Source organism: Xiphophorus hellerii, chromosome 10 (genome assembly GCF_003331165.1).
Source record: "Xiphophorus hellerii strain 12219 chromosome 10, Xiphophorus_hellerii-4.1, whole genome shotgun sequence".
NCBI lineage: Eukaryota > Metazoa > Chordata > Actinopteri > Cyprinodontiformes > Poeciliidae > Xiphophorus > Xiphophorus hellerii.
Window position 1 is genome coordinate 3,838,428 of NC_045681.1, and position 277,168 is coordinate 4,115,595.

At 38.3% G+C, this 277,168-nt stretch overlaps 15 protein-coding genes and 6 long non-coding RNA genes across 33 annotated transcripts in view; 9 read left to right on the forward strand and 12 right to left on the reverse strand.

Annotated features, from left to right (window-relative positions):
* Window positions 1-2,062, reverse strand: part of LOC116727230 (uncharacterized) — a 4,354-nt gene extending 2,292 nt beyond the window's left edge. The window contains exons 1-7 of the mRNA XM_032574538.1: window positions 1,999-2,062; window positions 1,631-1,734; window positions 1,484-1,551; window positions 1,362-1,417; window positions 572-634; window positions 429-500; window positions 1-49 (exon numbers count right to left, since the gene is read on the reverse strand). The exon at window positions 1-49 is cut by the window's left edge and continues 23 nt beyond it. Of these exons, the coding sequence (XP_032430429.1) occupies window positions 1-49; window positions 429-500; window positions 572-634; window positions 1,362-1,417; window positions 1,484-1,551; window positions 1,631-1,734; window positions 1,999-2,062 (476 nt within the window). The remainder of the gene's footprint in view (window positions 50-428; window positions 501-571; window positions 635-1,361; window positions 1,418-1,483; window positions 1,552-1,630; window positions 1,735-1,998) is intronic.
* A 5,679-nt stretch (window positions 2,063-7,741) lies between these two features.
* Window positions 7,742-8,040, reverse strand: LOC116727047 (uncharacterized). Its single transcript, XR_004340745.1, has 3 exons — window positions 7,997-8,040; window positions 7,873-7,920; window positions 7,742-7,781 (listed from the first exon to the last, which is right to left on the reverse strand). It is a non-coding gene; the product is annotated as an uncharacterized LOC116727047 (long non-coding RNA).
* A 720-nt stretch (window positions 8,041-8,760) lies between these two features.
* Window positions 8,761-10,553, reverse strand: LOC116726623 (uncharacterized). Its single transcript, XR_004340630.1, has 8 exons — window positions 10,343-10,553; window positions 9,572-9,628; window positions 9,440-9,493; window positions 9,328-9,366; window positions 9,127-9,204; window positions 8,988-9,038; window positions 8,887-8,913; window positions 8,761-8,806 (listed from the first exon to the last, which is right to left on the reverse strand). It is a non-coding gene; the product is annotated as an uncharacterized LOC116726623 (long non-coding RNA).
* A 1,324-nt stretch (window positions 10,554-11,877) lies between these two features.
* Window positions 11,878-12,227, reverse strand: LOC116726624 (uncharacterized). The gene is made up of 3 exons (XR_004340631.1): window positions 12,150-12,227; window positions 12,031-12,075; window positions 11,878-11,929 (listed from the first exon to the last, which is right to left on the reverse strand). It is a non-coding gene; the product is annotated as an uncharacterized LOC116726624 (long non-coding RNA).
* Window positions 12,228-20,742: 8,515 nt separating this feature from the next.
* On the reverse strand, window positions 20,743-38,096 carry patl2 (PAT1 homolog 2). 2 transcript variants are annotated; one of them, XM_032573414.1, is made up of 17 exons: window positions 38,026-38,096; window positions 37,876-37,938; window positions 36,124-36,177; window positions 35,877-36,038; window positions 35,304-35,378; window positions 33,911-34,059; window positions 33,618-33,692; window positions 33,425-33,548; window positions 33,235-33,352; window positions 32,209-32,315; window positions 32,075-32,128; window positions 23,953-24,095; window positions 23,723-23,879; window positions 22,582-22,722; window positions 21,597-21,694; window positions 21,365-21,505; window positions 20,743-21,279 (listed from the first exon to the last, which is right to left on the reverse strand). In XM_032573414.1, exons 1-17 carry the CDS (start codon window positions 38,077-38,079, stop codon window positions 21,246-21,248), a joined length of 1,749 nt encoding a protein of 582 aa, XP_032429305.1. In that variant the 5' UTR covers window positions 38,080-38,096; the 3' UTR covers window positions 20,743-21,245. The 2 variants fall into 2 exon arrangements, with proteins under 2 accessions (XP_032429305.1, XP_032429304.1); XM_032573413.1 differs by having other exon boundaries at window positions 33,618-33,695.
* Window positions 24,916-31,195, reverse strand: LOC116726621 (uncharacterized). 3 transcript variants are annotated; one of them, XM_032573411.1, is made up of 2 exons: window positions 28,132-31,195; window positions 24,916-27,961 (listed from the first exon to the last, which is right to left on the reverse strand). In XM_032573411.1, exon 2 carries the CDS (start codon window positions 27,863-27,865, stop codon window positions 25,136-25,138), a length of 2,730 nt encoding a protein of 909 aa, XP_032429302.1. In that variant the 5' UTR covers window positions 27,866-27,961; window positions 28,132-31,195; the 3' UTR covers window positions 24,916-25,135. The 3 variants fall into 3 exon arrangements, with proteins under 3 accessions (XP_032429302.1, XP_032429300.1, XP_032429301.1); XM_032573409.1 differs by having other exon boundaries at window positions 28,085-31,195; XM_032573410.1 differs by lacking the exon at window positions 28,132-31,195 and having other exon boundaries at window positions 24,916-28,075.
* A 1,937-nt stretch (window positions 38,097-40,033) lies between the features above and the next one.
* Window positions 40,034-57,460, reverse strand: LOC116727495 (transforming growth factor beta-1-induced transcript 1 protein). 4 transcript variants are annotated; one of them, XM_032574956.1, is made up of 12 exons: window positions 57,251-57,460; window positions 50,392-50,442; window positions 49,599-49,747; window positions 49,465-49,520; window positions 49,062-49,195; window positions 48,170-48,248; window positions 46,402-46,486; window positions 45,368-45,571; window positions 44,451-44,624; window positions 44,279-44,360; window positions 42,806-42,954; window positions 40,034-41,276 (listed from the first exon to the last, which is right to left on the reverse strand). In XM_032574956.1, exons 1-12 carry the CDS (start codon window positions 57,261-57,263, stop codon window positions 41,010-41,012), a joined length of 1,443 nt encoding a protein of 480 aa, XP_032430847.1. In that variant the 5' UTR covers window positions 57,264-57,460; the 3' UTR covers window positions 40,034-41,009. The 4 variants fall into 4 exon arrangements, with proteins under 4 accessions (XP_032430847.1, XP_032430851.1, XP_032430849.1 ...); XM_032574960.1 differs by lacking the exon at window positions 50,392-50,442 and adding an exon at window positions 53,315-53,459 and having other exon boundaries at window positions 57,251-57,455; XM_032574958.1 differs by lacking the exon at window positions 50,392-50,442 and having other exon boundaries at window positions 57,251-57,456.
* A 3,337-nt stretch (window positions 57,461-60,797) lies between these two features.
* On the reverse strand, window positions 60,798-65,475 carry LOC116727289 (elongin-B-like). Its single transcript, XM_032574634.1, has 4 exons — window positions 65,364-65,475; window positions 63,606-63,740; window positions 63,395-63,503; window positions 60,798-61,705 (listed from the first exon to the last, which is right to left on the reverse strand). The coding sequence occupies exons 1-4, from the start codon at window positions 65,364-65,366 to the stop codon at window positions 61,593-61,595; spliced, it is 360 nt and encodes a 119-aa protein (XP_032430525.1). The 5' UTR covers window positions 65,367-65,475; the 3' UTR covers window positions 60,798-61,592.
* Window positions 65,476-65,488: 13 nt separating this feature from the next.
* On the forward strand, window positions 65,489-75,011 carry pkmyt1 (protein kinase, membrane associated tyrosine/threonine 1). 2 transcript variants are annotated; one of them, XM_032574633.1, is made up of 8 exons: window positions 65,489-65,604; window positions 67,721-68,130; window positions 68,810-69,047; window positions 69,128-69,407; window positions 70,526-70,632; window positions 70,712-70,884; window positions 70,968-71,185; window positions 73,451-75,011. In XM_032574633.1, exons 2-8 carry the CDS (start codon window positions 67,756-67,758, stop codon window positions 73,791-73,793), a joined length of 1,734 nt encoding a protein of 577 aa, XP_032430524.1. In that variant the 5' UTR covers window positions 65,489-65,604; window positions 67,721-67,755; the 3' UTR covers window positions 73,794-75,011. The 2 variants fall into 2 exon arrangements, with proteins under 2 accessions (XP_032430524.1, XP_032430523.1); XM_032574632.1 differs by having other exon boundaries at window positions 65,493-65,604; window positions 67,717-68,130.
* An 11,803-nt stretch (window positions 75,012-86,814) lies between these two features.
* LOC116727421 (zinc finger and SCAN domain-containing protein 2-like) lies at window positions 86,815-90,606 on the forward strand. Of its 2 annotated transcripts, none has more exons than XM_032574842.1 (3): window positions 86,815-86,869; window positions 87,783-87,973; window positions 89,216-90,606. In XM_032574842.1, exons 2-3 carry the CDS (start codon window positions 87,784-87,786, stop codon window positions 90,016-90,018), a joined length of 993 nt encoding a protein of 330 aa, XP_032430733.1. In that variant the 5' UTR covers window positions 86,815-86,869; window position 87,783; the 3' UTR covers window positions 90,019-90,606. The 2 variants fall into 2 exon arrangements, with proteins under 2 accessions (XP_032430733.1, XP_032430732.1); XM_032574841.1 differs by having other exon boundaries at window positions 86,820-87,029.
* Window positions 90,607-93,226: 2,620 nt separating this feature from the next.
* Window positions 93,227-98,952, forward strand: LOC116727422 (sesquipedalian-1-like). 3 transcript variants are annotated; one of them, XM_032574843.1, is made up of 4 exons: window positions 93,227-93,352; window positions 93,709-93,820; window positions 97,032-97,335; window positions 98,391-98,952. In XM_032574843.1, the coding sequence occupies exons 2-4, from the start codon at window positions 93,740-93,742 to the stop codon at window positions 98,759-98,761; spliced, it is 756 nt and encodes a 251-aa protein (XP_032430734.1). In that variant the 5' UTR covers window positions 93,227-93,352; window positions 93,709-93,739; the 3' UTR covers window positions 98,762-98,952. The 3 variants fall into 3 exon arrangements, with proteins under 3 accessions (XP_032430734.1, XP_032430735.1, XP_032430736.1); XM_032574844.1 differs by lacking the exon at window positions 93,227-93,352 and adding an exon at window positions 93,359-93,475; XM_032574845.1 differs by lacking the exons at window positions 93,227-93,352; window positions 93,709-93,820 and having other exon boundaries at window positions 96,978-97,335.
* Window positions 98,953-99,250: 298 nt separating this feature from the next.
* Window positions 99,251-102,868, reverse strand: LOC116726746 (uncharacterized). Its single transcript, XR_004340656.1, has 2 exons — window positions 102,768-102,868; window positions 99,251-100,657 (listed from the first exon to the last, which is right to left on the reverse strand). It is a non-coding gene; the product is annotated as an uncharacterized LOC116726746 (long non-coding RNA).
* Window positions 102,279-107,245, forward strand: mylpfb (myosin light chain, phosphorylatable, fast skeletal muscle b). The gene is made up of 6 exons (XM_032573601.1): window positions 102,279-102,414; window positions 102,789-102,887; window positions 104,589-104,769; window positions 105,663-105,741; window positions 105,820-105,868; window positions 106,915-107,245. The coding sequence occupies exons 1-6, from the start codon at window positions 102,412-102,414 to the stop codon at window positions 107,014-107,016; spliced, it is 513 nt and encodes a 170-aa protein (XP_032429492.1). The 5' UTR covers window positions 102,279-102,411; the 3' UTR covers window positions 107,017-107,245.
* A 1,324-nt stretch (window positions 107,246-108,569) lies between these two features.
* On the reverse strand, window positions 108,570-121,725 carry LOC116726745 (uncharacterized). The gene is made up of 3 exons (XR_004340655.1): window positions 121,614-121,725; window positions 114,508-114,510; window positions 108,570-108,604 (listed from the first exon to the last, which is right to left on the reverse strand). It is a non-coding gene; the product is annotated as an uncharacterized LOC116726745 (long non-coding RNA).
* pgap3 (post-GPI attachment to proteins phospholipase 3) lies at window positions 111,577-131,013 on the forward strand. The gene is made up of 9 exons (XM_032573600.1): window positions 111,577-111,966; window positions 112,962-113,059; window positions 113,775-113,927; window positions 114,811-114,873; window positions 115,124-115,185; window positions 116,067-116,203; window positions 117,390-117,594; window positions 118,382-121,617; window positions 131,000-131,013. Exons 1-8 carry the CDS (start codon window positions 111,753-111,755, stop codon window positions 118,443-118,445), a joined length of 996 nt encoding a protein of 331 aa, XP_032429491.1. The 5' UTR covers window positions 111,577-111,752; the 3' UTR covers window positions 118,446-121,617; window positions 131,000-131,013.
* erbb2 (erb-b2 receptor tyrosine kinase 2) lies at window positions 125,228-155,168 on the forward strand. Of its 2 annotated transcripts, none has more exons than XM_032573598.1 (27): window positions 125,228-125,530; window positions 135,672-135,823; window positions 138,187-138,355; window positions 138,442-138,576; window positions 139,408-139,473; window positions 140,040-140,155; window positions 140,237-140,378; window positions 140,462-140,590; window positions 142,355-142,496; window positions 144,262-144,335; window positions 144,426-144,516; window positions 145,361-145,563; window positions 145,812-145,941; window positions 146,158-146,248; window positions 147,278-147,432; window positions 147,522-147,569; window positions 148,428-148,566; window positions 148,675-148,797; window positions 148,881-148,979; window positions 150,105-150,290; window positions 150,375-150,530; window positions 150,610-150,685; window positions 151,887-152,033; window positions 152,137-152,234; window positions 152,718-152,906; window positions 153,241-153,619; window positions 154,084-155,168. In XM_032573598.1, the coding sequence occupies exons 1-27, from the start codon at window positions 125,458-125,460 to the stop codon at window positions 154,440-154,442; spliced, it is 3,867 nt and encodes a 1,288-aa protein (XP_032429489.1). In that variant the 5' UTR covers window positions 125,228-125,457; the 3' UTR covers window positions 154,443-155,168. The 2 variants fall into 2 exon arrangements, with proteins under 2 accessions (XP_032429489.1, XP_032429490.1); XM_032573599.1 differs by having other exon boundaries at window positions 125,229-125,530; window positions 153,247-153,619.
* A 5,047-nt stretch (window positions 155,169-160,215) lies between these two features.
* LOC116726602 (uncharacterized) lies at window positions 160,216-162,069 on the forward strand. Its single transcript, XR_004340626.1, has 3 exons — window positions 160,216-160,589; window positions 161,822-161,866; window positions 161,965-162,069. It is a non-coding gene; the product is annotated as an uncharacterized LOC116726602 (long non-coding RNA).
* On the reverse strand, window positions 161,811-175,675 carry kcnh6b (potassium voltage-gated channel, subfamily H (eag-related), member 6b). 2 transcript variants are annotated; one of them, XM_032573375.1, is made up of 12 exons: window positions 174,729-175,675; window positions 173,243-173,356; window positions 169,823-170,248; window positions 168,248-168,641; window positions 167,464-167,663; window positions 167,107-167,359; window positions 165,393-165,586; window positions 164,623-164,728; window positions 164,132-164,539; window positions 163,352-163,523; window positions 162,881-163,085; window positions 161,811-162,135 (listed from the first exon to the last, which is right to left on the reverse strand). In XM_032573375.1, exons 2-12 carry the CDS (start codon window positions 173,333-173,335, stop codon window positions 161,836-161,838), a joined length of 2,751 nt encoding a protein of 916 aa, XP_032429266.1. In that variant the 5' UTR covers window positions 173,336-173,356; window positions 174,729-175,675; the 3' UTR covers window positions 161,811-161,835. The 2 variants fall into 2 exon arrangements, with proteins under 2 accessions (XP_032429266.1, XP_032429265.1); XM_032573374.1 differs by having other exon boundaries at window positions 167,449-167,663.
* A 956-nt stretch (window positions 175,676-176,631) lies between these two features.
* On the reverse strand, window positions 176,632-183,741 carry taco1 (translational activator of mitochondrially encoded cytochrome c oxidase I). The gene is made up of 5 exons (XM_032575025.1): window positions 183,471-183,741; window positions 183,296-183,402; window positions 180,732-180,865; window positions 179,179-179,341; window positions 176,632-177,033 (listed from the first exon to the last, which is right to left on the reverse strand). The coding sequence occupies exons 1-5, from the start codon at window positions 183,739-183,741 to the stop codon at window positions 176,824-176,826; spliced, it is 885 nt and encodes a 294-aa protein (XP_032430916.1). The 3' UTR covers window positions 176,632-176,823.
* Window positions 183,742-192,314: 8,573 nt separating this feature from the next.
* pth3r (parathyroid hormone 3 receptor) lies at window positions 192,315-257,486 on the forward strand. Its single transcript, XM_032573415.1, has 13 exons — window positions 192,315-192,662; window positions 200,115-200,220; window positions 241,322-241,432; window positions 242,321-242,445; window positions 250,322-250,416; window positions 250,525-250,678; window positions 251,821-251,974; window positions 252,108-252,168; window positions 252,923-252,989; window positions 253,074-253,168; window positions 254,361-254,502; window positions 254,592-254,633; window positions 255,498-257,486. Exons 1-13 carry the CDS (start codon window positions 192,597-192,599, stop codon window positions 255,936-255,938), a joined length of 1,659 nt encoding a protein of 552 aa, XP_032429306.1. The 5' UTR covers window positions 192,315-192,596; the 3' UTR covers window positions 255,939-257,486.
* A 5,391-nt stretch (window positions 257,487-262,877) lies between these two features.
* Window positions 262,878-270,777, forward strand: rundc3ab (RUN domain containing 3Ab). Its single transcript, XM_032575042.1, has 11 exons — window positions 262,878-263,256; window positions 265,168-265,283; window positions 266,113-266,240; window positions 266,358-266,443; window positions 266,586-266,675; window positions 266,768-266,848; window positions 267,041-267,203; window positions 268,260-268,417; window positions 269,266-269,385; window positions 270,238-270,338; window positions 270,431-270,777. Exons 1-11 carry the CDS (start codon window positions 263,150-263,152, stop codon window positions 270,571-270,573), a joined length of 1,293 nt encoding a protein of 430 aa, XP_032430933.1. The 5' UTR covers window positions 262,878-263,149; the 3' UTR covers window positions 270,574-270,777.
* Window positions 270,778-277,168: the final 6,391 nt, after the last annotated feature.

The following is a 277,168-nucleotide window of genomic DNA, read 5'->3' on the forward strand; positions in this document are numbered from 1 at the left end:
TTATATCCAGATCCAGAAGGTGCAGGATGATACGGCGATCCAATGAGGCCTGAATGACAGAAAATTAATAGAACCTGATTATATCCATGCAAAAACATGATGTAGTTCTTTTTTTTCTCAGATTCATACTACACATTTAATGACGGTTCCAGATGGTCATTCATTTTAAAATTAATAGAAAAATAAAAGTTAGTGGAGTAAGTCATAAATTAAAAAAAGAAGTATATTGTTTTGAGTTTATATTTTCATTGGCCTTAATTTGCTTAATTGGTCCAATTTGCTTAATTGGGTAACTTTTACCTGGTATATTGGCCTTAATTTGCTTATGTTTCTCCTCCAAATTATCATGATATTTGTAGTATTTTCTCAACTTTATGTCTGAGGGTTATCCCATTAGTATGTCATAGTTTTAACATTCTCCTTTTTACCATATTGGCTGGCAGAAATCGCTTCCGGAGTAAATCCAGCTGGTTGAGCTTCATAAGGAAGAGTCCCATAATCTGAAACGATTATTGACATTTCAGTTTTAATTGTTAAAATCACAACAGACCCAAGTTTCCACCATTTTTACCTGGAATATTTCCATGATTACCCAGGCCTAAAAGCTGCCCACCGTTTAGGACGCCTCCATATCCTGAACAAAAAGAAGAAAAATACAATTAATAAAAATCATTTTCTGCTAAAAGGAATCAGTTTTTTTTGGGTTATGTTTAATTTAAATGTAAAAATGGAAACAAAGAATTTTATTCTAACAATAACAGTATTTTGCAGACAAATATTATCAAAAAATATGATTTGCACTTTGTTTGCTATTTCAATTGTCAGGTTTGTTTGAATTTCACTTTTCATCTGAAAGGTAAGAAGTACATGGAAATTCATAATTTCAAGATTCAAAGTCACAATTATTAGACACCGGCTTCCAAAGGAGCAAGCCTCCTTATAGAAGTTGAAATGTTGACTTCCTACCTCATAATTTTGAATTTCTGTCAAAATTATGACAGAACTTCTCATAATTATGAGAAGATTTCAGAATTATGAGACTTTCTATCTCAAAAATTGACTTTGAAAGTCAAAATTCTGACTTTCTGTAATAATTTAACTTTGAAAGTCAAAATTAAGACTTTCTATGTCATAAATATAACCTTTTACACCAATCATGAGTTTAAAAGTCAAAGTTATCCCTTTATTTCAATTATGACTATCAAAGTCAAAATTTGGATGTTCAAACTCAAGCATGACTTCCTGTTGGGCTTTTATTTTTTCTTCCATGGCAGTAACGGGCTTCCATACTGACGACAGATAAAACATTTGTTTGTTTGTTTCCTTAAATGAGTAATCGTTCTTAATAATCGAGTGCTCACCGTATTTTCCAGTTGCTTTACCGTCGCCTGCAGGCAGATGCAGGTTACTCCGTAACCTGAACAGACATGAGACAAATCACGATGCAGTAAACGGAGGTGAAACCTTGCAAGCTGTCGCACACATAACCGTAGTTTCCCGCCCCGTTGGTTCCCAGATGGACAGGTTCCCCAAACTGCAGCCCGCCAACACCTGGAGCAGCACGGACAGACCGACACGTCTGACTGGACCATCACATGTTAGAGATGCTCTGCTGCTGCATGAAGCTCACCGTATTGGAGTTCGATTTCTCCGCAGTCAGTCCGAGCGTCTGACCACCAGGAGGCGCTCCGTTTGGAAGAAGGCCTGCAGCCTGAGCGTCCAACTGACTTATTCCTTTATGAGTTAATGCAAAACGAATGTGAGGAACTGCTGCACCATGCACAGAAGAAGAGCAGTCATGTTGTTTTGTACCTGAAATGTGCTTTTAAAGGCAATCGATCGCAATCTTCTACTTGCTAAACTAACTTAAAATTAGTTAAAATTTCACTGTAAACATCCAGCAGTTATTTCATCTGCTGGATGAAGCACATTTACATTGACTAACTGCTGTTATTATATGCATTGTCCTAATTTCAATAAAAAAATAAAACATCTCACCGTCAAATCCAGCAGGAGCTTCACCAAATGAAACCTGAGTGGTTCCACCTGTAAAAACAGGCATCGATGGATTATTTTCATACATTTAGTGACATTTTTAGCTAAATATCTTCTCTGTTGTCACGTTGTTCATACCCGACTGTTCAGCAGCAGGCAAAATCTGACCAAGAGCTGCAAAAAGAAGAAAACTTCAAAATAAACCAAAACTGATTTTCTGCACAAGATGTTCAAATATTCTCCTACTTACATTTTCATTTAAAGACACCAATCTTAAAAAAACTGAACATGAAGACAGAGAATATGGTTCTGAACATGTAAGGAGTCGTATTTAGGGTCAAAACCTCCATATTGGTTTCCGTATCCAGCTGCAGGGTAGACGCCTTGTCCGAAATCTGCACCCAAACAGATCAGTTTACAAAAGTGCGGCCCACATTTTTAAAATCATAATTTTCCCCCAAACTCCTACAAAATAAAAGCATTTACCAGGCTGAGCAATGCTTCCTCTGTAGGGATATGCAGAACTGATGATACAAATCCATTTATAGCAATCAAAAATAAATGACATGGACAAGTCTAACTAAGGAAAATTTACCTGCTCCATGTCCATTACTGAGTCCTAGAAAGTTGAATCCTCCTAAAAATTAATATAATTTTATTCAGATTCAGTTGAGAAACTGGGTAACGGATCAACCTGCTGCACGCATGGAGAATAACTGGTTCCTTTTTCCATCAGGGTTTATTTACTAAAGCTCAAATCACATAATAATCAAAATGTCATGATTTGTTATAAAAATACAGGTAAATAAACCAAATGAAGAACAAGATTAATTATTTTACAGCAAGAGAGATATCTGTAGAGAAAAAAGAACATTTGAAATGGATTATAAAAAAATAATAATATAAAAAGAATCAAGTAAAATTACATAAAATAAAAATAATAAAGACACGACAAAAAAGAAAACAATAAAAAAATTAAAAGGATAAAGAAATTAGGTAAAATTACATGGAAAACAAAAGGACAAGAAGACAGAATAAGAAAAAACATAAAAGGAAACAAAAATAAAGATCAGAACAAAAAATAAGAAAAGTTAATGCATAAAAAAAGCAGAAAATAAGGAAACATTTGCTGGCCTCCATACCAGGTTTGTTTGCTTTAGCACCGCCTCCACTCCCTAAAGAGAGAAAATATTTATCTAAAATTTTATTTAGCGTCTTCTAAACAAATCAACAAAAAGTTTAAAGAAATCCTACTTTCAATTTGAATTAAAAGAACATCCCTCTTTAAAAAGAACATTTTATGTCCTAACAGCTTATGTAAAATATGTAACAGAAGTTTTATAAGATAAAAAACTTTCAAATAGAAACGCAAATTAGTGTTAATTTTCAAATAAAAATAAACTTTTATAACCCTAAAATGGTGTAAGTCAAGGAATCCTGAGTGTTGGATCTCTGTATGAATTTCCATTTAATATTTTACTGAATTCCTCAGTAAATCAGCATCTCACACTGATACAAACACACTAAAATGCTCACTAACACAGTAAAGTTACCAGATTTTAGCCTCTTCATCCATTGTCCTGTTGGTCCACAGTCTGCAAACCAAACAAATGTTTATCATACACACATTTTAAAAATTTGGACCAAAACATTAAAAACGTTTTTCAGGTAAATAAACAAATTCTTGGTTTTAACAAACCTAAAACAATACAAATATTAGAAAAATTACAACCAAAACACTGAAAAGCTTTTTTTTTCCAATGAAAGAAACACATTCTGGGTTTTAACCAAACTAGAAAAATGAAAAGTATATTAAAAATTAGAACCAAAACACTAAGAATTTTTTCAAATAAACAAGTTAATTCTTTGTTTTAACTAACCTAAGAAAATAAAAAAATAAAGACAAAAAAATAAAGTTAAGTTTTTCTAATAAAAATATTTAAAATTTTTTGACTAAAACACAAAAAAAAGTATTTTTTTTTTTTCAAATAAAGAAACTAATCTGTGTTTTAGCCAACCTAAACTATAATAACATGCTACCTGCGTCCAGTTTATTCATACGACAAAACTAGATGGTGTAGCTGAGATTAAGAGGGAAATGGACAAATGGTCCCGTGTTTTGGCTGCTTTGCTCCTTGAATTCTCCCATTTTCTGAAAACAAAAGGACAGAAAATTCAGAATATTTTCCAAAACAATCCATTCAGAGCGTCTCTGTCATTGTTTACAAGGATTATATCCATTCAGTGAGTTAAACTGGCAATTCAACTCATGCACCAAATGCAAAAGAACAAAAAGATGTTATGATTATCTGTGAACTAAATAAATAAAAGAGAGAAACCACTTGGTTTGGTGCGACACATAAAGTCGATTTGAGCAGGATTTTTCTAGATTATAACAGGCGGATTAGACCGACGTCGTGCAGCTCAGCCAATCCTTCATTCTTTGTTTCCGTTTCTGACGCATGCAGTCCGACTCCGGACTCCGTTTACCAGTTTCCCCACTAGGGGCGCTCTTGCTGCCCGTCTCCTTTGCTGCAGACGCGCTCGGTGTTGCATCAGGACGGATGTTTTCTGCCTCTGAACCAGCAGCGGCGGCTTTGGTTTTTATGGATCTGGTTCTGTCGGGGTCAGCGGTTCCGTCTTCACCAAAAACAACATCTGATTCTGCAGAGTTTTGATCAGGAACTCCAGTCGTAAAACATTACCTTTTGGATTTACACATTTACCACAAAAAGCTTCTTTAAAAAAGTATAATTACTGTAAAAGCCTCAAACTCAGTGAGTTAACAGTCCGTGGGTAGATTGAGCTTAAAACAAAAGTATTTTTTAACTTTCATTATTCCAAATTAGAAGAAAAACGAGACATTATGTCTTATGATGCACTGCAAACATGTAAACGTCACCACAAAGTCATCAGCATATCATTTAACAATTTAAATTTTTATGGAAGTTAAAAAGTATAATTTGTTTAGCTGTTAATAAAAAGTTAGAATTAAAAAAAGTGATTTATACGAGTTAAAATGTTCAATATGCAGCTTCAGAATCTAGTCACATTAGTGCTTTCAATCTTTGAAAAGTAACAATAAAATCAATGACGGGGAAGTTTTCAGTTTATAAAAGAAAACTATTATTTTCAACATTTTTTCCATTTTAACAGAAATTTGATTTTAAAATATTAATTAAGGGAATACAAATATTTATTTAGAATAACATTTGCAATTCAATGTGTGAAAATCTTTAATCATATTGTAAACATTTTAAGAGTTTTCTATATTTTTCATGTAAATTACTTCAAAAGGCATTATCTTTTTTATATACTATCAATAATATTTTCAAATTTTTAATCTTAAACTTCAATATATTTTTAAAATAAAAAATAATGCATAAAATATTTAGGAATAAAAATGGGAATTTTTTCATAAATTTTATATCTTGATTTTTTTAAAATCAGACTAATATATTTTGAATGTAAATTGTTTTTTTTAAGAAAAAGATTTAAAATAATAAATCAGAAAATTTTAACTTAATCTTATATTTTGCTATTTTAATATACATATTTTTTTCTTTAAAAATATATTTAAAACTATTAATATCTAAAACTGAACATGTAGAAATTGTTATACTTCCATATCAAGGTTTAGATATCCTTTAAAGGGATTATTTTTATTTGAAAGATGTAAAAAAATAATTCCATGTTATATACATTAATATATGTATTGCAAAAATATATATATGTATATTTTATATAAAATAAAAATCCAGGAGAAAAGGATTATTGAGAGGGGAAAAATAATCACTTTATTGCCAAAAAAACTGCAAAATAAAATTATCCACCCAAATACTCCAGCATTAAAGAAGACATTAATGATGAAATAAATTAAATTAAAGGTGCTTGCCTGGAGAAAGAACTGCTCCTGGTTCTGTTTCATATTTGGTTCTTTTTTGACCCAAAGTTGCCGGTTCGAGTCCGTGCTGAGGCTCTGGGTATCTGTGTAAAGCTGGAGCCGATTCTGGACCGGAGCCCAGGTGCAGCCGGTTCTGTTTGTACGTTTTATCTTGTGACGCAGGTGAAGCCAGGTTCTGGTGCTTCTCGTTTGGCCCCAGGTAGTGAAAGCCAGCGGTGGGACTGGAAGCTGCAGCCTGTTGCTGAGTCGGCAGGACTCCGCCTTTCAGGCCGTTTCCAACCCGATGAAGCTGCTCCTCTTGCAGCTTGACCTTTTCCAGTCACCGACCCGAAACCTGGAAACCAGAAATAAGCAATAGAGCCACTTTACTGATGATATTTGATGTGAATAAGAGGTGAGATGTTGGCCTTCCCACCGTCAAATCTAATTAAATTGGTGTCAAACGTTTGTTGTGTTTGTGCAGCAATAATTTTAAAAGATTACGAAATGTTTCAAGAGGTGATGAAAGGTCAATCAGCCGCCACACGCTCTTCAAATCAAACTAAATTTATGTCAATCAACTCTATGTTGTGCTGCTTTTGTTTTGAATATATTAATAAAAGTTTAAAGGTCAACAAGGCCCCCTCCCGCATTACCCAAATCAAAACAGATCGGCATCAAATGTTTCAAGAGGTGATGAAAGGTCAATCAGCCGCCACACGCTCTTCAAATGAAACTAAATTTATGTCAATCAACTCTATGTTTGTGCTGGCTTTTGTTTTGAATATATTAATAAAAGTTTAAAGGTCAACAAGGCCCCTCCCGGCATTACCCAAATCAAAACAGATCGGCATCAAATGTTTGCTGTGTGTGTGCAGCAACAATTTTCATTTGTGCTGCTTTTGTTCTGGAAAACATTTAAGCATTTATTAATATCTTTAAAACAATAGTGGCACAAACAAAACATTTTGCTCCATAAACGATTGACACCAATTTTGTTCTATACAAGACAGTGGTGGGAATGCAGTAGAATAATTTTAGCTGTCTAATGACTCCATTTTTTTTTGCTTGTCATGGATTATGTACAAAATTTAAACCAGAAAACAACAATTTCAGTCAGAAAAATATTTTTACAGATGGCTGTAGTTTCTGCATACTTATCTCAGTGGGATTTACCTGAATTACCTCATTTGCTATTGGATAAAGAAGACGTACCCTCAGGTTGGTGTTGGTAACCCCCCAGCGCAGCACACGTCCCACTCCACGGCCTCATGGAAGAAATTAACACGCAGTAAGGTTAAAAAAATTATTATTATTGTCAAAAATTATTTTACAAAAACAAAAAAAAGAGGTAAACTGTGAGGATCCTAAGGGGGCATTGCTTCCCTTTTAGAATGAGATGGTTTTAGGACTCTGTCACTTTAAATCCAGTAGCAGTAAAACCTGGTGACTAAATCTTCTAGAGTTCCGCTGGGGTTGCTAGGTGACGGCTGGGCTTGGCTGAGGTTGCTAGGCAACGGTGCAGTGCCTGTCCACTGTGACTTACTGTTTGGGGGGTTTTAGAAACAGCTCATTTTCCAGACAAACAAAAAACATTAATTTATTGCCAAAAAAAACTGGCAATAATTTTTTATTGCCAATAAAAAAAAAAATTGGCAATAAATTTTTATTTTTGCTATTAAAAAAATAGCAAAAATAATTGCAATTTATTTATTTTTTGTAATTATTTGCAAAAAAAAAAAAAAAAAGCTAATAATTTTTGCTGGGTGTTATTTTTTTAAGCACCTAGAATGTTTTTAGAACCAATTAAGACCCAAATTGAAGTGTAAAAATGTTCAAAAAATGTATTTTTGGTGGTAATTACCATTCATTTGAGGACCAAATCCTTTCAAAGCTCCATAACCTTGGGTTAAACACACACAGTTAGTAAATGTACGACACTGTAAAACATGAATGTTTTAGGTCTCAATTGGATTAAAACAAAAATCTGGTACCTTCACGGTTGGATCCAAACCCATTGGGAGTTGCTCCATTTGCATACCCTAAAGATCAAACGCATAAATAAAGCAACACTCAAAATAGTTTTAACTTTCATTAAATGTTTGAAACTTGAGTTACCTATTTGGGGTCCTAAAGCAGCTCCTCTGATACTTCCATATCCTTCAATTATCAAATGAAATCAAATTACAGTATGATTGATTTAAAAAAACAACTTTGCTCAATAGTTAATAGATATGTTATCAATTAATCTCTAAGCACTTTATGAATCATTAATAACTGTTTATTATACATTAATTAAGAGTGAGAAGGCCTATATATTATATTTAGAGTTGTTATATTTAGCATTTCAGGCTACTTTGTAAGCAAAATAGGCATTTGTAAATGTAATTATTTAGCACATAGTCTCCTTCTGATCCTTATTTAATGCATAATAAACAGATTGTGATTTATAAAGCGTTTATAAATGAATTATTAAATTAGAAACTATATAAATAGAAACTATTTATTAACCATCTATAAGGGGAGCCTTTTTGTAAAGTGGTAACAAACAATCTATTTGCACATAAATCTTATTTTGGTAAAATTTGGTAATATAATCTAAAACAGGAAAAGTCTATTATGTTCTAACATCAGGCCACTGAAGAATTAAATTTATAGTTTGTGAAAATATCTTAATTCAAGTTGATATTATTGTGATATATAAGGAATGTTGTTACTATTGGGTAACAAAATCCTTTAAAAAAGAAAAAATATAAATAATCATGAGTGAAACACATGAAAAACGAGTCAAATAAAAATTATGAAAGAAATTCTTAATTTACAGCTGTACTGCTTCTTTGTATAAATAAAACTGCATATATTTCACTGTGGCTGAATAATCACCTGCTTTCGCAGCCTTGGCAGGTCCAGTTCTTGACTTTCCAAACCCTAAATAGTTACAAACCAACAATAAGTGTTATTAAATTCACCGCGTATATCTAATAATACTAGTAAATAAAGTAACTCACCATTTGGTGATCTGACTCCAGCACGACCTTTTGCAAGATAACGATTAAAGTGTTGAAAATGTGTCACTGTTTGTAATTGTTTTGCTATAAATGATATTTACCATTGGATTGTGAACCTTGTCCATTGGATACACCAGCTGAAGCACTGTAACCTACAATATTAACATTTTAAACTGTGCTGTTTAGAAAAACATGTAAACAGTTGAAAAAAAATAGTTTTTGCTCAACAGAATCAACAACCTTTCATTGGTCCCTTTACGCCATTTCCATACAGAGATCCCAGACTCAAACCGGCTCCACCATAACCTCCATTGAAACCTTTAAACATGTTTTAGACACAAAAAGTACCTTAGTGAATGATTTATACTCCTTGTTTTTCACATATTGTTATGGATTTTATTGGGATTTCATTGGGATTCTAGGTGAAGGATCAATATGCACCTTTAGTTGGATGAGTTCTGTAACCATTACCACCATACACTGCAAAAAGAAACAAACATTTTAATAAGTGTGTTATTTTGGTTGACTCAGCACTTAGTAATTAACTATTCACCATTCCCTTGGTCTCTGGCAGGATGGGGGCCTCTGAATTGTCCCATTCCCACAGCTGGGCAGAGGAACAAACATATGTAAAGGTTTAGTCAAAGAGTTTTGAGTTCTTGGACAAAGAATTAGACAACATTACCTGGAATATAATGAGGGCGGCCAAATCCCTTCAGGTGGTTCCCTCCATGTCTCTGACCTGTGAAACAAGGGTCAAAGATGAAGGTAAACACATGGCAGACAAAATGAACGAGGGCTGCAACTGAGCTATAGATTAATCAATTATTCTGATGAATAATCAATTATTCTGATGATTAATCGGATAAACAAACTGGCACATTCTTCAGATTTTTCATGTAAGCCTTTTTTTAAACATTGGAAATACATCAAAACATGTGAAGAATTCCTTTCATAAATAAGAAAAAACATTTTACTTCCTAAAAGGCAAAAACTCAGCACTCCTTTAGTGTAGGCTTCATCATTTGTAGCAAAAGGTACAAATTGTCTAAAAAGATAATCCTAATATCAACATGTGAAAAGTGAAGTGTAGGGCTGATCTGGTGATTACTTTTAGATTAACCAATTAATGACTGGATAACAATAGGTGCTTTTTTTAATCTATTTTTTACAGAGTTTGGACCTGGTAAAGCTAAAACTGGCACAAAGGTGTTTTTTTTTTTTATCTTAAATGCACATTGAATGTTTTTTGTTTTTTTTTAGCTGTGGCTCAATTACTCCACTGAATGCGTTGTTCTTTCAGAAAATTACCTTTTTTGAGTCTGAATTTGAATCAGTTAATAGTTAATTGATTGTTACATTAATTAACGATTATTTCAAGAATCAATTAATCACGATTAATCATTTCAGCTCCATAAAAACATGTTTATGACCACATTTTATGTATTTTTCTTACCATTTGGCCTTCCTTCATTGCTACTCGACGCTCCACCTGTAAGTCTTTGACCTGAGGAATGATTGGTGTATTTAACATTTAACAGTATTTATATTTAACTTCCAAACTATTTTAAACTTTTGTAATACAAACACTCTCAATACTGTAAAGGTTATATTTATACTCAGTGCTAACTAAAATACCATTGCCTTTAGTGCCTTGCCCTCCATATCCACCGGCTTGAGCTCCGTAACCTGAAACAGTCGCATTCTTCAATGTAAGAGGACATTTGGTGCTTTTTATTATTACAAAAACATTTAAATACAATCAAATACATATTTTATACCATTGCCTTTATCTCCTTGCTCACCATACGCTGCAGCATGAGCATCATAACCTGTTAAAACAAATATTTCCAACTCTTTAAAAATGCCAACCAACCACATCCAAACTCTAACCAAGAAGAGAAAACTATATAATATAAATAAATATAAAAAAGAAAAGAAAAAAAATATCAGGTTTAAAAACGGTAAATTTATTCAGAATAATTAAACCAAAATGTAACCTCAATCATAAAAGGTAGATTTACCGTTTACCAACCCAACCTAAACATTGACATGGATGGTTTATGCTTTTGCTCATTAACCTGGAAGCTGAGCTAAGGGGTGGGACGTGCGTTTCAAGAAAACAACAATCCAAAATACATCAAATAAATTAGGAAAATGTTTCCATGGAGTTTCTCGGTCTCCTGACCTCCATGTCATTGAACGTTTCTGTTTGTATCATGATTTAAAAAGAACAAACGCAAGTAAATATGAGTGGAAGAAAGAAATGTGTTTTCTATTCTCAGAAAAAGAGGCAAAAAAAATTGTGCAAAAATTATGTCTACTCTTAATAAATCTTGGATTATGCATCAACACAAGTTGAAATACCGTTGCCTTTGGTTGCTTGTCCTAAATATCGACCAGCTGGAGCCTGGAAGCCTGCAACAGGAGTAACAACTAATTAAATAGAGGTTCCTTAATGCCTCTGTGTGTGAATTTAATAAGTTATACAACCTTTGATTTGTTGTAGAGTGGTTGGTCCAGATATAACTCCATACCCTGCAACAAAAAACACAATGATTTTAATGTCTGAATACAGTCAAAACAATAAAAAAGCTGAAATATGTATCCAATAACATTTCCTCTTATAGTAGAAACAAATGAAACAGAGAATAACACAAAATATTTGTTCCTTGGTAAGGAAATAAACTACCACAAGACAAACGGCTTTACTGTTTGGAATGACAAGTTTAATCTGCAGCATTTACAGAAGTAAAACTAATTCTGGTAAAGTTGTCCTAAAACAAGTCTTGAGTTATCTCAACTGACCCGATTAAAAAGAAAAAATCCCACAGAAATCTTAGGAAGTACTTTTCCAAAAGTATTTTTGCTTGAAATATTTGTCTCTGCTGATACTTGCAACCTCTTGCACTCAAAATTGTTAAAGCCCAAATATACTTTAACACTTTTCTAACTCATATTTAGTTATTTATAATTCAAGTGTTTGCCGTACCATTGCCTTTACTTCCAAATCCACTTCGTGAAGCAGCTGCAGCACCATTGCCTAAAACAGACAACTACTCATCACTCATGAATGTTATAAACACTAGAATTCACTTTTAAGACCCAACATTTAACCAACTGTCTTTCCAAAAATACCCTTACCTTTAGATGCTTGTCTGCCGTATCCACCAGCTTGAGCACCAAAACCTGAGATAGAAACAAAACATTTAAATCAATGTTTTTCTGTTAAAATGCGACTTTGTTAAAGCGAGTCGCACCACCTTTCATTTTTTGTAGATTTGCTGGTCCAGCTCCATATCCTGCAGAAACAATAAGAGAATATTGAAAACTAAACTAACTATTTTCACAAGAAAGAGACACAATCTGTATTTACCGTTAGCGGCTCCGGTTCTTCCTCCTGGAGTGAAAACAAATCCAAATAACACAAAAAAGCAGTGCTTCTCATTTGAATTATAAAAAATCAACATCATTTAATCTAGTTTAGTCATTTCCATGAAAGATTCAAGAGTTTCTTTAGCAAACCACAAAACTGCCGAAACACTGAATTTCTTTAAATCAAGGCTGAAAACCCACCTTTTAGTAAGTAAAACATTGATCAACAGATGTAATGTTTATTTCTTGTTTCATAACTTGTGATTGTATAATGTTTTTATGATGTAAAGAACTTTCAACTGCTGAAATGTGTATAAAAATACATTTGAATTTGATTCACTAAGGTCGTATTTTTCCATTTTAAGAGACAAAACAGCCTTATTTGTTAAAAGTAATGGATAAAGTTGTCATAACTAGTCAGTCCAAGTCTTGGATCGAACTTTCAAATTGGTGGATATCAATAATTAATTAGATTTTTGTTTTAAACATCTGAAATACTGCCAAACTACAGGTGTGGCCTTTCCCATGTTATCCAGTTTTCACTTCGCTCAGTAGCGGAATCTTAAACTGCTACCAGTTACGCAACAGGTTGTTGCTAGGTAACCGAAGAATGAGTGAGTTGCTAGGCAACCAAAGAGCGAGCGAGCGAGTCGATTTCTCCAAATTTGCTTACAAAATGAACAAAAATAAACTTACCATTTATTCCTACTCCTTTGTTCATCCCAGCTCCATAACCTTTTAATTGAAAAAAAAAAAAAATGTGGTGAGACAATTGATGCTAAAATTAGCAAGGGAAATAAATTACAATTATTATTTTTTGTCTATACTTTGATTTTTCAGGTTTAAACTTCAAATAAAATATGAGCATTTCAACCTGCAGTGTTATTTAGTTTTCACACTGACCCATTCCTTTGTCCCAATGACTGGCCAACGCCTTATTCAAAACAAAATGTCTTAAATAAGTGAAAAATATGAGTTTGAAGCTGAATCAAGTGGTTTTGCTTTACCTTTCGATGGGATCAGGAATGATGCAGCCCTGCCGCCATTCTGAAGTACATTTCCTGGAAGAGTTAGGAATCATAATTAACTGAAAAGAAGCTGTGATCTGTTCCAAAACAAATCAAAAGAAGAGATTATCTATTTTAACATCAAAGAATCTGAAGGGATCACCATTAGGTCGAGGTCCTTGTCCCATAGAAGGTCCATAAGAAGAACTATAACCTTCAACATCACAAAATAAATCTGTTAAAATCTGATATTTAATAAAATTTACAAGTTCAGCCTGATGTAGCGAAGATAGATGGATATAAATGTTTGAGAATGTACCTAAAAATTTATGATTTCTAGAGATGAACGAACATTTTAACCTCTTCTATTTTATTCACTTTTCAGTCATTTAGAATGTCGATGTGCATTGATGTGTTTTTACTGTCGACAAAAAAGCTACATTTTTCTCTCACATTTTATTTAATTTCATTTATTTGATTTGGGACATTGTGCATTAAGAACAGTTTTGAAAATCATCAATAAAAATTCCAGCCAAAGTTGATTTCCATTGTTTGTCCCCAAGCCAAATATTACAGGCCGAGTGACATAAAATTAATACATGTAGAAATAAAAATACAAATATTTTGGGTTGTCAAACAAATTTTGCCTTTTTAGTGTAAAGTTTCAATAAACTTTCATTATAATACAAAAAGTCCTTTCTCACCAATATTTCTGAATAATTCTTTTAAACATCTATTATTTTAACACTTTATTCTAGCAAACATTCATTATCTCTTTAAGTAATTTTACATATGCCTTAGAGAATATATAATTGGAGGAATTATGCACAACAATTTCTCCAATTTAAAATGTTTTGTACTAAAGTGTCCAAAACTGACAAAACAACCTGGAAATTTTATTCTGGAAAAGCACCAAATATTTGCGGGAACCCAAATATTAACTGCAATAATGCTGGTGAGGATCTTTCTCTGTAAAAATTACATGTTTTCTTATCTGCTTGTGCTTTTAAAATAACAGGATTTACAGTTAAAGGCCTAAATTTGCATATCCAGTTTGTGATTAAAAACCAAAGCTTGCAGTTTCCCTTTTAAGGAATTTGCTGATTAGTGAAAAATTAAGTTAAATTTACGTCTAGAGTCATTTCTTTGTCTAAGATTTTTAGGAATCCTTGAAAGTATTGGAGTGACTGTCTAAGTGCAGTAAAACCGTCCTCCTCTCACAAACAGATGCTACATTTAGACCGCTGCTGCCACTGAAAACTGGCTTTGATTGCACAAACTAAACCCGGAAGATTTACGGCCACTCCCCACTGTCACGACTAACGCAGGAACCGTACAGAGGTTGGTCATTTGCACATCGTCGTTCTGAGATTTCAATTTCACACGGCTGTTTGAAATTTGACAGACAAACTCGACCAGCTCACTGCAAAAACACAAAATTTTACCAAGTATTTTTGTCTAGTTTCTAGTGCAAATAACTTAGAACACTTGAATTAATGCAAAACTAAAAGTAACTTTTCAGCAAGAAATAAGAACTTGTTTTAAGTAAACAAGTCCTTAAGACTGATAAAAAAAATACTAGTTCCAATGGCAGATTATTTCACTAAGAAATTTTTCCCATGTTATAGGTGAAAGCATGTGATAAGTCAGAATTCCCCCCAAAAAGTCAGAATTTTACAAAAAAATTAGAGTTCTGAGGAAAAGTCAGAATTCTACGACAAAATTCTAAGAAAAAGTCAAAATTTTATCAAAAAATCTGAATTTTACAAAAAAAAGTCTGAATTCTGACTTAAAAGTCAGATTTTTTACTTTTTGTAAATCATATTTCATATTCTGATTTATTTTACTGGGATTTTACTTGACAAACCAACACAAAGTCCAACAGAACCATCGACCCCATCAGCTCCAACCTCTTAACTCGCTCTGAGGATTTCACCTTCCCGCTACAGCGGAGCAGACGTGTAAAAACATCTGCAGACATATTTCACCCTCAGACTATAATCCATTCAGCTGGAAATTTCCCAGTTACTTTGACAGGCTGGTGAAAATCTGACCCAGTTCCTCTGCTGAACATCTGAGCAAACAGCTTCAGGTTTCGTGGTTTTCATTTGTCACCTTGGCATTTATTTAAAAAAACTAACAGCATTGTTAGTAAACTCATAAAACCAGTGAATTTATATACAAAAATGTCACTGAATGCATAAAGTTGGACATTAAATGCTACTTTTACTACATCTTAAGCAATTTAGACAATAGTTTTGTTGTATAATTTGATGGTGAACTAACAGAAGAGTGAATCGAAGGGTTAAAAAACCATCCAAAAACATTAAATCTCCGTTTTAATTCACAAGAAAAACACAGAAATGTAACAAGGCATAGTTTTAAATCAATATGTTTAAAAACGTGTTAAAATTAGAAGGTAGCAAGAGGTTTGAAGAATTAAAAAGCAAAAAGACATTCTTAGAAAACTACCTGTAAAATATCACGAGACAAACAAATTGTCAGAATGACTGAAGAAACTGAAAAATATATGTGACTGAATTACAAGGTTTTTTTAGTCAAAACATTTGGAAATAATCTTCAGAAGACTTAATTTTTTAGGAAAGTGCAATTAAATTCAATGTAATTATTGTATATTTATATATATATAAATTAGAATTTTATTGCATTTCTCAAAAACTAAGTCATAGGCAAAACATGTGAATCTACAAATAAAAACAAGGAAAAGTAAATTTCAACAAAATAATACTAATTGATCTAAAATTTTCTTGAAAAAACCCAAAGATTTCTGAACTTCAAAAGTTGCAAATTTTCTACTTTGGAAACTGAAAAGTTCCAGTAGTCAAAAATGTTCATCTTTGAGCTCAGTTGTTTTTTCTAGAAAAATTCTGAAATTAATCTCAAAATTTATGAGTTTTTTTCCTCGCCATTTTTTTACTTTTGGACCTCAGAAATGTCCTTGTTTTTTATAGAAAATTTCTGAAATCAATCTGAAACTTTTTGAGTGTTTTAGTGGAACTTTACTCCCGTTTTTTCTACCTACAATGTGCCCTACTAAACCGTTGTAGATGAAGCCGATAACCTAAATTTCCCCATTGAGAAACAAATGTTATTTCTATTGTCTGGTTAGTTGATAAAAACAGATTTTCATAAGTGCAATCTTTAGAAACTCACCGCCTGTGTGTGCCGCCTGCACCAAACAAAGAACCAGAACTCCCTGAAGGACAAGCCGTCCCACCATGTTGGACCTGGAAAAGAAACCCGGGTTTAGACCCCAGCAGGAGATTAAAGGTGGAGGAAAAGTGGGAGAGGTTCCCGGGTCGGTAGCGGCTAGTATTCAGTCTGGGGAGTCCGTCCTCTCCAGATCCTCCCCTGCTTGTTGTGAGATGCATCCAAGGAGAACAGACATTGGGTAATTACTCTACTTCAAATCCGTCACCACTTCACTGAAGAACTGAGGACTGATTGTTTGCTGTATTAGTTTGAAAGAATTACATGTCAATAATAAAGTATTTGAGAACTTGTGTAAAACTTGCTGGTGAATGTTATGAATCATATTTGTTTTATTTTTACAGTAGCGTAATTGTGTTCTGTAAATTTTCATAATGTTTGCATTTTGTGTTGGGTAGTGTCAGAGTTGCTGCCCAACTCTCATAATCCCAGTTAACATTTAGGAAAAAATGAACTTGTAGGAGTATTTTTACTACGCTGTACTTTTCACTTTTACTTGAGTAATTTAGTTATGAAGTATTTGCTCGTCTTACTAGAGTAAAATTTCTGGATTCTCTCCCCACTGAATGAAAAAACTAATTCACCAGACACAGATCTGCAATTTTTGTTAAAGGTCAGCAAGTTTCAAATTATAAGAAACTGAAAAATTTTCTTTTGCCTGATTTTGTTATATTTTAACTTAAATGAATTATTGTAATTTTAGTTCTTAAAATACCAAAATTTCCACTTGACTTTAGATTTTGGTCCATCTGATTATGTCATTTTTAAATATTAAATTATTGATAATTTGATCAGTTACTCAGTATTGAGTAGACGTTTTACCAAATACATTTTTTACTACAGTAATTTCTTGGACGACTATTTTTTATTTTTGAGTGCAAAGACTTCCTACTTGAGTACAATGTTTAGGTACTCTACTCACCTCTGATGTTAGGGAACAACATTTCTTTTAAGATTTACAGAATTTCGGTTAGCTTTTATAACCGGGCCGAACATCGGAATTACACCAAACATTATGTAATGTTAGATACCAGCTAATATTAGCTTTGTAGCAAATATTAGCTGGTATGTTGCTAGCGGACAAAATACCAGCTATCAGTAATATTCTATTCATAAAATACAATAATATATTCATCTCACTTGTGAAAAGTTATCCGCCGAGCCCTCACGTCAATAGTCCGTCGATTTGAACAAAAAATATCCCGCAGTGCTGAGGCATCTTCAGCTGTTAGCTTAGCCAAGTGGGTAGGACGACCGCTCCAAGATGGCAGCCGTATTTCCTGCAGCCGATGGCTACTTCGATAGATCTTGTTTGCATTAGTTCTTACAAGCATCAAGTTTTACTTTCAGTGAGCAAACGCCACTTTTAATTTATTTGTAATCACAAGCGCTAAATGTGACGTTGATTTTAGACAAACTCTTACATGTACTATGTAAATACGCATTTTCACTAATTCTGTAGTTCTGTTGTAGCGAGAGGCGGCCATATTGAAACGGAAGTCGGCTGTACAAGTTTTAACTGGGACAGTCAGTGTTGCTCCCAGTGAGAATCAGATTCCAGAAGTTGATTTTTCTGTCTGGGAAGTAAGAAATTTCCCAGTTCTGAATACAACTGGAAGGCTGCATAAAACTACATCCACTGCTAATTAGTTCTAGACCAGTATCACCTGGATACCATCCTAGAGGGCTGCAATCAGGCTGCCATGCTACCCAGCAGCAGGCAAGGTTGCTGGGCTCTCTGGCCTCCAGTGTATCTCAGAACAAGGATCTTTTGCAAACTTATGGCATCCAAACATTTAGTCATCCAAACTTACGGCATAATTCTAACCTTATTTCTTCATTTATAAAGCTTATATGTTCCCAAAAAGTCATTAAGTTGTGTATTACTTCTGGTGTACTTTTATTTTTGTGCATGAAACTAGACCAAAAATTCTTGATAGGATTGTGTTTTTGCAGTGTTTAATGCAACATCAATAGCAACTGCATGACTGATACTTGATGGTGACAAAGACGATATTGAGGAAAGAATAAAACCAAACATTGTCTACAACACCCTGATGTTGACTACATATTAAATATTGCTTATGTTTTAAAAGTTTAATATTTGCCATTAAACTAATTAGTTTAAATGGATGTTACCATTTCTAATAAGGGGAGCTGTCAAAAATCCTGTCAGAATTACAAGACCTCACCTATGAGTACAAAAAGCATCTTTCACTGCAAATTGCTGAGGGACATTTAGCCAAATATTAAGCATATTTTAGCCTTTATGTATAATTTTGACCCATAAAGGCTAAATATGGGTCAGAGAAAACCCACAATATGCTACAATGCTTGCAGCTAATTGTCATTTGTCATATTGCCCTCAATAAAACCTTAATTGTAGCTTATGTAAACTTATCTCAACTGTGCTTTTCTAGTTTCCTGGAGCAGGTAGCTGTGCTATAAGGCTAATATTAGCTTACAAATTAAAATCTCATATGCTTGTGATACATTTATACACATTTGAGAAATATTTTCTATATTGGACTTGAAGTTGAGTTAAATACCATTGATATTGATATGTTTAGATCCAGTATTGGTAATTTAATAGATGCATGAAAACCAATTATGTAGCAAATATGTCGAGTTGAACATGCACCCTATCGGAACCCAATAAAGTCTAAATTTATGTATTTTTGTCACCAAATCATGGCAGTGATGTATGAAACCAGATGGAAAGAGCAATTTATTTCAGACTGTAGGTTTTCTGTGGTGCTAATACACAGACTGAGTTTTCCTTTGGTGCATTTAAAGCTAAAAGTGGGTAAAAAGAGAAAGATGTCTCACCTTTCACATACATTCCTCACCTGAAGTCCAAATCCTGTTCTTATGAGGTCAAGCAGGGGTCAATGTCTCACTTCCCTGTCCAACTGGACCTCTCACTTACTTGGCATCTAAACAGACCCGACCATCTGGTCAGTTTGTAAGAGAGCAGTTGGTTGAATGTAAGGCACTTTTGAGCTAATTAACTTGTATGGACATGGAGTGGTACAAATATTACATTTAATTTTGATTTGATAGTAAACATGGACATACTTCAGTCGCTGTAATACAAACTTTTAAACTTTAAGATGTGATTTCAAACTTTTTCAGTTGAACAAGGTTTCACTTTTCCCCCAATTTTGTGCTGCGTTTCATTCTCATCTCAAGTTGTATTAATCTGTCCTCAATATTCTACACACAAATACTCCATTAAGTAGTTTGAGATTTTTGCTTATTTATAAAATAGTACCTTCATCTCCACATTGGAGATGCACTTTGTGCCCAGACTCAATTTTACACATGAGAAGCAAGTTTTCTCATTTCTAGTGCAAATATCTTGGTACACTTTAAATAAAACTTAACTTTTCAGCAAGATATACTGTAGGAGCTTGTTTTAGGTGAATAATTTCTTAATGATCAATAAAAGTACTAGTTCCACTGGCAGATTTGAAAATTTTTCCACATTAGGTGAAAAAAGAGAAGAATCATCTAGTGGAACTGATCATTTATCAATATTAAGGAATCACTGACTTAAAACAAGCTTTTAAGTTTTATTTCAAGTGTACCAAGATATTTGCACTAGAAACCACCTAAAAATACTTAAAATTTTGTGAATATGCAGTGAAGTTTCTAGTTTCAGAAAAAAAAAACATGAATATTTTTTGCCTCTACGTCTCTGTTTTCATCCATTTAAGCAATCAATGTCCAGAAACTCTAAATTATCCTGAATTGGCACCAAGCTCAGCCGTCATATCAGTTTTACTGAATAGTTGAGATGGTGGTTAATATCTTCATTTCTATGCATTTGAGAGATGATAGAATCTCATCCCCATTGAAATGATTGGGCCTGTTGTAACTTATGGCCAATTATTCCATTTAAAACTAGTTTTCTTGCATTTTTAAAGATGGAGGCTTTCATCATTTTGGTGCTCATTGTAAAATTAAAAGTCACAGGATTACAGCCCCAAAAATATACGGTTGTAATGGAGTCAACGGAACCAAAATGGCACTAAAATAAAGACAAAAAAAGGTAAATCTTGACCCAGTCTCAGAGTCAACCCTTAAACTGACGGAACTAAAAAACAAAAACATTTTGGGCCAACAGGCCTGTTTCCGTTTCACTTGATGCAGCAACACGTGCAGTGACCAAATAAAATATATTTCATGTTCTCTTAATCAAATTTGAGAATTTTTTTATTCATATTGCAAGTGCTCTACAGGTGTGAAATTTAAATCGTTTCAGTTTCCAAATTAATACAATAAATAAAATACATTTTTTACAGATGAAACTTAAGATTGAAAATTGTGTCAAACAAATCCCATTTAGCATTACACATGCATACACAACACATTTTTTACAATTTTACAAAACTGCATTACCTAATGTGGGCCATATGTATATATGGTCAATATAATTAACATAGTTCCAGTATTATAAATTATGAAACTCATCTTAAATTGATCGTTCTGATAATGTTAGAAACGTTAAAAGAAATGGGTTTAAGCTGCTTTGTGGAGGCTAAAGGGAGGAAAAGCAAACAAAGGAAATAAAAAAGGGAAACAGTTTAAGATGCAAAATGTGATTAAGTGAGGGTGAGGATTATAAACAAAAAACAAATCTATTACACAACTTCTGTTATACTTGGTACTGAAGACTCTGCTTCCTCCATTTCGGGTCCAACAAACCTGGAGTTTAACTTGGCATCTCTTTAGCCAGTTTCCTTAAGATGGTAGAACCAGGCAGCTGGTTGCAGACCTAAACAGAGAAGTTTGGAAATTAAAAAGTATTTATTTGCGTGCATTTAAAGCTAAAACCTGTTGGTATATTTAACAGGACTTACTCCCAGTTGCTTTTTAGTTGATGCACAGTACGCTTGTCGAGGTATCTGCAAAAGAGCGTCAGCAGGTTTGATGGGAGGAGGAGCGGCTCCACCAGCGAACACTGGGACAGCTGTCCCGCTACCTGGAAAATCATGTCAGTCCTAAAAAAAAATTAATGAAAACGGGGATGAGGAAATGTCAGAACATGCTAAACAACTCTGACTTAGAGGAATTAAACTTTGTTTTCCTCACCAGGTCTCAAAGTCGCCAATGCTGGGCTCAAGAGGAACGCCTGAAGAAAGAAGTTTCTCTCCGTGGGAAAGAAGAGCGTACAGCAAGCTGAGTCCAAACTGAACGAACGAAAAATAATCCGAAACAAATCAGTTCCAGCTGAAGAGCAACAACAAACTGTAAAGGACCAATAATACATCCAAAAGCATTTAAATAGTTTTTTTTATGGTTGCTTATTTAATATTTGTAGTACCTTGTGTTTTATTTCAACATCTGGGCTCTTATTTTGGTAGTATTACCTTTAGAAGAAATAAATTCTGTGACTGAGTATTGGAGCCACTATACATAGTTTTAAAAAAATTATATATTTTTTCTGGAACATTTGTGATGAATCTCAAAATGTGAGCTTGAGAAGTCAAATTTGCTAGAAAGAAAAGCCTTAAATGTTGAGATTAATCTCAGAAACTTTCTAGGAAAACAAAATTTAAAAAAACTGAAAATTTTATTTTTAAAAGTGGAAGAAATGACTCAAATGGAGATTCAAAAGTTTTCCAAAAACAGAAAGTTTCTGAGCTTCATTAAACATTTTTCAAATAAAAATATAAATAAGTTATTGCCAAAAAAAAAAAAAAATATTGGGGGAAAACAAAAGTGGGATTTTTTTTTGCAATCTCAAGTTTCTTAGTTTCAAAAGTTTAAAATTTGCTAGAAGAAAAACAAAAAAACAAATTGAGATAGAAAATTTCCAGAACGGGATTTTCTAAGCTCCAAAAGTCAAATTTTCAACTTTTGAAGAAAATTCCACATTTCTTTCCTACAAAAATTTCCAAGTTTTTAGATTCCTCTCAATGTCATTTCTATGTACAGTGATCCTAACACGCAGTCGTAGCAAACAGATTCTTTTTTTAAATAACACTTATAGTGTGTTCAGCACAGAAATTGCTCTGAAGACACTCAAAGCGTAATGAAACGTCAGCGTCCGTTACTCATCATTGATGCTACAAACCTTGTTCTGACAGGTCAGGGAGAGGCACTCGAAGGTCGACAGAGACTCTGAAGACGTCAGGTCTTTGAGAACGTTGATGAGCTGACTGAACGTCAGAACGCCGATCACATTTCGGAGTGACGGGTAAAGAACTGGAAGGTCCTGAAACCACAAGAACTGAAATTTTCAAAACATAAACAAAACTTTTGATATCTTCATTGAGTTTAAAGACTAAAATTAGACCTTCAGCTAGTGCCGGGCGATGCGCCTTAAAAATAAAACTTCTGATTTTTTTTTGCCCGTTTTCTTGTCTGAAAGGTCTTCAGAAACTTCAATCATCCCTTCTCTGACTTGTGAAATGGAGAATTAGGGCCCAGCTACAACATTTTTTAACTACGTGAACATTAGCAGATTAAAAAATGCTATTAAAAAAAGCTTGGTGCTCAGGATATTACATGACCTACAACAGAACATCAGGGCAGTTAAAAAAAAAGATTGAGATCTCAAAATTATTTGAGAAAAAAAAAAAAAAAGACATTTGAGCTCCAAACGTAAAATATTTGGGACATTTTCTAGAAGAAAATTTGACATTTCTGTTTCAAAAGTTGACAATATTTTACTTTTGAAATGCAGAAATTTCCAAGTTTCCTCAAGAAAATTTCAGATTAATCAAAAAAAAATGAGTTTTTAAAGGAAATCAGCACCTCAGTTTGTGTGGATCTTTGGAAATATTGTTTCAAAGTCCTGCTATTAAAAATCTGATTAATATTTAGATTAAGTAAAACTTGTCAGAACTTCACAAGATGATTGAAATTACAACTATTCTGGTAATATTAACACTTTATTCTTATATTGCAACCATTTTCAGATGATTATTTTTAATTTTAGAACAATTTAAACTATATAGTAAAATAAAAAAAATCTTAGCCCTAATATTTCTTTGTTTACTTGAATTCAAAGTCCAAATAAATAGCTGCAAAACCAAGATGGCCACCTTGAGTGTGCTGACATCACTAAACTATGGAAACCCAAAGAGTTTAATGGCAAAAGAAAAAAGAAAATCCAGATTTTTCAAAAATTAAATCTTCAAAAACCAAAAATTTTAGGGAAAAAAACCCCCTCAGTAACTCTCAGATGCCTGTAACCTTTAACCCCGACTCACCTCCTCGGTGTCTCTGCTTATCAGCGTAGGAAGGTTGGAGGTGACGATGTGCAAGATCTTCAGCGCTGAATCGTTCTTCAGGAAGGGCAGCAGACGAGCGAGAAGCTTTTGGCCCTTCGAGACACTCAAGAAAGGAAGAAACTCGTCTCCTGAATCTCTAAAACACAAATTTATAAGTTTAATAAACAAAAAAATAATTTTTTCTGGTGTTGCATTGTTAAAAGACTTACGGAGCGTTGTGTTGCTGCAGCTGAGAGTAGATGTGCTCCACTTTCCTCTGAGTTTTTTCCATTAATCTTATTTCTTCTGCTTCAGACAAAACTGCGGTCTTCATCCTCTCAGTTTCCTCCACCTCCAGCAAAACTATTAACAACTGCATTTAGAAAAAAAAAATTAAAATGAGGAATACAAAAACTACCAAAAAACCCCCAGAAATTTTGCAATTATTCTCAAATTTTCTACAAAAAATTACAATTTAGAGATTTCCAAGTTTCAAAAGTTGGTTTTCTTTCCTTCTGCGCTTGAAACTCAGGAAATTTTCCCCATTTCCTCAGCAGTAATTTACTCTCCATCTACAATGGCCCTTATACGCAGTAGTGCAAATATACAACCTGCAAATGTCTCCCTTCTACTTTAAATAAATCATAAAAACCTTTAAGTAGATTTTCAAAGTTTTCTATAAAGTGCAGTTCAATAAATACTGTATTGACTATTTGTCCCGAAAACTTAATTCCAAAATCGAAAAAATTCAAATCTCAAAAGTGATCAAAACAAAATGAAATAAACTCAAACAGTCAATACTGGGCATCATGGGTTCTGGTTTACGCAGTCCAACAAAAGGTCAAACAGTCAAAATGCTCTTAGTTTACTTTTATTCAATCTTTTGCTAAAACAAGTTACAGGCTTCGGATAAACCTATCCTAACTCCTGCACCTGTTCTCACTGATAACACTGACTAACTGACTGACGGACAGACAGGTAAAAAACCATATGACCACCCATGTGCCTAAAGACTCATCTAAACTCTACGTATTTATACTGTGAAACACACCCACTTCCCAAACTGAAATCAATTAACTAATTAAGTGAATTACTAACCAAAAACTTATTTAGAAACAACAAAATAAACATTCTAATTATAAATCAACTATAAAACAAAAAAATAAACTAAATAATCTACATTCTAACTTTAACTGAAAATAATGGAGAAATAGCTCCTACACTCCAGCCCCTAATTGTGCATTAAATCACAATTAAATCTCTAATTAAAGGAGCTATTCTAACAACCTCAATATTGTCCTACATTAATGCAAAGACATAAATTCTTCTTTATCCTTCATTTCCATAATGACGAACCTGCAAGAGAAAAAAGAAAGAATAGAATAGGATAGAGTAGAAAGAATAAGAATGTCTTTAGTCTGCAGATGCCTCCAGGAGCAGACAGAGCTTCGTCACTGGCCTCTCCAACACACTGGTTTTGGTCTGCAGTTGCACTGAACGAACCAGTCCTCCTCCATCAGCTTTGACTGCCAGGACTCTCCCCATCTGCCAACATCCTCGAGGTGCAGTAGCATCTGCGATCAGGACAATGTCTCCAGGAGAGATGTTTCTTTTCCGTCTCATCCATTTTTGTCTTTCATGCAGATGGTGAATGTAACGCAGAATTAACGTTGCCACATGCATGTTTTTACACAGGATGACTGGATGCTTAATTTCAAATGGCATAGCAGCTTTTTTAAGACGTCCGCCCACTCTGAGGACTCCTTCATCGATCACTGGATCGAGTCGATACAGCTGGCTGTCTTTGGAGACTGTCTTGTTGGCTCTGAGTGCGCTGATCTCTGGCTCAAACCTGTGATGTTGTTCGAAGAGAATAATGAAATGCTCTGCTGCAGTCAAATCTTCAGATGTTAAGCACTGGATTTTTAGCATAGTTTTAAACTGCTGCATCTTTTGCAACACCTTTTGCTCTTTAATGTTTGCGTCTTCTGCAGACTCATGCATCATGTCAGAAAACTCTTTTCTTTTCTGAGACAGTTGAAGAAGGAGTTCTTTAAGCTTTAAAACCCAGGCTACAGATGTTTTTAGCTTCATCCAGGATGAGAAGTAGGAGATGAAAAAACTGGTAGGGTTTTTAGCCTCCTCAACAACAGCATTAACAGTCACATCCTTTTTTATTTCAGCATCAGCAACAGGAAGTGAGTCATACTTTACACCCAACTTAGGCCATTTGTTTTCAGAGTCGTACAGAAACTCAGGACCATCAATCCACTTGCTGTGCTCCAAGAAGTCCTCTGCTCTCATCCCTCTTGATGCTTCATCTGCTGGATTGTCTTTGGAACTCACATATCTCCACTGGTTAGCTAATGTAGCTTCTCTAATGATTGACACTCTGTTTGCAACAAATGTATGAAACCTCTTTGCTTCACTACAAATGTATTTTAGGACAGTGGTGCTGTCTGTCCAAAAAACAGATGCCTCCAGAATTACATCTTCACAGAGAAGATGCAGTTCTCTATGAAGCAGTTGGTCCAGTCGTACAGCAAGGACGGCTGCAGTGAGCTCCAGTCGAGGGATGGTTGTCTGCTTGAGGGGAGCGACTCTGGCCTTTCCTAGGAGGAATGCCAGATGCACATGATGCTCACTTTGAAATCTTATATACGACACTGTACCATACCCCACTTGGCTGGCATCGGAGAAATGGTGGAGTTGTGCTGTAACAGGACAAAAATTTTTAGGTTTAATGCAGCGACTCACTTCAAACTTTGAGATCCTCTTCAGGTCATCCAGCCAGTCAGTCCATTGTTTGGAAAAATGATGGTGAACTGCATCATCCCAGCCCAAGTTTCTCCTGCAGAGCTCTTGTAAAAGAAATTTAGCAGTGATGATGAAGGGAGCAAGAAACCCCAAGGGATCGTACAGTGAACTCACCACTGACAGTATTCCTCTTCTTGTGCGAGACCGTTCTGGAAGGGAAGCTTTAAATTTAAAGGAGTCACTTTGAAGGCACCACTGCAATCCAAGTGCACGTTCCATTGGAAGCTCCAAATCCATTTCTAACATTTCTTTTGCTTTGGTGTTGCCCGAAACCATTTGCAGAATGGCGGGACTGTTACTGAGCCACTTTGAGAGCTTAAATCCTCCTTTATTGCAAAGAGATGTCAAATCTTGAACAAACTTTATTGCTTCCACTTCTGTAGGCAAAGATTTTAAGCAGTCATCCACATAAAAATTATGCTTGATTGTACTGACCACTTCAGCTGGAAACTGCTGAGCATTATCTTCTGCTGTTCTTCTTAATGCATAATTTGCACAGCTTGGGGAGGACACTGCTCCAAACAGATGTACTGTCATCCGATATTCCTGTGGAACTTGCGATGTGTCACCATTGGGCCACCAGAGGAAGCGAAGACAGTCTCTGTGTTTCTCTGGAACATAAACCTGGTGGAACATAGCTTGAATATCTGCCATAACTGCTATTGGCTCTTGTCTGAAACGCAGAAGAACTCCCACAACTGAGTTAGTCAGATCAGGTCCTTGTAGCAGCTGGCAGTTCAGTGAGGTTCCCTTGAATGTTGCGGCACAGTCAAAAACAACTCTTAATTTGCCTTTTCGGGGGTGATAAACACCGTGGTGGGGTATGTACCACACCTTGCCCTCATTGCCCATTAATTGATCATCAGGTACAATTTCAGCATATCCATTACATAGCATGTCATTCATAAATGCAATGTAATCTTTCTTAAAGGTGCTGTTCATGTTAAACTTTCTTTTCAGGCTCAGAAGACGTTGTTCTGCAACACAACGATTAATAGGCAAGACGGAACTTTCAGACTTAAAAGGCAAATCAATACAATAATGTCCATTTTTTAATTGTGCCGAATTATTCATGATATTCATGAACTTGATGTCTTCTCTAGACATTTCAATTTGCTCTTGGGATGTTTTTTCATTGAAATCATGATTGTATTGTTCAATCAACATTGTTTCCAGATGTTTAACAGAAATCTTGTTTACAGTGAAAGCATGATAGCCTGTTTTGTTCCTCTCACTCCGGAGTGGACCATTGATGACCCATCCAACTCGGGTCCAAACTGCATATGGGCCTTCCTCCTGACTGTTGATCAGCTCCCATGGCTCCATTACTTTAGGTGCGTCTGTGCCAATGAGCAGATCTACATCAGCATCTATGTCATGGAGCTTGATGCTTTGCAGGTATGGCCACTTGTCGATGTCCTCCTGTTGTGGAACATTTTGCTTTGAAACAGGCATTAATTTCTGTGTCATGACATCTGGAAGGTCAATGAAATCATTTCTATCAAGTGCTGCCACTTGAAGTCCAGAGATAATGTTTGTACTCGCAATATCTTTATGTCCCATTGTTTGCAGTTGGATGCTTGTTCTTTTACCTTTCAGTTGCAGCTTCCAGGCCAAACTTTCAGTGCAGAATGTTCCTGTGCTTCCTGGGTCCAAAAATGCATATGTCTGCACAGTGATGTTCGTTTTTGGACTCCTGACTTGAACTGCAACAATAGAAAGGTTTGAGTTATCTTCATCACAGACCCTGACATGACCACAGGTCTGAGTCATTGTGGAGGTGGTACTTGGAGGATTCTGTGGATGTCTGGAGAAAACCTCTGTACTCTCCTTGTCGATGTGCAGGACACTGGGATGCTGCTGGTGACAAACAGAACAGACCAAGCGACCTCTGCATTCTCTGCTTATGTGACCCACCTTTAAGCAGCCAAAACACATTCCCTTTTCCTTAATAAAGTTCACTTTATCTTTATGTGACTTGTCTTTAAACTTAAAGCATTTGTCAATTGTATGATTACTTAGGAGACAATACAAACAGCTATAACCCTTTGAGGACTTGTTCTTATTTTCAGATGGATCTTCATTTTTTACTGCAAGAACATTTGTAGCAAAACTATTCCCCCTTTTCTTCTGTTTGGTAAAGCTGCTGTGGGTGTTTTTAGAGTTGAGCTGTTGAAGATCTATAATGTTACCAAACAGTGGATCAGATACAACTTTAACTTGTTTTTCAATAAAAACAACCAAATCAATGAATAATGCCCTCTGACCCCTGTGTTCCTGCAGGTCACAGGCTACATTTCTCCAGCTCTCTCTCATTTTATAGGGAAGCTTTAGGATTATGCTCCTCATATTTGATGGCAAGTCCAATTCTTTCAAATGAGTAACATATTCTGTTAAATTTGAGCATCCCTTAAGAAACAGAGAAAATGCTTGCAGTGATTTAATGTCCTCATTTTTAATAGCTGGCCAGTTGTTAATTTTGTCCATGTAGGCCTGCGCAATTTTATATTCGTTTCCAAAATGTTCAGAAAGAAGACTTTTAGCTCTAGGATAGCCCAGTTCTGACGGCAAATGCTGGCAACTATGCACAAGGTCTCTAGGCTGCCCCCTAGTGTATTGTTCTAAAAAGTGCAAACAGTCACTCAAATTAGACGTTTTGGCCTCCACGCTGTTCTCAAACGCTCTTATAAATGATTCATATTGAAGAGGATCACCATCGAAAACAGGGATGTTTCTTGGTGGCAAGACAGAGTTTTGGTTTTGCTGAACCAACATGGCAGTGATGTCATTTTGCCGCTGCATGATGTCAATAATACTGATTTGTTGAACAGTTAATTCATCACAGACACTTTGTGGCTTATCAACACTTTGAATTGGTGGCTTTTGTTTCAGCCTAACAACTGGTTTCTCAACGATGGCAGAAGCCATTTTAAAATCGTCCATATTTCTCTCTGGAACGAATACTTTGGCACAAGGATCAAGCGCCATGTTGGAATTGCGCTTTTCAATATACGAATTCATGCCATCAGAACATTTTGAGCCACACTGTGAATTTATTTCCAACACACGAAGTTTCGCGTTAGCAGCCGCTAACTCAGTCTCAAGTTCTAGTTGCTCTTTTTCTTGTTTTAGCTTTTCCTCCTGCGCTTCCAACTGATGTTTCTTTTTGAGTCCTGCAGCGCGCTCCAGCAGCGCCGCTCTCTCGGCCTCCGCTTTAATGCGAGCCGAAGATGTAGAGGAGACACGGGACACCTGAGAGCCTGACTTAGACTTTACAGAGCGCACATTGGAAGCGCTGTCTTCAGGATTAATTGCGTTAACATCATTCTTGTCTTGATCGTAATCATCTGCACTGGGCTGCACAAAGGGCTTCTCCCGTTCACATAACCAGCCCCTGACAAGCTCAGTAAACTCGTGGTAAGAACTCATTTTATTCTGGAAATGTTCGTTTTGTTTCATGAGTTCATCAGAGGGGAGTGGCAAACTTGCTAAGTTTTTATGAGACGCCTCTGCATCCTGAGAACATTGAATAAATGTAGCAAGAAGAGAATTCACTGAGTCAGCTTTATCATTTGACTCCATCAAAATATTTAAATCGTCCATTATTCGTCTTGCTTGCTTCAATTTAGCAATTCTTTTATCTTGGCACATTTTTATACAAGACATCAAGCCTTTCTCAGTCATTTTAATACTTCGTTTAGATGAAATCTCCGAATCACTCTTGGTTGACTGTGCTTTCAATACATCAGACATTTTAGCCAAACACTTTGAACTGCTTGCAGTTTTGTCTATAACTTTCCTTTTTCTTTAAAAGTCAATGGCTGTGCGTAAAGGTGCAGCGCTTTAACTCAGTCTTTCATTCATCATGTTGACAAACTTGTACGGTAACGTTGATCGCTATCATCAAACTCCTGTCGTTTGGCCGTTTTCCTTTACAGCATTAGCAATCATTGTACATACCGCTGTCACTGAAGAAAGACGTGAGCGTTTAGAGCTTGGAGGTGAAGCACCTTCATGGCTTGTGGGCGTGGCCGCTTCCTCCAGCTTTCGGCGTCCAGAGAACAAAGGAAGTGGTTCCTCCAAACTTTACGGAGCCATCCGCCAACTTGAGACGGTTGATTAAACTCCAGGATCGTCTTTCTTACTTGTTGTCGTATCAAAAATGCCAAGGTCGGGTTTTTTACTTGAAGTGTATTGACTATTTGTCCCGAAAACTTAATTCCAAAATCGAAAAAATTCAAATCTCAAAAGTGATCAAAACAAAATGAAATAAACTCAAACAGTCAATACTGGGCATCATGGGTTCTGGTTTACGCAGTCCAACAAAAGGTCAAACAGTCAAAATGCTCTTAGTTTACTTTTATTCAATCTTTTGCTAAAACAAGTTACAGGCTTCGGATAAACCTATCCTAACTCCTGCACCTGTTCTCACTGATAACACTGACTAACTGACTGACGGACAGACAGGTAAAAAACCATATGACCACCCATGTGCCTAAAGACTCATCTAAACTCTACGTATTTATACTGTGAAACACACCCACTTCCCAAACTGAAATCAATTAACTAATTAAGTGAATTACTAACCAAAAACTTATTTAGAAACAACAAAATAAACATTCTAATTATAAATCAACTATAAAACAAAAAAATAAACTAAATAATCTACATTCTAAACTTTAACTGAAAATAATGGAGAAATAGCTCCTACAAATACATTTACCTAAAATACTAGCAAATTCAAGTTTTTTCTAATAAGTTAGAGAATCATTTAAAGGGGACCCATTCTGCAAACAAATAAAATACTTTAAACTTTTTTACATTTTTATTTGGGTCTGAAATGTTTCTAAAAACAGACAAAGCTAAAAAAACAACAACAAAAAAACAAAACAAAAAAAACACCAGGCCAGTTCCTGGTAATACGTTAATGTTTTTTGGTGTCTGGACAAATTTACATTTTCCAAAACCATGCAAATGTAACATGGCAAATCAGTAGGCACTCCCCCTCACCTTGTGACGCAAGTTTAGATTAGCCTGTTACCTAGCAACCCCAGCAGAGTTTCGCCTGTTACCTAGCAACCCCAGCAGAACTCCAGGACCTTTGGTGAGCTGGTTTCTACAATGGCTGCCAGAAAATACAAGTATTTTGTTTTTGACTTACCATCTAGGAACCACTTGCTGCATTGTTGTTGGCTGTACAGGAGGCACTAATTATGCTTTTTAAAGATAAACAATTGTATAATTGTGCATCTATTTGCAGCCATTTTCACTTGGGAGTGAAAATGTTGAGTTTGGGGGGACGTGGCCATCAGCAGTTTATTTGGATTTAAAGTGACAAGAGCCTCTAGGGATCGTTTTTTTGTGACCAATCAAAACTTTTACACGGTTTCTGCACTTTAGCTTTTGTAAAGTATGAAATGTTTTCCAGGCTCAGGTATGTGTTGCTCTTTAGAAACATTTCTACACAAATTATAGTATTTTCCAAGGTCAAAATGATCCAATAAGTTTATAAAAGAAGTGAAAACTCAAAGCTACCTTTTCTATTTTGCTGAGAATCTCTAGTCGCTGTTGTCTGGTGTCTTTTTGTTCCTTTAAAAAGAAAAAAAAAAAAAGCTGAATGTCAAGGAAGGCACTATAATAGCTTTATTTACAGGAGTTGAACAACAAACCTCGAGAGGGTTGTGAGTTTGGACTGCATGGACTGCACCGATGGCACGGCGCGGAGAATAACACGTGGAGACAGCGACTTGACCCAAAGAGCCTTCGATGTGGACCACTGAGAGACCACACAGTTTTATAGACACAGGACAACCTGAACACTGGAAAGCTAAAACCTTATCAAGGACTTTTGGTCTAGTTTCAAGTGCAAAAATCAACTCGTACACGTGAAATGAGACAAAACTAACTCACAAAAACCTTATCAGCAAGATATAGGAGCTTGTTTTAAGTCAATAACTCCTTAATATTGATGAAAAAAAGAAATCAGGATAATTAACTGGCACTGTGCCGTTACCTAGCAACCCCTGCCAAACCCAGCCTGTCACCTAGCAACCAAAGTCTGGTTCTTTAATACTAAGTTCTACTGGCAGATTATTTCACTGAACAGGAAAAATGTTCAGGGAAATAATCTGCCAGTGGAACTAATACTTTAAAACAAGCTCCAATATCTTGTAGTTTCTATTGCAAATATCTTAATAGAATTCAAGACTAAACCTAATTTTTTTTAGCACTAATGTATAATTGAGAGTTTATTGCAGAAATGGTAAAAACATTTTGTTTAAGTGACTGCTGACTCCCACCCACACTGCAAAAAAACCCCAAAACACTTTACCAAGTAATTTTGGTTTACTTTCTAGCGCAAATATCTCAGTACACTTGAAATAAACTAACTCACAGGTAACTTTTCAGCAAGATACAAACATTTGTTTTAAGTCAATAATTCCTTAATATTGATGAAGTAGTACTACTTCTACTGGTAGGTAATTTCACTTAGAGAACGGTAAAAATGTCCTGTTATTGAAATAATCTGCCAGTGGATCTAGAATTAACAGATGTAAAATAAACTCCCTTTTCTTGCAGAAAAGTTACTTGTGAGTTAGTTTTGTCTTATAGTAAGTGTCCTTAGATAACTGGGCCAAAAATATTAGTCAATGTTTGCATTTTTGCTGTGGAGACGGTTTAAAGGCAAAGAGAACCTGGTGTGTAGGCGTCTGTCTTGGTGATGTATGGTGTGGTGAGTTTGGGTGGCTCCTTCTTGATCCTGATGCCCAGCTCTTCCTCGGCCATCTTGGCTTCTAATCGACGATAATACTCCTATTAAAGAGCGAGAAAGTTGAAAACTCATTCTAAGATGTGATGAAGTTTTCTAAAATTTTACTTTCCTACCTGGTAATAATAGTCCTCGAGGTACGGGTTCTCGCTTTGCAGCTGAATCATTTGCAGGCGAATGATCCACTCCTTTTCTTTGTCCGTCATGAGGTTAGAGTAAGGGTCCCAGCCTTCACATTTTCTTCAGGAAAAACACTCAAAGTTAATTCTTAACATTTTATTATAATCCTTTAGTTAGTGTAGCACCAACCTGTGAAACAGACGCTGCTTTTGACTGAGAAGCCGTTTATGTTGAGGATGGAGCTGCGTGACTGGACCGGGGAAACTGCTGAGACAGAAACAGGATAAACTTAGACAGGTCATCTCTTACATCGCTATGAAACATCTGGGCACTGTGCTGCCACCTGCTGGTTGGTGGACTCCAGATGTTGTACCTTGTTGGACCAGCAGGTGGCACAGCTAATTTATGACAAGTATTTTTCCAGTAAAAGAAACAACAAAAACCAGTCAGATTAGTACATATTTACATACTATGAAGGTTACCTGAACGGCTGCACCGGGTTGGTTGACGGGCTGTAAAACGGGGACGGTCTGGGAGAGTTGGCACCGAAACGAAGCTGCATGGTCTTTGGAATCAGAGGCCGAGGAGTGGAGGGGCAAGAGTGGTTTGGAGGGAACATGAATCCTCCCATCTGGGTCGAAATTACAAATAAAAAGAAAACTTAAAGTCAAATAAATGCAGCCAAGTCTGAAATTATTCATAGTCCATGGAAGGGCTGGACTTAAAGTAATCTTTTAATTTTAGCAACAAGTTCCCTGTTAACAGGAAGTCGTAAAGTTTGACCATTCAGCCCTATTTAGTCCAGTTTAATAGAACTCCAGTCCGTCTACAAAGTTTGTTTGGTTGAATGCGTAATCAACCAAAACCTCGGTCTCTGCTTGGTTGAAGTGAACTCTGGTGCGCTTCTGGTGCATGTGTGAACACCAAGTGGACCAGAGACCGCTCCTAAAGCAGGAAGTGGACTGCAGTGCTTCCACTTCTGGGTAAACACAACCAAAACAATCGTGCTAGTCTAGCGCTAGCGGGAGAAATGGTTCGTTATCTTCTATCAAAGAGAAATCCTACAAATGCTAAAATCTGAAACTACTCCATTTTTTACATTTCACGAAGAAAGTTGAGCTTAGAGTCTTCAGAGGTTTTTATGTCGCTTCATTCAGTGGTTTTTGTTGCAGCGCCCCCACAGGCGAGGAGGGGAAAATGTTTTCCCCAAACAGTTTGGTTTGTTTGACAGTGCAGCGTGAAAGAACCATACGATCTGAAAATGTAGCAAGTCATTTTTGATCCCTAATCAAACCAAGTCCATCGTTTTATCAGGTATAAAAACTCTTAAATCTGACTTTATTTAAAGATTAGGGTGATGGCTAGGAGGCCTTCCAACCTCAAAGACTTGGAGCTCACCAAAAACTCAAAGATTTAAGGGAAATTCTGGAAAGCAGTTATAAGAAATGGTGCTGTATTATTTACTCATTGAAGAGTTTCCATTATTTCTTCCTATCAGAAAAATAAAAATTTCAAATCAAAATCTGACAGGAGTATGAATAATTTTGAGCCCAACTGTATATAATTTTAAATGCAGATAAGTCTAGATCAGAGGTCAGTACATTTAAAGCAAAAAACATGCAACTTTTCAGCAAGAAATGGGAGCTTGTTTTACATCAATTCCTTAATATTTATGAAAGGTACCAAGTCCGCTGATTATTTCACCAATATTAAGGAATTTACCTAAAATAAGCTCCTATATCTTGGTATAAAGTTACTTTTTAGTGTTGTCATATTTAAGATGTACTAATTTATTTGCACCAGAAAATACTTGGTAAGATTGTGTTTTGCAGTGTTGCAGACCTCTGCTCTAAAGTGACAAGGGTTTAATAAAACCTGATTCAAGTGTTGCCGTGGGGTCAAGGGTTGCCGTGAGAAGATGGGTGATCTTGGCATCACTGGTGCATTAATCTGCAAAATAAAGTTAAATATAGATGGACGGACAGGGAAAAAAAAAAAACATGACTTTAAATCTGAATATATTACAACTTAACACTTTTTACATGGATTTCACATTAACCTACACTGTAGGTTAATGTAGCTTATTTTTAATTAAGAAATTTGATTATGACATAAAAATTATTAACAGAGCTTCTTCCTGACTTTTCTCCAGTAACTAAGTAGTTTCTCCACCATAAACACATTTAGCAGTGAGTACATGAGTTGATTGACAGCACTAAGCCCCACCTCCTGGCTCTGATTGGTTGTATGTGGTAAGGGAGGAGGGCGATCTTTTCACAGATCATCTCATATTATACTGTCAACATAGTGATAGTTAAATATAAAAAAAAACATTTATAAAGGTTACATACTGCAACTTTAATTTATTTCAGAGTCATATTCACCCATTTTAAAACTACCTCCAAGTCTCAGTCATGAAAATATTTCAGTTAAATCAGAATAATCTACCTGAGAGGGCCCTCTTTGGCCAAACACCCTCCTGGAGTACGATCTTCTGGGTCCTCCTCTCTGGACTCCGTAGGAAGAGACAGGATATGGTAGATCCAGGAAGTCAGAGTTCACATGCTGACCCCGCCCTCTGTGACTGATCACACACACTATGGCGCTGTCCTACAGATTTAAACCCCAAAACAGAAGGATTTAAGCCATCTACAATTATTATCTGTTATGTTGAGGGATTGTTTTTCCTCTGAACCTGGAGTATTGATCCAGAAACTCTACGGTTTTTCCAGTAAGGAGGCGTCGTCCTCTAGAAAAGAGACATTTAGTTAGCATCAGCTGCACTGGGAAAAACAGAATCTAAAGCATTTTTTGGTCTGGTTCCTAGCTCAAATATCTTAGTACACTTGGAATAAGACAAAACTGACTTATAATTAACTTTTCAGCAAAATATAGGGGCTTGATTTAGGATCATTTCCCTTTTAACAAGACATTTTTCCATATTACAAGTGAACTAGTAATTTTTTAAATCAATGTAAAGTATAGCTGGACAATAAATCAGTAATACACATTGCATATACTGCACAGCATTCTGGGTGATGTAGGCAGAGGAAAGGCTGCTCAACCTTTCACAGCTAGCTAAGCAAAGTTGATAGAATAAACTAACTCTCTCTTTGGTTACCTAGCAACTCTCGCATTCTTTGGTTACCTAGCAACCTGAAGCAGCAGTTTAAAGTTCCGCCATTTTGCCTCGTAACGGCTTAAAAAAAACAAAGGAGTGAAAACTGCGGATAAAAGAGGAAAGGTCACGCCACCAGTTTGGTAGCATTTCAGATTTAAAACTAAATTATTGATAGACTAATATGAAATGCTTACATCGCCTAATATTAAGAACTTACTGGCATAAAACAAGCTTCTGTTTCTTACTTGTAAGTTACTTTCATCTTATTTCAAGTGTACCAAGACAGTAGTTCCCAAACTGCTGGGCGCCCCAAACAGCATTAGCTTCTGGTTAGAGCCCTTCTTTACAAACAAAGACAATGCTTCAAATTATGTAAAAAAACATCAAATTTTAGAAAGTTTCTCACTTTCATTCTCCATTCAATTACTGCGTTGGTTTAGCACAAATGCTGCCACATAGCTTTTAATTTTAGTAATTCATGCTGTGCTAAACTGAGGAGTAAAGCAGCTTGCTAAATTGAACTGGCAGCAAATCATAAGAATGATAAAATCTACAACGAGGTATTAGGGCCACTGTAGATAGAGGGGGAAAAAGTCAAAAATTTGCTAGAAAAAAAAAAGTCATGTTTGTAATTAATCTCAGAAATTTGTGTAAAAAATCTTTTAGCTTCAAGTCAAAAATTTGACTAAATTTTCTACTTTCAAATATCAAACTTCCAAATTTTCTTTAAAATTTCCAAGATTAATCTAAAAATTTTAGATTTTTCTAGCAAATTTGTCACCTTTGAAACTTTTCAGATTAGTCGCAGAATTTTTTTTGCAAAAAAATAAACACAAAAAAAGTGATAAATTGAGTTTTGAAAGTAAAAATTTTCTTAAGCGAAAAACCCTCAAAACTAGAAAAAAAAACTGACATTTTGAGAACTCAGAAATTTCCAAAGTGAAAAAAATTTGTCTTCTGAAAATGTACGTTTTTTTCTAGAAACTTCTGAGATTGATCTCAAGATGCCATAAATTTATGGCAGAAATTTACTCTTTCCTGTTTACGATGGCCGATGTGCATGTCAAATAACATTTCAAAAAGTAATTTTAACATTTTATAATGATTGAGCTGGACTAGATTTTCTGATTTAAAATAAGTTTTTGCTTTTTTTCCTCAAGTTTTCTGAAGCCCACCTAGCGCCATCTGGTGGCTCCTCTTTGAAAATACTTTACCAAGATATTATTACCAAGACATTTTCAGTAGAAACAAGACCAAAAATACTTGGCAAAAGTATGTTTTTTCAGTGTGCAGATAAAGGAAATTAAAATCCCAGCGCTGCCTTACATCATCCACAGAAGTGTTCCTGAACACGGCGTGTCCACAGTCCACTATGGCGCTGTCCAGACTCTGAAACGTTAAAAACGAGCCGATAATCAGATCAATACATTGTTAGAAAACAAACCAATCTGATCTCAGAGCAGCCATCTTGGTCACCATGAGGCTCGGTCGTCCCTCCACTATCCTAATCACGGCCGGGTCTTCAAACATCTGGCCCCTGCCCAGGCCCCCCCTCCACCTCGACCCCTGACCCCGCTGCCACGGGGCGACCCGGGCCGGATACAGCGGCTTCTGCCTGGGAGGCGACGGAGGTTTGGGGTTCGGCCGCAGCGGAGGCGACGGCTCCTCAAAGGAAACGGCGCCATCAGCCAACGATTCCGTCGTCCCATGTGGGTCGAGATCTAAATTAAAACAATTTACATTTATCCTGCAGATCCTGAATTCTTTTTTTTTTGGACATTAGGCTGCACTACAAAGAACAAATCTTAGTATTTTTAGTCTAATTTCTAGTGCAAATATTAATTTTAAATTAATATTTACTCAATGTGGACAAAAAAGTACTAGTTGCACTTTAGATGCAGATTTAATCAAATATGCAAGTTAGTTAAAAAGTTAATATCGCAAATATGCAGAGGTGTCTAGAGCACCCAAGTAAGAGTAACGACATTTTTAACTCGAGTAAAAAAAAAGAAAAGTTACTTATGTACTGAGTAACTGATCAAAATGTAATTTAATATTTTAAAAAATATGTCGGATGGAGCAAAATATGAAAAGTTATGTGGAAATGTTGGCATTAAAAAAAACCCAAATAGAAATTCATAAATGGTTAAAAAAATAAAAGATTCAGGCCAAAGAAAAATTTTTCAAAATCAATTTTCTTTCACTTTAAAACGTATGAAGCACAGATGTGTGTCTGTGATCACAACGTTTTATTTAAAGCATTGTTTATGCAAGAGTTTCTGATGGACTCACCCATCCCAAATGTCTCCTCATTGAAGACATTTATGTCCTCGTCCTCCTCGGCCATGGCCTGCAGCAGCTCGCAGTCCATCCCCGCATCATCCTCCGCGTCACTCCACGCATCTCCATTCTCAGGCCACTGAGCTTCAGCCGCTTTATCAGACTCCTTAAAGAAAACAACAACCAAACCGCGGAAGTCTGAGGTCGTTCTGATCCACACAGCGTTGTTTACACATTTTAAACAGTCAAATGACGTCGACTTACCTGTTGTTGTTGTTCTGAATCACTCATTGTGTTTGCAGAAATTGTTGAATCCGAAAAGTTCAACGCGCTTTTCCGTCCAACATCACCTGCTCTTTTCTGCTCGGACACCAGGAGACGCTGATTAACCTCTAAATGAACACACCTGTGAGGCGCAGAGGCGTGGACACGTCATCACGCAGCTGTCGCCTCACCTGTACTGTTGGCAAAGTGTTTTATCCAGCTCTGAAACTTTAAATAATATCCAGGATTTTTATGTCTTTCTTCTTAAACTTTTATAAATAAAATTAATGAGTAATTAGGTGCTACTTTTACAAAGTGAGGAAACAGTGACCTCTGGTGGTCAAAACCAGCATTTTCCGAACTCTGTTCACTACGTAGCTGCTGCAGATATATTTCGTAGTAACTTTGCTGCATTTATTTATACTAATACTTTGTGTGTATTTATTTTAACTTGCAACAAAAGATAGCTCAATGTGTACATTTCAAGTGTAAATAAAGTCTGTCTATGTTTATAAAGCAGCAGTATTGTTATTTAAAAATGCTAGCTTTAGCTATTATTTTGTGTTTTACTGCAACTGCACAACACTTTTTTCTTCTGCCATTCTGTTCGGTCATTTTATGTATTTTATGTTGTGTGTGTTTTTTAAAATATCTTAATAAATCTTGCATTTATCCAAGGCTCATAAGTGTCTGCAGCTCTATTTATATTTTATTTAATAGTGACAAATTGTTAGCTTAATAGCATAACTGCCTATCGAAATGCAAAGAAATTACTTTCATTCTGGTTTTATATTCAAAATAAACAAAATATAAATGTACTTGTTGACTCTAGCGACTGCGGAGAACCATAATGAGACTTTTTTTTATTTATAAATGGACACACATGGAGTGAATTGACAATTCAGCCAATATAAAACAATAATAAAGTAGAAACACAAAACATCATAAAAACTTCTTTTATTTCTAGAAACGCGTCTGACATTTTGCATAGAGCAATAAGTGAAAGATACCTGACTTTAAAAATAAGGTAGTTTACGTAAACATATTTAGCAATCAACAAACAATACATAAATGCAAATGCAGTGAAGTGTGTACTTGAGGCAATAAAAAAGCAAATATATTATAAGGAATTTTCTTTCATAACATTTAACCTCGTGAACTGAAGCAATACATTTAATCTGCTTCTTTCCTTCCTTTGGCAAAAAAAAAGATAAAATTTTATGGCTGAGAGAAACTTTTAGCATCGATTTACTACATGCTTCGTCTCAATCTCATTTTCTAAAAAACTAATTATGTGCTGTGTTGGTTGATTCTACTCCATCCTCACTGCTGCACTAAATAACCGAGACATGATGTAGAAAAAGCATCTGCTTTTATTCAGGGATACAGAGGATGAGCGAAGCACGGAAGAGGATTAGGGCCACCAGAAAAAAAAATGTAATTCTGACTTTTTATTCAGTTGTTTTTTTCTCTTTTTTCCATACACAGGTTGACAAAATGAGAATTTTGAGAGAAAAGATAGGAAACTGAGATTAAAGTCAGAATTCTGAGAAGACATCAGAATTCTGAAATCAAAGTCAGAATCCTGAAATTAACATTAAAATTTTATTAATATCAAAATTCTGAAATTAGTCAGAATTTTGAAATTAACAACAAAATTCTATTAATATCAAAATTCTGAAATTAATATCAAAATTCTGAAATTGACATCAGAATTCTGAAAATAAAGTCAGAATTCTTAAATTAACATCAGAATTCTTATTTCAAAGTCAAATTTCTATTAAAGGGAGAATTCTGAGATTTAAGTCAGAATTCCGAGAAGAAAAAAAGTCAGTTTTAAGTCATAATTTTGTACTTTTTTTTAATTGGTGGCCCTAACTGTCTCCCGTAGAGTCGGTCCGTGGAGCGGTGGGCGTCTAACCGAAGAGCTTGATGAAGCAGGGGTGGCAGTAGGGCTTGTTTTCCTGCTCCTTGAAGCAGCCCTTGCTCAGCGGCTTCATGCAGAACTGGCACACCAGGTGGTGCGGGTGGAACTTGGCGCCCATGGCGGTGACGCAGCGCCCCAGGATGGGCTGCTGGCAGGCCTGGCACATGCTGCCGCGGGACTGGTGGTAGTGGGCCTCGCACAGCGGCTTGCCCTCGTGCTCGAAGAAGCTGCCGTTGACGAAGGGGCTGTAGCACTCCTGGAGGCAGGCAGAGCGGTGACGATTAATCGTGATTAATCTAATTTAGCAATCAAATAATCGATAACCGGAAAATACAGCAAAGTTATTATAGATAACTAAAACTACAGAAATAACAAAAACTGAAATTGAGAAAACATTTTCGTTAACTGAAATAATTATTATGGGGGAAAACTCTTAACTAACTGTAACTGAAATATATAACTAACTGTAGCTATATTGTCTATTTATAAAATTAACTAAAACATACTAAAATTACAGATGTAATATCCTTTGTTTTTGTGTTATGAATGTATTTATCAGCCTTTCGAACTGATGTGAAGTTGATTGTTTTTCCCCAAACAAGCAGTTTACGTCAGATGTTGGGAAATTACAGCACTCTATTTTCCTCCTTTTGCTCGCGCGCAAAATGGCGACGGCAAAAATTGGGAACATCAGGGTTCAACAATAATTGAATAAATGTTTTGAAAATGTAATCTTCTGTTGAGTATTGATTAACCAATCGATGTAAACATAATCACAATACTTTCCATGTTTTTGAATTCTGCGCCTAAGAATTAACCAAAGTCTGAAAGAACTAAAAGTACTACTATAACTAATAAAAACTAAATTTTAAACAAATAAAAACACACTCTTAAAAACTAATTAAAACTAACTGAATCAGACAAATAAAAAGTCACAAAAAAATAAAACTAACTTATAATGAAAACCCCATCTATACACACTCAAGAAAAGAGTAGCATTCAAGCAAAAGCTGTACAAACAATATATAAATAGATTACAGTTGGTTTGGTTGCTAGGTAACCCGCTGGGCCTCACTGGGGTTGCTAGGTAACGGCGAAGTTCCCATGGAATGTAACTTAGTAATCAGGAGGGTTTAAAAATAAAAATTCCTTAATATTGATGAAAATGTTCTACTAGCATTATTTTACGCATAGCAAGACATTATTACTATGTTATAAGTGAAATGAAAAAATATTTCTTAGAGTTAGAATTTTAGTATTTTGGATTAGATTTAAACACAAATATTTCTGATTTTTCATGTGTATTCATGGCTGCTCCGTGTTTATCGGTCTGTTTATGAATAATTCTACAAAAATCACCTCACAACTCAATAACTAATTAAAATCATAATAATCTCCAAAAAATAAAATTAGTGCATCTTAACTTTAACTGGTTGAAGTGTTAATAAAGTTATGCAGTTTAAAGTGATAACACACTGGATTATCACTTTGGCTTGAAGGGAATTATTGAACCATTTTCAGGACATTTTGCAGATTTTTAGTGCAAATTTTAAATAAATTCTTTGAAAATCAATCAACTGATTTGGTGAAAAGAGCAAAAAAACACAAAAAGACAAATCAATAACTTAATTGTTATTGACAATTAAAAGGGTTTAAATAAGAAAATAAATTGGACTGGTCCAAACTGAAAGCTTGTTGTTGTTTTAGATTGTTTCATTTATTATTTCAGGTCATATTTAGGGTTTTTATCGGTGGTCCACTGCTGATTAAATGACAAAAACTCACCCGACACACGAAGCACTGCGGATGCCAGAGAGAGTTCAGAGCTGAGATGTAGTTTTCCAGAATCGGTTCGCTGCAGCCCTGACAGCGGGAGGCAAACAGGGTCAGGAAGCACTGTTGACAGTACTGCTGGCCGTCACGGTCATGGAAACCTGCAGGAGGAAACCACAGAATTACAACAATGCCACCTGAAAAAGAAAAAAAGGTTAAATACAGCTGAGAAAAACAGTGCACCCTTTTTAAATCACCTTGCATTGTAACAAAAATATTAACACAATTTACTTATTTATTTCTTATTAAAGCTAAAAGTATGCTGTAGTCCACTGTTTTCAAAAGAAGGCCATCAGGGGGCGCATGATTATTTTTATCAGAAAATCTAAACTATATTTCAATAATAATAATAATATATAAGTTAAAAATTTACTGAAATATTTGGATGTCAGTCAAGTTGATCAAGCTACTTTGCTCCTCAAGCTAGCATAGCGCAGCTAACTAAAATCAGAAGGTATGAGGTAGCATTTATGCTAAAAGGATAGCGAATAAAAGTGAGATAATCATTCTAAATGTTTGTTTACATGTTTTGTGTTTGCCTGTTTGAAAAAGGAACCTCCTGTAGCTTTCAGAAATATTAAAACCCCTACATGGATCTAAAACCAGTCCAAGTTTTATTTAACAAATAGCTTCATAAACACAAAAACAAAGGATGCTATGTTATAATTTCAGTATATTTTAGTTAGTTTTATAAAGTTCCAGTTGGTTACAGTTTTTCCCCATAAATTACAATTTTTATTTATTTCAGTCAAAACTGTTTTCTCACTTTCAGTTTTTGTTGCAGGGTTTCCTCCTGTGTATTATAAGCCTGGCGGGCCACCTGGCTTTACTTGTGCTCCCACCAGGCTAAGCATTGCTTATTTATTTAAGACTTTTTAAAATATTTGCATTTTTTAAGACTTTATAGTTGGTGTTCAGGCGTTAATCTTCTGATCTTTCAATAACACATAATTATCAGGTGATATTTTCAAATTTCCTGTCAACTTTAACCATTTTGTAACTCAAAAACACGACGTGCTGCTGGATGAATGACTGCCCTAGTGCCCAACCACCGGGTTTAGATAGCTTTCTGGGGGAAACCTTGACTATAGTAATACTGATTCAAATAGATTAATAATATCCGCTTACACCTTCTTTCAGTGTTGTACTTTGGCCGCCATCCAGCGGAAGGCGCCACCGGTCTTCCTTAACCAAAGTCGTTTCAGAATTAAAGATGGCGGCCATTCCAAAATAGGAAAGACAAACGGTCCAGACAGAGTCTGGTGTGTAATGCAAAATCCACATTAACAGGCGGTCTATTTTTGATTCTTTTAGTCCACAGAGTCTGAAATTTAGCTAAAAAACCTCAGAAATGTTTAAGATTTTCTTTTAAACTCTTTCTAATAAGTTTTTTTCTTGCTTCATGTCGCTTCATTCTCCGATTACCTTCGTCTCCAAACGTGCGGCTGCACTTGACGCAGCAGAAACACTCTGGATGCCAGTTCTTGTCCAGAGCAGTGACCATTTTCTAAACAGACAGAGAAACAAAGGTGAGGGAAACAGCTGTAGCTAACCGTTATAGATCTGTATTTTTAAAAAATGTGGTTCTATGTCTCACGTTCAGTATCGGTTTGCTGCAGTTGGCGCAGTGCGGGGAGAAGAGCGTGAAGTAGTCCGACTCGCAATATGGCCGCCCGTCCTTCTCGAAGAAGTTGCGACTGCCCAGCTCCGTCTCGCACTGTGTGCACACGAAGTGCTCCGGGTGCCACACCTTCCCGAGCGCCGTCACCACCTGTTGCACACGGACAGTCGGCTTTACTGCTGCTGGTAAGAGTGAAGGTCATCTACTAACGAGTTTAAACTAAAGCTGATTAACTGATAAGCGAACATTTTCTTAAAAACTGGAGTTTTGTGAGCCGTTGTAGATGTAAAGGAAGAGTAATTTTTTGCCAAAAAAAACCCCTCAGAAATATTGAGATTAATCTCTGAAATTTTCTACAAAAACCCTTTTGAAACACAGAAATTAAAAAAAAATCTAGGAAATTTCTGATTTATTTTAGTGAAAAATTACTCCTTTTTTATATCTAAAATGGCCCTGATCATCTGTCATCCCATCCTCGCTTCAAAGCATGTCAGTAATTTTTGAAGTTGTTGCTCCGTCATGCAGTGCGGCTGAAAAAAAAATCACTATTAAGGAGAAACTTAAGGGCCTTGTTGAGTTTTTATTTGAAAACAGAACCACAGAGTGAATTTTTCACCCTACACTAGACACTGTTTGGACCGTTTCTCTTTCCTGTTCTGGTTTAGCCGCCATCTTGTATCAGCTGGCTGCGGTTAAACACGACCAGCGGCGCCCTCTGCTGGATGGCCACCAAGCTACAACACTAACAGAAACTTTAACAGATGTCATTAATCGATTGGAACTCATTTTAATCTAATAAACCATTTATTGACATTTAATCATAAGCTGATTAATTGTTTGCATCCCTACTGGTGGTTCACATGGCAATGTGAAAGGTCAGTAAAGTCGCTCACCTGTCCTACGACTGGTTTTTGGCAGGCTGAGCAGTTTCCCTTGGAGGACGTCTGAACTCCTTGTCGGCTCAGGTCTGATTGGAGGAGTCCCAGCATGCTGTCCAGTGAGCCTCCAGGTGTGGGCTGGGCTGGAGCGGCGGACTGCTGCGGCGGGGTGGCGGGCCGCTGCGGTGCGGTGACCACTTGGCTGACAGGCGGAGTTGGCTGGTAGAAGGCAAAGAACAATCGTCTTTAAGGGTGACAGTCTTACATTTTCAGCTGATGCGGTTCGCTTTCACACTGTGTCTAACAATCCAAACTCTTTGAAAAAACCTATTCCCCTCCTCACCAGTGGTGGCACTGTGCCAAAAAAGACTGAAGGGAATGACACAAAAACCTCAGTACAAGACACTGAACATAACTTCCTTCTTCCCAAAATGTAAACAAAAATGGAGTAGCGTCAGATTTTAGCGATTGTAGGATTTCCTTCTTCTCTTCTTGAGTCATTTTTTTGGCTAGCGCTAGACTCACACGTTTGTTTTAGTTATAATTACCCAGAATGCCCTGCGCTGTAGTCCATTTCCTGCTTTTGGAGCAGTCTCTGGTCCGCATGGCGTTCACATGTGTATTCAAACCGCACTAGAGTTAATTTTTTTCTTTGATTATGCATTCAGATATCCCCAAGCAAACCAGACTTCTAGACAAACAAACTACAGTTTGATTAAAGCAAATGAAATAAAGCTGGTGTGAATTCACCCTTAAGTCTGGTCTGTGAAGCTGAACTCTGACCTCAGATTGAAGGAGACACTCTAAAACAGATCCTTAACCTTCATCCTCAGAAAACCACGGATGTTTGGAAAAGTGCAGGAATCTTCCTGTAAACATCTGGGCTTTGTTTATATCTCACAGCTGGATCCAAAACTGTTTTAAAATGATGCAAATAAGTTCCTACCTCATCTAAAAAGGAATATCTACCAGCTATCGATCGACTGTTTCAGCTAAAAACGGTTTTAGTTTTCTAATTTCCTTTATGTTCCCTGAAGTCTGTAACTTACCGTCGTCTGGACTCTGAAGTCAGACAGTGAAGCCATCAGTTTGTCCAACTCCATGGTGGCTGAAGTCGCTGAAGGCTTAGAAGAGCTGGAACAAAAAGACAAATCGTCACGTTAGGTCGGATCTAGAAGAGCCTGAGGATTACGGATTCTCTATATGCAGCTTCTGCAGGTGAAATTCAAACATCAAACAGAATTTAGAAGTGAAGTGGATTTTTGTCTAGCAAATTTTTGACTTGTCCTCTTTTTTCTATAGAATTTCTGAGATTAATCTCAAAATTTATGTGTTTTTCTAGCAAATTTATGATTTTTGGAACTCGAGATTTTCTTTTTTCTACAAAAAGTTTGACTCAGAAATTTTCTTGTTTTGCTAGAAAATTTTATAGATTAATCTCAAAATGTTTTTTTTCCTAGCAAATGTTTGATTTTTGTAGCTCAGAAATGTTCTTGTTTTTACTTGAAAATTGCTTAAATTAATCTTGAAATTTGAGTTTTTTGGCAGAAACGTATTCCTATTTTTTTTCTATCTGCAACAGGCCTAATGGAAACTGTTTGGATGCTTCTGATTTGTAACAAGGACTGTGATCTAAAATCATTTTTGTTCCCCAGCACCAGGCCGCATGGTGGCCACTTGGTAGCACCTTGAATATTTTCTTTAAATTATAGTACTTCAGAAGGAAATAAGTATTAAAAACTGCCTGCATTACATTATTTTTACAGAAATATAAAACATCGTATTAATGTTCTGACTGGATCTATGTGCGTTTAAAAAAAATTAACATTTGCTTTACATGGATTACATGTTCTCTTATCTTTCCAATTTTGAAAATAAAGCTTAGAAAACGTAAAAGATTTATTGGATGAGGATGGTGGTGTTGCGTCTGTGTTTCTTGATCTGAAAAAAGCTTTTGACACTTTAAATCATAAAATATTATACATATTATTACCAGATTACCTTTCACCTTCTCTGCCATTATCACCCGGTGTTCTCCCAGGCTCCATTCAGGGACTGCTGGTATTTTCTCTATACATAAATGGCCTCCATTCAGTTCATCCTAATGTATTTATTCAAATGTACGCAGATGATACTGTCATTTATACCCTAAGACAAATGATTCAAGCCAATGAGCTTACACAGTCTGTGGCTAATCAATCGGATTGGTTAAAACTCAACGTAAACAAAACTGTTGGAATGTTTTTCTCCAAATCAAAACTTCCAAATCATGAAGCAGAAATTTATCTGGCTGGAGAAAAAAAATACAGGTTGGGAACAAATTTAAATGTCTTTCTATCATAATGGACTCAAAACTTAGTTTAAATCTCAAATTATAAAAAGTTTGAATTTGAGTTAAATTTAGTATTTCAAATTTTAGTTTCATAAGGCCACATTTATACTACAGGCTTCTAAAATGTTTATGCATGCATGTATTTTATCACATATAAACAACATTTTAATGTGACACTAAAGTTAAAGTTTGTGAAGCTATTTGTGTATTAAATGTGTTGTGCTTATGCAGATTTATCAAATTAATTTGTAATTCAGCACATTTTTGTTTGTGTGTTTTAAAAAAGGAACCTTCTAAATAATTTTGTTACTGTCTTTCTATATTGGATCGAATAGACCGATACTGGAAAAAAGTGGATAGATGCATTTCTATTTAAAAAAGTTTTAAAAAGTTGTAAATTTGACTTACTGAAACTTGTAGATACTCTGGTTTGATGCTCATGGTACAAATTTCAAAACAATTAATATATATTCATTAAATGAGACCTGGAGGAGGTTGAGGTCTTATCCTTGATCCTGTCCCTCTCATCTTTCTTAGAAGCAGGAAACTGGGCCAAGATCTCATCTGCACACAAAATTACACACTCAAGTTAAAGTATAGACCCGTTGCAGAGTAACGTCACGTGCTCTAGATCCCACCGCCATCTCTCTGCTGCAGGCTGACGATGACTACCTTTGGTTTTAGCTGCTAAATTGTCAATATAAGGTGCTAAATCTTAAATGTATGCCTGATATATAAAAGAAAAATGAATGCAGTGCTTTGTTACTAACTGTCAACACTACAACTAGATAACAAGGTCAGGAAAAAGTTTAATTAAGAAAAAAGAAGGAAATAGCTCAGTTATGCTAGCTTGACTATGACAATCTTAACATGTAGATGTGATGTGGAATTCGATGTGCTTTGGTTCAGTTACAAAATTAAAAAAAAGGTGACTTAAACACCTAAAAATATAAAACTATCGCAAACTGAATGTTCTGTTCTTTGTGTGGAAAATGTTTGAGTGTTTTTTGGTGTTGAATCCTGAAACATAAAGTGGCGTTGTTGTCAGTTGCTATGACAACAAGTTTGTGTGTAGCAAAGCCGACACAGAAAGTGAGAAAAAAAGCGGTTTTGAGTTACTCTCTAATGGTTTTTCTGCGTTATTCTTGTATTTGCTGTAGCGCACTGCACTAAACGAATAATTCTCTAGGTTTAATTTTGTTAACAGGATTGTTCTACCGCAGCAGCGTAGAGTTGGATGGCAAGTAAAAGAATCGTCTTTTTGCCCTCCGGCGTTGTGCGCATGCATACATTTCCAGACTTAAACAATAACTTGCAAGAGGTCTATATCTGAACAGCTGAAACTTGAGGTAAACCCATGGAAATGCACTCACAGACCTGTGATGTTAAACTGGGTGGCGTTGAGCTCCTGCAGCAGATGATCCAGCTCATTCAGACCGCCGCCCAGCAGCGAGGAGGAGAAGGCAGGCGGAGGGTCTGCTGAGCGCGGAGAGCGCGGTTTGCACACGGTGCTGCGGGGCAGAGGAGGCATGACATTACTGCTGTCAGTGAATTATTCTTTCAGTAAATTGACTTTTTTATCTGTATGCTCCAGTTAACAGTTAATCAATTACTAAATTAATTATTTCAATAATAGATAACTGAATCACGATTAATGGGATTCAGCCCAAATTTGTTCTTGGTTAAAATCCATCCGTCCTGGATCCCCAGTGTTATTGCTGTGTGCTGTGTTGAATTATGATCAGAGGTGAGATTCTTCTCCACTGCAGACCGGACCGACCTGTATAATTTGTCCGGGTTGGAGTTGGTTGAAGACTTCATTGCTGCAGAAACAGTCTGAGAGACAAAACAGACGATTAGTGAAGGTGAGGAAATTACACAATATGACATGAAAATAAATCTCTCAGTGCCAACCTGCTGCGGCGTGTAGGCGGGCGGCGGCGGTCGAGCCTGCGCCGAGTCGTGGGAGTTGGCATTGGAATTCTGTGGAGGGTCAGAGGTCAGCAAGACGGGACACCGAGGAAGAGGAGAGCTGGTGTTCTCCAAATCTGCAAGAAGGGCATCTGGAAGGAAGGAGGCGGGCATCCAAATGTTAATTTCTAGGAGAAGAAATCTAATTTTGAGATTAATGCCCCCCCCCCGAGACAAAATTTTCAAAATTTTGAAATTTCTGAGTTTCAAAAGTCAAAAATATTTGTTCACAAAAATTTCTGGTTTAATCTCAAAATTTCTCATTTTCTTCTTGGAAATTTTCAACTTTTCAAACTCAGAAATTTACAGTTTTCCCTAGAAATTCTGAAATTAACCTTAAATTTTCTGATTTTTTTCTAGTATATTTTTGTTTTTAGAAAATTTTTAAAAATCTTATTTTTTCTAAAAAAATAAATAAATTCTGAGATTCTAAAAGTTTCTAGCATATTTTTGACTTTCCAAACTTGAACATTTCTATGTTTTTTTTTCTCAAAAGGTTCTGAAGTTAATTCTGAAAATTTTGGCAGAAATTTCCTTTTTTTCAATCTCCAAAGTCCCTAATACGCCATCATAATTTATTGCTCTTACTTACTGTCTAACATCATAATTCTATATTTTGGATAATTTTTTATGGTGCTCAGAGTGGAAAAAAGTTAAGAAAAGACATGCAACATAAATGTGAATAAAAATATGCAAGAGCCTGGTGCAACACAAACATGCACAGACAGCTACGTACCAAAAACAACAATACGAGGACTGAGAGGGTAGCAAGGCGGCTCAGACAGTCCTGAGGAGAGACAGACAGCCAGCGTGACCAAAACAGCAGCAGAAAGTCAGAGCAAACACAACACACAGCTCAGCCGCAGGACAGGATAATCTGCTGTAGCTCAGGGCGGGAATCCGTCTTCATGCTGACATTACTGGGACAGACATTCATATCTGAGGCATGCCAGGGTGCAGAGGAAGCAGGGGAGGAAGAGTGCCTGGCTGCTGATATCCAAACACCAGCCAGCCGCCCCCACACTCTCACTCACATGCTGACTGCCAGAAACAAAGCTAGTTAGCTAGCTAGCAGCTGCACAGCACCTTTGTAGCTTAAAGGTGACCTAATATGCTTCTTCCAAGAGATTGGGATAGACAAAACAAAACTTGTTCATTACATTTTTTTTCACAAAATCATCCTTCAGTAATGAGATCTCAGTCTGCTCAGTTCAGTCTAGTTTGAGCTACGTTCATGATGAGCTGTTTTAGGGGGTCCTGTCACTTTAAATCCAAATAAGCTGCTGCTGACCATGCCCCCCAACTCAACGTTTACACTTAGACGTGAAAATGACTGCAAACTACGAAGGCAATTGTAGATAGAAAAACGGAGGATTGAATTTATGCTAAAAAATAAAAACATTTTCTATAAAAAAAAAAACAATGGAATTTCTGAGTTTCAAAATTAAAAATTTGCTAGAAGAAAATCTGAAATTTTTAGATCAACAACAAAACACTTGTCTTTTCCAGCAGTCATTGTACAGCGCATACAGCAGTAAAATCCAGCTGCACAAATGTTCTGGAACTCGGCTTGGGCTGCTAGGTAACGAGCTGGGCTTCGCTGGGGTTGCTAGGTAACGGAGCAGTGTCTGTCGAATGTTACTTTTTGAAACAGACACAGAAAACATGGACAGGAAAACGACTCAGTAAATCTTTTTTTCAGCGCTTGTATGGAGAGCCATTTCAGCCAAAATTAAATAAATAAATATATAGAGTTTGCTCTGTTTTTAGAAGCAGAATGTGAATTTAGCATAATAGGTCTAACCTGATTTGACCTGACTTTTATCGCAATTCTTTAGTAGAGTTTGATTTGAGTTATTTTAGTCTACTAAAATTACAATGAAGTAGCTGCAAAGAGCAAAATGCAACAGAAGTGTTCATATTCTGTTTATTTTACTGTATTTTCACTCTTAACTTGATTTGGCTTTAAGCTACAAAACCCTGAAAATGTAATTTTTGACGCTAATGCCAATATTATATAAAATTTTATATAATATGTTAAATATTTTATTTCTACTTTGCTTATTAATTGGACTATAATTTAGGTCACACACTAAATAGGTCTCAAATATTGAAAGAAATTAGATTACTGGATTTAAAACAACTTAAAAAATAAAAGAAGAAATATCAAATTTTGGTTATAATATAAGACTTGCAATCCTAAAACTTAGACATATCTGTTTCCAAGAAACAATTTATACATAATTCAGGTTTTTAATTAGTAATGCAGACCATCTGCTGTAAAACTGAGCTTAAACAAGGGGCTCTATAGTCTGTGAGCATCAATAATTCAACTCTGTTTATTAGTTTTGACAAAATACTGTTAACCCTTAACTGGCAGTTTCCCATTCATTGGAACAAATCTAGTTTGTTTGAATACTCTGCCTTTTTTGCCACTACTTAAAGGATTAAACTTTTCACTTTCAATATTCTAATCTTCTGAGCTGTATTTACATCTGTGCACAGACAACAAAGTACCCATTAAAATTGGGTTTAATTTCACCAAACAGCAGTTTTGGCGGATGCGATTTTTCCTGCATTACCGCATTGTGAGGTGCCAAGGATTATAAATCCCTGCCTGAATCGCAGCATTAAAACAGATGTCTGCCCTCATTTCAAGTCAGCAAGTTGTCACTGATCATATCGATCAAAAACAAGGGAACGTCGTCCAAAAGCACAGATGACAAGCTTCAATGAATTTGATTTAGTTTATGTTTTATGTTAATTGAAAATGAGTTACAGTGCAAATGGAATCGGATATCTATTATGTCACCTCTTTATGAGGCAGAAACTCTCGTACTTTAACATTAAATAATAACCATCACTTTAGTCCGTACATCTTCACTTTTCCAGATTTCTAAAATTAAATGGGAATAATATAAATGTTGGAAATCAGAAAGTCAACGCCACACTGTAAAATTGTATTTACTTTGACATTAGCGGAATATTTGAAGTTTTTCTTACCCACTTTTTGCGCTACTGGTTTTGAACCACGCATGAACTCTTGACAATATCTGCGTTTCCATTTCCCATGTAATTGTGCAACTTAATATTACGGAAATAAATTTGCTTAAAGGAAAAACACGAATTTTTAAAAAATATGTTTTTCAATACAAGGTTTCTGTGCTAAATAGATGTATTTTGTATAACTGCAATGGAGACACTTTTTCGGATCACACAAGTAACGTGATTACTACTGGCAAAAACAACAAAAACACAACAACAAGAAGTAGTTGGAAGATCATGGCATTGCAATAATAAAGAGGTCTTCAAATTTCTTAGAACTTTACTTCAACTAAACTCCTATTTTAATGCATATTTATTCATAATGAACCAAAGCAGCTGAAATTACAAACTTGTTTGAAAACTATTCCAGTGAAATGTTGTTATCTATATTTTGTGGTGGATATAAGACATTAACGGTATCCTTCTTTTTTTAAAGAATTAGATGTAAATAATAAATGACAAACTTTTTTAAAGATTTAATCTCATTTAGCCTTCATAGCCAGAGCTGAACCCCAGTTTTACACCATAAATCATGTTAGCTGCCATTTCGCTGGCGAATTTAAATACACTAATATCCCATTCATAACATACAAATAATAATGTGTTGAACTTACTTGTGAAAAGTTATCACCCAAGCCCTCAAGTCAATAGTCCGTCGATTTGAACAAAAAAATATCCCCGCAGTGCTGCTGTTTTGGACCGCTGCTGTTTTGGACCGCTCCAAGATGGCGGCGGTGTTTCTCTTCCTTTTTCTTATGTCTACGTGATGGGGCAGCATGTCTTTAATTACTTATCTAGCGAACAAGCTTATTCGCGTGTGATTTTAATTTTGTTTCTCATTTAATAGAAACACCGCAATTGCGGAATTATGTCTTTTTGCTTTTACATTTGCGAAATATTTACAAAGTTTTCAGCTAGCAGAGGCACTTCCGGTGGACATCGGAAAAGCCACTAGTCGCTGCCACGACCGCGACTTGAGCTCCCTTTGTCTCAAAGTTTTGCGCACATATTTCTTTAGAATGTAATAAATATGTTCAGGAAAGAGAAGTGTTACTTGGAGATTTAAGTAGGAATAAAAATAAATGAGATATTAGGGAATTGTTTCAGAGATCATCTTTGTTTTAGCAGTATTTTTTGTTTTCTAAGAAGAACGGGCATTATGGGGAGATTATAATAGGTCTGATCCATACTCCAATCTGGAAGGTGGCGGTAATGCACCTATAAGTTGTTTGCCAACCGCCATAAAAATAATAAAAAGAAGTTTTGCGCACATTTGTAATGGAACCGCAACTACGTCTTGCTTACCAACCTTTTGCGCCACTGGTTTTGAACCACGTTTGAACTCTTGTGACATTTTCTGCGTGAATCAGATATGAGACACGAATGACGTGAACGTATCCCGCCTCGGTTCAGCCCTGCGGTCACCTTCTCACCCGGATGATTCACACTTGTGGTATGGCCATGTGTTGGGAGGCTAGTGCACAGTCTACATGCCTGCTGGGTTCTTGCCATTTCTCAAACACACACACACACACACACGCGTATACGAACTGCACATATAAGGAGTTGGGCTTCTCTTAATGGGAATTATGACCATATTTAGTTCTGCCTGCTGACTTGTTTGTCTTGGCCAAAGAGACCCTCTAACAAGTGGTCTCACTCCCTGAAAGTTTTACAAAAGCGGCGTAAACTGAGACAAACACCAACCCGGTCGCCCGAGTAATCCTGCCTCTGCGAGTGCAATCCGATCCAGATGTGCCCAGATGTTCTACATCTTGCCATTCACCCCCTCCTGTTGCTTGCGAAGCAAAAGTGCCCGATGACTTCACATGAAAAAAGCAAAAAGCAAATGGCGAATGGGCGGCAGAGAGAAAAACCTTCTCCTTTTTCCTCGAACTGTGTGGCTTGCTGAAATGGAAGAGTTGCTCTGGGCTATTTCTAACACAGAAAGATGTCTCCCTAAACACGTTTTCAAGAAAAAACATCAATAACTAGAAATAAAAGATCCCTTTATGATTTTAAACAGAGCAACTCTGTGTTTTTCCTCTCCATCCACAGCTTATCAGGGGCAATGCATGGAGAGGACGGTTGCGGATCATTTAAAATCTAATTTACAAAGACTTTATTGAATTAGCAGGCCGTGCATGAAAAACTCAGTAGCGGTCAGACAGATGTGGAGTAATTTATTGGGCTCACGTTGTGTGTGGCTTTCAGAGCTTTGACTCTTCCACAGGTTGTCACGTTGCAACCATGAACTGAAATGTGTTTCAGCAGGATTCTCGCATCTTACAGGTAAAAATGCGAAAATGTTTGTTAGAGAACAAACCGGAACACAGCAGACAGGTCAGAGGGAAAGTTGTGCAGAAGTTTAAAACAGGTTTCGGTTCCAAAAACAATATTTCATTATCTGATCATGAAAAGAGGATTAATCAGAGAAGCAGCCACCAGTGGTAACTCTGGAGGAGCTGCAGAGATGCTCAGCTTGGGTACAGGAAGCCAACAGATCAATGTTTAATTGTGCACTACTCCACAGATGCATGTAATGATAATTTTAGTAACCGATTAATCAAGTATTCTGATGATTAATCAAATATTTTTGATGATAAGCGAATATTTTTGACAATCAATCAATTATTCTGCTGATTGATTGGATGAAAAATTCAGTTAACCACATTAATACAATAGAAATTAATTAAAACTAATTAATTCTGATGATTAATCAAATATTTTGATGATTAATCAAATATTTTGATGATTAATCTGATTTTAAAAATTCAGTTAACCACTTAGCTGTATTTCTTTTGCAATAGGAATACAATCAAATAAGAAAATAAACCAATTAATTAAGTTAATTTTTTTTAAGTAAGAACAAATGTTCTTGCCTAAAACATAATAAAAACATTCTTTGGTGTCCACTTGATCAATCAAGGACGACATGTTCAACCCTTTCTGCTTGATTTGACATCCATACAATATAGGGCTAATCTGTTGATTAATTTTTTGAATAACTGACAAATTATTAAATAGAAAAAAGTGCTTAATAGGACATTTTTTGTTATACTTATACAGAATTTGAACCAGATGAAGCTAAACCTGCCACTTGAGGAGTTCAGGAAAATATTTACTGACAAATAAGGTTTTATTTTAATCTTAAATGTAAAATGTATACATTTTTTGTACAGGTTTGTCTCATTTACTGCTCTGAATATGTTGTTCTTTCAGAAAAAGGCCATTTTTACTGTATACTCCAATTAAATCTAATATATTCACGATTAATTGTGATTAATCACACTGGGGCTTCAGCCTTAGTTATTTTAGTTTATTAAAATTACCATAAGGCAACTTTAAAGAGCAAAATGCAACTGAAGTGTTAGTTTATTTTACTGTATTTCTCCTCCCAAAACAACTTTAACAATTAATCGATTACTAAAATAGTTGACAATCATTTCAATAATCGATTTATCACGATTAATTCAATTAATTGATTCAGCCCTAGTTTGATCTGAGTTATTTTAGTCTATTAAAATTACCATAAGGCAACTCTAAAGAGCAAAATGCAACAAAAGTGTTCATAATCTGTTATTTTATTGTATTTTTACTCTTAAAACAACAAGTTTGTCTTTTGGCATATGGTGTTTAGCTATCCTGCCAAAAGTGTATCCTTATTTTAGGGTTGTATGGTGATGAGTTTACAAATGTGAGGTCGTAAGATATCGTGCTAAGATGTTTATTTTATGGAAAACTTCATATCGTCAACACTTGTGTGATGTACCACTGATGTATGGCTGTATAATTGCTCTGTAAAAATAATAAAAGTGTAAGTTCTAAAAAAACCCCAACAACTTTAACGATTAATCGATTATTAAATTAGTAGACGATTATTTGAATAATTAATCACAATTAATCAATTAATCGTTTCAGTCCTACATGATAAATCTAGACTTTATGGAGGAGGAGGAAAGTCATAACAAGTCATATTTGCTGTGAAGATGTGAGATGCACTAAAATAAAATGTTTTGACCTACAAACAAAAAGCTGTTTGTGGAGGAAACAGTTAAAATCCACCCAAACCATAAAACATGGTGGTGGCGGCTTCGTTATGTGGTGGGTAAAATGGATCTAAGTGACTACAGCGTAATAACTGAAAAAATAAAATGGCTTAATTTCCAAATAAAAATACAAAAAATTGGGAAGGTGTCTGAAAAGTGTGGCATGCATTTGCATTCAGCCTCATCTACGAAAACTTGAGACTTAATCAAAAAGTCAGTCTACAGATGTTTAACTCATTGGGCTAAACGCACAATTTTCCTCCAGCGTCACAGTTAAACTAACAGTGAAGAAGTTGGAGGGGAATAAATTCTGATGGAGAACATTTTGCCTGCCTTTCTACTGAAATGGGTTATTTTTAAGCCTCCTGCATGTCTGCACTCTGACTGCCAGGATCAACAGAGGCCAAATTTCCTCTGTTTGGGCAGACCGCCCCTTCCCACAGATTCCCCTCAAGATATCCCAGTTACAACCAAACGAAGATCTGCTACTACAGTACTCACCCAAATCCTCCATGATCGGATCACAGCCAGCTGCTTTTCGCTCTAAAACCAGAACATTTATGGCTGATGGTCGCGCTTTTGTCTCCCTCGGTCCTGAATAACTTCTTGGACACCGTTATCCGCTAAGAGAAGCAGCAAGAAGAGGAGGAGGAGGAAGAGGGAGGGCGTCCCGTTTCTTTTTTCCAACTCTCTTCCTGTCCAATGCCTACCAGCAGACTTTCAGACCGGAGGAGGCGTAGTTAAATAAATGTGGTTACAAACCCGCATTCCCCCTCCGGCGCACGCAAGAAAGACGTAATCCTGGACATTCCCGGTCCATATTTGGGATAGAAAACTACGGATTGAGAGGAAGCGGCGGGATGGACCACTGCTGCGACCAAGCGTTATTACTGAAGCTACTGCGTCCTTCACAAGCAGCATCCTTTAAAAAAAATAAAAAATCCACGTTAGTGTAAAAAAACCTTCTGCTCTGTGAAAATAAATAAAATCTGATATCAAAATGTATTTATTTACGGTTCTGAAAATGTAATTAGTGACGTTTTACTGCCTTCTGTGGGAGCGCAGGGAGTGGTTTCCATGGCAACCGGCTGAAAACTATTGTTCTGCCATTGTGGATAAAAATAAATAAATGAATAAAAGGAGGTGGTAATTTAAAAAAAACAACTGAGAAGTTTTGATATTAATCTCAGAAATTTTCTAGAAAAAAAGTGAAAATTTCTAAGCTTGAAAAGTGCTACAAAAAAACCGTGTTATATATACAGTGCTACCAACTGCGCCACTGTGCGTGGCGCAGTTGGTAGCACTGTTGCCTTGCAGCAAGAAGGGCTTTGACTTTGACCGGGAATCGAACCGGGCCGGTTCTCCCTGTGCATGCGTGGGTTCTCTCCGGGTTCTCCGGCTTCCTCCCACAGTCCAAAAACATGACTGTTAGGTAAATTGGACTCTCTAAAATTCTCTGTTTGTTTGTTTGTCCTGTCTGTCTCTGTGTTGCCCTGCGACAGACTGGCGACCTGTCCAGGTGACCCCGCCTCTCGCCCGGAACGTAGCTGGAGAGGCACCAGCGCCTCCCGACCCCACTGGGGACGAGGGTGTAAGAAAATGGATGGATGGATTTATTTTGCAAATATTCGACATTTGGAGGCCCGAAATTTCCAACGATGTGGCGGAAATGTACTCATTTTCTTAACTATCAAACTATCAAATGGCCCTAATACTGACTAAACTGTATTATTATTATTTGTTGCTTTATCAAATGTGTTAATATTTAAATGCAATGCAATAAAAATCAGCATGTGTCATAACTATAACAAGAAATAAATGCTTAACACTTAATAATGAAATATTAAGGCTATTTAATATTCTATCTGAATTAATGCAATTGTTTTCTTATTGTTGCTTTTTAAAATTAAATATTTGTTTTGAATTCTAACTTATTAATGACATTTCTGCTCTTCTTTAAATTTTGGAATAAAAATTTACTTCAGTACAGAAAATGTTTATTCCAAAATAATTAAAAAATATCTTTATTAAAAAAGACAAACAAAAAAAACATGATGATAATAAAGGGAAAATTTTCTTTAACCACATCAGTGGTTCTCAAAATTTTAAAGGCAGATATGAAAGCAGAAAATAAGAAATTTCCATGTACATCCACATCAACAGGCGCTGTGAAACAGTCGCACACCAAGACTTGAATTTTTAATTTTATCTGTGCTGTTATTTCATTAAAAAATAACATTTCTCAATAACTTAATGTTTTTTGGTGACTGGAAAATTACCAATTTCAGAAACCCTCGGAATGTAACGTCACAAATTAGGCTCTGGGTCGTTGCTTAGCAACCCCAGTGAAGCCCAGCCCGTTACCTAGCAACCTAAGCTGTGTTCCGTACAACGTGCTGCTGGAAAACACGAGTGTTTTTGTTTACTAACCATCCAGAATCCACTTGTTACTTTCGTGTTGCTTCTGCTTTCCAGAGATGAGCGGTTGAATAATCTGAGCATCTGTTTTAAAGCCATTTTTCACCTGCGAGTGTAAACATTAGGGGGGCGTGGTCAGCATCTTATTTGGATTTAAAGTGACAGAGGCCCTAAAACAACTCAAAATAGGCAGAACTGACCAGACTGAAATCTCTTTATATAAAATGATTTTGTGCAGAGAAAGTAATAAACATGTTTTGTATTACCTTTGTACGCCTTCTCGCTGCAAGGCATCAGTGCTACCTTTTAATTTAAGTCTAAATCAAATAAATTTACAACAGATGGGACTCCATTTATGTTGTAGAAACATCTCAATTTTGAGCTTCATAACTGTGAAGTTACAGAAATGTGATTTCTTGGTTTTCTATTCTTTCCATATCGTCATAATTGGCTATGAGGAAAGAGTATGAATTTATGAGGCTGTAGCAAAATGTGGAAAAAGTGAAGAGCTGTGAATACTTTCTGTATGTGCCGTATCTGTATTAAACACAGCTGCATTACACTTTGGTTTGGATATGTTACGTATTTTTAATGGCTTACAGGAGCATCCCATGAATTTCATCACAATTTATCGTTTTTGTCTAAAATATGTTGATGACTTTAGAGAAACATTGAGCAGCACAAAATTCATTCTGGACCGTTTGGAGAACAGACAGGGAGAGCAGAGGCATCCAAACCTTTTGCCAAGGAGGCAAAACATTTAAAAATTATTTTCACCTGCTCCATAATTACAACGGGGCATTAGGGAGATGCTAGGAAAATAAAAAGTTTTAAAAAGACGAGAATAAAGTAACACCATTTTTACTTTATTCTTGTAATTCTGACTTTATTCTTGTACAACTTTCTAGTAACAGAACTTCTCATAATACTATGACTTTATTTAAAATATTTAGACTATTCTTGTATAATTTCGACTTTATTCTCGTAATTTTATGATACCTAGAATTTATTTTTCTCCCCTTAGTTTAGCCCTAATGCTGTCGTACAAAATAAACTAAACACATAACATTTAATGGAACAAAGTAGTTTGATTTCTGTCAAAAAAGGGTAAAATGATTATATTTGAAACAAAAAGGAGTTTTCTAGGTTTGAATGATTATAAACAAAACAAAAAAAACAAGTGATCCACATTTTCTAGTTTTTTTTTAGTTTTCAGCAACACAAACAGGATTTAGCCAAGTTCAGGTGTCTGCTTTCCAGTAGCTCAAAAGCTACTGGGAACTCCTATTACCATTAGAATAAAAGCAAAATAAAGGCTGATAAAGATGAATGCTTTGTGTTGCAGCTAACATTTAAGAACATTTAGATTAGTTTATCTTTTTCCATCAGTGAGAATTAATTTTTCTTTAATTGTGAAAGAGGGCCACGCAAAATCATCCAAGGACCCCCAATGGCCCCCGGGCCACACTTTGAGCATCCACTAATTTCCTTTTATTCCACTGACTTGAGAAATGTTTTAATTACCAGGAAAAACAAGAACTTTTTTTCCACAAACGACTGTCTTCTTGTAAACAACACAACCATCATGTGACATAAATAAAAATCTGTTAGGCAGAGGAATGAAAAAAACAAAACAGGAAAAACGTTTTAATTAATCGAGCTTACAGTTACAAGCTTTGTTTGTGTGCCGGGGGTTAGGAGATGCCATAATAACGTTGGTGACATGATGAAAGCATATATAAAAAATGAAAATTAAAGAACAAAGTTCTCATTCGGTGTTTGCGAATGTCACAGACCAAATGTGCTTTGACCAAACGCATCATCGCCTTTGGTCTCAGTGCATGAAACACAACTGACTGACGATTCACACATACTGATTAAACAAACCGCTGTTTCTAGATGTGTCAAATTGGTGGTGTGGAGTAAATAGCAGTGAGTGTCCGACCAAGTAAACGTCTCAGCGGTCGGTCTGCAACCTTAGCTTCAAAGTTGTTCATGCAGATTCAAATACTGGATTCTTACCCGAGTGGTTTTTACATCTAGCGCACTGCGACACACAACTACGCCTTTCCAAAAATGCTAATGATAATAATTATAGTCAACTCAAAGACGCACGCTTACATACACTCACACTTTCCAAAGTAACAACATTCTCGCTCCAAATTTCGTGACGGTTGGTGCTTTCGGGTAAATTCAAGGAGCAGGGCTGCACATGGCGTGGATACCGGAGATAAAAAGAAAGACATTGAGAAGTAATTTGGCGAAAGTGAGGAGGAGTAGAGGGAGGCGGGACGCTGATGTGATGGCGTGAAGGTAACGTGGGCAGGCTCGGTTACCCCTATAATGTCCGCATTCATTAAATTAAATTACTTCTTCACTCCAGTTAATCCACACACAGCCGATTCCGTCCTTGCCGGCGCCGCCATCACTGCACCGCTTGCTCGTTGGCAGTGCTACCGGAGTCCTGAGGCTTCATCACGTCGGGGAGTTCGGGGGGGCTGGAGAAGGCCTCGATGTGCAGCTGCTCAAACATCTCATCTGCAGGGGAAGCGGAGAAACATGAGCCTCGCAGTGACAGCGGAGCATAAAACATGTCAGAGAGCTGGAGGAAAACACATCGGTCTCAGAACAAGAGGAATTAGCTGGGCTGCTTAACAACAAGGTGACTGATTGGATGTCGACAACTTTCAACTGCAGAGGGAGTGAAGAAAGAGCTCTGGCAGTATTTACTCTGTAAATCTGCAGTTTGTAACTTACCAAAAAATATGTTTTTATATATTTGTTGAAGCCGTCACCATATCATGTCAATAATTTATGAGACACATAATCTGAAAACTAATGTGTGAGTTCTACTAGTGCTAACTAAAAGCAACCAATCAGAGCCAGTGGTGGGTCTTAGCGCTGTCAATCATGCCGTGTGTGCCGCCTAGCAGAGCCTGAATGCTCAGGCTAGTTAGCATAGCCACCGATGCCAGCGGATAAGTGGTTTTCCTGTAACTATAAGTTGTTTCTCCACCATTAGCACATTCATGAGGTTGACTGACAGCGCTAAGTCCCGCCTCCTGGCTTTGATTGGTTGTTCTTGGTCGGCAGCAGTGCATTTCTTAAGATAGTAGCTCAGGGAGGAGGAGATTGATCTTTTCAAAAATTACTTGTCTCATATTGAACTGTCACAACATCGTGACAGTTTTTACAAAAATGCAGAAAACATATTTTTTGTAGAAGTTACAAATTGCAGCTTTAATGACAAGATGACTGATTGGATGTAAACACCTTTGAACTGCAGAGGGAGTGAATAAAGAGCTCTGGGAGTATTCATCCATCAGACTGAAAACCCTTCAGGGCCTTAAAGCTGCAGTACGTAACTTTTATAAAGAATGTTTTTATCTGTTATAACTGTCACCATGTTTGCTTAGACAGATAATCTGTGAAAAGATCGATCTTCTCCACCTCTTGTCTATTGGTTGCTCTGATTGGTTGTCTAAGAACAACCAATCAGCGCCAGGAGGAGGGGCTTCTAACTGTCAATCAATCTAATGGACGTGCTGGTAAGTCTGGTAATGGTGGAGAAGCCACTTAACGTTACAGGAAAACCATTTATGAACCGTCATCTGTGGCCATGCAAACTAGCCTCAGGATTCATGACAGACCCTGCTGAGCGTCACACAGAGATGATTGACAGCGCTAAGACCCGCCTCCTGGCTCTGATTGGTAGTTTCTAGTTAGCACTGACAGAAAGCAGAGGAGCTTGATTTCTTTTCTCTTTTTATGCTTTTGGCTTTAATATTTAAGTAAAAAACTTTTTTCTTTGAAAAATCTGATCTACTACTTAGAGGCAATAAATTTAACTTACTTTTGAAATGCTTTTTTTTATTACTAGATTTTATTTTTATGTTTTTTTTCTTAAGTCATATTTTGCTCTAGTTTTACACTTTCAAGAGATCCATTTATTTTGCTAACTTATCTGTGGAAATTGGACAAAAAGATGTTTAAATATTTTTAGATGGTTTCTGTACAAAAAATACACATTAACTAGCAAACAAGTATGTTTGGATTCCACTTCTTGTTATTCTATCCAAAGGATTTGTGATTTAGTTAACCAAGAGAACGCAAGATGAGACGTTAGATTTCCTAGCTCAGAAAAACAAAGCCTTAAAAATACTAACTAAAGCACATAAACATATTCCTGAGCTTTAGAGACAAACGCATAGATAAAACAATATTTACCATTTACACGGAAGGCCAGACCAACTGTAGCTGGTGCTTGAGGTCTGGCAGTCTGGTTGGTGAATCCACAGTCTCCCAGAGTTTTACTGTCCTCTAGTAACTGATCATCCTGCAGAAAGAAAACGAAACCCATTACAAACAGGAAGCAGCGCAGGAAACCGCTCCAATAAACATGATTTCAGGACTGCGTGCTCCTGAGGTTTAAACTCACTTTGTAGAGCCGCTGGTCCTCAGGAGTTCTTTTAAGTATTCCTTCAACAATACGCTTCAGCTCATACACGGTGGTGCATTCCTTGGCGTCTGTGAAGATTGTCGTCTTGTGACGCCTGATCATTAGGAACACGTCCTTGAAGATAATCAGCACAATCATATGTTGTTGTTTGTTACAGTTTGTTGTTGATCTTTGAAAAACATGGCATTATCAGTTTGATTCAGACTTTGGTTTAAACATGTTTAGTTTCTTGAGGGTTATTAAAATGTACTTCTTTTTTTTAATATATAAGAAGTAGCTAGTTTTTTAAAGTGTGATTTTTATGTTTTAGATACAGAAAAAAGGGAAAACACGACTAGAAACTAACATGTTTCCACATTAAACCTTTTCAAACTTGGAAAGTAGCGCTATAAAAGTGTATTGAATCACAAATCCTCATCACAATGTTATTGTGTGCTGTATTAAGATACCGAATTTGGTAGAAAACTACATTTTAAGAAACTTGTGTTCACACTTTCCATATGCTGAACACATTTAGTCAGAAGAAGGAACTCTCACTTCATTTAATGTCCACTTCTGAGTTGGTAAATCTCATGTTTAAGATAGAAAAGTGTCAGAAAAATTATGATTAATACTAATCAATATTGTTATAGCTATTAAAAAGTGAGAAAAATCTTGATTTAATACTTTTCTCAACATTCTATGAAAATATTTTCCTATAAATGACCTGATTAACAGATTTTTCACATATGTGAATAAACAGAAAGTTTTGATTATGTCTAGGGATTTCAAATAAAGAAGCAAAATGGTAAAAGCTGCCATTTCCAATTTTATAACTCGCGAAAGAGAAGACACTTAGTGGAGGTTGGAGTGACTAGATTGTCATTTTTAAATGTTTACAAAAGGTACAAATTCATTAACTTAATCTGATATTTAATAAACTCAAATACAATCGTTACTTGATGTACTGACTTCTTATTTTAGACTCAATTCATAAATAGGGAAGAAATAAAACTGATTTTTCAGTAATTGGCAAGTAGGTCACTGATCAATAAGTCAAATATTGGAACATTCTTTTGTATTAGATACAAATTTAAAGTGATAATCATCTTAGTAATCAAAAACAATGTAAAAGCAGACACAAAAATAAACCAAACGGTAAATGATAGCCGTGTCTTCGTTAAAACAAGCAATTCTAAATTACTTAGATAACATTCCAACTATAGTTTTTGCATCACAGGATAGCATAGCAGTTTTATTTTCGATTTTCACTTCAGGTGTTTTCAATTTAACATTTAGTTTTGTTATGTACTCATAGTACAAAGAAATTAACACAGAAGTCTTCCCAACAAATCGGTATAAGGATACAGTTAAGGCTGCGGACAAAACATTGATTGACAAAGAATAATACCTAGCTCTTTCAACGCACACTTAGCTGCAAGCTAGCACGTATCCAGTTCGAGTATGCCGTTAAAATAAAGCCAGGTCGTAAAAAGCAACGTTGGAAACTTGACAGATAAAGTAGAATAGTTTTCGGCTGCCCGTAGTTAGCCTAATGTTGTAGCAAACTTGTTAGCATTACACACATTAGCGATAAGATAACCAAGCTAACACAGCCAGTTTAGCTTGAACAGGCTAACAAAACCAAAGATAATATAGCACTATGTTACATTAACACTTTCATGTAAGACAATTGGTATTAATTCCGTTAAGGTAGTTCAAGACTAATCACGTAAAATAACCGTTAAACAAAGTTACCATTTCAAGGGATCAGCTAGCTAGCCAGTTACGCCAGCCCCGACTGTACTGCACCAACGCTTGCGGATATTGCGCAACGTACGTGCAGTTACGTCGCACTACGCAACGCTGCGTAAACTGTTCAGAATTTGGCGCGAGCAGGTGATTATGAGCTGAAAGAGGACTGTACGCTCAGCTCTGGAAGCAGATACCAACAAACAAATTAGTTTCTGCTGGAAGAAATCAGGAAAACTGGATTATGGTTGGTGTCATGTTACTAATTTAATGTTGTTTAGTAAACCCAGAGCTGCCAGAGGGCGGAAAGGGGGTTTGACGGGGCGGTAGTTAGCTAGCGACGTTAAGTCTGCAGCTGCTCCGCCTGCGTTGTTATTGTTAGCTACATGTTTTACAGCTTTGACAGTTGTCCACGTTTATGGCAATTGAGCAAATTTTAATCGAGAACATTGAAGTCAGTGAGTTCATTGCAATTGCTACAGTTTTACAGTGTTTGTATATTTGAAACTTGTTGATTTAGTTCAGTTTTAGCTTTATTTTTGGACTTGTCTCGTTTTTAGATCAACTATTTCCCAGACTATAGAAGCCGAAGATGGCCATGGTTGGTGAAGCATGAACCAAAAATGTGTCGCAAATGAATTGATATATGTCATACTTTTAAACTCTGTGCTAAATCAAATTAATAAAGTAGACATTCCAGATCTAGATATGGATTGCTTAGTTTTTCTGGTTTTCTTTGATGTCTGACCTTTTATTTTCAATTTTGAGCAACAAATTTAGCAAAAAGTTAAGTAATAACAAGATAAGTTGGATATCTCAAGTTGATTACATCTGATTACAAGGCCAGTACTCTCTATAACATAATAATTTGAGTTTTACTCAACAAAACAAGACAGTTTGCAACATTTAGAAATTTTGTAAGTGTTTTTTAATGCTTTTGTTCTTAATTTAAGATCATCAGGAAAAAATGCTCTAAGTCTTTGTTTTGTTGCCTTTTTTCTAATTAATAAACCGGGTTAAAAAGATGAAATTAAATCAATATTTGGATGATTTTAAAGATCTCTCAAATATTGAATAATCAGTTTTGAATTTTGAAATGAAATATGTATTTTGTTGGGAAGGAATGTGTAAATTGTTACAGATCCAAAACTTTAAAATAAATTTGGAGGTTTGCTTAATAAATTAAATTTAGCAACATTTCTTTGTATCAACTGGGAAATTTTTTTAAACAAAATGTAGTCAATTCTGAGCAATAAAAAAAAGGATTTAATTCGCTCTTTGTTTGAAAACGTCAGCTGTATTTAGTGACCTGTAATAAATTAACTAACCGCCGCATCTCTAGATCTTGAATGTTTACTCTAATAATTTTACTTAGTGTAGGGTTTAGAAGTATGACATATATCATTTAACTTACTACACATTTTTTCCGTCTACAAACACACATTATTCTTGAAGTAAAGTCACGGGCCACACAAAATCAGTCCAGGGGCCGAAAATGGCCCCCGGGCCACACTTTGGTCACCTCTTCGTAATTAGCTGCCCTATTAAACAGGAGGCCTTTGGGCTGCTAAACCTGTTAGCTGCTGATCTTCAGGCAAGTTAGACTTTATAATCAACAAATGAGGTCATTGCAACATCGTGAGTCTAAATGACAAATTAAAGCAACAAAACGTCTTAAAACATCAAAGCTTTTTCTCTCTGTAACAAATTCTTCGGGTTTGGACTCTTTTTCTTCTCAGTTAATTGGCTGAGATTCAAATCTGTTTCCAGCCTTTTAATGTTTTGTTTTTATATCTTCCAGCAGAGTTGGGTAGAAATTATTTAAATTTGCTGGAGCAAATTTACTTTTAAGGGTATTTTTACTGAGCTGTACTTTTTACTTGTACTTGAATAATTTTATTATGAAGTATTTCTACTCTTACTTGAGTAAAATGTTTGGATTCTCTACCCACTTAATGACAAACAAACAAGTTTTAACCAAAGATTCACCAGACACAGACACACACCTGCAGTTTTTGTTAAAGTTTAATTTTTTTTTTTATTGAAAGAAACTGATTTGGAAAAATGTTCTTTTGCCTGATTTTGTTATTTTTTTTTGCTTATATGAAGTATTGTCATTTTGATTCTAAAATACCAACACCTTCACTTAACTTTCTATTTTGTTCTGTCTGATTATGTAATTTTTAAATATGAAATGATTGATAATTTGATTAGTTACTCAGTACTTGAGTAGACTTTTCACCAAATACCTTTTTACTGAAATAATTTCTTGGATGAATACTTTTTACTTTTGCTTGAGTAAAAATATATTGAAGTAGTGCTACTCTTACTCCAGTACAACTTCTGGTTACTCTGTTTTCCAGCCTTGATTGAACAGAACTGAAGAAATCCTCCCGCCATGTCAGTTGCCGTGGAAACTACGACGTCCAGGGCTCCCCTCCCCATCCCGGCGCACCTCTCCCACGCAGAGCAGTCCTTCTCCCTCAAAAAGCGCAGATTCCCGTTTTCCTCGTCGTCCACATCGAACGCCTCCTGCTCCTCCCCTCCTCGAGGTTCCTACTCTCTCCCTCCGCTGCCGCCCTCCAAAGGATGCCCGCCTCTGAGCAGGATGTTCCCTCAGCATCAGTCGCCGTGGACGCCGCTGTCCGATTCGCTCAGTAAATCTCCCCCTCCCAGCTCTGTGTATGATCCCAGTAAGCATACGTCTTATTTTGGTCAGTGCTTCACTAATTTGGGTCTTCTTGGAAGAGGATCCTTTGGAGAGGTCTACAAGGTGAGCAATATTAGAATTGATTAATTGACCGAAATGATTAATTGTGATTAATGAAATAATTAACTAATTAATTATTAGTTAATTATTTCATTAACTACTAACTTAATCAACTACTAAGTTAGTAGTTGATTAATTGTTAACTGGAGTAAACAGACTCCAAAAAAGGGTCATCGGTTGATAGAACAACACACTTAGAGCAGTAATTAAGCCAAAACTCTACAAAAATATTTACATTTTGCATTTAAGAGAAAATATTTTATACCCAGATCCCCTCAAGTGGCAATTTTAGCTTCACCTAGTTCAAATTCTGTGAAATAATTACATATTAAGCATCTTTATTATTCAGTTGTTAATCTGTCAATCCAAAAATTAGGACTGAAACGATTAATTGTGATTAATCTGATTAATGAAATAATTGTCAACTAAGTTAATTATAGACTAATTAACTGGAGTATAAATCCTCAACAATAAAAGGCAGAGCTGAAGGTGGAGTTTCAGAAAGAGCAGGAGCTTCTTAAAGAGACAGAGCCCCAATTTCAAGATGTTAAAATTTCTAAGTCATTTTTGAAATTTACAGCATTTTTATAACAACTGAAGGTAACATTGTGCTATAAAATGATACTACATGCCTGGAAAACACATAATACTTCCCCTTTAAGCATTTTCTGTATTTTTGCAGGTGCAAAACAACAAAGACGGGCGACTGTACGCCGTGAAGCGCTCCGCCCAGCGCTTCAGGGGTAACAGCGAGAGGCAGCGAAGCGTTAAGGAAGCCAGGAACCACGAGCGAATTTGTCCTCACCCTCATGTTCTGGATTTTTTGGCAGCGTGGGAAGAGAGCGGCCGTCTGTACATTCAGACGGAGCTGTGCAGCACCAGCCTGCTGCTGCACGCCGAGAACAAGCCTCCTGGCCCAGGTCAGCCTTAAAACATCTTCATTCAGAAACTGAATCGTTTCTTCACCCGCTGACCGCCATTTTGTTTCTGGTTGATCCAGATGAGCCGGCGGCGTGGGGCTACCTGTGCGACCTCCTTTCTGCCCTGCAGCACCTGCATTCTCATGGTTTTGTGCATTTGGACCTCAAACCCGCCAACGTCCTGATCACAGATTCTGGGCGGCTCAAACTGGGAGACTTCGGGCTTCTGTTGGAGGTCAACCAGACCGGCGCCGAGTCCAAAAACAGGAAGACGAAGGAGGACATCCAGGAGGGAGACCCGCGATACATGGCGCCGGAGCTGCTGCGCGGGGAGTACGGACCTGCAGCGGATGTTTTTAGGTACGGCAGGGCAGAAATGGGGAATATTAAAGGGGACCTATTATGCAAACCTCATATTTAGCTATTTTTTTATGCTTCTATTTGGTTCTAAATAACAACTCAAAAAAACAAACAATTATTGTATTGTTTATCATTTATTGTGATAGATTTCTAAGTTTTGATTTATTGTTGTGATAAATTCCAATTAACGATGTTAAAGCCCCTCAAAACTGTCCTTGTTGTCAGGATAGATACTTTTAATATTTTCTCCATCGTTTGTTTGATGAAAGCATCAATAAATGCCAATAATTTGAAAATACATTTACTCTGTCCAGTTTAGTGATAGAAATCACACTTCTTTATCCTAGTTGTTGACTTACCATCCAGTTATTACTTGCTGCATTCTCGTTAGCTGTGCAGGAGGATCTACTAATGCTTTTCAAAGATGTGTAGTTATATATTTCGCATTTGTTTGACGGCGTATTAGGGCCATTGCAAATGGGAGGAAAGAAGAGAAGTAAAATCTCGCCATAGCACTCAGAAATTGTAAGATTAATCTCAGAATTTTTCTAGAAAATATTTGCAGATTTCTGTGTTTGAAAAGTCAAAAATTTGCTAGAAATTCAGAAAAACTTGCCTTTTGAAATTCAGAAGATAAAAAAAACATTCTAGGAAATTTCTGATTTTTTTTCTAGCAAATTCACAACTTTTCAAACTCAGAAATTCTTATTTTTTTCTAGAAAAAATTCTAAAATTAATTTCAAAACTTCCAGTAAATTTTTGACTTTTCAAACACAAAAGTTTTCGTCTTTTTTTTTTTTTTTTTTTAGAAAATTTTTTAGATTTCCAGTAGAAATTTACTCCCCTTTTTTTCTATCTACAATTGAGTGTAAACCTTGAGCTGGGGGGCGTGGCCAACAGCAGCTTACTAGGATTTAAAGTGACAGAACCCGAATTCTGAAGGAGCTCAAAATAGGCAAAACTGATCAGACTAAATTCTCATTACTTAATGATTTTGTGAAAAAAGTGTAATATACATGTTTTGTATAGATCACAAACCTTTCCTAACCTGTTCACAATGGGTCACCCTTAAACACTCATAGTTTAAGTTTAATTAAAACTCTTTTTTATGCTCTTAGTTTGGGTGTTTCTATTCTGGAGCTCGCCTGTAACCTTGAAGTTCCAAACGGCGGCGAAGGATGGCAGCAGCTCCGACAGGGCCACCTTCCCTCGGAGTTCACCAACGGTAACATCCGCCCTCCGTCTGCCAGCGATGAATCTATCCAGATAAAATAAGGAGTTTTTTTTTCTGCCTGTGTTTCCAGGCCTGTCTGTTGAGCTTCAGTCAGTCCTGAGGATGATGCTGGCCCCACAACCGAGTGAAAGACCAACCGTCTCTCAGCTTCTCGCTCTGCCGTGCGTCAGGAAGCACAGATGGAAAAGGCGGATTTACCTGATGGTGGCTGAGACCATGCTGACACTGGTCTCCTTCTGCCAAGTACTGGTTCCAGTCTGCATTCTGCATCACAAATACATTTAATCAACGCAAAGGTTTTTAATGTTTGATTGTTTTCTCTACAGTTTGTGGTGAGCTTCGGTTGCAAGCTCCTCTCCTCGGTTCGCTTGCCGTTTCTGCCTTGTTGGTCGAAGCCGGAGCCGTGTACGCCGCCGAAGGACATCTGGGACAGAGACGTGACGCTGTCCCTCAGTTCCCTGCATAACGACCCGGGAAGTCCAGAGGATGACGGAGTCTTTCTGCATCACTCAGACCCAGAACTTTCCCCCACCTTTTCCAGCAGGTACAGGATCATGTTGACATGTTTGTACGTTCGTACACAAAAATTACTTTGAAGCATAATTAATGGTTTTTAGTCGGTTTCAGGTCGAGGATGTTTTGAAATATTTGCTTTAATTTTAGTATCCTTGTGCTTTTTATATAATAATAATAGGCCTGTCGCGATAAACGATAAATCGATTAATCGTACGATAAATTAAAACTATCGACGTCATTTCAATTATCGGCATTATCGTCTCTCCCGACCTTTTTCTCTTTCTGTTGATGACACCGAATGAAAAAAGGCTCAACTCCGGTGCTCTCCACTGATCCTCCCTTCCTCATTTCCTTAGTGTAAAGCCCAGCTCACACTACACGATCTTAGAGCTGGCGGCCGATTGTCGGCCCATTTTCAAAACCTGACAGACCACACATGAGCCGACAGAAATCCTAGCTATAACGGTTCGATCGGGTTCGTTCCTGCCGTGTGGTGTCCAACAATGGGCACAAAATAATGGCTACAAGTTCAGTTAACTAATTTTAAAACCAGGCATTAATCAATGCTTTACTACAATCTACCTGCAATGCATGTGGCTAGTGTCAGCGTAAAGTCCTGACTGAATGAAAATCATTATAACCTATTTACGTCACGTTAACGAAGAACAGCTGAAAAGTTACCGGGTTTATCAACTGCGGTAGTAATTTCGCTCCAACTCCTCCCCTTGTCATTTCTATATTCTTTGCACAAAATGTTGAATAAACATTAATGTTGTTTCCACGTCGGCTGGACTTCGGGTTGCGCCGTTTCAGCTGTTTGGGATTCCCCGACGTAATTTCCCCTCAGAAAACACGGAGGAGAATCCGCGCTTTCTGATTGGCTACCTGTCACATTCAACAGGCTGCGTTAAAGATCCCAGTCGGGGAAAATCCCTGATTTAGATCGGAGCGGCAACGAGGATCTATCGTAACACACCACACAATCTTAGAAAGACCAAAGGTCTAAGATTGTTGTATGGAGAAAAATAGGAGCAAAAAATCATGTAGTGTGAATTATTGCATCAGGTAGTCGATGTGCCCATCTTCTCTATTTAAATCTAATTATTACTGAAGGGCAACATAGTATACAGACTTCATAATCTGCACTCTTTTGGTTGAATGCAGTATTTATTTCCACTTTGGCTTTATGTTGTTTAGTTTTTATCAAGTACATTTTTTGTTAATGGAGACTGAGAATCCATTTTGTTTTTGGTTGTTTTGTTTATTTAGTTTATCAGCTCCAGTGTTAAATATTCTTTTGAAAATAAAGTGTATCTATCTTTGACAGGAAATCGCATGCATTATTACGTCATTTCCATTAAATCAGTGTAAAAAGGTCTTCAGACAATATTATCGTTTATCGCAATAATTTTTTGAGACAATTAATCGCTCAGCAAAATTTGCTATCGTGACAGGCCTAAATAATAATAATATGATAATATGATAATGAAGTTGTAATAATGCCAGAATGAAGTCATAATGATATGAGAATAATGTCGGAATTGTATGAGGAAAACCTTCGTAATTATACGAGAAGGTTGTAGAGATACCAGAAAAAAATTGTAAAGCTACCAGAATAAATGGTAAATGGACTGAACTTATATAGCGCTTTTCCAGTCATTTTTTGACCACTCAAAGCGCTTTACACTAGAGTCACATTCACCCAGTCGCACTCACAAGCACGCACACATTTATACACCGATACGCAGATCGGTAGGCAATTTGGGGTTAAGTGCCTTGCCCAGAGGCACATCGACATGTGGCAGGAGGAAGCTGGAATCGAACCTACAACCTTCCGATCGCAAGACAACTACTCTACCAAAGAGCCACAGTCGCCCCACAGTCAGAATGATGTAAGAATAAAGTCATAATCATATAAGAATGAAGTCGGAATGATACGAGAACAGCCGTAGCGATGCAAGAATAAAGTCGGAACAGAGTTGCAATAAAATGAAAATAAAATCGGAACTTTGCTATCGTGAAGTTGAAATTATACAAGAATAAAGTCATAATAATAAGAGAGTAAAGTTGTAAAATTACCAGAATGATGCGTATTATTTTATTTTTGTATTAATACCAGAATATATTCATATGGCAGTACAGTAATATGCAGAAATCACTGAAGTTGTCTGTTGAATAATCTTTTCATCATTTCGTCTTTTAATAAAGTTCATGAAGATATTTACAGTAGTTTTTTTAACTAATATAAATTATCTTACTCTCTTCTTTTTTTTGTTTTCACTTTTCCCCTCAGAATTAAATCCCGACTGTCAGTGGAAAGCACATCCACTCCTCTACCGGGTTCTCCAGTCCGCAGCCCGGTCCGGTCCACTCAGTCGGTTCTGGGCGGCTGGTCGTCCAGTAATCTGCCTCTGACTCCAACCAGCTCCCACCTGAACGACTCCTGCCACAAACTCACCCCCAACGTCAGCCCCATACGCGCAGAGCGCCACCCGGGCTCCCCGTCCACCGCGTCCTCCGAGCGCCGCCGACACGGCCGGGTCCAGGCGGACGAGGCGCCGCCGCCTCGACCCAACTTTGAACCAAAGAACCTCCTCAGCCTGTTTGAGGAAACGACTCTGGAGGGACAGCCTTAAGGACATTTTTTCTTTTGCCTCTTTGGAACTAAAGAGTTTATTTTACGGCGCCCCCTAATGGACAGAGTGGGTTTTTATTCGTTCCCTTGCAATGTATTAGCAATTTCTCTTTTGTACACAGTCACTGTGAAAACAAATGTCAATTTAAAAATGCAAATACTTGTAAAGTTCCTCAATGAAAAACTGTTTAATCTTAACTGATTGGAAATTGATCTATTAGTTCAGGCGAGTCCAAACCGCCTGCAAATTTGAACTAACGGCGAGCCACAAAATTCATTAAATTAAAATGCAAACATTTATTTTTTTTTTTCTCATTTATTTTTATCAAATCTGTTTATCATTAGAGAACAAAGCATAAAAAGAGCTTCAGATTGAAGCCTTATTGCTAGAAAAACAGGGAATTTTCTCATTTTTGGGGTTATCCATTGTTTCTCCCATCCTTGACTTATTGGTTAGGGGCCGAACAAAATCATTTCAAGGGCCACAATTGGCCCCTGGGCCACACTTTGGACACCCCTGTATTAATGTTCATGTTTGTTTATGTAAGGTTGAGCTGGACGTGAAAAAAATGCCTTTTTTTTTAGCAATTCAGACGGCCAACACAAAAAAGATGCAGTCAGATTACTTTATTGCTGTGAAAATAACTCAAAAATATTTCAAATAGTTTGAACTTTCTTTCCTTCTCATGTGAAGTTTCTGATTTTATCTCAGACGTGATGGGAACATTTTATCTTTTGCATTTTTCTCTGAAGTTAGTGATGCATTTGTATAGAAGAAAATATAAAACTTAAGATATTTCACTAACAACATATTAACATACATGGAAAAACCTTATGGTTCAGCAGAAATACTTTCAGTTTTCAATATTGCCACATGAAACAACCAGTAAAAAGAGCAGAAATGTGTCCACTAGGGGGCGCCGCATTATTTAGTGTTGGGTTTTTGTGAACTTTTCTTCTTTCCTGCCATTTTTGCGGGTTCTTTTAGAGCGTATTTGATTTCAGGTAAAGGGTTTGAACGCGTAATCAGACCTTACAGCACTTTTTTTTAACGTTTGTGTTCGTGCGGATAGTTTCCCCAAATGGCTTGATTTACACTGAAATAAGTTACAGGTTGCATGATGGGCTGCAGAGTAAATTTGCTTATGGTCTGCAAGAAAGTACACTTAATTTGTGGTGCATGCTGTGGCTATAAAGCTTCGGAAAACATCAACTTTGACTTGTCTGGGTTTTTTTTGTTTGTGGTTTAAATCTGAAATCAACAGAGTTAAATGAATGAGTCTGTTTTACATCATTACCACTAGATGGCAGCCATATACTGAATGCTAGATGCCTGGGAATTATGATTATATTAACTGCTGGATGAAGTTTTCTTCCTTAAACATTCACCTTAAACTATGTGTGTCAAACAAGACACAACAATACTAGTACAACTATTGCTCATTTACAATTTTTGAGTCTTAACCCTGATAATAAAAACAAGGCTTAATCAGTCCGACCCAACTTTCAACAAGATGTAGAAATCAATAGTTATAGTTTTTATCTTTTACTTTTTCATGTTGTTATAAATAAATAACCACAAAAATCAACAGATCCCCACATTTTTTCTGAGTTTATCAAAACTTTTTCTCAAAATTGGCCAAAAACATTTGGTGACCTCTGTCTCAGCCTCGCCTGATGTCAAGTTATAGTCCATGACCTATAGAGTGATTAATAAAAGAAAACATTTAACATCATATATTAGCTCAAATATCGTAAAAATTCCTTACAAATATTTCTAAATTAGCGCCACAAAATCTGTGATGATTGCAGAAAACCACAAAAACAATCCTGGACGGACTGATTAGTGTGAAAATATGTTCAATATTTTGTTATTTTAAGAATTATTGAATGCTGAAACACCTATATATTGATATTTTAACAACTGAATTGGTTTTTATCAGTACGATCTGGCGCAACAGGCCCTGTATGAACATTCAGATTTTGGCCCAAAATGGAAATGAGTTTGATGCCCTGATATTTGGGATAAAAACGAGTGAATCATGGACTATTTTGAATGTAAACAAGAATAAATAGTGAGATATTTGGTGGTGGAATGATGTCACACCACCAGCAAAGGAAGACTCTGTGATGTCACTGGCGATGCAGTCTGTGATGTCATCAACTGCAGAATTGTATGCAACACAATTCTGCATATTTTTCATTGCTTGCAATATCACTGACCAGTTCAGACGTGTGCAAAGCTCTTTAAGGTAGTTTACCAATCGACGACTTTAGTGATTGTATTGAGGAGAAATGTTTCACTTATTTCAACAATACTGCAACAAAATGATGGGACCCCAGGCGAGAACGGGAGTCCAGCAAAACCCCCAAGGCAGCTTCGCTCCTGCACACCCGAGAATCTTTCACGGGGAAATCCAAGAACTCAGCTACGCCCTGGAAATGGAGAGAGCCGGGGGGGTTGAAGACAACCAGAAACTGGCCCACCTGGAGCCTGAGCTGGAAGAGATGAAACTCCAGTTAAAAAAGCAGGAAGCTCTCAAAGAAACATTGATCAACCAGGCCAAGGAGGCAAAGAGGGAACTTGAGAGACTAGAGAAGTTCAGCGATCCAGCAGTCCTTAACGCTGCGGTTCACAACGATGTGAAGTACATGAAGAAGAAGAACTTACAACAAGACTTTGAGGAGTTAAAGGTGGCCCACCTCCTCAGCCGGGAGGCATTTGTAGCTGACATACAGGCTGAGAGAAAGAAACGTCTGGCCCTCCAAGAAGAACTGAACCAACTCCAGACTTCATACGAGGAGCTGCATTCCCAGGATGAAGCAGATGATGCTCTGCTGAGGCAGGAGGCCGAGACACAAAAGTATGATGAAGCGAGGCTCAGTGAAGAACAACGGCTGCTGGAGAACTTGAGAGCTGAAAAGGATAAAATGTTTCAAGAAATGTCCCAAAAGATCACGTTCCTGCAAGGCAGTGAGAAACTTTTGCAGGAGGAATTAACTCAGCTCAAATGTTCATACAATGAGCTCAATTGTAGATACGAAAGGGATGTTTCTGGATTACAGCAAGACGTGCATAGATATCAGGAGGAAGTGAAACATGAGAAAGAGGCCAACATAGAAAGAGACAACAAGAATCTGCAGCTCATCAACAAGCTGAGAGCTGAAAAGGAGGAGCTCCTCCAGAAAATGTCAGGAGAAATCGAGACATACCAGCATCAGGTAGAGCAGGAGAGAAAAGCTCACCTGGAGAAAACAGAGGAGGACAAGAAGCTAGTCGACAAGCTGAGAGCTGAGAAGGAGGAGCTCTTTCGAAAAATGGCTAGAGAAATCTTTATTCTGAGAAAGAGAGAGAAGCAGATGCTGAACGAACTGGATCAGGTTCACATTTCGCACGAGGAGCTGAAACGTAGGTTTGAAAGAAACAATATGGATTTACAGCAGGAGGTTGAGACATACCAGCATCAGGTAGAGCAGGAGAGAAAAGCTCACCTGGAGCAAACAGAGGAGGACAAGAAGCTTCTAGAGAAGCTGAGAGCTGAATATGCCATCCTCCAAGAAATCACAACATCAGAGAAGAAAATCCTGCAAAACAAGGAAAGGAGTGCAAAGGCTGAGCTGGAGAATGTTAACAGTTTGTACATGGAGCTAAACAGTCGGTTTGAAACTGAAGTAACTGCATTAAAACATCAAGCAGAAAAACACCAGGAGGAGCTCATTTGTGTAAAAAATGATTTACAAAGAGCGAGAGACGATCTACTGCTGGCCGACACTCTGAGAGCCGAGGAAGAAGGTTTCCAACAACAACCCATCACAGTTTCCCAAGAAAAGGAAGAAAACTCTCAGAACCAAGTTAAAGTCTTAAATCAAGAGGTTTCTTCAGAGGAGGATCTCTCAGGAGAACCTTTACCAGGTTCTTCCATGGATCCAGAATCCTCAGACGAGACCGAGGTCGCTGGAGAAACCATCCTGCAGGATTTGTACAATCCAGATGGTAAAAAGATAAAGTCTAAAATTTCATTTTGGAAGAAGGTACGAAACACTCTGGGATGGAAGAAGCCAAAAAAGAAACAAACAAGTGAAGACAATCAAGAACGTGTGTAAAGTTCTTGATTGTGATATTTAGAGAAGGAGAAAGACGTGCAGGAGACGAACCGAGGACTGGAATCAAACGCATGGAGGTTGTAGCCTCTGTGAACGGGGCGCCATGCCACGCTCCGTCAAGACCAAATTTAAAAACTTTTTCCCCCCATTGACAAACTAGAAAATAGATCCCTTCCCAACCAAATTGGAAAAAACGTGGGCAGCACGGTGGTGCAGCGGTTAGCGCTGCATCTTCACAGACACCATCTGTGTGGAGTTTGCATGTTCTCCCCGTGTTTGCGTGGGTTTTCTCCGGGTGCTCCGGTTCCCCCCACATCTCCTAAAACATGTCGGTCAGGTCAGTTGGTCACTGCAAATTGCCCCCAAAGATTTGAAGAAACCCCAAACACATGTGCAGCTTTATTGTTAAACTTTAAAGTTAATTGAATTAGCCGTACGTTAGCACTTTTCCCTTTTCTGCTTTAGCGCCGCAGCAACACTGGGCTCAATTTTTATAGCAACGAATTGATTTAAGAATTAAAATTTCTTCTTTTAATAGTAATGATTTCTGTTTATTTTCACTGTATTTGTGCTTTTATGGTTTGTCCTTTAGTTTACATTTTCTACTCACTTTTTATATTAAATTGCACTGAATTGTAACTTTTAAACTGTTTGAATCTGTATTTTAAAGAAGATTAGCAAAAGGATCATGCAGTGGCTTTCTTAGGGCGACTGTGGCTCAGTGGGTAGAGTGGTCGTCTTGTGACCAGAAGGTTGTAAGTTCGATTCCAGCTTCCTCAGCCACATGTTGAGCTGCCCCGGGGCGGGGCACTTAGCGGCAAGTTGCCCCCCGACCTGCATGTCGGTGTAAATGTGACTGTAGTGTGAAGCGCTTTGAGTGGTCAACATGACTAGCAAGGCTCTACACAAGTTCAGTCCATTTACCGGTTTTTCTTTGATAAATCCTGTTTTTCTATTTATACCAAACATAAAAAAGCTGATTTAACAGGTTTGGATTCTTCAGGTTCCAGGATGTTAAATTAAGATTAGAGTTTAATCTGTACATAGTAATAGATGATAATTGTAATCATAATTTAATACTCCGGACCCTGAAGAAGCCCAAACTTGTTTTATCTGGTTTGTTTGTTATAAGAAAAAAATAGGTTTTATCAAAAATAAAAGTTACTGTGTGATCTTTCAGTTAGTCTTTATTTAGAAATACAGATTCAAGATAATATTAGAAACTTAACAAAAAAGTGCAATTTAACATGAAAAACTGTAGAAAAGGTAAAAAGAAGAACAATCCATGAAAGTATGAAAACAGAGAACTTCATCAGAAATCATTTCCACTACAGGAAGAAATTAATTCTTAGATCAATACTTTGTAATAAATATGAAACTTTTGTGTTGTTGAGCTTATGTGCTGTCTGCTTGTATAGAAGAGAAGGAAAAGGGGCTAAGAAATGAATAATTCAGTTATTTTTTTAACCAGATTTACAGTAAAACTGTAAATGATGTTTTGTTTAGGACGTTACTTCTAGGTTTTGTTTGTCAACCTGGGTTCAATTCCCAGTCCTGGGGAATCTGCTGCATGTCATTTCCTTCTCTCTCCTCCCAATTTCCTGTTCAGCCTGTTAAATAACGGCCTAAAAAACTTTATTAGAGCCTAAAAATCTTTTTTTTTAAAACTACAAAGATACATTTCACCTCAAGACTGGACCCAAGGTCAGAATTTGCTTCCCACCACATTGAGTTTGTTTCCTCATCTTAAAAAAACAACTTTCTTCCTCTCTCTCTCATTTTCTCTCTGTCTTACATAATTAACAGGTTACTTCATATTTACACACACACACACACGCACACACACCAACACACACACACACACACCCACCCACACGCACACCCCCACACACACACACACACACCCACACACACACACGCACACCCACACGCACACACACACGCACACCCACCCACACACACACACGCACACACACACACATTTACACGTCCCCTCCATGGGCTGCCACCTTATCGTGGTGGGGGGGTTTGAGTGTCCCAGTGATCCTAGGAGTCTTGCTGTCGGGGCTTCATGCCTCTGGTTGGGCCACCCAATGCAGACGGGTCCAAGGTGAGGAACCAGACCAAGTGCAGCCCAAAGATCCCTTATGATGAAAACGACCATTGGAAACAGTGGTTCTGCTCGCCTGTACATGAGGTCCCACCCTGGAGCCAGGCCTGGGGGTGGGGCACGTTGGGGAGCCCCTGGTGGCCGGGCTTTAACCCACAGAGCCCGGCCGGGCTCAGCCCGAAAAGAGCCGATGGGTTCCGGCTAGAAATAGTCGGACTCGGGGCGTGCTGTGGTGGCGCAGGGGGTTAGCACGCACCACTTTTGGAGGCCTTAGTCCTCGAAACGGACGTCGAGGGTTCGACGACCTTTGCCACATGTCTTCCCCCTCCTTCCTGTCTGCCTGCTGTCAGAAAAATACGAGCCACTAGCGCCGCAAAAACTCTTCGGGTTGGATGTTCTCCCACCCTGGAGTTGCCCCTTGTGAGAGGCGCTGGGCAGGAGTGGGCTGACTTGTTGCCTCCCGCCTTGGTGCCTGTACGCTGGGGTGAACAAGAGGACAGCCTCTCCCTCTACCTACGGGTTTGGGTCGGGTTCTGACTGTTTACCCAGTCCTTGGAGGGGGTACTGGAGAGTGCCCCTCCTGGGAACTGCCTTGTTATCCTGGAGGGGTTTTCTCCGCAGGGTCTCCTTAGAGAAAGGGTGAGAAGCCCAGAAATCCAGGAGTCCTTGATGTTTATACATATATCCAGGGTTTCCCCCAGCGCATCTGCTGGTGTCGGCCAGCGGGTGACCCGTCAGTTATTCAGTTGGCGAAACCTCAAAAAAGCAAATAAACCGGCGATCCGCCAGAACCGCACACTGTAAGAAGCTCAGGCGGGATCTTAGAACTACGGGAGGTTCAAACTCCACTCATTCATGTTTAGCTTGCAGAAAAACGCCAACCCGTGAAATAAACAAAAGCAAACTGACCAATCAGATTTAGGCTTTGTGCCCCACCTCACCCCCACAGACTCTACACAGCTGTGTGTACAATATCTTTGGACACAAAATGTCTTTTATCCTCCACAATTTTGTTAATAGTAAAGAGGGTTAGATAATAAAACAAGAACTATTCTTTTCTTTTTTTTATTCAAAGGAAAATCTCAAGGTACTCAGTTCGTCCAGCCGTGCAGCTGCAGCACCGATCCAGACTCTCAGTCACTGGTGGGAAATTTATCATCACACAGAAAATCTCCAAATGAGAATCAAACTTAAAACTCTGAACCAAGAACTTCTGATCACAATATAGCAATTAACCATATCTGCCATGGCAAATTATTACTGATAACTACTGTGAGTAGTCCCTAACATTAATATGATCAGGCAGGATGTAATCATATATACATATATATATTATTGTTATAAAGGCTGAGCCAAGAACATTTATGTCTGTATCAATAAGTAGCCCTTCGTGTTACTCTGGACCCGTGAAGTAGCTCCCAGTCTGAAAAAGGTCGGTGACCCCTGTTTTAGACATTTCAAACCCAGAAATTGTCGAGGTTTTTTTTGCTGTTGTTTTTGGGTTTTTTTAAAGATTTCTTTTTAGGTTAATCTGAAAATTTCAGAGTTTTTCTAATTTGTTCTAGACTTTTGAAACTCAGAAATGTTAAAGTTTTTTCTACAAATTTTTTGAGATTAAGTTAATATTGTTTTTTAGCTTTTTAATGGAAATTTACTCCTTTTTAGTTCTAATACACTCTTGTATTTACTATGGCTTATTCCTGATAGACAGAGTCTGCCAGGAATGCTAAAGCTAGTTAGCATGGCAGATAACAGTTTTTCCTGAAACTGTAAGTTGTTCCTCCTCCATTAATACACTAAGCAGTGTACAGGAGCTTGATTGACAGCACTTTGACCCTCCTACTGGTTCTGATTGGCTGTTTTTGACCAGCTCATGCACACTTTGTGACCATTCCTTCAGATGGCAATAGCAGCACTGGAAGGAGCTGAAGCAGATCGATTTTTTCACTCTTTATCTGTTTCACTCTAAACTATCCTCTTCATGAGATTGCTTTGGGAAAATAGAGTGTCTTCAGTCAGAGGCTTCTTGTTGTGCCTATTACCATATTTGGCCGTAGTCAGGCACTGTAACAGCTGTAATTGTGTAGTGTCTCTTTAAGATACTCTAGTATTGCCAATGATGTCAGAAGTATGCGCCACGGCTTCTCTGTAGAGCGTGGGAGAAACGTGCTAGACGGACATGTTAGCTCCCTAACTTTATAGTAATGTTATGGGTTGTTTGGACGCTGCTCAATTTTCATGTCTGATAATATAACAGCCGTTCAACCGGCTTTGTAAGGTTGGTGAAGAGCGTATTTATTAAAGGACAACACTGGGGAATTCCCAGTACCAGAGTGGTTGTGAGTTTTGGACCGTCCTGACGAATCTGCCGCCTCCTCTCCTCCCTTAAACACAACCCAAGCGTTACAGCGCCTCACCTTAATTACGTTACACTGATCAGCAACTTCCGGGTCTAGGCTGGATGCTGAAGCGCGTGAAGCGGGAGCGGCCGCGGAAATTGCGCATGTACCGCATACAAATAATGACAAATAGAAAATGCAAATAGGCCCGGGCGATGTCCCGCCCCCGAGAGCAATATACTCCACCGTGATTGGTAAGTTCGTTCAGCTCCGCACAAAACACTGAAAAGTGCCAATTATATCAAACTCGCGGGCCGCACTAACATTAAACTTTCATATTAAGGCGGGGGCCACAAACTATCGTCCCGAGGGCCGCAGTTGGCCCGCGGGCCGCGAGTTTGAGACCCCTGTGCTAGATGAATGCAAAAATAACCTTATAAATTTTGAGGAAATGTGGAGCGAGAAAAATTAACAAAGTCCAAACCTTGTTAAAGAGAAAGAACAAAACACAGCTTTATTTCACATCTGCGCAGATGGAGAACTCAGAAGAGATCTAACTAGACAAAGGAATCATCTCTCTACATATACTGTATACCGTCCTTCTCCCACAGACACAGTGTCACCACCAACATTCCCAAGGAGCTAATCAGATTAATACACACACAGAGAAAAATGCAACTTTCAGTTAAAAATGGGTTTCAGACAGAATATTCTGTGTCTAATAATAATCGCTCCGCCGTCGGTCTGGTCTGTCCCTCCGCAAGGTATGACAACTATTTACTTATCGCCTGTTGCTAAGCTTCTGACACACTGAGGCAAACTGTGAAGGCTAAAAAGAGAAACAATGACTCTGTAAGACTGAGTGAGACATAATAAACTAATTAAACATTGCAAGATTAATATTAAATAAACTTCTAATAAAAGTAAACACACTGTAAATAATTGTTTTATTCCACAATTCCTCCCTTTTGTTTCTCTTGAAACATCCATCCATCCATCTTCTTCCGCTTATCCAGGGTCGGGTCGCGGGGGTAGCAGCTTCAGAAGGGAGGCCCAGACTTCCCTCTCCCCAGCCACTTCTTCTAGCTCCTCCGGGGGAATCCCGAGGCGTTCCCAGGCCAGCCGAGAGACATAGTCCCTCCAGCGTGTCCTGGGTCTTCCCCGGGGCCTCCTCCCGGTGGGACGTGCCCGGAGCACCTCACCAGGGAGGCGTCCAGGAGGCATCCTGACCAGATGCCCGAGCCACCTCAACTGGCTCCTCTCGATGTGAAGGAGCAGTGGCTCTACTCTGAGTCCCTCCCGGATGACTGAGCTTCTCACCCTATCTCTAAGGGAGAGCCCAGCCACCCTACGGAGAAAACCCATTTCGGCCGCTTGTATCCGCGATCTCGTTCTTTCGGTCATGACCCAAAGCTCATGACCATAGATGAGGGTGGGAACGTAGATCGACCGGTAAATCGAGAGCTTCGCTTTTTGGCTCAGCTCTCTCTTCACCAGGACGAACCGGTACAGCGCCCGCTTGACGGCAGACGCTGCGCCAATCCGCCTGTCGATCTCCCGCTCCCTTCTTCCCCCATTCGTGAACAAGATCCCGAGATACCTGAACTCCGCCACTTGGGGCATTACACCCCCCCTGACCCGGAGAAGGCACTCTACCCTTTTCCGGCTCAAGACCATGGCCTCGGATTTGGAGGCACTGATCCCCATCCCGGCCGCTTCACACTCGGCTGCGAACCGCTCCAGCGAGAGCTGCAGATCACGACCTGATGAAGCCAAAAGGACCACATCGTCTGCAAAAAGCAGAGACCCAATTTCTATAAACATGGCTTAATTTAAAGCTGAGGACATTGCTGGTGTTTGTAAATGTTCTTCCTTGATATAAATCTATAAACAGTTTGGTTTCTATCAAGACGCAAGAGAGGACTAAGCAAATTCCTCCATCCTATTTGATGATTATGTACAAACATATGAGGCAATTCAGTTTTTGTCATTTATTTAAAAATTACAGCAGCTGCAGAGCGCCACAGCAATGGGACAATAAGCTGATAAAGTTGTAAAACAACTTCAAACAATTTATATTCTGCTTTTCCTTGCTTAGTGTTTGCACGCAAACCCGTTGAAATGACAACCGACAACATCTTTGTTAACCCTCAGAGCAGAGAGTAATATATTGACCAGAATGTCAATATAGCTACGCACTGTAGCCAACTTCCTGCTTTTGAAACTGTCTCTAGTCAAGTTGCATTCAGACAGGTTTTCTACCATTTTAGAGTCCACTTCAACCGGACCGAGACCTAAGATTTTAGGCTGATCAGAGTTTGGTTTTTAAGTCCGTTTTGAAATTCAGATCTGCATTCAGACCTCCCCAAAAACTCGGACTTTCTAGACAAACTGATTAGAGTCAGACTCAGGACTCTAATCCTGGGTTGGTTTGAATACACCCTTAGAAACGTAGACAGACAACCAAGGGCGTAGGTTTGGTCTAAGTTTTGGTGGGACCTTACAACTTACTCACCAACTCACCAGCATTTAAAATGAATGCTACCACTGCGTAGTATATTGAAATATTAAACTAATCAATGTAGATTTTCGTTTATTTATTTTGTTTTTGTTAAAAAATACATATGTTTTTTTTATTTTTTATTTATATGGCAAAAATTGGTCGGGGCTATTTTATATCCCTTGAATATTGGTCGTGACATGTCACGACCGTCCATACCCAAACCTACGCCCATGCAGACAACATAGCAGCAGGGACACAATCAGACTCCGGTACCGTCAGTAATGAGCTGAATGGTTTGGCGTTGTCGGCGCTACAAATCGCTCAGCTGAGGCGCTGCTGCTGGCGAAGTTTTGAGATCAAACTGCCTAAAAATGGCTTCTCTTGTCCACAGTTTGAGTCGCTCCGTTAAACTGAGCCAATGGTGGCTGGAAGAGACAAGACACAGCGAGGTTCTGCTGCTGAGAAGATCAGAGAGAAGAAAACGGGGAATTAACAATGCCATCTTCATGAGAATCCACTTCAGACACAGAAGAACCGCTGAACTACATCTGAATCCATCCTGGTTCCTTCCATTGGGGTTCCCTCCATCCATCCGTCCTGGTCCTTTTGTCTGTCCGTCCCGGTTCCATCCATCCATCCGTCCTCCTTGGAGTTGCATGATCTTTTTTTTTCTTTTCAGAGATGCTTTCACAATCTGTTGAAATAAAAATTAAAACTGGAAAATCCTAAAATTTGATCTCTGGTTGTGGAGATTCAACATGAAGATTCCTTTGAGATCAGACAGAAAAATGGCTGTTAAACACTGAAGATAACATCAGGAACGTTGTCCTTAACCTTAACACAGTGAAATGCGCGGATCACAATTTGTCCTACTGTACTTCGTATTGATGATTAAAATGATTATTTTACTGTAGTTATTTGTAAGAAAGCGTTCTATTTGTTAAAAAAAAGCTTGGTCCTGAAAACAGGTTTTGTTTGGTTTCAATGTAGAGTATTTAATCATGCTTTATAATAATTGTAAAAAATAAAGGTAACTACTTCACGAATTTCGCCCATCACAGGTTCTTTTTGGAACGCAACCCCCGCGAAAAACGAGGGTTCACTGTGCTGCCATTATTAGTTTATTTTTTAATGGTTCAAAACCAACTATGAATGGGTGAGTTTTTAGCCTAGATTGAAGTCATTGTTTCGGCTGTTTTCTGGAAGTTTGTTCCAGATTTGTGGTTTTTAGAAGCTGAAAAAAGCTGATTTGGTTGCAACATTTCAGTAAAAGTCTCTGAATAAACATGGTTTTGTTAAAGCTAGGATATAAAAACACTTTGTGTTGTACTTTACATATTCCATTGTGAGAAAATTTCAAATTAAAAGTGTTCATCTGCATCAACAAGTCAAGTTTGTGTCATTTTTATGATTGCAGTTGGGGCCGCACAGAATCAGTTCAAGGGCCACAAATGGCCCACGAGCCACACGTTGGACACTGGGCTAAAATGTTTATCCATGTTGTTTTTCTGCTTTGGTTGCATCAAACTGAATGATGACTTTCTATCACTATTAACAAATTTTTCACCCCCTGATTTGTCCTGACTCCACGTCATTATTTTTTGTCATCGAAGTAAGGAGTAGGAAATGCAGATTTTTATCTTAAAATACAAGTAGTAAAAGTAAAACGTCAAAGATAAATACTATGAATAAAGTACAGAGACTTGGAAAAATTAAGTACAGTAACTTTTCTTCACTTTTACTTTACTAATTTTAGAAGTACTATTTACCCTAATCTGCTTTCTCCTTTTTTAGTGGGTTCTGGTGATTTTACTGACATGTTTATTTTATATTCGTGTATTTGTTTAGTTGCTAAAAAAAAAAAAAAAAAAAAAAGCGTGGGTCGTTGCTAATAACCGTTGGCCACGCTGTATTTTGAAAATTCAAGTTTCGGAATGGGGCGGAAAGCTTTTATTCTGAAAGGGAACCGAGATTTGACTTGACTTCCGGTGTGCTTTCTGGGCTCTCAGAGGTGTTTCTAGGTTAGTATGGTCATGTTTTGTAATGTAATATTTAATATGTACACGTGGGTGTGACCTGAACCAGATGAAATGTCGCCATGTTTCTGCATCTTTCGATCTTCGGCCTGTTAAAAGAAATCCTGACGGAGCGGAGCTAATGTTGCTAATGCTAGCTGCCCAGGTTAGTGACGTTAAGCAGGACCAGACGCTCAGCTGCTGTTTATAACAGATTCAGACTGGAAAGTGATGCAAATGTACCATGTTTTAGTACAGAAGTATTTATAATTTTAGCTTAGTTTAAATTAATAATACAGAAAATATGTACTGTATCAGTTAAACGTTGATATTTAAGTGTTAATGTATATTTAGTGTCAAATTGATCGCTATAAAGCTTAGAAATCAAATTGGGAACATCAAGCTTGGACATAGTTTGATTTTGATCATTGGAATTTAACGTTATTATTGTTTGATGTTGGAAATTTAGATAAAGATTTGATCAATAATAGCCAAGACTCTACATTGATTTGATTAAAAATTGGGTATTTTAATACCGTTTTTCCTTGGAGATGCCGATTTGCGGGTTTAGTTGCTTTTTAAAAGTAACTTAAATGCCTTTTCTTCCCCATTCTGATGCTTTGTTTAAACTTCAGCAAGTCATCACCACGACATTTGTGAAGTTGATGCAATGAAACTGGTTGATATTTTTGTCAAATGTAATTATATTGAAGTACAAATAATTTATCACTTTATTTCATGTTGGATTTTAAACCGCTGTAAAACTAGTTTCTGAATGATAAACAGTCAATCAAGCATAATTGAGCATAACTGTTACTAAAGATTTTTTACTCAACAAGTTGAATTAATGCAGCCAGAATTGAATAGTTCATTCATTTGATCATACTTTCTCTAATCTTAATCTGTTTTATGTTTTTAGGATGTCTAAGCTGGAACGTCTGAATGCCCGTGTGGCCAAACTGCTGACTGAAGCTGTGCAGGAGGTTCTGGAGCTGGTGAAAGAGACGGTGTGCGAGTACCAACAAAGAACCTTCAGAACACAGAGAGAAAACGAAAGTCTGAAAAGACAACTGCAGGAGCTGCAGGTCAGACTAACCAAAGAAAACACAGGTGGGTTAGATGTCGTTCAGTCCCTCCAGGACGTTTTATGCAATAGTTTCTGCCTAAAATTGCTGATTTTGCGGCACCTATTTCTAAAAGTTGCTGTCAAAGTTGCACATTTTTTAAACCTTTATTTTTGGTAAACTGCTGCTAAGGTTGCAACTAACGATTTATTTAGTAACCGGTTAATTTGACAATTGTTTGATTAATCAGATAAAAAATCTGGCACATTCTAACCTCTTTAGCATTCTTTGAAACTATTAGATAAGCATTAAAATATGCAAATAAACTAATACATATTTAATGTCGAAAGTAAAATAGCATAGCATTACTTTTAAGGGTTTTTTTTTAAATTAAATGCAAAATTTTTATATTTTTGTTCAGTTTGGTCTTTTTTAATCTCTATGCTCCAGTTAGCGATGATTTGGTTACTCAGTTTGTTGACGATTACTTCAATAATTGATTAATCACAATTAATTGTGTCAAGTCTAATTGTCTTCCCACAAAGAAACAGGATTTTAACGGTTAATATTTAAAGTTTGGTCAGGAAAGAAGGAAATGCAGAAAATATGAAGGTGGTTTGTCAGATTTTTTTCTTTCCAGTTGTGAGTTAATACAATTTTCTTGTATTTTCCAATTATTTTCCTTCAGAAAAATTAGAAGGCCTAAATTTTCAGAAGTTATTAATTAAGTTTGTTTTTTAGTGGAAATTTGTAAAATTTGAATGTGAATTTTGAAACTTTTCCTGAGTTGAGTCAAATAATGCTCATAAAACTAATTTAGACTGGATAACATAACTCATAATAAGAATAAGCATTTTAAAGTAAAACAAACACTACAGAGATGACTTAACTTAGAACTGAGTTAAAAAGGTATAAAAATGCAAAAAGAAAAAAAAATTACATGTAATGTAAATGTTATTAAATTTAAAATTTCTCAAATCATTTTTAATTTAATACAATGGTTAAAGAGAGATTGCTGTAGCAATAGTTTTTAAGTGTCTTGAACTTGACTGTTAAAGTTGGTAACTGAGAAAAGCAACAATAAAACTAGACTGAGTCTTTTTTACAGTGTGGTAAAGTTGCAGTGACTGGTGAAGATTGCAAGTCCACACAAAATTAGCAAATAATGAGTGAATTTGCATGAATAGTTGCGATCGCAACTTCTTGGAGGTTCTGGTTGTTGTTCAGGCATCTTAAGTTTCCTCATTCATGATGGATAAGAATCTTTTATTTTTATCTACATTTGCAGCTGTTCTCTCTTCAACTAAGCCGTTTCTTGAGAAAACGGATCATGTGGACGAGCGAAACCAGGATTTGAGCTTCTTTCAGAATCATCAACCAGATGTAACTTCCACAGAGCCAACGCTGATCAACGCCACTGAACTCTGCGTGAAGCAGGAGCAACGCGTCGATCACGAATCAGGAGCTGAGCGCTGCAGAGCAACAAGTGAGGAAGTCCAGGCGTCGCGTTGTGCAACCGGGGATTCGGACGCTGCGTCGTCCAAAGTGTACGACTCTTATACTGGCGGGATCCAGCTTCCTGCCATCAAAACAGAAACGGAGCAGCAGCAGCCGGCTGGATGTGTTGACTTGAGCTGCACCTCTACAAAAGACCCCGGTCCGCAAGCCGGCGCAGAACAAAACGGACTCGTCTTCGTCGATTCACATCTCGCCCCCGATGGGAGGCAGGGTGTCGTCAACGGCAACAGGGCTGCCACGGTCAACGGTAGAAAAATCCGTTTGGATCATGTCGGCAGAAGCGGCCTCCACCTCTGTGTAGTGTGCGGGAAAACGTTCAGCAGGGTGGCCAACCTGAGGATCCACCAGCGGTGTCACACAGGGGAGAAACCGTACGGCTGCGTACAGTGTGGGAGGCGCTTCAGCCAGGCGGGGGACCTGAAGAAACACAAGAGGGTCCACACGGGGGAGAAACCTTACTACTGCAGCCAGTGTGGGAAGAGCTTCAGCAGAGGAGAGAACTTGAAGAGACACCAACGGATTCACATTGGAGAAACTCTGCAGCTGCAGCGAGCGTGGACAGAGCTGCAGTAGACGTTCTCTGCACACTTTCTGCATCTCATCTTATAGGTTTTAACATATTTGATCAAGATTTGTTTGGCCACGTTCCCACAGCAGGCCAATACGACCAAAATTTTATTTCTTTTTATCATATATCCATATCCGACCTAAATCCAGCTTTTTCACTGCAGTCAGAACGGCCAATTCAGATCTTTTCACCCAAAAAATATTCTATCTGTGCTATTTCTATATGTGGAACTAATTTGGACATCCGCTTGTTAAAAATTATGGCAGCGACAAATGTAAACATGACATATATTCATAATTCAGTCATAGCTCTAGCACTCATCGTCGATTGGCCAATCAGAGGAGACGTCGGCATCTTTTTCAGGTGTTGGCGTGATAAGAAGCGTATATGGCTACGTCTGCGGCTTTTTGGGGAAATGGTGGTTGGCGATTTCATAGAAGAGCTATGGATTCAACACATTAGAATGACGAAACTTTTTCATGAACTGTGTCTGGGGGGAAAAAACCCAATCAATCCTACAAAAGTTTGATTACAGTCGGGTTTAAACAGTAGTTTGAAGGACAACACACAAAAAAGTAAAAATCGGATTTCAAGAAAAAAAAGAATTAACGCCAAGACCTGCTGTGTGAACATAGCTTTAGCGTTCTTTGAAACAAAATGTCCCACCATCTTGCTACTCAGTCTATCAAATGCCTTCCTTTTTCACATATACACAGCTATGATGATGCTTTGTGTAGGAATTGCTGCATGTCTGAGATGATTAATCGGTTTAATCGTGATTAATCAATTATGGAAATAATCATCAACTAATTTAGTCTTTTTTTTTTCTTTTTTTTAACCCCTCCAGGGGTCTTTTGTGGGCTCTAGTGTCCCTTATATGACAGTAGGCTGACAGGAAACGAGGAAGGAGAGGGGGGAAGACATGCGGCAAATGTCGTCAGGTCCGGGAGTCGAACCCACGACTGCCGCGTCGAGGACTCAAGCGCTAACCCCGCCCAATTTAGTCTTTTTTAAATTAAGTTTTCTGAGTATACGCACTGAAGGAAAAAAAGGTCATTTGCTGAAGAAATAACATTTATAGCAGTAAATAAGACAAAACTGAACAAAAATGATACGTTTTGCATGTAAGATGGAAAAAAAACCCAGATTCTCTCAAGTCGCATAGTTTAAGCTTGAGCCAATTCAAATTCTGGGAAAACATCTATTAACAACCTTTTGCTATCCGGTTATTAATCAGTTAATCGAAAAACACAAGCAACAGATTAAACTTACACTGTATTGTTAAAGCAAAACGGGCTTTTCATTTTTCTTTTAGCTTCAGATGCATCCTTTGCTACAAACGACCAATGTTTGCCTAAAAACATTGTATTTTAGGCAATAAAATATTTATTTTCTGATTTTAAAATTTATTGGATTGTTTATTTGCATTTTTAAAATCTATTTCTAATATTACATAAAAAGATTTTTAGTCTTTAAATGAAAAATCTGCACAATGTGACAGTTATGTAATCTGAAAAATTGTCCAAAAAAAAAAAAAATCAGTAGATTAATCTGTTGCTAAAACAGCCCTGTAGTGAACACAGTTTGACCCAAAGAGTTTTAATGGTGATGGACTCCAGATTAGTGCATGATAAAGGAAAAGTTATTCTCAGTTCATCATCACATTTAAACTGTTGTGACCTGAATTCATATCCAGTAAATCTGCTTCACCAATCACCATATTTAAGCTGATAATTGTTTACATGGTGGAAAATATTTTTCTGTAGCTTCTTGTCTGTAACTATAAGACATGCAGCGGCGCCTGTTAATGGTTGATTGTCCTGCAGCCTAAACGGTTCAAACATTTATTTTTGGAACACAAAAAATGGCTGAGTTAATTATTTTTAGCCAGTTAAATCTTTAACAGCCTTGTTATCATTTATTACAAACTTGTTGAAGTAGCCACTGCTTTTTTCTCACATAGTTTAACCAGTTTTATCAGTGGTTGGTAATCTGAGAGTAATATATAAATTTTAAGTGCAAACATTACACAACTAGATGTTTTGATTTAATTTCAATTAACCAATAAAGATGGTTACAAATAATTACTGAGTTACTTTTTGTTCTCTATCTTTGTAAATATGGAGTTGTTTATATATATATACTGTATATATATATATATATATATATATACATATATATATATATATATATATGGCTCTGCACCCAGGGTGTCATTCCATCAGAGCAGAATCAGAATTTTTAATATTTTTAATCACTAAATATTTGGCTCCAAATTAAATATTTATTTTGCTGACTGAAATTTTAGTTTTAAACTATTTATTTTCCAAACTACACATTTAATTTCCAAATGAAATATTTATCTTCCAAACAGAATATTTAGCTTGCTAGCTAAATATTTCGTTTGAAATGTAAATGGTATAGTTTGAAAAATAAATATTTAGCAAGCAAGAAAAGTTAGAAAAAATTAAATGTATAGTTTGGAAAATATTTAGTTGGCAAAATAATTTGGAGCCAAATATTTATTTAACAAAATAAACATTTAATGTGGAGAAAAATAGCAAAAATATTTAACTTGAATCTAAATATTTGCAAAATTAATATTTAATTTGGAGCTAAATAGTTAAATACTATTTAGTTTGAAAGCCATTTAGTTCAGACTTGAACATTTAGTTTCAAATTAAATATTTAGCTTCTTAACTAAATATTTAATTTGAAAGTTAAATACTTTAAGTTAAATTATTTTACTTTGACATTAATGAATATAGTAATAACATTGTGAAAATATAACTGAAAAATTAACACACCCACATTTTTCCCTTTATGACAGGCTAAATAAACTAATTATTGCTTTTGTTTTATTTTTGCTTTTTACTTTGTGACTTTACGAACAGCACTCCATAGGTCTTGACATGTACTATTGATTTATTTTACTTAGGGGTTTTTTTAATGGATGAAATTCATATGAAAGGCAGTTTGCAACACTTTATTTTGAAGGTTTCGAAAGTAGATTTTGAAACAGAAGCGCGTCGCTCTGCAATACAAACCGCATGATTACGCAACTCCGTAACACGAAACCAAACATTAAATTTATTTCTAATGACAGGAAAACATGCATTGAAAATTAGTAAAATGATTAAAATAAAAAGGAATGTGTTATCTTAAACCTGTAAGATTATATTATTTGCACGCATATTTTTTTTATATTGAAAGCTTTATTTGCTCAAGTGAGTTGACGTGGAGCCGGACCAGGAAGCAGCTGCTTTACACACACACTCTCTCTCTCACACACACACACTCACACCCAAGGGAGGAAACTGCAACACGCTTTACGGAAAGGTGAGTAACCGATACCCATGCTGATGGAAACGTTTTCTCGCTTCCCAATTTCTTCAAAAGTTTCGTCTGAGTCAGTTTTTGTTTTTAATCGACGCTGTCGCTTTAAATGAAACAGCTGGGCAGGTATAAGTGGCGCAATGAGCGCCGCTAACAAATGAAAATATTTATCGTTACAGAAAACAAACGGTCCTCCTTTGAAAATAATAAAGACAGTATCATAGATTCACTCTTTTGTGAAACAAGGGGGGGAAAATCCAGTTCTTTTGAACTGAGTCAGTTTGTAACAGTCATGGTCATAATTAGTTCTCGGATCAGTTAGACGCGGAAGTGGCTCAAACTGTGTTTGTGTGCTGCAGGTCTATGTTCTGAACACCCTGCAATGTTGAAATGAAGATTGATGAAAAGGTTGTCAACTACTTTGAATCTTGCAACTCACCTGTGGACAAAGAGGGATACCTGTCCAAAAAGGTAAAGGCCAACGTTTGAAGTTTTTCAAAATAAAACACGTTGCATATGTTTTCACGGTTTATAGATGTGACACGTTGCAAAAATACGTCTAATACTGATGTCAAAAAATACAATTTCGCAGTTGTGGTTTTTCTGTTAAATTTAAAATCACACATGAGTAAATTTGTTCGTGCCATAAGTCATAAAAAATAATGGCAGCGACCGTAAAAATGAGACGTATTCATAAGTTAGCCATGATGCTAGCACTCATCTGTCAGCCGTCAGAGGACTTTGACTTCTTATTCAGGTATTGTAGCCACAAATATTTGGGGGAAACTGTAATCTGCGATTTTACAGAACAAATATGAATTCAACATAACTTTTTTTTTTTTTTACCAGTTATTTGTTAATTCTTACTTTATGTGTGAATTGTGAGACAGTTATTTTTTGTTTTTAAGCATATGCACTGACTGATGGCACCTTTTAAATTTCGTTGTCCTTGTGACAATGACAATAAAGATCTATCTTATCTTATCTTATCTTATCTTATCTTATAAGAGCTGTGAAACTAGAAGCGCCACCTTCCTGCTCTTTGTCGTTTTCTGCAGTAGTAATTTGTCACGTGAAATAACGTGTTTATACCGCTGAAAAAACACCTTATCCTAGAGCAAAAACCTTTTTTTAAAAATCAAAAAATCTTTTGTTTGTTTGTTTTTTTAATTTGGCATGTTTCCACTAAGACGATTTATTTTTGTAATTTCAATTCTCTGGTTAATGGAAACGCATCTAGTGTCTTCAAATCCCATTTTGACCAATGTTTCAACTTCGTATTTGTGCCCTTTGATCTGTAAATTATTAATACATTTTAACAGGTGGATTTATTTGACCGGTCAAGCTTGAAGTAGGAACCAACTTCAAAAACATAAAAAACATTTTACGTTGCATTCCCCATTAAACATTAACCCAAAATAAAACATTATGAAATTTATGCGTTGTACATTTTCTGTCTCTTTTTTTAAACCAGACCTTTTTAAAGACATGAAAATGTAAATGTATTCACTTCACAAATACATTTTTTAGAGGATGTTTTCTATTGCAGACTACAGAACATTATTAGGAAATCTTATTTATGTAACTTTCTATGAAAATGTTATGTTTAATATTTCCACTCTTCCAACTTATTTACATTTTAATATTTGATATATTCTTTAATCAGGCAACTGGATTTTTTTTCTTCACATTTTTATTCCAAATAAACAAAGTAGGCAACCAATTTGTTAAATTTTGTAGACAAACTTTTCAGCCTCTATTTACTTTGGAAACAAGGAAATTTACAGAGTAGTTAAGCTAACAGTAACTAGATACAACTCGTCTCCAGCAATGATGTAAAATTATTAGTATCTGTAAAAGTCAAGAGTATTTTGGATTGACTCTCAGTTTGTAATTTTAAACATAAAGTCCTAAAAATATACAAACACTGATGCTACAGTATACTCTAAGCATTTTCTAGGCTAAATGGGTTAAACTCCGTTTTTCAAAACAGAGATAAATGCGTCTCTGAAGACACATTGTTCTATCGCCCTCGGGCCTCGAGCTGAATTCAATCTCCAGTTCTCAGTTTTACGTGAGAAATGACTCATAAGTTTGAAATGACTCATAATGAAAAGGAGGGAAGCTGATAGTTTAGTCAGAACATGTGACAATCCTGCAGGAGTCAAACTTTTCATGGCTAAATATGGGAGCGTTAACAAGAAAAATCCAAAGTAAAGATTATTTGTACAACACATTTCAACAAACAAAACAAATGAATGTACTTAACATAACAATTGGCTTCTATGATGTGAATACAAAACCACAAGAAAGCAACAAACATATTTCCTCCAATTCCATCATTAATCTGATAAAAAATCATCATAAAATACTGGAATGAAGTCTGGACTTGGTCAATGTTCCAGTTATTATTAATTAAAAGCAACTCTTAGCAAATATTTTGCTTCCCCCCCTTTAAGTTAAAAGGACGCCATGCTAAAGCATTTTTGAAATTAGAAATTTATAAATTTATTTGGCGTGGACAATCCGTAAAAGCCCCAGAACTAGCTAAATGGTTACCCATTGTAACAATTTATTGGTGCAATTTATTGATCAGTTGTACCACATTGATCAATAAACAATTGGTACAAACAGGAGCAGTTGCAGTTTTCTGGAAGTTTTTTCCAGATTAGAGGAGCCTATAAACTGAATGCTGCTTCTCCATGTTTGGTTTTGATTCTGGGGATGCAGAGCAGACTTGAACTAGACCTATGAAGGCACTGTATTCATTTCAAATAAAGATAAATCCATGGATGAGTTTTTTAGGATCTTGTTGGGACATTTGTAGTTTAATCCTGGAAATGTTCTTCAGCTGATAGAAGACTGACTTTGTAACTGTCTTTATGTGGCTCTGAAGGTCCAGGTCCATCACTGCTCCCAGATTTGAGGCCTTTTCAGTGGTTTGTAGCTACAATGACTGTGTGCTGACTCTACATCGTTCCTGTTTTGATCTATATATAATAACTTCAGTTTTTAAAATTCACAAGAAGCCAGTTTAATTAATACAAAACAGGAAATATATAAGGTTGTGTGTTTTGGTCGAACAACTCTTCCGTATGGCTAATAAACGCTTCAGTAAAGCTTTGTCTAGTCTTGTTTACAATGGTAGACGATGCATATTTAGATTTGCAGATGGCCACACAAGTTTGATTAATTTAAATATTTCTTATTTGAACGGGACAAAACTGGGATTTTTCGAAGTGAACGCAGAGTTAGATCGGAAACAGAAATTAAGCCCTGGATTGAATAATGGGAGCTAAACCAAAATAACAATGGACCAAATAGGGAACCTTGGGGAACGCCACAGATCACTGAAACCTTCACATCTGAGTAGTTAGAAGGTTTTACTGAATTTAAACTCAGTTCCAACATGAACTGAGTTTAAATTGGATTAAATTCAGTTGATGCTGGACCCAGAAATACCAGCCAAAACTATTATGACCCTGATGTAAAGTCATTGTTTTGTGACCTGATTTTAACCCCATTCCACACCTCATGTAATTACAAACCAACACAATATTTTGCAATAAAAATTAAGAAAACATGTGCAACGTATCCTCTTTGCAGACTACAGATTGCTTCAAAGCAGTTGTGTAATTGAGAGATGTGTAACCTGCTCAGTAAAACGCACCATGTGTCACAGGGTGAGATAAAGACTTCGTATCAGAAGCGCTGGTTCGTTCTGAAGGGAAACCTCCTCTTCTACAAGGAGCGCCCGGGGGACAGGGACGTGATAGGAGTCATTGTTCTGGAGGGCTGCACCGTCCAGCTGTGCGAGTCCGAGGAGCAGTTCGCCTTCTCTCTGGTGTGGAGCGAGCCGGGACTCCGGACCTACAAGTTTTCGGCGGAGGACCAGGCGAGCCAGGAGAGCTGGATCAAGGCTCTGCTGTCGGCCAGCCACAGCTACCTGGCCCTGCTGGTGACGGACATGGAGAACAAGTACAGAGGTGAGAGACGAGGGAGAGAGGGCGACCTTTGTTCTGGCTCTGAGTCACCGATTACAGCCTCTACGTCTGTCTGGCACCAGGCTCACTGTGGTACAGATTATACAGACTTGGTGTATAATCAAGTACTGATTCATTTAGTTATCGATTGTTCCGACTACTCCTGATAAATGCTGCTGGATGATAAATTGCCCCAAATGTTATTGCAAAATACAATAATTCTGTTGTTTTTAGACAATTTTCAACTACTAAAGTGATAATGCAAGAAACATTCTCAAAGATCAATAAACTTTAAATTAGGGATGCACGATGTATCGGCCAATATTAGTCTTTATTCTTTTAACATATTCATATCATCCCGATGAATAAAACTGGGCCAATATTAATATCCAATATTTACTTCCATCTTGTTGCTGTTTGTTTTTTTAAAATGTGTCAACAGGGTAGAGAAGTGCGAATAATATCAGTTAATATTGGTTATCAGCCATAGCAGAAATATTGATATCTGCCCAAATTTTCAAATGAGCATTTAACACTGGACCTGGAAGATATTTTAAATATCCAAAATGCATGAATAAAAAAGAAGTAACAAATAAATTAATTATGAAGTCTTTAATAAATTTTTCTGGACAATAAATTGTCCTAAATATTATTGCGATAACCAATAATAACGATAATGGCATAATAATGCAAGAAAACATTTTCAAAGATTATATCACAATATATCGGCACCAACATTGGCATCCATCGATATTGGTCTTTTTTTTTTTTTTACATATTGGTATTGGCCCGATAAATAAAATATCTAAGATTGATAATTTGATCTATGTATTTATATCTATATATGCTACCTTGATGCTCTTGGGGACCCCCTGGTGGTGTGGGGACCCTAAGCAGTCGGCCCTAATGTGCGTTGGGCCGACTCTGCCTCAGCCATTGTTGTTCTTGTGGCTACAAGCAGATTTTTGACTCATGGTTTTAACTATCGGACTTTTTGGAGCTCCGTTGTACTTCTGTCATATTTCAGTCCATCTTTTTTTCCTTCTCCTCTTTCGTAGATACGTTGCTGTCGCATCCCAGCCAATTCCACCGGCCGTTCACAATGCCGAACTTCCACACGTCAGCAACGAACTTTGTGGAAGCAGGAGTCTCCAACCAAACGCTTCAGCCTTCAAACATTTTGGTGGCCAGAGTGTTTTCCAAGAAATCGCCCAAACTGCGGTCTAAGAAGAATTCGAACCTGCCGCCTGTCAGCACGCCTGCCCTGCCGATGTTGGAGCACTTGGATTTGTCTTTAGATCCAGAGGAAGATTTCAGTAAAATGCATGAAGACTTTGGAAAGGAGGTGAAGAAGCTGATTGCTGATTGGTCCAAAAGAAGAGGCGGCGATGAACCAACTCCAGAGGAAAGCCTGATAGATCTTGGATAAAGAAATTTTAAGTTCTCGGTTTTTAATCATCGTGTTAAATCATGTTTGCAACATTTCAAACCTTTTATTTCATTAGAAATGGGAAAAGTTTTGTTTAATGTACAGTACAGACCAAAAGTTTGGACACACCTTTCTAATTCAATGGGTTTTCTTTATTTTCATGACTATTTATAAGGCAAGAAATCCCACTTATTAACCTGACAGGGCACACCTATGAAGTGAAAACCATTTCGGGTGACTACCTCTTGAAGCTCATCAAGAAAATGCAGAGTGTGTGCAAAGTAGTAATCACAGCAAAAGGTTGCTACTTTGAAGAAACTAGAATATAAGGGGTATTTTCAGTTGTTTTACACTTTTTTGTTTAGTGCATATTTCCACATGTGTTATTCATAGTTTTGATGCCTTCAGTGTGAATCTACAATGTCAATAGTCATGAAAATAAAGGAAACTCATTGAATTAAAAGGTGTGTCCAAACATTTGGTCTGTACTGTATTTCCTTTGTTCTGTTTTTATGTTTTCCTCCCATACATTGTTCAATAAATTATCATCTTTTTACTTTGTTGATCATTAGTATGAAGTTTTGCCTTTGTTACATTTTGACACTGTAATCTATAAATTACAATTATGGTTAAAGAATAAATGTGAACATGGATGCAGTATTAATTTTTAAATCAAATTTGAGTTGACTTGGATTTACTGCGATTCACACAGGCTCATAGCCATTAAAACTTTCCATGACGACTTGCGGAAAACCGCCCACTTCCTGTAGAAATACACAAAATAAAAAACATTTGGCAGATCCAAATTCCTGCCAAGTTTCAAGGTATCAGTTTCAGTCTAATAGATCTTGACTCACTTTTTTTCTTTTAATAGTGAGTTTGGATCACAGATGGAAATTTTAACTTTTTTTTTTTTTTCCAACAGCACAACGATCCTAAAACCACATCAAAACTGGCACTGTATCATAAACAATACAACAATATTGTCATATGAAATGGCAGATATTTTAACAGTTTTAATAAAGTTGAGGACTACAGTTAAAAGCCAGGAATCAGCTTAAAATTAATTCTACCTAATCTCATTACAAGAGTGGCCAAATTGTGCATGTTATTAGCTGCGTTTCCATATAATCCCGTAATTTGACAGTTCAAAAATAAACATGATTAATGGAAACACGCCAGTTTGGGAGGGGGATCGTTTTTCGATAAAGTTTTGGCGTTAGGATGATCAAAACTGGTTTATTTAGCAAAACTACAAGGAAACACCTTTTTTCCGCATCACACGAGTCACATGATCAGCAACCGGAAGTGACCAGTGGCGCAAACCACGAAGAAGACGAGGACAGGAAGTGGTAGGAGGATGATGGCGCGGTATGTTTAGTATCCACTGTTGCTACAAACAGCATGCTAGGTAAGTTCAACGGTTTTCTTTTATACAAAACTAATTCAACCAGCTTTTATTATAAACTAAACATGACTACATAACCACGATTTATTCCAGTGATTTAGTAATAAACGTTAAAGTGACGTGTGTCGTGATATTCCAACCCAATGAAACTGAATTTAATAACTCCCATTCTACTTTTAGACGCTCTAAAAATTGTTCCAAAAAGTCATAGATTAGCTATGTTTCCATTTTAGATTAGATCCGGCAACTCTTCACCAAATATTTCAATAAATATTACAAACGGCGCTAAATACGAGTGGGGTTTAAAAAAGCAAGCTAATCAGTGAAGAGTGTCAAAATGTTAGTACAGGGTCAAAATGGCTGCAGAAGAGAATGGTGGTGGTGGTGGTGGTGGGGGGGCAGCGCTGCTATTTCAGTCTGTACAGCTGTCTTGTTTTTATGGTGTTTGACTGCTCCCTCTGCCTCTCCTTTCACCTTCAAGACAATATCTGGAGGAGGATAAAAAAAGAAAAAAAAGATTTTAAATAAAGCCCTGTCTTATGATGAGACCTGGGTCATATGTCATGTGAAAAACATTCAACCTGCAGGAGAGGAGAGGCGCCGTCTCAACTTCAAATACATGCCTTGGTTGTATAGTGGACTGATTGATGGGAGTCCATGGAGCTCATATATGGCGTTAGGTGGGTGGGTTACGCTCCTCCTGTCTTAAAACCCCCACAGTAACCAAAATTAGTGCATCCCTGATCAGAAAACCACTAAACTAGTTAATAATCTTCATTTTTTGCTTTCCAAATGCTTAAAACCCCCCACAAAATCTTACCAAGTAATTTATCAAGTGTACCAAATAGATAACAAAACTAATTTATGAGTAACTTTTCAGCGAGATATAAGTTTGTTTTAAATCAACAATTCCTTAATATTGAAAAAAAGTTCTAGTTCCTCTGGTTGATTATTTCCCTTAAAATATGGGGAAAATATTTTGTTCTAAGTGAAATAATCTGCCAATGGAACTAGTACTGGGTTGTTAGGTAACGGACTGGGCTTAGCTGGTGTTGCTAGGTAACGGGCTGGTGTTGCTAGGTAACGGCAAACGGCCAGTACATTGTGAAATAACCTGCCAGTGGAACTTAACACTTTTTCCATCATTATTAAGGAATTATTGACATAAAACAAGCTGCTATATCTTGGTGGAAAGTTATTTATAAGTTAGTTTTGTCTTATTTTAAGTGTAGTAAGATATTTGCTCCAGAAACTAGATAAAAGTGATTGGTAGGAAGAGTTTGTTTTTGCAGTGCATTTAACACATTTTACTTAAGGGAAAAATTTATTCTTAAGAGGGAGATCATCCTAATACAAGCTGCTATCTCTTGTTGAAAAGCTACTTATGAGTCAGTTTTGTCTGTCTTTAAGTGTAGTAAGATATTTTCACTAGAAACTAGACCAAAAGTATTTGGTAAGATTTTGCAGTGAACAGTTGGACTCTGGAGGATTTTTGCATTAACTTAAATTCCAGCTTTTCCTCCCATTGACACCCATTATTTCTATTTACAAAGCGTTTTTCTGCGTCTCCTTCAGTCGTAAAGGCGTGCTTGTGTTTCACATGTGAGGCCTGGTTGTCATATGTCATCGTTGGAACCCGACCAGCGTCCTCTCGCCAACCGTTTTCAGGTTTCATTACTGTTTATACATCCTAACTGCGATCGCTGATGAGTCGTTGAGGCCCAGGCCTATCACTTATCAAGGTGTTGACTTGGAAATATGTTTACACCAACCGCACGTCGCTGGAGGATAAATTAATAGAAAGCAGAGTTTCAGTTGACCCCATCTGTTTGGGGGTCATTCGAATAAAGCCGGTGGACATCTGTCTTCTTCTTCCACCGCCACCAACAAACACAAAGATGAACCCGGTCGTTGCTCTGCATCCATTTGGCCTCATTTGTCCGCTGACGACACCAAAGTCAGCCCCGTCTGTTGGCATTGAATTCACCTCATTCCAAGACTTCTCTGGCCTATTTTGGAGCCGCCTGTAAGCCGATCCGCCCAGCCGCCTCCTCACTCCTCCCCTGTTTCTCTTACTCTTTCCTCAGCTCTGCTTCCCTGCCAAACCTGATGATGTAGCTAAAGTTAGCCCCCGTCAAGTTAATATATAAGACCCCAAGGGGCCGATGCATACATGTCAGTCCCATCGGCTTGGTGTACAGGCTTCTCTTCTTGACCAACAACAACCCAACAAACTTTAGAGATGGTGAGTGTTGTTTCTGGAGCTACGGTTTGCATCACAGTTTGGACAACCAAGATTGTTGGAGTCACCCAAAATCAAGCCTCAAAACTTTGGATTTGAACCCTTAATTATGAAGAAGGATAAATGCCTTTTTTTAACTGGTTTATCCCAAGATTATAAGACAAACTTTCATTTTAAATTGGATAACCAAGTTTTTAACAACAAAGGGGCAGAGATAAAGGTCTTTTCTTTGCTAGAAATCAACAGTTTGAGATGCTTTTAGATCTAGGGTTAAAGTTAAGTTTTCTTGTCTTATTTGTTGATTATTTTCTGTATCTTTAAGGGTGTAGAAACCTTATGTTTTGTGTGTGTTTTACCTGTTTTTCTCCATCTCTCAGGCACCCAAGAAGGCCAAGAGGAGGCAGCAGCAGGGTGAGGGTGGATCCTCCAACGTGTTCTCCATGTTTGAGCAGAGCCAGATCCAGGAGTACAAGGAGGTATCTTCTTTTAAATCACTGCATCACATGTAATTTTTACTGGTGTGATTTTGGGGAATGTCTCTGTTTCTCTATGATTTGGCCTTGTTTAGTAACATAGGAGTGCTTCTGAAAGCCAATGTTGTCCTTCTCAGCAGGACAGGACGGTAAATCTGAGCTTTTCTGGAGTCAGGTGATACCTCCTCTCCTCTGTGTTAGCTCCGTAATTCTCCTTAGAGACACTTTGCTCCATGACTCCACAGGAATGCAGCCCAACAGCTGGTGGAAAGTCCAATTAATCAAAGCTGGAAAGAACGGGATGGGGGAAGTATGAAAACATACAAGTTGAGTCAACATTCAGGGATTACCAAGGTTGTTTCGCCCCTTGAGTCTAGTTTTTATAGCATCAGAGGGTCGCAGCCTTGATCTTCGACAGAAATGTCTCCTTAAGCATCTCTGGGATTGGAGAATGCGAGGCCAACAGTAGCTTAGCTGGCACCTCCAAAGGTGAAAGAACATTGGTGGCATGGTCAGAAGATTCGGTCACAAGGCAAAAGGATGACAGCTGTAATCAATACCTTGTCCTTAAATGTCGCAAGGGGGCTTGTCTCACATACCAAAGCCTTTTTAACACCTTCGAGAGACAAGTGGACGACCAGCTGCCAAGTCCCGAAAGTTTCCCAATGCCATCTTTGGTTTCAAGGGGGGTGAAACGCCCCGCTATGTGACAAGGGAAGCGGCTAACGGCTGCACATTTACACGTTTGCCTTGGCAGACTAACTCCCACTTACAATCACTATTAACAAGTCTTAAGACAAGGACTTGTGAGAAATGTGAGAATCTTTGTTTTACAGTTTTAGTGTCTTATATCTTGACCTTTTAATCCCAAGAATACTTGCATACACAGCTAGGCCAGTCACGGTAACAAATTTTTGCTGGACGATAAATTGTCCCAGAAGGTTTCAAGTAATTTAATGGTAATGGAAACTAGTGCAAATATCTTAGTATGCTTGAAATAAGACAAAACTTATTTAAAACTAACTTTTCATCAAGATTTAGGAACTTGTTTTACGTCAATAATTCTTTAATATTGATGAAATAGTTCTAGTTCCACTGGCGCGTTACCTAGCAACCCCAGCCAAGCCCAGCCCATCACCTAGCAACCCAGTTCTAGTTCCACTGGCAGATTATTTCACTTATAACAAGATATTTTTCCCATGTTATAAGTGAAATAATCTGCCAGTGGAACTAGAACTTTTTCATCAGTTTTAACGAATTATCAACTTAAAATAAGCTCATATGTCTTGCTGGAAAATGCATTCTTAGTTTTGTCTTAATTCAAGTGTGCTAAAACATTTCCACTAGAAACAAGACAAAAATACTTGGTAAGATTTTGTGTTTTTGAGTTCAGTTAACACTGGAACTTCAAGGCATTTTAAATATCAAAGTAAACAAACAAAACAACAAATAAAACAAATTATGAAGTTTCTGCAAACAAAATTATTCTTAGGAAAAGGTCAGTTGTGACAAAAGCACCAAACTGAAGACTTTAGTAATCCAGTTTTTGGTAGAAAAAGATTAATCATGTAAATGGAAATTATTATTGAGTTCGTTTAAATTTAACACGCGATTAATTGTTTGCGACCGGCCTATACACAGCTACATATTTGCAGTTTTTCTTATTATTTTACTTTTGAGCTTTTCGACTGATATTTCCTGCAGGCTTTCACAATCATCGACCAGAACAGAGACGGCATCATCAGCAAGGATGACCTCAGGGATGTGTTGGCCACCATGGGCCAGCTGAACGTGAAGAGCGACGAGCTGGAGGCCATGGTGAAGGAGGCCAGCGGCCCCATCAACTTCACCGTCTTCCTCACCATGTTCGGCGAGAAGCTCAAGGGTGTGCTGACAAACACAAACTGTTCACCCAGATGGCAAAACATGAGTGAATCAGTGCTGAAATATGTTTAGACATAAATATTGAATCGATGTTGAAACCTGACATGTTGAGTCAAAGTTATGTTTTCAACCGTAACTGATAGCATATCAATGTTGATTCAACCATTAGCTAAATTTTGGTCTACATGTACATTTGTGTTAACTTTATATTGAATCAGTGCATACATTGATTAGACGTTGGTATTTCAATCATTAGAATTCGACCACAAAACATTATTCAATTATATCTTTTCAACAAAAGTTAACTGGCTAGAGTTAGTTATGCCTGATTTTGTGTGTAAATTCCAATGGTTATTTCTATGGCAGCATAAAAACGTGCTGCAGTAACTGCATTTTCCTGAAGGCAGATTTTCACAAGTCGGTATTATTCCAAGTCATTCCTTACCCGTTTTGTATGTGCAAAATGTGTTCGACACAGCGTTCTCTCTCACATCCAATGAGACTTTGTCTCCCTCATAATTTTTCCTCTTTGGCGTTCACGTTGATTTCTCTGTTGTTTCCCACTAATAACCTTTCAGACCTGATGCAGGACTCTGAGAATTTTCTCGCCCGCCGCCTTTGGCTCAGTGTTGGCTGATAAGGCAAAAATGATTCAAAACATGTCTGCGGTTTGTTTGTCAGGGTTTGCTCTGCTTCCGCATGGGGACAGAAGCCGCCGTCATGTCAATTGGGCGATTGTTTGATGGTTGCTCCAACCTCAATTGTTGACCTAAACCAAAAGTCAACCTTTTTGACCACAATTCAACATTGAATTAACATATTTTGCTATCTGAGTAGGTTTTTCTAACTTTTTGTTTGACATTATTTGACGAACTGGGTTTGTGTTGCTGTTAGGTGCTGATCCCGAGGACGTTATCGTGAGCGCTTTCAAGGTCCTGGACCCCGAAGGCACCGGCAGCATCAAGAAGGAATTGTAAGAATATTTCTGTCAAATTTTTATAACACCTCAGAGTTGTTTTCCTCAATACAATATATTTGTTTCTGTTTCCAGTCTTCAGGAGCTCCTGACCACCCAGTGTGACAGGTTCACCAGTGAGGAGGTGAGCTACTTTCACCGACTTTCTTAGCCGTTAGCTGCAAAACTTTGTACCCCATTCACAATTTTTTTGTGGACCTAACTGCAATTCAACAATGATAAAAATTCATATATTCAACTTTTTATTTTAAATCAGGGTAAAATTGTCACTCGTATGGTTTTCATTCAATGAAAAATGTTAGGTACAACACAAAGTATTTGTCCTATTTCAACCAAACTTTTATAATAAGTAGAAAAAAACGTCTGTCCTGAGACTTTTACTGAGAAGTCTACTGATTTTTTTTTTTGAGTTATTAAAACTCAGCTATACATAGCAAGCATTTTAAAAGAAAGTGACTCAAATTCTGTTTTTATAATTAAGAATATTGGATTTTTACATGAAAGGGAAAACACTTTTTGGAGTAAAATGTTCTAAAATTATGAAAACTGGAGAAAAAGCATGTAGTGACAAAAAGACCTGAATAAATACATAATTGATATTTCTTTTAGCAGTAGTTCCACATGTTGAAAATCTAAGCAAAAATGAAAGAATGCTAGCTAGCTCTTTTTATTTTTTCATCTTTATATTTCCAAAATGGTTTTGTTTTTTAGCACTTTTGGGCAAAAGGATGTCGAGTGAAGAGCCACAAACTAATAACACTACATTTTTCAATGTAATAAGTGAAATAATCTGCCAATGGAACTAGAACTTGGTTGCTAGGTAACGGACTGGACTTGACAAGTGTTGCTAGGTTACGGCCTGGGCTTGGCAGGTGTTGCTAGGTAACAGCAAAGTGGCAGTTGATTGTGGAATATACCAGTGAAACTAATACTTCATCAATATTAAGGAATTATTGACTTAAAATAAGCTCCTATATTTTGCTGAAAATTTACTTTTAAGTTTGCCTTAATTCAAGTGTACTAAGATATTTGCACTAGAAACTAGTCAGAAATGATTAGTAAGATTTTGTGGTTTTGCAGAATGCCTGGTGAAATATAAATGTACCAAGTAATTAACCCCTTTTTGACCTACTCAGACTGACCTCTGTGATCTCCTCTCCCCATTATTAGATGACCAATCTGTGGGCTGCCTTCCCCCCCGATGTGGCTGGCAATGTGGACTACAAGAACATCTGCTACGTCATCACACACGGAGAGGACAAGGAGGAGTAGATCCCTTCTTCTCTTCAGCTCTCTACCTCTACCAACACTCTGCCACCGTACACTCGCTCTGTTTTCTCCAACGCTGTGACTTCACTTTCACAAACTCTCTCGTCCAACATTTCCGCTCGCCAAAAGACTTCTCTACTTTGCCCGAGACGCTGTGGACGGGTGCGGTTTGTGAACAACAGGAGAACATGGGATTATTTTCAATAAAAATAATCTTATGACATTGAAACTCTCTCTATCTCTGTCCTTACCTCTTTCTCCTCCCTCCATCCATTCACTCTGTTCTGCGTTTTGAGGCCAACAGTGCAAACGTACGGCTAGCATGCAAAAGTTATAGAATTTGGTAGTAACTAGTTACATTTAGTGTAGTAACTTTTTTGACAAAATTTATTTTTACTGTACGTTTTACTTTTATTTTAGTCCTTTAATTATGAAGTATCACTACTCTTACTTGAGTAAGATGTCTGAATTTTCTACCCACTGAATGAAAAACAAACATGTTTTAACCAAAAATTCACCAGACACAGACCTTGCAGTTTTTGTTAGTTTCTTAAGTTTTTTTATTGAAAGAAACTGATTTGGATTTTTTTTGTGCCAGTTTTGGTTATTTTTTGTTACTTATGTGGCTTATTGTCATTTTCCTCCTGAAAATACCAAAATTTCCACTTCATATTTTAGTCCGTCTCATGGTGTAATTTTGATCAGTTACTCAGTACTTGAGTAGAATTTTTACTAAATACTTTTTTACTCTTACTTGAGTAATTTCTTGGATGGCTACTTTTTACTTTAACTTGAGTAAAAATATGTTGAAGTTGTGTTGCTCTTAAGTAAATTTTTTGGGTTCTCTGCCCACCTCTGCTAGCAGCGGTTGGTCAAAATGTCTCTTGGTCAGGGTTAGGCTTCGGTGTTTGCACGGCAGCTAGCTTGAAACAAGCTAGCAGTCTGACCCGGTTGGGTCTGTTGGTCTCAACTTCACAGAGTGCTTAATGACTTCCTCCCATTTATCTGTGGGAGAGTAAAAGAGTGGAGGTACCGCACTACAATAGCTAGCCTACCCCTCTCTTTTACCAAAAAGAGGAGCTGCAATCAGAAAAAAGAGGAAAGCATTAAACTAGAGAAAGAGATGGTGAAAGATGGTGAGTTGGGGAAGAAAATGGACAGTTAAAAGGAAAAAGAGAAATAAATCTTTTGTTTTTGACTCGTTGTCCTCCATGTCACTCCTGTTTTGCTCCTGTTGTGATTGTGATCTGTCTGCACTGTAAAAAAAGAAAGAAGTACAAATAAAATCCGCTCTCTTTCGTACGACACTTTCACTGTGTCTGCTGGTTTGAACAAGTTTCATATTGCTCCATGACGCCAAGCACAGGCAATTTTTAGACTATTTATCAGTGTGGGGCATTAAAAGTGTACAAATGTGGTGAAACATGTTGATACCCCTCTAAAGAGCTGGGTAGTAACTAGTTACATTTACTCAATTACATTTACCTAAGTAACTTTTTGAAAAAAATTAGTAAAACTTCTGAATTTTCTGCCCACTGAATTAAGAACAAACACGTTTTAACCAAAAAATGAACCAGACACAGACACACACCTGCAGTTTTTGTTAAAGTTAAATAAGTTTTATATTGAAAGAAACTAATTTGGAAACATTTTCTTTTGAATGCTATTGTTAATTTTTGTTACTTATGAATTATTGTAATTTTTGTCCTTAAATTACCAAAATTTTCTACTAAACTTTATATTTTTTGTCTGTTTGATGATGTAATTGTTAAATATTAAATGATTGATAATGTGATAAGTTATTCAGCACTTGAGTAGACTTTTTACCAAATACTTTTTTACTCTTACCCGAGTTATTTCTTGGACGGATACTTTTTACTTGAGTAAAAATATGTTCAAGAAGTAGTACTCATACTCAAGAACAATTATTGGGTACCACAATATCTGATTTTGTTTGGCTAATTATCAGTACATTTCTACGTATTACTACTTTTCTCAGTTATTTCAGAAATTGTGGGTTTTTTGATCCTTAACAGAGGGGATATTGACACTTTTATAAAATTTTGTTTAATTTTGAGACGCTCCACTTCCTCCAGATCGGCTTCGGTGCTTGAGTTAATTCCTTCCAAGTCTTCAAGTGAGCACAACTAAACCAGAAATAAATGTGACGACACATAAATCCATCAAATCACAGGTTCAACATGTTTGTGCTCTGAGGACAGGCATTCATTACATTCTGTTCAAGACACAAGACCCTCGAGGTTTTGTCTCTCATTCTCCAAGGTTGTTTCGCTCGGTTTAGTAGAGCAGGGGTGTACAAACGTTTTGTCATGTGGGCCAAAAAATAGCAACCCCAACCTAAAATCAAGTAAATAAAGAAGTCTGATTTTATTTATTTATTTTCAAAATGAATATTTACTTTAGATCCAAAATTTGACATAGATTTATATGATGGTGTATTAGGCCATTGTAGATATAATATTTTTTTTAACTTAAATAAAAAAAAGTAGTAAATTTCTACCAAAAAGGTTAGAAATTGAGATTAATCTGAAGAATTTTCTAGAAAAATTTTTGACTTGGAATTTTTCTACGTTTTTTTTACATTTGAATCATTAAAAGTTTATTGTGGAAAATTTGAGTTTCTTGGTGGAAACTTGCAGCTTTTCTAAAAAGATAATCTACAACTAGTCTATTGGATTTTGCACGTGTGCTATAATAAAAGAAAGACAAATTTGTAACAATTTTGAATTGCAATTGGGAGCCACATAGAATCAGTCCATGGCCCACACATGGCCCCTGGGCCACACTTTGGACACCACTGCTGTAGGGAACATGACTGTGATGCACATTATAAACTGAAAAGCCTAAAACCTGAACAGCTGTGTAGATTTTAGCTCTTCAGAAGATATTTTTACTGAATGTGTAACTGGGTTTTATTTTAACAAGATGTGAAGTTCGTCAAAATTTGTCAGTTTGTTCTTTGATTTTGTTTTGTTCAGTTGTTTCTCCAGACATTAATTCTGTTACGCTGCTCTTGACGGTTGGTGGTTACCATGGTAACCTGTAACTGACAGCTCCGCCCCCTTTTTCTGTTGCAGTTGGTAACTGTGGTATTTGTTAGGATCAGCTCTGTTTTCTTTACAAATGTTATATTTTAACATATATTTTAGACAAATTTAATCTTACACAGTGTTTCATTAGTAATTTTGCTATGTTTTGTATATGTCATTATTAATGTTGTGCATTTTAGATGTGTTTAATTTACAATTGTTAGCCGCTGCTAGCTATTGCTAGCTGCTCATTGGGAGATACTGCTCTGTAGTTTATTATATTTTACTTAATGTATAGGGGCAGAAGCTGCTGGACTGATCTTAACCACCAACTTCATTTCGTCTTTTGTTAGAATGAATGGGGTGTATGTGAGTGTGTTTGTTGTGAATTCAACCTACTGGACCTGAGACGAACATAGAAAGATTAAAAATGCACATTCTTAGAGATTAATACACATTCAAATTTTGCAAAATGCGGAATCAACTAACAGACCTTTGCTGAACACCAAGCTCACACTCTGATAACAAAAATAGAGCAGAGGAAGACCATTGTCGGGTATCTGTTTCCTCAATTCTTAAAGTAACTTAAGACAGTTACCAGAAGATGACTCGTGAAAAACCTGCTGCCCTTTTGGACCTCAGTCCATTTTATAAATATCCAACAGTCTAAATTGATGGTGAGCAGAGGAGGGTAGAGTACCCAAAACATTTACTGAACTAAGAGCAGCACTACTTCAACAATTTTTTACTCAAGTAAAAGTAAAAAGTAGCCATCCAAGAAATTACTCAAGCAAGAGTGAAAAAGTATTTGGTGAAAAGATTTCTCCAGTACAGAGTAACTGATCAAAACGTAAGCAGACAGACCAAAATATAAAGTTACGTGGAAATGTTGCCATTTTAAGGACGATAATGACAATAATTCATATACGTAAAAAATAAAATCAGACAAAATAAGTATTATTACTAATAATGATAATATAGCTATTGTTAATAATAAAAAATAGTTATTAATAAAATAATATAATTATTAGTAATAATAATGACTAATGATCAGATTCCCCAAATTAGAAGAAATAATTATATAACAATAATAATAACTGGCATTATTATCATTTTCTAGTTATTAGTATTAATTATACTATTACAACTACTACTACTACTACTACTACTACTACTAATAATAATAATAATAATAACCACTACTACTACAATAATATTGATGTAATAAACGTGAATAAATGTAATAATAAATGTTCTGTTACAGGATGTAATTCTATGCTGTGACAAAAATCCTTGCTTTAAAATAAAGCAGAAGTTACCCCCATTTTATGGCGCAAACAATGACTTTATTTTAAAAAGTAACTTAACATTTTCTTTTTTCCTCATTTTAGTTGTATATCGATTTAATCTACTGTTATCAATAAACCCAGCGGGGTGTCATGAATAAATTAAGCAACTTTAATAAAGAGCTACTTTTATTTTGAAGCTGTAACCGGAAGTTGTGTAGCTGTAAAACCTGCTCTTATTCAGAAGACAGGAGGGAAACGCTGCATTGAATCCGTGCTGCTGTTTATCGGGTTCAACCCCTCCGACTCGGAATGAGCCAGTGTTGACGTCCGGCGCCGGGTCCGTTTAGCCGCCGTCACCCCGCCGTACCTTCGTGATCCTGGCGGGCCCGAACCACCCGCCATGGCCTCGGCGTTCCCCCGCTGCACATCTGTCAGACTCCCCATGTCTGTCGCCGTCATCCTTCTGCTGATGTCGGTGACCGCTGTGCAGTCCTCCCAAGGGGACAAGGAGCCGGTGTACCGGGACTGCGTGAAGCTGTGTGTCCGGACGAACTGCACCGGAGCCCGGCTGCTGGGTTTCGAGTCCAGCCAGCCGCACTACATGGCGCTGACAGGTGAGCTGTTGCTGGCAGGTGATGGAGAAGCTAGCTTAGCTTGTTAGCTTTCTAACATTCAGCACCATTATAACTACGAGTTAACATTTTATAAACTAGTTCAAGTAGGTTTTTATTAATTCCTCACTTGTTTTGTTAGTTTAATCCTTTTCATTTTCCCTAAAGTCCTTCAGGTAATATCTAGCAGGTTCGAACTACAAAACGTGACAAACTTGTTTTTCTGGTACAGAAACACTGTTCAGCTACTGTGTTCGTTGACCGATTTTAAGCAGATTTCCACAAGATTTATCATCATTTTCTCCTTATTTTTTCTTAAAAATTTGATATGATTATTTTTTAAAACTGTATGAGTTTGGTTAAATATTTTGGGAATCCTCATACAAGATACCTAAAATACTCCAAAGCCTCTCAAAATAAAAATAATAAAAAAATTAACGGAGGTGGGCTGAGTACCCAAAAACTGTACTCAGGTAAAAGTAGCACTACTTCATAATAAAATTACTCAAGCAAAAAAAGTACAGTGTAGTAAAAATACACTTAAAAGAATTTTTTATCTCAAAAAAGTTACTCAAGTAAATGTAATTGAGTAAATGTGACTAGTTACAACCCAAATCTGATAACTAATAACTAAGAAAACAAAAGAAATAATTAACTCTAGCTGAGTTAAATTAGCAAAATATGGGTTTATTTACGACGTGGAAAATTAGGGCAAAGTTAGGAATAAAAGTAGTAAGTATTAGTAAAAGTAGTAATCATATTGAGAAAAATACAAAAAAAGGTTAAATTAATAATTGTTTAAAACATGTATAAAATGTATCTAGGCAGGGGCCACAATAAGATGCCTTTCATTGTGTTTAGACAAAAAAATGAATCTATTAAATTTTTTAAAGCGTTTAGAATTAATTTCAAAAGGCTGCAGAATGTACATTTAAAAAAAATGAAATTAATTGATTATTGTCAGAATAATTCACTTCATTGTCTTCTCTGCGCCGCAGGTTGGACGTGTCGGGACGACTGTAGATACCAGTGCATGTGGACCACTGTTGGCCTTTACCAGGCTGAAGGATACACAGTCCCACAGTTCCACGGAAAGGTTTGTCTTAACACTGCAAAAAAACTGTAAATATTAGAGTATTTTTGGTCTAGCTTCTTCTGTAAACATCTAGGAAAACTTGAAATAACACAAAAAAAAACTTAGCAGCTTGTTTAGAGTCAGTAAAACAAGTTTTGGTTCCACAGGCAGATTATTTTACCCATAGGAAAACGTGAAATAACACAAAGTTAATATTCAGGTAACTTTTCGTCAAGATGGGGAGTTTGTTTTAAGGCAGTAATTCATTGATATTGACTAAAAAAGAACTAGTTCCACTGGCAGATAATTTTAGTACTAAGACATTTTCCCTTGTTCTTCTATGTGAAACAATCTGCCAGTGGAACTAGTACTTGGTTGCTAGGTAACAGGATGGCCTTGGCAGGTGTTGCTAGGTAACGGCAAAAATGCCAGTTGATTATGAAATAATTTTCCAGTGGAACTAGAACTTTTTCACCAATATTAAGGAATTATTCACTTAAAACAAGCTGCTATGTCTTGATGAAAAGTTACCTTTACGTTAGTTTTGTCTTATTTCAAGTTTTCAAAGATATTTACTCTTGAAAGTTGATCAAAAGTACTTGGTAATATTTGTATTTTTTTTGCAGTGAATCGTCTTAGATCTGAAATTACTGAGGATTTCTAACCAGAAAATCCTTCTGGATCATCATTGATATTATAAAACATGGAGTCAGATTTAAGATTTTTTTCCTTGCAGTGGCCCTTTGTGCGCATCTTGTGCTTCGAGGAACCTGCATCTGCGCTGGCGTCTCTGCTGAACGGCTTGGCCTGCCTGCTGATGATGCTGCGCTACCGGAGCACGGTGCCACGCCAGAGCCCCATGTACCACACCATCAACGCCTTCTCTCTGGTGAGAGCCGGGAGAACTACAGATTGGGCTGGGCGGTAAAATGGTTTGACCCATTTATCACATTTTTAGTTTTTGAAGATTTAATTTCTGGAAAATATGGATTTTATGTGTTACACCAACACAAAGTAGAGGATTATTGTGAAATGGAAAGAAAAAATATTTTTTACACATAAAACTGAAATATTCTATAAATTAATAAACTTTTAGAAAAATCAGATTATATATATATTTTTTTTTTTACCAATTGACTCTTTGTCACCATGGCGGCCATCTTGTTTTACAACTGTGTTTTACAGCTTCTATTACTTCTTAATATTACAAGAATGCAGTCATAGTAATGCTGTAATAAAGTTTTGTAACAATAAAGTCCAAATCCTTAAAGCGTCAATATTACCAGAATAAAGTGGTAATATTTGGTGAATGAAGTAATAATTTTATCAGAACTTCTACACAAAAAACAACAGTAAATAAAATGAAGAATGTTGAACATTTTGTGAAGTTATTGTTTGGTTTCGGTCTTACAAAAAAAAGGCAATTCTTCAAATTTGAGTAACTGAGTCTGTTTTGAAGGGAGAATCACAAACTGAGCTGCTCATGTTAGATCTTAATAACTAGAATCTTTTTTCATTAAAACAACTTTCTTGTAGTTTTCTGGTAAAATCGCATCTTTACTCTGCTAATATCGTTCCTATATTCTCATAATTAAACAAATATTCTCGCAGGCCATCGTACAACTCACAGAAGGGATGATTGAAATAAAAGAGTCTTTTTGAAAATATTTCCAATTTATTATTTTAGAAAATAAATCAATAAAAAGTATAACGTGTATCTGGCATTAAAGAACAGATTAAATTTCTTCATTTTCTTTTGTTTTGTTGTTCAGGTGTCACTGAATGCTTGGTTCTGGTCTACAGTGTTTCACACCCGGGACACATTTCTCACGGAGGTAATGCTAAAAATTATACATTAAAATGTTAAAACACAGATATAAAACTTCTGTTGTTGAAGGATTTATCTGGAGCAATCCGTAAAAAATATTCTGTTTAACTGCTAAGCTAATCAATAATACCCTAATATCTTCACTGGCACATTGTTGAGGTCTTTCCTGTTTGTTTTTCAGGTAAGTGCAGATCTTGATATTATTTTACCTCGTCTGAAAATTATTGTTACTAATTTAAAATCATCTTCTATTTCAGAAAATGGACTATTTCTGTGCAACAGCAGTGATTCTTTACTCCATCTACCTGTGCTGCGTCAGGTGAGCCGATGGTTTAATTCTGCAGGAAGTCCTTGAAATTGCTTGAATTTCAATATTAGGTGTTTTCAAGGTTTGGAAAGTGCTTGGTTTTTGTATAAAGTCTTTGGAAGTCTTAAATATTCAAACTGCGCAGTTTTGTAATAAAGCGCAGTCTAGCATTTGGTTAAAAGTGTAAATTTGAAAAATTTTTACATACAGTTGAAATTAGATATCTTTGTACACCCGATTAAAAAAAAAACACAACTAAATTTTGTTTTCTAATTCCCTGAAGTTAAATTACGCTGACCTTCTCTTATTTTAGGTTAGTTAGAATTAATTTATATATGCTAAATACCAGAAATCTTGGCAAGAATTTTTTTTTTAGAGATTTTATTCTTCACTTTCTTTGTACGTTAACACAATTTGTTTGGATTGTTTCAGTGTAATTAGTTTTTATTATTTCTAATGGCTCAAAGACTTATTTATCTATGTAATTGAAATAAAAGTTAGCTTGTATTTTATGTGTTCAACAAATGAAATTGGAGTATTTTTTTGTTAATTTTGTCTTTAGTTCTCGGACCAGACAATTGGGTTTGAGAGACATTTTAAACCATAAAATGTAGTTGTTGTTTTTTTAGTTTACACAGGAATGTAAAATCCAGTCTATAACAAGACATTATTAACAACAGCAATAAATTATACTTTATATTTATTAGTTTTTAAAAAAAAATTTATTTAACTCCAAAGTACCTTGAAAAGTGCTTGAATTTTACTGTCATTAACCCAGCTTGAACTAGAATGAAACTATTGTAAGATCTTTTATTACAATATATCTGCTGTTAATATTATCTCAGTTCTTACTGTATATTTGCTCACATTGCAACGTTCTCCCTCCTGTCCAGGACTTTGGGTTTGAAGCGGCCGGGTGTGTCCAGCATGGTGGGCGCTCTGCTCATCCTGGTCTTCACCTCCCACGTCTCCTACCTGACGTTCATCAGATTTGACTACGGATACAACATGGCCGCCAACGTGTCCATCGGTACAACACACCCCAATAAATCAGGTTTCCATTGAGAGTTTCATGAGGTGGTTCCGGTTGTACTACTGTTGGTTGGATTTTTTCCACATTTTATGGTTTTATAAAGGGTTTGTTAGGATTTTGTGAGATAAACCAACACAAATTGGATTTTTTTTATTTTTATTTTTTACCCCTCCAGGGGGTATTTTGTGGGCTCTAGTGTCCCTTATATGATAGTAGGCTGAGAGGAAACGGGGAAGGAGAGGGGGGAAGACATGCGGCAAATGTCGTCGGGTCCGGGAGTCGAACCCGCGACGGCCGCGTCGAGGACTCAAGGCCTCCAAATACGGGTCGCGCTAACCGCTACGCCACCACGGCACGCCCCACAAATTGGATTTAAGTTGGGAGGACAATTATGGTTTTAAAATTAATAAAAAGAAAATCTCTGATTTTTTTTCTTGCATACCAAAATTTACAACAGTGTATTAGGGTTATTATAGGTAGAAATAAAGGAGTTAATTTCTGCCAAAAAATTTAAAATTTTTCTTGAGGGAACAAGGAAATTTCAGAGCTTCAAAAATTTGAAAAAAAATCAGAATTTTTAAAATAAATTTCACAAATTTTGTGCAAAATCTTGGAAATTCAAAAGTCAAAAATGTTTGACTTTTGGAAATGTTCTGAGTTTGAAAAGTTGAAAGTTTCCTACTTTTGAAGATTAATTTTCTGCGTTTTTTTTTTCTTTTCGAGTTTAATCTCAAAATTTCCGATTATTTTATTATTTTCCGATTATTATTTCGACTTGTGTAGTTTTTGCTTTAAATACCTAACTAGTAACGTGACCGTTCCTGTTTTATCCCGTCCTTACTCCACGTCATTGTTTTTATTTTTTAGCAGTTATGAGGCAAAGTGGCAGAACGTTAAACTGCAGCTGTGCCAGTTACTCAACAGGTCGTTGCTAGGTAACCAAAGAATCAGTTGAGTTGCTAGGTAACCGAAGCGTAAGCTAGGTTGATTCTACCAACCAAGCTCAGCTGGCCGAAGTTTTGATTATATTTCATATATTAAATATTGAATATTCTATCAGATGTATTATCTATTGATATTGATCATGTGTCTATTGTGATAATACGTTGTTTATTGATTGATTGAAGAATGGATGTAGCGCAGCAGCATTTTGTGTTTTTTTGTGGTTTTTCTGTCTCTGCAGGCATGGTGAACATGCTGTGGTGGTTCTGTTGGTGCTGGCAGAACCGGCGGACTCTCCCCTACTGGTGGAAGTGTGGCCTGGTGGTTCTGCTGCTTCATGGCCTGGCCCTGCTGGAGCTGCTGGACTTCCCGCCGCTGCTCTGGATCCTAGACGCCCACGCTGTGTGGCACCTCAGCACCATCCCAGTGCACTTCCTTTTCTACAGGTTGGTTTCTAGAGCTTCATAGGAAAGTTTGGGCTCAATTTCTTTTAAAATTGTTGACCTTCTGACAGCATATTCTCTTTAAAAATGATAATATATGAACATATAACTCTAGAATTACTACACCATCTTTACCGCAACTGTTCCAAAACTAGCAAAATGCTCAAAATGATAACAAATGACATTTACTTCAGGAAGTTTTGGGGAAAAAATGTACTTTTTACTTTTACTTGAGTAATTTTATTATGAAGTATTGATACTGTTACTTGAGTAAGATTCCTGGATACTCTACCCACTTTGAGTAACTTCACTGAATGTGAAACAAATTTGTTTTAACCAAAAATTCAGCAGACACACAGTTTCTGTTGAAGTTTAATAATGAAAGAAATTAATTTGGGAAAAATGTTTCTTTTGCCTAATTTTTTGTTATTTTGTTATTTATATAAATTATTTTCATTTTGAACTTTAAAATACCAAAATTTTGGTCCATTGGATAATTTTTAAATAATAAATGATTGATCTTTTGATCAGTTACTCAATACTAGAATAGACTTTCTACCAAACTTATTAACTACCAAAAAGTTAATAAGTTAAGTAATGATTTATTAGTTGAATTTATTATTTTAATTAAATTAGCACACATTTATTTAACAACTTATTTGTTAAATTTTGTCACATTTGTGACTCCGTAACTTGGAACCAACAATATTTGAATGTCAAGATTTATATGAATATTAGTTGAAATCAAAATTCTAATTATTACCTGATTTTGGTTTTGTTTCTCCCCCAGTTTCCTGATAGATGACAGCCTCTATTTACTGAACACAGAGAAGTTGGGGGTTAAAGTTGAGTAGGAGGAGCGGAGCGCCTCTTCATCGCTCACAGAAGCCGCTCCGCCTCCCAGATGACGCCGCTCACCACACCTCTGACTCGCATCAAAGTACACTTCGTTTACATATTCTTTATTTAACATCCATATATGTTTTACTTTGCCTTGCACTGTCATGTGTGCTACAGTCTTATCACAACTGCACATTTTGAGACACGTTCAAGGGGGGAAGTACTTGAAAAGAGAAAGAAATGCCTGAAATGAATGAATGAAATAAATCCCTTCACCTCTGAGAGAGAAATCTGCAGCAGCGGCGACCAAAATTGGCGGCAGGTTGGTTTTGTCAGCGCAGTGCCTGAAACGGGCCGCTGGACTCAGAGCGGTTCCCTCATATGGAGCCGCTGACTGTTCTGTTCTGGAAAGGCGGGGAAGCCCATTCCAGCTGACAGCTTCTTTTTTTTTTCTCACTGTCACACCTTTACTTTTGTGCCTCTCTTGTTTCCATAGCTGCTTTTGTTTGCTCTTGTTTCTGTTTTTATCATCGGCCTTGTTTGATTTTGACCAGTGTTTCGCTCAGTTTTGCCTTTATTTTGATCTTTCTTATTATTTTTTTCTGTGGGATATATTGTCATTCACCCGGACTGCCTTTTAGAGTGAGAAAAGATTGATGTGGGAGAACAGAAAGCAAGGAAAGTTGCTGTGACTTTGTCCAAATTCTGTGGTTTAGATGGTGTGAGTGAAATTCAGTGCTCCAATGCTTATTTTCTGATTTATTGTTTCATGTTTTTCTAAACTAAATCTTACCAAGCATTTCTAGTGCAAATATCTTAGTAGACTTAAAATAAGACAAAACTAGCTTATAAATAACTTTTCAGCAAGATATAGGAGCTTGTTTTGAGTAAACAAGTCTGTAATATTATTAAAAACAAACAGTAGTTACACTGTCAGATTTTTTAACTAATAAGATATTTTTCTTAATATAAGTGAAATAATTTACCAATGGAACTAATATTTTTTTCATCAATATTAAGGGATTTCTGACTCAAAACAAGCTCCTAAATCATGCTTAAATGCCAATTATGAGTTAGTTTGTCGTATTTCAAGTGGTCTAAACACCAAATACTAGACCAGGGGTGTCCAAAGTGTGGGCCGGGGGCCATTTCTGGCCCTTGGGTTGATTTTGTGTGGCACAAATTTGGCCATCCAACACTTTTTGTAATTTTTTTAGGCTATTTTTCATGGAAAGTTTATATCTCCTTAAACCGAACATGTTAAGTACAACACAATATTTTTTTTTTGAGTTATCCTTTTTTAATTATTATTTTGTTATTGGTTGTGCCACAAACATCCTGTGTGTTTTTCCTCTAAAACAGACTTTAGCACACCCATCCATTACATTTAGCTAAATACAGCAAAGGTTGTAAAAGAAAATAATTATTTTTATTGGTGGGAATAAAATAAAAACATTTTATGGGTTTATGAAATGAAAAATAATGAGTACAAAAAGTGAAATAACTGTAAACAATACGGCAAATGTAATACATTAACATTAGGTAAAATAGAAAAAATTCACAATAATATTTTTGCATTTTTAATTGGGGCGGGGAAAAAGAGAAAATGTTGGCCCCTGAATATTTCCAAAGTGTCTGTGTAAAAAGTTTGGACCCTACTGTAATAGACCAAAAATACTTGGTAACATTTTGTGTTTTTGCAGTGAATATTTCCTTCCTGCATTCATGTTTGCCTCACACTTCTCCTCCATCAGCATGCTTCTTGCAGATATTCTTTATTTTATTTTTTTCCATTTGAAGTGAAAAATGAACTCCCTCCCTCCCACATGTGCACTTTATCAGCCGAGCGTCCATTTAAACGCGTTTACGCCTTTTTGTGAGAACACAGACAGCGAGGCGCGCGGGTTTGTTTACACGCTGCCTTTTCTGGACGTTTTGTTGTTTTTGCCATTAAAAGCCGAAAGCCTGTCTGTGTGTAAGAGAGCGATCAGCTGAACTTTGGGAGCCAAAGAAAACCTCAGAGAAGCTGCTGATTAAAAACTGTTTCAAAGGTTAAAAAGAAAATATTAGATTCTCTGGATGGCTGGAAGTGCCTGAACACAATAAATAAATATGTGATAACTTAAATATAAAACTGAATCCAATGTATTGGATTCATAAATAAACATCTTCATAATTAATTATTATGAAAATTAAGAATCTTATTTTTTTTTCTGTTTTTAATCAATATTATTTTGCTTTTGTTGATCAGTGAATCATTAAATCAATGAAACCGCATTTCTATTGACAATATACTTGTGGAATTTGATGTTTCAAAAATAAATTTGCTTAATGGAAACTTGTTTTTTGATACGTTTTGGTGATGCGCTGATTATTAAAAATGTTTTATTTATTTTTTTTGACTACTGAAATTGGTTTATTTTACAAAACTGCAATGAACACATTTTTTTGTTTCATCAAATGATCAACAACCGAATGTTTCCACTGGCACAAACCACAAAGAAGAAAACAGGAAGTAGCTGGAAGATGACGGTGCGGTTTAAATTAAAAATGTTTTTTCAACATTAGCTGAATATTGCCAAAGTTTTTCTCACATTTGTAATGGAAACACAGCTGCAGAAGAAGTCTAACATCTGATTGATTAACATAAACAAGTTAATTTAGTGTTTATTTACCTTCTATATCATTAAGGGGCATAATTTAAGAAATCCTTAATTATCTTAAAGATTACTTATAATTAGTAATAGTATTTTTATAATTATTTAATTGCTTATTTTACAGTTTTCTGCTTCAGTACATCAAGGATGTCTCTTGAATGTGGGCGGGGCTAAATTAAGTTGAGCTGATTGGTCAAAGGTTTTGTAGGTCAACCAATCAGAAGTCAGTTGGATAGTAGCGCATAACCTATGAAATATAATCAATAAAAAAAGTCCAAATTTTTCCAAAAGTTAATGAGTTAATGACGTTTTAATTACTATTTAAAATAAATTATCACATATTTATTTAACGGCTAAGTTACTGATAAAATTGTCACTTTTGTGACTCCATAACTTGGATCCAACAATATTTGAATGTCGAAATTATAGAAATTTATATAACTATTTGTTGAAATCAAACTTTGCTAAAAATATATAGATGTATTTGTGAAATTATAAATAAATAGTAAAAAAAACCAAAAAAACAACCGTTTTTAAAAGGTGAAAACCTTGAAAGCGGCTCTGAGGTAATAATTCCCATAAATCATCTGTCTTCCTCAGTAGTAAACACGTCTCTCTGCTGCCCCCTGCCTGCTGCCCTGTGCAACATCACCTCTCCCACTGAGCGCACTTTCAACAACCTCATATCAGATATTTGACCAAAAAACTACAAAAATATGGATGTGGTTTAAATAAAAAGTGTGTGTTGATAAGAAACAGAGTTGTGTTTTTATTCTGTAAATAATTAGGAACAGTTGATTATTGATTAACGGAGAGATTCTGGCTGAGCTTTACAAAGATGGTAAGTTTAAAGTGCCTTAAGTTTCTCTTAATTTATTGATTTTCTTCATATAATTATCATAAAAATGATAAAGATGATGCATGAGAATCTAAGCAAATTTAAAAATAATTCAAAAGTTACTTATTTTTAGTAATATTGTTCAAAATATAAACATATCAAACAGATTTACTAACTGTGATACTGTTTGATGATTCTGGCTTTCAGAAAATAAAAAATTAAAGTGATTACATAAGACAAATAAAAAGGCATTTTAACTCGGAAATATTGGCTTACAGAAAATATATGCATTAATTTAAATGGCTTAACTTGTAATTCAACATTTGAAGTCCATATTTTAAATTTAACTGCTTCACAGTCCTTTCTGTTGTTTTTTATTTTCTGCTTTTGCAACGTTTCCTTTTAAAATCAGCATACTTTTTCCTTCCTCTGAAATTCCCATTAATATGCTTGGATACATTAACATGTAAACATATTGCTTCTTTAGCGCTTGTTAGTGTCAGCAACGACTTTTTCTAAGCCAAAGAAACAAAATTAAGACAAAATAACTCTTGAAATGTCTCACTTTGTGCATGAAGGATGCACAAATTTCCAATTTTGAATTTAATTACTGGAATCATTTCAGTGAGATTTGAATTTTTAAAGTTTAGTCTGTGATTCTTTCTGTTATCAACTCAGATGTTTTATAAAGGTTGTTCATTTAACATATAAAATGTAATATATAACATTTTCTACATATTAAGGATTTGTTTACTTAGGACAAGCTCCTGTATCTTGCTGAAAAGTTACATGTAAGTTAGTTTGGTCTTAATTCAAGTGAACTTAGATAATTTCACTACAAACAAGGCAAAAATACTTGGTAAAATTTTGTCTTTTTGCAGTGCAAAGATGATAATAAATTGTTTAATTTCTCAGAAAAATAGCTGAGCTTATGTGAAAAAGTAACAGCTGTTTTCCCCCACTCTTCCTGGCAGAATTGGTTTTGTATTCAAGCAACCTGATCACTGCAAGTATTAATACAAATCTTACCGAGTATTTTTGGTGTAGTTTCTAGTGAAAATGTCTTAGAACGACAAAAATAAGACAAAACTAACGTACAAGTAACTTGTTAGCAAAATATAGTAGTTTGTTTTAAGAAAATAACCTAGTATTGATGAAAAAGTTCGCAGATCACTTGCTTGACACTTTGCCGTTACCTAGCAACACCTGCCAAGCTGAGCCTGTCGCCTAGCAACCGAATTCTTGTCCCACTGGCAGATTATTGAATTTATAACAAAGCATTTGTTTAAAAAAGTTTTTTAAGTGGAGCTAGAACGTTTTTCTAAATATTAATGAGATATTTACATAAAACAAGCTACTATAACTTACTAAAATGTTACTTTTGTCTTATTTTCAGTGTACTGAGATATTTTCACTAGAAATTAGAACATAAATACCTGGTAAATTGTTTATTTTTTTGCAGTGATCATGTTGCTGATGCTTGAATACGAAACCAATTCTGACAAGTAGATTTAGTATTCAGTTACGTTTTCACACAGCACCAGCTGTTTTTCTGTAAGAAATGTAATCATTTATTATCGTCTTTGCGTTGCAAAAACACATTTTACCAAGTATTTTGGTCTTATTCCTGGTAAAATACCATAATCCATGTAAAGTTAGACAAAACTAAATTACAAGTAACTTGTTTTATGTAAATAATTCTTTAATATTGGTGAACAAATACTAGTTCTGTCTTTTTATTTGTGGTATTTTTTTGTCTTTCTTTGTTGCTTATTAATGAGAAATTATAAAGTATGATAAAAAATGGGTAAAAATATCTTGTTAGAAGTGAAATAATCTGAAACTAGCATGAAAACATTGACTTTGTCTTATTTAAAGAGTACTAAGATGATAAATGATTGGTAATATTTGCATTTTTTTGCAGTGTAAAGCTCAAGTAATTAATTTCCCTGTTTGAAAGACGATCTAACGTCATAATTCAGCCACATTTTCTGCAGAATAACTGCATCTCATCCTGTGGAAACAGCAGGATTGTTTTGAGAGGGGAGCTTTTTGTTCTGGACGCGGTGCAGGAGGCCGGACTCTGACCCGGCCGGCGGTGGGAGGGGGGATCGGACCGCCTGCGATGAATGGAGTTGATTCTTCCTCCTCCGACTCCTGATCTCCTGCCATGACTGCAGAGCCTGAGAAAGCTGATGGAAATGTGAAGACGCTCCAACCGAGCGCCACAGGAGAACAACCGTCTGAAGCTAATATGGTAAAACCTCACTCAGTTTTAAATGATAAAACTGTAACTTTACAGTCCCGTGTTTCCTGAATGGATCCCACGCACTGCAAAAACACAAAATGTTGCCAAGTGTTTTGATCTCTCTAGAACAAATATCTTAGTTCACTTGAAATATGACAAAACTAAATTAAAAACAACTTTTCAGCAAAGAAAGGGAGCTTGTTTTAACTTCATGTTGATGAAAAAATACTCGTTAAACTGGCAGATTATTTCACTTAAAACATTATTCCCACATTATCTGCCAGTTGAACTAGAACTTTTTCATCAATACAAAGGAAATATATTCTTGAAACAAGCTCCTGTTTCGTGATGAAGTTAATTTTGTCTCATTTCAGGCGTACTAAGATATTTGCACTTGAAACTAGACCAAAAATGCTTTGTAAGATTTGTATTTATTTTTTTATTTTCATCTTTTGCAGTGCAGCACATTGGGCTATTGATGGAGAACAACGGAGGAGGAAATTTCTGCCAAAAAACTCCGACATTTTGAGATTTATCTCAGTAATTTTCTAGAAAGAACAAAAGATTTAAATTTTGGGGTTTTGAATATTTACGGAGGTTCAAAGTTTTTCACTTTTGAAGGTCAGAAGTTTCTCAAAATTTCTATTAATCCCAAAATTTATGATTTTTTTTTTTCTTCTACACAAATTTTCAACTTTTGGAGCTCAAAAATATAAAATTTTCTTAATTTCTGACAATCTCAACATTTTCTCTGGCAAATTTTCAACTTTCCAAACTCAGAAATTTTCTCTTTTTTTTTTTTTTCTAGAAAATTTCTGAGATTATTTTCAAATTTTCTGAGTTTTTAGCCGGAAATTTATTCTTATTTCTTTCTTTTTTTTTGTCCACAGTGACCCTAACATTCCGTACACAGACTTGGGTTTGTAGCATTTTTGTGACGTCATCCTCCTCCTCCTCCTCTTCCTCTTCATCCTCAGCTCTGCTCCATCGTGCAGGCAGCCTGCCTGCAGTGAGGGCGGGCTGATGCTGCCACTCCCCGCTCTGGCCTTCACGGGAGCGCGCCTTCACTCCTGCGCGCCGTCGCGCTTTTACTACCGACGGGCTCGGACTCCGTGGGAGGAAGTCACTGAGATTGGGAAACGGGCTGCAACTCCGAACCGGGGAAACGAAAACCCAAACTAAACTCAACCTGAGGACGTGAAGGAGACTTTGTGGGATTTATATATAGCCTATATATATTTTCTTATTATCCAAAGTTTGGGAATATGGACTGAGAGGCGCAGATGGAGGCGGCGAGAAGTTTGTTGCTGGTCGGGGCCGTTTTGCTGGGAGCGTCGGGCGCTTGGAGCCGGGAAGGTGGGTGACTTTTTATCCACTCCAGCGCCTCCGCTGTTCGGGAAGAAGGCGGCGGCGGAGTCGGAACCGGTTGGGTGTTGGTGTCAGAGTTTCCTACGAAACGCAGCGAGATGGATTCTGGTCCGGACCGCATTCCTGCGTGACTCCGCACAGCCAGGCGGTCTCTGCTGAGGCTCGCAGGGTTTAGGGAGAGCAGACGGGGAAGGAAAGTCACACCTGTCACGTTGCGAGTCCCGCTGGAGACACAAAAACCCCTGCAGCTCGCTGTGTGACATAAATAAAAACCTCTAGACATTTATATCTGATAGTTTTGCATCAAATTACAAAGAAGGCTTCTGTTTTCACGCCAGATTTGCAGAACTAATACTTCATGATTTCGATTTTCTTTGCACTTTTACAATTGCGCACCAATTTGTGTCGTTTTCTCCGATGAAATCCCAAATTAAACAACAAAACGTGACAAAAATCACTTATTTTTCTGCAAAATAACAAAAAATCTGCTAACTTTTCGCTACGTTTTCCGCTGCAGGCTGTTTTTTTTAAATCGCAGTATTTGTAAATAGCAACAACCCAAAAACACTCACAGGCGGTGCATTGTGTCACTCAACATCATGACGATGTCAATTATTCACTTCTGGCCTGAAGGGGACTTTGTCTGACAGAGGGCCACTTGTCGCACTTGCAGCTTGAGCGCCAGCCAGAAAAACAAGAGCTAACTGAAAGTGCAAGCGCAGATTTTCAGAAAAACAAGTGATTTTTATTTTTATTTTTTTACTATTTCTAGGATTTTATCTGCTGCAATAAATCAATTAATTGCATTATGAGTTAAAACAAGCTCAATAATAAAAATTTGCATAATTTATTGTTGTTTTTTTAAACTGGATGATAAAAGTCTTCCTCTTGGTCTCAACTAGACCTGTTAGTATACAGACGTTTATTCATTTTATTTGTTGTTTTGTTTATTTATTTTGTTGTTTGCAGTTCCAGTGTTAAAGTCTCTTTAGTATTTGAAGTTGAGGACGTGTCATTGACCATTATGTTACTGTAAAATGATCCAGCAATATTATCGTTTATGGAAGAAACTGGGACAATTTAAAATTTATTGTGGCAGAAAACGACAAACTAGTGCAAAAGGTGAATCAGAAATCTAAATTTTGATGTTAGTTGTGCAAATCTGGCATGAAAACAAACATCTTTTTTGATGCAATTCTTTAAAAATGTACAAAGTGTCCATATTCTCATAATTGAAGATGCTGTTCTTGAGCAAGAAAATGCAGTTAAAGGTTAAAGTTTTGCAAAATGACCAGTTAGATTTGATCATCTATGGCAAAACTTAAAAATAATTTTCCACATATTCTCTCCATCCAGTCTGATGAATAATTATCAAAATATTTTATTTTTAGATGTGCAAAGTAGGGGAAGTAATACCTTAAGGCACCAGCAGCTGTAATTTCTTTAAAAGTTGGATCTCCGAATATTTTCTGAATACAAAATTAATGATCCTTTCTTCAGATTTTAATTTTTACTTTCCATTTTTAAATGGTTTGTGACGTTGTGTTGGTCTGTTTCATAAAATCAGTTCATTGTGTCACCAGAACTAGTTTTGCTGGAAGATAAACTAACAGGACGTTTTCTCACATTATTAAATTTAGACACATTTATAAAATAACATTAGCATCTCAAGTTGCTGATTAGAAAAATAAAACAATATTTTGGTCTCTTTCAAGTAACATAATGGCCAATAAAAGACCAATAAACTTTAAATTTTAATGTTTTTTTAACACTAGAACTGGCAATAATTGTAAATGTGCAAAAATGAATAAAGAAAACAATAATTAAAATGAATTATGAAACCTCTGTAAACAAGATTATCCTTCAAAAACAGGAAGTAAAGACGTTTTCCATCCAGGTTTTGGTAGAAAAGAGAAAAACAATAAATGATCCAAATGGAAAATATTGAGCTCATTTTAATTTATCAAGCAGTTAATTGAGTAATTGCTTATTGTATTGGATGTAGTCCTAAATATTCCTGATTTCTGTTGTTCTTGACATTTCTGCAGGAAATGCATCTGCAGAATATCCTCCTTTAGTCATTTTTAGAAATAATATTTGTTTCTTGGATATTTATGGAGTAAAAATAAAGCAGCACATCTCGATTTTTGCACGGACTGAATCAGAAAAGTCGATATTGTGCCGAGTCGGATCAATTTGAAAGCTTTTAAAATCTTTTCTCTTTTATTTTCCAAACGTTATTGATTTACACTCGTCAATTTTTTTATTAGCCTACAGAGTTATACATTAAAAGCTTAACAGCTAGCTGGAAAAAAAAACAACCTTCTTCTGCTGCATCCAAAACAAGCTGCACAAACAAAGGCAGCAGCAGTCGCAGGTGAAGTCGATCCAAATAAAACCGCATTGTTAACAGGAACTGGTTGGTGAACTTCAGCCTGCCGTGTTTATCTTTCTAGGATCGGAGATCAACGTGAGCGCTCCGACTGGTTCCCAGAGTTGGGCAACGCTGCGAGGACCGAGCCTCACTTTCAGTAGGAAAGGTTCCCACAGTTACTGGTTTCTCTCTGCTCTGAGCAGAGGCTCACCAGTCTGGTCTGGGTCAGTGAGGCGACCTCCAGTTTGGGTCAGAGCTTCAGTTTCCACTGAAACTGTGACCCAGATTCTCAACCTGTTAAATCTTCTCTGCTTTGGAGAAATTAACTTTCCGCTTTCGCTCTGGTTGAAAAACTGTGGCAAAAAAAAAAAAAAAAAAAGAAGAAGATGTTTGTATTTTTAGGGATGCAAGTTGCTGATTAAATGAGTTAAGCTTATTTTCTAAAAAGGTTTTCTCTTCTATCAAACAGCTGACCATCTTTCCGTAACATAAAGAGCTATTATTTTTTTCATAACATGCTGAATTAAATTTTAACATTATTTTTGTCAGCTGCATGAAATACTAACTAAATAAATAGGAAATTGTTTTTCCCACATGAATAGACTTAAGACATATTAATAAAATGAACAGAAATGTGTTCATCTTTCCATCATCTCCCCACAGCATGATGCTGCCACCGCCTGTTTCGCTGTAATGCAGCTCAGTTTGTTTTTGGAACATTTAAAGATGCTTTTCCTCCAAAAGTTTGAAATTCTGACTGAAAAATCCGAGCATGGAGAGCAGCCTTGATTTCAGCATCCCATTTCTGCTCCTTGCATTTAACAGACTCCGTGAATGTTGCTGTTTACGTCGCACATGCGCACAACGCTGCAGGGCAAGAAGACGATTCTTTGACGTGCCGTCCTCGGCCGCGGCGGGACGGTCCCGTTAACAAATTCAAACCTGGACATGAAGGTGTTGTGAATTTAGTGCAGGGAGGAAAAATGGCGCAGAAAAACCTTTCAACAACTCGGAACCGCTCGAATTTTTCTACGCCACGCGCAGACTCGTCGTAGCAACCGAGAACAAAACCACGAATGTTTTACAATTAAAGACCGAAAAAAACACGCAAACATTTCTAACAGACAGAGAGCAGAACATTCAGTTCGTTACAGTTGAATGTTTTTAGGCTGGATGTTTGTTTTGCGATTATTAAGTGATCGTTGTGGTTGATTAGCTACGATCACTAAATTAGCTTAGCTGCTATTAGCTAAGCTAACACAGTGGCGGTTGATTAGCTAATTTAAACACCTGCTCTACTGATGATCTGTCAGTTGGTCTGTAGGTTGTCTTCAAAAACAAACAAAACAAAAACTTGTAAACTTTTTTTTTGTCAGGGAAGCATGACCTACTTCTCTCTCCCTCACTTTCTTAATCAAAACTTTTCCTGACCTTGTTTATCTAGTTGTCTTAATGTTGAAAATTAGTAGCATTTAGTGCAGCCAAATATCCACTTTCTTAAAGCCACAGTATTTAACTTTTATAAAGAAAAAATATATGTTTTTATTTTATATTACTCGCTCTATGCTACGCTACAGGCAGCTTTTACCCAATATCAGAGTCTGCCAGGACTGCTAACTCTAGCTAGCACAGTCACCAATTACGGCTAATAAGCAATTTTTCTGTAACATGTTTCTCTGCCATTAACACATTGAGCAGCATGTGTATGAGCATGATTAACAGCACCCTCCTCCTGACTCTGATTGTTGTTTTTGACTATACATTTCTGCAGATGACATCAGCACCTCTGGCTTCATCTTTTCACAGATTACCTGTCTCATATTATATTGTCACGACATGGTGACAGTTTTATCAAATATTTAAAAATATATTATTTTTTTTACAAAGTTACATATTGCCACTTTAAATTATTAAATGTATAAAATTGAAATAATCTGATTATAATACCAATAGCAGGTGATATATCTGAGAAAAATCAAATATTGGACTATTTCCAGGTGAAAAAGGTTGTTTTTAATTTCCCAGCCAGGCTAACGTTTTGTGATTATTGGTTCTGAACTCTTAAAAACCAATAAACTGTGTGGTAAAACAGTAATAACCAGTGTTTTCCTCAGACTCTTTTATCTGCAGATCCTGTCCTGCATTTCACTCTGCTTGTGTAAATCCAGCTCCAGATCCGTCCAGCTGTGCGTTTTGTTTCACGGGATAATGCGGGAGGTTTTCAGGCGCTGCGATCTTTTGTGTGTTGTTGTGATTGTCGTCTTTGCACGTCAGCGCGAACGAGCAAGAAGTTCATATCTGCTGCTCCGCTGCGTACCGTACAGAACAAATCCTGTTCTGCTTGTCTGTTGAGCAATACCTGCCGTCTTCTTCATCACCGACCAGAAGTGAGGTTGTGTAGTTTATGCAAGACCCAATCCTGCAGGTATCAGGTCTGCACAGTGAGATTTTACGTTTGTGACTTGATAATCTGACAGGGAAAGTCCAGTCGGATCAGTTTGGCTTGTTTTTGCAGATTGAATGCAGATCTGATTGTTGGTTACGTCACGCGACTGGAGCTGCTGCGTGGTGTTTGTGTCGCCGACCGCGTTCGCTCCGGTAAACAACGCGAAGGCACACTCCTTGTGCTAACTGGAACGCTGCCACACACAGGTGTGGCTTCAAACTGGCTTTCAGTTTTCATGCAGGTTCATTAGTTTAGCTCACAATCAAAACAACCTCTGAGGTCACAATCACAACTCTCACTGCAGAATTAGCCTTGGCAAGAAACTCTCAGGGTTTACAGTTTTGCTCTTATTTCATTTAAAGTAATTTAAAAACATTAAACATCTAAACGATGTCTGATTCATGCTGAATTCTCCAGTTTTCCCTTCATAAATATCCTCTATATTGGGTAATAACTAGTTATGTTTACTCAGTTACATTTACTTGAGTAAAAAAAAAAAGCATTTTAGGAGTATTTTTTTACTACTTACTTTTACTTGAGTAATTCTATTATGAAGTATTTCTACTCTTGAGTAAAATTTCTGGATTTTCTACTCACTGAATGAAAAACAAACATGTTTTAACCAAACATTCACCAGACACAGACACACACCTGCAGCTTTTGTTTATGTTTTATGAGGTTTTTTTATTTTCTTTTTAGGCTGATTCTGTTATTTTTTGTGACTTATATAAATTATTGACATTTTAGTCCCTAAAACACCAAAATTTCCACTTAACTTTATATTTTGATCTTCTTGTTTATGTAAATTTTTAGTATGAAATGATAATTTGGTCAGTTACTCAGTATTGGAGAAAACTTTTTACTCACTACGATTTTTACTCTTAGTTGAATAACTTCTTGGACGGCTACTTTTTACTATAACGTGAGTAAAAATATGCAGAAGTGGTGCTGAAATCTGAGTTTTTCTTTTACCAAAAAATGTTTTTTTTCTGCTTTTATAATTATAAACGCAGTGGCGGACAGAGTATTGGCTGGTTTGCTCAGAGTAGGAAAGAGACCCGAACAGAAAGCAGCTGAAACACCAGCCATTAAAAATTCCAATAAGAAAATTAGTTTTCAAATAAATATTTTTCGTTGGACTTTAGTTGCTTTTTCTTTCACTCATTTTCAGTCTAACCATTTTCAGAGGATTATTTCTTCCTTTTTGTTTTGCTCTCATGACTCTGTGAATCATTCAGACAGAGGAAGCTCTGAATGGACGAGCCTTTGTGGTGTCTAAACTTATCAGATGACTGAACCAGTTTTAAACCGGACCTCAAACAGCTTCATCACACAGAAGATGACACATAAAATAGTATTTCAGTGCCAGGCGGGTTGTTAGTAAAGAGCTGAAATGTGGCCTTTCTGACATTTTCTTTGTTACTCAACATTTATTTCTTCTTTTTTAGGTCAAATATGTCTTAACTTGCTGCTGACTGACGACTAACTGCTGAATATACTCCAAAGAAAACCTTCCATAAAATCAACAGATTTAAACACATGTGAAGTGAACCAAGCAGGTTACAGCCTGGAACCAAAAGAGTTTTCACAAGATTCACAAAGCGAGACAAAATGAGTGCAATTCAACAACCGAATCCAGAACAAATATAAGTTTGTCTTACGGACTGGTGCTTACAGATTTATTTAGACGCTCTGTTTCAATGAGCTCTGTCAAATCACTTTAAAATATTTTAGGGTGATTTGACAGAGCTCAGTGAAACAGAACTAAGAGCGATTATATCCAAAGCATTCACACCAGCCCTGTTTAGTTCGCTTTAATTGAACTCTAGTTCGTTTGCCTAGAAAGTTCGCCATTGAACTCTGGTGCAGACCAAAAATTCGAACTCTGGTCTGCCTAAAAACTTCGGTGTTGGTTTTGTTGAAGTGAACTCTTGTTTGGTTTGAACGCACATGTGAACGCCAAACGGACTAGAAACTGCTCCAAAAGCCGGAAGTGAACTACAGCTCAGGGCATTCTGGGTAAATACAGCCAAAACAAACGCACCAGACTGCTACTAGCTGGAGAAAGTATTTTTGGTCTTTGGCAAAAAAAGGAGGAACTGTTCAAATCTGAGGCTCCATTTTTGTTTACCTTTTGTATCTTCTTCAGAGGTTTTTGTGTTTTTTCCTTCAGTAGTTCTTGGTGCAGCGCCCCCACAGGCGATGGGGGGGACCAGATTTTTTTTGACTCAGTGCAATGTGGAAGCAAGCAACCACAGCTGGAAATGTAACAAATGTTGAAACTTTGCTTCTTAAACTCAAAATTCTGACTTTTAATCTCAGTAGATTAAAGTCGGAATTCTGTGAAAAAAATCTGAATTTTGAGAATTAGTCAGAATTCTGAGACAAGATCAAATTCGGCAAGAAAAGTCTGACTTTATTTATTTAAAAAATTTTGTAGCCTAAATCTTATTCCATAAGAAACAAAACACAAACAAACTTTATTTATGTATCTTATTTAACCAGTAAAATCCCAATGAGATTAAAAATCTCCTTTGCAAGAGATTGCAAAGGAGCAATCTCTTGCTCTTGCTTCAAAAGTTTTCTGGCCGAGCAGAAAACTTTTGAAACAAGAAGTGGAAACTTGTAGAGCGGTTTCTGGGAGATTACTCTGTCTGAAAGAGTTAGGCAACAAATCTGAAAGGAGGAGCGGTGGAACGGGTTTGGGTCGACTGATCTGAGCGCAGTGTGAATATTTCAGCGACATGACGGCGGACAATCAGGACACAGTGAGCGATAAAGGCGAGGGGGTGTTTTCGGCGGAGTGGGCAGCTCCTCACAAGGCCGCACATAAACACCCAGGCGTTGCTGAGAGACCTTTGGAGTGCAAACAATGACGGCATAAAGGAAGGTTAAGCCCCAAACTGGAGACACACACGCTTTTTTAGAAATGTGGGAAATTCTGCTTTTTTTTCCACCTAATCCCAGGATTATTTTTCGTCTGTTCGAGTCTGTGTCGCAATCTTTCTCGCATCCACGCTGATAAAAATTATTAAAAACAAAAACGGTCTTGGCTGAACATGCAAAATGGTTTTCCACAATGACTTCACCGAACAAGCCGACGAACAAGATGTTTAATTTGTTCTTTGACGTAAGCTGCAGCTACTGGGTGTGTATTTTTGGCAGACGCGCCGCTAATCACAGACCGTTTGCTGCTGCCAGGCTCTAATATCTCTAATTTCTGCTTTATTGGGAAACCCCTCTTAGCAAAGTTGACATGCAGTGAGCACCGAGGCGTCACAAATGAAGCTTTACACATCACCGACACATCAGCCAATAACCAAACAAACGGCAGAGTCCACTGCACAAAATGCACATTTTACCAAGTATGTTTGGTTTTGTTTCAAGTTGAAATTTCTTAGTGCTTAAAATAAAACTAAACTCATTTAAAAGTAACATTTCAGCAAGATATACTTCTACTGGCAGATTATTTCACTTATAAGAAGATAACAGAATTTAGTTGTACTCTGTATTTTCATGAGCAAAATGTGGATATTTTATGCAGAGCGAGTGGCAAACTGCAAAAAATACTAATATTTAGTCCAGTTTCTTGTCCAAATATCTTAATACACTTTAAATAAGACAAAACTAACATAAAAGTAAGTTTTCAGCAAGATATAGCTTCTTATAAAGCAATAGTTTTCGATGGAAAAAACTATTATTTCACTTATTTCACAATGAACTGGCGTTCCGCCGTTGCCTAGCAACACCAGCCAGGCCCAGCCCGTCACCTAGCAACCCAGCTGTGGCTCCACTGGCAGATTATTTTGGTTTTAAAAATTTCTAGAAAAAAAGTGGAAATTTCTATTCAGAAAGTCAAAAATTTGTTAGAGAAAAAAATAGAAATTTTGAGATTAATCAAGATCTCAAAGTTTTATTTAAAAAAATTTCATGAAAAATGTGGAATTTTGATAACATTTCTAGAAAAAAAAGATAAACTTATTAATTTGAAAAGTCAAGAATTTGCTATAAAATACTAACTCATTTAGATTAAATAAGCAATTATTATTGGTGGAAAACGTACCAGTTCCACTGGCAGATTATATCAGGTATAACGAGACACAGGTTTTAAGTGAAATGAACTAGTTCTTTTTAATAAATATTAAGAAATTATTTAGTGAAAACAAGCTATTATATTTTACTAAAGTGTTACTTGTAAGTTAGTTTTGTTTTATTTCAAGTGAACTAATTTATTTCCTCTACATTTAGACCAAAACCGCTTGTTAAGTTTAATGTTTTGCAGTGTCAGACTTCCTCCTTTGCAGTGGTGTGAGGGTGAGGGGCTCCAGATAGAAAAGCAGGCCGACTGTTGAGGGATTGTTGCCAGAGGAAGCCATTTATAACCTCCAAAGAGGAGGGACTGTCCACTGAGTGACTGCCTGCTAAGGCATGGCAGCTATGCGTCTTCAAAAGCCCCAGAGGAATGCAGCGCTGCGTGACCCTGAATGCAGCGCTGCGTGACCCTGAATGCGGCGCAGTGTGTGACCCTCTGCGGGGAATCTGTGCTCTCAAACACGGCCTTCCTGCAGCGGCTCTGTTCTGCAGAGGCAGCGATGGATGCATGCTAACCGTAGCAGGCTGTAACAATGCCAGTCGCTTTATTAGCATGCGAGAGTGCGAGGCGTCAGCAGCGGCACATGACTGCTTGGACTGCAGTGAATAGTTGGATATTATGTTTCCAGTGCGATGCAGCCAGTGCCAGAAATATATTTGGACAAACTGATAAACTCCCCCTCATGTCCCTCATCTCTCTTCGTGTCCCTTCATGTTCCTCATGCTGAGCCACTAAAGAAGTGGAGACTTTCTGACGGGGTGTAGAAAGATCAAAGTTAGCCACCTGGGAGTTGATATAATCAATATCATCGTCTTAATAGCATCACAGTTACATATTTTACTGAAGTCGTGCAGACCCAAGTTAAAATTAGAAACTCTACCGCTTTCAGTTTGTGTTGTGTTTAGGATTGTATTTGAAATGTAATCAATCACAAATTTATTGATGGAACTTGACTTAATGTCATGTTTTGATTGTTGATTCTATGTTGCTTTGTGTTTCTGTGTTTGATATGATGTAAAGCACTTTGAAATGCCTTGCTGCTGAAAGGTGCTGTACAAATAAAATTTGATTTTTGATTTTTTGATTTTCTGGAACAGAAAACCAAGGATTTGACTAGTCCATCGGTCATTTTAAATGTTCTACAGGTTTTTGTTTGACATTTTACAGAAGGGTTTGTGTCTCATTAATTTGTGGTCATGATGTCTGTGTGTTGCAGTTTGCCTGGGAACGGACATGAAGCTAGCTCTGCCCTCCAGCCTGGAAAATCACTATGAGACCCTAAGGCTGCTCTACACCGGCTGCCAGGTTGTCCACGGCAACCTGGAGATCACACACCTGAGCGGGAACCCGGACCTCTCCTTCCTGAAGGTACTTTAAGTCTTTAAGAAACAAAAAATCATCCAAAAACAGATTTGTACGACAGCGTATTAGAGCCATTGTTGATGGATTTTAAAAAGGTAAATTTCAGCCAAAAAAGTCAGAAATTTTTATATTGATCTCAGAAATAAAACTAAGTGAAAATTTCAGAGTTTGAAAAGTATAAAATTTTGTACTTTTGAAAATGCTATGATTTTCAAAAGTACATATTTTCACTAGTTTTGGAACTTTGGAAATGCCTATTTATTGTTCTAGGAACTTTCTGAGATGAATCTCAAATTTTCTGTTTGGTTTCTAGTAAATTTGACTTTCTGAACTGAACTTTTAGAAATCTTTCCTAGAAAATTTCTGATGTGATTTTCAAAATTTCTGAATTTCTTTCTTGTAAATTTTCTACTTTTTGAATTCAAAAACTTTCATATATTTTCTAGAATAATTATTAAATTTACCCGAGTTTTGTTCTTACAAATTAAAAATTTTACGAAGTTTTTTTCTAGAAAAGTTTTGAAATTTATCTCTGTTTCAGATTTTTTTTCTAGAAAATGTAAAACTTTATTGAGTCAGAAATGTTCAAGTTTTTTCTAGAAAATTTCTGAGATGAATTTCAAAATTTCAGATTTTTATCTTGCAAATTTTAAACTTTCTGACCTCAGAAATGTTCAAGTTTCTCATGAAAATTTGTGAAATTAATCTCAAGATTTCTGAGTTGTTTTTTTTTTTTTTTAGCTTTTTTTTCCAAATATGGCCCTGCCATGTTCCCATACCTGGCAGATATATGTTTTAAGTTGCTTTTGGTTGGCATTATTGGGCTCCGTACAAACTCTCCATGCTAAATGCTACTATAGCATTTAGTACGATTAGCCCTGTTAGCATTGCTGCCAGTGTCTGTCTGTGTTTTCCATATAGAATGTCGACCCTCTAACTCAGTTAGCCAAAAAGATGCCAAATTAACATTAGCTTTACTACTTGTCATGCTAATGCAGCTAGCTGTTTGAATAACTTTATTAATACCTGACTTAAAAAAGGTTTTAAAAAAACTCCTAAAAAGATGGCAGCTAATATGTTATGGTGAGGAATCCAGCTACACTTGAGATTTTAGGAAGAAACGTAATTAACTAATAATGTCTCTATCTTATAATTAATAAATGTTAGCTTTGTTAGCTCCATACTGAAGACGTGTTGTTGAGTGTTGTTGTTAGCCTGAGCTAACAGGTGTGTGGTGTGTTCAATGCCTGGAAAACAGATAAAAGTTTTAGCTTTCAAATGAAGTCAATTCAAGTCATCAGCTGATTTCTCTGAACATATTATCAAAAACAGAAGAAATGTTTTCAGATCGCTTTTTTTAGTAAGTCATGTCACCAGGTGACTCAGAGCCCATCCAATCACTGAACAGATGCTTAGAACAGATAAATGTGTGGATGTGCCAAAACTTTCTCCAGCTGAACAGAAACAAAACTGAAGTTATTATTTTTGGACCTAAAGAGGAACGATCTAGAGTCATAGATCTAGAGTTATAGATCTAGAGTCAATGCACAGCTTCAGTTATTACAACTAAAAACCAGCGATCAGGCCCGAAACCTGGGAGTAGTGATGGACTCTGACCTGAACCTCCAGAGCCACATAAAGACAGTTACAAAGTCGGCCTTCTATCACCTGAAGAACATTTCCAGGATTAAAGGACTAATGTCTCAGCCAGATCTAGAGAAACTCATCCATGCGTTCATCTTCAGTCGTATTGATTATTGCAACAGCGTCTTCACAGGTCTGTCCAACAAATCAATCAAACAGCTGCAGCTGATCCAGAATGCTGCTGCTCGCGTTCTCACTAAAACCAGGAAGATAGAGCACATAACACCAGTTTTAAAGTTCCTCCACTGGCTCCCTGTAGCTTAAAGAATAGACTTTAAAATACTGTTGTTAGTTTATAAATCACTGAACGGCTTAGCACCACAATACATTAAAGATCTGCTTTTATTGTATCAACCTTCCAGACCTCTCAGGTCTTCCGGTTCTGGTCTGCTCTGCATCCCCAGAACCAGAACCAAACGAGGAGAAGCAGCTTTCAGCATCTATGCACCACGAATTTGGAACAAACTTCCAGAAAACTGTAAAACAGCTGAAACACTGACTTCTTTTAAATCTCAACTGAAAACCCACCTGTTTAGAATTGTATTTGAAATGTAATCAATTACAAATTTATTGATGTAATGATTGATTCTATATTGCATTGTGATTCTGTGTTTGTTATGATGTAAAGCACTTTGAAATGCCTTGCTGCTGAAATGTGCTATACAAATAAAATTTGATTGATTGATTGATTGATAAGTCTTCCTGTCTGTCGCCTCACTCCACAGGAAATCGTAGAGGTGCAGGGTTATGTACTCGTTGCACATGTCTCGGTGAGCCTGGTGCCTTTGGACAACCTTCGGATCATAAGAGGAAGCCATTTTTACAACTCCAACTATTCGCTGGCTGTGCTGGACAATCAGGGGCTGAAGACGCTGCGACTTCGTAGCCTCAAAGGTCGTTTGTGTGACCTGTGTTTGTTTATGTTCGCTATAAGATTTGAAAAGTCACGTCTGATAGTTCTGGTGTCGTTTGTCCTGCAGAGATCCTGTTGGGCGGGGTGTCTATTTTGGGGAACCCCCAGCTGTGCTTCCCGGACCCGGAAAACATCATATGGAGGGACACTCTGGACGAACAGAACACCAAACCGCACCGCCTGCAGGCCCGAGCTCCCAACTGTGAGCTGCTAACTATCATACTCCTGCAGTGAAGCACCGAGACGATTAGGGCCATTGAAAACAAAAAGAGTGAATCTCTGCCAAAATGTTTTAAAAAGTCTGAAATTTGCTAGAAACAAACTTAGTCAAGATATCAAAGTTTTTGATTAAAACATTTCTTGGAAAAAAGTTACATTTTTATATAAAAATTCATAGAAACAAACATTGATATTCTGAGTTTGAAAAGTCAAGACTTTGCTAGAAACAACTCTGCAATTTTGACTTAAAAAATTCATTTAAAAAAATGGAATTTTGATGTAAAAATATGTTTTTAAAAAGTGAAAATTGCTGTTTGAAAAGTCAATAATTTCCTAGAAAAAACTCTTTTGTTGAGTCTGTATGCTCCAGTTAATCGATTACTAAATTAATTGACAATTATTTCTGTAATCGATTAATCACGAATAATTTGATTAATCGTTTCAGCCCTACTGTAATCCACAACTTGTAAAACCAGTTTGTTTTAGTTTTCCGTCTTTGACATCTTTCTTGGTTCAGATGTTAATCCAGCATCTTTTTCAAGGTTCTGTGTTAACCTACCGTCTTTTAGGAATTTATAACCTTTCTCATTGTTTCATCTGACATTCGCTTTGTTTTTTTATAGTACTTTTTATCAAACATCCTGGCGCGGCAGGTTGATACATTATCCTGTGACTTTCTGTTTTCTTCTGCTACTCAAGTATCGTTTCTCAGTGATCGGCTGAGGAACGTTGCAGAATCTGTTTTTTCTTTTTGTTGAAACTGTGATATTTATGAGCTCATTTTTCTGCCGTTGCTTGTTTTTCTCCGGTTCAGGTCCAAGTTGTCATCCTGCATGTGGGAAGAGCTGCTGGGGGGAAACTGAGCAGGACTGTCAAACACGTGAGTTTCTATCTTCAGTCTTCACTGTAAAAAGTAAAATCTGACCAAGTATTTTTGGTCTAATTTCTAGAGCAAATATCTTAATAGACTTGAATGGAGACAAAAGGACGTAAAAGTAAATTTTCAGCAAGATATAGCCGCTTGTTGTAAGTCAATAGTCCCTTAACATTAATGAAAAATGCTAGCTTAATGAGCTTATTATTTCTTCCAAAACATGGGAAAGATGTATTGCTACAAGTGAAATAATCTGCCAGTGGAACTAGAACTGGGTTGCTAGGTAACGGGTTTGGCTTGCCTGGTGTTGCTAGGTAACGACAAAGTTCCAGTTGATTGTGAAATAATCTCCCAGTGGAACCAGAACGTCATCATCAATGTTAAGGAATTATTGACTTAATACAAGATCCTATATTTTGCTGAAAAGCGACTTGTAAGTTAGTTTTCTTATTTCAAGTGTACTGAGATATTTGGACTAGAAACTAGACCAAAAATGCTTGGTGTTGATGGCGAAGCTGCAATATTTTAACAAACGGGTAATGAAACTGTTGCTTTTTTCCTGATTTTCAAAGTGACCAGAATAAACTGTGCGTCTGGCTGTCAGCGATGCAAAGGTCCTTTTCCTAACGACTGCTGTCACACGCAGTGTGCGGCCGGGTGCACCGGACCCAGAGACTCGGACTGTTTGGTAAATGACGCCATCTTCACTCTTTCTGTTTTATTTCTGCAGCCAGTACTTCACGTTTCCCCCCCTTGTTCTTCTTCTCAGGCATGCCGTCACTTCAACGATAGCGGAATGTGCAAAGAGAATTGCCCCCCACCCAACTTCTACGACCCCGTCACCTACCAGAGCAAACCCAACCCCAACAAGAAGTTGAGCTTTGGAGCCACCTGCGTCAAGACGTGTCCCTGTACGAACTGAGATTAGAAATCCAGCTCAAGACATTCAGAGACTCTGGGTTGCCCTTTGAACTCTGTCTCTCTCTCTGTTCAGATAACTACCTGGCCATGGAAGTGGCCTGCACTTTGAACTGTCCCCGAGCCAACAAGGAAGTCATCATCAAGCAGCCGGACGGCACTGAGACGCAGAAATGCGAAAAGTGTGAACCTGAATGCGCCAAAGGTGGGACGCTGATGCGTTGTTTTGCTAACACTCATTGGTAGAGTGGAAAAAAGTCACGTGCTCAAGCAAGATTTCAATTTTTATTCAAGTAAAACTGAAAAGCAGCCGTCTAAGAAATTATTCGAGTGAAAAAGTATTTGGCAAACTGCAAAAAGACAAAATCTTACCAAGTATTTTTGGTGTTTTTTCCAGTGCAGATATCTTGGCACACTTGAAATAAGTAACTTTATAGCTAGATATAGAAGCTTGTTTAAAGTAAATAATTCCTTAGTATTGATAAAGGTGTAGTTTCACTGGCAGATTACTTGACTTATTTCACAAGAAACTGGCGTTCCGCCGTTACCTAGCAACACCAGGCAAACCCAGCCCGTCACCTAGCAACCCAGTTCTAGTTCCACTGGCAGATTATTTCACTTATAAGAAGACATTTTCCCCATGTTATAAGTAAATATAATTTGAGACTCAAAAATGGATCAGCTACTGAGATGAAATTTTACAAAAAATATATAAATTTTTTAAAGATTAAAAAAAAACCCTTAATTGTTTGGATATATGTTCCACACAGAACTCTTCAAGTGGCATAATTTTAGCTTCACGTTGTTCAAATTCTGTGAATTTAATTAAGCATATTTTGCTATTCAATTATTAATTGTTTGAATCAAAATATAATCGGCAGGTTAAGTCAAGCAGAAAAGTTTGAGCTTTTCACATGTTGAAATTACTAGTGTTTGTTTAGCTGTAGATTCAATTTTTTGCTACAAATAAGTATTCAGTAAAGGGATATTTATTTTGTCAAAGCAAACTAAATACTTGCATCTGTTAATGCATTTCTATTATTGTATAAAAATGGTTTAAATGAAAAATCTGCAGAATATTCCATGTTTTTATTCCAATTAGTCGTCAGAATAATCAATATCTAAAATAACTGTTAGGTACAGCAATAACTTAAAACAATAACTTATTGCCATCGTCAGAGGTGGGTGGAGTACCCCAAGATTGTACTCAAGTAAGAGTATCTCTACTTCAACATATTTTACTGAAGTAAAAAGTAGCCATCCAAGAAATGACTCAAGTAAGAGTAAAAAGGTATTTGGTAAAAAGTTTACTCAAGTACTGAGTAGCTGATCAAGTTTTCAATCATTTAATATTTCAAAATTACATAAACAGGCAGATCAAGGTATAATGTTAAGTGTAAATTTTGGTATTTTATAGACCAAAATGACAGTAATTCATATAAGTAACAAAAAATAACAAAATCAGGCAAAATGAATTTTTTCCAAATCAGTTTCTTTCAATAAAAAAAACTTCTGAAACTTTAATAAAAAACTGCAGGTGTGTGTCTGTTTCTGGTGAATTTCTGGTTAAAACATGTTTGTTTTTCATTCAGGAGGTAGACAATCCAGAAATTTTACTCGTGTAAGAGTAGAAATACTTCATAATGACATTACTCAGAAGGACAGAGAAGTAAAAATGATCATAAAAGTAAATTTTTCCTCAAGAGAGAAACTCAAGTAAATGCTGCTACCCGACTCTGCGCATTGTGACAAAAGTATAAGAACAAAAATCCTTCCAGCTGGAATAACTTTTCAAACGCACTTTGCCTCAACCAAAGGGGAAAAAACGATTTAAAGGGTCAAAAAGAGCAAAAATCTCCTCCAACGTTCTGCCACCGTGTTTACAGACGTTAGTCATTGTTGTTTCTGTGAATCTGCTTGGATTTAATTTTGTTCTCTCTGACTGGGTGATGTTGAACTTTTGCCACAGATTGCTACAGTCTGGGTATGGACAGCCTGGGCGTCGTGGACAACCACAGCGTTACCGTGGTGACGCCTGCTAATGTGGGTCAGTTCACCAAGTGCTCCAAGATCTTCGGGAGCCTGGCTTTCCGCGCTCAGAGCTTCGCCAGGTAAGGGGACAAAAACACGACATTAGTCATGAAATGAAACTGATTTTATCAGTGAATACCAGAAATGAAAACAGCTGTGACTGAAGAGAGCAAGGAAGTCCCTCACTTGCTTGAAAATGCTTGTTCTCAAGGTTTGGAAAAGTGCTTGATTTCCATGAAAAGTCCTTGAAAGTTCTCCATATTCAGTTTTGTAATAAAGTGCGATCTAAACTTTAATTTTTTCACCTTCACTAGCAAAGGTTTAGAGTATCTAGTTGCATAAAGGCAAATAAATATTAGTAAAAGGTAATGAAGTGCATTCTGTTTGATTGAATTTGGAAAATATTGTTTACAGTTGAAAATGCACTGCAAAAACTCAAAATCTTACCAAGAATGTTTGGTCCAGTTTCTAGTGCAAATTTCTTAGAACAAACCTAACTTACAAGTAACTTTCAGTGACGTACAACAGCTTGTTTTAAGTCAATAATTGCTTAATGTTGATAAAAAATGTACTAGTTCAACCGGCAGGTAATTTTACTTGTATAACAAGACATTTTTTCCATATTATGAGTAAAATAATCTGCTAATAGAACAAGTACTTTTTTTAGTCGGTATTGAGGAATTATTTTCTTAAAACAAGCTCCTATTTCTTGCTGAAAAGTTACTTGAAACTAACTTTTGCCCTATTTCAAGTGCACTAAGTAAATCAAAATTACTTGGTAAAGTTTTATGTTTTTGCATTATAGATAACAAAAATACATACATATTTTTTCGGTGTTGCTTTTATAACAGTTACATTTACCTAAATTATTTCTATTTGCTAAATGCCAAAGAACTGAACAGAACGTTTTTTTTTGTAACTTTCTCAAGAAAGTGTGTGCAAAAGAAACACTTCAAAACATTAAATTTTAGTATTCTACGTTCCCTGCTGTAGAACGTCGAATACTATCACCAGATATTAATGACATAAAATGGTGAATTTAAACGGTATTCTTTAGTTCATTTGTGTCGTTTCGATTGCCAAAGTGTGCTGCTGGAAAAGTTTGTAAACTTGCCTGGAAAATGCTTGAAAAGTGCTTGAATTTTACTGTGTGAAAAATGTACGAACCTTGTGAAATAAATACAAATGTAATGCACTGCAAAAACCCAAAACTTTACCAAGTATTTCTGGTCTAGTTTGTAGTAAACTTGAAATAAGACCAAACTGACTTAAATGTAACCTTTCAGTAAGATATAGGAGCTTGTTCTAAGTGAATAATTCTTTAATATTGATGAAAAAGGGAAATAATCTGCCAGTGGAACTAGAACAGGGTTGCTAGGTGACGGGTTTGGCTTGCCTGGTGTTGCTAGGTAACGGCGGAGTGCCAGTTCATTGTGAAGTAATCTGCCAGTGGAACTAGGACATGTTCATCAATATTAAGGACAACAAGCTCATATTTCTTGCTGAAATGTTACTTGAAAGTTAGTTTTGTTTTATTTCAAGTCTATTTATGCTAGAAACTAGACAAAAATATTGGGAAAAATTTTGTGTTTTTGCAGTGTAAACATTTAGTAACTGGAAACATTTTTATTTCTGACATTATATCATAATAAAAGTGTTTATTTTTCTTATCTTTTTTAAAAATAAACCGCTCAGTTACACATTGCTCTGGACTTATAACTATAGTATTTATGTTGAAATGTTGCCCTTTCTGTAAAACATTTTTATTTTTATATTCTATCTTTGTGAATCTATTTCTAATAAAGGATATTTCTATCTTTTTGTTGTCTCTTTGTCTTCGTTCAGGGACCCTGTGACCAACTCATCCGGCCTGACTTTGGAGCAGCTGAAAGGCTTCAGGAAGCTGGAGGAGATTGCAGGCATGTTTGGCTTTTACCTGCAAAACTTTTAAAGTTGCTGGACAAGGCCACTCAAAAGTCTCCAGTATTATCGTGATTTTTTGTTTGCAGGTTATTTGTACATCGACGCCTGGCCGGAGGAATGGAGCAACCTTTCTGTGTTTGAGAACCTTAAAGTGATCAGAGGCAGGATGCTCTACATGTAAGTTTACAGCTAGCATCGCTAACTGATGACTCAAGCCAAGCCAAGTTTCTAGCAACTTTTTTTTAAATTCAGTTTTTTTAACAACCAGAGAAATCAGTAACTGTTATTTCATGAAAAATACATAAAACATACTGAAAAAATACAAGTATTCTTTGTGTTTCCCGGTGAAAATATCGAAGTACACTTGAAATAAGACAAAAACTTTCAACTAATAGTATCGCATGTTGTAAATTAAGTAATCTGCCAAGGTAGCCAGTATTTTTTACATCAGTACAAATAAATTATTGACTTAAAAGAAGCTCCCATGTCTTGCTGAAATGTTTAGTTGAATGTTTTTGACTTTTTTTCAAGTGTGCTAAGATATTTGCACTAGAAACTAGACCAAAAATACTTTTTTGTGCGTTTTTGCATCTTCTTCTATGGTATGTAAAAATGAACCCCGTCTTAAAGTGAATAAGACTGCATCCATTTTCTAAATTCCTTTTATTTTTATTCTTGCTGTATTTCTGCTTCTTCTTTTGAATTCTTTGCAACTAGAAACCCAGAATCTGCGACGCTCGGCCATTTTGTGCCTAAATGGTTAAACTGAGACCCAGAAACACTGAATGCACTGAATGCCTGCCTTTTAAAGTCCATCCACTCACAGTGTCTCTTTGTTTGCACGTTTTCCCGTCTGGTAACGGTAATAAATGCTAATTATTAGCCAGCTCTGATGCTTTGACCAGCAGGAAATACCACAGTCTCTGGGAAGCGTTTTTATCGCAGCAGAATAAGTCAGGTGTGTTATTCGTTAACATACCAGGGTTGAGTAGTTTAGATGTTGATGTGTTTTCTGTTTTAGGGGCGTGTTTTCACTGGCAATCCAGAATCTGCACATCCAGTCTCTGGGGCTGCGTTCGCTGCGCAGCGTCAGCGGAGGCCTGGTGTTGTTGTACAACAACTCTGAGCTGTGCTACACCGACTCTCTGCCCTGGGGGTCAATCCTGCATCCCACCGAGGGGCCGCAGCGCATCGTCAGCCTCAACCAGGAACCCAAAGTGTGCGGTAGGTCAACGCTCAAACAGGAAATGTAGAAACCAAAATGGCCACAATACAACACAAAGCCAAGCAAAGAGGAAAGAAAATAAACTGTGTTTTTTAAAATAAAAAATAAACAAATCTGAAAAGTGTGGTTTGCATTTGTATTTAGCCCACTTTCAATTTCAGGATTTGTTTTTTGTAAAAACTCAAACAGTGCTTGAAATCACATATTAAAAGGTGTTATTTGCTTCATTTGCTGTTTGTACTTCCAGAGGAGGAGGGACGTGTTTGCCATCCGCTGTGTAAGGGGGGCTGTTGGGGCCCGGGGCCCGGCCAGTGCGTGTCTTGCAAGACGTTCCAGCGAGGCACCGTGTGTGTGGAGCAATGTGACGTCTATCAGGGGTAAATGTCATCCAAACATCACGTCTGCTTGGATACTTTAACATTCAAGTAAATTAATGGGAAGGGTTTTGAAAACATGATGAGAGGTAATGATGATATTACAGTCTCTATATAACGCAGGTAACTCTGGTTGAGACGTCTAATAGCATCATGTAGCTGAAGCCAGACTGTGATTTGGGATGCGATCTTACATCCTTTGCATCCTTTCTGTCACAGAGCTGTTCCTGAATACATTGATGGGTCTTTGTGCAAAACCTGTCATGATGAGTGTCGACCTCTGAACGCCTCTGCATCCTGCCACGGCCCAGTAAGACGCCATACCATACAACACCACAACATACCACAGTTTACCATACCATACACCATGTTTTATAATATATACCATACACCTTACCATAGCATACCATGCCATAGATTACAATACACCATATCATTCTGTACCTTAACATGCTATTCCGTATTATAACATTTACCATTCTATATCATTCCATACAATATGTCATATCATGTAACACACCATACCGTTTGATGTTGTCCTCATAACTTTGTAATTTTGTGTTTTTGTTATGTAAAGCACCTTGAACTACTTTGCTGCTGAAATATAAATAAACTTGATTGATTGATTTACCATATACCATGTAATATACTGTACCTTACACCAGGGGTCCCCAAGTCCAGTCCTCTAGAGCTACCATACGTTGTTTTTCCACCCTGGTCCTCAAGGCACACTACCCTGCATGTTTTGGATATCTTCCTGCTTTAGCACACCTGATTTCAGTTGATGACCAATTAACAGACTCTCGCTGAACTGCAGTTATCTGAATCAAATGCAGGAAAACATCTAAACTTGCAGGGCAGTGTGCCTTGCAGACCAGGGTTGAGGAAACACTGGCATATACCGTACCATACACCACACCATACCATATAGCATACTCTACCAGGACATGCAATAACACAAACATGTATTGTAATGCCATAACATGTTATAGCAATACAGTATAATGCATTATACTGTATTGTACCATACTGCAGTTTAACATACTGTTGTACTATTCTAAGCTATATTATATGATGCTATGCTATACTATTATTGGATTGAGTTTATATTGTGTTTTTCTAGTCCTATCGACCATTAAATGCTCTTTAAACCAAAGCTACATTCACCCTGTGACATTCACAAACGAGGGCACATTTATACACTGATACGCAGATTGATAGGCATCCTTGCCTGGGGGGTAAGGCACTTAGCCTCCGTTGGGAAGTCATGTTGGTGGTCAAGTGAGGTTATGTTTTTAAATGAGTTCTCATTTCACTTTAAACCTTCCTCTGCCTCCAGGGTGCAGACGACTGCACCGAGTGTCTCCACTATCAGGATGAAAAGATTTGTGTGGAACGTTGTCCCAGCGGAGTGAAGGAAGATCAACAAACTGTGTGGAAATACAGCAATGAAACGCGACACTGTCTGCCCTGCAACACTAACTGCACACTGTCGTGAGTGAACACGCACATCCAGTCTGAGAAACCCAAGCAAACACACCGAACATGTGACAGTAAGTCACACCAAGACTCTCTCGTTTCAGCTGCACCATGATGGATGAGAGAGGCTGCCCCATTGATACCAGGACTGGGTAAAATCACGCTTTTCATGCTGCTTTAAGAGTGTCTTAAGGATGCCTGAATCCCTCAAAATGCTTGAATTTCAAATATTTTCAAGGTCTTATAAGAGCACTGCAAGAATACTGAATAAAGTGCTTGATACTAAAACTAAAGGGTTTTTGTATTTTGTGCTGCTACCATACGGCAGTTTAACATACTGTTGTACTATTCCAAGCTATATTATAGGATGCTATGCTATACTATTATTGGACTGAATTTATATTGTGTTTTTCTACTCATATAGACCATTAAATGCTCTTTACACCAAGCAGTTGGCTGCTAGCTAACAATTGTAAAATTAAACATAGCTAAAATGGATAATGTTAATAATAACAGTTAAAATCGTACACAAAACATAGCAAAATTACTCATGAAGCAATGTATATTATTAAATTTGTCTAAAATATATGTTAAAGTATCACATTTGTAAAGAAAACGGAGCTGATCCTAATACATACCTCAGTTACAAACGGCAACAGAAAAAAAGTGGGAGGAGCTTTCAGTTATTGGTTACTATGGCAACCACCAACTGCCAAGAGCGCCTTTAACTTATTACACTAATAAATGTCTGGAGAAACAATTTGACTAAACAAAATAAAATCAAAGAATAAATAAACACATTTTCAGTTAAAATAAAACCCTGTTACATATGCGAACTGTATGTAAACTCTCACCAGAACAGAAAATACTGGTGTCATCAGCAAATGATATAAATCTTATACATGTCAATATGAACAGTTTGGGACCTAAAACCGATCTTTGAGGAACACCACAATATTTGTCCATATTAGAACCTTTGAAATTCTCCTAAACGTCTCCTCTCTGTTTAGTTCGACCACAACCGTCGCTGCTGCAGTCGGTGGAGTCGTGCTCTTCCTCATCTTGCTGGGTCTGCTGGTCTTTTATCTGAAGAGACAGAAGAAACTGAAGAGGAAGGAGACCATGAGGAGGTACCTGCAGGAACAGGAGGTGAGCGCTGGCAGTGATTGGATCGCAGTTTGCTTGTTTTTTTTTTCTTTTCTTTGCGCAGTTCAGACTGATATTGTGTTTAATCTGCGCCGTGTTTCCTCGGTGCAGCTGGTGGAGCCGTTGACGCCGAGCGGCGCGTCTCCAAACCAGGCTCAGATGCGAATCCTGAAAGAGACGGAGTTGAAAAAGCTCAGGCCACTGGGTGCGGGTGCCTTTGGGACTGTCTATAAGGTATGCACACTTCATGTTTTGTGTTTTTTGTTCTGTTTATATTTAAAATGACCTTTTCTTTCCAAAAATAATTGCTGTTTTAGGGGGTGTGGGCTCCAGAAGGAGAACACATAACAATACCGGTGGCCATTAAAGTCTTGAGGGAGAACACTTCACCGAAAGGCAACAAAGACATTCTTGATGTGAGTTAAAAACAGATTAGAGCAAATATGTCATACTCAACCAATATAGCATTTTATGAGGTTCTCTACACTCCAGGTACTAAATTACATCAATCAGTCCTTCTAGTTTTTTGCAGAAATTCAACTGATTCCCGCATTTTTTTTATTTTATCGCTAATGCATGCTTGAAATTTTTTTTTTTTTAATTGTTGGGTTTAGTAGTGCTAGCGTCCACCTGCATAGCAAAAAACACAAATCTTGTGTATTTGTGGTTCAGTTTCTAGTGAAAATATCTTAACACACTTGAAATAAGACAAAGCTATTTCTTGCTGAAAAGTAACTTTTCAGCAAGAAATACAAGCTTATTTTATGTCAATAATTTCTTAATATTGATGAAAAAGTGCTAATTCCACTGGAACATGGAAAAATGTTTTGCTATAAATGAAATAATCTACCAGTGCAACTAGAACAGGTTGCTAGGAGATGGACTGGGCTTGGCTGGTGTTGCTAGGTAACGGCACAACTCCAGTTGATTGCAAGATAAGCTAAATAATCTGCCAGGTGATTAGTTTTTAGTAGTTTTTCATCAATATTAAGGAATTATTTTCTTAAAACAAGCTCCTACTTGTTGCTGAAAAGCTGTGTATACATTAGTTTTGTCTTATTTTAAGTGGACTAAGATATTTGCACTAGAAATGGATCAAATATACTTGGTAAGATTTGAGTTTTCTGCAGTATTTCTCACTTCTACTACACTGCTACTTCAGCCTTACTTGATGTCAAGTTATTGTCTGGTATCGATGTGACGAGTAACAAGAAGTCACATGTAACGTAAGCAAAACGTATAGCAACATTTCTTGCAAATATTTCTAATTTAGCACAACAATATTTATGAGTTTGACTGAAAACAAATCACAATATCCTGTTGGGACTGATCAATGTGAAAACATGTTCAGTATTTAATATTAAGAACTATTTATGCAGAGACAGCTATTTATTAATATTTTAAGATTATGTTAATGGGTTTTACCAATACATTCTGGCGCAACCGTCCCTTTGGGATCATTCATGATCTTGATGTGACCCAAAATGAAAATGTGTTTTCGGGTCAGAATCCTGCAGCATCTCCTGTCTGCTTGCTCCCAGGAGGCGTTTGTGATGGCGTCGGTCACCAGCCCTTACGTGTGTCGCCTCCTGGGGATTTGCCTGACGTCTGCCGTGCAGCTGGTCACTCAGCTCATGCCGTACGGCTGCCTCCTCGACTACGTCAGGGAGAACAAGGATCGTATCGGTTCCCAGTACCTCCTGAACTGGTGTGTCCAGATTGCCAAGGTACCTTTAGATAACGACTCTCTAGTATTTCCGCCTTTGGTCTTTGCTTCGGCTCCAGCTTGATGGATCTGTGTATTGGTGTAGGGGATGAATTATCTGGAGGACATTCGGTTGGTCCACAGAGATCTGGCAGCCCGCAACGTTCTGGTGAAGAACCCAAACCACGTAAAGATCACCGACTTTGGCCTGGCCCGTCTGCTGGACATAGACGAGACAGAGTATCACGCTGATGGAGGAAAGGTGAGGCTGGACTACGATACCAAACCACAACATCAGAACTTCAGCTTCCATTGTTTGACTGGTGTTCCTGGATTTAAAGGTGCCGATTAAATGGATGGCTTTGGAGTCTATTCTGCACAGGAAGTTCACCCATCAGAGTGACGTCTGGAGCTACGGTCAGTGTTACTTAGAAGTTTTCACACCTTGGTTCGGTTGGGGACCAAAGATGCAACATTTGTTACATTTTCAGCTGGCATGTTTCGTTTTTAAATTGTGTCAAATGAACCAAAATAATTGAGAAATCTGTTCCCCTCCTCACCTGTGGGGAACTACTGAAGGAAATGACATAAAAACTTCTGAAGAAAACACTGAGCGCCAACTTCCTTCTTCACAAAATGTAACCAAAAATGGAGTAGTATTAGATTTTAGTGGTTGTAGGTAAAAAAAACACAAGCCATTTTTCCCTCCAACACTATTTTGTTTTAGTTGTATTTACCCAGAATGCCCTGCACTCTTAATCCTCTTCCTGCTTTTGCTGTGGCCTCCGGTCCGCTTGGCGTTCACATACGCATTTGAACTGCACTAGAGTTCACTTCAACAGAATCGAGACGGAAGTTTTTAGACGGACCAGAGTTCAATTTCGGATTCACACCTCCGCAAACAAGCTTTCCAGGCAAACACACTAGAGTTAGATTAAAGCGGATTAAACAGGATTGCTGTGAACGCACCCTTAAATGTAGTTTAGAGTAAAGGCATTTTCACACCTCATGGTCCAGACTCAGTTTGATGGGGGAACAAATTTACAACATTTGTTACATTTTCAGCTGGTGTGGTCCTCCTTCACACTGCACTGTGTCAAACAAAAAAAAATTATTTGAATCATCTGTTCCCCTCCTCACCTGTGGGGGCGCTGCACCAAGAACCACTGAAGGAAATTACTCAAAAACCTCGAAAGAAGGCAAGAGTACAACTCCCTTCTTCACGAAATTGTCAACTTTTAGTACATGCAGGATTTCTATTTTGTCTTTAGCAAAAGATCAGGAGCCATTTCTCCCGGAAACGTTTCACGCGTTTGATTTGGTTGTATTTACCCAGAATGCCTGTGCTGTAGTCCATTTCCTGCTTTTGGAGCGGCCTCTGGTCCGCTTGGCTTCCACATATTCATTCATTCCAACCGCACCAGAGTTCACTTTCCACCAAAAGAGACCGAGGTTTGTAGGCGGACCAGAGTTTGTGTTTTTGTCCGCATCAGAGTTCAGTTACAAACTTTCTATTTCTTACTACTTACATGTGACCAAGGTTTGTTCAAAGTGGATTCTTCCCAGAGGTGTAGAGATGTCTGATGTCTGATGACAAACCAAACTCTGTCGTTTTCAGGGGTGACTGTTTGGGAGCTGATGACGTTCGGCTCCAAGCCGTACGATACCATTGCGGCGAGGGAGATCCCAGATCTGCTGGAGGGAGGAGAGCGGCTTCCTCAGCCCCCGATCTGCACCATAGACGTCTACATGATCATGGTCAAATGTGAATACGGCACCAACCAAATCGTTCATTTACTGCCCTGGAGGGTAAAAAAAGTTTACACTTTGATTTCTAGCAATCTAGCAATTTTCTGTTTGCTTTGCAGGCTGGATGATTGATCCAGACAGCAGGCCCAAGTTCAAAGATCTGGTTCAGGACCTTAGCGCCATGGCGAGAGATCCGTCTCGCTACTTAGTCATTCAGGTAAACTTCACTAAGGCTGCAAATTAACTTCCTGGTGTCTGTATTATCGTAATATATCTTATTTTTTGTTGCTGTGTTCATGCAGTAAATGTAATACAAATGAACGTTAGTAACTTTAAGGTTTTTGAAAATCCTTTGATTGAGTCTCCCTTTTTTCCAGGATAACAAGCTACAGCAAAGACTTAAAAAATTAAAATTTGTTTTGAATTTACTGTGGATTTTCTCACACAGAATTAGAATTATAAATACAGACTGATATATTTACAGCCCCACTCGACGAATCACTCGAATGGTGATTAATCACGATTAATCGTGATTATTAAAATAATCGTCAACTAATCAACAAATTTAGTAATCAATTAATTGTTAACTGATGTATACAGACTCAAAAAAGGCTAACTTATTGAGAGCAGGGATTGAGCTTAAATTGTACAATGAAGGTGAAAAAAGGCGAGTCCTGACCAGAACTTTCTGCTCCTCCAGAACGACGAGCAGATGAGCTCCTGCAGCCCGGTGGACAGCCAGTTCTACCGGATGCTTCTGGAGGAAGGCGAGAACATGGGGGACATGATGGACGCCGAGGAGTACCTGGTACCGCAGCCCAACCTGTTCCCCAGAACCAGGGGCGACCAGGCCCAAGCCAGCGGCCCGATCCGCCACCAGTCCTACCGGGTCAGTGGGGAACGCAGACCTGCTTTAACTGGATCCCAGTTTGAGTCAGAAGGGTTACTGGTTTCATCCAACCATCCATTCATTTATTCATCCATATTTTCATCCATCCATCCGTCCGTCCGTCCGTCCGTCTGTCTGTCCAACATTCCCTCCCTCCTTCCCTCCTCAACATGGCCGTCTTTGTTACAGTATCTCTTTGTCTCTAATGAATAACGGTGATGATGAAACTCCATTGTTTCTGTTTTTCTGAGTTAATCGAAGCTGTAAATGTCAGTACTTGTAAAACAAATATCAGTTTTATTTTCATCACCTTTAAAGTGTTTCTTTCCTGCAGCAACAGAGCAAAGATCTGGATGGTGAGCCCTTGAACGCTGGTGGACCTCAGAGCATGTACTCGTCTCTGAGTACTTTGGGCCGCGGCCAGTGCCCCACCCTGCCAGTGGGAGCAAGCATGTCCAACGGCCTGTGGCCCCAGTTGGCTCGAACCATTTCAGCAGGAGGCCAGTCTGACTCCGTCTTCTTGGATGCGACTCCAGACGGACATTTCTTATCGCCGTCCAGCCCTGGACGCTACTGCAAAGACCCCACCTACCCCAGAGGGAGCCAGTGTGACCTGGAAACCGATGAGATGGACGGCTTTCATCATCCTAATCACCTTCATCACTCCCTGCCCAGGAGGAGTCAAGCCCACAGTCAGAGACCAGCCATGCCAGGTGAGCAGAGGAAAACACAGCAAAGTGTTGAGTAAAGTCTTAACATTTCCTCAAGAGCAACTACAGACTGTATGTCTCTGTTCATGGAGAATTAAGTGTTTTATTTTTCTATTGGGAACTTAAGAGGTTCCTGTTTTGTTATATTTTATGAATATGTTTAATTTTAACACTGAGAGAAAACCACAGTTTTTTGTTTGCTTGGTCAGTGTTGACTACAGTTGACACAAAATAATGTTCAAAGGTTTTTTTTCAGCATATTATGAAAAATTTTGTAATTTGCTATGAAAAAATAGTCGGCCCTACTGACACAAGAGAAAACTCAGGTTTTTAAGAAAATGGCCGCTGTTTGTTGATGGATAAGATCAATCAACTTTGGATTAACTAATTAATCGTTAACTTGCAGCCCTAGTCAATGTCTCTGAGAGATTTGTCTGATTTTCTGACTCTCCTCATTCGTTGTTCAGAGTACGTGAACCAGGAGATGCTGGATCCCAGACCGGCGATCCCTGAGCGACCCACTACGCTCCCACGTAAAGGCTCCAGAGTGGACCGACGGCTCCCCAACGGTCTCGGGTCCGGCCACAGCGTTGAGAACCCGGGGTACCTAATCCCCGTCAACTCCGCCTGCCCCGCCTTCGACAACCCGTACTACCTGGACCTCGGGGACAAAGCCAACGGCGCTCCGCCGGGAGCGGCGGGAGACGGCGCCACGACCCAGGAGAGCAAAGGAAACATCACCAGGCACGTCAACGGGTTCGTCACCCCCACTGCGGAAAACCCAGAGTATCTCGGACTTGCAGACACTTGGACTGGTCACACTTGAGGAGGAGGAACAGGAACTGCAGGAGTTGCAGATTGAGTTCTTCTAAGGGAGGAATGAGAAAAAGGGAAGACGGTTTGTTTTGTGACGGATCTGAGTGGGTCCTTGTTTGAATGTGAGCACATGGATTTGAGGCCGACTATCAGAAAACTCACTGTTGACTCCAGCGCAGTGTAGCATTAATATGGTGTCTGTGACATCGTGTGAATTCATCAACAATTTGGGACGCTTTGGTGAAAAACTCATCCCAGTACGACGAGAGTCTGACGATCGGACAACCATTCGACTGTTTTTCAGTTTTTCTTCACTGTTTAATTAATTTTCAGGCTTTTTTTTCACTACATATGAAGCAGTTTTTGTATTTTTTTTCTCAACTACCACAGACAAAACAACCCAAGATGCACATTGAGGATGGCGTTTAGCATTCTGGTCACATTCGACGAAGGTCTCTAGTGCCCTCAAAGCCATTTTGTGTCAAACAGAGAAGGCCCTTGCAGCCCATCTGGCCTTTGGGTATGCTCCCTGAAAGAAAGGCGTCCTGTATAGCGAAGACAGCAGCTTTGTGCCGCTCAGACGTATCGGACCACAGCTACTTTGCTGGGTCCGAGTAGACTTCATAAGCTAATGCATATTAAAGTCAACACTTACCCAAGAATCTCTGCATATTCCAAGCCAGTGAGCCACTCTCTTCAAGTTGGACAAAAGTTGGAAGAGATTTCCGTTAGGATGCAAAAAAAGCATTCAGAGGAGACAAAAACCGCCCCTCTGCTCCGTTTGGATAATCAATGCATGGTGCAAATTCCACTCGCTGAGAACAGCCAGTTAATATCCATACATTTTCTGTTCACCCTTCGTCCCTAATGGGGTCGGAAGGGTTGCCGGTGCCCATCTCCAGCTACGTTCCGGGTGAGAGGCAGCCAGTTAATTATCGACTTTTTTTTTTCACTCTACACTGCAAAAACACAAAATCTTACCAAGTAAGTTTGGTCTAGTTTCTAGTTAAAGTATCATAGTTCACTTGAAATAAGACAAAAGTAACTTAGAAGTAACTTTTCAGCAAGATATAGGAGCTTGTTTTAATATAATACTTACCTAACATTGTTGAAAAAATACCAATTCTACTGGCAGATTATTTAATTTATAACATAGGAAGAGGTTTTGTTATAAGTGACGTAATCTGCTAGCGGAACTAGAACTTGGTTGCTAGGAGACGGGCTGGGCTTGGCAGGCGTTGCTAGGTAACGCTGCAGTTCCAGTTGATTGTGAAATAATCTTCCAGTGGAACTAGCACTTTTTCCATCAACATTAAGGTATTATTTTCTTAAAACAAGCTTCTATATATTGCTGGAAAGTTACTTGTAAATTAGTTTTTCTTATTTTAAGTGTACATAGATATTTTCATTAGAAATAGACCAAAAATACGTTGTAAAATTTGAGTTTTTTTGCTGTGTGCCGGTGGCAGTATCTCTTACTTCTACTACACTGCTTGATGCCTTCCTTGATGTCACGATATAATCCGCAATTGATATGACGAGAAACAAAAAGTTACATTTAACATCATACATAAGCGCATTTATAGCGCTTATTTTTAAATTAGCATCAGTACTTTTGTTCTAGTTTCTAGGGAAAATATCTGTGTACATTTGAAATAAGACAAAACTATCTTAAGAATAGCTTTTCAGCAAGATGTAGGAGCTTGTTTTGGGTAAATAATTCCTTAATATCGAAGAAAAAGTTCTAATTCCACTGGCAGATTATTTCACTTATAACAAGACATTTTTCCACAACATAAGTAAAATAATCTACCAATGTAACTAGAACCTTTTTCATCAATACTAAGCAAATACTGAATTAAAAGAAGCTCCTATATATACTGAAAAGTTACTTGTAAGTTACTTTTGTCTTATTTGAAGTGAACTGAGATATTTGCACTAGAAACTGGACCAAAAATACTTGGTGGGATTTTGTGTTTTTGCAGCGTAGCTGGTTTTTGACTAGGTCAATGGAGCCTTTGTTCTCATAGTCGATGTTTTCCTTCCTCACGTCTTTGGAGAAGAAAGTAGCGACATACTGACTGTACAACTATTACTACTGATCTGCGTCCTTTTTAAACCCCACTGAGGTGATTGTGGTTTCCTTAAAGGATGTCGTCAGTCGGAGGCTCAGATATTTCCTGAATGTATCTCACCCACCATGTTTGCGTTAGATTTTATGTTTAATACGGGTTTTGAAGAGTTTCGTTCCAGAATTACGTCTTTACGATTTCTAAATACTTTAGTATGTAACATATCAGGGATTTGCTTTTAACACATTCAGTTTTTACAATTTTTAAAAAATATATTACATAAACAGTGTATTAATTAGGGAGGAAAAAGACTTCATACAGATGCAGAAAAATGTGTTGCCTCGTTTGGTAAAGATGTTTAAAAACAACCTAAAAAGTAAAAATAAATTAAAGGAAAAAACATACTTAGAAATAATTGTTTTTCATAAAATCACAGGTGGTTGCTGATACTTTAGATACTAATTTAATAAAATCGAATGCGCTTTTGAAAGACATTAAGCCCCACATCATCAACAACTTTTCACCTGTAGATGGTGTTCAAAAACTGCAACGGTTACATTTATTTTAAAGGAGTATCCACAGTTTTTTGAACCAGGGATTTTTTGTTAAAAACAACTAATTCAGTGTTACAACAGCAATAAAAGATAACAAAATATTAAGGCTTTTTACACATGTTGATTAGGGATTCTTGTTTCTACAAAGGTAAACTATTCTGACCTCGAAAGACCTGCACTGCAAAAACACAAAATCTCAAGTACAGTATTTTTGGTTTGGTTTCTAGTTCAAATATCTTAGTACACTTGAAATAAGGCAAAACTAACCTATGAGTGACTTTCCAGCAAGAAACAATAGGTTAAGTAAATAATTTCTTATTGATTAAAAAAGTACTAGGTACACTGGTAGATTATTTCACTTATAACAATACATTTTTCTCATGTCATAAGTGAAATATGTTTTGCTGAAAAGTTACTTGCAAGTTAGTTTTGTCTTTTTAAGTGTACTTATATATTTGAACTAGAAGCCAGACCAAAAATATTTGGTAACTGTTTGTTTTTGCAGTGTAAACAGCAATTCTGGATTGCCTTTCATGTTAAGTTTGAAAGCTGTGACTTTTTATTTAAAGTTTGCTAATATAATTTCTTTAAACAACATGGAAGGTGTTTAAATCTGGGCTAACAAACATGCGTGCTGCAGATGTAGAGTAGTTTTATTATTATTTTTTTGGACTGTGTTAAATAAAATCTCAACGGTTTTGTCTCTTTGTTGCAGCTAGCAATCATTTCATGTCGTTGCAAAATCACAACACGGTGTCTTTATTCAATCACGAGTTTTAGTGCAGTGGTCCGATTTGTACTTTAAACAGTTCTGAGGATTTACCTACAAACTCATCCTCAGTTTTTTACCATAAGAAGTGCAGAGCTTAAATGTATGCAGAACAGGGGAAACATTAACCAGATAAACCGGTTATTTAACGTGTTTACACTTCCACAAAGGACCGAAAACGGGGCAAAAACATGACTTCTGTAATCTAATCAGACAAGAAGAAAAGAAAATGCAGCTAACAGTTTGTTGAAGTTTTTCCCAACACTTAAAATCAATCATTTGCATTTTGAAGAAAACCTGTTTTGACTTTTTTGTGAATACGTATATATATTTCTTTATTTTTTTTATTTTTATTTTTTACCTTTCACGGTTGTTATGATTGTGACGGGGTATAAATAACAACCAGTTTGTTGGGATTTGTACATTAAACCATAATGTAAATGTTGAAATGCTATACAGAAATAAATTGGTCACAGTAGTAGCTGATAGAAACTGTCCAATTTATTCAAACTTACTTGGTATTCCTTTGCTAAATACTTTTAAAAAAATTTTTATTTCTAGTAAACGAGAAGTTTAAACAAGTTTGTTTTCCACACATAAATGAAACCTTCTGTTGCTGGTTAAACTTCATTACAAAATTACTCCTGCCTCCCAGTGACATTACTATTTTAGAATAGAATAAAATAGAAATGCTCTTTATTGTCCCACATTAGCTGTGCATTTGTGAGGCGCTGTTAGCTAATTCTTCTGAGGTTAGCTAGCTTTCACATGCTAGCTAACCTAGCCGTTTAAATACAAAATCTGTCCACAAAACATTAATATTAACATAATTGTGTCTTTTATCCCCCAAATCAAAATCTTTAAAATATGCTTTTAAATATCTGTGGCCCCCTTTAACTTCATGTACACAAGTGAAACGACGTGCTGATTCATTCAATCAGCCCCAGCTGAGATGTAGCTCTATCTAAAGTGCTGCCTTCATGAACATGTCGTAAATCTGCACTTTACATGAGGATCACTAGTTGTACATTAAAATGGATGAAAAAAAATATTCAAACACAGCCGATTTAGTATAAATAAAGCGTACTTTAAGATTTCTAATAAATGTAATTTATATTTTTCTTCAAATTATTACCGTAATTACTGATAAGTGGTCGCTGTTTGCAAGAACTGTTCGGGCATGTAAACCAATAGAAACGAAAAAATGAGTGAATAAAAAATAAAATCTTTAACCTAATTTTAAAACAAGTTAAATAAATTTGCTGGACTGCTTTCTTGGCACACAATTTTCCAGTACTATTAATTCCCAGATTATTTTGGTGTATAGAAGGCAACACCTGCCGTCTCCACGACGCTCATTCATTTCTGTTCGCCGCCATATTTTTGAACCCAGTCCGGCTGCTCTATGCTTTTAATTTTTAACATTTGCCACTCATTTTCATCCCAGTTGTGTTTCTACCGGTAAGAAATGCTTTTAATAACAAGAAATCAACTGCTGAGCTTACTTTTGTCCTCATTAACGTTCATTTAGCGGAGACACCAAGTTTTATTATCGAAGTAGGCGGTTGCTGCGACGCGTTCAGGGTCCTCGTCATTATCGGTAATTACTTGTTACCGGGTTCGGAGATGTTTGCACTAGAAATATGGAAATCTATATATTCAATGGACGGTTTACGCCTCGAACTGGACCGTCCGAACGGATTAACGGTTCCGGTTGCTGCTAGTAGTTTCGAGAAGGAGTACAACAACAAGGTAAGTTCATGGAACCTGTTCATTCCCTGGCTTCCGAAATTAAACTTAACTGGAGGGATTTGTTTACTGTCCAACATTTTATTTATGCTTCAATTTCTATAAAAATGGGACTTAAAATGTTAAAGGATAGAGTGTTTTTATATGTTATAGTCTGACCTTATGTATATTAGGAGTGGGCATTTATCGTAATAGGCCTGTCGATAAATTTTACTGGACGATAAACGATAAATATAACGTTATTGTGATAAATGATGATATTGTTGCTTTGAGACAATTTTCAAGCAATATAATGGTAAAGGCACAATAATGCAAAAACACACTCAAGTATGAATAAGCTTAAAATTTTAGGGAACAGTTAACACGGGAACTGGAAGACATTTTAAATATCCGAAACAAACGACAACAAAAAACGAATAAAATGAATTATGAAGTCTTTGTAAACAAAATTATTCTTCAAAAAAGGGTAGTTGAGACCAAAACACCAGACTTTTATCATCCAGTTTTTGGTAGAAAGAAAAAAACATTAAATCATGCAAATGAAAGTTATTGAACTCGTTTTATCATGTGATTAAATGATTTATTTATTGTGACAAACCTAATTGTATCGTTTATCATTTAAAATGAAAAAATAATTAAGAATTTTTATTTATCATTTGCATGATAAATTTTAATGATAGTATGATGAGATTTTGTTTTGTCATTTTCTTCAGTTTGTTCCAGAAATATTGAAAACTTGTCCTTATGTAGTCAAAGTAGCAAATTGGAAGGCAATTAAGCACCACAGATTAAAAGTTTTTCTTCCAGTCTTCATTTCTAGTTGTCTCTCTTTAGCACCAGTGCAGTATTGTTGTATATAATGCATATGAACTTATTAAAAAATGTTGATGATGAATGCCTTCCTGTTTACAGGTGAGGGACGCAGAGACCTGATTGGAGTTCCTACTGAACAACAACAAAAACTGATTTCTAAACATCTTTTGACTGAAACGAAGTGGACCTAAACTTACTCGGTAACTACAGCTGTTTGGTTCACACTGCAAAAAACACAAAAGTATTTTTAGTTTTGTTTCTAGTGCAAATATCTTAGTACATTGGCAAGAAGACTTTTCAGTGACTTTGGTTCCAAATTGGACCAGCAGATGTGAAAACGCCCTAAATTTGATGCAGTAACTAACTTTGAGCAGAAGAGGGAGCTGTTTAATTTACAACACAGACTGAGAAAACAGTTAATCATCCAGCATGGAAGACCCCATGCTGGCTCACACAGCCGAGAGAGACATCAATAAGGTTCGGTGGGCTTCCACCATGTTACAATAACAGCCTGGAAATACTCTGAGTTTGAGGCTCAAACGAAACACGAAGCCATTCAGAAAATGATCAAGGTCAGGATTTTGTTGGAGAAAACACTTTTCATGAATAAACATTCACTTTACACTCATTTTCGGTTCATATTAACAAACACATTGCATATGAAAAACATGGAAAACAGAATTTATTACTTGGAATTCAAATATAAATATGTTATTTCTCAGCGATGAACGATCAAATGAATATCTGTCCATGTTCTTTCCCTATTCAGGACAACGACTAAATAAATAAACATTACATAGTTTAAGTGCTGCTTCCCCTCGTGATGAACTGAAGTTTTCCAGATTTGTGAAAAATCACAACCCAATGCAATTTAAACCTCAAATAATTGCACAACTGTCACGTTTTTGGCCAAAACCAAGCAAAAGACGTTACAAAATATTGAAACTTGTATGTTTCCTGGTGTCTCATGTTCCAGCTTTATTTCTGTTGCAGCAACTTAATTTATTGCTAAATTATTTGGTTACTGAAATAAGGCAATTTTGTACTTAAAAACTACTATATGGACTGATTGTCATTTATTTTAAAGCAACTTTATGCATTTTGTATAGAAGAATAGGGTAAAACTTATTCAGGTGTGTAAAGCTGGTAGAGGAAAACCAAAATGACTCGGGGTGGTTGAAATACTTTTATTTTTTTAAATTGGGAAACCATACATTTATTTCATTTCATAGTTAAATTGGATTTTATGTGTTTATATCACCTAAAATCCATTAAAAATTGAGGTTAAGACATGAAAATACGTGGAAAAGTCTATGAATACATTTGCAAGGCACTGCATTTGATTTTTGCTTCATGTTTTTCCTGATAGCTGTTCAAAAACAAAATAAAATCGCTCCCGTCCAAAACCTGAGAGCAGTTTGATTCTGTCCAGGTGAAGACGGCCGGTCAGGTGAAGACGGGCAGCGCCGGGTCTGAGGTGTGTTTCTGGATCTCAGCGGGTTCTGAGGTCAGGTCCAGGTTCACTGGCAAAGACGGGAAGCGGACCGTCTCACACAGGCTCATGTTGGGTTCCAGGGTGGATCTGGGCAGTTGCTGCGGTAACTTGGGGGTGAACCCGGCGTGAGTGTCCGTGTCGGGGGTGACAGTCGTGGACATCGTGTCGTCGGAGGCTGCAGTCATGTGGATCCCGCTGGATAACGACTCCTGGGACTTCTTGGAGGATTTCAGATCCATCTGGTCCAAACTCTGAGGTAAAGAAAAGAATGTGAAATTTACAAAACATTATTTCAGGTGAAAATTAGAAATTCAAGTTGTTATTAATGAGTTTATGTAAAGTTGATTGTTTTTGTCGATAAACTAACAATTAATTAATGTGGCCATTTTTAAAAAATCTGATTTTTCTCTTGCAGTAAGAGCATCAATCGTCTCTCTGAGCGGCAAATTAGGGCCATTGTAGATAGAAAAAAAGGTAGAGTAAATTTCCACCAAATTCAGAAATTGAGATTAATCAGAAATTTTCTAGAAAAAGAAAAAAAAGAGTTTAAAAAGTTGAAAGTTTGCTAGAAAAAACCCTCAGAAATATCGAGGTTAATTCCTGTAATGTTGAATAAAAAAGACAATTTTTGAGTTCGAAAAGTCACAAATTTGAGAAAAAACCCTCAAGTTTTAAGATTAAAAATCTTTTCTAGAGTTGAAAATTTGCTTACAAAACTCAAAAATACTGAGATTAATCTCTGAAATGTTGAGTTTAAAAAGTCAAAAATGTGCTAGAAAATGTACAATTTTGAGATAAATCTTGAAAAATGTCACGAATTTCAGTTTCATTTTGAAGAATAAACTTTTTTTCTAGTGATTTTAGCAACGACCAGCGGCGCCCTGGTCGTTACTAGTTAATCAAATTTTAATTTGATAAACTATTAATTAACAATTAGTAAATGCATCTATAGTTAGAATGTATCTGATGGAGTTCTTTGGTATGGTGATTCCACACCTGTTTGGAAGCCCTGCAGTCCATCCGAACTGGGGAAACTGGGTGTATGCTGTCCAGTACTGGAGTCCCAGTCCCATACAGGGCAGAGGAGTCAATGGGAAGCATACTGGGGGACACGGTGCCATAAGCTGGGGGAACTGGAGCCATCTGCCTCTGCAGCAGCTGGAGGATAACATTGATGTCAGCCGTCATTCGAGTTTCCAGCCTGGAGGGGAGAGAGACAGGAAGTGATGACGAGTCATTATACGTAAAGCCATCCGTCCGTCCGTCCGTCCATCCATCCATCCGAGACATGTCTAACATTTACATATTAGATCAGAGTTAGGCTCCTATGCATTAACCAATCATCTCAAAGAACTCTGGAAATTACAGTTAAGTTAAGAAGGAAAAGTTTGATGTTTTAATACACAGAATGTGTAAAAACACTTCTTGGATACTTTACACTAAAGCAGCTGAAAATACTGAAGGTACCTGTGGAGCTGTGACTGCAGGACTTCGAGTCGCGTCTCGAGCTCACTGGGCCTTTCCTCTGGGATCAGAGGCGGGTTTGGGTTACCGGTGGAAGGAGATTGTAAAACCTGACTGGACAACTGCTGTTGATCTGGCCAGTATCGATACATTCCCGGCAGATTCAACGAGGAAGCTAAGAAATCACAGAGGCAACAGAGTAAAGATTGTTACCATGGGAGTATAAAAACTCTGAATATTATTGGGGGGTTTTGCGCCAAGTTATCTGTATCGGTATCGGAAGTGAAAAAAGTGAATCTGTGTGTAGGTTCCATAAACAGCAAGACAAAAAAGTTAAAATGAAATAAAATAAAAAGGTTATTCTGAAGTCTGAAGGAATTTCATGTTTCTTCTGGGAAACACAGATTTTATCAGTTGCTTTATGTTGATAATGCAACGTTATGCAAGACTCATTTGGCTCAGACTTCCTTGTATAAAAAGTAACGGGTACAAGCACTCCTTTGTTCCTACAGCAATATCTCTTTTTAATGCAGGACAAGGTTGGGGGACTTGCACCTGATTTAGTGTTTGTAGCAACTGTCGGTCAATAATGAAATACACTGCCGTATTCTTCCCATTATGTGTTGATTTGTATTTTATGTCCTTTTGGTATTTTTTGTTGTTCCTTATTTTTTATTATCTTTGATACTTTGTCTTTTAGTTTTTATACTTGCTGCAACATCAATTTCCCAATTTGGGATACAAATAAATCTGAAATCTGAATAAATCTGAAATCGTTTTTACCTTGGTGGCCCTGGTTCAGCTCCGTGTCCCTCCCCACCGAGGCTCCGCTCTGGGGCAGCTGTGGGGCCGCAGTGGGGAAGGGGCCCGGTCTGGGATCGTCAGTGGGAACGGGGCCCGGTCTGGGATCGTCAGTGGGGAAGAGGACCGGTCTGGGATCGTCAGTGGGGAAGAGGACCGGTCTGGGATCGTCAGTGGGGAAGAGGACCGGTCTGGGATCGTCAGTGGGGAAGAGGACCGGTCTGGGATCGTCAGTGGGGAAGAGGACCGGTCTGGTGGTTTGAGTGGGAGGCTTCGACAGATCCTCGCTGGACTGGGAACAGGAGGAGCTCCAGAGGTCGTCCCAGCCATCCTGGGGCGGCGAACAGTGGCAGGACTGGTGGGGGAACGAGTCTTCGTGGTCGATTCCATCTGATCAAAGGAAAATCTCCGGATGACGGGACGTAAACCTGCCTAAACATGTGATTAGTCGGATTTAAAGCCTTGTTGCCTACCTGGTCTTATTCTGCAGTCGAGGGGGTGGATTCGGTGCCGCGCTTTGTGGCGATTTTCACCGTCGTCCCCAGATTCATTGGTTATTACTGGCGGCATTTGATCAGTCTGAAGATCAAAAATCACATTTAATATTCAGCCGTAACGTACAGGAGCTTTCAAAATGTCTGATATGCCTTGACTTTTTCTCAGTGGTTTTTTTTTGAGGGAAAGACAAAAACAAATGAAGCGTATTTATGAAAGGAAAAGAAAATGATAGGTACTCTATTCTAAGAAAAAAGTGTTATGTATTTGTATTCAGTTTACTTTTAAGCCAGTTTTCGGGGTGGAGGGGTTTAAAGTAATGCTAGACCACATAGCTGGAAAAAAGTATCATGAATTAAGCATTTCATATCCGTCGATATTGATAATTATTGATCAGTCTTTTTATTTACATTTCTGAAATACTGCAAAAGTTTATCAAATTTTCACTCCATGCTGCTGTTGTGGATTATTAAGTAATTATGAGGCACAGTTCAGAAACCTTAAATGGCTACTGCACAAGTTACTCAACAGGTTGTTGCTAGGTAACCAAAGAGTGAGTGAGTTGCTAGGTAACCAATGAGTGAGTGAGCAAATTAGACCAACAAAACTTGGTAAGATTTGTGTTTTTTGCAGCCGAGATGGGAGTTGTAGTCTGTAATCTTTTGTTTTATTTTCATTCCTTGCTCCTTCTTTCTGTTTTAAACAAAATAGCAACATATCATTTCTTGGAGAAGATTCGCCAACGCACGTCTCGCAGGTCGTAGGTGATCTCCAGGTTCCTCCAGAAGTTGTCAGCAAAGCTTGGGTACATGTCAAGCACATCTAGCAGGTCTTCCCTGGGGATGCGGTGCAGGTCGCAGTAGGTGATGGTGCACACGTCTGCGTTGGACCGTCCCGGTTCGTCGTACAGGTGGATAGGCTCGCCGAATATGTCGTTCTTTTCTACAGGAAAAGAAAATCATTTTTATTTGAAGAATTAACTCTTTTTCTCGCGAACACCAAAAGCTGCAACTCTAATGTGTCAACATTAGAGTTGCACAAATTGAAGTATCAAAAATAAATTTGCTAAATAGAAACATGACAGTCTTTTAAAAAAGTGAATGCTTTTCAATACGAAAATTGCAATGGAAACACTTTTTGAATCACATGATCAACAGCTGGATGTTACCGCAGGCGAAAAACAACACAGATGACAGAAAGTAGTAGGAGGATGATGCTTGTTTTTGGTTTTTTTCCAGGCAATGTGTAGCTGGCTCTCACAGCATCACACATTTCATTAAAAGTCGTGTCATTCGAACGTGTTGAATCCTATGATGGTGTATTTGGGCCATTGTAGATATTTTAAAAAGTACATTTTTGCCAAAAAAAAAAAAAAAAGAAACTGAAATTTTGAGATAAATCTGAAAACATTTCTCGCAAAAAATGTGGACATTTGTGAGTTTCAAAAGTGAAAAATGTTTTACTTTTGAAACAGCAGCTATGGTCAAACAGTAGCTGCTGTTTCCAGTGTTGTAGTCAAGACCAAGGCAACCTAAACGTTCATAAACCATCATCAACATTTCCCAGCTGATCAATATGATCTCTGAACAATCGCTCCATCAGAGCCAAAGCTCCACACTTACGCGGCTCACCTTCGCGCAGCTACTTATATACGTGTGACTGCATACACACCTTGATCACCTTAAAAATAATCAAACCTGTTGATTATTTTTAATCAGCAGGTTTGATTTAATCTGCTGATCCAATTTTAGTGAGAATGAAATGACCCCACAGATGCATTTCATGCGCTTCGACGCACAGACCAATGCGTTACATCTTTATGAGACAAACATTTAGAAAAAGTACTATTTACATACGAGTGAGGTTTTCACATCCTTTTATTTTAAATTTCTTTATTTTGTGTGCGTGTTAGCTTATTGTCTGAGGAAAAATGTGGTTCAGTTTCATCGTTTACGTTTAAAAAATAAAATATTAAAATCATGAAAAACATCGGGTTTGATGCTTCTTGGTCTAAATAACTGAATGTCGTCAGATTTCAGTGTATTTAGGTGAGTTTTGACGCTTTGTAGTTTGATATTGTCCACAGAAAGTTTGCGTGGCTGCCGCATATTTTCACACCAGCGAAAAAGTGTTCGTATATTTACGCAAACTTTGACGCAAAGTAAATTTTTATACATGCCGACTTGTGCGTAAAATATGGAGCCGCACATTTTTTGTGCGCAGCACGCTTTATGCATGAGGCCCCAAGACTTTTAGGGTCCGAGACCGGTCTCGAGACCAAGACCGGTATCGAGTACTACAACGATAGCTGTTTCTGTTTGCTTCATGGAAGCATGTCAATTTTGAAAAAACTTGTCTTTCAATAATTAGCATTTCCTAGGATTTGCACAAATGCAGGATTCTGGTGCCTGCATTTGTGATGTCACATGCAAAGGGGCCAATAGAAACACAGGTCACTGTACCTAATAAACCCACAACAACATAATCCCTCATGACTTGGATGGAGCCACGGGAGATGAAGAAGAGGGAGTCCAGGAAGTCTCCATAGTGGATGAGCGTGTCTCCTGGAGGAGCGTGGACCGTTTTGATCCTCATAGCTAACGTCCGCAGACAAGCTTGACTGCCTCCATGGAAAGCCTTGCAGTTCTGCAGCAAAGAGCGATTGAGGTGCAAGCAGATGTCTGCCTGCAGCGACTCTGGAAACCCCTTCAGCACCTTTAAAAGGAGCAAAACAAACCCATCCTCACATCAGAGATGAAATGTAACTCGTTAATACCTGACAGTGCAGCTACTGGAGGACACACCTTTGCTTTACTCACAGCATTCATGTCTATGCCGTTGGTGTAAGACCAGGCGTGCTGGAAGTACTCCTCCAGCCGCTGGCGCAGGCCGCCAGGAATCTGGTGGAAGCGGATGAACTCTTTGACCCGCAGCATTTGGGTGTGGTAGCGGGTCGTGCCGGAGTAAAGCCTCTGGATGATCGCCGACACGTTTCCGAATATGCTGGCGTACATGAGGGCTGCGACAGATTAAAAAGAGGAGAAAATAACAATTATAATTAGAAAATCCTTAATCAAATATGCGTCATCAGAATAATCGATTGATTGATCGGATTAAAAAATAATGATTAGTTGTAGCCGTAAAATGAACAATCTTAAGTTTATTATCATATCTTTAAGTAGTTTTTTTAAAATTGAGTTTTAGAGCCACGCTAAGAAAATACAAAATAAAAAATTGCAAGAATAAAATTTTAATTAAAGTCATATTTCATATTATCATATTTGAGTATGTGATAATCTCATATTATCATTACTGATAATACCAGAATAAAGTCATAATATTACAACTTTATTCTGGTAAGATTATGACATCTCAAATATTATGACTTTATTCACATTATTATGACTTTATTCACGTATTGTTTTGACTTTATTCTGTACAACTTCTCGTACCTTTATCGTATTAACTTATTTGATACCAGAATTATCAAGAATTATCATACATACAGTATCAAAGTCATACTATTATGACTTTATTCTCGTAATTTAAGAAAAAACATTAATACTTGGTCGTAGCTTTTTGAGTTCTTTGAATCTCACTCACAGCCAATGACCATGACGCAGATGGAGAAAATCTTCTCGGAGTTTGTGTTTGGCGAGACGTTCCCAAACCCGACGCTCGTCAAGCTGCTCAAGGTGAAGTACAGAGCCGTCACGTATTTGTCCTTCACCGACGGCCCAGAGGTGGAGTCGCTTTCGTTGTACGCCTTCCCCAGTTGTTCAGCCAGGTTGTCCAGCCAGCCGGTCTCCGTGTACGGCCTCTCCACGAAGCCGATGGCGTACCAGATGCAGGCGAGCCAGTGGGCGATGAGCACAAAGGTGCACATGAGCAAGAAGAGGACGGCGGCGCCGTATTCGGAGTATCGGTCCAGCTTTCGGGCCACACGGACCAGCCGCAGCAGCCGAGCCGTTTTGAGCAGGCTGGTTAAGGTTGCCATCTTTGATTTCCATGGGCAACAGGAGAGAAAAATGTAATGCATAATTAGACAATGAGAATTAAAATACAATAACTTGGGAAAGTACTCCTACCTCTTGAACTCTTGGTGTCTTTTGGGGGGATTTTACATAACAGACACAAAGTAGTGCTTAATCTAAGGGTGTTTTCACACCAATAAATTGCAACATTTGTTACATTTTCATATGGTGTGGTTTGCTTTCGCATTGCACTGTCAAAAAAACCAAACCGATTGAAAAACCTGTTCCCCTCCTTGCCTGTGGTGGTGTTGCACGAAGAACCACTGAAGGAAATTACAAAAAAAGACTGAAGCAACTTTCTTCTTCCTTGGCTAAACTAAACAAAAATGGAGTGGAGTCATATTTTTGCGGCTGTAGGAATTCTCTTTGTTCTTTGGTAAAAGACCAATACATTTCTCCCGCTAGCGCTAGGCTAACGTGTTTGTTTTGGTTATTTTTACCCAGAATGCCCTGTGATGTAGTCCGCTTCCTGCTTTTGGAGCGGTCTGCAGTCCGCTTGGCGTTCACATACGCATTCAAACCACACCAGAGTTCACTTTAACCGAACCAAGACCGAGGTTTATAGGCGAACCAGAGTTCGTTCACTGCAAAAATACAAAATACCACCAAGATTTAACTTACTAACTTACAAGTAACTTCTCAGCAAGATATAGGAACTTATTTTAAGTCAACAACTCAATGTTGATGAAAAAGTACTAAATCTACTAGCAGATTATTTCACTTATAACAAGAAATTTTTCCCTGTTATAAGGAAATTAATCTCCCAGTGGGACTAGAACTTTTTCACCAATAATGAGAAATTATTTACTTAAAACAAGATTCTGTATCTTGCTGAAAATGTTTTAGAAATTTGTTTTGTCCTATTTAAAGTGTTCTAAGATATTTGCACTCAAAACTAGACCAAAATTACTTGGTAAGATTTTGTATTTCTGTAGTGACTTTTTTTGATCCGCATCACAAAATTGCAGACTGCAGAAAATTGACGTCATAGTTCACAACTTTTCCTCCTGCTGATTGACCCAGATGGACCAAGAGAGATACAATTACCAGAAAAAGGCACAAAAATTCTAAGAATTACAAATATGAAAACTATCACACTACAACTTTGGGCCAACACAATGGATTGTAGCAAAGAAATGTTCACCTCGTCAGACCCAGATCTGAAAATGAGAAGGTCAAAGGGCGTCGCTGCTAGCATGTCGATCGGAAACCAGCCCTTGATGTAATGCTTTGCTATCCGGCTCGGCTGAGTGACGACGACGTCATTGTGGTCCACATACGTGGTGCGGAAGTTGATGATTATGTCCACGATGAAGAGCACGTCCACCAGGAGGTCGGTCACGTTCAGAGGGTTACACGTGTAGCCGCATCGTCTTTGCCGCAGGTTGCCGTGTTCGTCCAACAGGAAGGCGGCTGAGTACGGGGTGAAAACGGCCGTGTAGAGGACCAGCAGCAGAATGATCCAGTCCCAAAAGGCCTTGAAGGGGCTGTAATGGAGCAGGATCCACCATGTTGTTTCCGGAACCTGGAGTTTGTATTCTGGCAGAACGTCCGACTCCAAAGAAAGCACCTGCAATCGGACAACGGTACGTTATTCCATGATTGGATATTTTGGACACTGCAGATAGAAAATACAGGAGTAAATCTCTGCCAAAAAACTCAGAAACTCATACATTTTCTAGAAAAAAAAAAGTGTAAATTTCTGACCTCTAAAAGTTGAAAATTTGTGAGAAAAAAAATCTGAAATTTTGAGATTCATCTTTGAAATTCTTTTAGAAAATACTTGGAAATTTCTCAGAGCCAAAGGTAAAAAAATCTAAAATGTTTGACTTTACAAGCTCAGAAAAATTTTAAAGTTTTTTCTTGAAAAATTCTGAAATCAATATCAAAATGTAATTTTTGTTTAAATGGAAATTTACTCCTTCGTTGCTGTCAACAATTGTTAACGACACCCTAATACAATGACATGTTTTCTAACCTGTAAGCACTTTTTAGTCATTTCTTCCGAGTGTAAAATATTTTGACTTAAGGCCAGATGATAAATCGATTCAATCAAATAATCAGAATTTTGGTTTCTGAAGATTTCATTTTTGTAAAATTTGGATTTTAAAAAATTGTTTAACTTCAGATCAGCTATATAGCAAACTTGGGATGAGGGAAAGATTTATTTTTTATTTAATGACAAGAATAAAATCATAATATTACAAGACTTTAGTCATTCGACAATAGAGTCGAAATAATGCAAGAATAAAGTTGTAATATTAGGGGAATAAATAAGTAATTTAGTGAGTACGCCAACACAAGTTAAAAATTTAACTGACTTTGAAGCAATCCAAGCTTACTTCTCATTAAAATAACTTTTTCTATTAATTTTAAGAATTTATTAATATAGATTCTTATAGACAAAATTTATGGTAAAATTTTGTCTATATTCTGCTAATCTTATGATACTCTTGTAATTAAACTAATGAAAGCCACTTTTTGAAATATTTTATGTCTTTTTTTTTTTTTTTTTTTAGGAAAAGTGAAAATCGATTGAAATTCGAAACTGGATTTGATGTGAAATGATCCGATTTTATTTCTAAGGCCTAACATCTTGTCTCTCGCTGAACAGAGCCTCAAACCGGTTTTTCTAGAAGACATTTCTGTTATTTTCTTAGTAAAGACGTCACAGAGACTACGTTTTGAAGAACATGTCTCCTTTGATTAATGTTGTCCAGGCTGACTGGCCATCTGCTGGGTTGCGGGGCTGAAATGATGAACTGGATGTTGCACCGAGTTAATTTTGTTCCCCCGTCAGTGCTGTTGCTATTGACTCGCCTAATTTGAAACGAACTTTCTTGAAAAATACCCCTGACCTTCCTGACATATCTGTTAGCCATATGAATCCATAGTATTGCACAGATAGATCATCCCACAGACAGGAGCTGGAAGGTCACAGGTCGGTGCTAGCTCAACTTTGGCGTTTGTTTACTGTCCACGGTCCAGTGGTGCAGAACTGGGAGCCTGAGGGCTGCACTGGTAACAACTGCAGCTCTCAATTGAACTGCCACACGGTGCATCTTTATCAGCCGCCCACTGATTTTTCCATTAGAGGGTTAATTAGCAGCAGCTTTCCATCATGGCGGCAGAGTGGGGATGTTGGTTCGCCTGTTCTCCTCTAACGGCACACTGAACCCGGACGCCATGAAGTCACAGAAAGATGTATGAGTTTTACTGGTGACTGAGTGAGTTCGTTAATTCAGAGACCATTTCCTGGCTCTGCAGCAAAACCAGGATTCACAAAACATTGCTGTGGATATTTAAAGTTAAAAGGTTCTTTATTATTTCATTTCTAATTACTAAGAAAAAATAATTAATGTTAAACAATAATAATTAAGTAATAATTCTTAATTATAATAATTCATAATATGAAGTTCCCTTTGGGTTTAATAAAGTGTTTTTAAATTTGAATTTGTTTTTGAATCTGGTGAACATTAGTTGGTTGGTGAGTTTCATCAATCCAAATAAATGTTTTCTAGACATCAAGGCCGATACGGCTTAAAAATAAAATCAGGTTTTTTTTCTTTTTATACCAAATCAAATTAAAAATTAAAAAATAATTCAAAGCGTTGTTTTTATTTCAGTTTTACCTTCCCTGAGTTGTACGACAGGGTGTTACTGCCAGACTACGAGATTTTTTGTTTTATTATACTGAGAAATTATTTTGTTATTTTATATTAGGGCCACGCCAAGAAAATAAGAAAAATTTAATTACGAGAATAAAATCATAAAAGTCAAAATGTTAATCTCGGGCGTGCCGTGGTGGTGTAGCGGTTAGCGCGACCCATATTTGGAGGCCTTCAGTCCTCGACTCGGCCGTCGCGGGTTCGACTCCCGGACCCGACGACATTTGCCGCATGTCTCCCCCCTCTCCTTCCCCGTTTCCTGTCAGTCTACTGTCATATAAGGGACACTAGAGCCCACAAAAGACCCCCTGGAGGGGTTAAAAAATAAAAATAAAATGTTAATATCAGGATGTTAGTCTTGTAATACTTTCACTTTGTTCTTGTATTATTTCGATTTTATTCTCGTGCAACTTTAATTACTTAATATGTTGACTTTATTCCCATACAGCTTTTATCTCATAATTTAGGATTATATTTTGGTAATTTTATTTTATTTTATTTATTTTCCCTTAATATGGCGCTAATACTGTATAATTGTTTGTGTTGGAGTTCTCATAAAATTACAACTTCATTCTCCTAATATCACGACTTTATTCTGTTGATATTAAGACTTTATTCTAGTATTATTTCTTATTATTTTTGTAACAATAGGACTTTATCTTAGCCTGCCTATCATATTTTATTGTAGAGTTGATTCAAAGTTCAGATAAACAGAAGCTGTAAAATTTGTCAAACAAGATGGCCGACTTGGACTTTCTGGCATAACTTTGCACTATGTAAACCCAAGGAGTTCATTGGTGGAGAAAAAAAAATCTACATTTAAAGAGAATTAAATATTCAAAACACAAAAATTGGACGGCATGAGAGCCTGGACGCGGTTCTGGTTCCCGCCGTACCTGCGTGACCTTCTCTGTGACGTTCTGAGACCGTTCCTTTGCCTGCGGCGGGCTGAGCAGCTCCATCCTGACGGCCAGATCCTCGCCCGTCATCGGGCCAAACCTAAACCTCACCTGGAGGAACGATGCACAGTTTAACCTTCAGGGTTCGCACGGCTGCTGGAAATCCTGTAATTTCAGTTAGGTTCATGGAAAGTGCTTGATTTCTGTGTAGAGTCCTTGGAAGTGCTTGATATTCAAACTGCGCAGTTTTGTAATAAATTGCAATCTAATGCTTGCTTAAAAGCCTAAACTTTAAAAATGGTATTTACAGTTGAAACCAGATATTGTCATACACCTAATAAGAAAACACATTTTTTTTCACCATCTGAAGTTAAATCAGACTAAACTTTTCTTGTTTTACATCAGTTACAATTCGCAAACTGGCAAATTGGCAAGAAAAGTTTTTAGAGATTTAATTGTAATTTGAGCGGAAAGGTAATTTACATTAACACAATTTGTTGGGGTGTTTATTTTTCGTAATTTGTCAGTGACTTGTTGATTTGTGTAATTGAAATTAATGTTGGTTTATATTTTATAGGTTAAACAACGTTATTTAAATTAAATTACTGTTTTGTTTTCAGACCAGTCAAGTGTGTGAGAGACATTTCAAACTACGAGCTGGACGATATATGGCTGAAAAACATATACAAGCTTTTCCTATCAGTCAATATCAATAATAATTGATTCGTTTTTTGTTTTAAATATCTGAAATAATGTCAATCTGGTTGTGTGACCTTTCCTGTTTTGCCCACAGTTTTCACTCAACGCTGTTTGTTTTTAAGCAGTTATGAGGCAAAGTGGCAAAACTTGAAACTGCTACAAGTTACTCTACAAGCTGTTGCTAGGTAACCAAAGAGTGAGTGAGTTGCTAGGTAACCAGAGAGTGAGTTAGGTAGTTGGTTCCACCAACCTTGCTTAGCTGGCTGTGAGTCGCTAAAATCTTTCCTCTTTCAGTGATTATATTAAATATTGGATATTTTATCAGACGTATTGATACTGATCACGTGTCTATTGTGATATGTTAATGATTTATTGTCTAGCACCTATTTGAAACCTTAAAATTATGTTATATTTTACCTTGGCCCTTCTGTAGAATATGATCACAAGACATTTAAACTTTATTCAGTTCATTTGTTTTGTATTTAACTCCAATTTGCTAGACTATAAAAGTTTGACAACTTACATAAAAATGATTGAAAAGTGTTTGAATTTTAGAATGGGAAAAGAGTACCAGCCTTAAATCTTATTTTCTACCTTTTTATCATTCATTGTATTGATTACAAAAGAGTTTGTAATCTAATGCTGTACTGACTTTTAATATACTTTTCTTACACACTTAATAGTAACACTTGGATAAAAGACAATGGTACTTGTTGAGTGGTAAACGAAAAATATCTGACTAGCTCATCAAATCATTAAAAGCATAAAAATAAGTAGAACAAACCTGATTTGATCCAGAAACTTAGCCTGTTTTAACCATCACTGGTAGGATCCCTCGTCGTGCTCCAAAGTGTTTTGTTCTGGATCCATGTTTGGGCGAAACTAGCGCTCTTCTTGCTAGCGCTGTGTGACTGCGGTTGTCGATGTTGGACCTCCCAGCTTGGCTGGCTCAGAGCATAGGACTGCCCTGCAGCACACCAACATTGGAAGCCAATCAATGCCACGCAATAGCTGACAGGAAGCGAAGGGAAGATCAATACTGGGCATTGATAACAAAGCGAAGGGGAAACAGTCACTGGGTTTCCCTTTTAGCATCACGTCAGCATGGCGAATGATTTGGAGGGAGTTTAATTTGGGAGAAAAAGTTTTATTTGCGATTCAGTGTTGAAAAACATTGAGAAACTTGGTTGTAATGAATTGCTGCATTTGAATTTGTTGCATGCATGTTGTTTATGTTGGATGTTATTGACTGACAGTATGGCGGTGTGTAATAATCCATGATGACGTTATTCTTAAGTGTCCTTCAGCTGTACCCTTCAGCATCAGTAAAATTAATTTGATCAACAAGAACTACTTTAGGCGTTTATATATTTGATGTAAATGGAAGAACGTTCTACAGAACATTTTTATTTTGTATTGCATTATGTTTTTGTGTAATACATAAATTTATTGGTTTACATTTGGAGGAACCCCAAAAACTGAAAGTTAAAATCCAGTATGGCTGCCTTGTGGATAAACAAGCAGAAAGAAACTACTTCCAACGCTGTTGCCTTTTATCTCATTCAATTAAACACCAGCCTGTTGACTAGCAACCCACGCTGAACTCCAGTGCGTTTGGTCACCTGGTTTTGCTGCTGTACAATGGCTGCTGGAAAAGACAACTGTTTTATTGTTCACTTACCATCCAGAAACCACTTGCTGCGTTCTTGTTGGTTGTGCAGCGGGATCCACTTCTACTTTTCAAAGATGTACGGTTACATAACTGTGCATCTGTTTGGAGCCATTTTCAAGTGTGAGTGTAAATGTTGAGTTTGGGGGCATGGCCAGCAGCAGCTTATTTGGCTTTAAAGAGACAGGAGCTTCTAAAACAGTTTAAAATAGGCAGAACTGAGCAGACTGAAATCTGATTATCTAATAATGATTCTCTGCAGTAAAGCAATGATTTCTTTATAGACCGATCCTAACCTGTTCAAGAAAACATAGTAGGTCACCTTCAAGGTAGTTTACGCACGAGGAACTTTGCTGTCTTCGGGTTCGTGTCGAAATGTTTAAGTTAACCGCACATGGGGCCACAAAAACATTTTTAAAACAAACTTTTGTACCTTTTTTTATCTTATGTGCTCAATAGTCACCAAAAAATTTATTTATTGGACTCAACAAACTAGCCTGATTTTTGTAGAAAATGGATCAGTAAATTATTGCAGATACAACACATAAAAAAGATCCAATTCCTACATTTTTTAGGGTTGATTGGTTTCTGACTTTGGCTGCAGGATTTGCTTTTGACTGAAAGCAGGTCAAGAATTTTGGTTGTTAATAAATAGGAACCTATTTTTTCCACCTAATATTTTTTTAAAGATGTTATTTATCTGTAAAAGATTTTTTTTTAAAAGTCCATCTGCAGCAACCGCCTGCTTGGCTCAATTCTAAAATCGAGGTTGGCCACTAAAAATCCTCCAGAGGGCCGCAGATGACCCCCAGGCCGCACTTTGAACAGCCCTGCTATAGCCTGTAGACATATTCTTTATGTTCAAGGAAGCATAATAAGTCTGGGACTGAAAACCAGTTGATAGATTTTGAATTATGGAGAGAAAAATGTGTTTTCTAAATATAAGGGAAATATTTTCCTTTAAATCTGTTACTTTAGCACTTTTCCAACTAAAACTGCTCTTCATCAAAGCTGAATGTGCAGGATGGAAAACAATTCTCTCTTAATGGTTACCACATTTTGATTCTTTTTAAAGTTTTTTTTCTCCACAGGTAAAACATTCAAAAGTGTCTCTTCTCTGCCACAACATGCCCAGTTTCCAGCTCTTTTGGAAGCTATCAGATGGCAAATCCTCCCGTCGTTCCAAATATGCAGCGTCGCCCCGACCGTCTCAGCTGTCGGCCTGGATATTGTCCCACACTCTCACTACATCTGGGAGGTCAGTGAGAGCCTCTATGAGAGAGGAAGCAGCTTCCATCTGCTCCTGATCCAGGCAGGAGTGATTGCGAGTGACGAACTCCAAGCCTGCAGATGTGATGTGTAATCCCAGTCCCTCCAGGGAGCCGCGCACCTTGTTCAGGTCTGACACCGCACAGACAAACTGCAGAGAGACACGCACAGCCAGATGTTACCGTCTTACTAAGACAGGGAAAGGTTTATCTTCTTAAATAGATTACAGTATATATCCTGGAAGCAAATGTCATGCAACCCTCCAGGGCTGGTGGTGCAACCTTTCTAATACACAGATATTTTCCAGCGAAATGAAACTCATTTACCTGACCTTTCACAAAAAGTGAAAGGTTAGTGAAAGATTGATAAATATCCACTATAGGAAGTTTTAAGATAAAGAAAAATTAAACCTTTTTGCAAAGAGATTGGATAATTTTTTTTCTAATGAATGTTGATATTTGTGGAAAATAGTGTTAAAAAAGCACAAAGTTTAAGACCTGATAAGGAAAATTAACCTAAAAAATATTGTTGGTGCTTCTAATGTCATTCCATTGTAACAATTCAATGCAATTATTCTACGAAAATATCAAAAAGTGCTAAAACCTGCATTTATATATATATATATCTCTGTACTGTATATATATACTGCTCAAAAAAATAAAGGGAACACTTTAAGTGTTAAACACCTGTTTAAGTGTTCCCTTTATTTTTTTGAGCAGTGTATATATTTATATATATACAGTACAGACCAAAAGTTTGGACACATCTTTTAATTCAATGAGTTTCCTTTATTTTCATGACTATTAACATTGTAGATTCACACTGAAGGCATCAAAACTATGAATAACACGTGTGGAAATATGCACTAAACAAAAAAGTGTAAAACAACTGAAAATAGCCCTTATATTCTAGTTTCTTCAAAGTAGCAACCTTTTGCTGTGATTACTGCTTTGCACACACTCTGCATTTTCTTGATGAGCTTCAAGAGGTAGTCACCTGAAATGGTTTTCACTTCATAGGTGTGCCCTGTCAGGTTAATAAGTGGGATTTATTGCCTTATAAATAGTCATGAAAATAAAGAAAACCCATTGAATTAGAAGGTGTGTCCATATATATATACTGTATATACAGTACAGACCAAAAGTTTGGACACACTTTCTCATTGAATTCAATGAGAAAGTGTGTCCAAACTTTTGGTCTGTACTGTATATACACACACACAGACACACATATTTTTCATTATTATTATTTTGGTCGGAGCTATGTAATGGAAGTTCGAACAAACTTGCAGGTTGAAGACTTGGAGTTATTGGCTGTTTTTGGCAAATTTACTGTAATATTATGTAGTTCTGATGTTTTACATCATCGGTGCAAAACTGCAGCTCAGATCTCTGAGCAGTTTCTCTGCTTTTCTCTTTATTACTGTCAATACTTCAGAGAAACGAGCTGCTAGCAGCGCTGCTGATTCACGGTCATTATGCTACAAAACCTAACGATCGTGTTCCTGTCGCTCCCTGTGATTAAACTCATAATTACGATCCTCTGTGCAGAGCAGCTCTCTGATGGCAGACTGGGTGTCCGTAAACATGTTTTACTAAATATTGAACAATAACCGAAAAGAAAGATGCGACTTCTATCATGAATGTAGATTAGCAAAGCATCCTACAAATTACAGTGAAATACTGCTACTTCCGGTGGGTTGCTGGAAGTAAGACCCATAATTGTTTCCACAGTAAGCCTCCCAGGAATAAGGTGGAAAAGAGAAATAATCTGCCAGTGGAAGTAGAACTTGGTTGCTAGGTGACGGGCTGGGTTTGCCTAACGTTGCTAGGTAACGGCAAAGTGCCAGTTGATTGTTAAGTTAGTGGAACTAGCACTTTTTCATCAACGTTGAGGGATTATTTTCTTTAGACAAGCTTCTATATTTTGCTGACAAGTTACTTATAAGTTAGTTTTAATGCCTTTCAAGTGTACTAAGATATTTGCACTAGAAAAAAGCCCGAAAATACTTGGGATTTTGTGTTTTTGCAGTGTAATTGTGACTCCCATTTCCGAAAGCCTCCAGGGTGAATTACCGTTTTTGTCCACCAGAGGGCAGTGTTCGCACTTTTGCGTTTCTTCAGTTTGTACTATTTGCCTCAATTATAATATTCCAACAAAAAAAAGAAGCATAATTTAAATAGACACAAACATTTTGCATGCGTTGATGTATAAAATAATGCTGTAGTTGTTCAGTACACATGTATGCCATCGATAATCCATTACAGAGTATTGTGTTGAGGTAATTGGAGGTAACCTTCAGCTGGAGCTTCTCCTCCTCCTCCTCGGTTTCTTGGACGTCTTCAGCTCCGGCCTCGATGGCCATCTCCAGCGCTTTCTCTGCAGAGACGTTCTCCGCGGGTGCCATCACCACGCCCATCCGGGTAAAGTTATGACGAGCTCCGTCAGACAGCGTCCCGCTGAAGACAGCAGAGTGATCACACGCTTTGTTTTCCATCAGAAGTTAACAACAAACTGAGACTTTTATTGATCGGAAAATTCTAAATAAATACTGAGTTATTGACCATCACCAGTTCTGTGGAGAAAAATCAATATAATAGATGTGTCAAATATATGACATAATGTTTATCTTCTTTGACTCATTTAGGTTTTCAGCACCTTCTGAAATTCATAAGTCTAATGTGTACCGATCTTCATAAATCAATACAAGGCTACAAGAAAAGTGGCATTTTCCACTCTGATAATTAATATTTTTGAAGGGAAATTTTGTTTACAAAGACATCATAATCCATCTTACTCATTGTTTTTGTTGTGAGTGTTTTTATTCTTATTTCCGTTGTATCAATCGTTGATGGTTGTGTCCGATTTTGTTTAAAGTGGCCCTCGTCCTCTTCCGTACACACTCGCATTATTATACCAAAGTCAATATATTACTTGTGACTAAAAGACAATATTATCATTTATCACAAAGATTACTGGGACAATTCATTGTCCAGCAGAACAGTTATCGCGACGGCCTAAATACAGTTTGGTGTTTATCCTTATTACACATAACAGCATCTTGTTTTATGTTTTTCTTCCTGAATTATTCACTTATATTCTCCACATCAACTCAAATTTATGTAACTATATCAATGGAAACATCAGAGAGTTATTAAATATCATCCTTCAAGCTATCAACTTTCATAGTGGATGAAAAAATTTTTTTTTATTTTGTTTTCAACAATACAACACTGAAAATATCCAGATATGATGGCAAATACTATAACATACTGTATGTCACGATAGTGATAATTGTTCTAAAAATATGGTGAACCACTGCTATGACTTTATTTATATTAATGCTTTAGTTTTTAAAGTCGACTTAGGAACTTATTAACAGGAATTAAAAACATCCTGTGGGGAATAAATATGACGTAACACAAACTTCTGTTTAAAAATGGGACGAAAAAATGACATTTAAGTAAAGCTGATGTGGGTTGATCTTCATAAATCAGTAAAAGTCCATAAGAAAAATTGCATTTTCAGTTAAAGCTGACCATATCTGCAATCACAACAATAATTAAGAGGCTCATAACAACTGGAACAATTCCACATAGTGAGAAAAACAGTAAAGACAATTAAAATAATCTTCAAAAGTTGCTGTTAAAAAAAAACTAGCATGTTTTCTTAAATGAGATTTTGTGTCTGCAATAACAGAGTGACTAATAATGTTAACAGTATTCACTAGATTAACAGTCAATAACAGAAATGTTCGATAAATGACAGAAGGGTTTGATGTGTGAGTAAAAGCCTAACGAACAGAACCAGCAGAAAGAATGCTGTGGTAGCACAGCGGGAGGTTCTGACCGGTTCTTGGTGAGCAGGCGTTTGATCTCCTGGTGGGTCCGTGTGTTGTTGTCAGTTAGAGTCTCGATGAGCAGCGCACACCCGCCGGGCCCCCGCGCCTCGAACGTGTGCTGCGACGCGGGTTTGGCTTTTTCCTGGGTGCAGAATCGGTGCAAAACATGCAAACATGGTTTTAATAGAACAAAAACTAAATTAAATCGTATTTATTTTTACATAAAATAAATATGCTACAGAGCAAAGTTAGTGGTATTAACTAACTCACTCGCTCACTCTTTCGTTACCTAGCAACTCGCTCATTCTTTGGTTACCTAGCAACAATCTGCTGAGTGACTGGCGCAGCAGCAGTTTAAGTTTTCTCCATTGTGCCTCATAACTACTTAAAAATAAAAAAACACAGTAGGGAGTTAAAACTGTGGATAAAACAGGAAATGTTATGCCACTAGTTCAGTAGTATTTTACATATTTTAAACAGAAAACTAATCAATAATTATTGATATCGACTGAAAGGAAACACTTGTATTGTGATTTGTTTTTTGCCAAGTGAAACATTAAATATAACGTACTCTGTCACAATTAAAATTAAGAAAAAGCTTCTCATGACTGGAATAAAATACCAGGAAGTGTAAAAATGTACGAGTCGTTTAAATAATTTTCTAATAACTTAAAATTATCGCTCCTAAATAATCAAATATCCAGGCACTAATTATGTGATTCTTATATTCATTCTAAAGTTTTTTATTTATTGTTTGTATTATGGTGAACTGTTTGTTTTATTAATTTTAAGCAGGTAACCTGATATGCTTTTTTAGATTAAAAAATACTTTTTATTTATTAGTAATAGTATTATTCAGAGGTGGGACCAAGTCACTGTTTTGCAAGTCTCAAGTCTTTGTCCTCAAGTCCGAGTCAAGACAGGCAAAAGTCGAGTCAAGTCTCAAGTCGGGAGTTTGGAATTTCAAGTCCTTTCGAGTCGTTTTTTTTTTTTTTTAAAAACAATGTTCCAATTGTGCTAAATGTATAATTGCATAATTATACATTGCATAATTAATAAAAATGGACATGGTCTTTTTTATTTTAAAAAGACCATGTGTTCATTTTAAAATCAAACACACAATGCAGTCATTGCAAATAAAGCCCAGTGGTTTTGAATTTGGATGTGATGGTAAAATAAATATCCATCAGTCCAAGTGGGGTCAAATCTGCAGCCAATTTCACGTCTCAGTGTTGATAAAAACATGTTGCCTGAATCAAGCTTTCCAGCATCACTAACCAAGACACAAAATAACGTTCTGCATTACCATCCAGAAACACTCAGAACTTCCCCACAGCGTTACGTTCAGGATCCGTACAATTGTACAATTTTTTTTACTTTTACAGCAATTTCTGAAGGATAGCAAAATTACTTGATTTTGATTTGTTATCTAGCAAAATTATACCACTTGGACATGGTATTTCAACGACCATCACGCCGCCATTTGGAGAGTTCTAACTGAAAAAACGGTCTACTTAATGCACCGACTGCAGTAAACAATCTATTTATTGTCAATATAATTTACCAACATAGATGTCTTCAAATACACCCATACCTGACAAATTTTCGATTTGAGACTATGGGAAATGTCTCTGTCCAGTGCTACTGTTTTGACTTGAGTAAAATATCAAGTCTTTTCAAGTAAAGAGCTTCAAGTCAAGTCCCAAGTCAATGGTGCGAAAGTCAAAGTCAAGTCCGAGTCTTTGAGCATTTTTTCAACTCAAGCCTCACCTTGATTTTAATGACTCGAGTCCAAGTCATGTGACTCGAGTCCCCACCTCTGGTATTATTATTATTCTCTTTTTTGATGGAAAGAGCTTGTTAACTTGTCTGTATTACACTATGATGTATTTTGTTTATATTTATAGAGGAACTAGGGATGAAAACTGGCCTCTGGCATATTTTGTAAAATGAATTGTCCCTTTTGAAATAAAGTTTTAATAAAAAAAAAAACAATGAAGATGAAAGTAGCTCATTTATGCTAGCTTGACTTTGAGAATCTTAACATGTAGATGTGCTGTGGAATTTGGTGCGTTTCGGTTCAGTTAAAAAAATAAAAAAAGGTGACCCACACGCCAACTTTCTGACAGATCTTCAGTAGAGCAGGTGTTTAAATTAGCTAATCAATCGTTGCTGTGACGATCACTTAAGAATCGCAACATAAACAGGCTTGTGTGGGAAATGTTTGTGTGTTTTTTTATTTGAATCTTGACACATTAGTGCTGTTGTTATCAGTCAGTTGCCATGACTGAGTTTGTGTGCAGTGTAGATGCAACCAGATTTAATTTTGTTAACAAAGTTGCTCTGCAACGGCATTAGCATCAGATGGCGTGTAAAAAATTGCCTTTTTGCCCTCCAGCGCTGTGTGCATGAGCAATATTTCCAGATGTAAACAATAACAGGTGGCTATATAAACGAATTGAAAACTTAATTGAAGACTCAGCTAGATTCTGCCGCCCCACTGACATGCCACCCTGGGTGTGTGTCATGTCTACCACCTCAATCACCACTAATATTGAAATTATGAACCTACCGCATTCTTGATTGCTGCATCTATGGATGCTTTGGGGATGTTCTTGCTCCTGCATTGCTCCACTAAATTGGCCAAGTTTATATTCAGTTCCGGGTTGGATCCACCTTCTGCAGATTAACAAATTAAAAATAAATAGCTACAATTACAAGAATATAAAACTGTAGCCTGAACTCACCCTTCACAGCTATTCTGATCATCATCCCAAACTTCGCGATAATTTTTCCTCTCGCCTCATCCTTCGGACCCTTGATGTGCTTGACCTTTGACCACTTGTTGTGACCTGCGCAGAAGGCGGTGCTCAGCCGCAGCGTGCGGACGGGACCCGTCCAGCACGGCGGGGACAGCCCGCATGAACCCGATAAAGGGACACGCCGCACCGGAGCCGTCCCGACCAGCCGTGGTGGGCGCTGGGTCCGCAAAGCCCTGAGCAGAGTGAGCCCCAGCATGCCCTTCACACCCACACAACCACAGCTACAGAGAGCGCGGAGGTCCGCTAATCCCGCTGCACATGTGGAGGCTGACTTCCTTCATACAGCCGCAACTCTGCCTCCCTAAATCAGTCAGCCAACTACAATGAACCGTTTTAGTTCAAATACTACATGAAACTGCCCAAAGTTTTCTGATTTACTGATATGACAGCTCAGGAGCGCAGCTGCCCTTGTTGTGGAACCGCTACTTCCGGGGTTCCAATGACGTCACACACCGACCTGTCAAAGTAAAAGCATTGTAAGGTTAAGCGGTTAAAACGAACAAACAGATTTTTATAAAACACAAGTACCTAAACCTTTCTGTTACATATATAATGGATAATAAAGAGCAGGAAAAGAGTTTGTTTTTGATTGTTAAAGATGAATGTAGCTGTCGACATGGTGTAGACTTCATAATAGATATATTTTGGAAAGACTAGAAATTGTGACATGTCAAAAATGTAAATATGTATAAAATGGGACATATTTGGTTAAAACAATTGGGGGTAGGATTTAATAAGATTCATCTTCTTCTTACTTCTTTACAAACTGTACATGGAAGTTTTTTTGTGTTTGAATATTGTTATATGTATTTTAAAATTTTCTTTATTTTATTTTTTACATTTTACTTATTTGAAATAAATAAATACTTAATTAGTTTATTATTATTATTTATCATTAATTAAATTCAATTGATTAGATGGGCTTTTATTAACAGGATATTTAAGATACTAGAAAGAAATTGAACATTAAAATAATTAATGATGATATTAACAATAATAATGTGAACAGAGTTATAAACATGAAGCAGAGGAATTAAAACATAATCCCTTGTTACTATTGTTATTATTATCAGTAGTAGTTTGAGCACTAATAACAGTAGTAATATCAATAGTAACAGTTATAACAGTACTAATTGTTCTAGCAGTGGTACTAATAGTAACAGTTAATGTATTAGTAGTTGTTTCTGTGGTACTACTTTCATCGATATAAGTTGTAATAAATTGATAACAGCAATAATTATAGCAGAACTAATCATAGTTAAAATATTATTAGTAATAATAATAATAGGGGTAGTAATAGTACTACTCATTGTAATAATACTAATAACAATATTGGTAACAATATTTACAGCTGTTACTAATTATAGTGGAACCAATAATAGTACCAGTATTTGCAGTAGTGGTGGTACTAATAGTTACTTAGTTATAGTTATCGTTACTAGTAGTTATAGTAGTAATGCTAATTTATTGAAATACTACTATTAATCAATTGATTGTCTCAATATCAGTAAATGTTTTAGTAAATGTTTCAATTGTAATAATAATAGTAGCCTTAGCAGGTGGTAGTAATAGTAATTGTCTCAAAACTGCCTCCATCATTCCGGTGCCAAAGAAACCTCAAGTCACCTCTTTCAACGATTACCGGCCTGTGGCACTGACTCCCATCATGATGAAGTGCTTTGAAAGGCTGGTAAAAGAACACATCGTCTCCAGACTCCCCTCCACATTCGACCCGTTCCAGTTTGCCTACCGCCGAAACCGCTCCACTGAGGACGCTATCTCCTCTGCCCTACACCTGAGCCTGGCTCACCTGGAGGAGAAGAACACTCATGTGCGGATGTTGTTCCTGGACTTCAGCTCAGCGTTCAACACAATCATCCCACAGCATCTGGCAGGAAAACTGGAACACCTGGGCTTCAGCACCCCCCTGCGCAACTGGCTGCTAGACTTCCTCACCGACAGACCTCAGTCAGTCCGGATCGGACAACACACCTCCGATGTCATCACCCTCAGCACAGGCTCCCCTCAGGGCTGCGTCCTGAGCCCTCTGCTGTTTACTCTGATGACACACGACTGCGTCCCCAGGTTCGCCACCAACCACATCGTGAAGTTCGCGGACGACACAACGGTGGTGGGCCTCATCAGAGACGACAACGACCTGGACTACAGAGAGGAGGTGGAGCAGCTGGTGGACTGGTGCAGAGACAACAGCCTGATCCTGAACGTTGACAAGACGAAGGAGATGATCGTCGACTTCAGGAAGAACCGGCCCAGCCACGCTCCACTGCTCATCAACAGCTCGGCTGTGGAGGTGGTCAGCAGCACCAAATTCCTGGGGGTGCACATCACTAACGACCTCACCTGGACTGTGAACACCACGTCTCTGGCCAAGAGGGCACAGAAACGCTTGTATTTCCTGCGGAGGATGAGAAGAGCACACCTGCCCCCGCCCATCCTCAAGACGTTCTACAGAAGCACCATAGAGAGCATTCTGACCAGCTGCCTTTCTGTGTGGTGTGGAGGCTGCAGCGCCTCCGACTGGAAGAACGTGAGGAGAGTGGTGCGGACAGCAGAAAGGATCATCGGGGCCCCCCTTCCCTCCATTCAGGACATTTCATCCCAGCGCTGCGTGTCCCGAGGCCGAAACATCATCAGTGACCCCTCACACCCCCACCATGGACTGTTCTCCCTGCTGCCCTCTGGAAAGAGGTTCCGCAGCATCCGGTGCAGGTCCACCAGGTTCCGAAACAGCTTTTTCCCACTTGCCATCAGACTGCTGAACTCTTAACTGGACTGCACTTAAAATCTGGTCTCCACTTTATACCTTGCACATGTACAGAGCTAAATAACTTATATTTTACTGTCATTACTGCACTTTATATTCTATATTTATATTTATATTCATATTTTATACTGTATTTTATTTTATTCTGGAGTAACCTCACAACATTGAAAGCTCAAAACATTGTCCTGAGCCGTATGCAACGAAATTTCGTTCTGTATTCACCATGTGCATGCAAAATGACAATAAAGTCAGTCTAAGTCTAAGTCTAAGTCTAAGTCTAGTTATATTTGTACTACTGGTAGTAGTTGCTGTCATATTATATCAACAGTACCAGTAGTTGCAGCCGTAAAATTAGTAGTAATACTTTTAGAAGTGCAAATAGGACAGTCGTAATAGTAATAATTTTACTTGCACCAGTAATTATAGTAGTACTAGTGGTGTTGATAGTAATAGCAATGTCAATATTAGCAGTGGTAATAGTAGTACTATTTAGAGTTGTACTAGTAGTGGTTATTGTTGCTGTAGTACTAGTTTTAACAGTATTTGTAGTTGTAGTTACAGTAGAACTACCTGTAGTTGTATGGTCAGCAGTAATAGCAGTAGTAATAGTAGTAGCAGCAGTAGTAATAGTAGCAGCAGTGGTAATAGTAGTAGCAGTAGTAATAGTAGTAATAGTAGTAGCAGCAGTAGTAATAGTAGCAGCAGTGGTAATAGTAGTAGCAGTAGTAATAGTAGTAATAGTAGTAGCAGCAGTAGTAATAGTAGCAGCAGTGGTAATAGTAGTAGCAGTAGTAATAGTAGTAGCAGTAGTAATAGTAGCAGCAGTAGTAATAGTAGCAGCAGTAGTAATAGTAGTAGCAGCAGTCATAGTAGCAGCAGTAGTAATAGTAGCAGCAGTAGTAATAGTAGTAGCAGTAGTAATAGTAGTAATAGTAGTAGCAGCAGTGGTAATAGTAGTAGCAGTAGTAATAGTAGTAATAGTAGTAGCAGCAGTAGTAATAGTAGCAGCAGTGGTAATAGTAGTAGCAGTAGTAATAGTAGTAGCAGTAGTAATAGTAGCAGCAGTAGTAATAGTAGCAGCAGTAGTAATAGTAGTAGCAGCAGTCATAGTAGCAGCAGTAGTAATAGTAGCAGCAGTGGTAATAGTAGTAGCAGTAGTAATAGTAGTAATAGTAGTAGCAGCAGTGGTAATAGTAGTAGCAGTAGTAATAGTAGTAGCAGTAGTAATAGTAGCAGCAGTAGTAATAGTAGCAGCAGTAGTAATAGTAGCAGCAGTAGTAATAGTAGTAACAGCAGTCATAGTAGCAGCAGTAGTAATAGTAGCAGCAGTAGTAATAGTAATAGCAGCAGTAGTAATAGTAGCAGCAGTAGTAATAGTAGCAGCAGCAGTAGTAATAGTAGTAGCAGTAGTAATAGTAGCAGCAGTAGTAATAGTAATAGCAGCAGTAGTAATAGTAGCAGCAGTAGTAATAGTAGCAGCAGTAGTAATAGTAGTAGCAGTAGTAATAGTAGCAGCAGTAGTAATAGTAGTAGCAGCAGTAGTAATAGTAGCAGCAGTAGTAATAGTAGTAGCAGTAGTAATAGTAGTAGCAGCAGTAGTAATAGTAGTAGCAGTAGTAATAGTAGTAGCAGCAGTAGTAATAGTAGTAGCAGTAGTAATAGTAGTAGCAGCAGTAGTAATAGTAGCAGCAGTAGTAATAGTAGTAGCAGTAGTAATAGTAGCAGCAGTAGTAAAAGTAGCAGCAGTAGTAATAGTAGCAGCAGTAGTAATAGTAATAGCAGTAGTAATAGTAGTAGCAGCAGTAGTAATAGTAGCAGCAGTAGTAATAGTAGTAGCAGTAGTAATAGTAGTAGCAGCAGTAGTAATAGTAGTAGCAGTAGTAATAGTAGTAGCAGCAGTAGTAATAGTAGTAGCAGTAGTAATGGTAGCAGCAGTAGTAATAGTAGTAGCAGTAGTAATAGTAGTAGCAGTAGTAATAGTAGTAGCAGCAGTAGTAATAGTAGTAGCAGTAGTAATGGTAGCAGCAGTAGTAATAGTAGCAGCAGTAGTAATAGTAGTAGCAGTAGTAATAGTAGCAGCAGTAGTAATAGTAGTAGCAGCAGTAGTAATAGTAGCAGCAGTAGTAATAGTAGTAGCAGTAGTAATAGTAGTAGCAGCAGTAGTAATAGTAGTAGCAGTAGTAATAGTAGCAGCAGTAGTAATAGTAGTAGCAGTAGTAATAGTAGTAGCAGCAGTAGTAATAGTAGCAGCAGTAGTAATAGTAGTAGCAGTAGTAATAGTAGCAGCAGTAGTAAAAGTAGCAGCAGTAGTAATAGTAGCAGCAGTAGTAATAGTAATAGCAGTAGTAATAGTAGTAGCAGCAGTAGTAATAGTAGCAGCAGTAGTAATAGTAGCAGCAGTAGTAAAAGTAGCAGCAGTAGTAATAGTAGCAGCAGTAGTAATAGTAATAGCAGTAGTAATAGTAGTAGCAGCAGTAGTAATAGTAGCAGCAGTAGTAATAGTAGTAGCAGTAGTAATAGTAGTAGCAGCAGTAGTAATAGTAGTAGCAGTAGTAATGGTAGCAGCAGTAGTAATAGTAGCAGCAGTAGTAATAGTAGTAGCAGTAGTAATAGTAGCAGCAGTAGTAATAGTAGTAGCAGTAGTAATAGTAGTAGCAGCAGTAGTAATAGTAGTAGCAGTAGTAATAGTAGTAGCAGCAGTAGTAATAGTAGTAGCAGTAGTAATGGTAGCAGCAGTAGTAATAGTAGCAGCAGTAGTAATAGTAGTAGCAGTAGTAATAGTAGCAGCAGTAGTAATAGTAGTAGCAGTAGTAATAATAGTAGCAGCAGTAGTAATAGTAGCAGCAGTAGTAATAGTAGCAGCAGTAGTAATAGTAGTAGTCGCAGTAGTAATAGTAGTAGCAGTAATAATAGTAGCAGCAGTAGTAATAGTAGCAGCAGTAGTAATAGTAGTAGCAGTAGTAATAGTAGCAGCAGTAGTAATAGTAATAGCAGCAGTAGTAATAGTAGTAGCAGTAGTAATAGTAGCAGCAGTAGTAATAGTAATAGCAGCAGTAGTAATAGTAGTAGCAGTAGTAATAGTAGTAGCAGTAGTAATAGTAGCAGCAGTAGTAATAGTAGTAGTCGCAGTAGTAATAGTAGCAGCAGTAGTAATAGTAGCAGCAGTAGTAATAGTAGCAGCAGCAGTAGTAATAGTAGCAGCAGTAGTAATAGTAGCAGCAGTAGTAATAGTAGCAGCAGTAGTAATAGTAGTAGCAGTAGTAATAGTAGCAGCAGTAGTAATAGTAGCAGCAGTAGTAATAGTAGTAGTCGTAGTAATAAAAGTGTCAGCAGAAATCAGGCAGCATCTCCACTTGTCTGCTTCATATTTGGACACACTTTCCAGATGCCTGAAAGCTCCACGTTCATCTGCTGAAGTAATTACACACGAGTTCAAACACCGTGAGGATTTCCGGCCACCATAAAACCGAGGAAGGAGGCAGGTTCTGCCAGCTCCCAGAGAAAAACATGTTCCTCTGTGAAATCTGTGTACTACAACACATTTACAAAACAAAACAAACCTTGTGAATATTCCGACTGACGCTGGTAAGACAGTGTTGTTATATTCTGTCCTGACATGGGCTGAACAGCCACGCAGAAAGGAAGAAGCCACTGCTCTAAAAACCAGATTACAGTTGGTCTGATAAAATCTACATTTAATGTTTGATCATTATGCCAGTTGTTACATTTGGAGTAAATCAGTGGAAGCTTTGTAACCCAACTGTGAAGTCCTGGTGAGGCAGCATCATGCTGTGGGGCAAGTTGGAGTAATGAGGAAAGAACATCATGTGAAAAACTGAAGCAACATTTCAAGACATCAGCAGAAACTGACAATAAGTATTCAGCCACATGAGTCACAAACTGGCTCATAGGATAATAATAATTATTATAAAAACAAAGAGGCTTAAAGCTGCAGCATACAACTTTTACAAAAATATGTTTTTACTATACTTATTAAAACTGTCGCCATATTGTGATAGTTTGTTACAAGACAGAAAATTTATGGAAAAAATCTAGCGCCTTGTCCGGCTGCTGCCACGGCTCATCGGTTGTTTTTATTTAAAAAAACAACCGATCAGAACCTGGAGGAGGTTCTTAGCGCTGTCTATCATCCTCATGTACTCGCTGGTGAAAAAATAACTTACCGCTACATCAGTGGCCATGCTAACTAGCATTAGCTCTAGTTAGGATTTGTTGACTCTTGAAAGGAGGGCGAGATTGTGATTGACAGCGCTAAGACCCGCCCCCTGGCTCTGATTGGTTGTTTCTAGCTCGCAGAGGGAGAATCAGAGGAGCTCAATTTTCTCCCATGCTGTACGGTCATGACATAGAAACAGTTTGAACAAATATGTAGGCAAACATTTTCTTTTAAAGTTACATACTGCAACTTTAAATAATAATAATTATTATAATAAAAAAACCAAAGTGGATTAAGCATAACAAAGTCTTGGAGTGGGTATCATAAATCCCTGATTTTAATCTGAAGTCTGAAGGAGAAAACATTTGATACAAGTTTTTCAGTTTAAAAGTCTATTCCACCAAATTCTGCAGAGATGTGTGGAAATTTATAAATTTAAAAAGTTTTGCAAAGATCTTGAAAACATTAGTTCTCTAGTTAGTGTGATATTTACCGAACAAAAATAATTTGTGAATCCTAACTGACCTACAGTAGGAGAAACCTGGTTTGATTTAACGCCAAACTGTGAGAAAATGGTGCCTTTTTATCCAATTTATATGGAAGAATCTCCTATAGCAGTCAGTCTCGCAACGAACCTGAATAAGCCTCTGACTTAAGACTGTTGTATTACGCTCATATGGCTGGCATGGGAAGCTAACAGCTCAGTATCTTTTCATCAGAGACGATATTCCACAGTCACATGCCGTGGATGACATCATCAGCTTTTAGGAAGCTCTGCTAATCCACCTCGTTTGCTTCTGCCGCTCCTCTTGGAGTCGGGGAAATGATCTTTGCCCATCATGATGGATGGTAGAGATGTTTTGAACTTCCTTCTCCTCTCTCCGCTCTTTGCTCTGCCTCCATGAAGCCTCCTTTTTCAACTCTGGAATTTGGGGTCATAGGTCAGGTATTAATTGAGATTTTGAGACGCTAATCAACCGCAGCGGGTTGTAAAAACAAAACTTTGTTGTCCCAAAGTAAAAAAAATAAGAGCACAACATCCAAAGTCAGATGGAATAATTGTTTAAAAAAGTAAAAAATTATGAACAAAGTTTATGAAAACAAGAAATGGTGCTGATTTCTTGTTTAATTCAGGTCAGTAAGATATTTTGCGTTGCAGATACACGTGTAAAAACCTTTATTCATGCTTTCCACATTACTTTTAGCAATTTATTGATTCAGAAAACGTGTGGGAAACAAAAAAAAGAATTCAAACCCAATCATTGGCTCGTGCTTTTGCTGTCTCTGCAAGTGTCAGAAGGTTAGAGGTTAGCGCTGAAGATAAGCATTTATCTAATATGCACACATCAAAAGTCTTAGTGAAACCTGTTTGTGGCCTAAAAAAACATTGGTTTCCAGGCACCGAGGGGAACCTTTATTGGTTTTATTAAATAATATGGCGTCTAAAAGTAGAACAAATATGAGAATAATTAAGTTTTATCAGAAATCAAACCTATTTTCTGTGTAAAACCTTTATAAATGTGTGTGTAAGGGGAACTGAAGGGCAAGGGTCGTTATATGGGCGCTTACAGTGGTAGTAAACCAGACTTTATGTGATATGAACGTTAAATTGAGTGGCAGCAGTAAAAAAGATAATTACTCCACTGCCTGCTTTAGAAAAGAGAGTTCAAACAGGTGAGAGGTAACCAGAGACAGATGACAGGAGAGGAGGAAGAGGAAGAGGAGGAGCGGAAAGGGTTAAAAACTCAGCCAATAAAGGCCAACCCATCTCAACCCGACGGTCCAGAGAGCCGTGAAAACTGAAGCTTTCATCCTCTGCGCTCAGTCTGATGGCTCTGCGTCCCACTGAAATGTCTAAACATTAAGGGAAAATAATATTTTTATTTTTAAAAAAAAAACTTATTCCTGCATATCAGGAAAAAAACCTTTTTGTTTTGGACTTATTAAATTTTGAGCACTGATGGGACACAAGAGAGCAAAGCTGCAGAAGTTAAAGTCGGCGGTGCGACCTGAGGAGCAGCGCGTTGTCAGAGGCTGCGGGGAAAGTTGTGCGTTTCTCTTTCTGAGGCTTTTTTCACTAAAATAAATAATGTCATCTCTGCAGGGAGTTTCTGCTGTGGCTCTTTTTCACTGCATGTTGACAGCTGCTGCACTGGTGAGTTCATTTCTACTATAAATTATCATTTCAAAGAACACAAGTTACTCAGTATTTTGGTTTTTTTCAGCAAGACTGATTGAAGAAGTAATTGATTTCACTAACTGAATCAGTTTTCAGTTTGTTTACCTCTAATTTTGATTAATTTATTCATTTTCTGTGTATTTCTACAATATTTTGTTACATATATTTGTGGAAAGATGCTTATTTAGTATTATGTATTTATTTGCACTGCCTTTGTGGCTATTTTTTTAAATTTTCTCTGTGCTTTTTTGCAAATATTAATTTGGACCTGTTTATAAAACTTCTAATAAATATTATTCAAACAGGTTCTGGTTCTTCTAGAAGAATATAACTTTAAAGTATTTCCAAAAGTGGAACATTTAACTTATTTGTGGTTTAATCTAATTTTTTCACTTCTGAATACATTAAAAAAAAACATGTCAATGCTTTGATAAGAGAGATATTTCTATCTTTTTCCTAAATTTTCCAAAGATTTTAAAGGGAAATGTTGCAAAAAATCGACCTAAAAAGAGAAGCAAACTTTGGCTTTGTTTGGTTTCTAAAAGTCTAAACTTTGTCAGGCTGTGGGAAAATACAAAACATAGTTTTTAAATGATAACATAAAGGCTTATCTAATACCTGAGGTGAAGAGGGGCCAGCTTTAGGAACAACAACTGGAACCAATTTTGATAACCGTGCTGGATTTATCAACAGCGACTCTGCAGGACTGACACTGAGCTGCAAAGCTGCTAATTTTTGGTTCCATTGCACGGTTTTGTTGTTCCTTAGACATGAACCGCACCCTTAGTGGGCCAAAAAACATCTGTTTTATTACAGAAAGTAACATATGACACAAACAGAGGCGTATAATGCAGATAGCCTCAAGGCAGTTTATTGAAAACAGACAAAAATTCAACAAATCAACCGTGAAAAGAAACATGTGGATGTAAAAACCATCAAACTAAAACACAAAACAATTAAACTAAGAAAAAAATATGACTATTTATTTATATAGCACAACAAATGTCAACTAAAGTCACTTTTTAAGAAATAATTTCAGTTATATTCAAATAGTTCCTATCAAACAGAACAGTAAGCTGAAGTAATTATTCAAAATAGTTAGAAAAGTTTAAGTCTAAGGAAACCCAGCTCACAGGGACAAAAATAGGAACATTTAAGCCTAATTTTGACCTAAAAACACATAAAAATAAAAAAAATTACTAAAAAGAAAAACACAAAGTAGCTAAAAATACATAAAAAGTGGCTAATTTAGTCCTCAGCATGCCTGGAATAATAAGTTAGACTAGTCAACGGATAAAAAGAGAACAAAAATCTCTAAAAAGTTAAAAACAGAGCAGGGAAAAAATGTGTTTAAACACGACCAAATATGTACGTCGGTCCAAGTATGTAGCAAAACAATCAGCAGTCATATCTCTGTGATTTATTACAGCCTCAGTTCTCAGCAGGACTAGCAGGGGAGCGTTTTCACACACATGTTGCTTCATAATCCAGGTTTCAGCTGGAAGTCAGTCAGAAAGCTTTCATTTAAAGATTTTTAGTCTAATTACACTCTCTCCTTTTTCTCAGCTTTAATTTACTGACTTTTACCATTAAATGTTTTTTTTTTGTTTTGCACATTCAGTGTCTTTGTTCTGTTTTCTTTTGCCCGGCCCACCACACTATCGGTTCTGAAGTTATCTGTTCTACCAGGAAAGCTTAAGGGTGTCTTTAGATGCTGTTTTTACTCGTACACTGCAAAAAACACAAATCTTTCCAAGTATTTTTGTGGTACGAGTAACTTTTCAGCACACTACATCTATTGGCAGAATATTTCACTTATAACATGGAAACAATGTCTATTGACTTAAAACAAGCTGCTATATCTTGCTGAAAAATTACTTTTGTCTTATTTCAAGTGTACTAAGATATTTGCAGTACAAACCAGACCAAAAATATTTGGTTTATTTTTGAAACTTTCTCCCAGAATTTTTACTCACACAAAATCTTACCAAGCATTTTTGGTCTATTTTCTAGTGCAAATATTTTATAACTCTTGAAATAAGACATAAGTAACTCTTCAGCAAGATATAATAGCTTGTTTTAAGTCAACAATTCCTAAATATTGATGAAAAAGTTCTAGTTCCACTGGCACCGTTACCTAGCAACCCCAGCCAATCCCTGCCCGTTACCTAGCAACTCAGTTCCAGTTCCACTGGCAGATTATTTCACATATAACAAGATATTTATCCCATGGTATAAGTGAATTAATCTGTCAGTGGAACTAGAAGTTTTTCATCAAATTTATACAAATATCTTAGTTCACTTGAATTAAGACTTCCTTACAAGTAACTTTTCAGCAAGAAATAAGAGCTTGTTAGAATCAATAATAACTTTATATTGATAAAAAAAAGTTGTAGTTTCACAAGCAGATTATTTCATTTATAACAAGACATTTTTCCACGTTATAAGTGAAATAATCTGTCAGAGGAACTAGAATTTTTTCATCAATATTAAGGAATTACTGACTCTAAACAAGCTCTTATTTCTTGCTGAAAAGTTACTTGTAAGTAAGTTTTGTCTTATTTCTCGTTTGGATTAGAAATAAGAGCAAAAATACTTGGTAAAATTAGTGTTTTTGCAGTGTACTACAGCCAGACATTGCGGCCTCTGATGAGGTGAGAGAGGCTGTGGTTTCTTTCATGTTTCCTTCAGATCTTCTGCGGCTTCCCAAGCGAACTGTCGGATGTGCTCTTTGGAGGACTTTCTGTTTCTGCGACGGCTCCGTCTATAGATAGCGTCTCTCAGAAAGTGCATTCCTGGCTCATCGGGATTCTTTGTTCCCCTGAAAACGCAGCACTTAAAGCGATGACGTGACCCAACCGAACTGCAACCCTTCAATCTTCTCCGCTAGAAATTACCTGTCTGCTGCTCCTTGCGTCACAGATCCTCCAGCTTTCACTCGCCGGATCGTGAGCACACAGCTACGTACACCTCCGTGTCTTGATCACTAAATCTCCCCTCGGGTCGATTTGGAGTGACGTCCCGCTGACAGAGTTACAATCTCAAGATCAGTCAGCCTGAAAATCACTTGGCTGGAAGATGAGTCCCGCGAGGGTTAATGCTCTCACACGCCGACAGGGAATGGATGTAAAGACTAATTGTTTTGCTTAAATGCAACATCTGTCAGGAGCAAAACCTCTTGGTACAAGAGAAAAATGTGAAGGACCTCCTTTTACTGATGTTGATTGTTTTTGCTGAAGCACTAAATCGATGCATGTTGAAGTATGATGGTGGCAAATGTGTTGTAAGAACCTTCCACTGTAAAAAAACACAAAATCTTACCAAGTATTTTTGTTCTGGTTTCCAGTTCAAATATCTTAGTTCACTTGAAATAAGACAAATCCTACTTAGAAAGTACATTTTCAGCAAGATATAGTAGCTTGTTTTAAGTAAATATTTCCTTAGTATTGATTAAAAAAAAGTACTAGTTCCACTAGCGCTGTTACCTAGCAACCCCAGCCAAGATCAGCCCGTTACCCAGTAACCAAGTTCTAGTTCCACTGGCAGATTATTTCACTTACAACCTGGAGAAAACATCTTGTTATAAATAATCTGCAACTTTTATCAATATTAAGGAATTTCTGTCTTAAAATCAGTTCCCATCTTACTGAACAGTTACTTCAAAGCTTATTTTGTGTTATTTCCAGATATTTGTAATAAAACTAAGAGGAAAAACATTTTGTAATATTTTGTATTTATACATTGGCAATACAAAATAATGCCAAATATTTTAATCTGGTTTCTAGTGTAAATATCTTTGTACACTTGAGTTAAGACAAAACTAATTTACAAGTAACTTTTCAAGAAGATGGGAGCTTGTTTTAAGACCAGATTTTATTAATATTGATAAAATGCACTGGTACAAATTGCAGATTGTTTCACTTATATCAGGGGAAAACCATTTTGTTGTAAGCATTTTTTATCAATATATCCAGCGGACTAAGATATTTGCTATAGAACTAGATAAAAAATACTTTGTAATATTTTGTATTTGTACTTTGTTTAAGGTAATCTGCACTGCAAAAACACACAATCTTACCAAATATTTTAGTCTTGTTTCTAGTGTAAACATCTTTGTGCACTTTAAATAAGACAAAAAGTAACTTTTCAGCAAAATTGGAACTTGTTTTAAGACAAAATGTTTTAAGATAAAATTGCAGATTATTTCACTTATATCAAGTTAAACTAGAACTTTTACATCAACATAAGGAAGTATTGACTTAAAACAAGCCCCTGTCTTGCTGAAAAGTTACCTGTAAGTTTGTTTTTTTCTTCTTTTAAAAGTGCTAAGATAATTTCACTAGAAACTAGATCATAAATACTTGGTAAAATTAGTTATTTTTTCCAGTGTAGTTGTTGTCACCATATATGCAACGTGTCCAGTACTGGCTGAGAACAAACGAGGGTTTTCCTTCAACCTGGACTTGAGGATTGACGTCTTCAGAGGAACCCCCACCGTCGCTCTGAGCTCTGAATGAGAAACGCAGCTCACTGCTGTTAGCTTACCTTTTATGGCTCGTGCCAACAGTGTCACTTAACACATATCAAGTTATATGAACTGGTCCAGCTGGGATTTCGTCTGTTTAACAAGAATTTTGTTTGGCTTCTGAGGAGGGCAGCTGTGAAAAGAAAAAGCCCACATCCTTCACTCCAGCTGACACATAAACCCAAATACAGAAAGGTTCTGACTGCCTAAAACCACAGCTATAAACTACCATAAAGATGACCTATTATGCTTTCTTAAAGAGGTTAGGATAAGTTTATGGGCTATACAAAACATGTTTATTACTTTCTTTTCCCACAAAATCAATCTTAGAGAATCAGTTTTTGCCTGTTTTGAGTTCTATTTAGAATGTCCATGGTTGCTAGGTAACGGGCTGGGCTTGGCTAGGGTTGCTTGGTAACAGTGCAAGGCCTGTCAAATTCAAATAAAAAAAATACTTTACTGATCGCAAAAGGAAATCAAACATTGTTGTAGCTCATTGTTTTAAACTCTTTACAGAGTTATCATAGATGATGGCTGTTGGCAGGAAGGATCTCCTGTAGCCGTCTGTTTTACAGCGTATCTGAAGAAGCCTCTGACTGAAGACACTCAGTTTTCCCAGGACAGTCTCGTAAATTTTCTTGATTTTGTGAAGAATACTTCTTTGCATAAAAGGTTGAAACTGCTCATTCAGTTATTTCCAGAAAACGCCTGGGTGTGTTTTTGATTTTTTTTTTTAAGAACTTGGGTTGTTTTTAGAAACAGTTGAGAAAAAAAAATAGAATTTTACATAATAGTAAAAAACCCCTTCAAAAGTCAATTTGCAGGTAAAAAACAAACAAACAACAAAACATTTATTCTCTTAAGAAAGCTAAAAATAACCATCTCCAGTCTTCCAGATAGCCAGAGATTGATTGACATCTCCGTCACCTCTTGTTCTCCGGTTGACTCGCAGCTTGTTTTGCTGCTGTGTTGTGAAATGTTCCCGGGAACACAGAGCTGTCTGTGTAGCTTAGCTCTGACCAGTGCCGCCGCGGTGCTGAGGACCCGGCCGTCTTGTGGTCGGCCGCTGCCCTGCCGCTGAGCAAGGCGAGGTAGCAGGGGTTCATCACATACCACACCCCCGCACAAAAATTTCACAACACCTGGAGGCAGCACATCAGCTCCTTGAACGGCTTGACGGATCGCTTTACTTGGAAAGAGACTTCTGACCTTTAATAGAAACGTCTCTGTTGCTGTGGGAATTTGCGAATAATCGAAAGGTTTGAGCTCAAGGTGTTCACAGACCTTTCTTGTACGAAGAAGACTGAAGAGTCCGGATATTCTCTTCTCCACACAAAGACAGTTTATGCAAACTACTCTCACTTATTTTTAGTTAAACGTAGGAAATATGCTTTTTCTAGACACCAGTAGGTTAAGTGGATATTTAACCAACTTTGAAACAATTCATTAAAATCGACTGGATTTTAGCGCAGACCAGATTTGAGTAGCAGCTAGTTACGTTTACTCGAGTAACTTTTTTGGAAAAAAAAGTACTTTTAGGAGTATTTTTACTTTTACTTGAGTAATTGTACTATGTAGCATCACAACTTTTATTTGAGTAAAATTTCTGGATTTTCTACCCACTGAATGAAAAACAAACATGTTTTAACCAAAAATTCACCAGACAGAGACACACACACCTGATGTTTTGGCTAAAGTTTCATACGTTTTTTATTAAAAGAATCTGATTTGAAAAAATATATATTTTGCCTGATTTTGTTAATTTTTGTTACTTATATGAATTATTGTCATTTTCATCACTAAAATACCAAGATTTTCACTTAACTTTCCATCTGATGATGTAATTTTTAAATGTTAAATGCTTAATTTCTTTTTACTCTACTTCACTACTTTTTACTTTTACTGGAGTAGAAAAATGTTGAAGTATTGGCACTTTTACTTGAGTACAATTTTTGGGTACGCTGCCCACCTCTGGCACAGACCAGGTTTTTAACTATAGCCAGTGGTTAGCAGTGCTAACCCTTAAGCATCATAAGCAATAATTCTGCTAAGGCTAAAGCGCTACACCAACATGGTAATTAGCAGAAGCTAATGCTAAAGTCCTAATGTGCTGAATTAGTGCTCTCAAAAAACACACATTTTGCATTTCTGTTTCATTAAAGTGATGTATTCTGAACACATACCTGCCCTGTTCTCAAAGTTTCATGAAATCAAAAACAGAATGTGAGAAAACAGAACTGGCTTGTAAACAGTCTTTACCAACTTCAAAATAAAAGCATGAGTATAAACATTTACCATTACTGTAAGAGTTCAAAACAGTTGATAACTGAAACTTCAACACAGACGAGGAACTGAAAGTTTACAAAGCAGATAAGTAAATAGAAAATAACACAAAAGTAACTTTTCAGCAAGATATAGGAGCTTGTTTTAAGTCAAGGGTTCCTCCGGCAGATTATTTCACATATAACAAAACTTTTATTCATGTTAGAAGTGAAATAATCTGCCAGTGGAACAAGTACTTTTTTTAAAATCAATATAAAGGAATTATTTACTTAAAACAAACGCCTATATCTTGATAAAACATTACTTGTAAGTTAGTTTTGTTTTATTTCAAGTGTACTCAAATATTTTCAGTAGAAACTAGACCAAAAATACTTGGTAAGATTTTGTTTTTTTGCAGCATAGATTTTAACTGATCACCTTGAAATTTGCTGTTTTAAAGAACGAAGTCAAATAAATAATTTTCCTTCATTTGAACATAATTACCAATTTGTCAGGTTGAAATAAATGGTGTATATTGTCATTCATTAAAATGTTTAGGTAAACAGAGATATTTGTGGCTCTTGGGTTGAACTCGTGTTTCTGAGAATGATGGAAGTTTAATGTTATCTCGTCTGTTGCAGATAGACTCCGATGACGTCATCACACGAGACGAGCAGATCTTTGTTCTGATTGGTGCACACGCCCGGTGTGAGAGGAGCATCCGCGCACAAATGGCCCTCATCAAAGGTCCGTGTGCCGCTTGCTTTCATGTTTAGGGGATATCTGCTGAATAAATATGCAACAAGAACTCCTCGCTTGTATTAATTATCTTGTATCAGATGTAATATCCAACCAATATCCTCCTGAGGGTTATCTGCGGCTGCAGCGCAGATTTATTGTAATGGGAACATTTTAATTTAGGCTCCAAAGAAGAGGCTGTGTCAGAGCCGATGAATTACAGTTGCCTTAGGAGGAGGATTTCCTGAGACGAAGAGCAGCACAAAGAAAACATTGTCAGAGTAAAGTGGCTCTAAGTTACTGCTCCAGTCTTCCCAGCTCGACTTTATACAAAGTTGTACTGGTGTAGAAAGATTTACTGGGTTGTTCCCAATTTGAGATCTAAATGTTCTCGGACTAAAGCAGAGATCCCAGTACAACACTGAGACTTTTAGAGAGGAAAAAGGAAGAGAGATGGATGGATGGATGGATGGATGGATGGATGGATGGATGGATGGATGGATGGATGGATGGATGGATGGTTGGGTGGATGGATGGATGGATGGTTGGATGGATGGATGATGGATGGATGGATGGATGGATGGATGGATGGATGGATGGATGGATGGATGGATGGTTGGGTGGATGGATGGATGGATGGATGGATGGTTGGATGGATGGATGATGGATGGATGGATGGATGGATGGATGGATGGATGGATGGATGGATGGATGGATGGATGGATGGATGGATGGATGGATGGATGGATGGAGGGTTGGGTGGTTGGTCGGTTCGATGGATGGATGGATGGATGGTTGGTTGGATGGATGGATGGATGGATGGATGGATGGATGGATGGATGGATGGATGGATGGTTGGTTGGTTGGTTGGTTGGATGGTTGGTTGGATGGATGGATGGATGGATGGATGGTTGGATGGATGGATGATGGATGGATGGATGAATGGATGGATGGATGGATGGATGGATGGATGGATGGATGGATGGATGGATGGATGGATGGAGGGTTGGGTGGTTGGTCGGTTGGTCGGTTCGATGGATGGATGGATGGATGGTTGGTTGGATGGATGGATGAATGGATGGATGGATGGATGGATGGATGGATGGATGGATGGTTGGTTGGTTGGTTGGTTGGATGGTTGGTTGGATGGATGGATGGATGGATGGTTGGTTGGATGGATGGATGGATGGATGGATGGATCAGTTATCCAGGTAACTCTCTCGGCTGAATCCCAGCTCAGAGAATCAACTGTCTAAACTTTAACACAGTTTCATGTTAAAGCCCATAAACCATTTCACACTTTAAGCTCTTGGCTTCTTCACTGTTTAAACACAATAAATTCAGAGTAAATGAGAGTTAAACTCTTTAATAGTATCAAACTTTAGACTAAACCATGTCAAACTGCTATATTCTGTTTATTTTGCTCTAAAAGGAGCAATACATCTCATTTAACAGTCACTTACACTTTGAGCCCATTAGTGAACCATTCGCTGAGGCAACCAATCAAACAAAGCGACGTTTTGCAATAAACTTCTCCACAATCTAATTTGTGTGGCTTCCAGCCGGCTATCAGAAAGAATCTGCTTTTCTGACTCGAGGGCATTTCTGAATCCAGGCTCCAAACGAGGGGAAAGCAACAATGGCAGCACCAGAAGCTCTGCAGCTGCCGCTAGCAGTTCGTTGCTTTGCAGCTGGATCATGACTCAAACAGAAAAAACGATTATAAAAAGTCACAAATCCAAGGATTAAAGTCTTAAAAGGAGCAGCTGTGGCTTGGTGGAAAAGACAGAAAGTTCTCAACGGCAGGGAAAATGAAACTTTCCTGTTGAAATGTTATGAAATGTTCCAAATATTTGGAAAAATGCTTCACAACATCTTCAGCGTAAAAACAAACTTTGGGGACGAAAACAGGAATTCACAGAAAAGCAGTAAATTTAGATTTAGGAGAGGATTCTCAATCATCTCCCCAGTGATAGCAAAACTGAAATGAAAATAATTAAAAATAATTTCAATTATCAAAAATCACAACCAAGTTATTTAATCTGCTGCACAAACAGCAAAAATAATTCAATTACATTTATTTTATAGTTAATTATTGTACATTTTATACATTTATCAACATTTTATAAGAACTATTATAAAGTATTTTATTTAAATGTTTGCTAAATCTGTCATCTGTAAAGTATTTTAATGATTTCTGTTGCATGATGTGTGTCTGTAGCCTCTGCTAATTGGGATAAACTAAACAATAAACTATAATTATGTCTAATGATGTTGTTAAAAGAAATTAATATCGAATATTTTAGCTAAATTCTGTGAATTATAATTAATTATAATGGTTCAATCACCAAATTTACCTTAATATGTATCAATATGCACAGTGGAAACCGTCTTAGCACCAACGCAAAAGCTAACAGCTACAGCAGGGGTATCCAAAGTGTGGCACAGGGGCCTTTTGTGGCCCTAGAAATGATTTTGATCGGCCTCTTACCACAAATCAAGAATTATAAAAAGAATTAAAGCTGCAAGCAGCCTCGGGCGGCCCTCGCAGCAAGCGCCGCTCCGGCCTATTGGCCACCGCGGGGGTTCCGGCCACCGCAGAAGCTCTCGCACGATTTCCAGAGCCGCAGCCCGCTCCCCACCGCAGAAGCTCCGCCGCAGTTTCCAGCACCGCCGCCCGCCAGCCGCCGCAGAAGCTGTCGCGCATTTTCCCCGCCCGTCCACCGGGCGATACGCGTGAATGCGTTCTGCGGCGCTGCCCGACGACTGTCAAAAAATCTGGTGCAGATCGGTCGATGCATCGAGGAGATACAGCCGATGTATTAACTTAGGGGGCGCAGTGGAGCCAAATTACATCTCAATCCCGTTGGGCTCTTTAGAGGTGAACAAAGGTCATACATATCCAGTTTGGAGCCAATCGGATGATCCATGCTTGAATTAGAGCCAAACGTATGAATATGGCGAGGGACTGATATTCGCCATTTGGCCACGCCCACACGGTTCAGCCAGCAGCGAGCAATGACAGAGCTCATCATCCGAATCATCTTGATTAGGTCAAGAGAGCCATAAACAGAGCTTTCCAAGGAAAAAAACGGCACTTCCGGTTCCGAGGGGGCGGGGCTTAGATGACGTCATAATGTGATGACGTAGGATTGACGGGCAAGCCTCCAGGATCACTCAGGCCAAGTTTGATGCAGCTCGGTCAAAATATGTGGAATGTAGAGGCAAACGTATACGAACGGCGTTGCCGCCATTGAAAACTCTTGGCACTTTAAAGCAAGCGAGACCAACTTCCTATCTGTCATCCAACACAGAATCACCTTGATTAGGTCAAGAGAGCCATAGATGAAAGTTTCCAAGGAAAAAAATAGCACTTCCTGTTCTGAGGGGGCGGGGCTTAGATGACGTCATAATCTGATGACATAGAATTTTCAGGTATCACACCAGCATCACTCAAGCCAAGTTTGGTGCAGCTCGGTCGAAACATGTGGAATCTAGAAGCAAACGTATGGCATCGGCGTTACAGGTCACTTCGCCACGCCGCCACGCCCAGCTGCTATCTCAAAGCCGGTCAGGGTTGGAATCCTCAACACACCAACATGTCTTCTGTGTCTGGACACAGTTTCATGTTGATTAGGTCAAAGGGCTAAGAGAGCGACCGCTCACAGTAAAACATGACACTTCCTGTTCTCAGGGGGCGTGGCTTAAGTGATGTCATCATTTCACTACAGGGTATTTTAGGACATCCGATGCCGATCAATCACTGAAAGTTTGGTCCCTCTATGTGTTTTTTTATAGGAAATATAAGAGTTTCGTGTTTCATGGCGAGTAGGTGAACTTTGACCCCTGCTAACCCCCCTTCAACATACTCCAAAACTCACCAATTTGATAACTTTAAATCAAACATGCCTTATGATCAGACTGACCGAGTTTGAAGTCGATCAATCGAAATCCCTAGGAGGAGTTCGATCAAATACGAAGGCTGTAAACGTCAAAATCGAGGAAAAAAATGGACGTTCAATACAAAATGGCCGACTTCCTGTGATAGTTGGCTAATAACATTAAAGGTAAGTTCTGAGTCTTTTGGTGAGCTCTACAAGTGTACCAAATTTCATGTCTCTACGATGAAATACGTTCATAACATTGTGTCAACAGAAAATTGCTAGTTGCCGCCGTTGAGCAATTTTTTTTGCGATTTTTGCGACAACCTTAAAATTCAAAATTTTTAAATTTTCTAGTCGCGACCGCCAAGTTTGGTGAGTTTTTGAATATGATAAAGCCCCCAAAAAGGCGCCTCTTTGGGGGGGCAGAATCGTAATAATAATTAAAGCTGCAAGCAGCCTCGGGCGGCCCTCGCAGCAAGCGCCGCTCCGGCCTATTGGCCACCGCGGGGGTTCCAGCAACCGCAGAAGCTCTCGCGCGGTTTCCAGAGCCGCAGCCCGCTCGCCACCGCAGAAGCTCCGCCGCAGTTTCCAGCACCGCCGCCCGCCAGCCGCCGCAGGAGCTGTCGCGCATTTTCGCCGCCCGTCCACCGGGCGACACGCGTGAATGCGTTCGGCGGCGCTCCCCGACGACTGTCAAAAAATCTGGCGCAGATCGGTCGATGCGTCGAGGAGACACGGCCGATGTATTAACTTAGGGGGCGCAGTGGAGTCAAATTACATCTCAAACCCGTTGGGCTCTTTAGAGGTGAACAAAGGTCATACATATCCAGTTTGGCGCCAATCGGATGATCTATGCGTGAATTAGAGCCAAACGTATGAATATGGCGAGGGACTGATATTCGCCATTTGGCCACGCCCACACGGTTCAGCCAGAAGCGAGCATTGACAGAGCTCATCATCCGAATTACCTTGATTAGGTCAAGAGAGCCATAAACGGAGCTTTCCAAGGAAAAAAAAGACACTTCCTGTTCTGAGGGGGCGGGGCTTAGATGACGTCATAATATGATGACACAGGGTCGTCAGGTATCCCATCAGGGTCACTCGTGCAAAGTTTGGTGCAGAAGCTATCGACCGTTCACAGTAAAATACAAGACTTCCTGTTGTCAGGGGGCGTGGCCTACGTGATGTCATCATTTAACCATTGGATATTATTGGACACAAGATAATGATCAATAACTGAAGGTTTGGTGTCTCTGTCAGTTTTTGTGTTAGAATTACAAATTATTTAATTTTTTCCTCTTTAATTCAACATTGAACTGTCATTCCGTAGGGCAATGCTGCCCTCTGGTGTCGAATTACTGAAATAATGAAACTATTTCAGTGGGCAGCAGAGGGCAGCATTGCCCTACAAACAACGAACATGGACTGTTTATTATGTAATTACACAGAAGATCTCTCTAATTCATTCTGAGGGGGCGGGGCTTAGATGACGTCATAATATGATGACATAGCATTGTCAGGCATCACAACAGGATGAGTCAGGCCAAGTTTGGTGCAGCTCGGTCGAAACATGTGGAATCTAGAAGCAAACGTATGGCATCGGCGTTACAGGTCACTTCGCCACGCCGCCACACCCAGCTGCTTCATCGCAGCCGGTCAGGGCTTGGATCCACAACACACCAACATGTCTTCTGTCTCTGGACACAGTTTCATGTTGATTAGGTCAAAGGGCTAAGATAGCGACCGTTCACAGTAAAACATGACACTTCCTGTTCTCAGGGGGCGTGGCCTAAGTGATGTCATCATTTGACCACAGGGTATTTTTGGACACCTATTGATGATCAATAATTTAAAGTTTGGTATCTCTGTGAGTTTCTGTGCAGGATATATAAGAGTTTCGTGTTTCATGGCGAGTAGGTGAACTTTGACCCCTGGTAACCCCCCTTCAGCAAGCTCATACAGTCACCAATTTGATAACTTTAAATCAGACATGCCTTATGATCAGACTGACCGAGTTTGAAGCCGATCAATCGAAATCCCTAGGAGGAGTTCGATCAAATGCAAAGGCTGTAAACGTCAAACTCGAGGTCCAAAATGGACCTTCAATACAAAATGGCCGACTTCCTGTTGGGTTTCGACCATGGCTGTAATAGACTTTTTTGTACGTCCTGACAAGATACACATATGTACCAAGTTTCGTAATTCTAGGATAAAGCATGGCATGGGGCTGTTCATTTAAAATACTCTAGGGGTCGCTATAGAAAAATTAGGCCACGCCCACCAAATATCGCTATGGATTCCTGTTCGGGGATGGATAAGGATCCATCCTAGTGAGTTTGGAGCAGCTCACCCCGAAACTGTGGAATTCAGAGCCAAACGAAATTCGATGGCGTTCGCAACGCCGCCACGCCCACCTGCTTCATCGCAGCCGGTCGGGGTTGGAATCCACAACACACCAACTTGTCTTCTGTCTCTGGACACAGTTTCATGTTGATTAGGTCAAAGGGCTAAGATAGCGACCGTTCACAGTAAAACATGACACTTCCTGTTCTCAGGGGGCGTGGCCTAAGTGATGTCATCATTTCACCACAGGGTATTTTAGGACACCCGATGACGATCAATCAGTGAAAGTTTGGTCCCTCTATGTGTTTTTATATAGGAAATATAAGAGTTTCGTGTTTCATGGCGAGTAGGTGAACTTTGACCCCTGCTAACCCCCCTTCAACATGCTCCAAAACTCACCAATTTGATAACTTTAAATCAAACATGCCTTATGATCAGACTGACCGAGTTTGAAGCCGATCAATCGAAATCCCTAGGAGGAGTTCGATCAAATACGAAGGCTGTAAACGTCAAAATCGAGGAAAAAAATGGACGTTCAAGACAAAATGGCTGACTTCCTGTGATAGTTGGCTAATAACATTAAATGTAAGTTCTGAGTCTTTTGGTGAGCTCTACAAGTGTACCAAATTTCATGTCTCTACGATGAAGTACGTTCATACCATTGTGTCAACAGAAAATTGCTAGTTGCTGCCGTTGAGCAATTTTTTTTGCGATTTTTGTGACAACCTTAAAATTCAAAATTTTGAATTTTTCTAGTCGCGACCGCCAAGTTTGGTGAGTTTTTGAATATGATAAAGCCCCCAAAAAGGCAATTCATTTGGGTGGAAGAATAATAAGAATTAAAGCTGCAAGCAGCCTCGGGCGGCCCTCGCAGCAAGCGCCGCTCCGGCCTATTGGCCACCGCGGGGGTTCCGGCCAGCGCAGAAGCTCTCGCACGTTTTCCAGAGCCGCAGCCCGCTCCCCACCGCAGAAGCTCTGCCGCAGTTTCCAGCATCGCCGCCCGCTAGCCGCCGCAGAAGCTGTCGCGCGTTTTCCCCGCCTGTCCACCGGGCGACAGGCGTGAATGCGTTCGGCGGCGCTCCCCGACGACTGTCGAAAAATCTGGCGCAGATCGGTCGATGCGTCGAGGAGATACAACCCATGTATTAACTTAGGGGGCGCAGTGGAGCCAAATTACATTTCAAACCCGTTGGGCTCTTTAGAGGTGAACAAAGGTCATACATATCCAGTTTGGCGCCAATCGGATGATCCATGCCTGAATAAGAGCCAAACGTATGCATATGGCGAGGGACTGATATTCGCCATTTGGCCACGCCCACACGGTTCAGCCAGCAGCGAGCATTGACAGAGTTTATCATCCGAATCATCTTGATTAGGTCAAGAGAGCCATAAACGGAGCTTTCCAAGTAAAAAAACGGCACTTCCTGTTCTGAGGGGGCGGGGCTTAGATGACGTCATAATATGATGACATAGGGTCGTCAAGGATCCCACCAGGGTCACTCGTGCAAAGTTTGGTGCAGAAGCTATCGACCGTTCACAGTAAAATACAAGACTTCCTGTTGTCAGAGGGCGTGGCCTACGTGATGTCATCATTTGACCATTGGATATTATTCTACACCCGAGGATGATCAATAACTCAAACTTTGGTGTCTCTGTCAGTTTTTGTGTTAGAATTACAAATTATTTAATTTTTTCCTCTATAATTCAACATTGAACTGTCATTCCGTAGGGCAATGCTGCCCTCTGGTGTCGAATTACTGAAATTACAGAAATAGTTTCATTATTTCAGTAATTCGACACCAGAGGGCAGCATTGCCCTACACATGACAAAGCCCTTTGTATTACACAGTCGATCACAGGGGAACTTTGAGCCTTGCTAACCCCCCTTCAACATGCTCCAAAACTCACCAATTTGATAACTTTAAATCAGACATGCCTTATGATCAGACTGACCAAGTTTGAAGTCGATCAATCGAAATCCCTAGGAGGAGTTTGATCAAATACGAAAGCTGTAAACGTCAAAATCGAGGTCAAATGAACTTCAATCTAAAATGGCCGACTTCCTGTTGGGTTTAGAGCATGGCTCCAAGAGACTTTTTTGTACGTCCTGACAAGATACACATGTGTACCAAGTTTCGTAATTCTAAGCTAAAGCATGGCTTGGGGCTGAGTTTTTGAAATATTCTAGGGGGCGATATAGAGAAATTAGGCCACGCCCTCCAAATTTTGTTATGAATTCCTGTTGGCGGGTCAATAAGGATCCATCCTAGTGAGTTTGGAGCAGCTCACCCCGAAACTGTGGAATTCAGAGCCAAACGAAATTTGACGGCGTTCGCAACGCCGCCACGCCCACCTGCTTCATCGCAGCCGGTCGGGGTTGGAGTCCACAACACACCAACATGTCTTCTGTCTCTGGACACAGTTTCATGTTGATTAGGTCAAAGGGCTAAGATAGCGACCGTTCACAGTAAAACATGACACTTCCTGTTCTCAGGGGGCGTGGCCTACGTAAAAAAATAATTTCACCACAGGGTATTTTAGGACACCCGATGACGATCAATCCCAGAAAGTTTGGTCCCTCTATGTGTTTTTGTATAGGAAATATAAGAGTTTCGTGTTTCATGGCGAGTAGGTGAACTTTGACCCCTGGTAACCCCCCTTCAGCAAGCTCATACAGTCACCAATTTGATAACTTTAAATCAGACATGCCTTATGATCAGACTGACCAAGTTTGAAGCCGATCAATCGAAATCCCTAGGAGGAGTTCGATCAAATGCAAAGGCTGTAAACGTCAAACTCGAGGTCCAAAATGGACCTTCAATACAAAATGGCCGACTTCCTGTTGGGTTTAGAGCATGGCTCCAAGAGACTTTTTTGTACGTCCTGACAAGATACACATGTGTACCAAGTTTCGTAATTCTAGGATAAAGCATGGCATGGGGCTGTTCATTTAAAATACTCTAGGGGTCGCTATAGAGAAATTAGGCCACGCCCACCAAATTTTGTTATGAATTCCTGTCGGTGGGTGGATAAGGATCCATCCTAGTGAGTTAGGAGGAGCTGGGCCCGAAATTGTGGAATTCAGAGCCAAACGAAATTCGACGGCGTTCGCAACGCCGCCACGCCCACCTGCTTCATCGCAGCCGGTCGGGGTTGGACTACTCAACACACCAACATGTCTTCTGTCTCTGGACACAGTTTCATGTTGATTAGGTCAAAGGGCTAAGATAGCGACCGTTCACAGTAAAACATGACACTTCCTGTTCTCAGGGGGCGTGGCCTACTTAAAAAAATAATTTCACCACAGGGTATTTTAGGACACCCGATGACAATCAATCAATGAAAGTTTGGTCCCTCTCTGTGTTTTTGTATAGGAAATATAAGAGTTTCGTGTTTCATGGCGAGTAGGTGAACTTTGACCCCTGCTAACCCCCCTTCAACATGCTCCAAAACTCACCAATTTGATAACTTTAAATCAGACATGCCTTATGATCAGACTGACCGAGTTTGAAGCCGATCAATCAAAATCCCTAGGAGGAGTTCGATCAAATACGAAGGCTGTAAACGTCAAAATCGAGGTAAAAAATGGACTTTCAATACAAAATGGCCGACTTCCTGTGATAGTTGGCTTATAACATTAAATGTAAGTTCTGAGTCTTTTGGTGAGCTCTACAAGTGTACCAAATTTCATGTCTCTACGATGAAGTACGTTCATACCATTGTGTCAACAGAAAATTGCTAGTTGCCGCCGTTGAGCAATTTTTTTTGCGATTTTTGTGACAACCTTAAAATTCAAAATTTTGAATTTTTCTAGTCGCGACCGCCAAGTTTGGTGAGTTTTTGAATATGATAAAGCCCCCAAAAAGGCAATTCATTTGGGTGGAAGAATAATAAGAATAATAATAATAATAATAATAATAAACAGTACAGATACAATAGGCCTTCGCAGCGCTTTGCTGCTCGGGCCTAATTAAAGCTGCAAGCAGCCTCGGGCGGCCCTCGCAGCAAGCGCCGCTCCGGCCTATTGGCCACCGCGGGGGTTCCGGCCACCGCAGAAGCTCTCGCGCGTTTTCCAGAGCCACAGCCCGCTCCCCACCGCGGAAGCTCAGCCGCAGTTTCCAGCACCGCCGCCCGCTAGCCGCCGCAGGAGCTGTCGCGCATTTCCCCCGCCCGTCCACCGGGCGACACGCGTGAATGCGTTCGGCGGCGTTCCCCGACGACTGTCAAAAAATCTGGTGCAGATCGGTCGATGCGTCGAGGAGATACAGCCGATGTATTAACTTAGGGGGCGCAGTGGAGCCAAATTACATCTCAATCCCGTTGGGCTCTTTAGAGGTGAACAAAGGTCATACATATCCAGTTTGGAGTGAATCGGATGATCCATGCTTGAATTAGAGCCAAACGTATGAATATGGCGAGGGACTGATATTCGCCATTTGGCCACGCCCACACGGTTCAGCCAGCAGCGAGCAATGACAGAGCTCATCATCCGAATCATCTTGATTAGGTCAAGAGAGCCATAAACGGAGCTTTCCAAGGAAAAAAACGGCACTTCCGGTTCCGAGGGGGCGGGGCTTAGATGACGTCATAATGTGATGACGTAGGATCGACGGGCAAGCCTCCAGGATCACTCAGGCCAAGTTTGATGCAGCTCGGTCAAAATATGTGGAATGTAGAGGCAAACGTATACGAACGGCGTTGCCGCCATTGAAAACTCTTGGCACTTTAAAGCAAGCGAGACCAACTTCCTATCTGTCATCCAACACAGAATCACCTTGATTAGGTCAAGAGAGCCATAAACAGAGCTTTCCAAGGAAAAAAACGGCACTTCCGGTTCCGAGGGGGCGGGGCTTAGATGACGTCATATTGTGATGACGTAGGATTGACGGGCAAGCCTCCAGGATCACTCAGGCCAAGTTTGATGCAGCTCGGTCAAAATATGTGGAATGTAGAGGCAAACGTATACGAACGGCGTTGCCGCCATTGAAAACTCTTGGCACTTTAAAGCAAGCGAGACCAACTTCCTATCTGTCATCCAACACAGAATCACCTTGATTAGGTCAAGAGAGCCATAGATGAAAGTTTCCAAGGAAAAAAATAGCACTTCCTGTTCTGAGGGGGCGGGGCTTAGATGACGTCATAATCTGATGACATAGAATTTTCAGGTATCACACCAGCATCACTCAAGCCAAGTTTGGTGCAGCTCGGTCGAAACATGTGGAATCTAGAAGCAAACGTATGGCATCGGCGTTACAGGTCACTTCGCCACGCCGCCACGCCCAGCTGCTATCTCAAAGCCGGTCAGGGTTGGAATCCTCAACACACCAACATGTCTTCTGTGTCTGGACACAGTTTCATGTTGATTAGGTCAAAGGGCTAAGAGAGCGACCGTTCACAGTAAAACATGACACTTCCTGTTCTCAGGGGGCGTGGCTTAAGTGATTTCATCATTTCACCACAGGGTATTTTAGGACATCCGATGCCGATCAATCACTGAAAGTTTGGTCCCTCTATGTGTTTTTTTATAGGAAATATAAGAGTTTCGTGTTTCATGGCGAGTAGGTGAACTTTGACCCCTGCTAACCCCCCTTCAACATACTCCAAAACTCACCAATTTGATAACTTTAAATCAAACATGCCTTATGATCAGACTGACCGAGTTTGAAGTCGATCAATCGAAATCCCTAGGAGGAGTTCGATCAAATACGAAGGCTGTAAACGTCAAAATCGAGGAAAAAAATGGACGTTCAATACAAAATGGCCGACTTCCTGTGATAGTTGGCTAATAACATTAAATGTAAGTTCTGAGTCTTTTGGTGAGCTCTACAAGTGTACCAAATTTCATGTCTCTACGATGAAGTACGTTCATACCATTGTGTCAACAGAAAATTGCTAGTTGCCGCCGTTGAGCAATTTTTTTTGCGATTTTTGCGACAACCTTAAAATTCAAAATTTTGAATTTTTCTAGTCGCGACCGCCAAGTTTGGTGAGTTTTTGAATATGATAAAGCCCCCAAAAAGGCAATTCATTTGGGTGGAAGAATAATAAGAATAATAATTAAAGCTGCAAGCAGCCTCGGGCGGCCCTCGCAGCAAGCGCCGCTCCGGCCTATTGGCCACCGCGGGGGTTCCGGCCACCGCAGAAGCTCTCGCACGTTTTCCAGAGCCGCAGCCCGCTCCCCACCGCGGAAGCTCTGCCGCAGTTTGCAGCACCGCCGCCCGCCAGCCGCCGCAGAAGCTGTCGCGCATTTTCCCCGCCCGTCCACCGGGCGACAGGCGTGAATGCGTTCGGCGGCGCTCCCCGACGACTGTCAAAAAATCTGGCGCAGATCGGTCGATGCGTCGAGGAGATACGGCCGATGTATCAACTTAGGGGGCGCAGTGGAGTCAAATTACATCTCAAACCCGTCGGGCTCTTTAGAGGTGAACAAAGGTCATACATATCCAGTTTGGCGCCAATCGGATGATCCATGTGTGAATTAGAGCCAAACGTATGTATATGGCGAGGGACTGATATTCGCCGTTTGGCCACGCCCACACGGTTCAGCCAGAAGCGAGCATTGACAGAGTTTATCATCCGAATTACCTTGATTAGGTCAAGAGAGCCATAAACGGAGCTTTCCAAGGAAAAAAACGGCACTTCCTGTTCCGAGGGGGCGGGGCTTAGATGACGTCATAATGTGATGACGTAGGATTGACGGGCAAGCCTCCAGGATCACTCAGGCCAAGTTTGATGCAGCTCGGTCAAAATATGTGGAATGTAGAGGCAAACGTATACGAATGGCGTTGCCGCCATTGAAAACTCTTGGCACTTTAAAGCAAGCGAGATCAACTTCCTATCTGTCATCCAACACAGAATCACCTTGATTAGGTCAAGAGAGCCATAGATGAAAGTTTCCAAGGAAAAAAATAGCACTTCCTGTTCTGAGGGGGCGGGGCTTAGATGACGTCATAATCTGATGACATAGAATTTTCAGACATCACACCAGCATCACTCAAGCCAAGTTTGGTGCAGCTCGGTCGAAACATGTGGAATCTAGAAGCAAAAGTATGGCATCGGCGTTACAGGTCACTTCGCCACGCCGCCACGCCCAGCTGCTATCTCAAAGCCGGTCAGGGTTGGAAACTTCAACACACCAACATGTCTTCTGTCTCTGGACACAGGTTCATGTTGATTAGGTCAAAGGGCTAAGAGAGCGACCGTTCACAGTAAAACATGACACTTCCTGTTCTCAGGGGGCGTGGCCTACGTGATGTCATCATTTGACCATATGGTATTGTAGGCCACCTGATGACGATCAATCACTGAAAGTTTGGAGTCTCTGTGAGTTTTTGTGTTAGAAATACCAATTTTTCATTTTTTCCTGTGTATTACAAAATCGAAGAATTTCATCTGCAGGGCAATGCTGCCCTCTGGTGTCGAATTACTGAAATAATGAAACTATTTCAGTGGCCAGCAGAGGGCAGCATTGCCCTACAAACGACGAACATGTACTGTTTATTATGTAATTACACAGAAGATCTCTCTAATTCATTCTGAGGGGGCGGGGCTTAGATGACGTCATAATATGATGACATAGCATTGTCAGGTATCACACCAGCATCACTCAAGCCAAGTTTGGTGCAGCTCGGTCGAAACATGTGGAATCTAGAAGCAAACGTATGGCATCGGCGTTACAGGTCACTTCGCCACGCCGCCACGCCCAGCTGCTATCTCAAAGCCGGTCAGGGTTGGAAACCTCAACACACCAACATGTCTTCTGTGTCTGGACACAGTTTCATGTTGATTAGGTCAAAGGGCTAAGAGAGCGACCGTTCACAGTAAAACATGACACTTCCTGTTCTCAGGGGGCGTGGCCTAAGTGATGTCATCATTTCACCACAGGGTATTTTAGGACACCCGATGACGATCAATCACTGAAAGTTTGATCCCTCTATGTGTTTTTGTATAGGAAATATAAGAGTTTCGTGTTTCATGGCGAGTAGGTGAACTTTGACCCCTGGTAACCCCCCTTCAGCAATCTCAGACAGTCACCAATTTGATAACTTTAAATCAGACATGCCTTATGATCAGACTGACCGAGTTTGAAGCCGATCAATCGAAATCCCTAGGAGGAGTTCGATCAAATGCAAAGGCTGTAAACGTCAAAGTCGAGGTCCAAAATGGACCTTCAATACAAAATGGCCGACTTCCTGTTGGGTTTCGACCATGGCTCTAATAGACTTTTTTGTACGTCCTGACAAGATACACATATGTACCAAGTTTCGTAATTCTAGGATAAAGCATGGCTTGGGGCTGTAAATTTAAAATACTCTAGGGGTCGCTATAGAGAAATTAGGCCACGCCCACCAAATTTTGTTATGAATTCCTGTCGGTGGGTGGATAAGGATCCATCCTAGTGAGTTTGGAGCAGCTGGGCCCGAAATTGTGGAATTCAGAGCCAAACGAAATTCGACGGCGTTCGCAACGCCGCCACGCCCACCTGCTTCATCGCAGCCGGTCGGGGTTGGAAACCTCAACACACCAACATGTCTTCTGTCTCTGGATACAGGTTCATGTTGATTAGGTCAAAGGGCTAAGAGAGCGACCGTTCACAGTAAAACATGACACTTCCTGTTCTCAGGGGGCGTGGCCTACGTGATGTCATCATTTGACCATATGGTATTGTAGGCCACCTGATGACGATCAATCACTGAAAGTTTGGAGTCTCTGTGAGTTTTTGTGTTAGAAATACCAATTTTTCATTTTTTCCTGTGTATTACAAAATCGAAGAATTTCATCTGCAGGGCAATGCTGCCCTCTGGTGTCGAATTACTGAAATAATGAAACTATTTCAGTGGCCAGCAGAGGGCAGCATTGCCCTACAAACGACGAACATGTACTGTTTATTATGTAATTACACAGAAGATCTCTCTAATTCATTCTGAGGGGGCGGGGCTTAGATGACGTCATAATATGATGACATAGCATTGTCAGGCATCACAACAGCATCACTGAGGCCAAGTTTGGTGCAGCTCGGTCGAAACATGTGGAATCTAGAAGCAAACGTATGGCATCGGCGTTACAGGTCACTTCGCCACGCCGCCAAACCCAGCTGCTTCATCGCAGCCGGTCAGGGCTTGAATCCACAACACACCAACATGTCTTCTGTCTCTGGACACAGTTTCATGTTGATTAGGTCAAAGGGCTAAAATAGCGACCGTTCACAGTAAAACATGACACTTCCTGTTCTCAGGGGGCGTGGCCTAAGCGATGTCATAATTTCACCACAGGGTATTTTAGGACACCTATTGTTGATCAATAACTGAAAATTTGGTGTCTCTGTGAGTTTCTGTGCAGGATATATAAGAGTTTCGTGTTTCATGGCGAGTAGGTGAACTTTGACCCCTGGTAACCCCCCTTCAGCAAGCTCATACAGTCACCAATTTGATAACTTTAAATCAGACATGCCTTATGATCAGACTGACCGAGTTTGAAGCCGATCAATCGAAATCCCTAGGAGGAGTTCGATCAAATACGAATGCTGTGAACGTCAAAATCGAGGTCAAATGAAATTCAATCTAAAATGGCCGACTTCCTGTTGGGTTTAGAGCATGGCTCTAAGAGACTTTTTTGTACGGCCCGACAAGATACACATGTGTACCAAGTTTCGTAATTCTAGGTTTAAGCATGGCTTGGGGCTGTTCATTTAAAATACTCTAGGGGTCGCTATAGAGAAATTAGGCCACGCCCACCAAATTTTGTTATGAATTCCTATCGGTGGGTGGATAAGGATCCATCCTAGTGAGTTTGGAGCAGCTGGGCCCGAAATTGTGGAATTCAGAGCCAAACGTATGGCAACGGCGTTACAGGTCACTTCGCCACGCCGCCACGCCCACCTGCTATGTCAAAGCCGGTCAGGGTTGGAATCCTCAACACACCAACATGTCTTCTGTCTCTGGACACAGTTTCATGTTGATTAGGTGAAAGGGCTAAGATAGCGACCGTTCACAGTAAAACATGACACTTCCTGTTCTCAGGGGGCGTGGCCTAAGTGATGTCATCATTTGACCATAGGGTAGTGTAGGGCACCCGATGACGATCAATCACTGAAAGTTTGGTCCCTCTATGTGTTTTTGTATAGGAAATATAAGAGTTTCGTGTTTCATGGCGAGTAGGTGAACTTTGACCCCTGCTAACCCCCCTTCAACATGCTCCAAAACTCACCAATTTGATAACTTTAAATCAAACATGCCTTATGATCAGACTGACCGAGTTTGAAGCCGATCAATCGAAATCCCTAGGAGGAGTTCGATCAAATACGAAGGCTGTAAACGTCAAAATCGAGGTAAAAAATGGACGTTCAATACAAAATGGCCGACTTCCTGTGATAGTTGCACTATGAAATCTATACCAAATTCTGAATGTCTTTTTGAGCTCTACATGTGTACCAAATTTCATGTCTGTACGATGAAATAAATGAATTGCAAAGGTTCCGTTGAAAATTGCTAGTTGCCGCCGTTGAGCAATTTTTTTTGCGATTTTTGCAACGACCTTAAAATTCAAAATTTTTAAACCGCCTAGTCGCGACCGCCAAGTTTGGTGAGTTTTTGAATATGATAAAGCCCCCAAAAAGGCGCACGAAGAGGGGGTAAGAATAATAATTAAAGCTGCAAGCAGCCTCGGGCGGCCCTCGCAGCAAGCGCCGCTCCGGCCTATTGGCCACCGCGGGGGTTCCGGCCACCGCAGAAGCTCTCGCGCGTTTTCCAGAGCCGCAGCCCGCTCCCCACCGCAGAAGCTCCGCCGCAGTTTCCAGCACCGCCGCCCGCCAGCCGCCGCAGAAGCTGTCGCGCATTTTCCCCGCCCGTCCACCGGGCGACAGGCGTGAATGCATTCGGCGGCGCTCCCCGACGACTGTCAAAAAATCTGGCGCAGATCGGTCGATGCGTCGAGGAGATACGGCCGATGTATTAACTTAGGGGGCGCAGTGGAGTCAAATTACATCTCAAACCCGTCGGGCTCTTTAGAGGTGAACAAAGGTCATACATATCCAGTTTGGCGCCAATCGGATGATCCATGTGTGAATTAGAGCCAAACGTATGAATATGGCGAGGGACTGATATTCGCCGTTTGGCCACGCCCACACGGTTCAGCCAGCAGCGAGCATTGACAGAGTTTATCATCCGAATCATCGTGATTAGGTCAAGAGAGCCATAAACAGAGCTTTCCAAGGAAAAAAAACGGCACTTCCTGTTGTGAGGGGGCGGGGCTTAGATGACGTCATAATGTGATGACGTAGGATCGACGGGCAAGCCTCCAGGATCACTCAGGCCAAGTTTGATGCAGCTCGGTCAAAATATGTGGAATGTAGAGGCAAACGTATACGAACGGCGTTGCCGCCATTGAAAACTCTTGGCACTTTAAAGCAAGCGAGACCAACTTCCTATCTGTCATCCAACACAGAATCACCTTGATTAGGTCAAGAGAGCCATAAACAGAGCTTTCCAAGGAAAAAAACGGCACTTCCGGTTCCGAGGGGGCGGGGCTTAGATGACGTCATAATGTGATGACGTAGGATTGACGGGCAAGCCTCCAGGATCACTCAGGCCAAGTTTGATGCAGCTCGGTCAAAATATGTGGAATGTAGAGGCAAACGTATACGAACGGCGTTGCCGCCATTGAAAACTCTTGGCACTTTAAAGCAAGCGACACCAACTTCCTATCTGTCATCCAACACAGAATCACCTTGATTAGGTCAAGAGAGCCATAGATGAAAGTTTCCAAGGAAAAAAATAGCACTTCCTGTTCTGAGGGGGCGGGGCTTAGATGACGTCATAATCTGATGACATAGAATTTTCAGGTATCACACCAGCATCACTCAAGCCAAGTTTGGTGCAGCTCGGTCGAAACATGTGGAATCTAGAAGCAAACGTATGGCATCGGCGTTACAGGTCACTTCGCCACGCCGCCACGCCCAGCTGCTATCTCAAAGCCGGTCAGGGTTGGAAACCTCAACACACCAACATGTCTTCTGTCTCTGGACACAGGTTCATGTTGATTAGGTCAAAGGGCTAAGATAGCGACCGTTCACAGTAAAACATGACACTTCCTGTTCTCAGGGGGCGTGGCCTAAGCGATGTCATCATTTCACCACAGGGTATTTTAGGACACCTATTGTTGATCAATAACTGAAAATTTGGTGTCTCTGTGAGTTTCTGTGCAGGATATATAAGAGTTTCGTGTTTCATGGCGAGTAGGTGAACTTTGACCCCTGGTAACCCCCCTTCAGCAAGCCAATACAGTCACCAATTTGATAACTTTAAATCAGACATGCCTTATGATCAGACTGACCGAGTTTGAAGCCGATCAATCGAAATCCCTAGGAGGAGTTCGATCAAATACGAATGCTGTAAACGTCAAAATCGAGGTCAAATGAAATTCAATCTAAAATGGCCGACTTCCTGTTGGGTTTAGAGCATAGCTCTAAGAGACTTTTTTGTACGTCCCGACAAAATACACATGTGTACCAAGTTTCGTAATTCTAGGTTTAAGCATGGCTTGGGGCTGTTCATTTAAAATACTCTAGGGGTCGCTATAGAGAAATTAGGCCACGCCCACCAAATTTTGTTATGAATTCCTGTCGGTGAGTGGATAAGGATCCATCCTAGTGAGTTTGGAGCAGCTGGGCCCGAAATTGTGGAATTCAGAGCCAAACGTATGGCAACGGCGTTACAGGTCACTTCGCCACGCCGCCACGCCCACCTGCTATGTCAAAGCCGGTCAGGGTTGGAATCCTCAACACACCAACATGTCTTCTGTCTCTGGACACAGTTTCATATTGATGAGGTCAAAGGGCTAAGATAGCGACCGTTCACAGTAAAACATGACACTTCCTGTTCTCAGGGGGCGTGGCCTAAGTGATGTCATCATTTGACCATAGGGTATTGTAGGGCACCCGATGACGATCAATCACTGAAAGTTTGGTCCCTCTATTTGTTTTTGTATAGGAAATATAAGAGTTTCGTGTTTCATGGCGAGTAGGTGAACTTTGACCCCTGCTAACCCCCCTTCAACATGCTCCAAAACTCACCAATTTGATAACTTTAAATCAAACATGCCTTATGATCAGACTGACCAAGTTTGAAGTCGATCAATCGAAATCCCTAGGAGGAGTTCGATCAAATACGAAGGCTGTAAACGTCAAAATCGAGGTAAAAAATGGACGTTCAATACAAAATGGCCGACTTCCTGTGATAGTTGGCTTATAACATTAAATGTAAGTTCTGAGTCTTTTGGTGAGCTCTACATGTGTACCAAATTTCATGTCTCTACGATGAAGTACGTTCATACCATTGTGTCAACAGAAAATTGCTAGTTGCCGCCGTTCAGCAATTTTTTTTGCGATTTTTGCGACAACCTTAAAATTCAAAATTTTTAAATTTTCTAGTCGCCACCGCCAAGTTTGGTGAGTTTTTGAATATGATAAAGCCCCCAAAAAGGCGCCTCTTTGGGGGGGCAGAATCGTAATAATAATTAAAGCTGCGAGCAGCCTCGGGCGGCCCTCGCAGCAAGCGCCGCTCCGGCCTATTGGCCACCGCGGGGGTTCCGGCCACCGCAGAAGCTCTCGCGCGTTTTCCAGAGCCGCAGCCCGCTCCCCACCGCAGAAGCTCTGCCGCAGTTTCCAGCACTGCCGCCCGCTAGCCGCTGCAGAAGCTGTCGCGGATTTTCCCCAAATTACATCTCAAACCCGTTGGGCTCTTTAGAGCAGAACAAAGGTCATACATATCCAGTTTGGCGCCAATCGGATGATCCATGTGTGAATTAGAGCCAAACGTATGTATATGGCGAGGGACTGATATTCGCCATTTGGCCACGCCCACACGGTTCAGCCAGCAGTGAGCATTGACAGAGTTTATCATCCGAATCATCTTGATTAGGTCAAGAGAGTCATAAACAGAGCTTTCCAAGGAAAAAAACGGCACTTCCTGTTCCGAGGGGGCGGGGCTTAGATGACGTCATAATATGATGACGTAGGATCGACGGGCAAGCCTCCAGGATCACTCAGGCCAAGTTTGATGCAGCTCGGTCAAAATATGTGGAATGTAGAGGCAAACGTATACGAACGGCGTTGCCGCCATTGAAAACTCTTGGCACTTTAAAGCAAGCGAGACCAACTTCCTATCTGTCATCCAACACAGAATCACCTTGATTAGGTCAAGAGAGCAATAAACAGAGCTTTCCAAGGAAAAACACGGCACTTCCTGTTCCGAGGGGGCGGGGCTTAGATAACGTCATAATGTGATGACGTAGGATCGACGGGCAAGCCTCCAGGATCACTCAGGCCAAGTTTGATGCAGCTCGGTCAAAATATGTGGAATGTAGAGGCAAACGTATACGAACGGCGTTGCCGCCATTGAAAACTCTTGGCACTTTAAAGCAAGCGAGACCAACTTCCTATCTGTCATCCAACACAGAATCACCTTGATTAGGTCAAGAGAGCCATAAACAGAGCTTTCCAAGGAAAAAAACGGCACTTCCGGTTCCGAGGGGGCGGGGCTTAGATGACGTCATAATGTGATGACGTAGGATTGACGGGCAAGCCTCCAGGATCACTCAGGCCAAGTTTGATGCAGCTCGGTCAAAATATGTGGAATGTAGAGGCAAACGTATACGAACGGCGTTGCCGCCATTGAAAACTCTTGGCACTTTAAAGCAAGCGAGACCAACTTCCTATCTGTCATCCAACACAGAATCACCTTGATTAGGTCAAGAGAGCCATAGATGAAAGTTTCCAAGGAAAAAAATAGCACTTCCTGTTCTGAGGGGGCGGGGCTTAGATGACGTCATAATCTGATGACATAGAATTTTCAGGTATCACACCAGCATCACTCAAGCCAAGTTTGGTGCAGCTCGGTCGAAACATGTGGAATCTAGAAGCAAACGTATGGCATCGGCGTTACAGGTCACTTCGCCACGCCGCCACGCCCAGCTGCTATCTCAAAGCCGGTCAGGGTTGGAAACCTCAACACACCAACATGTCTTCTGTCTCTGGACACAGGTTCATGTTGATTAGGTCAAAGGGCTAAGATAGCGACCGTTCACAGTAAAACATGACACTTCCTGTTCTCAGGGGGCGTGGCCTAAGCGATGTCATCATTTCACCACAGGGTATTTTAGGACACCTATTGTTGATCAATAACTGAAAATTTGGTGTCTCTGTGAGTTTCTGTGCAGGATATATAAGAGTTTCGTGTTTCATGGCGAGTAGGTGAACTTTGACCCCTGGTAACCCCCCTTCAGCAAGCTCATACAGTCACCAATTTGATAACTTTAAATCAGACATGCCTTATGATCAGACTGACCGAGTTTGAAGCCGATCAATCGAAATCCCTAGGAGGAGTTCGATCAAATACGAATGCTGTAAACGTCAAAATCGAGGTCAAATGAAATTCAATCTAAAATGGCCGACTTCCTGTTGGGTTTAGAGCATAGCTCTAAGAGACTTTTTTGTACGTCCCGACAAAATACACATGTGTACCAAGTTTCGTAATTCTAGGTTTAAGCATGGCTTGGGGCTGTTCATTTAAAATACTCTAGGGGTCGCTATAGAGAAATTAGGCCACGCCCACCAAATTTTGTTATGAATTCCTGTCGGTGAGTGGATAAGGATCCATCCTAGTGAGTTTGGAGCAGCTGGGCCCGAAATTGTGGAATTCAGAGCCAAACGTATGGCAACGGCGTTACAGGTCACTTCGCCACGCCGCCACGCCCACCTGCTATGTCAAAGCCGGTCAGGGTTGGAATCCTAAACACACCAACATGTCTTCTGTCTCTGGACACAGTTTCATATTGATGAGGTCAAAGGGCTAAGATAGCGACCGTTCACAGTAAAACATGACACTTCCTGTTCTCAGGGGGCGTGGCCTAAGTGATGTCATCATTTGATCATAGGGTATTGTAGGGCTCCCGATGACGATCAATCACTGAAAGTTTGGTCCCTCTATGTGTTTTTGTATAGGAAATATAAGAGTTTCGTGTTTCATGGCGAGTAGGTGAACTTTGACCCCTGCTAACCCCCCTTCAACATGCTCCAAAACTCACCAATTTGATAACTTTAAATCAAACATGCCTTATGATCAGACTGACCAAGTTTGAAGTCGATCAATCGAAATCCCTAGGAGGAGTTCGATCAAATACGAAGGCTGTAAACGTCAAAATCGAGGTAAAAAATGGACGTTCAATACAAAATGGCCGACTTCCTGTGATAGTTGGCTTATAACATTAAATGTAAGTTCTGAGTCTTTTGGTGAGCTCTACATGTGTACCAAATTTCATGTCTCTACGATGAAGTACGTTCATACCATTGTGTCAACAGAAAATTGCTAGTTGCCGCCGTTCAGCAATTTTTTTTGCGATTTTTGCGACAACCTTAAAATTCAAAATTTTTAAATTTTCTAGTCGCCACCGCCAAGTTTGGTGAGTTTTTGAATATGATAAAGCCCCCAAAAAGGCGCCTCTTTGGGGGGGCAGAATCGTAATAATAATTAAAGCTGCAAGCAGCCTCGGGCGGCCCTCGCAGCAAGCGCCGCTCCGGCCTATTGGCCACCGCGGGGGTTCCGGCCAGCGCAGAAGCTCTCGCGCGTTTTCCAGAGCCGCAGCCCGCTCCCCACCGCAGAAGCTCTGCCGCAGTTTCCAGCATCGCCGCCCGCTAGCCGCCGCAGAAGCTGTCGCGCGTTTTCCCCGCCTGTCCACCGGGCGACAGGCGTGAATGCGTTCGGCGGCGCTCCCCGACGACTGTCGAAAAATCTGGCGCAGATCGGTCGATGCGTCGAGGAGATACGGCCCATGTATTAACTTAGGGGGCGCAGTGGAGCCAAATTACATTTCAAACCCGTTGGGCTCTTTAGAGGTGAACAAAGGTCATACATATCCAGTTTGGCGCCAATCGGATGATCCATGCCTGAATAAGAGCCAAACGTATGCATATGGCGAGGGACTGATATTCGCCATTTGGCCACGCCCACACGGTTCAGCCAGCAGCGAGCATTGACAGAGTTTATCATCCGAATCATCTTGATTAGGTCAAGAGAGCCATAAACGGAGCTTTCCAAGTAAAAAAACGGCACTTCCTGTTCTGAGGGGGCGGGGCTTAGATGACGTCATAATATGATGACATAGGGTCGTCAAGGATCCCACCAGGGTCACTCGTGCAAAGTTTGGTGCAGAAGCTATCGACCGTTCACAGTAAAATACAAGACTTCCTGTTGTCAGAGGGCGTGGCCTACGTGATGTCATCATTTGACCATTGGATATTATTCTACACCCGAGGATGATCAATAACTCAAACTTTGGTGTCTCTGTCAGTTTTTGTGTTAGAATTACAAATTATTTAATTTTTTCCTCTATAATTCAACATTGAACTGTCATTCCGTAGGGCAATGCTGCCCTCTGGTGTCGAATTACTGAAATTACTGAAATAGTTTCATTATTTCAGTAATTCGACACCAGAGGGCAGCATTGCCCTACACATGACAAAGCCCTTTGTATTACACAGTCGATCAAAATTGAACTCTGTCATTCCGTAGGGCAATGCTGCCCTCTGGTGTCGAATTACTGAAATTACTGAAATAGTTTCATTATTTCAGTAATTCGACACCAGAGGGCAGCATTGCCCTACACATGACAAAGCCCTTTGTATTACACAGTCGATCACAGGGGAACTTTGAGCCTTGCTAACCCCCCTTCAACATGCTCCAAAACTCACCAATTTGATAACTTTAAATCAGACATGCCTTATGATCAGACTGACCAAGTTTGAAGTCCATCAATCGAAATCCCTAGGAGGAGTTTTATCAAATACGAAGGCTGTAAACGTCAAAATCGAGGTCAAATGAACTTCAATCTAAAATGGCCGACTTCCTGTTGGGTTTAGAGCATGGCTCCAAGAGACTTTTTTGTACGTCCTGACAAGATACACATGTGTACCAAGTTTCGTAATTCTAAGCTAAAGCATGGCTTGGGGCTGATTTTTTGAAATATTCTAGGGGGCGATATAGAGAAATTAGGCCACGCCCACCAAATTTTGTTATGAATTCCTGTTGGCGGGTCAATAAGGATCCATCCTAGTGAGTTTGGAGCAGCTCACCCCGAAACTGTGGAATTCAGAGCCAAACGAAATTTGACGGCGTTCGCAACGCCGCCACGCCCACCTGCTTCATCGCAGCCGGTCGGGGTTGGAATCCACAACACACCAACATGTCTTCTGTCTCTGGACACAGTTTCATGTTGATTAGGTCAAAGGGCTAAGATAGCGACCGTTCACAGTAAAACATGACACTTCCTGTTCTCAGGGGGCGTGGCCTACGTAAAAAAATAATTTCACCACAGGGTATTTTAGGACACCCGATGACGATCAATCCCAAAAAGTTTGGTCCCTCTATGTGTTTTTGTATAGGAAATATAAGAGTTTCGTGTTTCATGGCGAGTAGGTGAACTTTGACCCCTGGTAACCCCCCTTCAGCAAGCTCATACAGTCACCAATTTGATAACTTTAAATCAGACATGCCTTATGATCAGACTGACCAAGTTTGAAGCCGATCAATCGAAATCCCTAGGAGGAGTTCGATCAAATGCAAAGGCTGTAAACGTCAAACTCGAGGTCCAAAATGGACCTTCAATACAAAATGGCCGACTTCCTGTTGGGTTTAGAGCATGGCTCCAAGAGACTTTTTTGTACGTCCTGACAAGATACACATGTGTACCAAGTTTCGTAATTCTAGGATAAAGCATGGCATGGGGCTGTTCATTTAAAATACTCTAGGGGTCGCTATAGAGAAATTAGGCCACGCCCACCAAATTTTGTTATGAATTCCTGTCGGTGGGTGGATAAGGATCCATCCTAGTGAGTTAGGAGGAGCTGGGCCCGAAATTGTGGAATTCAGAGCCAAACGAAATTCGACGGCGTTCGCAACGCCGCCACGCCCACCTGCTTCATCGCAGCCGGTCGGGGTTGGATTACTCAACACACCAACATGTCTTCTGTCTCTGGACACAGTTTCATGTTGATTAGGTCAAAGGGCTAAGATAGCGACCGTTCACAGTAAAACATGACACTTCCTGTTCTCAGGGGGCGTGGCCTACTTAAAAAAATAATTTCACCACAGGGTATTTTAGGACACCCGATGACAATCAATCAATGAAAGTTTGGTCCCTCTCTGTGTTTTTGTATAGGAAATATAAGAGTTTCGTGTTTCATGGCGAGTAGGTGAACTTTGACCCCTGCTAACCCCCCTTCAACATGCTCCAAAACTCACCAATTTGATAACTTTAAATCAGACATGCCTTATGATCAGACTGACCGAGTTTGAAGCCGATCAATCAAAATCCCTAGGAGGAGTTCGATCAAATACGAAGGCTGTAAACGTCAAAATCGAGGTAAAAAATGGACTTTCAATACAAAATGGCCGACTTCCTGTGATAGTTGGCTTATAACATTAAATGTAAGTTCTGAGTCTTTTGGTGAGCTCTACAAGTGTACCAAATTTCATGTCTCTACGATGAAGTACGTTCATACCATTGTGTCAACAGAAAATTGCTAGTTGCCGCCGTTGAGCAATTTTTTGTGCGATTTTTGTGACAACCTTAAAATTCAAAATTTTGAATTTTTCTAGTCGCGACCGCCAAGTTTGGTGAGTTTTTGAATATGATAAAGCCCCCAAAAAGGCAATTCATTTGGGTGGAAGAATAATAAGAATAATAATAATAATAATAATTAAAGCTGCAAGCAGCCTCGGGCGGCCCTCGCAGCAAGCGCCGCTCCGGCCTATTGGCCACCGCGGGGGTTCCGGCCACCGCAGAAGCTCTCGCGCGTTTTCCAGAGCCGCAGCCCGCTCCCCACCGCGGAAGCTCTGCCGCAGTTTCCAGCACCGCCGCCCGCTAGCCGCCGCAGAAGCTGTCGCGCATTTTCCCCAAATTACATTTCAAACCCGTTGGGCTCTTTAGAGGTGAACAAAGGTCATACATATCCAGTTTGGCGCCAATCGGATGATCTATGCGTGAATAAGAGCCAAACGTATGCATATGGCGAGGGACTGATGTTCGCCGTTTGGCCACGCCCACACGGTTCAGCCAGAAGCGAGCATTGACAGAGCTCATCATCCGAATTACCTTGATTAGGTCAAGAGAGCCATAAACAGAGCTTTCCAAGGAAAAAAATAGCACTTCCGGTTCCGAGGGGGCGGGGCTTAGATGACGTCACAATGTGATGACGTAGGATCGACGGGCAAGCCTCCAGGATCACTCAGGCCAAGTTTGATGCAGCTCGGTCAAAATATGTGGAATGTAGAGGCAAACGTATACGAACGGCGTTGCCGCCATTGAAAACTCTTGGCACTTTAAAGCAAGCGAGACCAACTTCCTATCTGTCATCCAACACAGAATCACCTTGATTAGGTCAAGAGAGCCATAAACAGAGCTTTCCAAGAAAAAAAACGGCACTTCCGGTTCCGAGGGGGCGGGGCTTAGATGACGTCATAATGTGATGACGTAGGATTGACGGGCAAGCCTCCAGGATCACTCAGGCCAAGTTTGATGCAGCTCGGTCAAAATATGTGGAATGTAGAGGCAAACGTATACGAACGGCGTTGCCGCCATTGAAAACTCTTGGCACTTTAAAGCAAGTGAGACCAACTTCCTATCTGTCATCCAACACAGAATCACCTTGATTAGGTCAAGAGAGCCATAGATGAAAGTTTCCAAGGAAAAAAATAGCACTTCCTGTTGTGAGGGGGCGGGGCTTAGATGACGTCATAATATGATGACATAGCATTGTCAGGTATCACACCAGGATGAGTCAGGCCAAGTTTGGTGCAGCTCGGTCGAAACATGTGGAATCTAGAAGCAAACGTATGGCATCGGCGTTACAGGTCACTTCGCCACGCCGCCACGCCCAGCTGCTATCTCAAAGCCGGTCAGGGTTGGAATCCTCAACACACCAACATGTCTTCTGTGTCTGGACACAGTTTCATGTTGATTAGGTCAAAGGGCTAAGAGAGCGACCGCTCACAGTAAAACATGACACTTCCTGTTCTCAGGGGGCGTGGCTTAAGTGATGTCATCATTTCACCACAGGGTATTTTAGGACATCCGATGCCGATCAATCACTGAAAGTTTGGTCCCTCTATGTGTTTTTTTATAGGAAATATAAGAGTTTCGTGTTTCATGGCGAGTAGGTGAACTTTGACCCCTGCTAACCCCCCTTCAACATACTCCAAAACTCACCAATTTGATAACTTTAAATCAAACATGCCTTATGATCAGACTGACCGAGTTTGAAGTCGATCAATCGAAATCCCTAGGAGGAGTTCGATCAAATACGAAGGCTGTAAACGTCAAAATCGAGGAAAAAAATGGACGTTCAATACAAAATGGCCGACTTCCTGTGATAGTTGGCTAATAACATTAAATGTAAGTTCTGAGTCTTTTGGTGAGCTCTACAAGTGTACGAAATTTCATGTCTCTACGATGAAATACGTTCATAACATTGTGTCAACAGAAAATTGCTAGTTGCCGCCGTTGAGCAATTTTTTTTGCGATTTTTGCGACAACCTTAAAATTCAAAATTTTTAAATTTTCTAGTCGCGACCGCCAAGTTTGGTGAGTTTTTGAATATGATAAAGCCCCCAAAAAGGCGCCTCTTTGGGGGGGCAGAATCGTAATAATAATAAGAAACAGTACAGAAACAATAGGCCTTCGCAGCGCTTTGCTGCTCGGGCCTAATAATAAACAGTACAGATACAATAGGCCTTCGCAGCGCTTTGCTGGCCTTCGCAGCGCTTTGCTGCTCGGGCCTAATAATAATAAACAGTACAGATACAATAGGCCTTCGCAGCGCTTTGCTGCTCGGGCCTAATTAAAGCTGCAAGCAGCCTCGGGCGGCCCTCGCAGCAAGCGCCGCTCCGGCCTATTGGCCACCGCGGGGGTTCCGGCCACCGCAGAAGCTCTCGCGCGTTTTCCAGAGCCGCAGCCCGCTCCCCACCGCGGAAGCTCCGCCGCAGTTTCCAGCACCGCCGCACGCCAGCCGCCGCAGAAGCTGTCGCGCGTTTTCCCCGCCCGTCCACCGGGCGACACGCGTGAATGCGTTCGGCGGCGCTGCCCGACGACTGTCGAAAAATCTGGCGCAGATCGGTCGATGCGTCGAGGAGATACAACCCATGTATTAACTTAGGGGGCGCAGTGGAGCCAAATTACATTTCAAACCCGTTGGGCTCTTTAGAGGTGAACAAAGGTCATACATATCCAGTTTGGCGCCAATCGGATGATCCATGCCTGAATAAGAGCCAAACGTATGCATATGGCGAGGGACTGATATTCGCCATTTGGCCACGGCCACACGGTTCAGCCAGCAGCGAGCATTGACAGAGTTTATCATCCGAATCATCTTGATTAGGTCAAGAGAGCCATAAACAGAGCTTTCCAAGTAAAAAAATAGCACTTCCTGTTCCGAGGGGGCGGGGCCTAAGTGATGTCATCATTTGACCATTGGATATTATTGGACACTCGATTATGATCAATCACTGAACGTTTGGTGTCTCTGTCAGTTTTTGTGTTAGAATTACAAATTATTTAATTTTTTCCTCCATTACAACATTGAACTTTCATTCCGTAGGGCAATGCTGCCCTCTGGTGTCGAATTACTGAAATAATGAAACTATTTCAGTGGGCAGCAGAGGGCAGCATTGCCCTACAAACAACGAACATGGACTGTTTATTATGTAATTACACAGAAGATCTCTCTAATTCATTCTGAGGGGGCGGGGCTTAGATGACGTCATAATATGATGACATAGCATTGTCAGGCATCAGACCAGGATGAGTCAGGCCAAGTTTGGTGCAGCTCGGTCGAAACATGTGGAATCTAGAAGCAAACGTATGGCATCGGCGTTACAGGTCACTTCGCCACGCCGCCACACCCAGCTGCTTCATCGCAGCCGGTCAGGGCTTGCATCCACAACACACCAACATGTCTTCTGTCTCTGGACACAGTTTCATGTTGATTAGGTCAAAGGGCTAAGATAGCGACCGTTCACAGTAAAACATGACACTTCCTGTTCTCAGGGGGCGTGGCCTAAGTGATGTCATCATTTGACCATTGGATATTATTGGACACTCGATTATGATCAATCACTGAACGTTTGGTGTCTCTGTCAGTTTCTGTGCAGGATATATAAGAGTTTGGTGTTTCATGGCGAGTAGGTGAACTTTGACCCCTGGTAACCCCCCTTCAGCAAGCTCATACAGTCACCAATTTGATAACTTTAAATCAAACATGCCTTATGATCAGACTGACCGAGTTTGAAGCCGATCAATCGAAATCCCTAGGAGGAGTTCGATCAAATACGAAGGCTGTAAACGTCAAACTCGAGGTCCAAAATGGACCTTCAATAGAAAATGGCCGACTTCCTGTTGGGTTTCGACCATAGCTCTAATAGACTTTTTTGTACGTCCTGACAAGATACACATATGTACCAAGTTTCGCAATTCTAGGTTAAAGCATTGCTTGGGGCTGTTCATTTAAAATACTCTAGGGGGCGCTATAGATAAATTAGGCCACGCCCACCAAATTTTGTTATGAATTCCTGTTGGTGGGTGGATAAGGATCCATCCTAGTGAGTTTGGAGCAGCTGGGCCCGAAATTGTGGAATTCAGAGCCAAACGTATGGCAACGGCGTTACAGGTCACTTCGCCACACCGCCACACCCACCTGCTCTGTCAAAGCCGGTCGGGGTTGGAATGCTCAACACACCAACATGTCTTCTGTCTCTGGACACAGTTTCATGTTGATGAGGTCAAAGGGCTAAGATAGCGACCGTTCACAGTAAAACATGACACTTCCTGTTCTCAGGGGGCGTGGCCTAAGTGATGTCATCATTTCACCACAGGGTATTTTAGGACACCCGATGACGATCAATCAGTGAAAGTTTGGTCCCTCTATGTGTTTTTATATAGGAAATATAAGAGTTTCGTGTTTCATGGCGAGTAGGTGAACTTTGACCCCTGCTAACCCTCCTTCAACATGCTCCAAAACTCACCAATTTGATAACTTTAAATCAAACATGCCTTATGATCAGACTGACCGAGTTTGAAGTCGATCAATCGAAATCCCTAGGAGGAGTTCGATCAAATACGAAGGCTGTAAACGTCAAAATCGAGGTAAAAAATGGACGTTCAATACAAAATGGCCGACTTTCTGTGATAGTTGGCTTATAACATTAAATGTAAGTTCTGAGTCTTTTGGTGAGCTCTACAAGTGTACCAAATTTCATGTCTCTACGATGAAATACGTTCATACCATTGTGTCAACAGAAAATTGCTAGTTGCTGCCGTTGAGCAATTTTTTTTGCGATTTTTGCAACAACCTTAAAATTCAAAATTTTTAAATTTTCTAGTCGCGACCGCCAAGTTTGGTGAGTTTTTGAATATGATAAAGCCCCCAAAAAGGCACACGAAGAGGTGGGAAGAATCGTAATAATAATAATAATAAACAGTACAGATACAATAGGCCTTCGCAGCGCTTTGCTGCTCGGGCCTAATAATAATAATAATAATAAACAGTACAGATACAATAGGCCTTCGCAGCGCTTTGCTGCTCGGGCCTAATTAAAGCTGCGAGCAGCCTCGGGCGGCCCTCGCAGCAAGCGCCGCTCCGGCCTATTGGCCACCGCGGGGGTTCCGGCCACCGCAGAAGCTCTCGCACGATTTCCAGAGCCGCAGCCAACTCCCCACCGCAGAAGCTCTGCCGCAGTTTCCAGCACCGCCGCCCGCTAGCCGCCGCAGAGGCTGTCGCGCATTTTCCACGCCCGTCCACCGGGCGACACGCGTGAATGCGTTCGGCGGCGCTCCCCGACGACTGTCGAAAAATCTGGTGCAGATCGGTCGATGCGTCGAGGAGATACGGCCGATGAATTAACTTAGGGGGCGCAGTGGAGTCAAATTACATCTCAAACCCGTTGGGCTCTTTAGAGGTGAACAAAGGTCATACATATCCATTTTGGCGCCAATCGGATGATCCATGTGTGAATTAGAGCCAAACGTATGTATATGGCGAGGGACTGATATTTGCCGTTTGGCCACGCCCACACGGTTCAGCCAGCAGCAAGCATTGACAGAGTTTATCATCCGAATCATCGTGATTAGGTCAAGAGAGCCATAAACGGAGCTTTCCAAGGAAAAAAACGGCACTTCCGGTTCCGAGGGGGCGGGGCTTAGATGACGTCATAATGTGATGACGTAGGATCGACGGGCAAGCCTCCAGGATCACTCAGGCCAAGTTTGATGCAGCTCGGTCAAAATATGTGGAATGTAGAGGCAAACGTATACGAACGGCGTTGCCGCCATTGAAAACTCTTGGCACTTTAAAGCAAGCGAGACCAACTTCCTATCTGTCATCCAACACAGAATCACCTTGATTAGGTCAAGAGAGCCATAAACAGAGCTTTCCAAGGAAAAAAACGGCACTTCCGGTTCCGAGGGGGCGGGGCTTAGATGACGTCATTATGTGATGACGTAGGTTTGACGGGCAAGCCTCCAGGATCACTCAGGCCAAGTTTGATGCAGCTCGGTCAAAATATGTGGAATGTAGAGGCAAACGTATACGAACGGCGTTGCCGCCATTGAAAACTCTTGGCACTTTAAAGCAAGCGAGATCAACTTCCTATCTGTCATCCAACACAGAATCACCTTGATTAGGTCAAGAGAGCCATAGATGAAAGTTTCCAAGGAAAAAAATAGCACTTCCTGTTCTGAGGGGGCGGGGCTTAGATGACGTCATAATCTGATGACATAGAATTTTCAGACATCACACCAGCATCACTCAAGCCAAGTTTGGTGCAGCTCGGTCGAAACATGTGGAATCTAGAAGCAAAAGTATGGCATCGGCGTTACAGGTCACTTCGCCACGCCGCCACGCCAAGCTGCTATCTCAAAGCCGGTCAGGGTTGGAAACCTCAACACACCAACATGTCTTCTGTCTCTGGACACAGGTTCATGTTGATTAGGTCAAAGGGCTAAGAGAGCGACCGTTCACAGTAAAACATGACACTTCCTGTTCTCAGGGGGCGTGGCCTACGTGATGTCATCATTTGACCATATGGTATTGTAGGCCACCTGATGACGATCAATCACTGAAAGTTTGGAGTCTCTGTGAGTTTTTGTGTTAGAAATACCAATTTTTCATTTTTTCCTGTGTATTACAAAATCGAAGAATTTCATCTGCAGGGCAATGCTGCCCTCTGGTGTCGAATTACTGAAATAATGAAACTATTTCAGTGGCCAGCAGAGGGCAGCATTGCCCTACAAACGACGAACATGTACTGTTTATTATGTAATTACACAGAAGATCTCTCTAATTCATTCTGAGGGGGCGGGGCTTAGATGACGTCATAATATGATGACATAGCATTGTCAGGCATCACAACAGCATCACTGAGGCCAAGTTTGGTGCAGCTCGGTCGAAACATGTGGAATCTAGAAGCAAACGTATGGCATCGGCGTTACAGGTCACTTCGCCACGCCGCCACACCCAGCTGCTTCATCGCAGCCGGTCAGGGCTTGAATCCACAACACACCAACATGTCTTCTGTCTCTGGACACAGTTTCATGTTGATTAGGTCAAAGGGCTAAGATAGCGACCGTTCACAGTAAAACATGACACTTCCTGTTCTCAGGGGGCGTGGCCTAAGCGATGTCATAATTTCACCACAGGGTATTTTAGGACACCTATTGTTGATCAATAACTGAAAATTTGGTGTCTCTGTGAGTTTCTGTGCAGGATATATAAGAGTTTCGTGTTTCATGGCGAGTAGGTGAACTTTGACCCCTGGTAACCCCCCTTCAGCAATCTCAGACAGTCACCAATTTGATAACTTTAAATCAGACATGCCTTATGATCAGACTGACCGAGTTTGAAGCCGATCAATCGAAATCCCTAGGAGGAGTTCGATCAAATGCAAAGGCTGTAAACGTCAAAATCGAGGTCAAATGAACTTCAATCTAAAATGGCCGACTTCCTGTTGGGTTTCGACCATGGCTGTAATAGACTTTTTTGTACGTCCTGACAAGATACACATGTGTACCAAGTTTCGTAATTCTAGGTTAAAGCATGGCTTAGGGCTGTTCATTTAAAATACTCTAGGGGTCGCTATAGAGAAATTAGGCCACGCCCACCACATTTTGTTATGAATTCCTGTCGGTGGGTGGATAAGGATCCATCCTAGTGAGTTTGGAGCAGCTGGGCCCGAAATTGTGGAATTCAGAGCCAAACGTATGGCAACGGCGTTACAGGTCACTTCGCCACGCCGCCACGCCCACCTGCTATGTCAAAGCCGGTCGGGGTTGGAATCCACAACACACCAACATGTCTTCTGTCTCTGGACACAGTTTCATGTTGATTAGGTCAAAGGGCTAAGATAGCGACCGTTCACAGTAAAACATGACACTTCCTGTTCTCAGGGGGCGTGGCCTAAGTGATGTCATCATTTCACCATAGGGTATTGTAGGGCACCCGATGCCGATCAATCACTGAAAGTTTGGTCCCTCTATGTGTTTTTATATAGGAAATATAAGAGTTTCGTGTTTCATGGCGAGTAGGTGAACTTTGACCCCTGCTAACCCCCCTTCAACATGCTCCAAAACTCACCAATTTGATAACTTTAAATCAAACATGCCTTATGATCAGACTGACCGAGTTTGAAGTCGATCAATCGAAATCCCTAGGAGGAGTTCGATCAAATACGAAGGCTGTAAACGTCAAAATCGAGGTAAAAAATGGACGTTCAATACAAAATGGCCGACTTACTGTGATAGTTGGCTTATAACATTAAATGTAAGTTCTGAGTCTTTTGGTGAGCTCTACAAGTGTACCAAATTTCATGTCTCTACGATGAAGTACGTTCATACCATTGTGTCAACAGAAAATTGCTAGTTGCCGCCGTTCAGCAATTTTTTTTGCGATTTTTGCGACAACCTTAAAATTCAAAATTTTTAAATTTTCTAGTCGCGACCGCCAAGTTTGGTGAGTTTTTGAATATGATAAAGCCCCCAAAAAGGCACACGAAGAGGTGGGAAGAATCGTAATTAAAGCTGCGAGCAGCCTCGGGCGGCCCTCGCAGCAAGCGCCGCTCCGGCCTATTGGCCACCGCGGGGGTTCCGGCCACCGCAGAAGCTCTCGCGCGGTTTCCAGAGCCGCAGCCCGCTCCCCACCGCAGAAGCTGTGCCGCAGTTTCCAGCACCGCCGCCCGCTAGCCGCCGCAGAGGCTGTCGCGCATTTTCCACGCCCGTCCACCAGGCGACATGCGTGAATGCGTTCGGCAGCGCTCCCCGACCACTGTCAAAAAATCTGGTGCAGATCGGTCGATGCCTCGAGGAGACACAGCCGATGTATTAACTTAGGGGGCGCAGTGGAGCCAAATTACATCTCAAACTCGTTGGGCTCTTTAGAGGTGAACAAAGATCATACATATCCAGTTTGGCGCCAATCGGATGATCCGTGTGTGATTTAGAGCCAAACGTATGCATATGGCGAGGGACTGATGTTCGCCATTTGGCCACGCCCACACGGTTCAGCCAGCAGCGAGCATTGACAGAGTTTATCATCCGAATCATCTTGATTAGGTCAAGAGAGCCATAAACAGAGCTTTCCAAGGAAAAAAACGGCACTTCCGGTTCCGAGGGGGCGGGGCTTAGATGACGTCATAATGTGATGACGTAGGATCGACGGGCAAGCCTCCAGGATCACTCAGGCCAAGTTTGATGCAGCTCGGTCAAAATATGTGGAATGTAGAGGCAAACGTATACGAACGGCGTTGCCGCCATTGAAAACTCTTGGCACTTTAAAGCAAGCGAGACCAACTTCCTATCTGTCATCCAACACAGAATCACCTTGATTAGGTCAAGAGAGCCATAAACAGAGCTTTCCAAGGAAAAAAACGGCACTTCCGGTTCCGAGGGGGCGGGGCTTAGATGACGTCATATTGTGATGACGTAGGATTGACGGGCAAGCCTCCAGGATCACTCAGGCCAAGTTTGATGCAGCTCGGTCAAAATATGTGGAATGTAGAGGCAAACGTATACGAACGGCGTTGCCGCCATTGAAAACTCTTGGCACTTTAAAGCAAGCGAGACCAACTTCCTATCTGTCATCCAACACAGAATCACCTTGATTAGGTCAAGAGAGCCATAGATGAAAGTTTCCAAGGAAAAAAATAGCACTTCCTGTTCTGAGGGGGCGGGGCTTAGATGACGTCATAATCTGATGACATAGAATTTTCAGGTATCACACCAGCATCACTCAAGCCAAGTTTGGTGCAGCTCGGTCGAAACATGTGGAATCTAGAAGCAAACGTATGGCATCGGCGTTACAGGTCACTTCGCCACGCCGCCACGCCCAGCTGCTATCTCAAAGCCGGTCAGGGTTGGAATCCTCAACACACCAACATGTCTTCTGTGTCTGGACACAGTTTCATGTTGATTAGGTCAAAGGGCTAAGAGAGCGACCGCTCACAGTAAAACATGACACTTCCTGTTCTCAGGGGGCGTGGCTTAAGTGATGTCATCATTTCACCACAGGGTATTTTAGGACATCCGATGCCGATCAATCACTGAAAGTTTGGTCCCTCTATGTGTTTTTTTATAGGAAATATAAGAGTTTCGTGTTTCATGGCGAGTAGGTGAACTTTGACCCCTGCTAACCCCCCTTCAACATACTCCAAAACTCACCAATTTGATAACTTTAAATCAAACATGCCTTATGATCAGACTGACCGAGTTTGAAGTCGATCAATCGAAATCCCTAGGAGGAGTTCGATCAAATACGAAGGCTGTAAACGTCAAAATCGAGGAAAAAAATGGACGTTCAATACAAAATGGCCGACTTCCTGTGATAGTTGGCTAATAACATTAAATGTAAGTTCTGAGTCTTTTGGTGAGCTCTACAAGTGTACCAAATTTCATGTCTCTACGATGAAGTACGTTCATACCATTGTGTCAACAGAAAATTGCTAGTTGCCGCCGTTGAGCAATTTTTTTTGCGATTTTTGCGACAACCTTAAAATTCAAAATTTTGAATTTTTCTAGTCGCGACCGCCAAGTTTGGTGAGTTTTTGAATATGATAAAGCCCCCAAAAAGGCAATTCATTTGGGTGGAAGAATAATAAGAATAATAATAATAAACAGCACAGATACAATAGGCCTTCGCAGCGCTTTGCTGCTCGGGCCTAATAAGAAACAGTACAGAAACAATAGGCCTTCGCAGCGCTTTGCTGCTCGGGCCTAATAAGAAACAGTACAGAAACAATAGGCCTTCGCAGCGCTTTGCTGCTCGGGCCTAATAATAAACAGCACAGATACAATAGGCCTTCGCAGCGCTTTGCTGCTCGGGCCTAATTAAAGCTGCAAGCAGCCTCGGGCGGCCCTCGCAGCAAGCGCCGCTCCGGCCTATTGGCCACCGCGGGGGTTCCGGCCACCGCAGAAGCTCTCGTGCGTTTTCCAGAGCCGCAGCCCGCTCCCCACCGCGGAAGCTCTGCCGCAGTTTCCAGCACCGCCGCCCGCCAGCCGCAGCAGAAGCTGTCGCGCATTTTCCCCGCCCGTCCACCGGGCGACACGTGTGAATGCGTTCGGCGGCGCTGCCCGACGACTGTCGAAAAATCTGGTGCAGATCGGTCGATGCGTCGAGGAGATACGGCCGATGTATCAACTTAGGGGGCGCAGTGGAGTCAAATTACATCTCAAACCCGTCGGGCTCTTTAGAGGTGAACAAAGGTCATACATATCCAGTTTGGCGCCAATCGGATGATCCATGTGTGAATTAGAGCCAAACGTATGTATATGGCGAGGGACTGATATTCGCCATTTGGCCACGCCCACACGGTTCAGCCAGAAGCGAGCATTGACAGAGTTTATCATCCGAATTACCTTGATTAGGTCAAGAGAGCCATAAACGGAGCTTTCCAAGGAAAAAAACGGCACTTCCTGTTCCGAGGGGGCGGGGCTTAGATGACGTCATAATATGATGACATAGGGTCGACGGGCATACCACCAGGATTACTCAGGCAAAGTTTGATGCAGCTCGGTCAAAATATGTGGAATGTAGAGGCAAACGTATACGAACGGCGTTGCCGCCATTGAAAACTCTTGGCACTTTAAAGCAAGCGAGACCAACTTCCTATCTGTCATCCAACACAGAATCACCTTGATTAGGTCAAGAGAGCCATAAACAGAGCTTTCTAAGGAAAAAAAACGGCACTTCCTGTTCCGAGGGGGCGGGGCTTAGATGACGTCATAATGTGATGACGTAGGATTGACGGGCAAGCCTCCAGGATCACTCAGGCCAAGTTTGATGCAGCTCGGTCAAAATATGTGGAATGTAGAGGCAAACGTATACGAATGGCGTTGCCGCCATTGAAAACTCTTGGCACTTTAAAGCAAGCGAGATCAACTTCCTATCTGTCATCCAACACAGAATCACCTTGATTAGGTCAAGAGAGCCATAGATGAAAGTTTCCAAGGAAAAAAAACGGCACTTCCTGTTCCGAGGGGGCGGGGCTTAGATGACGTCATGATCTGATGACATAGAATTTTCAGACATCACACCAGCATCACTCAAGCCAAGTTTGGTGCAGCTCGGTCGAAACATGTGGAATCTGGAAGCAAAAGTATGGCATCGGCGTTACAGGTCACTTCGCCACGCCGCCACGCCCAGCTGCTATCTCAAAGCCGGTCAGGGTTGGAAACCTCAACACACCAACATGTCTTCTGTCTCTGGACACAGGTTCATGTTGATTAGGTCAAAGGGCTAAGAGAGCGACCGTTCACAGTAAAACATGACACTTCCTGTTCTCAGGGGGCGTGGCCTACGTGATGTCATCATTTGACCATATGGTATTGTAGGCCACCTGATGACGATCAATCACTGAAAGTTTGGAGTCTCTGTGAGTTTTTGTGTTAGAAATACCAATTTTTCATTTTTTCCTGTGTATTACAAAATCGAAGAATTTCATCTGCAGGGCAATGCTGCCCTCTGGTGTCGAATTACTGAAATAATGAAACTATTTCAGTGGCCAGCAGAGGGCAGCATTGCCCTACAAACGACGAACATGTACTGTTTATTATGTAATTACACAGAAGATCTCTCTAATTCATTCTGAGGGGGCGGGGCTTAGATGACGTCATAATATGATGACATAGCATTGTCAGGCATCACAACAGCATCACTGAGGCCAAGTTTGGTGCAGCTCGGTCGAAACATGTGGAATCTAGAAGCAAACGTATGGCATCGGCGTTACAGGTCACTTCGCCACGCCGCCTCACCCAGCTGCTTCATCGCAGCCGGTCAGGGCTTGAATCCACAACACACCAACATGTCTTCTGTCTCTGGACACAGTTTCATGTTGATGAGGTCAAAGGGCTAAGATAGCGACCGTTCACAGTAAAACATGACACTTCCTGTTCTCAGGGGGCGTGGCCTAAGCGATGTCATAATTTCACCACAGGGTATTTTAGGACACCTATTGATGATCAATAACTGAAAGTTTGGTGTCTCTGTGAGTTTCTGTGCAGGATATATAAGAGTTTCGTGTTTCATGGCGAGTAGGTGAACTTTGACCCCTGGTAACCCCCCTTCAGCAATCTCAGACAGTCACCAATTTGATAACTTTAAATCAGACATGCCTTATGATCAGACTGACCGAGTTTGAAGCCGATCAATCGAAATCCCTAGGAGGAGTTCGATCAAATGCAAAGGCTGTAAACGTCAAAATCGAGGTCAAATGAACTTCAATCTAAAATGGCCGACTTCCTGTTGGGTTTCGACCATGGCTGTAATAGACTTTTTTGTACGTCCTGACAAGATACACATGTGTACCAAGTTTCGTAATTCTAGGTTAAAGCATGGCTTAGGGCTGTTCATTTAAAATACTCTAGGGGTCGCTATAGAGAAATTAGGCCACGCCCACCACATTTTGTTATGAATTCCTGTCGGTGGGTGGATAAGGATCCATCCTAGTGAGTTTGGAGCAGCTGGGCCCGAAATTGTGGAATTCAGAGCCAAACGTATGGCAACGGCGTTACAGGTCACTTCGCCACGCCGCCACGCCCACCTGCTATGTCAAAGCCGGTCGGGGTTGGAATCCACAACACACCAACATGTCTTCTGTCTCTGGACACAGTTTCATGTTGATTAGGTCAAAGGGCTAAGATAGCGACCGTTCACAGTAAAACATGACACTTCCTGTTCTCAGGGGGCGTGGCCTAAGTGATGTCATCATTTCACCATAGGGTATTGTAGGGCACCCGATGCCGATCAATCACTGAAAGTTTGGTCCCTCTATGTGTTTTTATATAGGAAATATAAGAGTTTCGTGTTTCATGGCGAGTAGGTGAACTTTGACCCCTGCTAACCCCCCTTCAACATGCTCCAAAACTCACCAATTTGATAACTTTAAATCAGACATGCCTTATGATCAGACTGACCGAGTTTGAAGCCGATCAATCGAAATCCCTAGGAGGAGTTCGATCAAATACGAAGGCTGTAAACGTCAAAATCGAGGAAAAAAATGGACGTTCAATACAAAATGGCCGACTTTCTGTGATAGTTGGCTAATAACATTCAATGTAAGTTCTGAGTCTTTTGGTGAGCTCTACAAGTGTACCAAATTTCATGTCTCTACGATGAAGTACGTTCATACCATTGTGTCAACAGAAAATTGCTAGTTGCCGCCGTTGAGCAATTTTTTTTGCGATTTTTGCGACAACCTTAAAATTCAAAATTTTTAATTTTTCTAGTTGCGACCGCCAAGTTTGGTGAGTTTTTGAATATGATAAAGCCCCCAAAAAGGCACACGAAGAGGGGGGCAGAATAATAATAAAACAGTACAGATACAATAGGCCTTCGCAGCGCTTTGCTGCTCGGGCCTAATAATAATAAGAAACAGTACAGAAACAATAGGCCTTCGCAGCGCTTTGCTGCTCGGGCCTAATTAACAACCCAAACTCTTTCACAAATATCTTTTTTTTTTTGTTAATTATGCAACAGTCTGAAGCCCTTTTTCATGTTTTAGGTGTTTAATAATACAAACACCTAAACAATATTAACAGTATTGTTTAATATTGTTTATTATACAATATTAAATAAAGATATTGTTTATTAAACAATATTTAATAAAGATATTGTTTATTCTTGAGCATTAAAAAAAATCACAATAAACACATTATTGCATTTCTAGTTTAATGAATTTGGCCAAAAGTTTAGACACTAATTTACAGTTTTTCCTCATTTCTGCTCAACCAATTGCATGTCTTGTAGCATCGCACCTCGTTTCTGCTTCCTAATCTGAATTTTCTTAAAATATTTTACACAAACATAATCAAATAGGTGAATATTCTGCAAATAATTTGACCTACATTGTAAAAAATAAATGTATGTTTCCAATCTAAAGGCTGGAAGACCAAGGATTAGCTAAGCTACATTGTAGCCACAGCTGCCCTTTTTCAGGCTTCTTGCACATTTTTACTGAGGTTGCCAGTAACTGTGGGGCATAAAAAACAACCGTTAAATTGGGTAGAAACATTTTGGGTGGCAGGATAATCTGCAACGCTTCTACAACCAGACCAAGATGATTAACTGATTATCCAGGAATTTATTTTAGCCTCTCAGTCCAGGGCCCAGTAACTCCCAAAGGCCCTGCTAGCTTGGTTTGTAGACTGATGAATAAAAAACTGTTTATGTGCAAATCAAAACAGTTGCACCATGGGGATATACCACATGAAAACAATTAGCATTAAGATAATTAGACAGTTTCCTGCTTCTTATTTATACTAATGTGGCTACATCCTGTTTCTCATCGTTTTTCAAGACGGGGACTGTTCTCCGGAGTGGGATGGGATTATCTGCTGGCCCCGGAGCCGAGCGGGCCAGCTGGTCTCAGTGCAGTGCCCAGCATACATCTATGACTTCAACCACAGAGGTAGCACAACAGGAACACACACCAACAGCAGAAATCACTGGACACTGATTTCTGCTGTAGAGAGAAAAACAGGAGTACATTTCCATCAAAAAACTCTGAAATGTCAAAATAGATAAAAAGAAAGTGTCTGTGTTGGAAAGTTGAAAATTTGACAGAAAAAAAAAATCTGAAATGTTGAGCTTCATCTGAGAAATTTTATACAAAAAACAAAGAAATTTTGGAAATTTCCTAAATGAATTTCAGAAATTTTGACATTTTCTAGTAAAGACAGGGAACATTTTGAGCTTGAATGAAAAGTCAAATAACTGCTAGAAAATCTCAGAAATGTTGAGATTAATCTCAGAAACTTTCTATAGAAAACATGTACATTTCTGAACTTGAAAAGTAAAAAAAATGTTCTAGAAAAAACTGGATAAAACTAGGAAATTTCTCAGTTTTAAAAGTGGGATATTCGTTAGAAAATAAACTCAGAAATTTTTAGATTAATCCCAAAAATATTTAAGAGAAAATTTTCTGAAAATCGAACATTTTAAATTTTATACACTCGGGGATTTTCATGTTTTTTCTCAAACATTTCTGACATTATTCTCAATTTTTTTTTGTAGCAAATTTTCAACTTGTGGAGCTCAGAAATGTCCTTGGTTTTTCTAGAAAATTTCTGAGATTAGTCTTAAAATGTGAGTTTTTTGGTGGACATTTTACTTATTTTAATTTTTTTTTAATCTACAATGGCCCTAACATGTAGATAGGCACCGGCACTCCTCCCAACCTCGATAGGGACAAGGGTATACAGAAAATGGATGGATGGATAGCAGGACTTGCAGTTTGCAGCGGCTCTCTGTTGTCTGTTTTGTGTTGGTCACTGTCTCCTGTGCACCTGTGAATCAGGGCGAGCTTACCGCCAGTGTGATGTGTCAGGGAACTGGGAGCTGGTGCCCAGTAACAACCGCACATGGGCAAACTACACGGAGTGCACCCGATACCTGACCTCCAACCACAGAAACCTGGAGGAGGTGAGTACAAGAACATGCTCTGTTTGGCTTCTTTCAGTTTGTCTCACCGAGCAAACATTTGAAACATTTACATGCCACAGTTTATAGTTTTATGTTTAGCTTAGCTATAAAATTAATATTTAGATTGAAGCTATTATTAAAAATGAGGATCATTAATGCTAGCTTTGGACAAAACGTTTGGCTCTTTTCCTCTTTAATCTTGCCCGGGATCTTCCGAGTCCTTGGCGAGTGACGCTCTCCGTGCAGCGACGTGCAGCGACCGCGTGCTGGTAAAACGAAACAACACAACGTGTTGACGTCACAGATCACAGAGTTTAATCTCATACAAAGCAATGAACAACAAAGCTGCAGAGGAACAGAGATATGCATTTTCTCATAAAAATAAGACACACAAGGGAAGACAAACGAACATAAAGACAGACAAAGGCGCCCAACTTGGAGAGAAAAAGATGGAAAAAAAAACTTCTCTCTTTTTCTTAACACGGAATCTTAAAGTAAAAAGGTGTTTCCCTATTTAATATATGCAGGCAAGGCGTTCCGTTCTTTGACCAATCAGAAACTCCCTCAACACCCAGAGATCCTGGGACTCCCCCTATCTCAGCTCCGATGTCTGGCTTTTATCTAAGTCAAAGGGCGGACGACTTCGTCCTGGGCCGCGCCAGGTACGGGGAGAGGCGCCAAAGAGTCTGTAACTCCTATCAGAGTGTAAATTTTATAGCTTTGTGTCTGTCAGCGGGGGAGGAAAAAAGGCCCTGCTTTGGCCTGCTTCTTCAGCTGAATTCCCAAATGTTCAACAGAAAACTATTCTAAATTAAAGTGTTGGCTATACCTTTACACATGTCGTGGATTAGCTATATTAAGCACCAAACAATAATTATTTTCTTTACAGTTCCCCCTTTTGAGGTCTTCAAAAAGACCTCAATAAAAATTGATTAAGCCTTCTAATGCAGAACCAAAACTATGTATTAAAAAAATAAAACAAAACAAAAAATAGAAAACAAAAGGTTGACGTAGCCTAATTATATACAGTTCCCCCTTTTCAAACAAAACCCAAGGGTAAAAACGACTTATCCTTACAGAAATATAAAATCATAAAACAAAAACACAGGATAAACAAAACCCAAAGTGCACAATGAAAAATGAAAAAATAAAACAGGGACATACATAGTAAAATTAGTAAGAAATGCTCTGCAACTTAAAAGACAACATTCACCATCCAAGTACAACCTGTCAAATGAGAAAGACACAAAATTACAATCTGTTGCTCGTCTTTTTCTGTTTTTTTTTTTTTTTTTTTTAAATGTCCATCGACAGTCTCTTAAAAAATATGAAGTCTTCGTCAGGAAATGTTCAAAAAAATGCGCGCAAAAAACGAAACGAAAGTCCTTTTCAAAGTTCCCAACGAACGAAAAACACGCAATAAAAATTAATGTCGATGATGATCCTCTTGTAGCCTGATCTTCTTCGACTGGAAACCTCAAGAAACGACCTGTCACAGGTCATTAAACAGACATTTTGTGTTCAACATGAATTTCATTAGCATCAGAAACACAATTACCACATTCTTTAATATCATCTTCATTACAGTCAGCATAATCAAACGATGGTTTCACCTAAAAATGAATTTGTTTTGTTATTTTCCATCCAGGGAAATTATTTTAATCCTTTTTATCAAAGAACGCAGACTTTGAAGGAGACCACATCCGCAGGGCACCAGGAAACCAGCTGCAAAACTATAATGACAAGACAGAGATCAGATTTATCCAAAGGCATCATTCATTTGTGTAATTCAACACAAACATCTTCAATTCACTTTTGTGTTCAAGTGAATCCTCCAACGCTCGTGGCTCTGTGGCTGTTATCTTCGAAATAAGTGTGAAGCCGCTTCTCCAAGCAGCCCCACCCCCGCCTCGCATGACACAGCTTGTATGACAGATTCCAGAGTCCTGGAGCTCCGAGCTCCAGGGCAGTCTGTGTGCAAAACCATGAGCAACACATCACGTGAAACCTTATCTCCTACTCTGTCCAGTTCTGTTCATAAAATGGTGGATGTGATCCCTTCAATTTACGTTTCTATTATAATATACTATAGCTCCTAACCGATGGAAAACACCAAAACCCTGTAATCATTTGCTTCAAAAGACATGTTTCCAAAGTAACATGTTCCCAGAATGTTAAACATATGCAGATCTTTTCTTAAACCAATCTTGTAAAAATAGGATTAAACAAACGAAACAAAACAATCACAAAAACTTAAAAATGTAGTTGTAAAGCTTACATGTACCACCAAAAAATGAATAACAATGTGAATTAAACAGTCCAGTTTAAATTACTTTCATAGAACAAACTAGATCTTACTGGTTATTTGTCTAAATCATTTTACATGCGTTCCTTAAACAAAATTCAAAAGAGTTAGACCTGGAGAAATTATAATGTAACAAATCCAGACATTTTCAAAATACACCAATTGTACCTAGGCTTATACTTGTCGTCGAATTTAAAGTTTTATTCAAAATCGTTTTAAATGGATGTAAATCAAAACAAAAATCAAGTTTAGAAAAAATCATTATAATCCCACCTGTGTACGTTTCCTGATTAATGATAACTTTAATCAATGACAGATTCTTCAAAACATTTCTTAAAACATTCATGCTCCATTAAATTAATGCTCTGAAAATGGCTGACACAATAATATTTTAATTTCTATAATTATTTTCCCAAGTTAATTAACCAAAATATGCTTCATTTTCACTATAAATTTATCTATTTTCTCAAAATATGTTAGCCCATTGTCAGAAAATGTTTTAATGGAGAACAACTCAAACCTATTTAAAATAAGCACATATATTCCCAGAGAATATTTTCCTTTCACTTTTATGTGTAGCACAGATCAGACATGTTCTTCAAAAATTTGTTTAAGTATTATAAAAGATAACCCATAACATATTCTCCCCCTTTTTATGATGCATTATCAGCTAATGCATCATAATTCCTATGATGTGAAATAACGATATTGATGAAACAGGGTTATTATTTAAGCTGAGAAAATCCCACCGATATGCAATGTTGCCCTTGTCTAAAAAGTAAACCTTTCAAAAACAAACAGAACAATTTATTGTAGCACGCTTTAAACCTTCAAGATTGCTATTTTCCCAAAATATTTCAGATTCCAGTTTTAAAGCTCATTATTCAATGTACCTCTCATAATTTCAAATAATTCGTCGTAGAAACTTCTCAAAAATTTTCAGCAATGTTTGACAAAACGTGTATACCAATTAAAAACTCAGTGAAGGTTATGCATAAACCAGCCAGAGAGACGTTGAAAGAAAAAAATATAGTCTTAGTTAAGAAAATCTAAAAATGATAAATTTCGAAAAATACTGGTCAGAATATAACCAAATCTACAAATGAAAGAAATTAAACTAAAGACCAAAGTTCCCTATCCCCTGGTGAACGGGTCCAGAGGAAACTGATAACTCAAAAAAAAAAAAAAAAAGTAATTCGTTATATTTAACAAAATAAACAAAGAACTGACACAAATAGCCAAATAAAAAATCAGACTAATGTAAAGAAATGTAAAGATTAAAATCCTAAATTACTCACTACTTAATATATAAAGTAATATGAAAAGAAAACAGAAAATCATTACCAAGAGTGTCTGTGTGTGACAGGCGACTCAGTGTTTCGATGCTACAAACTTATATTTTACATTTTCCAGGAGGTAGTTTAAACGATGGGAGAGAAAATTATTTGCCTTACAGTTGTTTGTTCTTTTCTGCTGAGCTGCTGTGAGCAGAGGTTGCTTTGTACTTAAAATTAGTGATATGCAAAAAGGTTTCACATGTTAATTAGTTGAATCTAGTGGGGGCAGAAGTTACAGCCCAGCTGTAGCTTGTTCTCCCGTGCTGAACTTCTGTGAATGGGGGTTGAAACTCCTCCCTGAGCTCCATTATTCTCATATCTTAAATAAACATACTTGTCGCTTCTTCTTGTTTTGTTCTATGTATTTATTTTACTTAATTTTCTTATTTTATTTTATTCGAAGCCCTCTCGTCTGTCTATAGGCAGTATTGAATCATCTCGTATTACAGTTTAATATTGATTCTCTACAATAGTTCCATATAATCTTTTTTATTTATTAACCAATAAGTTATTTCAAACTTAATGTTATCCTTCAACAACAAATCTTGTAAATTTTAGCAAACTTTTCTATATTTAACCAATTTCTATTTAACAAGAGAGTGACTTCTAATTTATCCTGTCTAATTATCCGTAAGTCCTGTAGATTTAACAATATTTTATCTATCTTAAAGTTTTGGTCTGTTTGAAAAAGACTGATTGTGAAAATATCTAGAGTCAGTTGTATATTGCAGTTTGTTGTTATCTGAACAATTACCTCTTACAGTTAGAGCCTGTTTCTCTAAAAATCTTCGTTTTTTTTTTTCTTATCCTCAACTCATGAAAAAAATCCTATTTTACTCATTGTATGTTATTCCATTTTCCTACTACCTTCACAGCCTTAGAAGGAATAATTAACATTATATCCACTATTCAGTTCTCAAGTCTATATAAATTTTTATTTAATTTATTTCATAGCTGTACCTAATCAGTTATGTATTTATCTATTTATCCATTCAGCATATTTATGTATTTAACTATTAATTTGCCAAGACAGCATTTCTAGAATCCTCTGTGACCTAATTTTCTTGGCTTATTCTTTCTTTCGTTATTTATTTATTCATTTATTTAACCGTAGAACCCATATTGTAATTTCAATTTGTTCAGATAATGTATTTTATCAAGATTCTATCCTTTAATCACCTTCCAAACTGTACACTGCAGGTCACAGTTACTGCTGTTATTGTTTAATTTTAAGAAGTTAGTTCAATTTAACACAGAGGATGTTTGTAAAAACTAGAAATTTTGCACCATCAAACAGCACTGAGAAAAATTCAGTATTTATATGACATAAAATACCAAATGGTATTTTATCTCCAATCACACACTCTGTCAAACCAACATGAATTATAACACAAACAAAAACACACAACACATTACAGAAAACACAAAACACACACATCTGGCCAGGTTTTATAGTCAGTCAAAATTTCATCAGTCCCCAAGTGTCAGTCTGTGGTCATTATTCTATCAAATTTAACTGTAATTTTTATCAAATTTACTGAAATTTATATCAAATTTACTGAAGCTTCAGGAATTGTCCAATGTTTTATTAACATATTTTCATGTGTCAATTTAATTAATTTTAAAGTCCAATCGTCAGGAACCTTTTAATTCCCCGTGCACGTTTAAAAAGAGAGACATCTCAAAGTTATGTAAAAATCAAACCACAACCAATAATTTTGTTTTCTGGTACCAGTGTTATGTACTGAACTCCTATTTATTTTATTTAGTTATTTATGTTTTAAACTAAACAACCACGTTTTCGCCATCGTTCTACTTTCCCCGTTAAGACGAACCCCGACCATAAAATAGCGTATAGCACGTGTCGCAACTCAGTGTCCATAATAACTTCACAATAAAACGCAGCAAAATCAACTCAAATTCACACAAGCAGCGCTTTTCAAACAGCTTAACACTCCGCTCAAACACACAGCCAGCCCGAACTCGCGCACGCGCACACACACGGCCACACACACACACGCAGATACACACGCACAGACACATACAGAGACACACATACACAGTTACAAACAAACGTAAGAGACAAACGGGGGAATTAAAAATAAAATGCCGGCTTCAAAAACGCATCCATTTTCCAACTTGCAAAGTTAGTCCTCTGAGTGATACAACTCGAAACCCAATATAAGTCCAACAGAGCGATTCAGCTCGAGTCCAATATAAGTCCTATTTCAAGAGCGATTCAACCCCTTTTTCAATGTTTGACCAGAGAAAAATTAATTTAACATACTTTTCAAGATTTAACCGATGAATAGAGCGATTCAACGCGAAACCCAATATAAGTCCAATAAAGCGATTCAGCTTGATTCCAATATAAGTCCTATAGAGCGATTCAACTCCTTTTCAATGTTTCACCAGAGAAAAATTAATTTAACATACTTTTCTAGATTTAACCGATATAGGCCAATATAAGTCCGCTGGAGCTGAGTCAAATCTCCGGGCCGATTCAAGCCCACACTAAATTTCATGCACTTAAAAATTCATTATTTCAGAGGCACAAGAACGAATCCTCAGGGCTAAAGAAGACAATTAACAAACCCAGCAATTCCGACAGAGGCTACGTAAACTCCTACTGTCTCGACCAGCCACGATCACTTGTAGTGTGCACGTTCCGTCCAATTAGTAAACAACAGACTCTTTTAAAAACAATCTGTATTCTCCTGCAGCTGCGAGACTCTGCGTGGCTGCGCACAACAAAAGAGTAATTAAAAAACGTCTTACCGCACGAGCCGAACGGATCGATCGGGGAGAGACCGCCACCCGCCAAGATTCCAGAACCGGACGAAGCCCCCAAATATTAAAAATGAGGATCATTAATGCTAGCTTTGGACAAAACGTTTGGCTCTTTTCCTCTTTAATCTTGCCCGGGATCTTCCGAGTCCTTGGCGAGTGACGCTCTCCGTGCAGCGACGTGCAGCGACCGCGTGCTGGTAAAACGAAACAACACAACGTGTTGACGTCACAGATCACAGAGTTTAATCTCATACAAAGCAATGAACAACAAAGCTGCAGAGGAACAGAGATATGCATTTTCTCATAAAAATAAGACACACAAGGGAAGACAAACGAACATAAAGACAGACAAAGGCGCCCAACTTGGAGAGAAAAAGATGGAAAAAAAAACTTCTCTCTTTTTCTTAACACGGAATCTTAAAGTAAAAAGGTGTTTCCCTATTTAATATATGCAGGCAAGGCGTTCCGTTCTTTGACCAATCAGAAACTCCCTCAACACCCAGAGATCCTGGGACTCCCCCTATCTCAGCTCCGATGTCTGGCTTTTATCTAAGTCAAAGGGCGGACGACTTCGTCCTGGGCCGCGCCAGGTACGGGGAGAGGCGCCAAAGAGTCTGTAACTCCTATCAGAGTGTAAATTTTATAGCTTTGTGTCTGTCAGCGGGGGAGGAAAAAAGGCCCTGCTTTGGCCTGCTTCTTCAGCTGAATTCCCAAATGTTCAACAGAAAACTATTCTAAATTAAAGTGTTGGCTATACCTTTACACATGTCGTGGATTAGCTATATTAAGCACCAAACAATAATTATTTTCTTTACACTATATAATTCTAAGTATTTATTTAGCAAGCTAAATGTTTAGCTAGCAATTAAAATATTTAGCTTGACGCTAAATAGCTGAATATTTAGCTAAAATGGAAAGTTAGGTTCCGATGACCGGAATTGGACTATCAAAATAAAAGCTGGATATTGTGAGCTTCTGTAAACCGACGGTGAGCTGGCGCAGCCACCGCTGCTGTAGATCCACTGCCAAACGTCCGTTTTAGCGTTAAATCGCGTATTTAAGCTGAGCAACAACTAAAGCGAATAAATCAGCTGCATTCAATTTTGTTTTGGCAGTCCACTTCCGGTTATCGATAAGTGAATTTTCATATTAGCTAAATAATTCCTGGTTTCAAGCTAAATATTTAGATCCAAACTGGATATTTAGTTGATAATTATTATTATTTTTGTTTGAAACTAACATTCATAAAAGAAATAACATGGTGAAAATATAACTTTGAAAAATTAATACCCATTTATTTCTATTATGACAGGCTAAATAATCAAAGTTATTCCTGTTAATTTTGTGTAACTTTACAAACAGCACCCAATAGTCATCGTCCTTCCACTATGTATAATATTTTTATCTAGATTTACATGTAAGAAATGCTTGGTTTTCTTTTCAGAAAGTGTTTCAGCGCCTCCATCTCATGTACACTATCGGCTACTCCATTTCTCTGGCGTCTTTGTTGGTGGCGATCTCCATCCTTTGCTATTTCAAGTACGAAAACCCAAAATTCTGTAATTTCAAGTTTAAATGAGGAATTTCACCTTTAACATGATCAAATATGTCCTGAGACCTTCTTTTTGTCTCACAAATTCTTTCCAGGCGCCTCCACTGCACACGCAATTACATTCACATTCACCTCTTCACCTCCTTCATCTGTCGAGCTGTTAGCATCTTTGTGAAGGACGCTGTGCTCTACTCCATATCTGACGCCAGCAGAGCTGAGTCTGAGTTCACAACTGTGAAACAGCCCATGGTAAATACAGACACAGCTTCTTTTGTATGTACACCCTCATTTACTGTGCTACATATAGTATTTTTTAGCTTAAACACGACGGTTTGCTTAAGGGTGACCTATTATACTTCCTTGAACAGGTTAGGATATGTCTGTGGGCTAAACAGAAGATGTTCATTGCATTTCTTGCACAAAATCATTCTTAGATAATGAGATTTTAGTCAGAATGAGCTTTTTTAGGGCCTCTGTCACTTTAAATCCAAATAAGCTGCTGCTGGACACATCCCCCAACTCAATGTTTATACTCACACCTGAAAATGGCTGCAAATAGATGAAAAGCAGAACTGGAGCCTCCTGCACAACCAGCAAGAATGCAGCAAGTGGTTTCTAAATAATAAGTCAATAACAAAACATTTGTCTTTTCCAGCATCCATTATCCTGCGCATACAGTGGTAAAACCAATTGAACAACTGTGCAGGAGCTCCTCTTGGGTTGCTAGGGAACAGGCGGAATTATGCTGGGGTTGCTAGGTAACGGCAGAGTGCTGATTGTGACTCAACAATTGAGAGGTTTTCTTCTTTTTTTTCATTTTCAAGACACTAAAAAACAGCTGGGTGATTTTTTTTAAAGCTTTTGAACATTTTTAGAAGCATTTGAGAACCCAAATGGAAATTTAAAAAGGGACATTTTCATTAAATGTCATTAAACAGTTCACACTAAATTTAAATTATGTAAAGATATTTATTGAACATAGTGGGAAAAAATGGTGTTTAAATCATAGGAACAGTGACTGTTTAAAATTGACATGTTAGCTTAAATTAGAATCAGGATTGTTTTATGACTTTTAAAACTGAGTAACTGTTATTTTTCTGGTTTTGTGAACATGGTATAAAGTTGTAACTCCTAGAATTGAGCAAATATTGGGCCCCTCTGTTTCACTGAACGGAGTCAGGCTAAATGCGTCCATATCTTTCCAGGCTTTATGCTCGGATAAGATTGAAAAATTAGCCTGTGTTTAGATCTCAGCAGGAATTTGTGTAAGTGCGCGCACCAAAAATGGCCGACTAATTACTGGAAGCCAGTAGACCAGCGCCCAGTGTTCAAACAAAAGTTCCACTAATGGGTTGATCTGTTTCCAGTAATGGCTGCTTCTGTGCCATCAGGCTGGGTGTAAAGCTGCGGTTACGCTCTTCCTGTACTTCCTGGCAACCAATCACTACTGGATTCTGGTGGAGGGATTGTACCTCCACAGCCTTATCTTCATGGCGTTCCTGTCTGACAAGAACTACTTATGGGCTCTGACCATCATGGGCTGGGGTAAGTGGCGTCCCAGACGGGCTGCACAGGTCCAGAGGTGGGCAGAGTACCCAAAAAATACACTACACTAATAGCTAAAAAGCATGAAAACTTTCTATCAGGATTGACTGTAATGTCTTTCTGCTGGTCCCAGGTGTTCCGGCTGTGTTTGTGTCCATTTGGGTCAGCGCTCGAGCTTCGCTGGCAGATACTCAGTGAGTTAACTGATACAACTTAATATTTATACTCATAAAAGCAGTTCCCTCCACAATTCCTGGCTCTACTGGCAACCTATATTTAACTGCAGTTGCAGAAACTCTGATTGAAATTGTAGGAATCAAATTATAACCATTCAATAGCAAAAAAAAAAAGTTATTACCATTTTTCACAGAATTACAAAACAATGTATTAGTTGTTTTGAAATGAACACAACTAAAACATTTTAAGGTAATCTATACTGCAAGCCATAACATTTTACCAAGTGTTTTTGTTGTAACTTCTAGTGAAAATATCTCTGTTCACTTGAAATAAGACAAAATTAAAAGTAACTTTTCAGTAAGATATAGAAGATTGTGTTAAGTCGGTAATTACTTAATCCTGATTAAAAGTACCTATTCCAGTGGCAGATTATTTAACTTATAACAATGTTATAATTGAAATTTTTCACTTATGGGAAACATGTCTTGTTAAAAGTGAAATATCTGCCAGTGGAACTAATACTTTATGAATATCAAGGATTTATTAACCTCAAACAAACTTCTATATCTTGTTGAAAAGTTGCTTATAAGGTAGTTTTGTCTGACTTCAAGTAAACAAAAATACTTTCAGTAGAAACTAAACCAAAAATACTTTGTAACACAAATCTTACAAAGTGAGTAAAATGGAAAAGATGCCATTTTGTTATTTTCTGGCTTTTGGGCCCATATTTTTTCGTCATGTTCACTATAGTTGCTTCTTTTCTGCTTCCAGATGTTGGGACATCAGCGCCGGAAACCTGAAGTGGATCTACCAAGTTCCCATTCTGGCAGCCATTGTTGTAATCAAAATACTTTCACCTTCAATTGCCTTATTGATGGTTTTAATATAAGGATGATATAATTTTACATCTTTGCCCGCACAGGTGAATTTCCTCCTTTTCCTAAACATAATCCGTGTTCTGGCCTCTAAACTGTGGGAAACCAACACCGGAAAACTGGATCCTCGACAGCAGTACAGGTAAAAGTTTCCTTTTACAGGTAAAAGTTTCTTTTTACCTGTAAAAGTTTCCTTTTTACCTGTACACAAGGCGCTCTCTGGCAGTTGAAGAATTCCGTCATTGGTTTACATCGAAAACGGGCAAAGATCTACATAAAAGTCAAATTGTGGTTTTAGAAAAACCACAAGAGATATCAAAAAGCTGAATCACATGAAGATAGCTTAATATCTTGTGAGTTATTTAAAAGTTGAACTGAGTTTCTAGGTTGAAGTAGGCAGAAGTGGTGAGCTGTCAAAGAGCACAACATCTTGTGGAATTCATTCATCAGAATGCATTTCAATGGAGCTGAAATTTGCATAAAAGTTAAAAATATTTCAAAAACTGTAAAAGCTGAAATTAACCAAAAGATATAGAAGAAGTCTCTAGAAGAAGCTGAACAGTTTTATATATGAATAGCTAAAATCAGTTGAAGTGTGCACAAGTAGGTGAGCGCTGAAAAACATACAGAAGCTGTAATAATAATAATATAGTTCTCGTGTGACGTCACACTTTGTAACTTTGTAGCCGACAGGCCGTTGCTATGAAGTTGCTATGACAACAATAAACGAGTCACAAGCTTAGAACTAGCTCTCTCCTTTTTTCTATCTAAGTGCATTACAACTATTACTCGATTACAAATTTTGAGTAATCTTTCCACCTTCGTGTGATGCTATGATAAATACCAGTGATATTTGCTGCAGTACTTACTATTGAACCAGCAAAATTAGCTTAGCTAATGTAGCCTTTATCCGCTAGCTAAGACGGACATGTAGCCTACGTGTATGCTACTACATGTACTTACTCTGCCAGCCACCAGAACCCTTTTATTCACACAAAGAGTTAATATGTTCTTTACAAATCTGTTTAAACAACTGATTGTAAGCAACCATAGATTTCATACGAAGTTCCTCCCTGGTGTATTAACTCTTCCACCTCATACGGGTCGATCCCGACAGCAGCCATTTTGTTCACGTGTCTTTTCTTGCATATTGAGCAACATGTTTTCTTTCTCTTTGTCTTGAAGCCATGGGTCTGCTATGCGCTGCACCTGTGCTTGTCTACTAAAATGGCACGGATTACTTCCGGTTTAAACATGTGGGAACTAGGTATAATTAAAAAAAACACTTTGAGCATTCTCACTTGGTAAATTCTCCCTTGTATTGATCTCTGCAGGAAGCTCCTGAAGTCCACCCTGGTCCTGATGCCTCTGTTCGGAGTCCACTACATAGTTTTTATGGCCCTCCCCTACACGGAGGTGACTGGGCTGCTGTGGCAGGTGCAGATGCATTATGAGATGTTCTTCAACTCTTCTCAGGTCAGAGCCCAACATGACTGTTTTGATCATGGTTAACGAGTTACAGTAACTATTTATGCTAATTGTCTTCTTAAAATTTGTGTTTTCAGGGTTTTTTTGTGGCGTTCATCTACTGCTTCTGCAATGGCGAGGTAAAGCTGCAACTAAGAATAATTTTTGTTATTGATTAAAAATTTGCATTTACTGCAGATTTTTCATTTAAGCTTTTCTTATACAGTCTTAGAAATTCATTAAAAATGTAAATAAATAATTAGATTACTTTTTAAAATAAAAATTAACTTTTTATTGCCTAAAATGCAATAGCATAGCATTCCTTTAGTGAATGAAGTCGAAAAATATTTCTAACATCAACATGTGAAAACTCAGCCTCTTCTATTTGACTTTTGACTAACATCAAAACAGTGTAGGGCTGTTGTGTTTATTTTTCAAAAATTGGTTAACAAAAGGTGCTTAAAATTGGATATTTTAAACAGAATTTAAATCAGGTGAAGCTAAAACTAGAGTTCTGGGTTTAACATATTTATACACTGCAAAAACACAAAATCTTACTAATTATTAGTCAATAAATCCTGAATATTGATGAAAGTACTAGTTTCACTGGCAGATTATTTAATTTACAAGAAATGTTTCAGCGGTATTAGAGACCTATTGATTTAAAACAAGTTCCTATATTATGCTGAAAAGTTACTTCTCAGTTAGTTTTATTTTAAATATACTAAGAAACTAGACAAAAAAATGCTTAGTAAGATTTTGTTTTTGCATTGTAGACAGCATTTTTATTGTTTTACACTTTGTAAACTTTTGCATTAATTACTCTTCTAAGAATGTTGTTCTTTCAGAAATTGTCCACTTTTAAGTCTGTAAACTCCACTTGACATATATTTCAACAACCAATTAATCAGGATTAATTCGATTAATCGTTTCAGTTGTAGTTTTGTTGAATTAAGTTTCCAGCTGTCAGAGGAGATGAGTATGTGTCTTTTGATATAAATCAGGTGCAGGCAGAGGTAAAAAAGGCCTGGTTAAGACGCAGCTTGGTGCTGGACCTCAAGCAGAAAGCCAGGATGACGAGCAGCGGCGGCGGGAGCTGCTACTACGGCGGCATGATGTCCCACGCCACCACCCACAGCGTCTGCATGTCCGCCATTCATCCCAGGGCTTTCTCCTTCACCGCGGGGTCAGGAGGGGCCGCTGGGGGGTCAGGGGTCAGGCCGCCACGTCACTCTGCCCCGTCGTCGCTCCACCACAACCACAGCAGCGTGTGTGTGTTCGTTCCCAGCACCGCTGAGACCTCAGGCTCCCAGCAGGACGCGGCGGTGTGGAAACCAGGGAGGGCCGAGTCCAGAGCCAACAAAGAGAATGATAACAGCAGCAGCAACGCAGCAGCAGATCCAGACTGCTCCGTACCTGTGAAAGAGCTAGAAACCATTTTATAACCTTCACTGATCGTTGTTGGCAGGACACAGTGGTTTTGAAACTGGATCCTTTCTGCGTCGTCGTCATGGTTATATGGAGGGATTCACTATCTGTCTTAGAAATTGATGGTTTCTCCTTTTATTCTGACAAGAAAAAGACAGAATACATCCCCGTTATGGGCTGCCCACTCTAATAACTACACAAAACAAAAGTATATAGACCCGCTGCAGCGCAAGATCCCACCGCCATCATTCTGCTGGAGGACAGAAAGCTGCTGGCTGACCTTGACCAGCATTGGTTTTAGCTGTTAGACTATCAATATAACACACTAAATCTTAAGAAGGGAGTAGTTCAGTTATTCTTGTTTGACTTTGACAACCTTAATATATAGATGTGATGTATTTTTACTAAATAAAAAACAAAAACGGCCTACACTAGCCAACCCCCCGCTGTGTTAGCTTAGCTAATAGCAGCGATAGCTAATCTACCACAGCGATCACTTATTAATGATCACAAAGCAAACCTCAAACTTGAAAACATGGTAATGTAACGGACTGAATGTTCTGTTGTTTGTATGGGAAATGTTTGCGTGTTTTTTCGGAGTTGAATCCTGAAACTGGTCAGTTTCTATGGCAACGTAGCGCAGCCGACACAGAGAGTGAGAAAAAAAGAAAAATAGGAGAAGTTTTGAGTTGTTCTTCAGTGGTTTTTCTGCGTTATTTTCCCCTCTTCTGCGGCTCACTGCCCTGAATTACAAATACCTACATCTCAAGGTTTCACTTTGTTTACGGGACTGTTCTACCGCGGCTGCGCGACTAGGGATGACGTGTATAAGAATCGCCTTTATTGCCCTCCAGCGTTGTGCGCATGCGCGAAATTTCCGGATCTAAACAATAACTTGCGAGGGTCTATAGCAAAACTAAAGTCAATTCCTGCGACTTTATAATCGCAAGTTCGCTTAAATATTGACATTACAGTATGGATATATATTACAATGGTGATGATAACAAAAATGCACTTAGATAAGTCTAGAAATAAACTTACATGAAACATAAAGGGGTGCAAACAATTGAACAAATCCACAGAAATAAGGAGGGGCTCCTGATCTTACAGTCACACATTTATAACAGTCATAATGGTTTGTAAAGTGTTTACAGTGAGGTATAGGAACAATCCGAATAACTAAAGACATTTTGTGTAATGATAACAGAAGTACAACCCATTTACACCTTCCAAAAGTATTCATACCGTTTGGACCAGCTCTCACTTTCTTCCTGATCTGATCCATGGATTGTACTTCAGCACTAAATTAAAGAGTAGGGTGTGAATACTTTTGTAAGGCTGTGTGTTTGGTTAACAATTTCAAGTTTGTGTTTCACTGCACTGCAAAAACGCAAAATTTTACAAAGTAATTTTGGTCTAGTTTCTAGTGCAAATACCTTAGTACACCTTATATAAAGTTATAAGTAACTTTTCAGCAAGATGTAGGAGCTTGTTTTAAGTCAAAAATTCTTATTTATGGATTAAAAAGTTCTATTTCCTCTAGCAAATTATTTCACTAATATCATGAGAAAATGTTTTGTTATAAGTGAAATTAGCACTTTTCATAAATACTTATAAATTAGTTTTCTCTTATTTCAAGTGTTCTGAGATATTTGCACTTATAGACCAAAAATACTTGATAAGTTTTGTGTTTTTTGCAGGTAAACGGTGACAGATAAACATGTTCACCATTCATGGTTTATGTTTTATTGTTATTTAAGCTCTCTGGTTCTGATTTATGGTGCCTGGTATTTAATTTCTCTCACCGTATGAGTTGTTATATTGCTTTTTTTTTCATTCATGTGAGAGTAATCTGAGCAGGTTCATGTGCAAACAGTGGAAAGATGTGATGCTGGGGAGGATTTGGAGAAACCCACGGACACTGTGTGTATAAACGGTGCAATATTTTCCAGTGTGATCCTTCTCCCTGCTCTCATCTGCCTGTGTTTGGTTTTCCAAGCCCCTGCGGAGGACCCTCAGTCCAAATCGTACTTCCGACGATGCTCCCTTTTCCAAAAGTAGACCTCCACATGGTATTTATTACAAGGACATCATACAGTAACTCCAGCTTCTACTTTAACAACCCATCCATCAACTTCTCAAGATTTTTTTGGAGTCTAGACGGCGTGTCTAGACAAATCTCCATCCCTTGTTGTTGCCCAAGCGCTCAGAATGGTCCTATTTTTCAACTTGTCACAAATCACAGGGTTGATGCACTTTTTACCCTTGATTCCTTCCTCTGGTGTGACCTCTGCCCCAAGTTCCCTCACAACACCGTCCAGAATTTCACACGTTCCCTTCAGGCCGCGGCTCGGAGCAACAGACACCGGAGTTATTTTGGAGAGCTGGAGCCCGAGTGAGAAGCCTGCAGGGCGAGCCGCCAGCATTCACCAGGTAAACAGACAAAAGGACTGCATCTGTAAATATTTTATGATGTTTACTCTGTGTTATACGACGGCGTTTCAGGGCCAAAACAGGAGTAAATTTCAGCAAAAAAAATAAAACATTTTTAGATTAACTTTGGAGATTTGATAGAAAAAACTGGGAAATTTCTGAGTTTGAAAAGTACAAAGAAATCTAGAAGAAATTCAGAAATTTTGAGATCTAAAAAGAAAAAACCTTGGAAATTTGAGCTTAAAATTTGCTAGAAGAAAGCTAAAAATTTTAATATTTATCTCCAAAATGTTGTACCAGAAGCTCAGAAATTTCAGAGTCAAAAACCTGCTAGAAAAGAGTCAGAAATTTATCTCAAATCTCAAACATTTTCTAGAAAAGACCTTGGATATTTCTCAGTTTGAAAAGTTTTCTAGAAGAAACTGAAATGTTTATATTAATCTAAAAGAAATCCAGGAAAAAACTTGGAAAATACAGGTCAAGAAATCTTAAATTTTCTAGAAAACTCATAAATTTTGAGATTTATATACAAAATTTTGTATAAAAAGCTGAAATTTCTGACTTTCAAAAGTTAAAAATTTGGTAGAAAAAAATAAATTTTTAGATTCATTTCTGAAATTTTCTGGAAAAAAAACTTGGAAATTTGAGCTTGAAAACTTTAAGATTTGCTTGAAAAAATGAATATTGTTGAAATTCATCTCTGAAATTTGTAGAAAAAAACTACAAACGTCAAACATTTCCAATGTTTGAAATGTCCAAGTTTTGTCTAGAAAGTTTTCTGAAACGTCAAAAATGTCCATGTTTTTTCCAGATGTTTGAGATTAATCCTAAGATTTCTAAAAATCTCTGAAAATATTTGAGAACTTCAGACATGTTCACATTTTGTCTCTAAAAAAATGCCAAATATTAATCTCAAGATTTCTGATGTTTTTTGAAAGAACATTTAAACTTTTCAAACTCAAAAATGTCCTTCTTACAAATAAGAATCCTGCTCTAAATCTCAAAATTTGTGAGTGTGTGGCAGAAATGTACTCCTTTTTTAATCTATACTGGTCCTAAAGCACTATTGTAGTTTTATGTGTTAATTGTAATAAGAAAAAAAGAAAATTCTGATTATTTAATAAATGTTTTTGGAGTAAAGTGTGATATTTCTAATAAATTGTGCAGACTTGATTGAAAATCTGTATCTCACTTCAGTATTTAATTTTGAAAAAGTGAATAAAATGAATTGATCTCCCAAGGAAGATCATGCGCCCTCTGTCGTAAAAAAAAGAGTACTGCGACACCCAGCTCATCTTTGTTCATTTAAAAGTTTAAAGAAGAGAAGCACATTTTCAACATTTGAAGTAAAATTAAAAGGTATTTATGTTATTGTTGCTATAGTTACTGATTATCATAAAATATGAAATAATCCCTGGTTTATCAACTAGAATAATCCATTCCAAGTCCAATTTGAAAAGACCTAAAAACTGATGTTTTAAAGTAGCTTTCCTCCGGCCTGACTCAGAAAATGTTCATCTGGTTTCAAACGAGCTGCAGGTGTTACAACAGTAAAAATGTATTCTAGAAAATATTGACTCAGGAGGGCTGAATAAACACACTTTTCATATTTCCATTAATAAAAACAGATAAAATGCTGATGAAATACATTTAAAACTGTGGTTTTAATACCTGGAAAAAATTAAACAGTGTGCACTGTAAAAAAACCCACAAATTTTACCAACTATTGTTGGTCTAGTTTCCATCGCACATGTCATAGTACACTTGAAATAAGACAAAATTAACTTAAAAAAAATTTAAAGTAAGACATAGGGTCTTGTTTTAAGTCAATAATTTCTTAATATTGATTTAATAAATGACTGGTTCTGGATTGTTTCTCCATTTTTATAAGTGAAACATCTGCCAGTAGAGCAACACTAAGCCATAATTAATGTTAAGGAGTTAGTTACTTAAAACAAGCTCATATATTTAGCTGGAAAGTTACATGTAAGTTTGTCTTATCTTAAGTGATAAGACTGTCTTATTTGCAGTAGAAACTAGACAATAAATACTTGATAACATTTTGTGATTTTTGCACTGTATCTGCTGTATCACTTAGCATGATGCAATATATTTGCATAACTAACAATAAGTTAGTTTTATAATTGTTTATTTGGGGGGAAAAACGCTGAATGAATCTGTTATTTTGTAATTATGTTATTTGGGGTTTTTTCATTTTAGTCTTTAAAATACCATAATTTGGACATAACGTTTTCTTTTTTTAAACCAAGAACTTACTTACTGTTGTACTTTTTCATGTAAAAATGTTAATGTGGTACTTTTACTAGAGTACTTTTTGTTGACATATTTCTACTTCTTACTTAACTAAAGTGTTTGTGTACTTTCAACTTAGGTTAATTTGTTATTTCAAGTGCCAGCATGTTTTTTTGTTTTGGTCCTGTGACGTGTCCAGGGTGTACCTCCGCCTCTCACCACATGACTGCTGGAAAAATGGCATCACAAGATGGAGGTATGTGAGAAAATCCCACAAAACCATCAGCGCACAAGGATGCATATGAGTGATTACTGCTGCAGCAACACCAAGAAGCCCACAAATCTCCTGCAAGACTCACCAGAGACATGGTGGCAATCCTCTGTCAGCTCATTGGAGAGGAAAAAAGAAATGTGACACCACCAGCCACATGTATAAGCATTTATAATCATTTAATGAGAAGGAAGGAGAAAGGGAGGAGTAAAAGAAAACGGTGAAATAAGCTAGCAGGATGGCTGTGGTGATGGTTCTGATTGCGTCACCGTCCGTTTTCTGCTGGAAACCCACTTTCAGACCAGCAACATGTAATCATGATGTCTGGAGTAACAAAGCAGACACATGTTTGTGTTATTCTTCAAGTGGAAACAGCGCGATTTATATATTTAGCAACGGCTCCCACTGAACAGTTGACAGCGGTTGACATAGATAACATTAATTATGATAACAGCTAAAAAGGAGACATACAAAAAGTGTATAATTACGTTTCTCTAAGCTGTATGTTAAGATGTACTGCGTGTAAAGACAAAAACAGAGCAGAGTTAGCGCGACGAACAAACACAACAGAAAAAGCGGGAGAAGTTGTCAGTTACCGGTTGCTATGGTAACCGCCAAGAGCAGCGTGACGTAAAGTGATTTATCGAAACGAATAAATAGCTTTTTGCAACATTAACTTGATGAATACTTAAACCAATTTTGGCAGACTTTACATCTAAAATATTCTTTAAATAACACCCTGTTACAATTCAAGCAACATGCTTCGGAATTGTAGTTTTTAAAAGACTTCTAATTTCACAGAGCACACAAAATTATCAATATCTAATATTATTTTTTATTTGAAGCTGTTTTTACTGTAATTTCGAAATAGTGGGGTTTTTTTTCGACAGTATGTATGTTGACGAAGTTTTGCGCACAGAATGATGTTTCACAGCCAGAACAAAATAACTAATAGGAGTAATTTAAAATACACACAGAAGAGCTTAATGAAAAATAAACAACAGCTATACCTATACAGGTCGATTACACTTAGAGGTTCTGTGTGTTTTTGGGTGGGTCCTCCAGAGCGAGCCCACGCATGCGCAAACTCCACGCAGAAAGGTCAAGAAGCGGGTCCTTGTTGCTAGGCAACAGTGCTAACAACTGTAGCTCCATGCAGCTCCAGTCACATAAATATAAACATAAAGTTTCAATGGATGAACAGTTTGTACAAGAAGAAAAACAAAAAATATCTATAGAATTTTTGTTTTATTAGCTTTTCTGATATAAAGTAATTAAAATAATAATTATAGCCTGAGCAAAACTAATAAAATTAGCTGTAATAAATTAGAGTACTTTTTAAAAGTTGGTTTAAAGAAAACTGAAGTGTAGCAGGGTGTGGTTTAGAGATCACAAATAGTTTCTGTTCAAGGTAACAAACATTCTGGAGGCCAATTTAATGTAAATGATAAAAATATATATCAAAATTTCCGTAAAAAGCTGGTTATTTTCTGATTGTTAAGGAATAAAACTAAGTACCTTGTGTCTTTATTTTTAATATACACTGTAAGAAAATTTTTTTATAATTTACGGTAAAATATTGGCAGAATTTTACCGTACACAAATTTTACCATATATAAGGATTTTACTTTATAAATGTGGTAAAATCCGTATTTATATGGTGAAATTCTTTGGTTGCCAGAATTTTACCATATAATTATGGTAACATTTGTTCAGTAAAATTAGTAGAAATACGAATTTTATCGTACAAATACAGTAAAATTTCCAGTATAAAATTTTAGCTTAAAGAAATTCTGGCCACCACAGCTGCCGAGATGCAGGTTTTTTTTACAGTGTAGTATTGTGAAATTTGTCATTTTGTTAAATGTTCTCTATGTAATGTTATCTGTTGAAATAAAATGTAAAAAAAAACAAAACAAAAAAACACTGGCACACTGGGGCTCATACGTCATGTCCCTCTGTACGATTGAAGATGACACACGCCGCTTACGTCACGATGAAGTCACCATTTAGGGGGAGAAATCGCGAGAAGACACGGGCGCCTTTGAGTCCTCTAAACGCAGGAATCATAATAAACCCGCGTCATCTGTCGATCCGATGAGTTTCGGGGGTTTGCTTCCTCCCCGCTGCTTCAGAAACACGCAGTCGCGCTGCTGGAGCCGGACGGCGGCCGGGATGATGCGGCCCGTCAGCCTCAGCATCCTCCGCCGGCAGTGACCGCGGAGGGGCCGACAGGGAGGGGTCCCTCCATCCCGGGGCTTTTTCCTCCGCATGGAGCCCGGATATGTGCAAGCAGCGATGGCGATGGCAGAAGTGTCGAAGAGGGTGTCGGCTCGAAACGTGGCGGTGGAGAGAAAAAACCTCCTCACGGTCTGCAGGTAAGTTTAATTAAATGTTTTACTTTAATATTCCCTTTTCCGTTCTGTTAATATGAATTTATAATAAATGTAACCAAAGGGAAGACATGTGATGGTTCCGGAGGATGAATTGCAGTTTAATTTTGTGAACTCTGATGGTCTGGTTGCCATGTTGGTAAACGTCCTGGCTCCCCAGGGACTGGGGCATTATCACATTATGAAGCAGGGCCGGCCGTAGGCAATGCGAGTTAAGCAGCTACCCAAAAACACCAAGCTAACGTTAAGTAGTAACTCGTTACATTTACTCAATTACATTTACTTGAGCAACTTTATTTTTGAAAAGTATTTTTTATTTTATTTTGAAGTATCTCTACTCTTACTTCAGTAAAATTTCTGGATTCTCTACCCACTGAATGAAAAACAAATATGTTTCATGAATTTTTTTATTGAAAAAACTAATTTAGACAAAATATTGTTTTTTTAAAATTAATTATATGCACTATTGTCATTTTGGTCTTTAATGTACCAAAATTTTCACTTAATTTTAGATTTTGGTCTGTCTGATTATATAATTTTTAAATATTAAATGATTTATAATTTAGCCAGTTTCTTAGAATATTTTATAAATCCTTTTTTACTTGAGGACAATTTTTGGATACCCTGCCCACCTCTGCCAAGTTAGCCTGATAAAAATATATATATATGAAATAGAATAATAAAAAACTAAGCACTGTTACAGATAGAAAATCCATTTCTGTCATTTTTATAGTTGCAGAATTAGCATGCTGTCTCCAGTTAGATCTCTGCATACGGTGAAGCGGAGAATAATTTGTCCTGCTTTCTGTGCTGCTGCGACAGCGATGCTAATGTCCTCGCTTTGAGGACAGTCGTCCAGTTATCGTTCAACCCAAACACAATGAGACATTGTTGTCTTGGGAACAATGGAGGCTGAAATCGCTTTGTTAAGTTAAGCTTTGTCTTATCGATGTGTGAAAATGGACAGGCTGTGGTTTAAAGTTATACATTAATTAACAGATTAGTTTTACTTCCATTTATTTGCTGAAATTGAAAACAGTTTCAAAATAGTCTTTATTGCACTAAATGCATTAGTGCAGTAACAGCATTTTGTAAAATTTTGTTATTTTAAAGAACAAAATTACAATAATTCATTTTAGTAACAAAAAAAAATAACAAAATCAGGCAAAAGAAAATGTTCTTTCAATGAAAAACTTATGAAGCTTTAATAAAACCTGCAGGTGAGCGTCTGTGTCTGGTGACTTTTTGGTTAAATTATGCTTCTTTTTTATTCAGTGGGTAAAAAGCCATACATTTTACTCAACTAAGAGTAGAGATACTTAATAAGAAAATTACTCAAGTAAAAGTAAAAAGTACAGAGTAGTAAAAATACCCCTAAAAGTAAATTTATATATAAAAAAAGTCACTACTATAAGAAGGAGACATTTTTGGAGAGCATTTATGTTGCTGAAAAGTAAAGGTTTGGTTAAAATCTTTTCGAGAATCAACCTTTAAATTCTGAACAGATGTTTGTCTGCGTGTGAACAGAAACATAAAGGCTCTTCAGTAAACTCTTTGTTGGAGCTTCCTGAGAGTCGGCATGACCAGGTTTTCTTCGCAGGAAGTGGATGACATCAGGCCGGATTACAGAAAGCAGTGATGCTCTCAGTAGTCACCAGAGTGTAATATAACAATATGGAGGATTAAATCATTTCATCACCATTACCGTTTCACTAAGAGACAAATCTGCTTCTAAATATCAAGTAGAAATTCAAAATATTTTTAAGAAGCGCTGAGATAATGTTAGATTTTAACATTTTTACCAGTAAAGTCCTGCCGTATTTTGATTATTGTTAAGTTTCCTGTTGGAAAATCTATTTTCCAAGGTCACTTAATTTTTATTTCTCTCCCATGCAGGTTTTCCGTTAAGACTCTGTTAGAGAAATACACTGCCGAGCCCATCGATGATTCATCCGAAGAGTTCATAAATTTTGCAGCAGTCCTTGAACACATCCTCAGCCACCGTTTTAAAGGTAGCAGACCCGAATATCAGAGCCCAACTTCAGGCTGAAAAACAAAAATAATGAGACGCTGGCAATGATTAAGTTACCTGGATTTAAATTTAACTGGTTCGTGGTTATGGTGCACCATTTACAAAAGTTACTGTCAAAAATTAACAGCAATAATTCGGATTATTTAGCCTGTCATGAGAGTAAAAAATGTGGGTTAATTTAATTTTGCAAGCTAAATAATAAGTTTATAAACTAAATATGAATTTCCAAATGAATTATTGAGCTAAGGATTAAAGTGTAAACTACACATTTAGCTAGCAAGCTAAATATTTAATTTACCACCTAAATATTTAGCTTAGCAACTATTTGGGTGCAAACAAAATATTAAGTCTTGTTTGAAACTAAATACTTAGTTTGGAGCAAAGTATTCAGCTAGTAGCTAAATATTCAGTTGTTTAGCTAAGCATTTAGTTAGCAAACTAAATATTGTATTTACCAACTAAATATTTAGCTTAGCAATTGAATATTTAGCTCCAAACTAAAGATTTAGCTAGCAAGCTAAATATTTAGTTTAGTGAAAAGGTTTTAATTTACCATCTCTATATTTCAATCCAAACTAGACATTTTATTAGCAAGCTAGCAAGATATTTTTACTTGGTAAACTAAATATTTAATGTCTAGGCTAAATAGATTTAATAGACTAAATTTAGTCTAGTTAGCATGTTATTTAGTTAGCATGAAAATACTTTATTACAGACCAAATAACCCAAATTATAGCTGTTATTTTGACACCCTATGCTGTTTTAAACCTAAATATAATTTATGTTGTTAAAATGTTTTTATTTTCCAGGCTCTAGTAGCTGGTTTGACGGTCAGAGGAGTTATTGGGACTACATCCGCCTGGCATGTGCTAAAGTCCCCAACAGCTGCATCAGCAGCATTGAAAGCATGGAAAACATCAACACATCTCGAGCGAAAGTGAGTCACAAAAAACCAACCGGTAGCTGTTAGCGAGGAACATAGCATAGCAGCATAGCATAGCACCATAGCGGTGTTGGTGTAAACTGTAGCCGTGTTTCCATTTGATGTTTTCAGGGCCGAGCCTGGATGAGAGTCGCCCTCATGGAGAAGAGGCTGTCTGAGTACATCGCCACTGCTCTGCGAGACAGCAGGACAACCAGGTCAGACTGACTGTAGTCTAAAATGACTGACTGTCCCACAAAGTGACTGACTGTCCTCCAAAATGACTGACTGTCCTCCAAAATGACTGACTGTCCTTTACTGTAACCATGTTCCTCTGTGTCTGTTGTCTTTGCGCTTCAGGAGGTTTTACTCAGAAGGAGCCATAATGCTGAGAGAAGAAGCCACAGTGCTAACGGGGATGCTCATTGGTGTGGGAGCCATAGATTTTAGGTACTGGGATTGACCTTTGACCCTTGTACAGAGAGAAATATTTTTGTTGATATAATTTATGGTCTTAATTTAGAGCGTCTACCTTCCCACAGTTTCTGCCTGAAAGGAGAGGCCCTGGACGGGAAATCCCCGGCGGTGATCGACTACACTCCATACTTGAAATTCACACAGAGGTAACGGCAGCAAAGCAGCAGATAAGGTTGTGAAGACAGCAGCAGGAATGTTCGGCGTTTCACTCTGGAGCTTTAAAATGAGAAACGAGCTGCATCAGTCGGGTCGGCCATCTTACTTTAAACAATTAAACAAGATGGCCGTAAAACAGTCACAGAGAGAGAGAGGAAGTACAGCAGTTATTTTCTGTGCAGCTATGAATACTTGAGCGATGATGATCAGCGGAGCGTCGACAGCAGCGCCAGCGACGACAGCGTCCCCGAGCATCCGTACGTCCCGCTGGTCACCGACGATGAGAGCTGGAGCACGAAGTGCCGCAAAATGGAGCAGAGGTTCAAGATCGTCAACGCTCAGAAGGTGTTCGCACATTTCACTGCTTGATCACCAAACAGCCTCTCTAGTTAGAGACACTGTAGATAGAAAAACTGGAGAAAAATTCTGCCAAAAAAACCTCAGAAAATTATGAATTGAAAATTTTAAAATTTTGAAACTCACAAATTTCCAAGTTTTTTCTTTTTCTTTTCTGAGATTCATTTCAAAATTTCTTAGATGTTTTCTAGTAATTTCTGACTTTTCAAGCTCTGAAAATGTAAAGTTTTTTTTCTTCTGGGTTTAGTTCCAGTCTGCAGAACTGGAGCTGCAGTTCTTTTGAGGCAAATGTTCGACTTTTCTAACTGAGAATGTTTAATTTTTCTTTTTTCTTTTTAAATTTGAGATTAATCTCCAAGTTTTTTCTCATAAATTTTGACTTTTCAAGCTCAGGAAATTCTGAGCTTGAAAAGCTCAGAAAGTTTTTTCAGAAAATGTCTGAACTTAATCTCAAATGCGTCAGTTTTGCATAGCAAATTTTCTGCCTTTGCAGCTGAGAATTTAGTTTTTTATAAAATTTAAGATTAATCTAAAAATTTATGATTTTTTTGTAGCAAATAATCTACTTTTCCAGATTTTTTTTCAGAAAATGTTAAATTAATTGTAAAATTACTAAAACATTTTTAGCAAATTTTCTACTTTTCAAGATAACAAATAATAATAAATTTAAAAAAAAAAATTTGTTAGAAAATTTGAGATTAATCTTAAAAGCTTCTCAGTTTTTTCCAGCAACCTTTTTACTTTTGAAGCTTGGACATAAAAAGCCTTTTCAAAAATTTCTGAGATAAATCTCAAAATTGTTGATTTTCTTCTAGTAAATTTTTTACTTTTCAAGTTGAGAAATTTAAATAAATTTGAGATTAATCTAAAAATTTCTTAATTATTTGGCCGAAATGCATTCCTCATTTTCCTTTTATGCCTCATAATGTGCTTTAAAATGAGCTTTAATTTTGTGCTTTAATATTTTTAAGCACATTACTAAATAATCACCAGTGTATTTTGTGCATAAAAAATCAAACACATAAATTTGGAAAACGTTGTCAGGGGTACCTGGAGGAGCTCGTGCGCCTGCGTGAATCTCAGCTGAAGAACACAGAGACGGAGAACAAGAAGCTGAAATCTCAGCTGGAGGAAGTTCAGAGCCAAAGTCAACAGGAGAAGAAGGAGCTAGAGGATGTTATCCTGGAGCTGCAGGAGCAACTGTGAGTTCACTAAACATCTTCATCATGTCTGTCATAAGATCAGATCAGGGGAATCTTACAAACCTGAAGGTTATGGCAGCTTTACTCAACAGGACAGGAATTCATTCACAAAATGAATGGTAGCACACGCTAACTATTTAGTACATCTGAAAAAATTTATTAATATCTTTGTACTATGTACCAACGCTGCAGCCCATTTAACACACCACCAATCTGTAAAGGTCACCCATGAAGCCTCTATGCAAGGTTTCTGGGTTACACAAAACATGTTTATTTCAGTTGTTGCACTTATAGTTTTTGGATAATAAGATTTTAGTCAGATCAGAATGAGCTGTTTTACGGCGTCCTGTTGCTTTAAATCCAAATAAGCTGCTGTATATGAAAATGGCTGGAAACAAATGCATAATTATACAATCGTATGTCTTTGAAAAGCATCAGTAGAGCCTCCTGCACAACCAACAAGAATGTAGAAAGTAGTGGTTTCTGGACGGCAAGACGACAAAATACTTGTCTTTTCCAGCAGCCATTGTACATGCTGGAGCTCCAGTTGGGTTGCTAGGTAACGGGCTGAGTTAGGCTGGGGTTGCTGGGTGATGATGCAGTTTTATCATTTTCCACAAAACAAAAAACATTAACTTATTGCCAAAAATAGTTGGGTGTTTTGTTGTTTGTTTAAGCGCTTGGAATATTTTTAGAATGAGTTGAGACCCGAATGGAAGTATAAAAACTTGCAAAAAGTGAATTTTGCATCATAAGTCAGCTTTAATTTAAAGGGGATTCTCTTATTGGTTTTTGGAAGAAAAATAAACCGGGATATTTCCGTCATGTTTCCCACTGCTGTGCGTTAGGACGAGCCTGATTCCATGCGACTCCAACCATCTGGCCAAAGATCTGCCGATCCCCCTCATCAACCAGTGGCCGACCCTTGACCCCTACAACATCCAAGAGGACATGAAGCTTTTTCGCAGGTTTGACTGGCAAAACTTCACCTAAATATAACAATTCATTATTATGTCGTTGGAATAACAATCTTTAATTCACTGAGATTTGAAAAGACAATAGATGAGAAGTTTGAATAATTCAAAAGTCGTGTTAGCGAGAACAATTTATCTTACAAAATTTTAAATATAAATAGTTTAGGTTTGCTTGGTTAAAAATTACAGATTTTTTTTCATAGATTGGTCTTGTAATCTATGTTTGTTTGTTTCCTTCTAGTTAAACACTTTTTATTTGTTTTTTCCTATTATGGGCACATCATTATTTTTCTTCCTTTGTTTTTCTGTGTTTTAGATTCTTTTCAATCTCTTTTATTGCCCATTCTGTTTTTATTCTTTGTTTTACTTTTGTTTCTTTTTTTCCATTTTTCTTCTCTTTTTGTGTCACGTTATATTTATGGATTTAAAGGATCCAGGTAGTCATGGATTAAGGATTTTAACACTTCTAGCTATGGATTCTGGGAATTGTTAGATAAAATTGGCATAATATTTATGAATATATTTGTTGTTATTGTTTTGTTTTTTTACCTAACCATCTTTAAAAGTTTTGGTGAAAAAATCATTTTAAAAAAAGTTTTATTTTGTACCCAGTATAATTTTTCCACTGGATAAATGTATGTTAAATCACAATTATATTAAAATTACTGGCTGAATATTTCTTTTTGTTTTAATTAAATCTACTGCCACACAATGAAACCAGAAACAGAGCTCACTGCGAACAGGAATACTGACTGCATTCAATTTGTCTGTCAGTTAATTCAGATTAATGCGACTCCGGGCCGGCTGCTGAACGTCTCCCTCTCTTGTCCTCCTGTTGACCTGCAGGAGGAGTTTCCCGAGCACAGAGCTGCTGTCAGTGGAGGTCAGTCTGGACTCCGACTCCCAGAGGATCGAGGGCAAACAGAACGGAGGAACCTGGTGCACAGGTGGCGCTGCAGCCACTGAAATGTTTACTTTTAAAACTCTAAATGATTATTTACCCTAACGATTTAAAATGGCTGCTTTGTTTCCCCTCCAGGAAAGGACTACACCCCCTCCATGATGGGCCTGTGTGGGTCTTTGACTTCTCTTCCAAGCACCAAATCTCTAGCTAGCTTCAAATCAAGTGAATGTCTGGTTAACATCAGCACAGAGAACAGCCCTGCTCTGTCTCCCAGCTAGGGGGCGCCAAAGACGCACTGGAAAAACAGACAATTCAACTGTTAGACAAAGTGACTGCTCCTCACTGCGATGGCCTGTTAGGGCCTCTATAGATACAAAAGGAGAGTACATTAATGCAAAAAAATAAAAATAAACTCAGAAGTTTTGAGATGAATCTCAGAAATATTCTGGAAAAAAATAAGAAAAATTCTAAGTTCCAAAAGTCAAAAATTTGCAAGATTTTTTTTATTATTATTTTGAGATTAATCTTGCAAATTTTCCAGAAAAATCTTTCAAGTTTCTGAGTTTGAAAAGTCAAAAGTTTGTGAGAAAATAATTCAGAAATTTTGAGATTAATCTCAGAAATATTCTGGATAAAACAAGGAGATTCCTGAGCTCCAAAAGTTGAAAATTTGTGAGAGGAAAAACTCTTACATTTTGAGATTTCCTCTCAGAAATTTTCTAGAACAGAGAAAAAGTCAAAATTTTGCAAGAAAAAAAAAAACTCTGAAATTTTGAGATCAATCTCAGACATTTTGTTAGGAAAATCAAAGAAATTTCTGAGCTGCAAAAGTAAAAGATTTTCAGATAAATCTCAGAAATCTTGCAGAAAAAATGTGGAACTTTCTGAGTTTAAAAGTAGAAAATTTACCAAAAAATCCCAGTTATTTTGAGATGAATGTCAGAAATTTTATTGAAAAAAACATGAACATTTCTGAATTTGAAAAGTTGTAAATTTTGGACTTTTGAAACTGAAAAAAAAAATCCAAGAGACGAGTTCCAAAATTTTATATAGTGATTAATGCCAAAATTTCTGAGTTTTTCTCTCGCAAATTTTCAACTTTTCCAGCGTCGATTTTTTTTATTATTCTGAGATTATTCTCAAAATTTGTGATTTTTTTTCTCACAAAACTACAGAAGTCTTTCGGAGCTCACAATTTTTCTTGTTTTTTTTTTTTTCTAGAAAATTTCAGCGATTAATCTAAAACTTTTGGAGTTTTTTCTCAGAAACCTTCTCCTTTCTCTCTTGCCATGGCACGCCGTCGTACCTCACTGATGTGCGCTTTCATCTGACCCTTGACCTTTACGCTCTGAGCCCGTCTCTCTCTCCTGAATCAAACTTGAGTGAAGGAGGATCCTGCATGTCCTGAACTTTTCCAACATGGATGCAGAAATAGCTGCTGTACTGCCTCTGTCTTCATCTCCACTGCATTTCAGAGCCTGTTTACGCTTCACGCAGATAAAGTCCCACATCACCGTCCGTCATCACCGTGCATCCCTGTCCATTGAGTCCGCTGTGTCTTTATCAGTCCGTCTGTGTTTTCTCTCTGTTGCCTAACAGGCAGACTGGCTCAGCTGTTGTAACATTTTGGGATATAAAAGCAGCATTTTACCATAGTTACGTACAATATTATCAGAGATCAGAGCGAGCTGAGGCTTTTTACAATGAGACAAGTGATCTATGGTGAAGATTATTTAAAATGTAACAGAGAAAGTATGTAATAATCCAATTAGTTGCTGATTTTAGGACATGTCAGTCTGCCTCGGTAAACCTGTTGCATAAAAAGACAAAATGCTTTGGGACTATGCAGGATGAATGTTTTCTTTGTGTTTTTCTACCTGCTTGATGAAATAGTTTGAGTAGATGAGAACTAGTGAATCTGCCACGTGTCTGTGTGCCTTTGTTCCCTTTGTTTTCATTTCCCGACTACTTTCATGATGCCCGCCGTACTTATTTGTAAGACCTGGTAAAGAAATGGAAAAAAAAAAAGGTGGAAATAAAGTCAAATTTCACTGAAGTAGCATATGTTTTGAAACATTTAGTTAAAAAATTCAGTGATTACAAAGTTCCACACAGATCCTCCATCATGCTTAACAGTGAATTTCAATTGTTTATCTTTATATTTATCCAGTTTTTTTCTAGTACATTTGAAATAAGACAAAACTAACTTAAAAGTAAAATTTCAGCAAAATATAGGAGCTTTTTAAGTCAATAATTCCTTAAAGTGGATGAATATATGCGGAAAATGCCCTGTTATAAGTGGAACTTATACAAACAGTACATTTTTCATCAATATCAAGCAATTATTGACATAAAAGGCTCCTATATTTTACTGAGCAGTTACTTGTAAGTTATTTTTGTCTAATTTCAAGTGAACTTAGATATTTTCACTTGAAGCAAAACTCTCAAAACCAGAAAGTTGTGATTTAAATTGTGAAACAAATTTAACATTATCTTTCCCCATTGAATAATTGTGATCAAATCCACTGTTGGATTTTGCTACTGCAGTAAGATGTGAATTTATTTTAAACTTTTTACACATCTTTAACATCATGTTCAGTAAAAATGGAGGATGCTGTAATTTTTTCCTCCATCAACATTTCAATCTAATGCAGTGTGGTTGAAAACTGGAAATCGTCACATTACTTAAAACTGCAATAAAAACTGCCTTTTTTTGGAAACAGTAATTGCTGGTGTGTACATGTTGTTCCTCCAAATAAGCATTTCACTGTCAGATATAGATTTACGTTTCTCGATTATGGGGTTATTCCTAAAGTTTGTTGGATGGATTGGAGATGAAAGTCTAGCCATAAATAAAAATAATAAAATGAATACTGAGTTTTTAAAAACTTTTTTGGTGTGAAAAAGTTCTAGTTCCACTGAAAGATTAATGTCACTTATTTAACAATCAACTGGCACTTCGCCGTTACCTAGCAACACCTGCCAAACCCAGTCCGTCTCTTAGCAACCCAGTTTGAGTTGAGCTGGCAGATTATTTCACTTCACACATTGTTTTTTTCATTTTACAGGTGAATTAGCACATCTTTCATCAATATCAAGGAATTATTGACTTACAACAATATATATATTGCTCCTATATCTTGTTGAAAAGTTACTTATATGTTAGTTTTGTCTCAATTCAAGTGTGCTAAGATATTTCACTAGAAACTCCACCAAAAATGCTTAGTAAGATTTGTATTTTTTTGCATTGTAGGCAGCTAGCACACGTTTTATTCAGGATGTTAATTCCTGACCTATTACTATTTCTTTTCTGTAAATAACTACCAAATATAAACATGAAAAAAGTTTCCCACATTAGAAATTGGTCTGATGTACATTAAGAAATTATTGACTTAAAGTAAACTCATATCTTGCTGAAATGTTACTTATGTGTTAGTTTTGTCTTAATTTGAGAGAATTACACTAGTAATTAGACATTACTTTGTAAGTTTTTGGGTTTTTCTGTTGACTAGATGTTAAGTTTCATTTATGACAATGAGGAAAGTCATCCAATCCTATGAGAAATATGAAGCATTTATGACAACTGAAAATTACTCTTTTGTGTCACAATGAAGAAATTCTGGTCCACGTTTCTTTGCAGAATTGATTTAATTCAGCCTCACTGAATGGGTTTTCAAACTAGACCAAAAATACTTGGTAAGATGTGTGTTTTTGCAGTGTATCTGAAGCCCCCTGAGATGTTCTAACCCCCAGAATGACTATTATAAGTTTTAACATTTTAATTTTGACTAAAATCTTCATTATTATGAAGATTCTTTGTTGCACAGAAGACTTTAGCGTTAATTTTCATCTTACTGCTTTGAGATTCAACTTCTTTTTCACAGCACTGACAAAGTTATTCTGTTGATTTAACACCAGATGAAAGTCACACCACAGAATCTCAATGAAGTGTCATTTACTGTAATATTAAGAAACCCACCAAGCCACCATCTTCCCCCCTCCTCCACTTTTGTTTCACAGTTTCCCTTTGCAAAGCTAACTTTGTCTTGTCTCCCTTCAGATAGGTTTGAATTAGCTTACGTGAGGTCAAAGGTTAGGCTCATTTATCCATTACCTCGGACAAATAGATAGAGCTAAGCAAACATTAGCTGAAGGTTCTTTGGTAAATGTTGGAAATGCTTTATGTGGGACATGCATTCCTGATTGACGTACTGTCCAATTAGCTCCCTGGCTGTAAATGAATGGATGCCAGTGCGTTTTGTGAAGAGTTTGAGTTTAGTTATCAGGCTTTGTCTCTGTTTCTTTGCACGTGTGACATCAATTCTTGGGTAGGTTTTTCTTTATAGTTTAGTTTAGTTTATTTCGTTGTGACTGACTGAGTTAGTTTTAATTTTTAGAGTGTGCTTGCTAGTTTTTATGATTAGTTAAATATTTTTAGTTATAGTTCTACTTTCTTATACTTTGGTTAATTTTTAGGAGCAGAATTAAAAAACGTTGAAAGATATTTATGACTGGGTCATGAATAATCAACAGAAGGTATAATTTTCTAAAACTGTATTTAGTTATTGTTGAACAACCAACTGACTGTGGCGTTAGCGGACTAGCTTAAATACTCCATACCCCTCCCGGCGGCACGCCAGGAGGGGTATGGAGTGCCGTAAATTGCCGACAGATGACGTAAACAGATGACAGGTGGTGGAAAACACGAAAACGAAGGGTATTATAGCTATAATATCAGTATGTTTTAGTTAAATAAACGCGCCATGTAGTTCCAGTTAGTTATATTTTTACCTCACGAATTACCGTTTTTATTTATTTCAGTTAAACAAAAATGTTTTCTCCATTTCAGTTTTTGCTCGTTTTAGCTAATTATAATACCCTAACAAGCGCCCGAAGCCAAATGGAAACCCGTCATCTCTTGCGTTAGGGGGCATGAATCCATTCGAGGAGGGCACAATTTTGGATCTGCGCGGTTTTGATGAGGGGACGCGTTGAGGTTTGGCGCTGGTCTGGGATCAGCTTGAGACAGCAGGGTGTCACGTTATCTTTTGCCCTCTTCCCCTGTCCCCGCCGATGGCACTCCCTTTCACACAGAGGCAGGACATTTATCTCACACAAAGCACGCTGTCCTGCTAATAGACACACACACACACACACACACACACACACCACCCAAAGCAGCTTCGTAGTCCACACAGAGGGTACACACACACACACACGCACGCACCCACACACACCCACACACCCACATGCACACACACAGCTGGCAGTTATTGGTTGAAAAAAGGATCAAATGAAGAAGATGGAGACATATTTTGATTATATGTTATCTTGGAGAAAGTCAAACATTGTATTTAGGTAAAAGCACAGTTGGGTGTTTTTTGAAAAAAATTACTTTTAGGGGTATTTGTACTATGCTGTACCTTGGAGTAATTTTACTATGAAGTATTGCTACTCTTACTTGAGTAAAATTTCTGGATTCTCTACCCACTGGATAAAAAACAAACAAATTCACCAGACAGGCACACATCTGCAGTTTTTGTTAAAGTTTCATCAGTTATTTATTGAAAGAAACTGATTTGGCAGCATTTTCATTTGCCTGATTTTGTTATTTTTTGTTACTTATATGAATGATTGTCATTTTCTTCCTTAAGATGACAATTTTAAGGAAGAAAAATTTTGGCATTTTTAAATGCCAACCTTTCCACCTAACTTTACATTTTTGTCCGTCTCTTTGTGTTATTTTTAAATACTAATAATTAATAATTTGATCAGTTACTCAGTACTTGAGTAGTTTTGTTACCAAATACTTTTCACTCTTTTAGATGGTTATGTTTTACTTTTACTTGAGTAAAATTACATTGAAGTAGTGCTATTCTTACATGAGGACAATGTTTAGATACTCTACCCACCTTTGGGTAAAAGTACTCTAAAATGTACTCAAGTAATCCTGCAGATTCATGTTGTCATTTAGATTTTTTTCTCTCATTTTGCTTTTAATGATAGACTTTTTAAAAATCCAGCTGTGCCCTTGTTTTCCTAAGAGACCAGAAGAGAAACAACTGAATCTTGATGGCTCTGCATCAAGGCTCTGCAGAATATAGTGAGAAAGTACAGAGCACTGAACCATGAGAGACTCCTCACATCCTCTTCGTGAACTTTCTGAAAGTTAACATGAAATGCACAACAACCAGACTACTGTACAGGTTTCTGCGTTAAGCTGTTAAAAGATAGCCTTCTTCATATTACCAACTTATTGTACATGTGTTTATCGATTGTTGGTTTTCATATATTTGTGTTTTATTATGCTTCTCTGCCTTTTGTTCTATGCAATGAATTAACAATAAAATCTATATTAAATGAATAAAAACAATAAGAAAATGTATAAAATGAAATGGAAATTGAGTGTGACAATGATTTCACTTTGCTCTTGTTTAATTGTTCTGCAAGAAATTTCCACCCTTTATTGTGACAGAAAATTCACATTAACAAAACCTCAAATCAGGGTTGCAGCAAACATTTTGAGGCACAACAAACCAACAATCTCAAATATGAGGATCTGCTCTTTATCAGTCACTGTGGGACTCTGCTAATTGGTCTGGAGCTAACTATTGTCAGTAATTAAATACAATAACAATTCTCTGAATTTTATGGGGTTTTTTAATGAAAGGAATATGTTGACAAATAGAGATTTTATAACTCTATGTGTGCTACTGATTTAATGAGATGCCCTTCAATGTTTGATTTTACAGAGGAGTTTGGCTAGTAGTTTTACATACTTGTCAGAAGTCATAATTATTCCCTTTTTAAAAGCAGTCTGTTCATCTGTAATGAGGTGGGTATCAATAAGAATGAGAATTTACAGCCCTTACA

What these genes read in the sequence shown, in the direction of transcription:
- pgap3 (XM_032573600.1), top strand. Translation starts at nt 111,753, where the DNA reads ATGGCCTCGGCGTTCCCCCGCTGCACATCTGTCAGACTCCCCATGTCT. An exon ending in TCCCACAGTTCCACGGAAAG is followed by an intron (nt 113,060 to 113,774) that starts GTTTGTCTTAAC and finishes TTTTCCTTGCAG; the next exon opens with TGGCCCTTTGTGCGCATCTT. An exon ending in GTGCACTTCCTTTTCTACAG is followed by an intron (nt 117,595 to 118,381) that starts GTTGGTTTCTAG and finishes TTTCTCCCCCAG; the next exon opens with TTTCCTGATAGATGACAGCC.
- LOC116726621 (XM_032573409.1), bottom strand. Translation starts at nt 30,292, where the DNA reads ATGTCTGATGTATTGAAAGCACAGTCAACCAAGAGTGATTCGGAGATT. An exon ending in CAATGGGACATAAAGATATT is followed by an intron (nt 27,962 to 28,084) that starts GCGAGTACAAAC and finishes GTTCCACAACAG; the next exon opens with GAGGACATCGACAAGTGGCC.
- patl2 (XM_032573413.1), bottom strand. Translation starts at nt 38,079, where the DNA reads ATGTTTGAAGACCCGGCCGTGATTAGGATAGTGGAGGGACGACCGAGC. An exon ending in GCCAAAGAGGGCCCTCTCAG is followed by an intron (nt 35,379 to 35,876) that starts GTAGATTATTCT and finishes TTTATTTTGCAG; the next exon opens with ATTAATGCACCAGTGATGCC. An exon ending in AACCCGGTGCAGCCGTTCAG is followed by an intron (nt 33,696 to 33,910) that starts GTAACCTTCATA and finishes TTTCTGTCTCAG; the next exon opens with CAGTTTCCCCGGTCCAGTCA.
- erbb2 (XM_032573598.1), top strand. Translation starts at nt 125,458, where the DNA reads ATGGAGGCGGCGAGAAGTTTGTTGCTGGTCGGGGCCGTTTTGCTGGGA. An exon ending in CCTTTGGGACTGTCTATAAG is followed by an intron (nt 148,798 to 148,880) that starts GTATGCACACTT and finishes TTGCTGTTTTAG; the next exon opens with GGGGTGTGGGCTCCAGAAGG. An exon ending in GGTGTGTCCAGATTGCCAAG is followed by an intron (nt 150,291 to 150,374) that starts GTACCTTTAGAT and finishes GTATTGGTGTAG; the next exon opens with GGGATGAATTATCTGGAGGA.
- rundc3ab (XM_032575042.1), top strand. Translation starts at nt 263,150, where the DNA reads ATGGAGCCCGGATATGTGCAAGCAGCGATGGCGATGGCAGAAGTGTCG. An exon ending in GTGGGAGCCATAGATTTTAG is followed by an intron (nt 266,676 to 266,767) that starts GTACTGGGATTG and finishes ACCTTCCCACAG; the next exon opens with TTTCTGCCTGAAAGGAGAGG. An exon ending in CTGGAGCTGCAGGAGCAACT is followed by an intron (nt 268,418 to 269,265) that starts GTGAGTTCACTA and finishes GCTGTGCGTTAG; the next exon opens with GACGAGCCTGATTCCATGCG.
- LOC116727421 (XM_032574842.1), top strand. Translation starts at nt 87,784, where the DNA reads ATGTCTAAGCTGGAACGTCTGAATGCCCGTGTGGCCAAACTGCTGACT. An exon ending in ACTAACCAAAGAAAACACAG is followed by an intron (nt 87,974 to 89,215) that starts GTGGGTTAGATG and finishes CTACATTTGCAG; the next exon opens with CTGTTCTCTCTTCAACTAAG.
- pkmyt1 (XM_032574633.1), top strand. Translation starts at nt 67,756, where the DNA reads ATGTCAGTTGCCGTGGAAACTACGACGTCCAGGGCTCCCCTCCCCATC. An exon ending in CCTTTGGAGAGGTCTACAAG is followed by an intron (nt 68,131 to 68,809) that starts GTGAGCAATATT and finishes GTATTTTTGCAG; the next exon opens with GTGCAAAACAACAAAGACGG. An exon ending in CACTGGTCTCCTTCTGCCAA is followed by an intron (nt 70,885 to 70,967) that starts GTACTGGTTCCA and finishes TTTTCTCTACAG; the next exon opens with TTTGTGGTGAGCTTCGGTTG.
- kcnh6b (XM_032573374.1), bottom strand. Translation starts at nt 173,335, where the DNA reads ATGACGGGCGAGGATCTGGCCGTCAGGATGGAGCTGCTCAGCCCGCCG. An exon ending in GCTGAACCAGGGCCACCAAG is followed by an intron (nt 163,524 to 164,131) that starts GTAAAAACGATT and finishes GTGATTTCTTAG; the next exon opens with CTTCCTCGTTGAATCTGCCG. An exon ending in CTGCAGTCACAGCTCCACAG is followed by an intron (nt 163,086 to 163,351) that starts GTACCTTCAGTA and finishes TCTCCCCTCCAG; the next exon opens with GCTGGAAACTCGAATGACGG.
- LOC116727495 (XM_032574956.1), bottom strand. An exon ending in ACTTCAGAGTCCAGACGACG is followed by an intron (nt 45,572 to 46,401) that starts GTAAGTTACAGA and finishes GCCTTCTACCAG; the next exon opens with CCAACTCCGCCTGTCAGCCA. An exon ending in GCAGCAAACCGATACTGAAC is followed by an intron (nt 44,361 to 44,450) that starts GTGAGACATAGA and finishes CTGTCTGTTTAG; the next exon opens with AAAATGGTCACTGCTCTGGA.
- taco1 (XM_032575025.1), bottom strand. Translation starts at nt 183,741, where the DNA reads ATGCTGGGGCTCACTCTGCTCAGGGCTTTGCGGACCCAGCGCCCACCA. An exon ending in CGCCTGCTCACCAAGAACCG is followed by an intron (nt 179,342 to 180,731) that starts GTCAGAACCTCC and finishes TGCTGTCTTCAG; the next exon opens with CGGGACGCTGTCTGACGGAG. An exon ending in AGGAGAAGCTCCAGCTGAAG is followed by an intron (nt 177,034 to 179,178) that starts GTTACCTCCAAT and finishes GTCTCTCTGCAG; the next exon opens with TTTGTCTGTGCGGTGTCAGA.
- mylpfb (XM_032573601.1), top strand. An exon ending in AGATCCAGGAGTACAAGGAG is followed by an intron (nt 102,888 to 104,588) that starts GTATCTTCTTTT and finishes TATTTCCTGCAG; the next exon opens with GCTTTCACAATCATCGACCA. An exon ending in GTTCGGCGAGAAGCTCAAGG is followed by an intron (nt 104,770 to 105,662) that starts GTGTGCTGACAA and finishes TGTTGCTGTTAG; the next exon opens with GTGCTGATCCCGAGGACGTT.
- LOC116727422 (XM_032574843.1), top strand. Translation starts at nt 93,740, where the DNA reads ATGAAGATTGATGAAAAGGTTGTCAACTACTTTGAATCTTGCAACTCA. An exon ending in AGGGATACCTGTCCAAAAAG is followed by an intron (nt 93,821 to 97,031) that starts GTAAAGGCCAAC and finishes CATGTGTCACAG; the next exon opens with GGTGAGATAAAGACTTCGTA. An exon ending in CATGGAGAACAAGTACAGAG is followed by an intron (nt 97,336 to 98,390) that starts GTGAGAGACGAG and finishes CCTCTTTCGTAG; the next exon opens with ATACGTTGCTGTCGCATCCC.
- LOC116727289 (XM_032574634.1), bottom strand. An exon ending in AGGACCAGCGGCTCTACAAA is followed by an intron (nt 63,504 to 63,605) that starts GTGAGTTTAAAC and finishes TTCTTTCTGCAG; the next exon opens with GATGATCAGTTACTAGAGGA. An exon ending in TCTGGCCTTCCGTGTAAATG is followed by an intron (nt 61,706 to 63,394) that starts GTAAATATTGTT and finishes CTTCCCCTGCAG; the next exon opens with ATGAGATGTTTGAGCAGCTG.
- pth3r (XM_032573415.1), top strand. Translation starts at nt 192,597, where the DNA reads ATGTCATCTCTGCAGGGAGTTTCTGCTGTGGCTCTTTTTCACTGCATG. An exon ending in ACCACAGAAACCTGGAGGAG is followed by an intron (nt 242,446 to 250,321) that starts GTGAGTACAAGA and finishes TTTTCTTTTCAG; the next exon opens with AAAGTGTTTCAGCGCCTCCA. An exon ending in CCATTCTGGCAGCCATTGTT is followed by an intron (nt 252,990 to 253,073) that starts GTAATCAAAATA and finishes TTGCCCGCACAG; the next exon opens with GTGAATTTCCTCCTTTTCCT.